Here is a 243,793-nt window from a genome sequence, read left to right as displayed (position 1 = left end):
GGAATAAGCAAGTTAAGACCATATTTTATAATAAATCTGCCAAAGCTTTTGCTACTAAATGAAACCTGCAGTCATTCTCCATGAAACAAGAACAGTAGACATGCTAGCACCTAGGTCTTTGGGACAACTGACTGGTGGCAATCGGGGCATTTTCTTAGACAGGAAAGGGATCCAGAGTCATGTTCCTGCAGACAAAAAAGGAACTGCACATTGTTGTCTTGTACATGTGAGTGATTGTGTGTTCTGCTGAGCAATCTAGATAAAAGGACGTTCTTCCAGTTGTGTTTTGTAAGAAAGACCCGGAAGCAGCCTGTAACTTCAGAAAAGGACTCAAGGATGCCATTTAGGGATAAACATGCTGCAATTCTGCAACCCAGAACTGAATCCTTACATTCCTAAAAAAGGAAAAGCTAAAGTTGCATCTCCAGCAGCGTTTCTCATTTGCTGGTTTAGGCGCCTTCCCATTCATCATCTTGGTTTCTGTGGGTATTAGTTTTAGGCTTCTAAGCAATACCACATAGTGCATAGGGAGCACACGTGCAAAATTCAAGGCTGTGGCTCTCAATGGGTGGCCTGGCCTTCAGTCATTTTCTAGTGATCAATTGCTCTGAGCTTCCATATCTGCTGAATGACAGTAAGTAGGAGCTTCTTAACTCCTACCAAAGATGTTATATGCATAAATACATTCTAAGCAGTAAGGCTGTAACCACAGCATCATGGTGACAAGGTCAATTAAAAGCGCTCGGAACCTGGGCCCAGCCTTGTGACTAGTTTTGCAACCGACTAGAGCCGACTAGAAAATCCACAAGGACACCCGAAGAAATGGAAACCACTGATTCGATGAACCCCCATTTTTTTGCAGTGACGCCTTTTGCCTTAGGTAGCCCTTGCCAAACTTCATGAGTGCTCTGAAACCCTACTTGGTCAGTTCCTAAGGAGCCCCAGCTTTCCAGCTCCATGGCTCTGCAGCTTCTCCTTTCTCCTGCTGACTAGCCGGTAGTTGACCAACCGCCCCAAGCAGCGCTCTGCCGGTTCCCAGACCCCTGCCAGGGCAGCAGGAGCCGCGGCTGCCAGGCACACTCCATGGGACAGGGCACCCGAAGGCGCTTTTCTCCTCTGTGCAAAACGGTGCCACATACACCACAGCCCATCTTCTCGGGTTTTTGCTTGTGAAGTGCTTTCCAAGTGCTGAAGAAACGGGAACGGGTGTTAACACCGTATTTTGAACAGGCAGCTGCGTAGGCCCGCAAGGCTTGTTACAGGGAAGGACAAATGAGCCTCAGGCACCGCGGTAACCCAAGCTCCCCCGCCTGCCCCGAGGTACGAGCACCCAAGCGAGCCCGCTAAGGAACAGGCCGCCGCCCCAGCGGCGGCACTGACGAAGCCGAGTTTCCTCTCCGAAGCCGCCAGCTCCTGCAACCAAGCCCGTCACCGGCGCCTGACAGGACGGCGGGCACCACGCGGCAGCCCCCTCACAGGGCTGCACTCCTCTACCGGGCAGGCTACTCCGCGACCCCGGCGATGGCACGCGGCTGCCGATGGCCGCGCTCCCCGGCAGCCACCCCCGCAGCGGGACGCCGCTCCCGCCGGCCACGCCGCCGCCGCCGCCAGCCCAGGCCGGCCTCCGTCGCCGCGCATGCGCCAAAGCCGCACTAGCGCAGGCGGAACCCCGCCGGCTTGCGGCCTAAAACCCGCCATCACCTACGGGGCGCGCTTATTGGCCAGCGAACCTTCCTCCCGCACCTGCGGCCAATGGCCAGCGGGCTTGCACCGAGGAGGCGCGCTGACTGGCTCGACGCCTTCCCAGCCGTGGGCGGAACCGCTCGGGCGGGCGGCCGGCCTTAGAAGGCGCGGGGAGCGCCTCCGCTTCCCGGAGACCGGCTGCGGTGCGCCTGCGCGCGAGGGCGGGGGAGGCGGTGGGATGGGGCGTGGCGGGGCGTGGCAGGCGCGTGTGGCCGCGGGGAGCCGCCCGTCGTCCCACCGTCCCACCGGCTGCCGCCCCGCCGCAGCACCGCGCGGTGAGTCGCCATGGGGGCAGCGGCGGGCCTGTCCCTCCGCCCGGGGGTGGGAGGGCGGCCGGCATCCCGGTCAAGGCTCCGCTGGGAGGGGGCGGGACGGGACGGGACCGGACCCCCCGGCGGAGCGGCGCGGGCGGGCTCGCTCGCCCGCCGCCCTCGGCCCCTCAGGGCGGGGGCCGCCCCCTGCTGGCTCCCCGCCGCCCGCCTGACGGTGTCCGTTTCTGCCCCGCCCAGGCCATGTCCAAGTCGCTGAAGAAGATCGTGGAGGAGAGCCGGGAGAAGAACCAGCCCGAGGTGGACATGTGCGACCGCGGCATCTCTAACATGCTGGACGTGCCCGGCCTCTGTAGGTACCGGCGGCGGCGGCGGGCGGGGAGAGCGCGGAAACTTCCTTATTTGTCCCGGGAGGAGCCGGGGCCGCTGCCGGCCCTGGGCGCGGGGGGGCGGCCCGGCCCGGCTGCCGCACCGCTCCCCCGGCCCCTCGGCGGTGCGGGGCTACCCGAGCCTCTCCTGTGTCGAGGGCGTCCCGAGGCTTTGGGCATCGGGGCCCTGGGGAGAGGCTTGTGGGCGGGGGGAAAGCACTCCGCTTCCAGCTCCCGACAGCGGCACGGCGAGTCGTCAGCGCGTTCGGGAGAGGCCCCGCTCCGCTGCACCGAGAGACTGGCGTGGGGAGCTGGGGCTGCCTCCCGCCTCTGCCGTTCCCCGTCTCGCCGCTGTCATTCTGGCCCGCGGGTGGCGGGGAGACTTCGCCTCCTGTCCGTCCTCGCCTCTCCCTGCTACCGAAGCAGAAACGCCGCCAGCCAAGCAGCATCTCCGCTGGATTTTGAAAGGGATGGGGTGACGTTAGCCTGGGCTAGGCATGGCTGGTCTCTGAAGGAGAGTAAGGTAATGCTGTATTACAGATACAGTAATACCCTACTTTGGATATTGCGTGACTACACGCATTCTTCAGAACTGTGACAAGTATGTCGTTACTGGTATGCTGCATTTGCTGTAATTAACTTACAGCAAATGCAGCATACCAGTAACGACATACTGTCACAGTTCTGGAGAGCACAGATGAAGAGCAATGCAGGTAACTTTGCCTTGCTTTTGCTTTGGCTAAGAGTGCGTATGATGTTATGGTACAGCTGATAGGCAGCGAGTTAAAGTTGTAACTGGCTGTGGCGTGCCACAGGCTGAAATTTTTCTGAATGCATGATGTAATGAGGAAAAAGCAAAATATAAAACAACCAACGTATTTGAAACTCTAACCATGTCCTGGTTTAGCTCTTTACTATGTTTATTAAACTTGATAGCAACCAGGAGCAAGTGTACGTAACTCTTACATGATGGAAATAAGTTGAGGGAAATGTATGGCTAGCTACAAACTCACCATTGTCTGCAGAGTCAGGAGCAGCCTGAAGTTTCTTCAGTCACATCAGTAAAGGATGAAGACTTAAGTACAGAACCTAGTTCTGCAAAACTCTGTGCTTAAGTCTTCATCCTTTACTGATTCTTTTCCTGCTTATGAGTTGTGCATGGGATTTCAGGAAGATTACATTGTAAAGCCCAGATATATGAACTCATGTTAAATAGAAAGCTTCACTGTATTTCTATTGGATGAACAGTTGTTTGAGACAAAGTAGTGTTTAGCTCACGTTAACCACAGACCCATTTTCAGAACTATACTTAGCCCTTTCAGATAAACTAATGCGTTAAGAGTATGGGACAGCAACAGAGTACTGTTGCTTTTGTTAAGTAGACTTGGTTCCTATTATCAACACTAAGACACGTAATTAATTAGCCACCTTTGATCTTTCAGGTGGGGGGGGAAAGGTAATTTTGAAGCACATGAGTAATGCTGAAGTAAAAAAAGCTTTTCTTGTACAAAGACTGTTTTGGCTTTGTTGTGCAGGCAGGGTCAGGGACCAAAATGTGGGACACTGTGGTTCACAGGTGGTCCCTGATACCAAGTTGCTAATTAAGCATCTGGAGCTTGTTTGGCAGGGAGCTCCCTACATGAAGCGTAGACTTGTGGTACCCTAGTTACACTGCTTCAGAGAAGTCTGTATGCAGATACTTTTGGTGCACGTCGTGTGAATTGATTTAGCATGGGGATTTGGGGCCTTCAGTTTGAGATGGAAGTTAGCCGAGGGGAGGAATGATGACTGGTTTCTGTCAAGTTAATTGAGACCTTCTTGCTTTTTCAGTTAGTCTGCACTCTGGCAGAGAAGGCATTATAAGTTGGGTGTTTGGGTGGGGTTTTTTTGGCTTTTTTTTTTTGTCATCAAGGTATTTGTTACTTTCCATCTGGAGAACCAATAACTTCCTCCAAATATGCTTGTTAAAAAAGTAACGGATAGGTATTACCTCTGAATTTTAGGTAATGATTTGAGAAAATGTTAAACTTGTTTGTTTTCTAACCCTGTCATCTGACTCCTAATGGATGATCTTCTAGTATAGATTGGGTGTTTTGGGTTTCTCTGGCTCTCAGAACTGGCAGAGAAGCTAGATGAGTCTGGCCTCGTGCCTTCCCTTGTAGGTGTGTTGGATATCTTTCCAGTGCAATGCAGTGTGAAAGCTTGCCTTTTCAGAAACTGTGTTTTTTCCGTGAAATAAAGATCTTTGTTAAAAACAATCATCATGATTCATGCCCAGTGACTGTTCTTTCAGAGCATATTGTCTTTCATGTGGGCCACGAGTAGATGTTCAGAGATATGGGTAAGTTTAGGTTATGATTGGAGGGAACATGGTGGTGGTGTTTGCCCTGTTTTTGGTTATTTGAGGCTTAGGGACTTACTAGGTTGGAGGATACTCCTGAGTTACTGTGTTCAATAGCCCATGATAGGGATTTTGTCTCGGATAATTATTTAATGGTTGCGAATGCCCCTCCCAGAGCAGCCAGTAACTCTTAAAGTAAGCTGCTCCCTATAGTCTTGGTTATTCTTCAAGAAAAGGACCAAGCCTTGTCCCACTGCATTTTTTAGTACTTCCTGCAGAGTGGCTAGTGGACTGACTGATACTTAAGCTTTCTTAACTTAATTCACATAGAATTAATGCAGACACAAGGATTTGGAAGCAGTGCACTGTGTAGCATCTGCTCGATGTGCCAATCCCTTTCCTTTAGGTGCAGACCTATTCTTGTGTGTTTAACAAAAAAAAAAAAATCATAAGTGTTCATAGAAAACTGGTGTTATATGGGGGCAGAGAGGAGAAAAGGGAAAGAGGAATATATGCCCTGGCTTGGACAGGATTCTCTCCTGGCTTCTCTTCCCAGTCTAGTGAATGACTTGCTATGATACAGGGCAGCCACTCATATTTTCTTTTGCCTTGACTTCCACTGTCTGTAGCAGTTGTGGGAGAGACAAAACAGACCAAACTTGCCTCTGTCAAATACCAGTGTCTCTTTCCAAATTAAGATGAAATACTCTTCCTCTCTGGGTAGAGATTGACACTCAGTATCTGAAACTGTCTTAAACTAGCTTAGACCTAGAAGCTTGACAACCTCTATATCTCTTCCCGCTTTTGTGTTTAGTAAAGGGAGAGTGGAGTTATCACCTTGTTTATAATGTGGTGTTCAGATTCACAGAGAAAAGTTCAGTAGTCGCTGAACCACTGCTTGCTCAGGAGTTCATTAATGTCATTAGAAGCTGAATTCTATTTTTGGAATATTCCTTGGATCCCAGCACTTCTGTGCTTTCTCCCAGTGACTTAAAGTACAAACTAGAATTGTGCCACAGGCCTTCAGAGCATCTGAATTTTCAAGGCTTTCAGAAATGTAATATGAGAAAACTCTTTTCAAACATGTTCTGTAGGAAAGAGATTTGAGGCTAAAAATATCCCTTGATCTAGGTGTTTTGTGCTTTAGCTCATCATAGTAATGCGAAGACCGTGTAAAACAGTTAAACTTCAAAGGCTTTTCTTATTGTTCAGGCATGCAATAAAACAAATGATTTATGATGACTTTATACAGCCATCAACAATTATGAAATTGTTCTTGGAGTAGGGACCAGTCTCTAATATCTCATTTATGTATGTTTAAGTGATTGATATGGGGAAGCTATGAATTAAGGAATTATTTTGCCCAAATAACTCGAGACATCTGCTGCTCTGTAGTCTTGTTGTCAGGGAAGGAATATTGGATGAAATCCTATTTACTCTGTAAGTGTTAATTTGCTCTTGTTATCATTCCATCTGTAAGCTATTCATATTTTACATAAAGTACATGCTTGTGTGGTAGGAATTAACATGCCTAGAATTATTTATCAGAAAGTTAGTGTTGATATAATTGTCTGTTCCTAAAATAACCAAAGCACAGAAGATGGAGGGGCAGGCTACTTGTAAGTTGTTTTGTACGATAGTGTAATGCTCGTCCTGCGTTAACTTCCTCCAATGGAACAGAAAATGTCTTATCTTGGTTCAGCAAGGTCTCTGAAGTCTTCCTGGTTTAGTTTTTTCCCCTTAAAAAAAAAAAGTCTTGTCATCTAAATATTTTATGTAAAGCTAACTTGCAGTGCATGGTAGCAGTATATGAAAAGGCTTGATACTAGGGCCAAAAGGCTTCGAAGAGCTTAAACATTCCTCCCTTGACCCACTCTGTTTTGAAGCAATGATGGGACTGGGACCATAACGAGAATTTGTAATTACTATGCAAGTAAATTGCTCTGGCAAAATGGTAGTATCCTGACCCTCGAACTTCTGTGTGGATATTTGGTGCATTCTTGAAATCAAAATAACTTATCGCCTGTATGCTAATTACCGTAATGTTAACAGTAAGGCAACTGAGGTCTGCAGTCCTCAAGTGCAGTCCTTCTTAGTGTCTAGGAGCTCCGCCGGTGGCATCCTAGAGAGGTTATAGTAATTTCCCTGTGGGAATCGTGGTGCCCTTTGAATCTCAGGGGACTGGCACTCGGGGTGAATGGTCTGACCTGTTGAGTGATCCTCAGTGAGTCCTGCTAGTTACGCTTACCTGAGCTGCGTATGTCCAAAGCAAAATGGCCCCACCAGGCCTCCCTTAGCTTTGTAGATATTACTTGGGGATGTTAATAAGTTGCTTAAGACAGATGTCTTTATCAGAAGAGCTGATAGTTCAGTTGTCATGCAGAATTGACTTTATATATAGGATGAGGAAAACCAGAGTCAGCTGTTTCCACAGCACAGTCCTCCTCGCAGGAGTAGGTGAGTGGCAGCGTACTGGAAAACTTGGTATTTCCAGGGGCTGGTTGTTTTGTACACGTCAGTTTAATGTAAGTGAGCAAATTCCCCTACTTGTAAGAAGTGACCAAATGCCACTTTATGTCTAGGCTCCCTTTCTTAAAATGCTTGCAAATCTGTTTCTGAACTGGTAGTAGCTTTGGACCTTTCAAGATTGAAAATCTTTTTGTCTAGGTATGGCTAATATGCTGCTGGAAGTAGTTCAGAGCACAGATGCCTAAACCTTTGGTCTTTTCAAAATAATATTGGAATCTTGCCTCTTTCATTCCTTTGTGGGATGTCAGCCTGCTTTGCACATCAAAGGTGCAATGGGATTCTTTGTCACACATCAGAATGGACTGACATAGTGGGGTTTCAGACAAGGTGTCTAGGCTTCGGTCGAATTTGGACAGTAAAGTCCATATTGAAATGTCTTTGGTCTAGGGATTTTGGCCTTGAAATTCTTGACATTGGGACTTTGTTCTATTCTGTACAGACGTGAGAAGAAACCCTGCTGAAAATAGGCTCTGTTGAAGAAGACAGCGATGTGACAAATACGGAGAGGGAGTAGTGAGAATAATGCTTGTAAGCTTGTGTTGTTAAAGGCCAGCAGTACACATGGCTTGATGGTTTAGTTAGCAGGCTTACCTTTAAAAACTAAATACGCACAGAACTTTTTATGATATTTAAATTCAGCAGGAGTTTGCTGTTCAGAAGACCCGAGTCTGCAGCCCCAAAGCTTAATTGCCCTTGAGTAACCATCCTCACTTCCTATGTATAGAAATGATGAAGTCGTGGCAGGAAAGGTTCACCATATGCATACACATGGATTAGATCAGGGTCTGTCTCAGTTCTCTGTTAGTAAAACACTTCCTTTTCTTACTCTTTTGTTTCTTAGTTCAGTTTGTAAGTGATCTAGAGCAGATACTTGCATGTGTTCTACTGTCTAGCGCTTAGTGCAGTTCAGTGACTTTATACTGCTGTGGTGTAAGTTGTGTGCAAGTGGTGTCTTCTCATAAGCTGGCTTCTTGCAGGAGTTATAAATTTTATTTGGTATGTTTTTTCTTCTAAACATTGAATTACATCTTGAGCACAGAAGCAGAAAATCCTAAGCACTTCTTTTAGTCTATTTCAGTCGTCATTCTGATTTGTGTGTTTTAAATGGGTGTTTCACTTAGTGTGGCATGGGGTGGTAAGGGCAGGGATCAGGACTACTTCCTTACCACTGCCTTGAAGAGTTTGTTTTATTTTGATAACCTTGGACATATCTAGCCTTAGTGTTAACAAATAATCATTTATAGAAGTCATATCCTCTTCATAGAAGAGGTGATTTGTAGACAGAAAAGAGTTGAGAAAGGCCTATCATATTGGTGGATGTATGAACTAAATTTGAACCTTTCATCATGTAGTTTCTCAAATCAGTCTAGCAGCTTATTAGAAGGCATGTAATGTGTATTGCTGGTTCTAATGCAATGAAGTTCATTATGGACTCCAACAAAGTAAAGAACAGATTATCTGAATTTTGGATTCTGTCCTGAAGCTGGCAAAGCTTTGTGCAAAACTGGAACGAACTGGGGAAGGCCACAGAAGTGTGGTGACAGCTTCAGTCTTCGTTCTGCTTTAATATATCAAAGGAAGCATCAACTTCAAAGGAAAAAAGAAATAGCACAAATGTTCTCTTAGAACTCACTCTGTGCCTGGCTGCCCGATTTGACTTTCCAGTCCCTGCACCTGCAGTGCAGCATGGGTTTTGCAGACCTTCGCCTGGCAGCAGCAATGCAGGGGTCCCACATGTTAGGAGTCCAGTTGTCTGTAGTGCTCGTGGTGAGATGCTGACTTTTTAGTATGGAGGTGAGGTGGTGTTAGTTGGTCTTGTTCTGTTACGTTAGTTCAACTTCTCTGCTTTAAAAACAAATCGTAAAGTGAGGTAGAAGCAACTTGGTACAGTATCAAAAGACAATAATGGATTTGTTTGTTTGTTTGTTTTTGAAAAAGCATCTTAAACAAAATCTTTACTTTCCAATGCTACTGTCATGGGAAGGGCAAAGGAAAAGTTCTGAAATGTTCCTGTACCCCAAATCTTCAAGAACAAAGCTGGAATGCCATTTCCTGATTTCTGGTGTCCGCAGCCAGAGCCCTGCTCTTTGTAATGCTGCACACTTCAGCCTTAAAGGCACTCTTCGGTGTCCTTAACATGCAGAGCTACCTGACATGCAGGCACGGTGAGTTGTAAAGGCATGGTGACGTAGCTGGTCTTCACCATTACCACTGTGAGAGGGACTGAGAGTACAAAGCTGATGGAAGTCTTTGGTATGTGTTGTGTGCTTTTTCCTGTCTTTTTGATAACCTAGGACTTGTTTGAACATTTGAGTCTTGGGGAAGATAGTACTTGACTAATTGGATCTTTCCTATATCAGCTTATGAGGGGGAAAAGGGCCCTCTTGGACAGGAGGACATTATGTGGATAGGCACACAAGCCGTTTGAATTGTAATGCAGAAGATATCCATTACTCTTCTTGTGGGGTGGCAGGAAACAGGCTAGGGCAGAGTAGGTAACTCCACTGCCTGGTAGGAAAATCATTGCTTCTCTTTAAATACAGTGGAGCAAGGCTGACTTCTTGTTGCTGCTGGTGAGTCTAGGCAAAGCCTCAGAGCTCTAGAATGACTTGTTTCTTAAGTTAAATGCAAGAAAATATGGCTTTTCCTGGCATTGGATCTGGCTCTGATCTAGATTAAGTTGCTGTGGAGCTGGAGACTAGAGCACTTCTCATCTCGGGATGCCAACTGGTAGGGTTGCCCTTCTGGTGGTTGTGTTCTTACTAGTCAGGCTTGGATAATCAAGGGCCTGTGAAACATTGACTTTTGCTGAATGTCACAGCTATTAAAATATCTAAACCAGGAGAAATAAACGCATGAGGAGTACTTAGGCACTTTTCACAAGCTTGTAACTATCTCCAGTATCTCCTCTGATTTTTTTGTGTAAATTGCATTCCTATATTTAGCTATATATGTAAGGAGTCAATAGTGCTAAATGGTTGCTTACGGTTCAGATGCTGATACGCCTTTTATGTTTTTAAGCTTAGAGCTCTTTGTGGAAGCTGCTGCTCTTGTCTGCCCTTCAGTGCTGTATTTTCTACAACACTCTTGCAGACTTTCTATGGGCTTCTTTCTCTGTCCTTCTGTTCTGCTTTGTGAGGTGGTGCAGGCAGTACTTAGACTGCTCATATTTTAGGAGAAATTTAGGGTGGGTACACTGTTTCTTCCTTTCTCCTCCCTGCCTCTCCTTCCTCCACAACCTGCAATTGCACAGGGAACTGTGGTGATGCTTTTTTTTTTTACACTGCACTTTCTGATCTGCTTCTACCTTTGAGTGACTGCTTTGATTCTGCTAACAGGTTATATTTGCCTATGGTAAGTCATGAGCTTTCAAGGGTTAGCTGAAACAGGTTGCTATATCAGTAAGTAAAAGCTCTCCAAGCTGTTTCCTCCAACTTGCAATTTAGTAATCATTGATTAGCATGGCCAGTTTTCACACATGCTCGCCAGGATATCTTCATTCCCTATGGCAGCAAGGCCCCTGTGGGCTGTCTCTGGGCTAATGTTAGTGATGTTTGTTGCTTGAGGAAAGCTCTGAGGGATGAGAGATGTAGCACTGCAGCTGTCCCTCAGGCTGGAAAAATTCCCAGCTGCCTAGGAGGGGCAGCAAGGTAGTTTCTAGAGCTGTTTTGAAGAGGCTGCACTGGAAGTAAGGAAAATGTGTAGGGGAGGAAAATCTTCCCATTTTTCTAGTTCCGATAAAATACAACAAACTTTTTACGGGGGGGGAGAAGATGTTTGAGAACTCCTTCAAGGTGCGAGTTTCTCCTCTGACTATTTAGCATATTTTTCTAATCAGATACTGTTGTCAATTGTGGGCTGTGGAGCTTTTAGGGAAAGCAGTAGTGGTGTGAAGGGTGGAAGTAGGTAAGAAGAAATGTAAAGGGTGAAGTGTAGGGGGAGTGCCAGTCTCTGTAGCTGCCTGTGCCCCATGCTCGTTTGTTCATTAAGGTGGAGTCTGAGGGGCTTTGATCAATCAGATCATTCAATTAATTTCAGTAAATATTGTGTGTTGTCATCTGGCCATTTGCCACACAACAATGATGCTAGTGAGCTACTGTGCTTCATGGATGCGAGGCTGTAAATGCAGCTATTGGTACTTGGGACTTAAATCTAGCACTGACTTGAAAATTAATTGGGAACATGCGGAAATGTAATTGCTTGTGGCATGTGTTCTGTTGGGGTAAATGTTGGAGTACCTATCTGTTTTTCCTTGGGAAGGATTCAAAGGGTGGAAATGAGAAAGGTGTCTGGGTGCCCAGAACCAGATCTGTACTGGGACGCCCTAGTACTCACTGCTCAAGTCGTGTTTGATGCAGTAACAGAAATGTGAAGTAAAGGGGCAGAGGAGTGGCTGGGTGTGTCCTTAAGTCTTGAGCTTGTCTTGTTTATTGTGACAGTGCACATGAATCTGGAGTTACTGGAGCAAAGAGAACAGCTTGCCTGTTTTAGCTGAAACAGCTACAAGCTCTCAATTGCCATGTCCATAAACTAGCTTCTTTCTCTCTTCATTTGCAGTTACGTTGTCTCATATCACGCAGCTGGTTCTGAGTCACAACAAGCTTACAAGTAAGTATACTCCTAATTTTGGACTTCATTACAGGCAGTTGAGCAATATTGAAAAGCTGACATTGATAGTTTGATTTTTTTTTTCTTTTTTTTTTTTTTAATAGAGCACAATGTCACTGTTAAGAGTGCTTCTTGGTGAAGCACTTTAAAAAAATAAAGAGAATGAGAATGTGACTTAGCAGCCATTGTTCAACATGCCTTTCCAATTTCAATACAGATCTGCCATGTACTGGAAGATCTGTAATTATCAGTCTTGTTACCAGTTCAGCCAAAAATCCATTCCCTACCATGGCTCTGAAGTCCTTTTGTTTAGGTGAGGACTTCTGGATTTTGTTTTTTTAACTGTATCTGAAATGATACAGTTTGCATTTTGGTAGATAGATAATTAATTTGACTGAAGCAAGTAAAAATAAATTACAACTCAACTGCATTATATGTATAACCAAACATACGTGAGCAAGGCCAACTGAATGTGAGCTTCAGGCGTGAAAGTCAAGCAGTCTACTTCTGAAAAAAAAAAAAAAATCCTTTGAGTGTAAGTTGTCTCTTGCTTGTACTGCCCACACCACCTTCAGTTACTACGTTGTGGATCCTACTTCCCATATTAAAGAAGCCCTTAAGTGAGGTGTTGGTGAATAACATGTCATGAGAGCAACATAAATGTGAGACTCAACTTAGTGGAGGCAGATATCGGACTGACTTTTGCAAGGCAAAAAAAATATTTTTTTTGTAAGAGAATGCTTCAGGCTTACCCATCAGTGTTTTGTGCAAACGTTCCTGCTGCTTGGTTATTGAAAGACAAGCAGTGAGTTTCATCTGATCCCTGTTACTGTGCATCTTCTAAAGAGAAGAAAAATGTTGGTATTGTTGGTGTTCTGCTTGTCCTTGTCTGTTCTCTGCATGTGACAGTGGATTTCTATTTCAACCAGTCCTTCCTTTTTTGGAACTGAATTTTTTAAGAGTGCATGAAATGGGGAGGGGAATGGAACCTGCAAAGGGAGCGGGTGTTGATGAGATGACTGGGTAGGTGCTTTGGCATGTACCAGGCTGTACCCAAGGAAAGCTCTACAAATTGAGATGGGTTTAAAAAAAAAACAAAACCAAACACGAACAGAAAAACCCCTAGCAAACAAACCAAAAAAACCCAGCCTATTGAACTCTAAACTACTTGCTGCACAAGCTGTAAGATGGTATGTGTTATGTAAAACATATGTATTAATGCAAAAATCTCACTTAAGGCTCTGAGCATTTGCAGAGGATTAAGCATGAGGGAAAAAATTAAAATATTCTTTGATTCTAGCACATAAACACTTCTACTCTGGATGCAGTTTATTGGGTACTAATGCGTAGCTTACAGGGTTTGTAGTAGTATAAATAGTTAAAATTATGGGCACTATGTGAGTGGCTGTGAGAAGTATGAATTAGTTATTCTAGGCCCTGCTTCTGATTGCATAGTGTCCTCTAGACTGGCATCTTGCTATTTGTTTTTGTCCCTATTGTAGTTTTCAAAGAAATCTCAATTTATTTATAAATACGACCAGCAATTTCCAGCCATCTAACATGTAAATGATAACCGATGGGTAAATTCATGGGAAAATTCAGGCAGGGAAAATCATAAGCATCACTATTAAACACACAGCTGTACCCTGGGTTTAGAAAGTCATGAAGTTCTGAATAGCTGGAAGCTGAGAGAATGTTTTGGGAAAAAATTACGGTAAACTTGCTTTTGGCATATTGCGATCTGGCATCTGTTACCAGCCACTGATGGAGTTGGGCTACAGGGCCACCCAGCTGGTGGCTTTTGTGTTCCCTTAGGTCACTGCAAGGAGATGTCTGTCTCTGAACTTGAGCTGTTTAAAAGCTAGGCAGTTAATTGTATCCAGCCACTTCAGCTTTCTCTGCAGCTTCTGGAGGGTTGCGGGTGCCTTGAGATAGCGGTTCATTCTGCACACCTCTATCTAATGCTTGTGGTCAGACAACGCATACAAAGTTGGGTACCTAGTGCTGCCAGGCAGAACTTCTCTCTGGTGCTGATTATTTGCTCTGGTATCTTCTGTCTGAATGGCTGCTTACCTGGCACAAGGATGAAACAAGTTGTAAGCATTACTCTTGGTAAGCTTGACTATGCTTTCTCTGGGATTTGTAAAAATCCTACAACTTCTGAAAGCTAACATACTTCCAAGGACTTAATAATCTCTTCCACGTGACACCTTACAAATCTTAAATGTACCTAAAGGGTGAGTTCAGCTGAACACACAACTGGCTGGGCAGGTAGCAGATATCTACCTTGCTCTGAGGAAGAGAAGACAGGCTGAAGCTCCTGCAAGGAGACTTGCATCGTGGTAAACTTGACTATCTGAGAACTGAGCCTGGGGAGGGTGACATGCTTCAGCATGAGCACCAGAGTTAAAAGCTAAGTAACTAACCTATGTCCTAGCTATGTGTCTTAGCTGTAGACCTGGCTAGGGAAGGAAAAAGACAGGGTAAGAAGAGTTGTCCAAGAAGGATGTGTTCACGTTGACTTTAACTATTCAAGAAAAATCCAGAGTACACCATTTGTTTAAAGCAGTTTTAGTTTTCACAATACCAGTTTAAGGATTGCCACTACTCTAAAATTGTGTTAGATTAAATCTCAACTTTTAATTACTGCTCTCTTCTGAAGTAGCCCTTAGATCAGCAGGCTGCAAGTATATCTGTTCTCTCAGCCAAGGGATTCTGTCAGCCTTTCTAATTGCTATGTTTGGATTTCTTTTATGGGAAGGTAAAACCACTGCTTCTCCTGAGAAGTAGCTCGTCAAGTCTGTAACTTAGTATTCTTTCACAAATTGATGTAGACATTTAAATAGACAGCACACATTTTTAAAAGGCTAAATTTCAAGTTCATATTCTCATATTTGACACTGTTGACCTAATCTTTTAAGCTATGTAATTAATTGTCTTAGCAGATTGTTCTTAAAATGACTAGGAAGCTGGTGGCAGTGACACTTGACATGCTACACTAAGGTCATATTAGCATCTTCTACTAGTTTTCTGCCATTTAAATGAGTGTTCTGTTTGCTTTTTTTTCTGCTGTTTAGAGTAAATATGTCTATCTGGAAGAATAAATACATGTAAAAACTGGATATGCATATTTTTATGTAACCATAGTTCATATTTTTGCCAGCAAACTCTATTAAAAGTAAGTAAAGTTTCATTAGCAAGGATGAGGACAGTACCATTAAATCCATCACATTGCTTAGAATATTTTTGTGGCATGGTTTTTGTTAATATTTTTAGTATGCCATTCATACTGTTGGTGCTTGTGCATTTACATGTCTAAATCATTCATTATCAGAAGTACTCAAATCCACATTGATTTTTCTGGAGAATCAGAGGCTGGATTTTTTCCAGCTGTCTGGTGCTGTGCTAATGGAAGATTCTTGAACTGGCTGCTTCTGCTCTAGGTAACTTCTGAAACAGTTGAGTCTGTCCTTTGCTGCTTGATGAGAACTTTTTGTGCTTCAAAATCAGAAGCAAAACTCTGGGGGAAGATGAACAGCTGCGATTCTGCAGTCTTGTTGAACCAGTTGCTGCCTAAGTGGCAAACCTGGGTTGATTCCACTTTGGGGTCTCCTTTGACAATCCAGTTGAAAGCAGAGGGAGAAAGTGAGTGTGTTTTTTCTTAACTCAATGTAGACATATGGGCCAGTGTCTCCATGTATTGTACTGGGAGTTTTTTGATCCATCATTTAGTTTATTTCAAGCCTTCTATCCAGTATACAGCTGAGAAGCAAAATTAAAGACAGTCATGCTTATGTTATTAGCCTGCATGGGTCGTCTGATCCTGACCCAGGTGTCTTTTGAACCTATTGGCTAACTTCAAAATAAATGGAATAGAAGTCTTGACAAATGTTCATCAAATTTGTGGAAATGAGTGGCTGAATGATAGAGACTTGCCCTTCAGTGTGGTGGATTAATTTGGGTAGATGTGACCAAGTTGTCTTTGTTCCATGTCATTTGATGGTAGCTGGGGACATACAGGTGACATTCACCTCCTGCTCAGTGGGATTGTTAATAGGACATGAATAGTGGTAGGGAATTAGGGTACCTGTGCTGGAGGGGTACGGAGGGAGTTGGAGCCACAGGATATACTTCTGTAGAAACCATGCTTGATCAGTGTGGTCAATCACAAATATTGTTTCCACATCTTTTGTGCAACAGTAATAATTTTTATGGGCATCCATTCTACTGTTTTGCGCGCTTCTACTTAGGATTGCTTCACCCAAGTTCAAGTGGAATGTAACTTCTCTTGAAGTCTGCAGCAATTCTGGCCACTTGTTCTTTCTGACACTGCTGTGCAGGACGAAAGTGAACTTAAGGTGTTGGTGTAGATCTGCATGTTTTGCAGAGCCAGCCAGCATGTTTCCTCTTATATTGCTGGTCCATGGTTGATACTGGGGTGGCCATGCCAGTTGCATGTTATGCTGTGCTTGGTTTCCAACAGTTTGGACTGTCATGAGGCTTCTGAAGTTTTGTGTTAAGGAGTTTGTCATAGAAGTTCTTGAAATCAAACTTTGTCCTACTTTGTTCAAACCTCTTCAGCTACAGTTTGTGGTTTCATAATGGTTCTGGGGCACAAGTTGGGAATTGCGGAATATTGGATGTCCAGGGAGCCCAGGTCAGGGAGAGGAAAGGCATGTTACCAAGCTTGGCTGTCTTTCCTACTCTGGGACTTGCCCCATGTCATTTCAAGCAGAATGGTTTGGAGCTCTGGGACACAGTGTAAAATAGATGAGTGAGTATGAGGGTTTTGGTTTTTTTTTTTTCCATCTGGGAATGAGGTTTGTGTATCACATTGTCTTGAGGGCTTAGCTTTTTTTATAAATTAGTTGCACCAGAACACCAAATGTCTGTCTTTGACTGGAAAAAAAAGTACATTTGCAGGCTTGAACTGAAGTTGGCAGGGTAGATTAGGCTTCACCTTTTGGTCCTCTTATGCCACTAGATTTGTAAGTGAGCAGTAACTGGAGCAGAATTAGCAATACAAAACCTCCCATTTTTAAAGGAAACTGTTTGAGCATATATATTGTGGCTTATCCTTACCTGACTTATTTTTTCCTTGCAGAGCAGCTTTTGTGAACTATTTTGCCATTAACTGGTACTGAAACTTGTAGACTTTATATAGCTAGGCTAACTCAAGGTATTCTCCAGCTGCTTCAAGCATATGCAAAATTTCACATTCTAGTATAGTGACATTTAATATCCTTACTTGGTATGCTGGTGAAGTTTGACAATTAAAATCCCAGTACTACATCATGAATAGGAAGTGTGCTTGAAGAGCTCTCAGAAGCTTAGGTTAACCCTAAGGAAGTCCAACCCGGGAGTGCACAGAGGGGAAGACGTGACTGGAAAGCAGGCTGGGATGTTAAAGGTTACTTTAGCATTAACAACACGTACAATTTACCAGTCATCAGTACGGGCACAGCTATTACACTGCCAACTTGACATGTTTTATTTTCACTTATTTTTGGGATATGCTGTAAGTTTTTGATGACTTGTAACTACTGTAACAGTTATTTGACTCCCTGAGATGATTAATTGATGTTGTAATCATTTGGAGAATCTATTCAGAGATCTAGCTTTTGTGTCATCATCTGATCGTGCCTGGAGTTCGTGTTTCTGCTCAGTAGAAATACCGGTATTATACGATTTGTCCATTAGAGGTCACTGTTTAAATAGCTTTAGCAGTTTCTTTCGGGGGAAGGCGCTTGTACTCCTGGCAGCAAGTCAGCCTGCCTGGTAGGTAGTGGTGGACAGCAGCTTAGTTTTTGCTATTCTCCTCAGTCTCCTTAAGCTCAGGTGATCCTATGCTTGCCAGCTTCACCGTATTCTTGTGCTGCATTTAAACGTTCTCAAAGGTTGTCTGCTATTCATATCTCACTCCTGATGATTTTTCTATCCTTTTGCTCTCATGCTCTGATTCCTTGCCCATTATTAGTAAATGTCTGAACAATGAGAGGTCGGTAACAACTATTTTTTTTCTCAAACCTCCCCTCTATTACCTGATGTCACATTCTCTGTCCTTCTCTCCCTTTCCTCTGAGCTGCTGTCCCATACTGTCCTCTGCTTTTTCCATTGCTGATTCCTTGATTCTTGAGTGTAATCCTTTACTCATCTTTAGTCCTTTCCCTTTTCTGAAGTGATCCGTTAGTTTTTTGCTGCTGGTTCCCATTTCCACACCTGAATTTTGTTTCTGAGTTCACTTTCTGATCCTGTCAGAATAGCTGTGTCTCATTAATTGCATTCCTTTGACAGCCACGCAGTCACCCTTTTTATAATCCTTGCGGATTTTGCCTTCTTCCAGCAGAGCAGTTCAAAACTTTTTTTTTTTCTGCTCACACAACTTACTGCTTCTTTGCTCTACCGTCACCTTCTAAATTGTCTTGCTCTCTGTGTGTGACCAGCACAGAAGCTTGTCCCTTCATTGCTGTTAACCCTCTTGACTGTGTCCTTGATCATATTTAACATGCTGCTAAAATCCCTTGGTGTCATTTTTATATTGGGGCGTCTCCTTTATAAGTCACCTTTCTGGCTGTACTGTATACCTAGATGTATTGGAGGTAGTCCAAAGACAGCAACACTGCATCTGTCTGTCCTGAATTCCTTCCCAGTCTAGCTGCTTTGTCTTCTTCAGACTGCTGAAATGTGTTATGGTGTCTCCCACTGGCATTGTCTGACACTTTGCATTTTGGCTGGTATCAAGTTATTTATATAGCAAACTTGCTGACTTCTGGGGGGAACTAGATGCCCATATACTCTTCACTCTTTGTTGCTTCTTGTATTCTCCTCTACTTTGCTTCTGCCTCGCTTCCTTCTGGTAAGTCATTCCACACTGTTGTACTGACATGATACACCCCACAACGGTGCAGGTAAGCTATCTGCTTAGCGAAACTAGGGTTGTGTCCAAAGCACAAGACTTCTGCCTGACAGTGGCCTCTCAACTGTGCTTAGGAGTGGTGCTTTAAATTAACTATAAGCCTTTAATTTTCATTATATATTTTGATTTGTTTTTACTTCCTATTTCTGGTGCAGGGATCTCTAAAGGGAAATATCTTTATGAATGCAGTGCACAGGGGGATGTGAGAAGGAGGGAAAAGGAGATCCCTATACATCATGCCTTACTAAATTTATGACATCTGAGTTCTGCACAAATATTTAGATTAAATACCTTGTTAGCTTTTTTTTCTCCCTGAAAAAAACCCAAACCTTTGGTTCTGAGAAACTACAGATGGTAGAGCATTTTAGCTTTAAATAATATAAATTTTGGTCTTAAGAAACTTTGGGAGAATGAAGCAGAATAATTTTGAGAGAGTTTTGTGCTGTAATGGTATAAAGAGTGCATGCTGAAACTACCCCAATTTATGCGTAAATGAAATTGTCAAAGTTTGTGCTGTATGGCAACAAAGTTAGTTTTGCATAATAAGTAAGCGTACACACTAAATACAGCACTAGACACAAATCACTTGTCTTTAACATAGTTCTTCAGCAGCTGTTGTTGTCTTATTAAAAGGCATCTGCAAACATATTAACTCCTTTTAGTTAAACTCTCAATGTTTTCTGACATGTTTTAGTACAAATTTCTTGTGTCTTCACATATCTCCCAATGGCTTAAAATAGCTGTAATTTTTTTTGTGGAAGCCCCATATAAATGATCTTTCTCCATGTGTATGTACGGGTTGTAATGTAAAATTGTTGGAAATCCTGTTGCCAGGTATAGACTATTTTCAGGTTGGCATTTTCAAAACTAGTGAATGTTGCACAAGTGAACTCACTTCATTAAAGAGCTAATTTTCTATCATATTAAAGAATTTACTGTCTAACAAGCTGAGTGGATTTTTTTTGTTGCTAATATTGAAGGACAGAGGTGAAAGGTAGATTTGGTCTAGATTGAGGGGAAACTAGATTTAGTTTTATATACTTGGTTTTGTACTCTATTTTCTATGTATTCTTTTTGTTCTTCTAGTAATCAATCAGGTGTGTGTTGTTTGAAGTGGATAATGACACAGCATTTCCCTTCAGACCACTCACCCATCTGGCCTCTTACTTTTTCCATTTTTTTTCCCCCCCCTGTGTCAAAAATATTGTAGAGTGAAATAACACTTAGGGTGAAATAATTTCCTGATCTTTATCTGAGGATGGGCAATTTGTGGTAACATGGTTTCTTTTGTCTAGGAGGAATATCTGCTGTAGCTCAAAATGAAACGTACCGTCAGCTGAAGCCTGGGATCAGCTAACGTAAAAGTGCAGAGAGAGCTCTACCATACAGACTTAAAGAAGTTGCTTTAAGTACTGGGTATAGGGAGCCCAAATTAGGAGGGAGTTTAATTTATTCCCAGCTCTGAGGGCTGGAACAAGAACATCATGTGTAAACACATGTGCTGACTTTGCTTTTGAGCAGTGGTGAGCTCTTTTACTGCAGCCTCTTCCTGTGTGTGTTTAGAGGATGGGCTGGTGTCTCTGATAAACGGTGTCAGCATGGCAGTCTGTGATGCTGAATGGGGGGAAGAGTCAGTTGATCCCAGTAGCAGTGAAAAATAGTCCTATGGGAGTTCTTAAAAACATTTCAGTGATATAAAAAGTGTAAACTACTAATACTGTCCAATAAAACAAAATGAAATTATGGACTATTCGTTTTAGATACAGTGAAAGCAGGATTTTGTAAACAAGCACTGCTAAAAGCACATGAGCAGGTCAGTATTCTGAGTAAGAGACTGAAGTGACCTTGACCTGTGAGGGGTAACCTATAGTATCTGATCAAGACCTGATGTTCAGGGCATCTTTGGTTAGTCCCTCTTGTGAACTGCAGAAAGCATGTGAAATTGACTGAAGTAAGGAGAATATTGAGGGAGGGGAAGGTGAGCATGCTGAACTTCAGCTGCTTTGATTTAACTAAAGCCAGCTACTGTGCAGTAGTGTGAAACTCTGAAAACAACTTAAACACCTGGAGGAGACTCACTGAGATTTAGTGAAGACCATTTGCAATTGCATTTGGTGGAAGCCTAATAATAAATCTCAATTTAACACTATCAGCTAAAGTTCTGTAGTCCTGCAGAAGTTATTTTTCTTGACCATTCCCTGCTGTTAAAATATCAACGCATACACATGATCTGACCTGTAACAAGGGGATGTAGCCTGTGTTCTTCAACTGTTGCCTGGTGTACCACATGGGGTTTTTTTCTCCTGACATAAGAGTAAGATAACAAAGCATCTTGGATGAACTGTGCACTCCTCACAAGACAATTCTTGAAGCTGAAAATGCTGTGGTCCACTACAGTACTTTCATGTCACACTAATTCAAAAAGCTTGGCTAATACTCTGTTTTCTTCAAAATTATTTGTAGAAATGAAGGGCCATGTTCATATCCGCATTTTTATACCCACCCTCACTTGAACAGTATTGTTCCTTACTGCTGTAAAAAAGCCAACAAACATCAGATTTTTGTGAGCTATTTTGGTGTGGTTTCAGTTCTTTGCTGTTAGGTGATTTATTTTCAATCTAGTAATCCCTTCCTAACCTTAGCCCCTGGTTTCTAGTATCTCTCCAAACTCTGAAGTGCGTCTTAAGCTTTCTTCTCAGAGGAGAACAGATTTGTCCTTTGTCTTCACTAGATGTCACTTGATTCCCAGTATCTTCTCAGCCTTTCTTGTGCTCACAGCACTTCTCCTTAGACTGTGGCTTCTAAATTAAAACTGTTTATTGATAAATTGCTTTGTTAGCCCAGTAGCACATCAGTGAGCTATAATACAATTTAAACGTGTTCATAAGAAAATTTTCATAACTGCAGTGCTTCTGTGGATAATTGTAAACAAGAACTCTGCTGGTTTCTGGAAAGAGCTGAAGATTAAGGAGACAAGTTTGTTTTTAATGTTTTCAGTGTGAGGAAGGTTAGTATCCATCTTTGGAAGAGGTTGGAGGGTGGGCAAAAGGGGAAACTTGAACTACATAGTGTGTAAATTAAGTACTGTATGCTTCACTTGGGATCAGGATTCTCTCCAGTTAACTGCCAAGTATGATATCAGCATGCCTATGAATATTTAAAACGAAAACTGTTGTGTTCTCCCTCTGCTAATTCCTCTTTCATTTTGGTGAAGCTGATTGCTTCTCTCAGTATAACAGAACCCTTGTCAAATTAATCTAAACATGACTCCAGCTCTACGAGTACAGTTATATTGGATGCACAGAATGCATTATATATTTAGTATTCTAAATTCTTCCTCCCCCATGAAATGTGAGTAACATTTCATGTCTTTATGACCTTTACTCTAAGGGATCCTTACTCATTAAAAGTTCCTGTTGACTCTAACTGGATTAGCAGCAGTCTGCAGAACTGGGTTTATTACATTGTAGCCCACAGATTTTACTGTAGGCTTTAGTAGTTTCTTGCTCTTTGCAAGAAAACCTTACCTGGGATCTACAATGGACTGATAGCACTCTGAAAGGTCTGTATTGAGTTCTTCTTACTGTGTACATATGACTCTTGACCAGCTTTTAAATGGAAGAGTTTAATGAGAAACTGGCATAGTCTTATAAATCTCTTCTCTGACAAGTAGTGCTATTTTAATAGCTCTTCTGGATAAATATTCCCTTAGAACCTGTAAAGGTTTGGAGTACTACTGAACGTCATGTTCTTAGGTACTGTGAAATTACTTCATTAGCTAAAGAAACATTCTGAAAAAACAGGGATTCTGCAGCTTAAAGTTTCTAAAGATGTGAATGCCAAAGAAACTAATTATATTTTAAATAATTAAAATTCTTATTTCACTTGATGTCTGATTCAAAACCTATTGAATTCAATGGGAGGTTTTCTGTAGCCTTTGAATCATATTTATTGAGGAGATCATAAGCTTGCTTGTGCACAGTTTTATGAATAGGTAGGTATTACAGATATGATTTTCCAAGCAGCAGTGGGACAATGTTTATTTTGAACATTCAGCGTTAAGATATAAATGAACTGAAATGTTTAATTCAGTTTACATACCATGTGTTCCTCTCATGGAGACTTACATTTTTACTAAAATCATTTCACTTGTCCAGTTGGGTAGTTTACTGACTCTTGTCACGTTTTTCATCTGAGCTTCCTTGTCTAAAATGTTTTATATTTTAGTTTTGAATTGTAAAGGAAATTTTGATATGGGTCTCTCTTATTAAGAGTGTCTTCAGAAATGTTTGATTTAATGTTGGTCCGTACTAAATAAAAAAAAAAAAACCAACCTAGATTTCATCTTTTAGATGAAAAGCAAATGGAGACTTAGTCTTGCAAACATCTGAGTTTGTTTACTTTTGAAGTTGTGAGGATTCCTGTTGTTTTCCAGTGCTTCACAGAAGCTTTTAAGAGAAATAGTCCTGGAGATCATTTGCTGAAATGGAGACTTTTTGAAGCCTGTGCATTTTCAGCTGTATGAAGGGCCCTGCCACTACAGGAGGAATTGTATTGAAACCTAGATGAATGACTAAAGAGTGGCAGAGTGGAACTGGAGGGAAAAAAATACACCTCCTTTCCTCCTCTTCCATTTTCTATGTTCTTCCTCCTTTGTCAGAGGTTGGGTATACGAAAGGAGCTGGATCTAGAAGTCAATTCTAGGTGGTGGTATGAGAACCGCTTGACTTCCTGCTTTATGAGAGAGGGTTACATCTGAGACAACTCCAAGCTGTTTTAACTGACTTAAATGTTCTTAGCATGTTGCTCTGCATGATAGCTGCCTTGGATAAAAGGCCCATCTAACCCAGTATCTGTTCTCCAACAGAGGGCAACACCAGACCTGTAGTAAAGATAGATGTCTGTTGTTGGCTTCTGGTTCTTGATGTGGAGAGAGAACGAAGGTCCAGATCCAGGACACTTAGGTGTGGGGTTACATAGGCATTGAATAGTAGCATTTAATCCTTCTTATGTATGTTTTGGAAATCTTATCAGAACTTTTAAACAGCTCCTGCTTATGTAGGAATAAAATGTAATAACTTGCCTTGAGTGAAAGGCTGCTCTGCTGAGAATATATTTTAGTGCCTAAAGAATTGCCACTAACTTCAGGGCAAAAAAGAGCATTTTTTTTTTTTAAAATGTTCTGAAGCATAACAAGTTGCCAATCCTTATTTCCAGGAGCGCGAACAAAGTCCTCTTATTCCTTGGTGTGGAGCCTGTAGACCCTCTCTTTCACTCAGCCAAGCTCTTGAAATCAAGGTGAAGTCTATAGCTGTCGTAGTGAATCACTGTATGCAATTTCCAGTATTGAACAAGGCGGGGAAGGAAGCCATTCCTGGTGTTGTGAAGTGAGACAATATGAATGGGGTTTCATGATGTGACTGAAGCTTCACAGGAGAATGCAAAGGCATTGGGCTGCCAAATTTTACTAGCATTTGCTGAGGGGGAGTTTAGTTGTTAATGACACTGGGCAGCAGATGGTCTTAGAAGAGTTGTTAAGACACTGTGGATTGTACTGTAAATATGTGGGTGAATGGAACCAGGATGCTGACAGTTCACTCTCACAGCTCATCATGAGAAGGTGACTCGAGTGGAATTCAGTATTGCCAGAACATGAATTTCTTGGTATTTGGCAGTCTGCTATATATCTGGGAAGAATTTTGCAACATAACAGTGGGATGGTAGTCAGGATGCGCTTAGTTGTGTAAAGTTCAGAACAGAGAACATTATATGCCTAGTCAGCCTTGCTTGACCACTGCTCATCTTTAGACCTGAAGGTACTGAACGTGTGCAGTTTAGCTGCAAGACCAGTACAGGAGTTAATTTCAGTCTTCTGTTTTTCTTTGAATCCAAGAGAGCATTCATTCATACTACAAATTAATCTGAATTGTTGGACCAGAAGATAAGCTGTTACAGGAAAAAGTCCTCTCTCTCCTACCACAAGCCTGGTCTTGACCTACTCTTCTGTTTTTTCTTCTCATGGAACACCTCCAGCCCCTCCATCCAAACCAAAAAATACAATTGTGGATTAGGGCTTTTTATTTTGATTTAACAGGGTGAGACACAAAGTATTTCATACAAATCCTTTGCTAAATTTTTAGCATTTTTCTCATCTCAGCCTGCTTGCCCATGCAGCTATTAGTATGGCTTGAAGAAAATAATGATATAAAGTATCCTAAGTGTGATTCACAACAGGGAATACAGTATGTGGGAATTATACAGATATCAGAAACTTAGCAGACAGTGTGCAAGGACACAGCTCCTATTGTTCACTAGGGACACTTACTCACACCTGTGCCCTGACAAAAGAAAATCAAATTAAAAACCTCTGATAAACTAGTCAATGGAAGTTGAGTTTTTGCCCCGTGTTTGCAAGTGGGATGAGTAGGTAGAATCTGAGACTCTTAACTGTGTAGTAACCCATTGAAACTAGGGTTCTCTTTGATGCTGTGATCTTCAGTGCAAGTGTAATCTTCATGAACAAATCTCTGGAAGGCGTTTTCTTCCTGTCTTGGTGTCTAGGTGTCATCTTTTTCTGGGTGGTTTCATGGTTTTTTTTGGATTTTGTGGTTGGGGGGGGGGTTGTGTGTGGTGGTTTTTTGTTTTGGTTTGGTTTTTTTAAATTAACTGTTTACCTTCTTTCTTGAAATGATTCTTCCTCTCCCCACAGTCTCCTAGCTTAAGTCAGAAGTGAGATACAAGCTTAAGAATCCGTTTATTCTTAAGGGGGGGAAAATAAGCTGGTTTGGACAGGTATTTGACTATATCGGTGTTGCCAGTTCAAGGTAGCTCAGTAACTGGGTCCAGCTTTTTGCTTTGATGTCACTTATTGTTTGGACTCTGTCAGGCTGCTTGGAGGGTGCTTGTCCCCATCTTGTGGTCTGTTCACCGGTGCAGAACAGCTTTGCTGCTACTCCATGATGCAAGTGGTCATTAGATAACTAAATCCACTGTGAATAGGACTGACTGAATATAAGGTGCCCATTAACCAACACTGATTCAACTGAAATGCACATCAGGTGTTGCTGGCTTTCCTTGCATGAGGGTAGCACTAACAAATCGTCTCTGTAGTCTGACAGTTTCTGTAGTTCAGCTTCACAGAAAGATCAAAAAAGTTCTGAGGGCTTCCTGTGTTTGTAGTGATAGTATTGTCCTTGGTGTAAGATGTACTTTTTTTAGTTGGCTTTGAGAACTTTCAGTGTCTTGGGTAATAGCTTCTTAATTTCTTGATCATCTTGTGATGGTTTTCAGCTTGAATAATCGAAATACAGAATTGACACGTAGGCAGCCAAGCTGACTATAGGTTTGGTAAGTTTGACCTCGTGAATGTCATGCTGTTGTTTTAATGTTCCCCCAACAGAGCTCTGCATTACATTTAGCATAACTTGTAATGTTAAGTTGCACTGTTTTTTCTAGGAGAGCGTAATCTCTTAGACTGTCCAAAAGGCCAAAACCTTCAGACTGCGTTTTTACTAATTGCATCAATAGTATAACTTCAGGAGAATTGCATTTGGTCTCAGCATTGTTTAGTAGGCTTTGACTAAACTAAAACCTGTATTTGCTAATACTTCTGATTCCTATTCTTGCATAAACATAGTACCTATTTGAGAAGAGCAGAAACATTGTTTGCCAGTCCAGTGCATCTCATCAAAGTCAATTATAAAGTCTAATTTCTGAAAGGAAAACATTTTAATACTGGTAATTACTGTTCTGGTGAAATATTGAGGCTGGAAACAGCTGAATTATGTCAATTAAAATCCTCAGTCAACTTCTGTTTGGGAATAATTTCAAACAACAGTAGTAGTACACTACTCCACTTTCTGAAGGCACATAATTCTTGCCATCATTCAGTGACAGATACGCATGGACCAGTTGGAAAATACCACAAAGGGAGGGCTATTAAATGTTCAGATTTGCCTTAGTGACTTTATAAAAAGTCTGCTAAAAATCTCCTGCAATGAATATGACCCTCAACAGTAATATTTATGTAGTGTAATTAGAGTGTTTGTTAGGGATCCTGTTATTGTTCACAATGTAATTAAGATTGTAATCCAGTAAATGTGACATACTATAATGTTCTGCTTTGTAAACATTATTGACTCCATTTTAAGACTGAGATTACCTCATGCCAACAAATAAAAGAAAATCATGGCCTCATAAAAACTTCTAATTAGTTAGATGTGCACTCTATGGGTTCCTGATGCAGTCAAAGTTGAGACTGAACCAAGGTGAATATTGAACACAGGTGCAAGCTTCAGTGCAGGTGGTTTGCCAACCTTCTTTTTTGTTAACCTCATCTGTCTGCTTAAATCTCACTAGGTTTAAGGAGGAAAAGATGCAAATCTGAATAGCTTTTTAACCTCATCTGCATGGGCATATTCACATTTTGTTTCTGCCTTATTTTTCATGTTTCTAGATAATAACCAGATATTGATTTGTTGGTAAGCCAATGTAGCCATGTATGTGTATTGATGAGTTAGTTATTCACTCATGGGAGGGCTTGGCTGAACAGTTCATCTTTTAGGGCTGAACTTTTGTAAATTTTGCTGTATCTTAAATGGACAAGAACTTGGATGCTAGCTTATTTAAGCAGTAAGCAGAATGGGCCATCGCTAAAAATGGATTTTTATTTCATGTTTGCTGTTAAAGACCCTTAATAAAACTGTTGTCTTGGTGTAACTACTTGTATTTTTTCAACTCAAATAATGAAATGATCCAAGTCTCTTAGGCTCTGCTTTTTTGAGACCTGTGTGTGCTACATGAACTCAGATGATGGCCTGCTTATCTTTGTTAGTGTCCTGGTTTCAGCTGGGATAGAGTTAATTGTCTTCCTAGTAGCTGGTACAGTGCTATGTTTTGAGTTCAGTATGAGAAGAATGTTGATAACACAGTTGTTGCTAAGTAGTGTTTAGTCTAAATTCAAGGATTTTTCAGCTTCTCATGCCCAGCCAGCGAGAAAGCTGGAGGGGCACAAGAAGTTGGCACAGGACACAGCCAGGGCAGCTGACCCAAACTGGCCAACGGGGTATTCCATACCATGTGACATCACATCTATTATAGGAACTGGGGGGAGTGGGGGCGGGGGGATTGCCGCTCTGGGACTAGCTGGGTGTCGATCAGCAAGTGGTGAGCAATTGCACTGCGCATCATTTGTACATTCCAGTCCTTTTATTATTACTGTTGTCATTTTATTAGTGTTACCATTATCATTATTAGTTTCTTCTGTTCTATTAAACTGTTCTTATCTCAACCCATGAGTTTTACTTCTTTTCCTGATTTTCTCCCCCATCCCACTGGGTGGGGGGAAGTAAGTGAGCGGCTGCGTGGTGCTTAGTTGCTGGCTGGGATTAAACCACGACAGTTAGTCCATGAGAGCATTTGTTGTCCTTGTCTCTCTATGCAATGGTCTTTGTTAGTCAAAATATCTTACAGTACTGGTAGTAATTTTCTGAAGAGTACAAAGTGACTGCTCTCAGCAATAGGAACAGATTCCAGATAGAGGAGGGGTTTTGATGTGAACTTTGCTTTTATTGCAATAGCTATTAGATGCTGTTTCTACCATCAGCCACTGTACAAACAGAGCAAAAGACAGGTGCTAGTAGAGCATCTATAGTCTAGGTAGCTTGCTCGAATTGCAGTCTCTCACTGTGAAAACTATCCCACAGCTGTGCCAGCAAACATCGCAGACCTGAGAAACATAGAAGTGCTCAACTTTTTCAACAACCAGATTGAGGAGCTGCCTACACAGATCAGCAGCCTTCAGAAGCTCAAACACCTGAATCTTGGGTGCGTATCTTAATGCAAAAATTTGCTGTAAAAGAGGTACTGTCAGATGTTGTCACAACTGAACCTGAAACTTCTAATTTTTGCTACTAAGTTTCTTTTTGAAAGTGTTTGTGAGGATAACTTCGCAATTAGGGCTTCAAAGTGTTTAGCTAGTGTCCTGGATAATCGGATACTTAAAAGTGATCAAGCGCTTACTCTGGTATACTGATAACCATTAAAGGGCAACAGCTACTCACATTCATCTAATACTGAAGTCACACTTAACAATTATTGAATTTTACTTGCCGAGCAACTGTCTTAATTCTGTGGTTGCTGCGTAAGAGCCAGGCTCTATTTTGTGTTCTGCTTTGTAAAACAAACAAACAAAAAACCTAACCAACCAAACAAAAAACCCCCAAATGCTAATTTTTCCATGTTAATTTAGGACTTCAATTCCAAAGTCCTAAATTTGGGATTAAAGAAATTTTCTATTTCTATTAAACCTGTAAAAGAAGCAGCAGATCTTTAAATGTGGTGTGCATTTAATTTGAAGAGCTAGTATTGACTGAATTTGAGCCAGAGGCATTCATGTTGAGTGTTCAGATATTATATCCCAGTAAAGTTGTTGATACTTTATAATAGCTACAGTTGCCGAAGGCTTTCTTGAATTAAGAAAATAAATGTGAAGCACAGAACCTTCTTAAAACTAACTGGGCATATTAAGCTACTTAGTAAAGCACTGGTGGGGGTAAGCCTTAGCTTTATAGGCTTCTCATAGAAAGAATGTATTTTATAAATTCAAACTTCTGAACACCTTAAACTGAGGTTTTTTTACTATTTTCAATACCAAATGGTTTTGGCTAGGCTCTGTATATCCTGTTTTAGATACCTTTGTAAAGTTCTGATAATTGAATTGCATCTTGAACCATTGGAATGCCAATAAATGTCTTGATGATGATCTGTCTTCTGTGGTCTTTATTTGGTCACTTTAGATCTCTAGCATGCCTTAATATCTGTTTGAACCTGGAATTGCTTTTCAGAGCAAATATTAATTCATTATCAGGTTTCTATATATCTTCAGGGTTAAATCCGTATTTTTTGAATGGCATATAGAAGTGTATGGAAGGAGGAAGAAGTTGGGCTCTTTCCATGGATTAAAGCGGTGACAAGTGTTAGTGTAGTTCAAATACTGGTCTTCATTAATGGAAAAAATGTAGTGCAAAAGTCCACTTGGGGTTAAGACCAGCAGACATTTAGGTCTGGAACCACAGTTGCCACCTTCATTGCCATGTGGCCCAAGATCTTGTAGATTAAATGCTCTTCCTTCTTAATCCTCCTTCCTTTTTAACCATAATCTTCCAGGCACAGGATTTACAGGCCAGCCTTAGCTCTGCAAAATGGGTTCTGCTTCAGAGGTCCTTGGAGTCAGTGAAAAGGAAACTGTTCTGCCCTAGTAGTTTGCTTGGGGGCAGCCCAGAAACCCTCTTGTCATCTGTAGTGCATATGTACACACGGGGCATCAGAACAGCCCTCTGTGGGGGGAGGGGAAGCTTGAATAAAAGCGTAGATTATTTTTGGGAGGATTTTGGTGCAGAAGGGTCAAGCGGTGGGGTGGAAAGAGGGAACGTGTACTGCTACACTGAAAGCTTAAAAAAAAATAAAAATTGGAAGGCAGGTGTGGCACAGTTTCTGTGGCACAAGCTCAATGTTTGAACTTCTACAGGGCTGAATAGTGCTGGGCAGGGACTTTCAGCTGATTCTTTTTCCATGCCAAAGAATACATACCATTCTGCCTGTTGTCAATAGGGAGAACACTCTTTCTCTCCCTGTTCCTTGCTTACAAAAGGGAAAGGCAGTCACGGCCAGTTATTCTTTTTACTAGTGAAAAAGGAGCTGCTTTATTTAGTCCTATTTGATATACAGAACAGTTTTAAAAACAGTGGCAAGTCTGCAGTAGCAAGAGTGGAGAATGCCCTTCTGTATTTTAATAGCTACTACTACAACAGAAATACTAGGTGCATGTCCCTGGTCGGGCCCTTATTGGGGATGTGGAGGAAGAGGATTTCGTCTAGGGTTTACGTACAGAGAGCTGATCTCTACATGTTGTTCTTCTGGTGGGGCTGGCTTATGCAAAAGTGGGAGAGGAAAGGTGGGGTTAGTATCTGAGCGTCTGTAAAAGAAATGTTGTATGTGCTTCTCCTGCCTTTGCTCACGTGGAAGTGTCGTCATCATGCTTAGTCTGGAGGTGCAGCTGCTTTTGTGTTCTAAGTGTCCAAAGAACTTTTAGAAGATGGGCTTAACTGTCCTACAGATGTATTTCATAGTACTTGTCACATAGCGTAGCACAGTGTTTGACAAACACTGCATTTGGGAGGGAAGGCCCAGAGATTAGAGCCAGAAGTCTTTATTATTTTGGGGTACCCAACTTTGTCAATACTTCTACTTGAATTTTCATAGTTTTTAGTGTTACATCATGCTTCATACATTACATCTCCTCTTGACTTCATTTTTGGCTATTACTATTTATCATTATTGCATCAGAAGGAGGGTCAAATTCAGAATATATTTAGAGATAACATGTGAAAAGTCATGATTGTTTCCAGTTGTCACAGAAGAATAAAATCCAGTTCTTCAAAATAGCTACCTCTACATGCTCCTCCTAAAGATGCCTATCTTCTCTGTTCCACTTTCAAACCCAGGTGACAACTGAAGCAAGATCCATACATGCAAGGTGTATGTTTGGTGTACATGCAGTAGAGACCATATGAATAATGAGCTCGTCGTTCTTTTCTGTTCATATGATAACCAGCCAGAGCTCTAGCTCAAACACAAACAGTAAGGTTCTATTAATATAGTCTCCAGCTCCTTGCCTGCCTTTGTCATTGCAGCAGCTCTAGTGATTATCTGGATCACCTTGTTCAAGCCCTTTGAGGTCAGAGAAAAGTTACTGTTTTCTGTAGCTTGTCTGCTCCAGGTTATCAGAGAAATCTTTTCCTTCTGTTAGATTTCCCCCATGTTCTTCTGGCTGTTGCCAGTGGGAACTGCTATCCTAAACCCTCTAAGACTGGCTGAACAAGCTATATTTAGGCTAAGCCTCATCAATCAGAGGACTGACATTTACTTCATGCTCCATGTGCATCAATAGTTATCTAGTGACAAAAATTTGCTGTTCTTAAGAAGGGGTTTGAGCAGCAGTTATCAAGGAACATAAATACCATGCAGTTGAGGTATTCCTCTTTGTATTTGGTACCATGGTGAAGAACTATGTGGTATGGCGGAATGGCAGATGGTCAAGATGATGTGCAAAAGGGTAATCTGTAGTTTAGCTAGAAGACAAGTAATCTACCAAGGACCAGCTTTCTCTGTGGCACACTGTTTAAGCTGAGCATAGCACTGTGGCACCTCTCTCCTTTGTGCTTCCCGTTTCAGGTGTGGCTGTTGATTGACATAACAGACGGGATCCCTTGCGAGTGCATGAGTTTTAGGCATATTTATGGGAGTGAGAGATAAAAAAAGGTCTCCATCACAAAAGGCTTGCTCAATATCTTGTAGCATCAACCCCTCTTCAAAACAAAAGGGAAGCTTGGTGTAGATTACATTTTTTAGAAATTAAACTCTTGTTGCCTGTATTACTCCCACTAGATGAAGTAAATACTGATGTCATGTTCTGTTTTTTCCTCTTTACCTACAGCATGAACAGGTTAAACACCTTGCCAAGGGGATTTGGCTCTTTACCAGCTCTAGAGGTTCTTGACTTGACTTACAACAACTTAAATGAAAATTCTCTACCAGGAAACTTCTTCTATCTGAGTAAGAAACTTTTCTAAAAACTCTACAAATCTTCATGATATGGTGCTTTGCTTTCTGCAGTTGAAATTTATTTGATGGAGTCCAAACTCCAACAGAATTTTCTGATATTTATGTTTTTCTTCGAATGTCTCTTGAATATTTCTACATAGCTCAGCAATATTTATCACTGATATACAGTCACCTGACACCATTGGACATGAGAAGACTTGGTTAGTAATGGTATATTAGTTTTCTTCTGAGTAATATTTCCTTGGGTCCCATACTCAGTGGAAACTTAAAACTTCATGGAAGCATGCAAGCCTCAGGGGAAAGTAAACTGTTTTGCAAGGCAACTGTTGTGTGTTGTCTCTGGAAACAATTGTGTTCCTAATGGTTCATTACTGAAATAGTTTTAACAGCATGTGGATGTTGAAGTGTCCAGTATGTTAAAAATTATGCTAAGGTTACAAAGCTTGGAACAGGAATGGCAGAGCTAAGCTGACCTTTGCACATGTTAAAAATACACAGAGTTAAAATAAAGGTATTGTAATGCATATGTGCAAAAGGGCTGCATTATGGTTGCCTAAGCAACTTAGAATTCTGGCACTTTCTGGATTTCAGTGATTCTGCTACCTTACTGGTCTTTTCAGTGTACTATCCTGAAGTGGCTTCAGGATCAGTGCATTTAGCAGCAAAAGTGATGGGCGAGGGGAGAGGAAGCAGTGCCGCTGAGAGATCTCGTGATTGTAACAGGGCAGAGGGAAATTTTTAAGTCAGCATTATTAAAAATGGTCACATTTAATGAAATGAAAAGAGGAGGAGGAGGAGTAAACCACGTAAGACAAATGGGATCTCCTCTCTGGCGGGGAGGAGAGGTTTTGCTGACTTGACCACCTTCCTTCCCGCTACACCCAACAGTTCTTTTTGAGTCTCCATTTTAATTTTTTTTTTCAAACTGTCATGTCTGCTCATTCAGTAATAGCAAGCTACATGGTTGTGCTGGGTCATCTCTTTTTCTGTGGATTTTTGTAGAGACTAAGCATGGAAATTACAAATTATACAATTTGAGTCTTCTGTGTTGCTCTCTTTTAAGGTCTCTTTCCTAGTGTTAGGCTGTGCTTTCTATAGAGCTTAACATAGATGTGTATCTGTCCAAAAAACTCAGATGATTTTTTAAATGTTTGTTTAGAATGCAAATTGATGTAATAAATAAGAATCGGGGGTAATAAAGAGTAATGACTGTATTCTGACAGCTGAGCATTGAGACTATATGCCAGAACCTGCCAGAGTCTGCTATTGTAGAAATTGTTAATTGTGCCAGTCCTTGCCAGAGTCTACTATTGTAGAAATTGTTAATTGTGCCAGTCCTTTTGAATATAGATGTTTTCCTGAACTCACCAACAATACAATAAGCCAGTAAATCTAAGTTTGACCTGCTTGTTATTATTGTGAGCCCTGGGTATGTCAAAGGCTTTTCACCAAGTCAGGATTATTAATCAAACCTGACTCCCTTTTATTGATTAGACCTCAAATGGTTGGGTTATATGCCACCCTGTTTATATATTGCTATTTAATTTGCAGCCACCCTGCGTGCACTCTATCTAAGTGACAACGATTTTGAAATCCTGCCGCCAGATATTGGGAAGCTCACAAAGTTGCAGATAGTAAGTAATTTATCTAAATTCTTGGAAAATCAATTCACTTTTGCAATGCTTGTAGGAATAGAAACTAGTCAATTTGAGGAGTAGTAGGGTATGTTTGCAGGAATAGACCACTACACCTGGAACTGTTTCTTGTTTACCAGCAGACACTTGTAAATAAATTGGAAGAATTGAGTGTGGGGACAGAGGGAGTAGAGTTCTTTTTAGGCTGCTTTATGGTAACCGAAAATTGTTCTGACTACTTTATATTCACTCTCAGCTGAGTCTTAGAGACAATGACCTGGTATCACTGCCTAAAGAAATTGGTGAGCTCACTCAGCTTAAGGAACTTCATATCCAGGGAAATCGTCTTACTGTGCTGCCCCCAGAACTAGGTAAGATTATGGATGATCATTTATTTATTTGAATAATAGCAATAATGGTGTACTCTGTTTCCTCTGAAACAAAACTAGGAAATGATTGTGCTTAAGTTGTCATTGCTGCTAATATTTACTTCCCTCTGAGAAACACTCACTTTTTCACTCCTACTGGATATGCAGGAGGGGCCAGAAGACGATGTGTGTTTGTTCTTATTAGTTTTTTACATGTTATGTTTTCCTTGTGTATTAGTACACCTGATGGCCAATTTGTATATAGCATCTTGCTTTGTATAACATATTGTAAATACCGGGTCTGCAAAGCTATTGTTTTCTCTGGCTGGGTTTTGAGAATACTATTTGGATCAGCCAAAATTGTATTAAGCAAAAAAGACAGCAGCATTAGTGGCTTTTTTGTGACTGTGCCCATAAAAATGGAAGTTTGATCAACTAGCGTAAAATATAGCTAAATTAGAGGAATTTTTCATTTTTCTGTTTCAGTAGCCTACCTTTCTTGGTGAGTTGACAGCTTTTTCACTTAAAGAGGTACAGCTGGTTGATGTACTTTGAATTTGTGATACTGGCCATTTAAATATGATTACAAGTGGCTTCTTTCAACCTATAAGGTAGAGTTTTTCTTTGAAACCTAAGTATTGATTTTGCTGAATTTGTATTGCAGTATTCTGTTTTATGTGAGGGGTATTAACTTCAATAGAAGTTGTGCCTGTTTGCCCCAAGCCAGAATTTGGTTTCAGATCTTTTTAAAGATTCTCATAAAATATTTTTGTTGGGAATAATGTAGCTGCATCAATTACCTGTTGTTGAAACACTTGTTACACAGGGTTTATTCCTTGTTTCTTGTTATTGTGGACTGTTATATAGGGAAGTGTCATGGTTTAAGCTCAGCCAGCAACAAAGCACCATGTGGCCGCTCACTCACTCCTCCCCACCAGTGGGATAGGAAGGAGAAAATATAACAAAAGGCTCGTGGGTTGACACAAGGACAGGGAGGGATCACTTACCATTATGGTTAGGGGCAAAACAGACTTGACTTGGGGAAAAAACCAAAATCAGTTTAATTTGTTACCAATCAAATCACAGTAGGATAATGAGAAATAAAACCAAATCTCAAAACACCTTCCCTCCGCCCCTCCCTTCTTCCTGGGCACAGCTTCACTCCCGGATTCTCTTACCTAGCCCCCCCAGCAGCGCGGGGGACAGGGAATGGGGGTTGCAGTCAGTTCATCACACGTCGTCTCTGCCGCTCCTTCCTCCTCAGGGGCAGGACTCCTCACATTCTTCCCCTGCTCCAGCCTGGGGTCCCTCCCACGGGAGACAGTCCTCCACAAACTTCTCCAACATGGGTCCTTCCCACGGGCTGCAGTTCTTCACAAACTGCTCCAGCATGGGTCCCTCCATGGGGTGCAGTCCTTCAGGAGCACACGGCTCCAGCGTGGGTCCCCCATGGGGTCACAAGTCCTGCCAGAAAACCTGCTCCAGCGTGGGCTCCTGTCTCCACGGGGCCACAGGTCCTGCCAGGAGCCTGCTCCAGGGGGACAGCCTGCCATCTCACCACGGGCTGCAGGGGCATCCCCTCCTCCAGCGCACCTCCTCCCCTTCCTTCTTCACTGACCTCAGTATCTGCAGAGGGGTTCCTCTCACATTCCTCCCCCGCTGCAGGTTCCCCTTCCTAAATCTGTTCTCCCAGAGGTGCTACCACTGTGGCTGATGGGCTCGGCCTGGGCCAGAGGCGGGTCCGACTTGGAGCCAGGGAAGCTTCCAGCAGCTTCTCACAGGAGCCGTCCCTGTGGCCCCTGCCCCGCTACCAAAACCCCACCACACAAACCCAATACAGGAAGCTGCTTTGTTTTTACTAGTACCTTCCAAATAATAGTTCCCAAAACTCAGAAAGATAGTGACTGAAGTTAGCATGACAAAGCAAAATTGTTGTCATAATAACTTGCTTGAACCCATTAGAGAATGTGGCAGCTGTGCGCATAAACATGACAGTCTGCGATCTATGCTTTTTGTTTCATACAGCAAAGGAAAGTGTCTGCTTTTTTTCTATGAAGTGGGGGGAGATGCTTATTTTGACTCTTGTCAAAATTTGTTTGTCCAGCGTGGGTTTTTTGTCTTTATCAATTTAGTGGACTATATGATGCTGAGTTTTCTTGCCTTTTTTTTTTTCCTCACCACTGGTACATGAAAGTTGTTCTTGTTTTGTTAATTTCAGATGTTTATTCCTTGACACAGGTCCTTCTTTAGCTTTTTGTCAAAGTCATATTTATTTATAAAGTCTTTTTCAACAGCAATAACAGTTCAGAAGCATGTAGTATCTGCAAATATACTTTTATGTAGCTTCCTAAATTATAGCCTTCATTTTTTCTAGAAAGTGGAAGTTAAATGCTGCACTGAGTCTAACCAACTTCTGTGGCTAATTAAATGTCCTAAACATGCTGCTGCCTTACAAGCATAACAGCAAATTCACTTCAAATGGTTTTACCATCATTGTCCAAACCAAATGGAAATGTTTGAAACAAAATTCTTGATGTTTATTTTGCGCTGACCTGCAAAACTCAGGAAGGCCAAGGGAAGCACTTTTCCTTTTAGTTAACATTTGTTTGCAGTATAGAACAATATAGAAAAAGGACTTGTAATTTTGCCCCACCTGGTCAGGATGAGGTGCACTGACACAGCTTAAGTCCTTGTCACCTCTGTTCTTTATGACTCATATGCTATTCTGTAAATTATACTTTTCTTTTCATGTATTAATTTACAAATGTTTCATTTTATGGTCTTGCCCAAGATGCTTATTCATGATCAGTTGGCATAACTTTTATTGCAGTCTATGCCATGTGTAGCACTAGAACTATGTCACATATTTAAAATAGTCTAGATTTTGGGGTATATTTCCAGAGAACATTACACTGAAGTCTAGATTTGTAACTTGTGCAACTTGCAAGCATATTTACTGTGCAAAGCAATGTTCTTGCTTGTTTTTTAAATATCTAGGCAAACATTTAGGGAATGGATTTTAGTAAATGGAGCACCAGGCTGAGCTTTGGAGGGCTTGTTTGAAATCAGGTAGCAGCAGGCCACAGGCAAGCATGAATCTGCTGAATGATTAGAAAAAGTCACTTCACCTCTGCAGCCCTGTTTTCTCTTCTGCAAACTAGGGCAATTTAGAGAAGCACACCTTTGCAGACAGTTTTAAAGTCTGCCAATGAAAGGTGGTATGTGAGTGTTACACCCTAATGAATGGACTGCTAATTCCACAGTCGCCATCTGAGGGGAAAACAATATTATCTGCTTTCTGAGTTGTCCCTCCTAAATTTTTAAAATTGAATTATAATGTAAGGAGAACTATGCAAATACTTTGTGCTGTGCATGTTGGATAAATAGCTTTTCAATGAGCAGGTCCTATTTGCATTAATTGGAGGTACTGCTGTTCCACTTAAAGTAAACAATCTTTCTTCTCTCATTATCACTTTCATAATTAAAGGCACTGAAGGCTTTTGACTGGCTTAGTTCAGGCACTGGTGGACACCAATGAGTCATTAGATGTTCATTTACCAGGGAGATGGGCACAATATAAACACCAGAATAAAACAGTGTATTTGAATGAGGAGAAGTGGAGCAGTACATTAAACTGTTTTTTAAAGGTAATAGAAATAAGTGCAGAAGGCATGGAGAGTAGGGTATGAGAAAAGGCCACAGACAGGCATTGGGATCACAATTTTGGAATGGAGAGAGATACCAATAAATAAAACCCTGCAGCCTGCTCTTAATTTCACCTGATGTGATTGAGCGTGGCACATGCCAGTAAGAGGGCTGGGGGAGATCAGTATTATCCTCCTCTGTGTTTGGCAGAGAATACCTATCACTAATTTAAGAAAAATATTCTTGCCCAGGAGGAAAAGAGGGGTCTAGAAGAGTGCACTGGTGCTCTCCGTGAGGGTGCCTGTCTGTAAATACAGTACTTGTGAGTGATGAACGCAGGAAATGGCCGGGAGTAGGTGGGTGGAATTTGCAGCTTGTTTTTATCGTTTGTCTCTCAAAAACGCGTTCATGAGGAATGGTGGTGGGCAGTCATATATAAACTTTAAAGAAGCACTGGCATTTTTTTCCCTAGCATTTAAAAGGTTATGTGCTGCATTGCGAGACAAATAAATCATGATTCACTGCAAAAACAGAGTTGCAGTCAGTTATATAAATTGCCAGGGAAGCACTAAATCTGTCACTTTGTGTATTCTGACCATTTAACAATTGGAACGGTGTTTGGAAAGAAAGCGGAGTAGAAGCAAGAACCATGTGAAGTGGCAGATGCAATTAGTAAGATCAATGATGGTGTTTTAAGTTCATTGTATGGTCATCTGGGTGGACCCATATGTGCCACACAAAAGATTTTCTTAGCAGAGTCAGCAGTGTAAAAGTAGTATATGGTGCAGAATATTCACAAAGTAGCTAAATTCACAAAGTTGTAGCTAAATGTAAATAGCCACCCAGAGAATATAACTAGCTTATCTGTAGGTTTGCATTTTTGATGTGAAAACAAATGGCATGATTTTTAAAACCCAGATTCTAATGTTTACTGTGTTCATTACCCTGCCTCCAACACACGTTTGTGCACACATACATGGAGTTTGCTCATGTTTATGCATATGGGAAGAACAGTGATTTCTAAGGATGCATTTTTAATTACCGTCCTCTTTTTCTAAAACTGAATGTTGGCATCAATGGCTTTTAAGTATACTATTCTATACTGTCTACTTTATCAAATAATTTCCTCAGGTAAAGGGAGACACTATCAAAACTGTGAAGGTAGGTACCTACTTGAAAAGTGGAAAATTCAAGCTCTTTAAAAAAGAAAAAAAAAAACTTGATGGGGTAAGTAGCCGTGTTCGTTTTTAAGGACAGTCAAACATTTTGTAAATTAAATCTGTATGTCAGAATGGCTAAGTAATTCTTTCATAATTTTTTCATTTTGAACAGCTAAATTATCTTCTGTGGATAAAGGATTGGCTTTAAATGGAAAGTTCAAGGAATCCTGCCAAAAGTCTCAATATTTCCATCACAGGAAGGCATTTTAAAATTTAGCCTTTTGAAATGACTCTAGAGTTTGTGAGTGAATATTATATTACGCAAAGTAGTTGCTGCAGTTGTTTGTTCAAGTTAATATTAATCGAAATAGCAGTTTACTTAGGTAATTATAACAGACATGTGCAAACATAGGAATCACTTATTTCACAAAAGATATTTCTTTTCTAAATATACTTGGTGGAAACGCCAAACTTTTCTTATTTCAGTGTAAACTGTCACTGCACTCTACCCATGTCATAACACAATGCTGCTTAAACCTGCAAATACAGGTCTGTGGTGCCTGTTGGAAGCCTGAACATCCTGGGGCTCTTTGGGCACCAGCTCTGAGCACCGGAACAACTAACTGATACCTTGCAATTTTTAAAAAAACCCACCTGTTTCTACTTTTGGAACTAAGGCAAAGGTGGTGTAAGAAAGTAAGGACCTTTACTAAACTTACCAGTGGATAAACAAAATAACTTGTTTTCTAGGACTACTGATGTAGCAGTTATTAGTTAAGGAATAATAGAAAAATGTACGTAGCCAGATAGGTCAGAGACAGATTTATTTATGTAAGAAAAGCATCTCTGAAAATTTGTGAATATTCTAACTGTGTTTCTCGTTTTAGGCTTATTTTGTGTTAAAATATGAAAACAACACTGCCACCAAACCCCACCACTTTTTATGTAGTTAGAAACCAGGCTGATTTCACAGAGTCCTTGATGGGAATTAAGGTGTATGGGAAGAGATGACAACTTTGCAGTTTCATTATACACAGAAAGATGTTTTCTATAGCCCATTATTTAGATTTACACCACAGGCATTCATTTCCTTACACTGCTGTAATTCTTGCCAAACTTGCCAAGATTCAGATTTGATCTTACATTAGTTTTTAAAATATGCAAGTCCTACTGTCACTTCTCAGAGGATTACAGTGTGTGTGTAGGCTTTCCTAATGTTGACTGTACTCTAAGTACCATCAGCATAATAATGATGTTTCTGTCAGCAAATACTTCATCTGTTCCATCAGAGCTGTGGTAGGTAAGAGTACTGTAATTAGAGCCAATCTGAGCAAATGTTATATTTGTTGTTAAATTTGGTTCATTTCACATGTTCCATGGTACTTAAAAGTGGTTTTGCTTTTCTGAGTACTTGCCAACCTGTGTTTGAATGGAAGTTTCAAAGGTGCGGGGCAAAAGCAATACATTGAATCCTTTTTGAACTCATATTTTTAAATTAACTAGATTTTGGTCTGATAGGGACCCTTCAAAGAGAGAATGCTCTGTTGAATTTCTGTGTAATTGAGAATCCCAGGGGAGTTTCTGAGATTGGAAAAAATGTGCAATATATTTCAAAATAAATTGGGATGCTGATCCTCTAAACCTGTAATATTTCCTATGCCATTAAAACGTCTTTGATGTTAAACTACTTTGACATCACGTTAATTCCCTTTGTTCCAAAAACCATCTGCCACATAGTGTATTTCTTGGGTTTCTTCACTGGGAACACTTAGCAGTGACTGTTGGTTTGCCCCTTGAGATCCCAGTCAGCACCGGACATTTGTTACGCAGAGCAGTGAAGGAAACAGTATTTCCAGTACAATGTGTCACCTTTCAAAGAAAGGAATCCATGAAACTTAGCAATACTTGTAGGTATTCTAGTAAATGGTCTCTCTCTTACATTAGGAATGTGGGAGAAATGAATTTAATCGAGTCGTAAGTAATTTGAAATAATTTTAGAATGAGTATAGGAAACATTTTGAAGTAATTTCTTGGATTTTTGTCAAGATGCTGTTTCTTCTGCCGTACTACCCACACAACGGCATCAGCTGGGCTGGTTGCCTTGGTACCTGAAGGCTGTGTGTGGTGGATTTTGGCTGTTGAAACAGCGTGATTCGTCACGTGGAAGTACAAGCCGTTAGCAGAGTGTTGTTTGGCTAGGATTGCTTTGTGTGCTGCATTGAATAAATTCCTGGTTTGTGGCTTTCATCTGTGAATGTTAATATTATTTACTCTTTCTACTAGTTGTCCTGCTAAGGTTAGGTTTGTTGTGTGGAGTGATGGTAGAAATTGTCAGGGCTCTCCCCTTGTTCCCAGAGAGTTAACCACTCCTCCTGTCACCTGAAAATGTGAGTTTGCCCAGCCAGGTTAGGTCTATATTCTGCCTGTACTTAATACCCGAAATGTGGTTTAAAGAAGAAGTTCAGCATTTCATCCATTCTGTTGTCTTTCCCAGGCTTCATCTTCAGTCCTGTCACATTCTGGAGTGGAAGTCTCCTTGTGCCAGACTCCCCATTACCCTTTGGTATAATGATTCTGGCTGACCTTTGCTATGATGCTGGAATTTTGTATAAATATCTCAGGTCTAAATTCGCTTTGTTTTAAACTCTTCTGTGGAAGGTTGAGGTGGGACAGTGCTGGAGAGTAAAATCATCTTCCCATAGAATTTTAATAGCGGTAGCTGAGGCAATACCAGTTTGCCCTGTACCACTTCACCTTTGCATCCAGGGTAAAGAATTCAAGATTTAGTTAGTCAGCTTTTACTTTATTTATTTAAGCTGTGGTCCTTTTTCTAAGAGTTGAAGCAAATGGAGTAGCTATTCTGGGATCACACAGAATAATGAGAGTCTTTAACCTATCAAAGGGAAGAGTGAGAGGAGACTTAGCTGCCGATCCTCACTAACTCCATGAGAAGGAAGCACAGGTCATCTTTCTGCCATGTAGATGGGCAGAAGCAGCAGCAGTGTTTGAGAACTAAGGCAGCTCAGGTCAGCACTGAAATAAAGAATGCATTTTAACAGTGATGAACCATTTGAACAAGACACCACTAGCAGAGTCTCCATCTCCTGATGTTTTTCAGACCAGGTGTTTTTCTGTTTGAAATGTCTTTGTTAAATTCTTCAATTACTGAACTGACAGAGATCTACTGTTAGATGTATTCAAGCAAACATTCAAGTTGGGGTCTAGTCTCTGAACTCATTATTGGAAATTCTCATTTACATCTGAGAAGTTGTTAGAATAATGTGTGATGTTACAATATCTGCACTCCTGGTTTTTGTCCCTGAAAATAACTCTAAAACTGAGGATGCGCTTAGGCTTCGGTGGTTGGCTTTCAGATTGCTCGTTCAGCCTTCTCTTACCCTGGGGCTTCCTCTCTAACGCTCACAGGTGAGGCTACAGACATTCTCATCTGTGTGGTGAGGAATGCAGTCAGAGGAAGACTTCCAGCCTGCTTCTGCCTGATGGATGCTCTGGAGTATCTGTTTGGTTTATTTGTATGTACTGAATCTGACTTCTTGATATTTGAGACTTGAACCTTTTCCCCTGTTAAGTAAAACCACCACAAATGCTGAAGTGCTTGGTGACTCCAAGTGATACTGTTAGACCTTCTCCAGTACAAGAATGTAGGGGTGAGAGGGCAAAAGTGTTGCTGGGATTGATCGTTTGGAGATGCTTCTGTCTAGGTTTAGATTTACTGGTTTTCTTTTAGTGCAAAGAAACTCATCAATAAGCAAATGTGTATTTTTGACATATGCTATGGAGCTGTAGATTTGTTTATCATACTGAATATTTCTGTGAATATTTCTACTGGTTCCAAAAAGATTGAGTCACACTTCACTTTTGTACAAGAAGTCTTTGCTCTCTGTTGTGTTACTGCTCCTTTATAACTACTGTTTAAATCTACTCTCTCTGTGACTAATCCCTCAAAAGTGATAGAGGTCTTCAAAGCAAAGATGATCTTACGTGTTTATAGGAATGATAGGAGTTACCAATACACAGCTTACATGTGCTTAAGATTGGTGTAAAAATCATTTGCTTTTGATAACACTTTGTGGCATAGAAATCAGTATGTATTTTCATTTTTTTAACATAGATTTTAAGACATAATTCACAATTATATTGCTTTGGTATAATTTTTATGACATAATAGTCATGATATTTCTTCCACCCCTACGCTTAAACCAGTCTCTCTCTCTGTGGAGACAAAGCACATGCCACAAAAGTAATAAAAATTATAAGCCCTGTAGTGTAAAGCAAATCTGTAACAAGCCAGGACAGACATATTTTTACATACAACCTAAGTTTAAATTTGGTGTAGTGGATTGATCCCTTACTTAGCATTTAATAAAACAGGATTCAAGGGTATTTATATCTAAATAAAGCAATACAACTAATTTTATTCCTCCTGTCCTTATGTACAACAGTGAGAGAATAAGACCTTTGTGTTGTAAAGGGAAAGAACATTTAAATTGCAGTCTTAAGAGTAATCACTGAAAGGGGTGTATTACAGCCTGAGGACTCTCCTTGAGGTCAACGTAGAGTGTAGGCTGGAAGGTGAGTCAGAGTATCAATGGGACGCAGATGTGTAACAACAGTATACAGGCTAAAAATTATTTCCATTGATTTTAATGAAGCTCCACTAGGGATGAATTTAAACTATTGCAAAGAAGCGTTGGTCTGGCATTTTACAGCTAGGATCATGTTTCTTAACCTGAATGCCAATGTTCAGTTCTCAAATGTCAGAGTTGTTTAATTACTTTATTTCACCTTTTAATTTTTGAAAGTATTTAAAGTGTTGCCAAGGGGCGTTCGAGTGGAAAGGACAAGTCAGGTTTGTGTTCGTTCTGTTTTCTTTTGTTTGTAGTGAAGTAATGCCTATGTACACTAGTCGTGCCTTACTATACCGTAAGTATACGTACATTAGGTAAATATTATACGCTCCATGTATCCTACATCGCAAAAGGGTGAGGAGCTTATAGTTGCATATAAGACGTGCTTGCAGGCTAGATCTAATGGACAGGAGGAGCCTGGGAAGTCTGGAGACACCCTTGGTCAAAGTGATAGGTAGCATTATCACTGGCTCTGACACTTATTTCTGCAAACGTGACTGTGGGAGGCAGCATTTTATTTGCTTTTATGAGCTCTTTTCTGACCTTTGCAGGCAGTTGAGCAAAACACAAATGTTCACACAAACCACTTACTTCAACAGCACTGAAGGAAAATAACAAAAAACATTAACTATCATGTTTTAGAGCAAATGTAGGATAGATTTATTGAGGGAGGTGCAGGGACGCTCTAGCTGCCTTTTCCCTTTAACATCACTCAGGATGAGGTGTGCCCACTGTCATACGAGATGTCCCTTCTGTCCACCCATGGCTGTGGAAGCTCTGAATTTAAGCAGTGATAAATGGATGGCATAAGTTAGAATACATTAAAATTAAAAATATGCATACTTTGATTTTGCCCTTGGATTTTCAAGGGTTTGTTTTGGTGTAGATCTATTTACTGTAGCTTCCAGGTGGCAGCTAACAAGAGATTTGGGTAGCAGACAGTTTTCAGGTCTGCACAGCTTACTAGTTAGGCACAGGAACATTTTGTTTTTAAGGTGGGTTAAACACAGAACTTCAGTCACACTGATCCAATCAAACTTAATGGTTCAGGATCATCTTTAGATGCAATGAGTGCTGAGGCAGAAAAAAAAAAAGCCAAGATCAGGTATTTCTAAGACCACACAGCTGGCTCCTTTCAGAAGGCTTTTGGTCATTCTGTGCAGGTTGTCCACAGCAGTCAGCTGTTAGACCTTTATCTCTTGTTCTTCTCTTTTCCAGACTCTGTTCTCTTTTCAGTGTCTGCTCACTGGTAGCAGCATATGTCCACTTTGCATTCTTCCTACATGGAGATCTATGTCTGTTCAAGATAGAAAGCTTAAAAAAAAGTATCCTTCAGGCTTAGAAATTAGAAGGTTCTTTAAGCACATTAGACCTGGGTTCTGGGATATATAATTTTCATTATTTATTTATAAGAAGAATTTTAGAAGCACTCAAAAATAATTTGAAAAACATTTCTGTGATCTAGGAAAGGGGCTGTGCTGACTAGTCTTAAAGATAGCCTTCTCCTCTCTTACCAGAAGCATGTGACTGTAATGCATTTCAGTGGAGTTGATCGCTTTCAGTATGGCAAAATAGCAAGAACTTTAAGTCCGTTATGAAGAAACACAATTTTAGTCTACTAGTTATGCCAAATTTTAGAGACGATAAACAAATATTTTTTAATAGGCTGATGTGCATGGAAAGAACTAACCAGCAATAACCAATGCAATCTCCAACCCTAATGCATTTTGTGATTGAATCTTCAGTACTGGATTTTTACTAGAGGCAATTTTGTATTTTGCTTACTAAAAATATCCGAGGGATTTGATGTGATCTGTGTAGCAGAACAGTATATAAATTTCCTAAAGGCCTGGGGATAGTGTTCTGCTGATGCTACTGTTAGACAATATGCATGAAGGCGCATCTGCCATGGCTTTTTCCCTGGTCCATGGCTCTTAGTGCTGCAGGGATGGAATAACAGCATTTCTTAGCACAGCGCTGCCGTAAAAAAAGGTCTAGGCAAGGAAACTGTTGGGGGCGGGAAGGGACAGGGACACATCTGTAGGGTGTCCAGTTGCATAGCAGTCCTGCGGTGAGCCTGGTACCAGAGCCATTGCTTCAGGCAGGTTTGATCATCTCTTCCATGCTGCTGGGTTCATCTCGGTGCACTGGGGCAGAAGGGTTCATGCAGGGCTCCCATGTGTTTGGTTACCCCACCACATACTGTTCCTGAGGTGTCACTGAGACTGACCTCGTGCTTGGGACTCCTGGATGTCCTGCAGCCGGAGCAGAATTAGGTAAGCCCTTGATTCATGGATGGGTTAGCTGTAAGCACAGAAAGGACACAGGATACGGCCCCAAGCAATGTATGGTGATGCAGAAGTGACACATTTCCTTCCTGTCTCAGTTTTAATTATGTGATTTCTTTGTTCTCAAGTGGCTTGCCTTGTGGCAGAAGTGTTAGACTATTTCTTCCCTAGTGCTGATGAGGTGGGGTAGGCTCTCTGAGACTTCTTACCCTGCTTAACGTTCTGCCCATTTCTGTCCTTCATTTCCAGATGGAAATTTCGGTATCAAACGGGGAGGAGTTTAAAGCGTCGGGTGCCCTGTCCTTCCTGCTTTCTGTGAGGCAGTCCTCCTTTACACTTCTGCAGAGGAGGACCCACTCTCTGCCTGGTGCTTGCCATGAGGGCAGATGGGTTGTTCCTTTTTGCACTACAACACTTGATTAAATTCTTCAATTAAAAACCCTGGGCTGTGAGGTGGCAGCTGACCCCTCGCTCCAGCTGTAGGTGGCTGGTGGTACGGGCTGCCAGGCCAGCTGCTGCCGGCAGGGCTCCCAGAGGGACGTCCTGGGCAGGGAGGGGGTGGATTTCAGGGTGGTTGGTGGACTTCCAGGTGCCCCAATTTCCTCTGTAATTAGGTTAATTTTATCCTTAGGGCCTCTGCCTGCCTCTTACCTCTGAAGGTAAAAAGTAATATCTGTACCTGCCCCCAGAGTGTTTTGGGGAGAAACAGAAGACAGAGGAAAATTACGTGATTACTTTGGCATGGGGACCTACAGTTCATTTTGATTGAGCAGTCCTCTTTTTGCTGTAAGGCTTCTTTGGCTTTATAGAATAGTATTTATTACAATTACGTTGAAATGGGCCATGTGGTATTTGGAATGGAAGTGGGCAGTGCGCTGCGGGGTGGAAACATACGGCAGTGTTCCCTGGGCGATAAATTTCTGACACAGCTCGGGATGAGAGGATTCAGCTGAGACCCTGGCTACTGAGATTTTGGGAATGTGTGACTTATTCCTGTAAGCAACATTGAATTTGACCCATGATTGGGCCAAGCTTGCCTCCCCAAATTTAACTATTTTTATTAGTTGTACACAGATTGATCATTTTACCTTGATGCAGTACTTGCAGAGCTGTAATTACAAGGGAGTGCTTACAGCGTTGGTAGTTTTGGAGAGCAATGTATGTGGTTTTTTTGCAGGTAATAAAATGGAAAATCCAATTGGCAATTGCAAAGCAAGCCCCTGAGTGACACATGATCTTCATAGCAGCACTGGTCAGAGGGTTACGGCTAATCACAGTGCTGGCTTGCTTCCCCGGTGGCCTGTGCCTGAAAACTGAAAAGCGAGCAGCGTGAGCCTGTGCCTTGAGCCAGCATAGATTTAGACACACCAGTTTCTAGCTTATTAGGTCCTCTTTGTCACAGTACTTAATCCTGCTTCCTGATTCTTGTTAGAACAGGGCTGCAGAGTCCCTTAATAAAGGAGATGGGTGCGAGGCTCCTAACGAGGTGCACTGAAGCGTGAGGCAGCAAGGGCTATTGCCGCCTGACTGACAGGGGTGAAATGCTCCCTGCCTGTTGTTATTTCAAAAGAACAGGCCTCAGACAGCTGACAGATGAGCTTGCTAAGGTAATGGTAACTTGTTGGTAGGCCAATATGAGATGCATGACATCTTTTCACACGGTATAATGGTCTGTCTTTAATTGTGTTAACCCTTTTTACGGAGATAAACTCATCAAGGATTAGCTGTAATGTAGAACATGCAACCAAAATGGCCAGCAAGCACACAGCTTGCAGCAGCTCCTGTAGCGTGCATGTGTGTTCATGCAGCTTACACGAGTGCTTTTAGTTTTGAAAAGCTAGCACATCAGGTTGATTTCAGATTTCTCTGACAGCTTGGCTCAGTCAGTCTTCAAAACCTTGTAATTTTTCTTTGTTTTGTTTCCTATAGTTAAAGATTTTTTTTTTTTTTTTTATTTGTTACTTTAGCTTTCTGGGGGAAGTGTAGGCCTCTCTTCATCATAAAATTAACAAAAATAAATGTAAAATGTAACACAGATTTCTTACTTTAATTTAAAGAAAACAAGAAAATATTTCAGTGGCTAGACCGTCCTGGAATTCAGCCTGTTGTATCCATAGTCATGAGGAGTTTCAGTAGAGCATGTACTGTTTTGGTTTTGGGTGGTAAACATTTATAAAATGAACAAACAAAAAAAACCCCCAAGCAAACCCCTAACAGGTCTCTTAAGTCTTCCTGTCAACAGAATAGGTAAAACTGGCATGTTGCAAGAATGATGTTTTTTGTTTGTTTTTGTCAGTATAGAGAACTATAACCACAGATCAGTGGTAGGATCTTGGTACAAACAACACATTGGGCACTGGGAAGGCAAAAAGCCCATTGGGCATTGCTTGTTGACATGATGCTTGGAGCAGTGATCAAGAAATGCTTTGTGTTGCTAAGCTTCATCAGAGCAAACTCCTACCACAGCATCATTCTCCTTTCATTCCTGCAAGCCATACTGGAGAGCGCCCAAGACCTATGCACTATTAAGCCCTGCTTAAAACTAATTTGATGAATAAATATTATATGCAGTGGGCCGAGTTCAATCCTGCTGTGCCATATGTAGTAGTGCTGAAATGAACAGGGTGGAACTGTATCCGTCATGGTGGGAACTACTGTGTCCTCCTATTCCTCTCCGCTAAGACTGAAGTATTTGCTTTTATTACGGTTATACTCTCTGAAACGAATGAAGAGTTTCATACTCACAGCAAGATATTTCTTTCAAATTTTTCATATTTTGAATTTTATTCATATGCTGTTTTGTTTAATCCCTTTCAGGTAATTTGGATTTGACTGGTCAAAAGCAAGTCTTCAAAGCAGAGAACAATCCTTGGGTTACCCCTATTGCTGACCAGTTCCAGCTGGGAGTATCTCATGTTTTTGAATACATTCGTTCAGAAACATATAAATAGTAAGTATACTGTAGCCGTGTTGGTTTTTTTTTTTTTTTTTTCCTGTAGTGTGTTTGGCAAAGTGTTATCAGCTACACCCTTCTTTCATAATCCATGCAGTAGCTTGGTATTCAGGGCAAATATGCAAACCTGTACATTTATATTAAGGAATTTTGCTGACAAGAAGGTAGCTAAATGGGATTTAGACATTTTAGGAAAGCACAAAGACTGTTTGATATTGTCCTGCATTTGTTATTCATTTCTAAGAGCTATTAAGTGACATGAGCTGTAAAAGAGCAAGCATTACAAGCCTTTGAGAAGTACTAATTTTAAGTACATATAGTAAGGTTTTATAGATTGAAACAGATACTTGTTAACGTTTTTGGATGCAGGTTGTTACATTTTGAAAAATGTCCAGAATTCAAACCTGTTTTGATCTGGACTGGTTTACAAAAGTCTACAACCCTGGTAATTCAAATTCAGATACTAGTACTTTCTTCAACAGTGTAACTGGAAAAAAATAAACCTAATACTGGGACTTGTCCATTTTAATTCAAAATTCTGTATACAAATACTAAGCATTTGTTTAGGAAATAATGTCTTTAATCATTCAGTGAATTGAAATATTTCTTTTCAGTAAAAATTTCCATGTTACAAGTCCACAGCAAAACTTTAGATGGGAAGTTATTTCCAAGTGTCTGACAACAACCTTGATGCTGTCTTTCTAGAAGCAATAGGTAGTACAACAGACAGTACAACCTCTAGTTTGGAAAGTTAATTTTTGCATTCCCCTTTATGTAAAAAATATATTTTAATAATTTAGAAGCATTTCTGACAATTTTTTTATATGGTAGCTACCTGAACTCAATTACCAAATGCAAGTATTCACAAGTGAAGGTTTGGGGATTCCAGTTAACTGAGATGTAAATTTCTATATGAAACTAAATGATCCAGCAATGGCTTTTGTAGGCTGTTCTTCATTTACAGAACTTAAGTGAAAAGGATCACAGATGGGAGAGTGGTTACAAAAATTGTGTGTCTCAGAAGTGTCCTGATATTTATGCTGTAATATGTGTTCTCAAGATAGATTTATTCATAGATCTAAGTAGGCTGCAACACCCTTCTTCCAGTAGTACTCTGTACTACAGACATGGTGTAGGGAAACAGCTATCTTCTCTCCTTAGACCATCCCTTCCCCACAGTCCATTGTGTAGCTGCATCTAGATTTCTTGATAATGTTCTGTAATTTTTTTTTAATCGCCAATTTTATATTTCTGTTTGCTGAGCAATGTAGATTAGGGACCCTCATGCAGTTCTCACAGGGACAGTGCTGGGCATCATGAGGACAGCAAAGTTTCAAGGACTGAAGTGCAGTTTTGAGAATATTTGACCCATATTCAGTTTTGGGGGTTGCAGGGGCTGTTGTTATGTATCTATAATTAAAAAAAAAAATTACAACTGTGGACGTATTAAACTGCTCTGGCAACTTTCCTTGCGCAATCGAAATTGACATAAAAGGTTCTCCAATTCATCATTTGCCTCAACTATTGCTCTTTGTTTTAACTATTGTTAACTATTGTTCCTTGCTGAGGTGTAACAGTGTCTTACTGGCTAATGGGCTGATTTTGATTTTGTCCACAGTAAATATTTGAAGCCTGTATAGTTAACAGTGTAAGCAAAATCAGACTCTACCCATTAATAGGGGGAAAAAATAAGATCATAAATCTTTCCATGGCTCATTCATGGCTTCTATTTTGATCTTAGAAGCATATTCAGTTAAAATGTCATTATTTTCAAAGATTAGTGATGAAAACCACGTGTATGCAGATGTTAATAATTAGATGCCATTTTTTTATATTCAGCATTTAACCATTTTATATTTAAAACATAAATTAAAAATATCTGTATAATTTTGTTAGAATCCCAGTAGCAACTTCTTTTGATTCTTGATTGTACTTGTTTCACATGATATAAAGAGAGAGTTTTGGATTTTCCTGTTGAAAAAGATTGTCCTTTTTATTTCCAGTTTCCTTTAAATATGTGATCTGAGAATTATTTGGATGCCACCTGCTACCGACATTTTTCTGTTGGCATTTGATTTTAGGTGTTAAAACCCATGAGCAATGGTGTAATCTAAGTAACAGGTCTAGTAGCATTATTGTGCACAAAAGCAAATAAGCTGTGAACACAGAAGAAATGAAAACTCCATTTTGTGATGAAATTTTTATCTCTTTCCCACTTATACACCACCTTCAACTTCCTTTTTGTTTCATAGCCTATATCCAGGTACTGTGTCTTTTTTCTCATTAAGCAAATCACAAGGTTGAGATGTGAATGTAGTAATTTTTTCTGTAGATATCTAACTAAGCAAAATTGAGCTCTTGGGGGTTTTTTTTGATCATTCAGCCAACAGAAAAATTTAAAAATTAACTTGCAACGTGATAGACCCAGCCAGCTTAACTTTCACCCTGAGACAAAGCAGTACAGTTAAATGGGTGACTGGATAGAATGCTGTTTATATAACTTCACTTACAACACTGAGAAGAGAAAACAGCTCACATATGTTAGCATTTGACAAACAGATCAGGAAGTTTACTTTCAGGTACTTTCATAAACCAGGAACTATGCATCTATATGGTGGATGGAATTTGAGCTCCAGAGATGGTAATTGTCTCCCTATGCCCATTGCTTTTGCTGGCTGATTGGAAATATTGATTTTACTTTGTTTACAAGTCTAATATTATCTAAACTAGCTAAGACATGGTATGCTCATAAAATCGCAAGTGCCATGTTTCAGGGCTTAGCAAGTTATGTTTCACTAAGTGGGTTTATGGTAATACAGTTTATTTTGTGTTTGCAATGACTAGAACATCATATTTACTCAGTTGCTGTTATCTCAGCCACAAAGTGGTAACTCAGTAAGTCTTGGCAATGCACTCACTTGCAGTCACGTTACTAAACCTCGAGGTTTCTACTGATGGCTGGCACAAGCCATAACTGTACCCTGCAGTCAATATCGGAGATTTCTGTGAAGCTGCACTTGTGAAGCAACTAGCAAATAGATCACAAACCTCTTCTTTACTTTGTGAAATGTACTGGCTGTTTCAAGCATATTTAGAGAAAAATTACACCCCATTTTTAGCCTTGTCTTACGATATTCATGCTCTGGTGATTAATCGGTAAGTAGGGATGACACCCATGAGGGATGATTATGTCTAAAGATAAAATGTCATTTGTCTCGCATACTTTTACATTTTCACACTCCTATTTTACATGGTACTCACGCACCAAGTATAAAACTGGAGTTGCACTTTACTTCAGAAGCGTGTTAGCCTATAGGACCCTCAGATCAGCTCTTCTTACTTTGTAGCTTCTTTCATTTCCTTTAATTTCCTTACCTTTCATGAGAAATGATGCCAGGTGATTTTTTTCAACCCTCATTTTTCAAGGAAGACTTGTGCTGACAAAAAGATGGGCCGTATATTGTGGCAGAAAATGTGTGTGGAGGGGCTCTTAATTCTTAACAGGAAATTCAGCAGCTCTTGGCACTTGCTGGCTTTTGTTGGCTAAAATACGCCCACTGCACATATCATCCTGTGACACCATCGTTTGGAAATAGGTCAGTTTGCCAAGTATATAATGGTTCTTAATCTCTGACTGCCATACTAACTTTCTGAAAGTTAAGTTAGTAAGCTGAATTTTGGCTTTGATTCTATATATACTCAGAAGGTGCCATTAAATTCTCCGTGTGGTGTCATGATAGTGTTGAAAAGCAGTTGAAGAACTTGCTCAAACAGTAAAGGGTAATGGCAACCTCATCTCCTCAAAGGGCTTAACTAAATGTTTTACTTTTTATTCATGCCTTTAGTCAACTTTCAAAGTGACCTTTATGTTGTAAGCATATTCTCAGAGGGTCTTCTCTGTCTAGGCAAAGAAATGATGGATTGTATGATTTAGTGGTTACAATGTACTTAGACAAGTGCAGACAGACATAAATGTTTGAAAGAAAACAGTGAATTAAGCTCCTGTGAAGAATGGAAATCCTGTGATGCTCGTCAGGATCACTGTAAGATAATTAGTGATTTCATTAAGATGAGGTGAAGCTGAGACGTGCAATTGGTACCAGTGGGTGGGTTTGCTTGCTGGCATTTACAGCAAGTCAATCCAGAAAGCTGCTCTTTGGGTACATTTCTGGGATTAATCATGTGCTCTTGATCAATCTTCATGTGAAACTTGCTCTTTACCTGTTCTTGTAACAGAAAGGGTAGTGATTTTGCTTTTATCACAGCAGAGTCTATTGTAGTCATCATCACCTGATAGTGTAATCTCAGCTAAAACAAAATAATTTGCTGGGTCCTGAGTGCTTAGAATAGCATTCAGACTTCTAGCGTTTTTAAGCTGCCGTTGAACCCAGCAGTCGCATTTTAACACCTTATTTAATGATTGCTGTGTCCCTGTTTGACCTCCTTATTCCAGTGAGGCAGAATTATGATAGAACAGTCACCATTTATTAAGTTTCTAGCAAGCAGGTTTTTCCACACAAGGCAGTCAATTTGGAGTCAAGAGTCTCAACAAGATGTTTTGTGAAAGGAAGTTGCACTTTTCACATTTTCATCAGGAAAGGCAGTAGAAGAGCAAGCCATTTTAAAGACTGACACATTAACTCTTAGCAGAGGAAATGGTTTGATAAATCCTATGCTGAGCATATATCGTTTGGCAGCATTGGAACATAGGTTTCCGTGGGCAGGCTGCTCTGTGCTAAGCATTGTAATTGAAAACCTCATTTCATCGGCAGTGACAGTCTGGAAAAATCCACTCTTGATTCAGTCCTCTATTTAGAGACAATCTCCCCAGCTTTCTTCTTGAGAATGAATTGTTGTACTGGACCCCCACTATTATGTAGCAGCTGCTTCCAGGGCAGCAGACACTGGTCATGAAGTAAGAGATTCTTCTTCCGGGTTATATTAATGAAGAGTATTTCAGCATTTATTTTTAACAACTAGAGGACACTGGCAAGATTCTCAGAGTAATGCACTAGAATACACATAGTATCTTGAAATAACTCCTGTTCTTATTTCCACAGTTGTTAAACCTGTTTTATTTCAGCTGTGTGATTGGGGCTGTCCAAGACCTAAAAGTGATGATCAGTAAAACTACCTATCATGGAGTGGAAAAGAGGTCAAACAAGTGAAAAATCCATGTGTTGGTGGTTGGGAAGCATGCTGGGAAAGTAGGAATTGCCAGCAGTTGAGGTGGAGGCATCAGCAGGTTGAACTGATAGGAGGAGAGATTGTGCTGGAATGGTGTTACTTGTGCAGCATGGTCATGGACCTGCAAGAATTCAATTTTTTTGTTAGCACAAAAAGCAGGAGTATTTAAGTGACGTTTGCTGATGACACAAAGCTAGCAGCACAGAAGAGAATCAGCACAGCACACAGCAAGAATTAGCAAATGAAGAGGAAGGCTTGGATGTATTAGTTGCAGGTTTTCTGTGAGCCACCAGTGTGACATGCCGGAGTGAGGGGAAGAGACAGAGAAGCACAATCTCCAGAGCTGGGTTAAGAGAGCGGAAATTTTCTAGTACAGGAAAGGAAATATTACGCAGTTCTGGTCATCATGTTCAAGAAAGATGAATTCAGGCAGGAACAGGCAAAGTGAGGAAGGATAATGGGATGATAAAAGGAATGAAGAGCCAAGAGGAGATTTAAAAGGTATTTTGTTTTATTTAGCAAAGCAAAGACTGATAACAGAGATCATTGCTGTCATTGGGAGGGAGAAGGGGAGGAAGAGACTTCATTTAAGGCATAAAAAAAATGGTGGACATAAGAACAAATACAAATAAGCTGGTCAGGTGTATGTTTAAAGGAAGGTCTCTAATTATTAAGGGATCAAGGTAATAACCTTCTGATAGAAATAGCCTTCTGACAGAAGTGAAGGCCAAAATCTTGTTTGTTTCGAAGTAAGCACTGATCAATTTGAGCAGGAGTATATGACGTGATTGCTTGTGGCAGAGGACAGCATGTCTGTGATGCAGGCAGACCTTTGTGCTCCTGTATTCATGTCTCCTGATTTTTTGAATGAAAAATTCCGATGACCACCCCCACCATATATTAAAATAACTGCACAGTGCAATTGACGTTAAGCTAAGGAAGACAAAGCTCTGTTGTCTGTTAATATAAATAAGGCAAAAGATTATTTTGCGTATTCCTGCATCTAATAACTTTTTAAAATAAACATGCATGACAGTTTTGTGCAATAGTTTAAAATTACTAAAATTTTTTAATAACCTAATAATTACTTGTTATTATATAAATAACATATTCATTAGGAAAAATTCATTTGGGCTTATAAAAATCTTCATAACATTCCTTTCTCCACCTAGACTGAAGACATACATAGGGAGAATGCTTCTCTTTGGCTGTCTCTAAGTAAAATTAAATAACTTGTATTATCCAGTCATCTAATTTTTTAACAATATCAAAAAGAACCAAATTGAGCACAGTATGATCTCAGCAGTAATTTCTGCTGGTGAGTATTCTTGATGCTCTGGGGGAAATGAAGACCACAGAGAGGAACACAGATCAATTGCTTTAACCGTCTAACGTAGATTTGATTCAAAGGACTATGGTTAGATGCCTCAGCTGTTCGTATGACGCACAGAGGTCAATGAAGATTTAAAGAACTTGGATAGTGTGAGTCTACCCTCTGACTACCCTAGAAAAATAGGCCATAATAAATGCTATTCTTCTTCTATATTTTTCTTTTATTTTGTCACTAGTATTCTTTGGTAATTTGTGGAATAGAAGGCTTCATGCGTTAGTTTTCTCTTAGGCTCAGCTCTACAAGTATTTATACTTCTAGAACAGGTATTCTCATTGTTCCTAGAGGGATTGCTCTTGTGCATGTGCTCGTAGGATGAACCTTTAGTAAGTACTTCTTTTCCTTTCTCATTTGCACAGTGTGGTTGTTCTGGGCCCTGTACAAGAAATAAGATGGTGTTATGTGTCCAACAGTCCATTGCTGGAGCTCACTTCTATATCTCAGTGACTTTTTAGCCTGGCATCTTTACCATTTGGCCCCTGATGTAGATGCACTATCTGTGCCAGTGGTAGCTGTGACCTCATGTAATTTAGGGTGGTTTCAAAGACTGGGTAAAAATAGTGGAAAAGAGATGACCTCAGTGATCTACCTTAGGTGAGATTCTCTGAGATGCCGCATCTCCCGTGAAGATGAACTCACGGCAAATTAAGCTTCCCTCAAAGGATGGCAGGAAGCAAGATCCATCATAGCTAAGAAATAAACAATTGTTAACAGTTCTGGTTCACACATTTCGATCACGTACCAGTAAAAGATTTTAATTAACCAATAAAAATCTTTTATCAACCTGATGTGGGGAAATATAAAAATGTCATTTACGTTTGGTTCTGTTGTATCAAAGGCATGGTACTGTATATTTTATATGAAAATACTGATTCGTATTCCAACCAAATGTTGTATTTATTGGCTGTATTTTAAAAATTGATAAATATATTAGTACATTATTTCCAACAGAGAAAATAGATTACGCAGAGTCCTGACATCTTTAGACAACATTTACATGCAAATCTGTAACTCTTCCCTAAAGAAGAGCAAACTCAAACCCATGTTGAAAGATAAACAAGAAAAAACAGTATCTCTGTGTATTTGTGTTTATATATTACTAAGATGGATATGTAATAAAAACAAAGCTATCAGTGATGTATCTGACAGATATAGATACTGCACATATAAATACTACCATTCCCTCTGATGTGAACTTTCATATAAACTTTAGAATATTATGCAGTAATGCATTTACCATGTCAAGGATGATAGTCCAGGGCTTAAGTCACTGGGGCAGATGTCTAGGGCTATGTTAGAAGCGGAATTGGAATGAAGAAGTGAGGAAAGTGCAGAAGCTGAGGACTTTTTGAAACCGAAGGTAGGGAAACAGTGACAGCAGGATACAGGCTTTGAGTAGGGAAACAAGACAAAGTTACATCTAACTACAGGTAGGGCAAGGCAAGATCAGTAGCTGAGTTAAAAATCAGTGGTAATTACGGTAAAATCCAAAATGAGACACAGGTAGGGATGTGTCAAAGAAACTGGTGAGAAACAGAATCAAGGACCTGGCCTAGAGGACAGTTTGGGGTCTAAGCAAGCAAGCAAAGTGTGAGATGTGCAGCTGCAGGCAAGTGGCACCCTAAGCAGGAAAAATGATAGGTGGGATTGAATAAAGTATGTGCAGTGGGAAAGACGGCCAATCCAAAGTGGTATCTATCTTGTTAGGCTCTTAGTCATTGGAGAGACTGGTTGTGGCTATCTGTTTATGATAAATCGTAGAAATGAAATGGGCCCTTTTCTTAATTATGGCAGTCAGAGATTATTAATAATGATGAAGGAAGGAAAGTCATGTTCTGTTAGGCTTCTGTTCTATGTTCAGTGCTGATGATCTTCTAGGGAAGGTGAGTTATATCTCAGTCCACTAAGTAGAAGCCTGACCAACATTTTGTTGTGAGAAATGGTTTTCAACTTCCAGGCCTGTGGACATGCACTCAGAAGGTTTGGAGACTTGACTGACAGAGTCTGGTCTCACCAAAGTTCAGTCTTAATTAAAGCTTGGTGTTGGGGACGTGCCAAAAAGTGACAGAAGTGCTAGTATCCTTCCAACATCAAGGAAGGCGAATAGACTAAACTGAGTTGTTAGGACCTAGTTTACTCTGACATCAATTTTTGGTTACATAGTGAAGAAGAGACATGGCATTCTACTAGTGAAGATTTTAAAAGGCATGAATGTGATTGAGAACTATTTCCTAAAGAAACATTATAAATTTGGTTGGTCAAGGCAACTCTACATAGAATTTTGTGAAGCATTTAGTTTGTACAGCTGCACAACATTCTCATTAGAAAATGAGCACTGTATAATTTCATTAAAACACTAAGAAGAATTAACAACTGTCTGATAGGTCTTGGGAGATAATTACCAACAAGGACATTTCTGGTGAGTTCCACAGAGATCTGACCTGGAACTGTTCAGTGTTCTTCTCAGGTATTTGGAAGCAAATATACAGTCATTTCTGACTAGAAATTTTATATGACCTGGAAGTTGGTGAAAGACAATGGTGGAAATATGGGCTGTCCTGGATCACGTAATGAACTGTGCCTGTGTATAGTTTATTTTAAAGCAGCTCAGAGAAGAGTTAAGTATCTGTGAATGAGGTATGCAGGATATACCACACGTTGTGGTTATGATTACAGGAGGAGATAAAAAGGAGTGAATACTGCTTTCCAGAAAGCAATTGGCTCTGAAAAATGTTTTAAGAGACATCATATAATTGAAGTGCGCTGTCAGCTCGCAGTTCAGTGCTATATCTGAAAGGCCTAAAAGAAGCCTTGGATTAGTGAGTACAGGAATAGGAACTTAATATTTTCAACATCAGCTGGGGCTGATACTGAATTCAGTTCTGGTGTTTTAAAGGGATGTTAAAAATTTGTTTAAATACAGACACCTCAAAATTATTTGAGAACAAAAGTCAAGCAGATTAAGAAAAGAAGGCAAGGTACAACCTTGTAAAAAGGATGCTTATTAGGGCAAGCTACCAGGGAAAGTAGCAGATTCATTTTCTCTTATTGTCCTCTGATTGCTTCAGGATACTTTCTGGGAAAACGTGTTTTGGAGCAACATCTCAATATGAAAGTTACTGTATGAACCATGATGGCTTTTAATACATTATGCCTAGTATACAAAGGTGATGATCTATTGCCTGATTTTAGACGTTACCAGAACTGCCACAATTTTAAGGCCTTGTATCCAATAGTGTGCTCTGCTGCTCTAGCTGCTGTGGACATGGTGGGTCCAGCTCCTCATCTCCAATGGATTCAAGGGGTTTTCTCAACATTTCTGGGTAGTGTTGTTGCTAACCAAAGGCAGTGTGTCCAAAATGCATGCATTAAGAAACTTGACTGATGTTCTCTGAAGGTGCCTCACCTAATTATTTTTTTTTTGGTGAGGATATTGCAGAGAACAGAATTTGGACTTTACAGTAGGTAACAAAAAGAATAGAGCATTTTAAAGAAGATCCTCAAGACTGCAACAGGGAGAATAATAAATAGGAAATGGCAGAGAAAACAATACTAATTGAGAACTGATGTGGAAAACGTTGGTAGCAATAAGGGTTTTCTGGAAAACTTGTGTAGCTAACAGTAAGTAGTGGTAAGCCTGTTAACCCTTTGTAATCTTCAAAGTTCAGTTGATTTGCTTTCTTGTTTTCTTCTTCAGATTGGTTCTTTACAACCAAACAAGAAGAGTTACTGCACACATTTGCTGGTTTTATTTGAGAGATAAATTAAAAAGTGGCGCTTTTATAATCAAGCAGAACTGTCTGCAATTTCTATTCTCTACACAGTCATATTTGTTTTATTACATGCTGGCTTTTATTGAACTCCAGTTTTTATTTCAGTCTAGCATTATTTGAGGGTTTTGTGTGATCTTTAGCAATTTTTTTACCCTCCTGGTGAGGGCTATCAGTTAGATAGAAAAGTGTCCTTAATTTTATGATTGCCTTTATCAACTGTTTATCCAGTGGAAGGCTGAGGTGGGAATGATTCTGGTATAATTTGCTGGAGCCACTTGTAGTGCAAGCTCTGATAAACTTTTTAAAACCCATTATTTTATTTTAGCAGGTATTACTGCCATCTGGTTTATATGCACTTTTACAGCCCCTTATACCTAAGGCACAGTGTTGAAAATGGTTATGATCAGATTTCATTTTAAATTCTTGTTACTAAAATTAACTTTTTCTTGAAGAGTATAACCTGAAAATCAGGAGCTTCTACTGTATATGACACAGGTTTTCTCAGTCCTGCGTTTCAACACTTTCCTCTGTCCAAACAAGAAATGTCTTACTGTTAAAGCTGGGGATAGTCAGATTTAGGTCCTGTTTAGGCAAGTCCTTCTGACTACAGCTTTGCAATGGCTCCTTTCTGTTCTGTACCTAACCACATTAATAATTTAACCCTAAAAATCTGATATACTGAAAACCAGTTCGTATCAAATATCGCAGGAAAAAATATCCTGTAGGTTTTTGTCTTTATTACACTTGGTTGGGAAATTGGGGAAGAAATTATAGCCTAAAGTTAAGTATGCAGGAGCATAAGCAGTAAGTAGAATTACTTAGGATACTGATCATTTCAATTGCTCCAGCTTCACCAAAGCAATAATAATAAATGCAAAGATATTAGCCCTCTTCATAGTTTTGCCAAATGGTTTAAGAAACTGGCTCCAGTGCTAGATGTAAACAGCAGCATTTATTTCACTGAATGGGGAACAGTGATTCCCTGAATCCTTTTTGTTATCCATAAAGCCCACTTATAAATTTATAATCAGATAGGTTTTCAATCCTACAATCATATATCATGCAAACAAAATGTTGTCACATGATGTTAAATATATGCAGAAGTAAATGGAGCAAATCCTAAACCCAGTGCTCTAAGTGTGGTTCCCCTTGACGGGAAAAGGAGGAAATTGATCTCTATTCATATGTATACCCAGATCCCTACCTCTGGCCTGCTCCAGTGTCTAGTTTTGTGAGACTTTCTGCACGTTAAATGTTTTTGGGAGTTATCCCAGGAAAGAGAGTGGGACCACAGAGTCCTGGACTCTTCAGAGATGCATTGCAAGAACCTGCTGCATGCAGAAGCCCCAATAAGGAGATACCACAGTTTTGGAAGAATGGGATTTAGGCATGGATATATATGTGCCAGTTTTGTCTCCTAAAATACAAGTGAATTTTACTTACAAAAGCTGCAACTCTGAGAAGACTGGTTTTAGTCACCTTTCAACAGGATATAATTTCCAAGCTAAATTCTGAATGTTAGGTTTGATTATTGCATTTGATATTCTGCAAATTTAGATTTACTCTAATGTTGACTTTAAAAAGAGGAAAGGTATGCAAGGACTGACAGTGATGCTCCTGAATATAAATTATATCAAGCAAATTGATGCAAGATAAAATTACCAAATCAACCTTTTTTATTCTATATTTTATGGAATATCTAATGTATGTTTGGCAGTAATTTACTCTTGCACATGAATTTCTGACAGTTTCGATTCTTTGGGCTTATTAATCAATGTAGTCAGCACCAGAGCAATTTTTATGAGACTCACTAGTCATCAAAAATTTATTATCAGATAAATCAAAGAAACAACTAGCATCTTAATAGGGTGAACAAAGTGCCATGTAAAAGATCATTCAAGACTACATGTTTTTGACTCTTGTGTATTGCATTTACTGCTAGGGTCAGAGGTTTTGTTTACACTTTCATTAAAATAGTCATCACTGACACAATTGCTTCCTTTTGTGCTAGGCTTTTCTTCCTTCAATTTTTTTATATATGTGTATGTATATTTCATGTTAGCACCGTTCTTGTAAAGCATGAAACTTGTGTGTAAAAGGCAATATAGAACTTTAATTAAAATCTGAAACTTTTATAGTTAGTTGAAGTAGATCACGTGCGCTTCAGGAGTAGGGTGGGATGGAAGTACATTGCGAGCAGTACCGGCGTGCCCCGAATATGCTTCAGTCTCTGATCCAGTTGCATAAGGAGCTCTGATATTCATTCCAGTTAAACCTCTAGTGTCTTATTTGATACAGTAATCTTCCTACTCTCTGAAAAGATTGCATGTTTCTTGTTTGTTATTTTAAGAAGAATTTCCCAGTCATGCTTCTTGTGGCTGTCGTTGTAACCAAGTAAAGCCAGAGCTTAATACTTCCAAAATCTACTGCTTTTTGTTGAAGCAAAATGCTTGTCTTACCAAAACGCTCTTGCATTTAACATTTGGAGTGGTTGAGTCTCCTCCCCAGTCTGTGCACGGGCAATGGGCTTCCCTGGCCTGGCTGGCCTGTTCGACAGTGAGGGGATGTAGCCACAGGTGTGTGGTAGGAACATACTGGTGGTGGCATGGGGAGTGTGGCTGGTGGCTTCACCTTCCCCTGATAACTGCTGTTGGCTTCCTGGCGTGAATGTGTCGGCAGGAAAATCCATGTGCAAGCTGGTAGCCCTGTCCTCAGAGGAGGGCGGGTGTTTGGGGGACGATGAAACAGCAAATGTCATTGTTTTATGGAGCCTGGCTTCATCTCAGTACTCAAACGTAGGCATGTCAAGCAGTCACAAGGACGAAAGAGTCGCTTTAAGTTGTCCCTATAGTCAAGGGGGCACCTCAGGGACCAAGACAGTTCACCAAAAAACTAAGTCATGCTTTTGAGGCCCAGAGGGGAAGGCTGGGCCCTTGGCCACCACTCCACGGGTGGTACGCTGCTGAAGCAATTGAGTGATGCCAGCCCTGTGTGTCCACCCCGGGCTGTGCGTTCCCACCCACGCGCCCAGGCCAGCACTGGCTCTTGTGTGACCATGTTTCAAGGAGGTTTGGGAAGCTGTTACAGCTGGAAACTAATCACTTAATTTGACAGTTTTAGTCTGAATTACCTCCTTGAACTCGGCACCTGACCGCCAGCCTAGCCCCGAGGGCAGTGACGCACAGCCATAGAAGAGGTAGCCCAGCTGGCAGAAGTTTAAGTTGCAGGGGCTGCTTACATCAGCCCCTCACCAGTGTGTCCAAAGGCAGGAGGAGGAGAACCTGGATCCTTATGTGCATTTTTCACTTCATGCACCAAATGAAGCAAACCTCCTATGAAGAGAACACAAGTGCTTTTAAGAACTTAAAAATAAAACCTCCCCAACATCGGTGAACTAATGGCAAGTCGGGATTTGTCTATGTGCAGAAAATAGGGGGTGGGAAAATATCCTGACAGACTGTGTCTTTCACGTGAATCTGGTGATGCTGAAAATACACGAGTCTCATTAGTGGAGTTCTTGTAGCTAGCTTTCATATGTTTTGCCTAATAAAAAAATAACTCAAGGGAGATTGAATTTATTCTGTGTTAATAACCAGAAAGGATGTTTCTGGATGGCTACCAAGCGATACAGAACTGTGAACGACACAAAAGAAACCCTACTATTCCCTCTTTCACCCAATGCATGCTTTTACAGGAGAAATGTATTTAACTTCAGCATTGTCTTTTTATGTGTTTGTAGTCCCAAGTATGACTGAAAATTGGACTGTGTATGGGATCAACAGCTTACAGAAACATTGTTGTCTTGTAGCTCTTAAAGTTTATCTCCCTGGTCTGATTCCAATTCAAGTGAGTTATGGCTGAAAATGATTGCTCTGGGTTGCTCACTTAGCAGTGTATGTAAGGTGTAAGAGAACTAGATATAGTTCTCTTATTTCTCTTATAGATATAGCTATAAAGGTGTGGTGGTTTTAAAACTAATGATAGCATCCAGTAATCAATGCTAATACCTGACTGCAGCTGCACATTTTCTTTAGCTCTCTTTACCAGCCTACCGACAGTTTCATCTGTGTGAATCTTACTTCAAGAGTAGATTTTTATCTTCTTTTTATTTTTGAGACAAATCTATAATGAGACATGAAAGTTCTGAGCTGGTGTATTTGTCATTAACATGTCAAAATAACTAACCATCTCTCTGTGTACCTTTTATATGGCTGTTGCTTGGTAGCATTTGCATTCAGAATAGAAAGGACTAATCTTCTCTTGTCTTGATTTTAAGGCAGACTGGAGTTTGGACTGGTCCAGGATTAGGACAGCTTTGTGGTGGAATATACAAAACTACAGTTAATAGAGATGTTAAATATTGTGGATGAAAGGCTGTGATTTGGACAGTAGCTCAGGAGGCTTGCTTGAAATACATATGTATTTCAGAGCACTCCCAGAGTAAGTTTGGAAGCATCCATTGGATGAATAGTGAAGTGAGAGTTTGAGATCCAAGTCTTTCCATAAATTGGAGAGGTATCAGGAAGCTGACAAGGTGTAAGTTAGAATCCCAGTCCTGTGTCTGTCGCAGATTTTGTGTATAGCTTTAGTGACTTCTATATAGTGACTTCTTCTCGAGGATCTCAACACAAGGTAACTTTAGCTTAGGGCCATAAGCTCCTGAAGGTCATACCAGGCTACTGAACGCATATATAGTAAACAAAATCGTTTATCCATTTTACCGTGGAGAATATGCAGTTCAGATGGCTGGTAAGAAATTAGCCAGTCAATAACAAACTGCTGTTAGAGCACACAGTTTCTGTTTACTCTGTTCACTTCATTCCCAGTGTAAAATCTACCTGGCCAGGCCTTCATTTTCCATAACTTGGCTAGAAGTTTCTCAAGTGCCATAGATGGGACAAAAGCATAAAGCTCTACCCTTTCTTCAGCACAGAGAGTTCAAGTGGAGTGGGTTCTTGCTCTTAAGGTCCAGGATCCTGCAGCCCCTTCCATAGGACCTACAACTGATGGAAAGGGTAAAGAGCTGCTCTGATCAGTAGTATGGAGAACTTGAGGGACAGATGATGTTTTCTTTTTTGTGTGGTTGTCTCTTATACCCTGCATTTTTGTTAGAAGCTAGTGAGGATGAATTCTGTTCAGTGTATTTGGATACTTACTGTACCTGACCTGATGCCATCTGAGATGGTCTCTTGTGTGATACTTTTGATGTAACTGGGAGGGATATTTCAAAACCAGTTTTACTCACGGGTGCATCAAATCATGCTATGTTGTCTACAAATTTTCCACCAAGCCATTTTGCATTTTATTTAATTAATAATATTTACTCCTTTGTTGATCGGCTTTAATTTGCAATTTTACTCTGGGAATTGAAACAAAATAGTTTCTTTCTGAAGTCGGGTGAAATTCTTGGAAATTCAGTCTGGCATTTCACAATTTAGATTTTGATTAATTTGTTTACTCTTTGCTTCAGTTTTGAGACTGTTCTATAGACACATGCCAAAATGAGATTTTAATCTCTTCTGGAAAAGTTGATTTGTCCTGCTTTCCTCTTAAGTACAATCCTGTTCATATGATGATGTACTACCAACTAGACTGCCCTAGAGATTCAGCAGTGCCTGTGATCAAAATCTGGCTGATAGTCGTGTATCAGTTCCAAGTGATTCACTGCATAGATTCATAGCTTTGGAGGTGGCAAATACGTGTCTGAGTTGCAATATTCTGCACATCCCACATTCTTTATGGAGGAGAGTTTGCAGGTTAAGGTTCTTACGGACCAACTTGAAACCCACAGATGCATTTTATTAGACTAGTGACAGTAACCTGAACACTCACAAATATTTGACACTTCAGTTTGCAAAGATAAACATCTTCCTTTTACATACTGCTGTTGTGTTTGGATTCCCATTGGATTATGGCAGAACCAGTGCTTGCTCCTTTTTCTGAAGATTGAATTTTATAAGTATTGCATTGCTTGATTAATATTTTTTTCAGTAATATTTACCTATAGATGTATAAATGCCTGGTATTCTGTGGCTTATGATGTTGTGAATGGTAATTAAAACTTCATATTCCCTCTGCTTGGCAACTCCCTTATCCACTAATCTAGGTAATTATTCATAAACTTAGTTTCATTGCTTTGTTATGTTTAATGTTTAGTTTTATTCCTCTGAAACTTAGTTTACTAGTGCCAGGTTTACTTACGTTCACAAAGTAAGTAGTGTGAGTTGCTTTCATTACTTCCTCACTGAAAAAGATATTAACGTTTATGTGTAAGAAAATGAGACCCTCGTAACAAGGGTGAAGGTTAGTAATTTCTCTTTCCCGGTAAAGGACTGGTTTGTGATATTAGATAACACTAGGACATATTTCACACAAATTCTTCCTTTCCACAAACAAATTTCACAGGCAGTGGACTTGGGAATTGGAAAGACCAGCTTCACTCAAATGTTCATACATTGGCATGGGAATATATGCGTGAGCACTAATGAGTATACATATTGGAGAAGTAGGGAGTCTGCATTAGGATAAGCTAAAATGCCCCCTGTGTTTCTGCTAGGAGGAGAGAGGTAGACTTCTAACAAGTTGTGAGTTTAAATGTTCACGGTGTATATGTCTCTGCACTCACATCTATCCATAAATATTCTCCCATATTTCTGTATATATTTACTTTAGTGCTGAAATTATGTATTGTTCAGTAGATGCATCCATTAACTCAGTTCCATTTTATTCTTTTCTAGGAAGAAGGATAGATTTAGAAAACAATGGGCATTGCAGTGTAGAATTCTGTTGGCATGAAATAAAAATATGAATGGTGTTAAAAATAAATTTGTAAAAATAATATTCATAGGTAAAATACTGAGATGATCAAAATGAATCATGGGAGGAACTGATGCAAAATGCAGATATTGCAGAATCCAGATTATTATATTCATGGGGATCATAATTAATTATTTAATTCTAGATATACACATACTATAGCCTAAAAATGTATTGCAGGTTTACAACTGACTAGCTGTTTTATGTGGCAGAATGTAGTCTTTGCATATTTATTAAAATTATTCATAACTGGTTGCTGCCTAGATGAACTGCTCTATTCTTATGTCTTGCTTCAATACATTATCTGAATCATGTTATCATGACATTATAATGAAATTTGTCTAAGTTTTAGAATGATCCATGGGGCATTTTCCAAAACCCCTATCAGCATCTCTTAAAAACATATATTTGCAGTTCACATTTAAGAATGCTTTCAAAGGGTTTAGTAGCAATACATATTTTCTACATATAATTGTTTGCTGCTTTTTTTTTTTAAAAAAAGGTTTTATTCAGCTGAAAAAGGGATATACACTGAAAAAGTTAGAATATGCATTTAATCAAACTATATGTGCTTATCCATACTCCAGCTTACCCCTAGAAATTGCTGCTTTTAAAGGCAAAGCATGTTTGCAATGCAGCTTTATAACCTTCCTCATAGATGTCCCAGCAAAGTTATAAAAATCAATTATATACCTACTGAGTGTGTGGTGCCTCACAGCTGTTCCTCTGGATTTGTCAGGGCAACAAGTCTCTTTTGCTGAAAAAAAAGAAAAAGAAAAAAAAAGAATGGGAAGGCATTCCACCAGCCTGATATGCAGTTAGAGTGATTATAAGATAGTCACAGTTACCTTATCTGGTGGCTGTTCTACAAACCATTGGCTAATTTGTGTACATAGGTAAGACATCTTTATTTCCAACAGAATTCAAACAAAAAAGTCTGCCTGTACCAATATCCAGAAAGAACCCAAGGTGAGACATGTTGTGTATCTTATTTTGTGAACCTTTTTTTTTTTTTTTTTTTTTAAGTAATTTGGAAGAGCACAAGAAGAAAAAGCTTAGTTTTCAGAAAGAAAAATTTAACTTAAAACATTTCCACATTAGGAGTGTAGAACAGTTATAAGTTGGTTGGGGCTTGTTGTGTAAAGCCAAAGGAGTCTGATACTGTAGCTGGAATGTTTTGCTTTATGGTGAATACCTTAGAAATGTGTTACTGTACTGCCATTTGCATGGTGATGCAGCATTATTTCCACTAGTTGTCAAAAGCAATTAAAGGCTAATGAAATTCTGCACAAACCATCAGATGGACACTTTCCATTTGATTAAATACGTCTTGGTGGAGAATAAAGGAACAGTCCCTTTTTATACATTAGAATTTTATATCTTGCTGGAATACACCCAGATTCCCACTTATGATTAAACAGAAAACAGTTTAAGAAAAAAACACGTTAGTTCAAAAACTAACCATAAGAAATCGCTTTGTGACTGCTGCTGCCATGACCGTGGTTTGCCTATAGAACGCCTGAGGTATGGCAGTTGCTTTACATTCAAACAGAAGACACAGTCCCAGCTGTGCACTCCCTGCTCCCAAAGAAGTGCAGTTTCTCTCTGTTTATCAAAGGATTTTGCAAAGCATCAAAATTGTTTGGACTCCAAGCGGTGCAGTGAATCCTGTTGCAAGATTAAGGTCTTCCACATAGGCATAATGCTGCAAATAAAATGGGAAAAAATGAGAAATAAGAAAAGCTAGAAGAAAGAAAATGCAACTACATGTGTTTTACCTTATCTCTCTGGGGAGGTTTCTGGCTGGATTTGTTTGTTCTGGTCAAGTGTAAGCATCCATAAGGAGAAATCTGAGGATTTTTTTTTTTTTTTTTTTTTTTTTTTAGCCAGCCTATTGATCCACTTTCTGTCTGAGCTCACCCTTATGTAAACTAAGCAAAACATCTTTCCATAGTGATATTTTTTCATTTAATTCCTGTACTCAAATGTTTGGGACTGTTGTACCAGGTTTTGGGGGCTGCCTTCTGTTTTAACTTTTCAGCAGAATAATGCATGAAAAGTCTTTTTCTTCTGCAGAAAGTGTGTGATACTGTGGTTCATGCCAGTAGGATCACAGTGAAAACGTGCTATTCAACTTCATTATGTCACGGGCAGAACAAAAACTCCTCTCACAAATTACCCCCATGCGTCTTCCCAATCTAAGGGTATTGTGTTGTAATGGTGTGTACATCCAGGTTTGCCTCTCTGAAGTGATGTGATAACAGAATTCAATTCCCAGGTGGCGGTTACTAGAAGTTTTTGTTATAGCAAGCGGACAAGACAAATACCCAAAGTGACTGGATTCTGAAACTTTACAGCCCAGTAGCAGCAAACGTCAAACTATGTGCTGATAATTTGAGAGGAGTGACCCAGCCAGGCAATGAAGCAGTACATGACGAAGTGCCTCAAAGCCTCTGTGAAATTGTATTTGCACTACAGTTAGCAAAGGGATTTTCTCTGTAAGCAGTCCAACATGTTACACCTCTAGTTGGGTGGCAGTTTAAGAGAAGCACACGGTTGTCCAAACAGCCTCACCGATCTGTTCTGCCAGCACAAGCAGTGTAGATAAAAGATACTTGATGGACTTTCTGGGAGTTTTGTAATTGGAGGGAGTTTCTCTCTAGGTATCCAACATAAAAAGAGGCAGACTGGCTCTTTTGTGCTTACAGGCTAATAGTGAGCCAGTGGTATTAATTTCTTTGCTAAGTCTCTCCAAGCAGTGACAGTTCCTACTACCTGTGGGTTTCAGGGCAGTGGCAGGCTCAAGGTTTACTGTCAGCACAATTGTTTTGGAGGTGAAAGATGGACCACTTGGAAAGCTTAACCTTTCTTTTCTCCTTCAGAGAGCAGACAGCCCTTTTCCCCCTCATAACAACATGGCATCAGTTTTACCAGGGGAGGCTGAAAGTTTTTCAGTCTTTTTTTTTAACCAACGCAATTTGGGCCAGTAACTACCCTTGGTCAGTCCTTTTGTAACAGCAGCCAATGAGATACTGTCACTAATTTTATTATACCCTTTGCTTTCCTATGAACCTACTCCATTGAGGGGAAATGCTTAATGCTCTTGCTATTACAATCTCAGAAACTTTTCAAGTCAGTAAAGAGTAACGCTAGCTCAAACTCTGGGCCTTGTTCCTGAAGTCTGATTTAATGTAATTGTTATTTATGGCATTATAGAGTGGTAAACAGCTGCTCGTGCCTGCTGGGGGTTTTTGCTGTTGGTTTGTTGGGTGTTGTGGGTTTTTTTCCCACCTAATGATGCCAACAAAAGTGACCTGGCATTTTTCCTTTAATTAAAATGGTCCTTTGTGAATTAGTGTGTGAAAATCATGGGATATGGTACTAATTGGAGTTTAGGCAACTGCTTTCCTAACCTTTCACAGTGAAACTTCTAAATGAAATGTTTTAGTTTTCATTTAGTAGCTTGAGAGTTTTTCATAGCTACATATAAAATAATGATTCTTGACCTTTTCAGACAAATATATTGGATTTTTTTCCTGAATAAAACCTTTACAGCATCATTCATTTGTGGCTAGTCTTACCTGTGGTTTGACTGCTTCAGCTCCCAGGTTCTACAATGGACATCCTAAGGACATAAGAAAAGACTTTCTGTGTTAGACCCATGACCCATTGAGCCCAGCAGCCTCCCCCCAAGAGGCGGTAGGAGACACTGTTCAGGGAGAACACACAAGACTGGCTGCTACCTGCAGCACCTTCCCCTTGTTCTCTCCCAGTATCCAGCATCGTTGTCTTAGGGGTGATGATGGAGAGTACATCCCTGACTCTTCCTTTTATCACCTATTTACAGATCTGTTGTCAGCAAATTTATCACATTCTTTTTTGAAGCTCCTGAGACTGTCTGCCAGCACAGTCTCCTATACTAGCAAGTTCTGGAAGTTCACTAACTGCTAGGTCTTTTTTCTGTTTGAACTGGTTTTGATTCATTGAGGGCTTCATTGGGATTTATTATACTTAAGATCAAATTGTTCTGCTAATACACAGGTAGGGATAGCGGCAAAGAACCACCACTGTGGCTGGACCAGCCATAACTTCTCAGATGAGGCATCATCATGTAGAAACAAACAGCAGTGGGAGGTGAGAGCCACTGTTTGGTACAGAAGTGATCCACTGTGTACCAAGGAATCCACTGCATCTTACTCCTCTAAGTGCTAAACAGCAGCTTCAGGAGCACTGGTCTGGTGAGGTGGTTTGTGAGATGGCAGGGGGGTGTGCAGGAAAGAGAATGATGAATTACTGGGAATGAGTTTAGGATACTGTAGCATGACAGCAGGTGTGTGGTATATGGAAGGGGACAGTGGGGATGGTGTGACACTGTTGAGCTGCATTGGGGACATAGCACGGGTAATGTCACTGCAGTACTACAGTCAGGCAAGCCGGCATGACAATAGTGCACTAGAGAAAGAATTTGCTTCATTATAATAAATACTTGCTTCACTGAAACAATCCAGATCAAGAGTAAAGTCACTGATAACATTTACAGTTTTCTTATGTCTTTAGGCTATGATTATGTATATACTGGAAGTTCACAAGTCACACGTTTGTCAAGGATGTATAGAAATAGCAGAGGATTTTGACAGCGTTAATGGGTTTTAAGTATAAAATTCTAGGTGTCCTAATTGAACTAAGAAAAGTGCTGAAGGTTGCCATTTTGGAGGAAAGCACTCCCGCATAGATTTTGAACACCAATTATCAATCTACGCTGCAGTAGACTAGATCAAAATCAATATTTCTGCCTGGAATTCACACAGCATCTTTGAGAGATGAGATTAATATGGTTACTGTTTGACTCTATGTTCTTAATCAGCTAAGTATGTGCACTTGTCATTCATATTTTGTTTTTAGCTTGTTATTCTGACGGAAGAGTCTCTGAGGAATGAAAGGAGAGCCAGTTTGAAGAGTAAAGCGATGTAACATTTACATATTTTCACACTGTTAGGGAAGCCGGCTGTTAGACTTTGAACATTATTTATTCATTTGATGCTGCTATTTGTTACAGACCTCTGAAATATGTTACTGACAGTAACTAAACCATCCGTCTCGCTTTAGGATTTCTACTGATTGCTAATTTTCTTGACTAAGTGGTAAAGAAGTTCAAAATGTGTTACAGCTAAAAAGACAGGGTTCTATTAGGGGTTTTTTCCCTAATACCCTGCTCCCATACTGAGTTGCAAGAGAGGGGTTTTTTAATGTTGGCACATGCACTGAAAAAAACATCATGTTGTAGGCCTTGCAAATGATGCAGATCACTTCAGTTTGTGCTGGTGTGTTCTAAAAATCATGCAAATGAGCTTTCTGTCATGGTTGTTTACCCAGTGGGTGGAAATGTAACCATCATATTCAAAGGGGTTGAACCAACCAACTCTAAAAGCAATTACTGGCAACATTGATTTTTCCATTAATTGGCTGAACCCTTTGGAACATGAAATCTCTAAGGACAGCATCTGAAATGTGTTACTGCTTTTATTGCTGTTATAATTACTAGATTTTGGATGCTACCAAAATGTCCTGGACGATACTGAAATACAAGACAGTTCCTCATGTTGAGAACTGAGGAGTCTGAAAGACAAAACAATGTCAGAGGGAATAAACATTTTTGATGACTGTTTAGATGCTTCCCAATATAAATGGGACCTCACTAAAAATGCTGCGTTTTAAGGGGGTAATTCCTTGCCATAGCATGTCAGGAGAGATTTGTCCATGCATGGGTTGGTGGAAGACCATCAGGAGTTTTCTATGTGGGAAATGGGTAAGTGGGACAATAAAGCTAACATCATTGACAGGGCAGAGGACATGGGATTGAGAGGGGGTGAAAAAAAGATGGTCCTTTTGTATCAGGTTGGAGTTGGGCAGAACCAGCTAAGGGGAAACAGAAGATTGAGCACAATGCAGTGAAGAAGGGTAAACTATTTTTGGTAACTTCTGGTATGGGCTGGAAAGGAGTGACATATGCAGAGGGAAATGATGCTCTTTGCTATCTGGACAGTGGGGAATGGCCAGATCTTCAGAGTGTTGTGAAGGAAACAGCATCAGGATTCAAATCCTGATGGCTCCAAAATTTGTTTAATTTCTGGTGGATGAATTTTCAAGGCTTTGCAACAAAACTTAATTCATGCAAGACTTTATTCACATTAGCCAGCCTGTGTTTTATTTCATGACAGTTTTATACCCACTAGAGCTCTAACTCCCTCTTTGTCATTACTATGCTTGTTGCACAGGGCACCTGAATCAGAGGTGTTATATAATTCATTTAATAGCTATATATTCCCTTATAGATGCCTACACCTGCCAGGTCTACACCTGCTGGGCATTAGTTTTAGCACTTCACTGGATCAGAGTGTAAGTATCTGCATTGGAAAATGACCCTTCAGAATGACCATGAATGCTTGAGAGCATTTTCAATTCTTCAGCCTCTTTCTTGAGCCAAATCTGAGTAAAGAAAACTTACAGGAAGGCAGTGGCTGATTTTCCTAGAATAGCCAGTACTGCTGTAGGAGAAATAAGATGTTTCAGCAGATCTCCGAAGCAGAGTTTTCCTGGAGGCTGTCTTTAACCCCATCTCATATAGCGCAAGTCAGATTCTCTTTCCTCCACTCCTGCTTGTTTGGGAGAAGTTCTCGCTCTACTGTACAAAAGGTTAAAGCACATTCCCTTCTGCTTGATCCTGAGGTTGCAATATAAGCAGTTGCTAGCTAAGAATAAAGGAAGAAAATGAAGACATATATGATACCATGAATAACAGGGATAAGGTATATCAGTGTTTCTGTCAGACATTGTTTTTCTTTCTCTTTCTTCTACTTACTGTACTAGCCTTCTGACTGTTTAGTCATACAGTTTGTTTGTATAAGAAAGTATTCATCTGAAAAATTTGGAACTTGTATATTTGAGAACAGCAGACAAGTATTTTTTCTGTAGACATGACAGCATGATAAAGTGATTAGCAGAGTTGAAGAGAAGATAACAGTACAGGAGACAGAGTTACAGTAAAAAAAATCCACCATTGATGATTTTGGGAAATAAAATAATATTTGAAATATAAATACTACTGCCACTACTGTGTCCTGAAAAGAATAGCCTGAAATTCAGCAGAGCTGAGTATAAAGTACTGGCTGCAGGAATACATGATTCGGAATTACTGCTGAGCACTGGATCTGCAGAATGAGCTCTGGAACCACAGAGGGTCAGCAAATGCCACCACATCACTGGGGAAGTGTCTTAGGTGACATAGGAGAAGTAATGCGCCTGCTGTACTCAGTTCTATCGGCCCTATTTTAAGGTACGTACCCCAGTTGCAAGAAAGATGGGAACCAATTAGAGAAAAGTCCAGAGCAGAGGAACAGGCAAAGTCAAAGGCTAGAAAAGTTCACCTACAAGGAAAGATGGACAAAGTCCAGGGATTTACCCTGAAGAAGTAAATATTTAAATGTTTTCAAATACCTTACAAATCTTTGAAGAAGAGGAAGGGGAAAAAAGTGTGGTCTTGAGTGAGAATAATTCAAAAAAATTGGACTCAGATTGACTTCTGTCATCACTGGAGATCTTTAAAAAGATCTCAAGACAAACTAGAGTTAATCCTGTCATGAGGCAGAAGTTTGAAGCAGATGAGTTCTCAATGTCCTGTCAGCCTTATTTTTCTGGCTCTATTTCTTATTGTGTTCTCAAAGTCTGGCCTTCCTTCAGCCTTCCTCTCCCCTTCTCCCTCTTCCCAGAAAAAAGAAAGAAGAAAAGAAAGTACCTTGTGCTTTCCTTCTCCCTAAAAATCTACTGAAGCGATAATTAATTAGCACCCCCTTTGTTGCTATGTAGTATTGGATGATCTTCAGGTCTGTCCCTGGTGCTTTAGGTGCATAAATATTATGTAAATACATAATATTTAAATGAACAAAGATTAAACTAGTGACATCAAATCCCAAAAGGGAAAAAGAAACCTGACACTATGGTTTGGTTTGGGGTTTTTTTTTTGGGGGGGGGGGGGGGGTAGTGCTTCAGCAGAGAGATCGTAATTTTGGTCAGCAACTGTTTCTAAAGGTCACATGAAATCTGGAATGCAGGTTTGGTTTGCTTCCAGCTTTCTCAGTCAGCAGAGTTCATTGCAAGTCAATACCTCCATCATTTTAACCTCTGTCGTGGAACTGCAGTCCTCTTATTTCAGGCCCATCATGTTGCTTTATAGTGTATGTTTTGCTAGAGGGAGGTGTGAACCACACATAACACATTACAGTAAATTTTCTCATTTTTTTAAAAAATAATTTTCTGTCCCAACCCTGAAGACTCTTCAACATAGAGGAGGGAGAAGAGTTTATTTACTTTAAAGCAAAAGTTAAGAGCTTTTACAATCTCCTCATGTAGCTGAAAACACAACTTTGTCAGGAAAGAATGTGGACAGAAAACTTTCAAGTTTCTTAGTAAGCAAAAATAAGTATTTAAAGTAGAGAAATGTGCCACAGCATGCTTGCTACTTTATGAGGTTGTTTTCTGCTCTTGTCAAGTGTGGCTTTCAAAAGATTTTTCCTTTGGGGATTTTTTGGAAGCAGCAACGAAGCCTGAAAGATTGTCTTCTTGTAGGTCATCTTTAAAAATTTCAGTGTGAAAAGATGAAATAAATAGAATTTCACTGTTTTGTTAGTCAACATTACTTTTTTTTTTTGGAGCTAAGAATATAACTAGGAGAAAGTAAGAAATAAAATTGACACATCAAATATGTAACTTTAAGATTGCTGTTCTTATTAAGGTATGTATTAAGTATTCCTTTTTATTCATCCCATGGTATACAGATGGTGTATGGCTAGTTATTGAAACGTGCTGCAACTTGCATTGGTCAGAACTCATCTGTGTTTAAATTGGTTTCCCTGGTGAAATCAACAACTAATTTGGTGTTTTGTTTGAAACACCTATTGTTTCAGTCTTCAGAGCAATTACCGTGCATATTATAACTGAAGTAAAAAATATTTTCCTGCAAGCCTGATGTACTGAAAATGAGTCTTTGTCATGGTTTAACCCCAGCCAGCAACTAAGCACCACGCAGCCGCTCACTCACTACCCCCCCCGCCCCCAGTGGGATGGGGGAGAAAATCGGGAAAAGAAGTAAAACTCATGGGTTGAGATAAGAACAGTTTAATAGAACAGAAAAGAAGAAACTAATAATGATAATGATAACACTAATAAAATGACAACAGTAATAATAAAAGGATTGGAATGTACGAATGATGAGCAGTGCAATTGCTCACCACCTGCCGATCGACACCCAGCCAGTCCCCGAGCGGTGATCCCACTCCCCCCAGTTCCTATACTAGATGTGACGTCCCATGGTATAATACCCCTTTGGCCAGTTTGGGTCAGGTGCCCTGGCTGTGTCCCCTGCCAACTTCTTGTGCCCCTCCAGCTTTCTCGCTGGCTGGGCATGAGAAGCTGAAAAATCCTTGACTTAGTCTAAACACTACTGAGCAACAACTGAAAACATCAGTGTGTTATCAACATTCTTTGCATACTGAACTCAAAACATAGCACTGTACCAGCTACTAGGAAGACAATTAACTCTATCCCAGCTGAAACCAGGACAGTCTTATTAGGAATTTTTAAGTTATTGGGGAGCAAGGCAGTGTGTGCTGTGCTTTGCTTGTGCTGGGACTTTTCACAGTGCAGTGAAAGGAAAACTTACGCAAAGCTGTTTAGTGTTAGTTATGCAAAATGCAGACTTACTAAGATGGGTTTTCAAGCACAGGGAGGCCTTTTTTGAGTTAGAGTTGAATATGCGGAAAAAAAAAAGTTCAGTGAAAAGGTTTTAGGGGGAAGAAATAAAGGGAGATTTCTTAAAAAGTTAAATGTACTGTCAGACTTGTTTGACTGTGCACACTAGCCATGTTAGGGCCATAGGACAGTGCAATCACAGAATAGTTACTCGACATGTTCATTTATGTTCTCAGCTTGGGTAAGATCATTTAGTCTTCCATATTTCACTTCTGCCACTCCGTAAATTGCCTTTTCTTGTGCCAGTACTCTTTGCTAGTGGGGAGGTCAAACACCTGAAGCTCCATCCCGCAGGGGATGCTGCCCATCCACAGACCTGCTGTAGGTCCTTTGTGAGATGAGGTCCGACATGTTCTGGCTGCCTCAGCCTTCGTGCAGGTGTGGAGGTCGGGCAGAGCATGTGCACTGGGAAATGCAGTAATGCCACAACATCCAAAATACAAAGTGTTACAGCTCTCCTCGATATAGTTGAGTTCTGCCAGTCTTTACCATGAAGTGGCAGGTATGCTTTCCTTCTTTATCCTTTATACTCTACCTTATAATATTATTAATTTACAGGATATACAGCCAGCAATTCAGTATTTAATACCAGGAACGTTTTATGTATCTGAATAGCCATCTCTAAGCAGAGGGAGTGCCATGCTCCCAGGGTTCCTCATCATCTCAGACAAATACCTCACTGTTGCACAAAAGGGCTTAAAATTAATCTGATTCAGAGACCTGTGTGCTGAAATAAAGTATTTGATACAGTTATTGAAAGATAAATATAAACTTTCTGGGTGTTGAAAAACTAATTGCTGCCTGAATTTTATTGTGAGGGAAGAGAGGGGAGTGAGGAAGGAGAAACAACCATTTTAGGGACCAAAGGCAGAGAGGTGAGAGACACCACTTCATCAAACATAAGCACCACCTCAGTAAAGAGGAGCAGTGGTATTTCACAGCAAAGCCCAGCAGTTCAAAGAGGTGTGCTTAAATATGCTGTACACTTTATCCTTTGTCTTCTTGTTCACTTAGGTGTATGGCACCTGGGGTTTTTTTTATATAAGCCAAATTTAAAAGGGCTGTTTCAAGATCCATAAACCTGATGATGTTGGATGCACACAATGAAAGCAAGTGTTACTCTGTATCACTGCTACTTGTAGAATTATTTAAAGAACTATCTAAGTGTTTTGTTGCCACCTTCGTTCTATTTACACCTCTTAGATTTTTGGTTTATGAGCAGCAAAAGCAAACTGTCACTATTTGCTGTAAATTGAAGCTTTTAATAACTATGTCTGTTCTACAACATTTGTCAGCTTTGAATATTCTGTCAGTAGAAAATAAAAATAGCAGGAAATCTCAGAACAGTGACACTGAAAATTTATCTGCCTGTGCTCAAAAAGGTGTAAAATACAGGCTTCAAGAATAAGCAATTGTAGTTTTACTTTCAAAAAAAATCGTATTTGCTGTGGCTAACAGTAAACTCTATATACATCGCCACCAAAATAAATGACAAAGTATTTGTATGTAATGTAGTTACATACACAAAATACTATTAAACCTCTTAGTAAGAGATGGACAAATAGGTATTGTTTGTCAGACTTCAACGTTAGGTACACTGTTGGACACAAAGATGAAGTTGTAGAAATGCTCTGAAGAGTAGTTCTGCTCAATAACAGACATGTTTTATCATCTTGTAAAACTTGACTGTTGTGTCAGGGTGTTTTAAAGTAAAAAAAGACATTTCAAATGTAAACTGTTTCAAATAGCATTATTTTATTTAACCTGGAACTGTGCTTGGTAAAATGAATATATATAAAAAATAAAATACAAAGTTTACCTATGCCATCTATAGGAAAACTGCGTATTTTGTTGCTCTTATTTTTCACTGTTGCTGAGGGAGATATTCTTTTGGTAATTATCTTGGGGTTTTTATTTCAGGTTTTCTCTATTGCTCAGTAGTATTTCTCTTTCCTTAAGTAAAAAAAAAGGTTAATTATTTATCAACTTTTCTTTAGTGTTTTTATTTGTTAGTGAAGCACGTTCAGAGTAACTGTGCAAACTCTGAAGTACGAATGTTTTATATTGCGGTGGATCTCTTGTTACAGAACAGGAATATTTTGGGACAGCCCTGGCAGGATTTCTGTTTGTCCTTAACTGAAGTGTTCTGCTTGCAATAGGACTAGTTCAATTCCACGATCAGAAGTGTGTTATGTCCAGCCTAAAACACTGGTTTCCACCTAATGCAATTTCTCTTTCAGACTCAGTTTTTTCTCGTTTTATTTGTAAAACTTCTGACAAGGTAGAGTTATGGTTTTAGTCTTAGCAGATATTCTGGCAAATACCTGTCTCCTGTAGTCTTTCTGTTCAGTAGGAGATAGCTAATGTTTTAATTGTGTTCCTTTTTTTCTCACAGTCAGAAAGCCAGTAGCTATCATCTTCCTCTCCGATAAACCATCTCATTCGCAATCCTCCTTTGAAGTTGTGAGGCTTGTTTTGCCAAAAGATGAAAGCGATTAGAAGAGAAAAACACTTTCCATTTTAGGAGAGGGTCTACAAAAATTTTATCTAGTCAGAAAGAAGTGTTACAAGATTGAATTCCTGTCCTCTGCAAATGTAATTTTTGTGTGACAGAGCCTTCAGTCTGCTGTCAGTGTCTTTGAAGAGTAATACGGGAATGTAAAAGTGGGGGGGGAGACTTACCTAGAGAGGGATAAAATTATTCCTCTGGGAAATACTTTTTGTTTATTTCACAGCAAAAGCTTGAGTCTGTTCCTGAGTGAAAGGGCAGCACAACCTAGAAGGACCCAGCAAGGAGATCATGACACATAAGGATTTGTTTAATTTAGAAAAAGAAAAAAAAAAAAAGAATTCTTAATGCTTTCTTTTTTCTGTTGGATTTTGTTGGGCAGAAATTGTATTCTAGGTGAGCAGTCATGATAAAAATGTTTTTCTCTTAGAAGTCATTGTGCCAATTGAAGCCCATAAAACAATTTCTCTTATTCCATAACTTTCAAAATATTTATTAGGTTAAGATTATGCATACCTGTGTCTAAAAGTGATTTGTGTAGTACACATCTGTAAAACTATAACAAAATCTCTTCGGCCTGAAATCATATAGAAAAGAACAGTGAAAAATGAGTCCACTGGGTGACAAAACAAAATTTACAACTTTAGATCAGATTTATAGCAGAAATAGTTGAAGGCTTGCAGATTCAGAGCTTATAGGCTTTCAGTGGCTTTACCTAGTTAGGAAGGGAAGGCGTTTAATTATGATAACTAATATTGGAAAACTGTGTATTCAATGGAGAAGTATAAGACAAGAAATACAAATGTGCAGAAATAGACTTGAACTCTCCATCCTGGGAAGGAAATGATCAACCAGGTTGTGTTAGAGAGCTGTAAAATGATAAGGAGCATGATACAGATGAATAAGGAACTTTACTCACTATTTCTTACAGTCCAAGAATTATGAGAAATGATCTGGGACAGATGTCAAACAAACAGAAGGAAGGAGGGAGGTGCATTGGTTTTTATCACATGTCATTCAGTTGTAGGGATGGATAGCATAACCTTGTTCCAGGAGCAGTTAGACAAACTGGTGGAAGAAAGTCCTGTTAAATAAGATATGCTAGGTGTGACCCCAGTTCAGGAATTTTCCAGAACTGATTGCTGGAAGAGAAGAGGATCTGCCACAGGAATGAATGGTTGTGCTGGGTCAAAAAAGGCTCATCCAGTCCTGCAGTCCATAGCACACAATGCTGCTAAAAGGATTCAACAGAAGAAGATGTACAAAGAAATTTTACATGTGACATCCTGTTCCTCTTTCTTCTAGGGTCTTTAAATATGTATATTACGGGTGAATGCTTAGTGTGCAGCTAGTTGAACACCTAGGCTGTGAAGAATCTCCTCTACTGTTTAATTCCCATGGCAGCAGCATGAACATGTGCAGACTAGTGTGCCAGAGAAAGTGCTGGATGTTATACCTGAGCCTCCAAGTTCCCTGTCCAGCTGTGTGTCCCAGCCCCATTGTGCTGCTGTCTCAAGGCAAGACCACTCCTCTTCATATCCCCTTCACTGTTATTCCCACAGAAAAGAAATTGGGGTGCATGGACCAGACAGGAACAGGCACATTGATTTGTATAGTGGTGGGATGTTGCAATATTTATCTGCAGAGCAGTTTATAAACAGCCTCTGTACTGACACAGAAGTCTGCTGTGTATGTAGGAATAGTGGTCTGTAAGTCATGCCATCACTTGACCCAGGCACTGCATCTGGCTACACCATTACCTCCCAGGCACAATTTTTGCTTTCGGGAAGGAGCTGCATTTCAGTCTCCTGGACATTCCTTGCATGCAGCCAGAGTACTCATGTTCTGGGTAAATGCATAATATTCAGGTTATTGGAGATGGATCCTCCTAAAGCTCTATGGGCAGAAAAGCTGTTATTATTCAGTGGTACAGAGAAGATGTGAGTTAGAAGAAGGTTGTGCAGAAGTCACCTGTGGGTGACAGGAGTGACACATACCAAAGAGGAGATTCATTGAGACTTGGGGCTGAGAATACCCCTTTGCATGGGTTTTTCTTCCTCTTGCCCATGCACCTTCATGTTATGTGAGCCGTCTGTTTGACATGGTCTGTGTAAGAGTATATTGCAAAGAGGGCCATGTACTTCAAGTGGCATTTAGCAGAAGAGGTGCTAGCGGTTGTAGTGTGCTGAGAGGTGTCCCAGAGAAGTAGTGTCTCTGGCACTTGCTCCCCGCCAGGTTGTCGTCTCAGAAGAGCTGGCTCCTCCTCAAAGGATAGATACTGCTGGTAAAAGGAGAGCCCTGTTTTCCTCTGAGATGCAGCATCTTCTGGTACCTTTTGGGTTTCTACTGATTTGGGATGAATACATGCAATCTGACATCCCACTTGTGCAAGGTTGCTGACCCGTGGTCTACATAGAGTCGCTATGTAACTGCTGCATTGCCTGAGAGGCTACAATTAATTCAGGGCCAGTTCAGCTTTTTGGGCTGGAAGCTATTTTTTAAGACCTCAGCTGCTACAAGCGTGCTTCCCTGCCCTTTCTTCAGTGCTGAGGCTCGGAGCAAGGGTGAGATGAACGGTCACGCCACCTTCCAGCGTACCAGCTGCTCCCTGAGACCTGCCAAAACACACCCTTGTGTCCTGAGGCAAAGGTGCTTTACCCTGCCAGTGAAAGTCACCTGCCATTTACTGCGTGGCTGGAGGACACGTGTTGGCAGCTCCTGCGGGAGCAGCTCATGAGCTGTAAATCCACAGCCCAGCATACCGGTGGTGACTTGTTCATCAAATCGTGCAGTTGCTGGAACTGTAGTCTGCACCTTAGATAACATAGGGGGCCTTCATCCATCTCATTTTCACGTATGTTCAGCATGCATATGTTTTTTTAGGCAAGTTTTGAAACACCTAGAACTTAAGAAATATTTTTCTAGTACCCATAAAATCTCTCACCTCTGTTTTGACAGAGTTATAGAGGCTTCAAAGCAACCGTATAACAATATGAAATAGTTTTCTTTTAAAAACACCTAGTGGCCCCAGTTCTTATTTACGTTTCCTGGATTTGTAACTCCAACAACAGTATTTTTAAAAGTTAGATAAAGTGTTTTTATCTATTGGTTATATTTTTTGATGCTTTGGGAGATATGTTTAGTTTTTATGTTGGGAGCCGCCAGGCTATTTTAGAACCTTCTGAAAAATGTTGTCTGAGAAGAGGAGCAATCATAAAGCAAGGTTTTGGGAAATCACAGGTTTTCAAGCAGAGTTTCTAGCAAATATATTAGATCTGTAGTTAGATTTAAAGACAGTGCTTTTAAGGAGGATGTGTTCTTGCAGAAGTAACATTTGTCATTAAGTCTATCCTCCTGAGTAAGCACCCTTAGTTTGGCACACTGCAAGAATTTCTTGGCATGTGAATAACAACACACAGAAATGTCACTGGGAGCAGGGCTTCATGTGGGACAAATGCTTCACTGGTGCTTCTGCTCCCAGAGAGCTCTCCCCTCTGCTTGATATAAGAGTCCTAGGTGATTGCTCTAATATTTTTAAGAAAGCTTTTTTGCCGTCTTCTGTCCCTGTCTTACTTCAAACATTGAGCAAATATTTCTTCTTTTCAGTGCAATTGTATTATAGGTGCTGCCAGTTTAAACAGTTTTCCTGTGTGAATTGGTTCGGTAGCTCTGGTGAATCGGTTCGCTGACAAATGCCTTTCACAATTGTCCCTCAGACACGCAGAACAGTGCTGTGGTGTGACAGGTAATTCTGGTGCCTTTAAAACAGGAACTCAATATAATTACATTTTTTTTATTCACACTTGGGTGATAGTGATCTTTTTTGACTTTCTTGACAGTCTGTATGTAAAAGAGTATGTGTGTGTGTGTAATTTAATTAATAGGTCTGTTGTCCTTTTCACCTCGCTACTCTGCCCCAACCCTAAAAACAAAAAGGGAGAAGAAAAACCCCACTTCTTAGAAACAATTGTGATTAATGCATTCCTAGCATCAGGAAAGAGAAGAAACGTGTTTTGGATAACTGGATTTTTCTGGAAGACCTGCTTTTAAAAGATGACACATTAAAAGTGTTTTTATATCTTTGCCTGGGTTAAGTAATATAGCAAATGCTTTTGATATAATATTTGTGTTTCATTTGAAGGCTGTAAATATTTTTTTCAGATTTGCCTCTGATATGCCTATGTCTAGCAGAAATTCTCTCTCTAACTGAAGCGTATCCATCATTCTTTAGGATATCCATCATTGCACATCCCGATTCAATAAGAGATGATATCTTATTATCCTTCCAGTGAGTCACTGTATTTATGGATTTAACTGGTATTGTCCAGATGTATCATCTTCGATTCAGCGTGTTAGGTACTGTGGGACTTACTCTCTGTACTCTGCATACCATAAGTTGCTGTTGTGTGGTGCTGGGCCATCCCAGGGACCATTTTTATCTGTGAGTGGTATCAACAGATAACAATGGAGTTTTTGTCAGTGCAGAGTTTATATATTCAGTTTTGTTAAAATATGGAAGGCTTCAGTTTAGACTTTTCAGTATTACAAGCTAATCTGATTTGGTATTTAGGGATTTTCAAATAGTTTCTTTTTCACAGCCATCACAGAGGGTTGCACATATATATTTACCCTTGTTTGGTTATTCAGTATTATGCTAACTCTCAATAAACATTCACCAATTCTACACGGATATTTCAACTCTTTTGAGAATTAAAAGGCATAAAGCATATTCAGATTGAAATGTCAAGAAGTCTTAATTGTGGTGGAATATATGTGACATTCGATGAGGTTTTCACTTACAGAAATATGCTTTTTAAAAGATGATGCTTCACATAGCTTTGCATGTCGTTCAGACGTCCATTTTAACTGACTATGAATGATTAGTTGAAAGTTGTTTTGTTTTCTGCTTGTTGTAATTACAGTAAGATAACCTTGTGACCTTGTTACAATCCTACTAAAAAAACCCAAAACAAAACATAGAAAGAATGCAGAACCAGGTGTGCTTTCTTAATGATGAAAAATACAGTACAGATTTCACAAGGTTAGAGGTCAGTAAAGACATCTTTTCTTATTTGTGCATTTTCATAAAGTAATTTTAGAAAATAATTGAGGAGATAGGCTTACAAATAAAGCAGAAGACACATGAGGAGCTGTGCTTCTGTGGCAGTACTAGTTGCTGGTAATGCAGTAAGGGGAGGAAGTTAATTACAGGATCGTAACAGTCTACAGATGTTTAAAAGATGAAAACACTAGTCAGAGTAATTTTTTTTTGGCTTATTACAAGCGGGATATGGACAGTTTTAGCCTGAATGCTGGGGAAGACCTTCTCATAGCAAGATACAAGTGAATTAACTCTTTAGATCATACTTTCCCCTGAAATACTTAAAACACATTGTTAGCCATATTTAATAAGGGGGAAATCTTTCATTGCTCAGAGCATGGGCTGGGTTCTGTTTCTAGCCACTCTGGTGCTTGAAGCATTTTTCTTGGGGCCATCCAATTACAGCAATCTGTTAACCTCTTTGGAGGAGAAAACTGAAACCCAAGTCCAGAGAGATGAATGAGATGGACCTGAGGGCAGACAGCTCACAGAATAGGCTTTTGATTAAAAAATTACCTCATTCTTAAGTACTGATTGGGGAATTTCAGAGAAACAGATGAGATCCTGATATAGAAAAATTCTTGCGTTTCGTGCTGGAGAAGAGTGTTTGTGCAGGCTGGAAGCGGCCTAAATAGCCAGCTTTTAGAAAATCCTCTTTGCAGAAGAATGGTAATTTCACTGCATTTTTGAGGGCAGTTGCTGGTTTCCCCAACAGGTGTTCCTGAGAGTTATTACATGCTGGTAGCAGCCAAGCAGAGGAGAAAAGTAATCCTCAAGGAAGAAAAGATGCTTATTTTCAAGCAGCGAAGGCATGATCCAGATAATTTAGAAGCTGCATTTTTAACCTTTGAAGTCCCTTCATGTAGTGCCATAGATTTGCCAAATTAGAGGAGGTGAGTACTTAAGAAGTGATGAAAAGCATAGGACACAAATTCCCCAAGTCAATTCCAAGAGAAGGTTATGGGCACCCAGCAGAGGGAAAACATGCCTCAGTGGAGTTACTGGGGTGTTTTGGGGAGTGGGCTGGACAAGCAGACAGAGGAGAGATGTTGTTTTAAAGCCCTAGCAGTTCAGTAAGCAGATGCAATGCAGAGGAGAAGCTCACTTCACGTTCTTCAGCACTCACAGGCCTCTTAAGTCTAACAGATGTGTTGGCGCTCCAGCATACTACTTCATACCACGTAGATCTGGTCTCAAAGGGATCTTCCCAGTGACGAATCCTCTGGCCCAGTGTGGGCTTCTGTATCCCGCTTTTTTCCAGCTTATGGTTGGTAAGTGAGTTCCTGTATTCTGGGGATGCATGGCTGATTAAAAAAAGTTGCCTAGCTGTATCACTGTGTATTAGTGATAGATCTAATACTCAAGGTCAGCTATGTCGTCTGAGGTCAGAGCTCATTTGGTCATAGTGTCTTACAAGACAAAGTTGCTAATTCTTCCTGAATAGAGACTGGTAAAACTGAGTTTTCCATTCATTTTTTGTTGTATTATCCAGGCCTCCTCATGCTTTCCTTTCCTTAATGCTGGAATGGGTTTTAAACTTTGCAAAACAAGTTTCTTCCATTCTGGTGAGATTTCTTCAGATCCCATCAAGTTAAAAATAAGTCATTCCCAGAGAAGAGTGACAGCAGGTATGGGGAAGAGTTGTTACCTACGTGTTATTTCACTTGCAGATCCCCGGGTGGTGGTCCTGGCCGTTCAGCTGCTGCTGTTTGCTGTGCTGCTCGGTGTGACCTGTCTGCTGTGTCACTCTTCTGATTCTGAAGTGTATTGTCTGATGGCCTGACAGGTTTCTTTGTACTATCATCCTGGCTTTGTACTTCTGGATAAAATTTCTTGCAAACATAGTGATTCCTTCATCTGTCTGGCTGATTGCCAACAGGTGTGAGGCTCTGGTGTTCACTGTCAAGATTTTGATAGGGGTTTTCAGGTCTGGCACCCCCCAAACTCTGTGGTACTCATCGGTGTTTGAGCCATCCTAAGAGGCAGTTTAAGTTGGTACCTTACGGAGATAAAGAGTATTCTTGTCTGTCAAAAGTTGTCACTGTCAGAACAGAAAAAAGTATTCACTCACAGGGAAGTAAAAGGAATATAGAAACCGTTATTAATACTCAAACCTGTAAAATATCCATGGCTTTTTTTTTTTTCCCCATTTCTTTTCTGCAGTGGAAAGGGGGGAGCTTCAGGGTTTCGTTTCATTTTGTCTATTTTTGTTCATGTCTGTCCAGCTGAATCGTGTACCCTGTTAATTAAATTTAAACCTCCTTGTAGGCCTTCAGTGCCTAGAATTTTAATCTAATCTGCTGGTGTCTTTACACACTATACATGTTACCAGTGTGACTTGATTCTGTGGGTAACATTTCTGAATCATCTGTGGACTTCTTTGTTTATCACTGTAGCCAGTCCACCCATCAAATTCTTGAGTACAGTCTTGACAGTTGATGTCAAAGGCTGGATCTTTTACCCTGGAATGTAAGAAAAGGGTAACATGTAAAAATGTATATACTGTAAATTCACTGTCTCTTAACTCTTTAAAGGTATAGAGAGGGATTGCCCACTGACGTGAGAGGTGAAAGCTCCATCATGATGTTCCACCTTACACCTAGAAGGGGTGAGCCCCATGGCATGTAAACAGAGCGCATTTCAAACATTGCTTTTGTCTGTTCTTCAGAGAAAAGTCTGATCCTCAGCGTGCCAGAACGTATTCGAGCTGGCTTTAATGAGTAAGAATAACAGCAAAGATACAACAACATAAGGCTCAGAAGTCTTGTGCAGCTGAAGCTCATAGCTCTGCTTCTTCACTGCTTGCTGTTGTCTGTGCTACTTTGGCTGGGAATCGCTTCTTCCTTTTCAGTACAAACCTGTGGTTAAGGAATGACTTTTCCCTTTCTTGCACTGACACTGACCTCAGCAGAATTACTCCTTTTCTGTGTGTGAGCAAATGAGAGGAGAATTAAGCCTGTAATCCTGAAAAGAAAAATTGCTTAAATTTGATCTCATGAATAAGTACTGAGTCCTAATTTCATACTATTTCTGGTGTTCAGATAGAGATAGCAATATATATTAGGGATTAAATAATAGTTTTGAAGCAGGATTGAAAGTGCAGCATTTGCAGTTGCTCAGTTATGACCTTCACTGTGTAACTGCCACCAGCCATGGGACCCCCGCAAGGAGACAGCATCAGCTTTGTTCATTTCCTCCTGATGTTGGCTGCTCTTGCCATCCAGCACTCCGGCTTTTGCTTTCTTTTAAAACAGATCAGGAAGGTAAATTATTATTAAGAGATTGTGTGCACTGAATGGCAACATACATTCCTGTTGAATTATTGTAAAGCTGCCTTGTTTTACGACTAAACTGATGCATTTCAGGTGAAACTGGCATTTGTGCCCTAAAGCTTGTTATTAGGTAATAAGTCCATAGCAGCAGTCTTCTGACATCTCTCTGAGAAGCTGGGGTTCGGCTTCCTGAGGTGGAGCAATGTTAGCATGATTTGTTAAGGTATTAATGTCTTCCGTCTTAGAGAAGGTAGGGTTGAAAGAGGCAGCGTCACTTCGGTGAAGCCATGTTCGGGACTCAGACGCGTGCAGTGTTAGTGCACTGTGTTTGACAAGTGGAAAGACGGTGTTTTCACGTTAGTAATTCTGAGCTGCAAAAATGAAGTTCCTTGAGAAACAACTTCCAAATTGTGGGATAAACTTTCCACTGTCCAAAAAATAATAGTTTTAAAATAAGAAATTACTTCTTATTTATATGGCCTGCATCTGTGATTAAGGTAACTATGAATGAACTATGAAGAACCTTCTGGACTCCCTTTGGACTAATAGCAATGCTGTTCACAGCTATTACTCTTGAGTAGAGCAAGAGGATTAAAACTTAATGGCTTAAATATAAAAGAAAAAGACCACAAATATTGTTATTGAAATTTAGTTTCACCAGGTTAGACTGTAACATTGAAGTGTTTAAAAAAAAAAATGAAAAAGAAAGATCAAAACCCTTGTTGTTTGCCGCTTCCACTCAAACACTTTTTTGTCTCATCCTTTTTTTGTGCATCCTTCCAACACACTGAATCAAAGAACTTTGTAAACAGCCCCATGTCTCTCCCTGCAGCAGTTCCTGGTGGAACCGTCTGGTTTGGATGCTGTTTTGCATAGTTACGTTCCCTCCTGACCAGTGTTCCAGTAAGCGGGTCCCGAGGAAAGCCATGCATTGATCTGACAGGGCCGTTGGAAGATCATTACTGCTGAGCAAGCCAAGGCGTTGTAAACCTGTCACATTAATGCAGCAGTGCCTGTAACAAGCTGTATTCATATGCTCTACTAGAAAGGGAAAAGTGCTTCCTCTTCAGCTGGACAAGGTGTGCAGTGAACCTGTCCTTGTGCGCTCTGTTTTCTGGAGTGTAAGAACTATTACATTGCTGTCTGAATTATGTTTATTTGCCTGCCATTTGAACTTTCAAGCTGTAGTAACCAGCTAGAGATCAACAAGCCAAAGTTCACAGAGCAGAGATCCAGGGAAAAAAATTGTTTACAAATGATCTGCTAGAAAAAGACCAGCAGTGTCAGGCTGATTCCCAAAAGAATCATTTCTACGTTTCACACCAAGGAAAAGTGAATAGGGTGCTGGGTGCTCCCCTCACCAGCCACTGCAAAAGCAGCTTAGTGCTGGGGACTTGTCCCTTGTAAGAAGAGCACAGCTGTCATTTAGAAAGATGTGTAGATGGTCTCAGGCAAGACTGTTAGGCACGTGGCTCTACTCACAAAGTAATTTAGCTGGTAAAAGACCCACCCACTTGTTTTTACTAAGCTGTTCATGGTGTAGGAAAGAATGTGGTGGATTTTTTAAATTCAGCTTTTATGAAAAAAGAGCAAATTAAACAGCAGGTATGAAGAGTTGCAATTTTAAAATCTCACACCAAATCATTCAGCCTTCATCCCTGCTAGAATTTATCTAGAAACAGAGGGGGTGATTTGTCTTGAGGTGGGACTTGACCCGAGGATTTCAGTAAGAGTAGGTGACACAGAGAAGTATGTTTCAAAAGAACTAACTATTAAAATGTGTTCGTATCTGAAAAAAAGGTAATGAAGTTGGTGGTAACCTGCTCAGAGCATATTTCAGCATGTTATTTTTGCTTAGTATAAATGTGGTATGGTGGGTTTTTTTAAAAGCATAATTCTCTGGGTGTTTCCAAAGGGCAGCATCAGGAAGATGGGCAGCAGCAGGGGTTTGAGTGGATCCTGTGGCGATAGGAATGGTGGAAATGGTTGCTCAGTGCTGGATGAAAGCCTTTTTATTTGCAAGCTGACTGGCAGCTAGTATTAAACACTTGATCCCCCATCCTTTAAATTAGCCAGTGGAACAATGCCATTGGCAGGTTGCCCAGGTAAAATGGCATCACAGTACCTAGGGAATCTTCTCTGGGAAAAATTATGATTGTTCAGCTTAACCCCCCATTTTCAGAAGCAGAATTATCAATGAGGCTTAGAGGATTTAACCCTAAAATCACAAGGAGAAACTCTAACCCTGTATCTACAGAGAAATTGTGACACTCTCTGCTTCCCCCACTCCATCACATTCCAGGTAGTCTTAACCATCTTGTTTGGCCATTCATTTGTTTTCTTATGCTTGTCTATGGACAAAGGAATTGTACATAGATTTTTATACATAAATCCTGATTGGGGCTACCTGTTTCTGGATTTATCAGGTTTAGCCCATTGTGGACAGCGTAGCTGAGCCATTGAGAATGCCGAATGACTATTACTCAGCTGAGAAAATTTCACAGTAGGTCACTTTTGCTGCCACCACAGTAAAAAATTGTGAAACCTGGGAATTCATTCAACACAGAAAATAATTAGAAGCTTCAAGACAACCAGCAGGACTCAGATTCCTTAGCAATTTTGGGAGCAGCAAGAGGATAAAGTGTAGATATATTAACACATGGTGTCCTACTGGAAGCCTAACATCTTGCCTAACCTGATGGTATAAAAGTTAGCAGCATTTGTTTGATTCAGTCCCCCCAGTTGCCAAAAAAAACCCCAAAAAGGGTAAAAGAGGTAGTTGAGCTCTTGGAAACAAGTAATGATTTGTAGCCCTGCAGATGCTCGATGTAAGATCAGTTGTTATTATAAGAGTACAGCGGTTTGGTGTTAAACTCTGCCAAAAATATATTGGAACGTTTATATATAGATAAATATTAAAAAAAATAGAGCTTGTGAGCATCTATTTTCTACATATTGTTGCAATGAAATGTGAACCACTTGTTCCCAGGTCTTAAGCTGGACATCTGCGTGAATTGCAGTGCTACTGTAAATATTTCTCAACACAGACAGGTAGATGCTATCGGAAAAAACCAGAACAAATTCCTAAGTTGCCAATATTGTCACAAAGTCTCCCTGCAGAATGAGGTTGTTTGACAAAGTGTTTCCCTGGTGATTTGGCTGCAGATGAAAATGTCTTCAGCAATAAAATTCCGTGCTCGGGTCTCAGCTCTCTGTGCTCATCAATCAGCAAATGACATATCAAGGATCTTTTTTGCTGGATTAGTTAATATGGTGGGGAAAATATGTAAGACATTGATACCCCTTTGAATTTCTATACATAGGGTTTTTTTTCCCACTCTTAAATACACATTTTTTAAAAAATATATATATTTTGTTGCCTACAGCTTTCTTTAGTAATCAATAGTGCCGCAATAGGACTAATGTACAACTATTTTTTATGTACACAGATTTTCTTGCCTGGAGGTAATGCCTACTCTCAGAAAATCACTGTCAATCATAGGAAAGGGAGAGCTGGGGAGAGGTTGAAGAAAAGACATACGTTTGGTGACAGCATTTCTACTCTTAGTGCACTGTCCTTTGTGGCTTAATATATTAATGTTTTGCCAATAAATGGCATTGTGTAGAATTTTTGTGGCTCTATGTGTTGTAAATGCAGTTTTACTGGGGATAATCATGTTCCGTATCTGCTGATACTTTTGTAAGCTATCTTTAATGGCTTTAGAAAGTTCAATTACATGGCTGCAAAGAAATAAATCACTTTATAGTTTAATTACCTCTAATATAACAGCAGCAAATATCTTCTGGGAAACTGCCTTCTGTGTTACTAAATGACTATCAATGATGAAGCTGCTTTTCTTAAAGGGTGCTCTATTAAGAAGATCGTTTCACAGTGTTTTATGCTACATCTGTTGCTGCCACTACTAAATTTTATAAAGGAATTTAAAATATGACAGATGTCAGTAATAACTTTTATTTCATGCCTACTTTTTAAGGAAAAAAATGGAATTTATCACAATTCACATAAAGATTTATATGAAATGTTTCATATGAAATCCTTTTTAAATACTTTTAAAATATTTTTTGAACGATGATATGGGATCCAGGGAAATGCCTTAAAACTTTATAGCAGATCCCCTCTGTGTAGTGTGTGTCCATCTGCTGAGGAAAATACTAAGAAGAGTCATTCATTTTCCTACTTAAATATTTCAAAACAGTCACTCTTATTCAGATCCAGCCACCTGAGAGGCAAAAAGGGAGCACAGATGGAAAGATGAGTATCCTATATAAAAAAAAAGAAGTGATAAAATTATGAGAAACAGGGAAAAGAAGGAAGAAAGCATAAAAGTGGTACAGGAGGAAGACTAGTAAGAAGGCAAAGGCTGACGAGCTGGAAAGGGAAGAGAAATGGGAAGAGCCAAGGGACAGGGAAGATAAATGAGGATAATCAGCTGATTAGGCAAAGGGAAGAAATAGGGAGGAAGTGCAGCAATAGCAGAAAAATGGAGTATTTAGTAAAAGCAGAAATGAAGGACACAGAATAATCAAAGGATAGGATACAAAACGATATTGGCTGCCTTTTCCTCCTATTACCAATCAGTATGTGGGAGAGGGATGATGGACAAATGTCAAAGGCACAACCAACTTGTATTTTCTTGCTTGTCCTCTTCTTAGGACTCTGGGTTTCCTCTGTGTGATTTTGGTTCACCATGTTTACTTCGGGTAGACCACGCTTCCTTTAATACCACTGCATTGCTAAACTCTGTGACTACTTTGAATTATTTGAATCATATTATTTTGGGATCATAGCTTGAACTAACAGGCTTTAAAATGATTCTGAGCAATTTTGGATTGTTTCTTTTCCTCATGCTTCTAGAAGAGTGCAAGTTTCAGTACATCTCCTCCCCTCTTTTAATACAGTAACTAGCAAACATTCTGACTTGATTGCTCAAGCACATAAGGGGTGCGGAGTCTTCAGTGTGCTGAGTACAGTGGTGGGTAATCTCAAGCATCGCTCTGTCCATAAGGTGGTGGGGTGGCTCCAGAAGAGGTACACAGCTTCCAGGATCTTAGATGCTGACCGAGATGCATGAGTGTGTGCAGGGATGCTAAACGCTTGGCCGTGCTGTGGCCCACCCTTTCATTTGCCGGCTAGCAAAGGTTGGCCAGCATGGGAGGATAAAAGAGCAAGGCTTTTTGAGTGGTAAACCCCAGGTACATTTTTGTTCTCCAGAAGAGAGTGGATCAGGGAGTGTGCCCTGCCCTTTTCTTTGGGCAATTTCCTTACAGCCATGGTCAGGCGTTGTTAACGCTTTACAGGGTAATGGGTAGGTTGTTAACTAATGGCTGTTTTCAGCCTCTAACTTGTAGGCTATAACAATAAGAATACATTCTATTTCAAAGGGTGTTTTTTTAAAGAAAAAAATTATCTTTTTTTTTTGCTGAATTCAGGAGGTGGGAGTTAGGCAGCACTTAATGTATTGAATGTAGTGAGAGAAAATTTGAGCATAAGGTACAGAGACATGTAGGTTGGGTTTGGATGAACACATTTGTGTGTGGAAAATTATATACTGCCTCAACGAAAATGACTTTTTCCTTCTGAAAGAAAATGTTGTTTTCTCCCATGTATTGAGAGAAGTTACAGATCTCCTATTGTAGCATGTGTAGTTTTTATCCCCATACACGTAAACAGCAGTACTATTAAACTAGATTTTGCAAAAAATTATGGAAAACTCCTTCGAAAAAGTGTCTTTCTTCCTTCTAACTGTTTTTATTTTATGTGCTGATTATTTTATCTTGTGGCTGTGAACCCTTGGCCTGTTGTTCATTGTTCTGGTAGAATTAAAAAATACACCACAAGTGTATTCCCCTCCTTACTAAAAATAATTTCCAAATTAAAAAAAAAATATTCAGAAAGGCTGTGAGAGTATCTCATCTAAAGTTGCCAGTACTGAATATTTCAAGAATATAGTAAAAAATCAGTAAGAACAGAATCAAGTTAAATGAAATTGTGTTGTTTCTCCCAGGCCAGGATTAATGTAAATACAGAGTGGGTGTGTAATGTGAGGAATAATAACTTATAGTCACAGCCTAATTAAACAAAATAGCAAGTAAGGAAGATGTAGCCTGGAAAAAATCTAGATCAAAGGAAAGCCTGCTATTTTGTCCTTGCCTCACTGTTTTTATTTTGGCTATCTACAGCTGATCTTCAATGCCTTTACTTAGCAGAGACAGCTTTTAAAATGGAAGGCTGCTTACAAGAACCAGGATTTTTAAGAGAAGGTCCTCAGTCTGCCTCCAGTCTACTTAGAAATACTCACACAACATGCTCTGTGTTTGGTTCCAATTTTGGCTCTTTTACCTAGTCCAGAGTGGGACTGCATTTGGGGCAGCCGTGGGTTTGCAACACGGGGCAGTGGAACTAGTGGAACTGTGTCAAAGATGTGGGGACATCAGCAGGGAGTAAAACTCGTTTTTTAGAAATGTTGCACAGGGAAAAGAGGCAATTCTTAAAACAGCTTAGATGAATGAGTGCAGAGCAAGCCCCCAGTCGGATGGTGCTGTTTGCAGGATGATGGGCGTTGCCATAGTGACTGAGAGAGGGAGGAACAGAGGAGTTTTGAAGAGAATATCAGCTGGGGCTTCAGTAATGCTAACTTAGCAAGTGACGTCTGCCAGAGAGCCCTGTTGGGAGACGGGCAGTAATGTGGTATGAGTGCATGAGAGCACCGAGGCTGCCCGGCGTCTGCTAGCGAGCAGCTGAAGTCATGGCTTGCATGGATGGGGACGTAGCAGAAATAAACTCACCTTTTGTACACATATGGAGGTTATTCCCAAGTTATCTGTTGGCGCATTTACTGACAGGGTAATTGCTTCTGCTTCCTCTCCTGTTCCTGAAAATACTTGCTTTAATTCTAACAGTGACTGCTATGGAGAGAATTCCCAGGTACTCTGTGCCTTGAGAGCACCACTCTTTTGTCCCAAAGGCTGCACAGGCTCTCCCATGCTGGCTGCCTAGTTCTCTTGGCAAATCAAAAAAACTATGAAGAGTAGCCGTGGACTGACCTTTTCCTTGTGCTTTGGCAGTAGTTTTGTGCTATCTGTAGTTTTTTTTCTCTTGATTCAGGGAAAATGCAGTTGACATCTGTGGTTGGTTTGTGTTAGGGGAACAGATTAGGAAGACGAGTTACCTGCACAAGTCTCTTCACTAGGGTCCTGCATCTGTGCTGTTAGGACGTAACATGGATCTTCAAAGCCAGATGCTGAGTGATACTTGTAGGCAGCTCACTGAACCAACTGCTTATCCCTGGAGACCAGGGACCCACCCGCTCTCATCACGGAACTGCAAATTTTTTCAAAAAGTATGAGGCCAACTGTTATGTTTGGAGCCAGGTGACTTCTCTCTTCAAGCAGATAGTTTGAGCTGTATTGTGTCTACACTTCACAGTAAGTCACTATCCAGGATTTGCACTAAAAAACTCATTTTTGCTTAAATAAGAATTATTGTCTTTTACTAAATACATAATGCCCATCAAGTGGGTACAGTACTAAAGATGTCGAGTGAATGAATCATGGGCAGGAAGAAGAGTCAGGACAGAGTTTGTCTCCATAGCATGGAATCAGAATCTGGACAAGGCTAAGAACTACTCAAGATGAAGATATATGACCACTCTGATACAAAGTAAATAGCGTTTTTAAAATTAATGTCCTCGGTATTGGTTATGTTAATACTTCCCTTTTGCAACATTTATTTTTTCATTAACGGAGCTAATGTGACCGAAAGATGGATGTGGAGAAGTGACAAGCACCATGTATGTTTAAACGGGGAAGGGTCTGCTGCAGTCTGTGCTCATGCTGAACGTGCTTAGTCTTGAATTAAGGGTACTGAAAAACATAGACTAAGGAGAACTTGCACAGCATTTAGGGGATATGCTCCTTACATCAGTCAAGGACCCCCCATGTTGTTCTGTTCTATACCATAAGGGTTCCTTGAATTCTCATGGTCTGAATGCTTCCTTCATTCACTCCATGCTCCCTTTGTTCACCAAAGTGAGAATTGCCTGTGTGTTTCTTGCAATATACTGGTGTCGTCCTCTTTTTCCCGTGCCAAGGTCAGCTGCTTTTCCATACGTGAAGCTTTGCGTGTCTTTTTATCCCTCTTTTGTCCTCATAGCTCTTCCTTCCTCTCTTGCATCCTTTCCCTAGCTCTTACTTTCTTCCCATCCCTAAGGCAATTTGTTCTGGGTGTCAGCATTTCTAAACTGTACTGGGAGCAAGTGCTGCAAGGATATGGGAGGAAAGGGGGGATCCTTAACACTGGCGAAGAAGGTGGCAGCCATCCACTGGCTCTTTGATCTATAGGCCATTACTCACAGATTTGGATGGCTGAAACAGCTGAATCTGCTAACTAACTGCAAGAGGTCACAAACCCTATGCGTATATATACCTTTCCCCTTTCATTTTCTTGTTTTCACCAAATCAATATTACACTGCCCATTGCCTAGAACATTGCCTGAAATGTTGGAATTCATCAAATAATCCAGCATCCTGAAATTATCCTGTTACAGACAAACACATGGAGAAATGCCACTCTGCTAACAATCATAAGATCCAGGGATGAAAACTACCCCAGTGTATGCTCAGGTCATCAGTCCCTCAGCACAGCTGTTTTTTCGAGGCTACGCTGAATATCTGCCAGTTTTCTTACAAAGCTGTTCTACAAACTGATCTAATACTTCCTTGGTGGGAGATACTGGCTGACCCTTATTCTGTGGGTCTCCCTTCCATTGTGCTGGTTCCTCACCACTCTTTGTGTCAGCTTTGTATGGGCTTGTGAGGTTTGAGTGACAACAACGTTTTCTCCACAACTGTATGCATGTCCGTCTGTGTAGTTACACCTTCCAATTTATACCATCTGATTTGTTTGGGGTTTTTTTAATTACAAAAATGGATTGCTCTATTTTCTTTTCTTTACCTTTTTCCTCTGGCTAGGGTTTCCCGTGCCTGCATCACATTAAATCTGGTAACTAAACAGCTGTGTAGTCATGTTAACTTGCTGTCCTGACAGAAGGCGTGCACCCCAAAAATAAACATTTTCTAGAGCAGTGTAACTACAGTGCTGGAAAGTGGTCTGAGCAAGCTATACTGTGAGCACTAGACCAGCTGAAGTCAGTGTACCTTGGCTTTGATTACTGGGTTTTGATTAAGTTTATTTTGAATTTGCAGTGTGGTTTTGTTGGGGTTTAAGGGGGGGGGTTGTTCATTTGGGTTTTTTTTTAATGAAGGGATATATTTGGTTTTTGTAGGCAGGAAACTAATAAAGAAAAGGGAAAGTTTCTTGAATAGAAAGAAATATGAGTGGTTTTGGATTTTGTTTCTTTTGATTTTCAGTGTAAAGTATCTCAAAAACACTTTAGTTGGGAAGTTGACGTAGACGATAAGAAAACACTTGAGTATAGTAGTGGTTAACTTTTGAATTAAGTATTTTTCATTAATAAAAAAAATGTGACATATATTTTGGTTTGGAGTCTAATCTTGATCCAGTTTACTTGCTGTGATAAAAACTGCAGTTCACTGAAGCCCCGAAGAGATTCATAGAGAGCAGTTGTTCGCCATAGTATCATTTCTCAGAGATAAATTATGCAGCAGTAAAGACAAGTTCATAAACTTTATTGTATTGCTTTAGTAGCAGTGCTTTAGGTACTACCGGGAAACCAAATTCAACACTAAGGCATTCCCCAAGGTTTATTAAACTGTCTTAGAAGCTGCTAGTGTATTTTTTTTTTCTTTTTAGGATATTTTTCTAAGCTTAGTAGTGGGAGGAAGAGGATGGTCTTTTTTTCTTCATCTTTGGTTAATCTTTCTGACTTCCTACTTACACTAGCGTGTAAAAGAATCATAATATAAGAAAAAAATTATACTCTTTATACTTGATTGACTCAAACACATGTAGCTTTTTATAGGCTTGCCATTTTTCTTCAATAGCATGCATCTTTGTCATAGTTTAAAAATTATCTGGAAATAGTACAGTTATAGTTCTTCTTAAAATTATGTGCCGCTATGAGCAATATGTACTATCCACATTTTCCATATGTTGAGACAATGTTCTAGTTTTATGTGTATAGTAAAAAAATTATCAGTGATAAACAGTCAGTTGAGTAGAACTGTATCTTAATTGAATACTGAAAAAATCAGGATCAAAGTACTTTGTATTCAAAAGAATTTTAGGACAAAATGTTTTTTGGGCCCTTATGTGGTAACCCTGAAATAGGTCTTTCTGGGCTTTGCAAACTGTATTAGTATGCAATATTGGCACCAGAGGATTTGTAGCTGTTTGCCTCTAATTGATACATTTTTTCTTAAGAATTTCAGAAGTTCTTTAAGCAGCTATCATTTTCACTATTTATCTCTGGGTTTCATTTTAGGACAAACGTAGGAATGTTGAACTGTTGCTATCCTAGCTGATGTTGCAGTCTCTTTGGAGACATAATTCAAACTGCAAGTTACAAGACTGAAAGACTTAAAGATAAGAGGAAGAGTTTATGTCTTCACTGCCCATGCAGGTATATCTTTTACAGCATAATAGCTGTTCTCCTGTAAAATCCAAGCCACAGATTTTTTTTTTTTTTTGCCACAATATCTCTGGGTGAATTGAGTCCTAGGGAACTGCCTAGCTACATCATGGTAAATACAACATTGTCACCGTGAAGGTGTTACAGAGAGGGAGCAAACAAAAGCTACTTCTCTTGCAGTAAAAATCTCATTTTGACAGTAAAGCATAGCCAGGCAGAGAGCTGATACTTAGCCTTTGAGTCATATTTTAACTCCCACTGCCTTAGCTGAGACCTAACAGATGACCATCAAGAAATCAAGTGCGATCTCAGGAATGCAAGCACAGTTGTGAAAGGGACTAGATATTCCCCCTATATTGGAGCAGCTGTGTGGATCTCAAATCTCATGAATCCCCTTTCTTCTGAGTCCTATTTTCTACAGCATGTGCTAATCAAGTGGGTAAGCTGTCAGGAAACACCCGTAGAAAGCAGCCTGTCCACAGTGCACTTGTTCAACTGGGGATGCATCTATTCTGTATCTGAACATGTGCTCTGAAAACATCTGTTGGTCAGCTTAGAGCACTGAGCAGTGAGCTGATGGTAGCTGGGTGCTTCAGTGAAAATACAGCACTGTCTCACCGATGGGTGCTGGAAAATGTGTTACCTGAGATGAGACCAAAGGAAGCAAGCCATCTTCTCTGTATGTCCTCACTTTGGCACCAAGCAGCTTTCTGATTTTCGGGGACTCGAGTGTTTAATCCACATGAGCCCCTCTATTGATGCTGCTCATTTTGTTTGTCAGTGAATAGGAGAAAGCAGCTGAAAACACAGCGCCAAATTCTCCAGGGCCTGAGTATCTGCATACGACTGTTGTGTCTAGGCAAAGTTGCTATTTATAAGGGCTCTGGGGTGGTGAAGAAATGAGGCATCCAGTGTGAGGGAGAAGATGTTTTAGGCCTTAAAGAGGGATTGATTTGTGGTTATTATTGCTGCCTTTGATCTGCCAACAGGGATCTGAAACTAATCCACCAGAGCAGCACAAGTCTGATATATAGTGCCAGATGGAGATGCCAGAATAGGTTACTCCTGCTGTCTTTGACACTGCATTATCATGAAGTGGTAAAACAGGTAGTACAAAGAAAAGCAAGCAAGGGTTAGGAGCGTGTGCACTGCAGGAATGCTGCTGGCTGTGTGAAGTGACTGCGAGTTGTTCAAGCCACTGCAGGATCAATTAGCCATTCACAGCATTATCCTAACCTGATGAGAGGCTGAGGGACCCAACCAGACAGAGAAGTTGGTTGGCATACAGAATTGAACATCACTGGGTACTTCCATGCTAAATTGAGGGAGCAGAAGATGCAGGCTCCCTGTATTTCAAAAGTAATCCCATAAGGACAAATGGCCATAAAAGTGAAAAACAGTGTTTTGTATAAGGACTTTTATTCACTGTGAGTTCATACCCCACCTATGAAGTGTATAAAAAATGAATCTCATTTAAAAATGTTGTGCTGGAAGCAGGGAATATGGTCTAGCTGCTGAGGTGTTGGTGGGATTTTACCACTTTTGGTTTCATTTTGTTTAGAAATTGGAGCAATTTGGGGCTTAGTACGGCTATTAGTTCTCTGTAGAGCTCATGATCATGTGAGTCAGCAAGCTCATTGCATAAGAAGAGCTTTGTATAGATGTTGGATCAATTGGCAGTGAGTTGTCAATAAATGTATCTCCTAGACACTGTGCAATTGACAGGCTAATGAAGTGCTTTCTTGGTGACAGAGAGCTGTTGACAAATCTTTTGCCACTATGCTTTTTGCACTCCTGCATTTCTCATAAATGCGCTCCGTGCCACAGGCTTGTGGAATACTAGGACAGTTTCACAACTAAGGGGGGTGCCTGTTTGCTACCTTGCATGCATAGGCTGGGATTTGGCAAAGATGTTAGTAGCCTGTGTGTTGAGGAACCAGAAAGTAAGGACAGTAGTCCAAGGGCCATGTTTGCCCTCCTGGCAATGTGTTTTCCAACATGTTTCTAAGACGACACAGAGTAGATGTCCTGCAGTTTATCCTCCAAGATTGCAGCTTGGGGTTTGGCTCCCCGTTGTTGCACTCTTTCTGCCTTCGTTGCAAGTGGTTTCAACTCCATGTTTCTTTTCCTCTTGCCCAGAAGCAGGTGGAACCATTAGTTTATTTTGCATCACTCTTGGAGGCTCCTGTGGGTGCCTTTTGCAAACATCTGATGATGGAGTAAACTAGTTCCTGTCCTTTTATGTAGAAGTTCCATATTTGTTCCTCTAACTCATAAGCATACATAAGCACCAATGATTTACGATGAGTGCTGCCTACCTATGGCAAAAAGATGTTCAGCAAAACCAGATCATATTGGTATGCATAATCCCACCTTCCTTGTAAGAGAAACTATTTTGGTTAATGCATGCATTCAGAAGTTTACAGAGTGACTCGTTAGCCCTAGCTATTGCTAGCACTTGATGAGAAGACGTAATTTTCACTCCAGTGTTCATAGCCAGCCTATGTTGTCCATACGTTGCTGTACAGTTTGGAGCTGTAAGCTGTAATGCAAGTGCAGTTTGCCTGTTTGCTTGCATGGATAATAATGGCCATGTGTAGAAGATTTAAATAACAAAGAACGTGCTATTTGATTGACATTGTAAAGCCATGTTTGGTTTTGCAGTTTCCAAGATATGCCTCAGTTGCTAACGCTAATTGCAACAGAAATTATTATTACCTCTGTTGTAATTCTTAAGTAATCTAGAGGTCTTTGCACTTCCCAAGTCACTCTGTTCAGGAGAGAGTTAAAGTAAGAAATGTAGGTGATTTCCAAGAAGACTGTGATGAGACCTGCCTCACGGGATAGCCCGTGCTGCACGGTGTGCACTAGTGGATTTTCAGTTCTCAGGAATAGATTGTGTGACATTACAGGACAAACACTGCATCCACTGAAATCAGAAGCAAAACTTGTATTGATTTTGTTGAAATCAAAATGAGGCTGACACTGTGTTACCGTTTCATCTTGGCGGACATCAGGGAAGAAGGCGGCCTTTCGAAAGGCTCTATGTTCTTCACGCTGTGGGCCTTGAAATACACTGAAAGCAACTTGGGAAGTTGTACGGATTGGATGACACCAGAACTTAATGATGTCAGTGTAACTGTTGTTTTCCAAAGGGGTGGTCAGCTTCTTGCTTTTCAAGAGGGAGGGAAGCCAATGCAAAAATCTGCAATGGGGCAGGGACGAGGATTCACATAGCAAGTGAGACTTGTAGTCTCACCCAGCTTATCCAGTGCTATGGAACACAAATCTAGGAGAAACACTGCTGTCAGGAAAACATGAATATAACACAGTTTGTTTCTGGTAGACAAAAGGAAGCTCAACCCTTCACTCAAGGTGTTAATGGCATGGAAAAATATGTGATTTTCCTGTTGTTTCAGAACGACCTCCAACCGTAGGCAAGTTTATTTACAGAACAGAGCTTTAAGAAAGGACAAGCTAAAAAAGAAATGGTAAATATTCAAACAAATGTTAGCGTCTTGTGTTACCTCAGGAGCTGGTTCAGTTTGCTGATTGCTCAGTTTCAGTGTGGTCTGAGTAATGAAGAGCTGACTAGTGAGCCTAGTTTGATGTAATTCCCTGAGTACTCTTGAAGCATAACAAACCCAGAAAGACTGTAATGAAAAATAATAGAAAGGTAGCTGGGGGCTTAACTTATGATCTGTGCTCATTACAGTAAGCGACATTTTCATTGCAGTGTTGCCATAAAGATTATTGGCTGCCACATAACATAGGTCCCTCCTGAAAATATTCTGGAACAGCTTTGTTGGCACAGTAAAAGCCATGGAAAAACGCCAAAGATTTGCTTAAAACTCAGTAATTGTTTGCCAAATATTAATGGTGTGATGCTTTGTTCAAAACTGGCTGGAAAATGGGGTGAATAGTCTGTATCATTTTATTACATGGTATCTGTGTGACCATCTTTGGTCTTCCGCAGTAGATGTATATAACTGGAAAACCATTGTGTTGATATTTTTTGCTTCTTTAATGAAGTACTTGATCTCTGGCTTTCAAAATTCCAGCATTTTAACATGAATGGTGACAATGATTTTGAAATTGGCTTTGAATCTCCTTACTCCTTTGTGCGTATGTGGACCTGTCTGAGCACAACTCATCAGAGTATCTGGAAGATTGACATCATTGGCATGTTTGTGCCAGTGTTGGCCAGGGAGGAGTTGAAAGGGCTGTATTTGGGAACTGGAAAGAGATTTCATGGGGAAGATGGCAAAATTCAATATTTGCATTGACCTGTTGTGCATGTTCAAAAATTCAATCTGAGAAGGCTCAAACAGCCTTTCTAGAACGTATATACAAAATGTGTCAAACAAAGCTGACTCAGGTGACTGGGTGAAACTGGATTATCTGTGATGTGTAGCACTTCAGATGTGGTCCTTTGTGTCAAAAAGGTGAAGTGAGTTTCCTCATTTCTTCACCTTTTTCCTGGTAGTGCTTTTGTGCAGCTAAATCCAGTGGGCTGGAGGAGCCAGGGGATTTCTCCACTGATGGCAGTGACCAGCTGCTCCATATCCCTGTTCCCTTGTCCTGCCAGTAGCAAGGCTAACCACAAATTCAGAACATGTGTGTACACATGGCCAGCCATGAACAGATTAGCATGATGGGAGAACAGGTGGCCACATAAACGCAGAGAGGACAAACAACAGCCAGACCGCATTTCTAGGCTTCATTGCTCAGGGAAAACCCTATGTCAGGGATCCCTCTGGTACCTGTCTCCCAAATCTTGGATATTTCAAGTATCAGGTCCCCAGACCCAGTCTTACCAGCCTACAGCCCCTCAGCCTCCCTAGGACCTGATCCCAGGCCCTTGGTCTCTCCAGTGTCGAGGACTCAGTCCATCCTAGTGACCAGCTAGCCTGGCTTGAACTTTGCTGATGGGTCATGCATGCATGTTGTCAGAACAGAGAGCACACTCACACAGAAAACAGTTATAAACAGGGTTTTGGTAGAACACACCTCCACTTGGAGGTGATTTGGTGCAGTTTAGCCAAACAAGCGTGCTGGCCAGCCTCCTGCTTGCATATGACTGGCCTCATTTATTCCCCACTTGATCCTCTCTCCATTTTCCTGTGCTTGTTCTCTGCCATCCATCTTGATCCCTCCTTTCCACTCTCTTGGTCCTTCCCCTAAACATCTCATAAGTCCTGTATAATCCTTAAATACTTTTGCTCAATCCCAAGACTCCCCCTAAGCATCCCACAGTAAGTCCTGTGCCCCCTTTACACAGTGGTCCCCAGAGCCTGCACAGCCTTCCAGAAAGAGTGTGTTGAGTCACGCAAGTGGGTTGTGCAGCGGGACCGGGGCTTAGTCCTTCACCTTTGAGGGTCTCGGGAGCGGTGATTCAGGAGGGTTAGGTTGGTTGAGTTCCCCACCATGTCACTGTGTCCCTCGTCACTGTTTGGTCTTTGTGTCTATTTTGAGGAGCCGTTAGGCAGCCGGCCCTGCAGCCAGTAGGGATGATGAAGGTAGACAGACACCCTGGCAGAGGCATGTGAGCCAGCCCAGCAGAGCAGGGCAGCTGTATAAACCCTGCGTATGGAGAACTGCAGTATCCTGAATGTTCTCCCTGCTACTGCCAGTGAAGTCAGTCATCCTCAGTGTGCAGCAGAGCAGGCTCAGATTAACTCAGACACTTCAGTTTTGCTCAAAAAAAGAGACTCTGCGTATCAGTATTTTCCCAGAGTCCCTTCTATACATTTTATTGGTACACTTTGTCTAGTTGCTGGAAAAGAAATACATACCTGCCAGATGTAGAATAACTTAAAGAAAGTTCCTTGGCTTGCACTTAGCTATTTTTACCTTCTGTTTTCCTTTTTTTAAATGTTAATTAGGTGCACAGCAAAATGCATGTAGTAAATCAATAATAAAGATTATGTAAGGGGATTTATCTGAGCAGCAAGCCCCTTAGTGTAGCATTCAAAAGGGAAAAATGAGCACTGATTTGCTTAAACCCAAAGGACTCCATGTGCACAACAACATTAAAATAACAGAAGAATGAAGAATCCGTTCGGCTGGCTCCAGGAAGCTGTCTGTACTGTGTGCCAGTATGTTTTCTGCACCATGTTCGCTGCCTGTCCAGGGTTAGTTTGAGAGCAGGCAGGTGGCCCTGAATATGGTCCCAGCAACATGGTTTGGTGAAATGGAACAAACTGTTGATTTATCTACTGCATGCTCACGGAATTACAAATACATAAAGACAAAGGTTGTGATGATACAGATGACTCCAGTGAACAGAACACACTTCTTTCTCACTTGAGTAGTCTTATTCCTTCTTGCTGGTGCATTTTTCTCTGCAGCCACCTGTGCTGGCTTCTGCCAAAGAAGCTGAGCCTGCTCGTGCAGATTCTGTGGCTCTTAATTCCTTTTGATTCATTAGGTGGAGGATGTCATTTGTCCTGGTGGATACCTCAGCCCTCAGGGTTTACAGCTGATGCCTCTGTCTGGCACTAAATTGTTTTTTCTGGTCATACATAAGTGGGAAAGCACCATTTGATCTGTGAAAAGAAAACAAGGGGAAAAGTATTCCGCTGCAATCTGTGGGAATTCTCAGCCGTGAGGACTTTAGGTTCTGACCTATGAAGTTTCTCTGTGCCTGGGGTGGATCCAGGGACTGGTCTGCACATGTAGGCTGAGCCAGTCAGCAATCCATTCGAAATGGAGCGTAAGAAGGGAGATCAGCCCTCCTGGATGCACTTGAAGATGCAAGTCCCAGGTGAGAAATTCTTCATGATTGACATAGTCTGATAGGACTATCCAGGTGCAGAAACGAATCGTTCTTTCCCTGGTCCTCTCAGTCTGCTGTCTCATTATACCAGACTAGCTGGTGGTTGTTTTATCAGCATTATAGATTCTCTAGATGAAATCTTAATTCATGTTTGCCTCTGTTTTTAAAGAAATAAGCATAAGCACATCCTCTCCTTCCCATCTTCATGACAGTTCCATGGAGGTCCTCCTTGTGTGTGTCTCTGGCTTTGTAGCACAGCTGAGATTTTCAGTGCTGGGCTCCCTAGGTATTAGATAGGTCTGACTTTCAGAAAACAGATGCTGGTGTTCCATGTGCTTTCAAAACCTCTCTGCCAAAAGTCACATTTCTTGCAAGCTCTTTCAAGTTGGGTATGCAAAGTCATTAGCCAGTTTTGCAAATCCTTTTCCTTTACAAAAGGCTCTTTTTTTTCTAGGTTTCTGTGAGCTTCCAGCTGTGCTCCCCTAACAAGCCTCACATTTAAAGTACTTGCTTCAAAAGGCTGCTAGCCTCAGAGAATATAAGGAGAAGGCTTTCTTTTATTACTGTATATTAATTAAAGAAATGCCTAACACCTACTTGGAATTCCTTTCTGGAAAAAGAAAATTAGTTCTCCTTAACATGCAAGATGGTAAATTCAAAGAAGCAGGGGTTAAATTAACCAGTTTAAGAGCTGACATGTCTGGCAGAATTAAAATTATCCAGCAATTGCCAGCCTTATAGGAGAGCAGGTGTTTGTAAATCATAGTTACCTTGGCTCAAATCTTCCCACACAGACACATCTCCACCGAGGTGTCTCCTTACACATCCGACTGGACTGTATTCCCTTTACAACTGCTGTGTTTGGGCTGCTGAGTCGTCACAGCAGGACTGATGATGCTATTGTGAGGAGCATCACAGGGAGCTCCTGAGCTCAGGCCAGAGGTCCATCTGGTCAGGATCCATCTGACAGTAACCTGTAGGGAAAGAAGGTGGGAAACATGGCACGTAGAGGCTGAGTCTTTGTCTTCTTCAGATATATGACACAGCAAATGCAAACAGGAGAGACTGGAGTTGAGGGATCCGGCAGAAGGGAGCCCTGTGAGGAACTGAATGGTGAAGTGGCTGGTAGGAGACACATGGGATGGGTGGGCTTATTTTGCTGGATGCACATTCAACACAGTTGCTGAGATGGTGAGCTCCAGGACAGTTTTGGCAGAATACTTTTTTTTGCTTATTGAGATTGGAGTGGTTTTAGGCAGGAATTCGCAGTAAGTCAACGTTGAACTGTATGACTCAGCAGAGTCTGTAATGTAAGGTAGCTAACACCTTGTGAGAGTGTGCCAAGTGGGAACAGAGGGGGAGCGGTTGCTTTGGGCAGACTTCATCTAGTATTTTAAAATATCTAAATGTGAGTGTCTACGTGTCAGCTAGCTGCCTACTGTCCACTGCAGTTGGTGAAAATCTATAACAGAGTATAGCAACTAAGCATCTCGCAGCAGACACTTGTATTTGGTCACCCAAAAAGCTCTCTACTCCACTGGCTTCATTAGCCAGATCTCCACTGACTGCAACACAGGCTTGGATACCCAGCTCTCCACCTGTACTGAATCCTCTCCTTCTTACCTAATTTGGGCTCCAATAAATGAAACTAGCTGCAAAAAAGAGCTAATCCAAGATGGGAAGAGGTGATCAGCTCCCCTGCATGAAGACCCCAGAAAGCACTTGAGGGGAGTAGGGATTTCTGGTGATGCAGAAAGTCTCTTTGAAAAGCGAAGTGCAGGACGTGGGGGGATTAGGGAGGGTGATGCCAGGGCAAACTCTGCAGGAGCTTTGGGTTATGAAGGTTATTGGGGCAGGTGGAGGGAACAGGAAGATATCACGGGTTGTTACACTTCACAGTGTCTTGGGACTGGGCTCTAGGGTGTGGAGATTTGGGACAGTCTGAAGTATTAGGCATACCAGAGTGTGAGTGGGCAATACAGGAAGACAAACTGTTACAGACCTAAAAATACTGGAGCAGTTTTACAACACATTAAGAGCAGCAGGTTTAGTAGCCCAGAGGCTCTTGCAGCATAGCAAGCACGCAGCACCGCCAGCGCCTGCCCCCTTCAACCAGCAAGCACTGCCTCAATTTCGGAGCATGAGGAGTGAGGTGGTACACCGACAGATGACAGGCCAAATCTGAGTTTTTGAAGAAACTTGCAGAAAGCTTCAGATGATGAACATCTCTGACACTGCTACCATCTGCTCTCAGAGCACTCGCAAACAAGGGGCAAAAAATTAGCTGAATAAAATGAGTCACTCTTGTCTGTTCTTCCTTATTAAGAATCCTAAAACTGCAGCTTGCCATCCGAGTGTGCAAGGAAACCAGATATTCATTTCACTTACCCATGCAATGTTCCTCTTAATTTAAATCATCTGACTTATGTCACAGAGAATAAAAATAAATTATTGGTAAACTACCAAAATAATATGATACTTGCAAAGTAATTTTAGCCCCCACTATTTTCTCTCACTGGTACATTACTGGCAAATTAAACCCCAGTATCTGGCCCCTTCCTAGGAGAAGATGTGGTTTGAGGAGGTGACATGTTAGCAGCTCCCACAGGAGAAAAGGCCAGTCTCAGTAGCTCAGAGGGGATACCAGAGCAGCAATAAGCCATGCAAAAACTGCCAAGGCAAAAGCATCTTGCAGTAAGCGCTTGAGAATTGTAACTAATACAGGCTAGCCAGCACGTATCAGTCTTGCAAGCACTTCTTTTCAGCTTTGGGTCTCCAGTGATATCACCACTTCAGCCTCCTGCCTCGCCAGCTGGGGCTGGGGACTGTCCTGTTGACGTCCTGTAAATACCCACATTTGAAGCTGTGTCTGAGCATTAAATACCTGCCTGAACCTGAGCTCCAAGCGAGCAGTGCTGGAATATTTCACCTTTGTTTCTCAGATTATGGTACATACCTGGAGGTGGCATCTCTCCAGGATCGTATTTAACTGTGTGTGTCCTTTTCATACTGCATACTCACCCTGTAGGTCTATGACAGACATAAAGTGAAAGCAATTTATTTCTTATGGCTCATTCTTGAAATCCTCTTTCAAAATGCTTAAATTCAAGAAAATTAATGTGTGCATCAAACGCTTTACGCTAGTTCACTAGCTTACACACAAGTTCACTCTTTTCATCTCTGGGAGCACGTAGCCTTCAGCTAGTGAATGTTTTGTTGTACAAGAGCAAAAAATTGGAGGCAATTGTGCTGAAGGTGGTTTTTGAAAGTGGCTCTATTGAACTTTATGAATTTTAACTATGGTTCTTTTTTAAATTCAGAGATTTTGGTAGCAAGACTGTAAGCTTTCAAGTTACAAGGCTCCATGCCTGATCTTATGCTGTAAATTGCAACATTTAGCAATTTGTAGTTTAATTTAGAAGGATCGCCTACTTGCCTAAATGCTTAAGTAATGTGGCAGGCTGTGGTTATTGATTCTCTCTGAATTTATTACAAGAAAGCTGTATTCACTCTTTCCTCTTGGGAATGCCCCTCCTGAACTGCATGCTTGCTAGTGACAGCTTAGACCCCTGATACATAACCAAAGACCTTGCCTAATATCCTTGCAACTGCTTGGGGAATTTTTATTAAGTAAAAGCATCATTAAAGTAGACAGAATGATGAAGTTTAATGAGCATCTTTCTCACTTGATATTGTTAGTTTTGCTGCAGCAGCCGTAGTGCTCTCATTTGTTACTTCCAGTGGGGCAGATAGAGAATGCAGGGAGATTTTGTTTGTTTGCATACGAAGAAACATTTATGTTCATGAGAGATATTTGCTTTGAAAAATATATACAAGGAGAGAAAGCAACTGGAAATCTCTATCTGAGGGCTTTCTGCATTTTCAGTCTTGCATTTAATCTCCCCTTTCACTTTAACATAATGAGAAGGCTGCATGCAATACTGTAGCTGCTAAGTCTACAAAGGTTCAGCGGTTTGTGAACTGTGGTTGTAATAACTAGCTTCTGACTGTTGCTGCAAACCACAAACATCTCAAATATTTATTTGCACTCCAGATTTTATTCTTCAGCTGAGGTTTTGGTCTGCAAGCTGTGTGTAGTGTCCTGCTCAGAGCTGTACCAGCCCCATGAACAGGTGACATTCCAAACTACCAAGTGTGAAGGTGCTGCCATGAATATAATATCAGCATTTACCTCACAAATCTGCCTTGAAACAGTAGCCACAATCTGCCTCAATATTCCTTTGTCTGTTTATGGAGGCCGTCCGCCTTTGCTAAGGGTCTAGTTGTACAAACAGATAGGTCAAGGTGCCATCTCCTAGTACATTACCATCCATCAGCTGAGCTGCGTAACTGTCTGTGTGTATGTCTTAAGCTGACCTTCGCTGCTGAGGACGGTGCATGAGTGTTTCTGCTTAACACGTTTGACTTCGCAGTGATGCCAGAGCAAGAACATGTACACAGTTGGTTACTACAGCTTGGCTGACAGACATTGACGTGCAAGCTATGGTTTCTGTGGCTCTATCCTTCCAGTAGGTATCGAGATTAAGGGCTGTATATGTAAACTCCACATCTATTACAGCCAAGGGGTTATAGGTTCTCGTGTAATTCAGATAGTTGCGTCTCTGTGCGGATCAGCTCCGTTAGTTTTTTTCTTTGGGGTTTTTTTTTTTCTGGTTTTGTTTTGGGGTTTTTTTTCCTTGGGAGCTATAAAAGTGGTGTCTGTTGTTGTACCAGAAGTTCATTGAAAATTGTGCATTCTCTTTTCCCTAGTGTAACAGAAGGCAAGTTCTGTCCCAGAGGCATTATCACAGTCATTATTGTATTTAAATGTTGTTGTGACACCATATGTCTCCTCGTATTTGATGTGTGCAAACACAAGAAAGAGTCCCTGTCTGTGAAGGCTTGTATAATCTAAATACGTCTGATCCTTGCTCTTTGCATAGCAGACTACTGTGATAGATTGTAAAGCACTTATCTTCAGTTGAGATAGCAATGTGCAGCTGAAACTTCCTTGAAATTTTGCCAGAGAAACCTAAGTAGATATATTTGATTTGCTTTTTTAAAACCCAATAATTATTTTCCTGGATGAAAATTCAGTGCATGTGCCGATAGAAGTGGTTGGACCTGAGAATAAGTAAAAAGAATGTAAAAGTGCCGCAGATGTCTGCACCTCACGCACATCTACTACTACTGACGTAGTATTTGCATGGGGTGGAGGGAATTGCTGGAGTACCAATAGCACTGAATATCATAAGGAGTAAATATCAAAGAAAAACTGCTACTAAAAATACTTAGAGGTCAATTGGGATTTTTACTGCTTAGTGCATGCAGTGGCCACTGGACCTTTCACAGTCAAAAGGTGTTGCCCGAGTAGACTATACCAGAACTCTGAAGTTCATTCAAAATTGTCAATATTCAGCTTCTGCACTTCAAAAGCATCCGTGTAGTCAGTAGAATTCCCACCACACCCTTTTACTTCAGAAGAAGTTCACTAACCTGAGCTCTGCCAGTCCACAAACTTGAAGATTTGCCCTGAGAAAGCAGGAAATGAGAGGCAGAATGAATGCCTGAAGTGTCATATGAGAGGGAAATTCATATAGTTTCCAAAGCAAAAAAGTGGAGCCTAAACCAACCTGAGCAAAAAAAAGGGTATGTAACACCTGAAAACCACTAAAGCTGCTGTTACAGTCCTCTCTGGCTTGGGACTAACAGGGCAAAGGAGCTGTGGGGCAGCAGGAGGTGGAAGACAGGATAGGGGCAGGGGACTTCCATTCCCATCTGTGAAGTTTTTTTGTGCTCAGATACAGTGGATCAGTCAATTCTCTGTTAATTCAGTACTTAAAGTCCCAGTCCGCAGTTCTTAAAGGGGCCTTTTCTTACTATATGAAAAAACTTTACATTCTACTCCAATGTAGCATTATTTCTCTAGAGCCAGAAAACAACTTGAATGTTAATTTAGTATTTAACTAACTATTGGTGCTCACAGATTTGAGCATGCATTTCCACTTCTCTGTTGCTAACTTCTCAGAGTTACAAAATTATTGCTGACAGTGGTTCAAATGCTGCGCCGCATATTGTTGAGAACAAGAGGGGGCTTGTTCCCTGACTTTTTCTACCCTGGATAGGTTTCTGATAGGACAGTCTCCGTGAATGACACTTCTGTGCTCTTCCACAATGATAGTATTTCCTGATACCAAAACATCTCCTGCCATGTCTTTCCTCCCTCAACTAACTTTAACACCTTCCAAAACAGGACAGTTATTTAGGATGGTTATTTGATTAGTACACATACTGTGTACTTAGATAAAATATAGCCTTGTGCTGTTGGGGCTGTATCTCTTATGAAAAGAAAAATATGTGTATTGTAGCTAATAGTAAGCATTCAGTTATCACAGAGGGTCAGGGCTCTCTGCGTTCATCAGGAAATGGGATCTGATCCCGTGTTGACAGTAGGTGATGGCACACATAAAATTTCAGTAAGGTGAAATAATGTCATAGTTTACAGTTGTATTTTCCTTGAGCAAGGCTGTTTTGGGTACAGTGCACCATGACAGCAGCCTGTTTAGCACCATGATGTAAAACTGCAGCTGCTGAGGAGGTGAAAGCGAGTGCTGCCTCTCTACCCCACCCTACGAGAAGCTCTAATCCCAGCAGTCCAGGAACCCCAGGGTTGAAGTATCTTCCAGATACAGCGAAATAAAGCTCAGAGCAGGTGGTAGCTTTTAACCTCCTGACATGGAATAGAATAGACCAGACCAGACTATTTCAGTTGGCAGGGACCTACAACGATCACCTAGTCCAACTGCCTGACCAATTCAGAGATGACCAAGTTAAAGCATGTTGTTAAGGGCATTGTCCAGATGCCTCTTAAACACTGACAGGCTTGGAGCATCGACACCTCTCTAGGAAGCCTGTTCCAGTGTTTGACCTCCCTCTCAGTAAAGAAATGCTTCCTAATGTCCAGTCTAAACCTCCCCTGGCGCAGCTTTGAACCATTCCCACACATCCTACCACTGGCTCCCAGGGAGAAGAGCTCAGCACCTCCTTCTCCACTTCCCCTCCTCAGGAAGCTGTACAGAGCAATGTATGTCTTGGCTAAAATCTCTCTGTATCTGACGTAAATAGCCCCTCCATGGCCATGCCTTACAGCACAGTAATTCAAGAGTATTTCTATCTGTTTGGATCCTTGTTCAATGTCTCTTGCATACAGTTGACTGTATAGTCCATCAGGCCCTGTAGAAGAAGGAGGGCCTGTCCTCTGCTGAAATTAGTTTCAGCCTGCAAAGCAAAAGAGGTCACTGTAAATAAAGAGTCAGTTTATCTCTGAGATACCCGCTCAGGGTGATACCCGCTGCAGAACAGTCTATCAGGTCATGCTTTCTGGATAAGCAGCAACGTATCATGAGTAACTTAAGTCTGTCTGGACATGACTAAGCAAAAGTAGCAAAAGGATCTCTACCTGGTCCTTGTTTGCAGCGAGGGTTCGACAGATGTGCAAGCTGCATACACGGACTGCAGCAGGGGAGAGTGCACGTGAGGGTGCGTGTGATGGACCAGTGCAGCTCGCCTGCCACAGCTGGGACCTTCTGCGTGCCCCAGACACGTGAAAATGCAGGACCCGGGTTCTGTGGCGACAGTGCTGACAGCTACCCATCCCGATTTTGACACATCAAAAGGCAGTTCTAGGAAGACTCAGAGTTTCTCAACCCCAAGCCCCTGATCTGTCCCGTTTTTTGACAAAATCCACCAAAAGGTGGAGGTGCAGTGACACACGGAAGGCTGTTGTGGGAACTGGTGCCGTTATCTTTAGTAGCAGAATTCCTATCAAGTGGTAGAAGTTCCTGGCAACAGCCTAGTATGGGATTGGGGCGGACACTCACCAGCACCAGGCCTAAGCATTAGCAGGGGGACACCTTTCAGAGGGATTTCAGTATTGGTGTCAACATTGCCAGTGTTTATACAGCTGAATGAGCAGAAACAAAGCTCATCCCTGTTCCCTTCTAGATGCACTGACACCCCCGCAAAGTACGTCTTCAAAAAGCACTTTATGTCAGTAGGGGAAGTTAAGTTTGAGCTGTGTTTATTTTGGGTAGGTTTTTAATTTAGTTTAATCAGGATTACTCATAAATTATCTATTAATTACTATGTGATGTTTAGCAAGATCCTCTCAGCCATGTAGTCTATTTAGCTTCGCAGTGAATGCTAGCCATCTTAATTGTAGGATACTTTGTCAACATTTAATCAGTGGTACTTAGTAATGTGGCATTGATGTGTTGGTAGCTGTCCCAGTACTATCAATCATGTGTGAGCAGCAAAGGCGGCTGTGACACCATTGCTCTCTGTCACATTATCAAACCCTTGGGTTTTCTGGTTAGGGATGATGCTCACTTTGCTCTAAGTGGGCACTCTATCTCTCCAGTTCAACCCAATTTTTGTCATTGTCGACTTGAATACACATCCTTGCAGCCTTCCAAGCCTTAATCCTATAACTGTAGAATAAAGGTTGCTAGTTTCTGAAGGCAAAACTGATTGCTCATTCACTGCTCCAAAGGCCTGCTCTTCCCAATGTTACTCTCCTGATAAGTTATGAAAAACCTAATATTATGGACTGCAGCATGAGATATAATAGAAAATTCAGTGTGTTGAGACAAAATAAATATAATGACCTTCCTTTTTTATTTCTAGTAACTAGATGCATTGTTTAACATGCTGCAGAGTAAAAGCCTGTGTTTAATGGTTGTATCACAAATATTCTTTGTCTCATTTCCTTACAGTCTTTATGGCAGACACATGCAGGCGAATCCTGAACCTCCAAAGAAGAACAATGACAAGTCAAAGAAGATCAGCCGTAAGCCTCTGGCAGCCAAGAACAAATAAGTCCCTGGCTTCTGCCTCTGTTTTTATATCTTTTACATTGCTTTTGCATGTGTCTATAATATTCCTATGCATCTCCTGTTACTCATAAGAAAGCAGACACTAGAGGTAAAAGCAATTTACTATGTATACTGCTTTAGAAGATACTGCTTAAGGAATACAAAATTACATATTCTCCTAATTATGGTCACATTTATGTAGCCATTTAATATATCACTGTCAAACACATTTTAGCTTTTCTATTTATATGTATATTAATGTCCTCTCTTCACATGTATCACGTCCTGTCAATATCAGGGGTTTTGCACCTATATTATATGATATTAAATTTCATATAATATTCAAAGTGATTTTAATAAAGGTCTTTATTTGTATTGTGTTTCAATTTCTTCAGTAGGACTTCTGAATAGCGAATTCCTTGAGGAACTTATGTGTCCAGTTTCCTGCAATGTGTTAATTTCTTGTGTAGGAATGTGATAGCATTTTATCTGATACAAGTTAGTTAAAATGGAAAGCATTCTGTTCAAGGAGTGAAAAATTTTAATCAGTTTCTATTTCTTTTTTACATTGCTATGTCCTGCTTTTTTTGCCTTGAAGGTTATTTTGAAATCAAGGAGTAGGGGAAGGGAGAGAGGAAAGAAAAAAAAATTGTCGTTGTAAAGAGCTGGCAATTGCCAGCCTCATTTTGGGGAAAGAGAACTTTGTCATTTGAAGAAAATGGCATTTCTGCCAATTTTTTAAGGTTGGGTTTTGGGGGTTTTTTTTAGGCAGAAAACCCAAATAATGTATCTAATCTCTACTGAAAGTGCTTGTATTGAAGAGCTGTTCCAAATGGCTTTTGAAAATGCCACAGCTTCTATATTCATCTGTACAAAGCCAGCACCACAACCAAGCTCAGAAGCTGCAAATTGTTTAACATCTCAAATAGCTTCAGGTCTTACCAGTGAGGAAGAAAAACCTAAAATCTACAGACAGTGATTTCCAAACAATTTTAGTCTTAGCAGAGCAAAAGCCAACCAGGAAACTCAAGGAGCAAGAACAGATATTCATACCTAGATTGCTCGTGTCAGACCTTCCTGGCCTTGATTTCCAATTTCATGAATTTCATACTGGAGCAACCCATTGCTGAGTTTCGGCTGCCATAGGGACAGCAAGCCAGGAAACGTGCCCAGACTGCCGAAAGAGGCCTGTTGTGCTCAGTGAGAGAATAAAAGGTTTTAAATGTCTTGTGCGAGAAATGATACTTTCTACAAAAGCCATTTTGTATCTGAAGACTCTGTTATCAGCACCGGCCTTTTGATCGCATTTAGGATTACCCCAGCATTTAAGTAATACATGGTTGCCTTAGTCTGGGAATAAATGTATTGACATATATTTTGCAACAGATTTTTTGAATTGGCAAGCAGGGATAGGAAGTTGGCATCAAGCTTTAGACACATTTTAAGTGGTCTTTGGTACTTCAGAAGAATAAGGCAGTCTTGGTAGGCAGATGGAAAACAGTAAAAATGGTAGACTTGTCAGGAACAGTCAATTCTATCTGTTGCAAGCTCTGCAGAGGATTTTTCAGACCTCTTAAGTGATCTGTCTAGGGGCACAGGTCCAACTGAAACAGGCCTGTGGAGGCACTAGGTTGGGTGCGTGTTAAGAATTCACAGCAAAAACTGGCCCCCAGCTGGAATGCACACAATTAAATCTAGTGTAGGCATTAAAACGTGAGGGTACCTAATGACAATAACAATCATCCTACAAAAAGCCCTGAAGAAATGTCAGTGAAATGTCAGAAGATCCCCAAACTACTATTGCAGATTCCTTTTGGAACAAAATAAATAGCAAGGGCACATCTATCGGGAAGGGGTGAAGAGGCTCCAGATCCTTCTCCCAGTATTTTTCCCTGGCACTGAATGCTACCCCAGCCCTCGGGGGTGGCAATGCCCACAGGGCTGAGCCGCTGCTCTCCTGGCAGGTGCCTGGAGCCATGGCTAGACCCCTGCATTCAGGCTTATAGACATTTTACATACGCTCACTGCCAGCTAAACTGGATTCGCTGCTCTTCTGAAATCTCCCTGGGTACATCTGGACATGGTTTTCCGTGAGCGGGGTGGCAATACGGCTCTCCTTTGATTTGAACAGAAATCCAGCCAGAGCTAAAGGCATCCGGGTGGTGTCTGAGACTGCGTCCGTCACCTGCTCTGTGTCTTGCGGTTTAGAAAGAGAGAAGTTGCTATGGGGCTACAAGGGTTTCAAAGCATGGAGTAGTCTTTGATGTAAAAATAAAAGCTTGTTGGGGAAGGCCTGATAATGTTATTGGTGGGAAGCTACAGCACCACTTTAAAATAAGCTGCTGATTTTCAAGCATTAGTCAGACTTCCATTAACTGCTGTTGCAAATTTTGAAAGTGTTGAAAGACTCGTGCAAGCTCTCCTCTGCAGGGTTTCGAAGTATTGATTGGAGCATTCCTGGGTGTTCATAGCAAAAAAAATCCACCCAACCTTCCCACTTCTTCTCCCGTGAAGGAGGAAGAAACACAGTTTTGACAAGCAAAAGCAAGAATGAAAGGTCTGGGGAAGAATAAGTGAAAGGCGTAAAGATGAAAAGGATAAAAGAAATCCTAAAGGGAGAAGTATTATACTGAAGATGGTGGCAGATGGGGAAAAAAGAAGTTTCTTGAAAAGAAAGATGAAAAATTAGGATAATGATCTGAGAAAATGACGAAAAACTGAAATGTATAAAGCTTTACAAACAGAAAACAAAATGGGGGGAAAAGGAGTGCTCTTCAGAGACTCGGGGCAGAATAAAAGACATGGTGAAGAAAAGCAAACCATCTGGGATGTAACATGCTAATGGTTTAGTGTTTTTAAAAAGGTACCAGCTTCTTAGAGCGAACACCACAACAGTTTTAATGTGAGTTTGGTGATTTTGTGTATCTGTTCTCTAGAGTCATTGCTTTTTTAATATTTAAAAACAGCTTGTTTCATTTTACTGGGTCACATTTATTTCCCTGCTGTACTTCAAGGAAAGGAATTGCTGTGTCCTACTGCAGTGAACCAATTAATGAGCATCGCAGCTCATGATGGTCCCCATGGTCATTTCTCCAGAGGATCCGTCAAACTGAGGCCCTTTCCCGTGAGCCCTTGGGTGCTGTCCCAAGGTGAGCAATTGTGTTGTGCCAGTTGGAGCATGGAGCTCTGTAAAGGCAGCCCTTTGCTCCACTGGTCAATATTGTTTCACTGGCCTGGTTGACAATGAAGTCCCTGATCTCAGGGTGCCTTGAAGAGGACTTTTTTGCCATCCATTCATTCACGGTCACTTGTTCAGGTTGTCTCTTTGGGCCAAACTCTCATACAGCCAACAGCATGCCACTTCAAGGGGAGAAAATGATTCCTGTGAGAAGAAAATTTGCTTTTTACAGCTTTACAGCACCTGGGAGCTCTTTGAAAACAATGATGCAGGTAATTCTCAGTTTTGATTTTGCATACAGTGAACTTGAAAGACTTGGGCGATTTTTTTGCGTACAATGCACCTTGACAAAGAAAACTTTTTAACTTTACTGTAAGACCAATATGCTGTGCCTGTGCAAAGAGTAGCCTGGGGAATTAATGCTCCTTGCTAAAGACAGGGCAAAATGAAGCCAGAAATCTCACATGTGCAGGCACCATCCATGGTTTTCTTGTACTTACAGTGTCAGTTAAGCCTGTGTTGCCTCCTGCAGTCCTCCTGATGGACAGAGAACAGTTAAAAAAAAAAAAACAAACCACAACCAAAAAATCTCAGCTCTGAGAGCTTGGGTATTGCTGTTATTCTCTTTCTTATTTAAAAAAGATGTGGGCAACAACACTGTGATTCTAAAGTTTCACCTTTTTATGATGTTAGTCTGGAAATATGTTTCCCATGGAGTCACTGGTATTCAAGCATCTTTATTTTGGTTTTAGCCAGGTCTTTCCTATTAAGGAAATGGCACTGTAGCATCTGTTCATCAATTAGCTGCCAGCCTTACAGCTGGCAAATCACACCAGCAGCATGGGCATTTCTTCTGAAACGGCAGCTTGTTCGGAGGTACGATCTGAGCCAGCGCAGCCTTCGCGTCTCCCCCCTCTGGCACCACGTATCCTCCCCGTCCTCCTCCTCCAGGGTCTCCCCACCACGCTGCAGTGCACAGGGCTGGGTGCTGGGCTCCTGGAGGAGACGGAGAGAGGGAGAAACCCTCTTCCTGCTCTGCCAGACCCCCTGCTCCCTCACAGGGAGCAGAGTGAGGTCAGGAGGCATCTCCAGCCCCCGCAATGCTTGGGTGCTCCACGCTGACTTGTGGCTTGGTGCTGGTATGAAAGCTGGGAGGGCGAGTCTGTGCCATCCCCATGCGTGCTGAGCAGCAGGAGCTCCAGAGACGGGTAATATTTCCAGTTTGGAGCGGGTGGTAACTGTTAATATCCTCATGACAACCAGGAGGAGTGAGATTGTCATCGGTTATATTAGTTGTTAATTTTGTAAATATTAACAATTTCTAGGATTATGGCACAGGATGTGAGCTGTCAGCTTGCTTTATTTTCATCCTACTCCTTCTTGCAATGACACATCTTTTATGCTCCCGGATTCATGCCATGTGTTTGTTGCCTTGCGCTGACACCAAGGCTGGCAGATGTTCTGGGATGAAACCATGATAACCTCCCAAAAGTTAGATTTTCTTCCCCTCCTGGGTACTTTTTTTCCTCTGATCCAAGGAGAAGTAATTTGCCTGTAAAGCACAGTGATTTATAAATATCTGGGGTTGGTTTCCATCCAGCGCCGCTGCCGAAGCCGCTGCCTTTGGCACGGCTGAGCTCCCGCCTCCCCTTCCAGCTCACCTGTGAGTGCCGCACACAGGCACTGCCGCTCCCCGTCCCCTTTGAAGCAGGAACTGAGTTACAGCTCTACCAGGAACCATTGCCCTGTTGTGAAAAAGCCCTTAAAATTGACATTTTTACAGTATATCTCAAAAGCAAAATTTTAACTGTATTTTTAGATCAAGGAACACGGTAATCGCGCGAGTGCCAGCCATGGTAGTCACCCCTGCAGGTTGATGGACATGTTCGGAAGCAGCTTTAGCGACGAGGTGTGATCAGGGCCAAAGCACCGGGAAAGGCGGCTTTGCCAGGGCACTTGCTCCTCACCTCGGCTCCCTTGTTGCTGGTGAGAGCCTCTCTGCCCCACTCCTGTGCCACCAGCAGCCCTGAGCTCACAGTTGGTGCCCAGCCGAGCGGTGATGACCCCCAGGCCGAGCATAGCTTCACAATTTTCCTGACGTCCCGGTTATTCAGGATAATGTTTCAAATGGTCTGGTGCTGGGGCAGCTGCCAGTGCAAGAAGGAGTGGGGAGCGTGGCCATGGCCGGCCAGGTGCTAGCAGGGGGATGAGCCTGCTGCTGAGCTGCACCCTCCAGCCTGGAGTCATTCGTGCCTGCGGATGGCGACCTGCAAGCGCTGGATAAAATACCCCCACTGTTTCAATAACCATTTAAATGGGGTGCCCTTTGCAAGGGCTGGCGTCCTACAGGCCCTCGGGGGAAGGCATGCCCTCTGCCTGAGCCTGGCGATGCTGTGCTTCTCGTGGTTTCGCTAATCTTTGCTTTGCGGGCGTGGAAATCGCAGGCTGGTGGCAGCGGGTTTCCCGGCAGCACAGAGCTATCGCCAGGCAGAGCCTGAGGAGCGGGGATGCCTCCCGCCCCGGCCGTTGCCCCCGTCATCCTCAACGTGCCAACCCCGCGCCTGCTGGAGCCACCCTGAGCTCGGTTAGCATCGCTCACCAGGACCAAAGTGCCGGGGCAAAAGTCGCTCTTCAGAACCACCCGTGGGGCTGGGCATGGCAGCGCCTGACCGAGGAGCAGCCAGAGGGGAGCAGAGCCAAAAGGCTTCTCTGAGGCTCGGCCTCGCAACCCAGGGCACCGCTGGAGGAAGGGCAGTGCCACGGAGGCTGTGATGTGTGCTGGGACGTGGGTGGCTCAGGCTCTCGGTGGGAGAGGGGATTTTAGCTTAATACTGGCTGTTGTTTTCCCTCCAGCAGTGTGGTTTAGGATGTAACGTCACAGGAGTGATGGGGAGAACTGGCGATCTTGCCAACTGCCCCCTCAGAGGGGTTAGCATTAGCAACCGTACTGTTGGTGGCCTGGTTTGAGCACCTTCAGCCACCTCTTATTTGTTCTCATATCGATACAGATACTTTCTTTTAGGTAGCTACTCAAACGCACCTGGCATACATGATCTCCCAAGATCACTCAGAAATGAGCATCTGTGTGTGTTTGGAGCAGAAGAGAGCGCTGATTCAGAGGAATGAGGTGCACGAGTACTTATTGGGATATGATTTTAGCAGTTACCATCCAGACCATACAAAGTGACTTCCCTGTCTTTATTTCTTGTCAACTTAGGCTACTCAAAGATCTCTGCTGTGCCGGTGATATCCAGAGATGCATTAAACACCCTGTGAATCAGGAATTCAATACCAATCCATTCTGAGGGCAAACATATAAATCAAAACTTTGATTTAAATTCAAGTACCTTGCAGATAATGTGTAGGCTTGGAGCTTAACTGTCAGAAGCTCTCAGCTGCTTGTGCAAATAGGAAGAATGACCAGCAGCATCTAGAAATGCAGTTTTCAGCCTTTGCCAGCAGTGGGTGCAATAATACAATTAGAACAGCAAGGAAGGAGAACACCAGACCTGAACAAAAATTGAGGCCCGAAATCCTTTTAATTCATCGTGTTGCTGGTACAAAAACGTGCCGAGACAGTTCACAGTGAGCACGACTGTCACCCCCAGGCTTGGCAGGGTGTCCCCAGGGAAGCTGCTGGTATTTCCTTTCCCCTCACTTTGCTTTTACATCAACTCCTCCAATTAAGAAACCAAGTAATTCGGAGGCAGCCATGCGACACCAAGTGCCGTAGCAAGGGCTAAAAATAGCCCCTAAGCCTCGGGAAAAACAGCTCCCAGGCTCCGCGCTGAGCAGAGCCCTGTTGCGATGTGTGCAAAGAGGATCGCAGCCCTGGCTTGCCCCATTTGGGGGGCAGCCAGACCCCCAGCAGCCAGCCTGGCCGTCCCCCCGCCACGGGGCTGGATTTGGGGGCACGGGGAAGCCTGCAAGGGCAGGTCCTGGCAGCGATGCTCCTCTGCACCTTCCTCTGGGAGACCCCCCCAGCTGCCACCTGGCCGGGGGTGTTGAGGCAGAGCAGGGGGGTGCACCGGGCCCCCCGGGACACGCAGGGCTTTGCACTGGGGGCCTGGAACCAACTTCTTCATACCCGAGGCAAGCGCTGACCTAGAAGTAGGTCCACGAGCTGGGCCCGGGTTTCGGGCTTGCGGCTGATGGCTTCGCAAACAGAGAAACATGGAGTAAAACTTAACAACCATTCCTTTTTTCAGCAAGAAAACAGTAACACCCACCCCACCCCACCCAAGAAATAAAGATTGAAAAATAATCTCTCCAAAGCCCTTGAAAGGAAAGAGCGGGGAAAAAAACCCATGGGTTTGGGAGGAAAATGGAATTTCTTTTGAGTAAATAAGAAATGAAGGAAAGCCAGGCCACCTGGCATGGCTTCACAGCTAGACCCACAGTCCTGCGAGGTACAGGCAGTTATAAATATAAAATAGCGCATCCAGTTCTGCATAGAAGTTTTCTGGTCTTGTAAACCAAACGAAATTAATCATTACATTTATCTACAGGCTGTTCTATAAAATCAATAAGCTCTAGCACAGCATAGCAATCAAAATATGACAAGGCACTTAAACTTTGCCAACTCAATCCAATTAATGATATCTTCGTTAGAAAACAGTCATTTTTATGGAGTCAGTTGACTCTTAAAGGACAATAATATAAGCTTGATATAAGCCTATGGATTTTTACTTTATGATTTCCTGTTGAAAGCAAACAGAGATCACTCACTTTGTAGAACTGTGAAAATATGTGTATTTAACATACCAGTATTATTTATAAGCAGCAGCTAATATTTAAGTGCCTCTTGTACGCCTTGATAAAAGTGGTTCATGAATTCAGCCCTCTCAGATGTTCAGAGGATGTTCTTCCACATTATTGCTATCGTCATTTGTCTTTCCTCTCTGACACGTGCAGTTTTTTATGCAGGAAAACTCTGTAGACAAGGCTCGTCAGCAAGGAGGAAGGCAGCCTGAATACCTATGAGGTGTCGCTGGAAACTGAGCGCCTCCGAAAATCCCAGCCTGGCTCTCCCATCTTTTCACGCAACAGCCTGGAAGCTTGCAAGGCAGAAGGGTGACCAGGAGACCCTGAGGAAAGCGGGAGTGGGATAACACTGCAGGTGTAGGGGATTAGAGGTAGGGAAAAGCTTATTGGGTGGTAAGGACTTTTTGGGGTAACAGGAGAAAGGTTTGGTTTGGCGTAGGGATTGGAGGGAGGGGAAGGACCCCGACACTCATTGGGTGCTCGTGAAGCTCACAAGCGCTCTTGGGAAATGACAGGTAAAAGACAAATCCTGCAAAAATGTACACCAGGAGGTGAGCAGCACTGATCCCAGCTCTTCTTCAAAGAGCACAGGTGGGGGCAAGGGCTCTTCTTCAGTTGGCGCTGCGTACATGTGAGTTTTGGAGGGGTGTCCCCGTGCCGCATCAGCTGCCAGCCGGGAGAGACAGGCCCGAGCCAGAGCCAGAGCCGAGCCTTGGTCCTCACGCCAGGACTTCAACGGTGCAAACGTTGAAGAACTGAAAACAGCAAGTGAGAGGTAAAGCGCCCCAGTAAATGGTGCTGGCGAGAGCTGGTGCTCTGTCCTGAGGGCAGGAGGATTGCACACTTGCGCACAGGCTGGGGGCTGGTCGGGCTCAGCTCCCTGCCAACATTTATGGGACATTTGATTTCAGCCCCCGGCAGCATCCAGAGGCAGACGATGCCTGGATCCAATGGGATTTCATACCTTTTGAGCTGATGTTTGTGAGGTTAACAGGAGACCACCTGGTTTGAGCAGTGGTTTCGCTGGCAGGGGACAGTGTCTCCTGCCTTCAGTAAATGCGTGGAAGAAATCAATTTCACCAGCAGGAAGGTGCCGCTCCTAGGTCCTCAGGGCTAGCCAGTGGGTCTCTGCACAGAGTCAAACTGTTGGCTCTGTGTCAGGCTGTGACTCCACCTTTCCTTGCGCTTGTCCCCCTCGACCCTACGTGGCTGAACAGCCATTTCTAACGCATCCTCTCAGTGGAGAGAGTGGCCGGCTCCGGCAGCAGCACGGAGTGTGTATGCGTTTGCTGTGTATGCTGCAGACCAAACCTCACTGAACCAGAGGGCTTCCTCCTGTCCTCTATCCCTGGACAAACCTCGAAAAACAGGCTCCAGCATCTGAGTATAGAAAAGCAGGTCTATCAGCAGCAGCAGCAACATCTAGGTAAATCACATCAGTGCCACGTATTTCCTAGTAACTGTCCTTACCAGGACAGCCACAGAAGTAAGTGCAAAAAAATCCCCCAGTAATGGCAAGTGCTTCAGTTTTGGTGGTTTATTGTCATTAATAAGAGGCTCTTGTTAAAAGACTGAATCTGGGCGGGAAGGGTGAGCCAAGCTGCTGCTGTCCCATCAATGCCCAGATCTTCCCAAAACCAAAGGAGGCTGTCCAGGGAAAGAGGAGCTGGGGTTTCAAAGAAAAAGAAAAAAAATGAAGAGAGGAGTGAGTTTTGTTTCCTCTCCAAAAGCGTGAGTCTGTTTTCAGTCACGACACGACAGATACAGATTAAACAAAACAAAAAAAATTGCATTTCCACAGTAAATATTGGCAGTTAAATGGTCCATTACTCCTAGTTTCTGAGATGCCTTGCCTAGCCAAGGTAATGCAAGCACCAGCGTGTCACTGGCACATGCCAGAGGTTACCACCCATCACCGGCAGATGGGGAGGGGATGCAGGAGCCCCGGCACCGGGCACGGGGCCACGACTGCAAGCGGGTGAGCCTCTGCCATGGCAGGAGAGCTCCAAAGGCCGGCGAGTGGCCAGGGCCACCACCATTACCAGGGCAGGGGCGCCTGAGCTTAGCTCCGCAGGCAGGAGGACTTGGTGGCAGGAGCCATTTGCGGCGTATCGCAAGGTATAAAAGCCTCCATGCCCCTGTGAGCTCGAGTCTTCGGGAAGGCGAGTTGTAACTATCACAGAGGAAAGCTGGTCCCAGTCCTCCAACTGCTCCTTCACCCTTACCCACAGCTTTTGGACGCTGGAAGAGATATAACAGGGTGAATAACTGGACGAGCCTCAAGACAATTTTTTGACGGTCTTGAAATCAGCCAGGTTAATAGGAGTTCCTCAAACGAGCAACAGGGGAAGGGGAGGAGAAAGCCATGACAAGGGGAGGCAATTAGCAGACTGCACCGGGGGAGCCCAGCCCGAGCCAGGGGACCTGCTACAGAGCCGGCACCTTCTCACAAACATGGACGCTTGCCTGGGGCGGACAATTCATTTCTGGCCAGGATTAAGCGGGAGCACACGTAATGGAGGCTTCGGTGCCACCCGCCACTCTCCCGGGGCTGAGGCGCGGCACAGGGGCTGCTTCCCTACCCTGGTGTTGGGTCAACCCTGCAAAAGGACAGAGCTGTAATTAGGCTGAGGGCAAACGAAGGAGAGGCTGGATGCAGTGGGTGATAGCGGTGAGAGGAGATGGGGTTGACCCCTCTTCACCCATCCCCACCTGTGCAAAGCCTGTCCGGTCGCCTGGCTAAGCCCTGCTCCAAACAGTAGCAAGCCCAGGGCAGGAGCAGCGAGCCGGGGGGCCAGCGGCGTGCTGGAAGCACTGCCCGGCTGGTGCAGCCAGCCGGGGCTGCGGTGCTGTCCTCGCAGAGGACACAGCAGCAAGAAATCCCTTACAAGAGTGAGTGACAGTAATTGGGAGTAATTGCAGCAATGCGGACATGAAGAAGGCTTTTTAGTAATTCACTGCTCCCTATAATATAATATGAATAATCCCCCTCTAAAGTGATGGTTATGACTACAGCTTCGTCATTTTTTTGAGTTTCACCTTAAACTAGTTGTAAACTGAGATGATCAGTTTCTGTGGGATTATTAAGAAAATCGCACATCTATTATGCTTCTCGAGTCAGCCATTTTTCCACCTTGTCTTTACTTAATGTCTTTTTCCTTTTATTCACCCGTTAAAAGAAGAAAATGAATGTCCTTTGTCACTCAGGCCTGCTCTCCCGGTTACAGGTGCCATGGCAGACATTTCCTACCAGAAAGGCAAATAAAATTTGGCCCAAATTCTGAAACACTTTCACAGGGATCACAGCTCCTATCTCCAGGGTCTTGCAGTACCTCAGTTTGCTCGAGCGTGATGTGATACTGAAAGAGACAGTGGCAGCCGTCAGCAGTCAGTGCAGGAGCTCGCTCTGGTAATAAGGATTACCCAGAATTTAGGCTGAAGAGGGACTGATGGCACCATGCAAGACCATTGTGCAGATATCAGCCTTCAGACTCATTTTTGAGAGCAAAACTGTTGATGAAGCCCAAAGCACGTTCAGTCTGCCTCATGCCTTAGGGTTTTTTATCCGACAGGGCTTCCTACCTTCCTCCTTCCTGCCTCCCAGGTTGTCTGGTGGCTGTTCCGGGAGGATGGAAGGTGTATTTGTAATCTGTAGCACCGATGCTCAAAAAATTGAAGTGCGATTAAGTAGGAAACGTTCATGTTGTGTTCAGAATAACACTCGTTCAGTCAATATTTTCTGTTTCAGCATTACCAGCCAGCAGAGGAGGCTCAGCTGCCTTCGAGGCTGTACTCGCCACATTGCTGAGAGCCCTGGAGCAAGGGCTGGTCTTCAGCCTGCCTTCTGGGAGAGCACAAAGGGTCAAACTTCTCAAGGGAGTGGATGAAGACAGTTGCCCCGGGTGGGAGTTACAAGACCTTATGAAGAGGAATAAACCTTCAGGGCCAGGACAGGGAGCAGAGTGCCCTGCATCTCGCCACTCACCCTGCTGCAAGGACTGGGGGCTCCGGGCTCCTCAAAATAAATCTCCTATGTACCCAGGGCCTGTGGCAAAAAGCAGGATTTCCACATTTCTGAATCCTTTGCCCTTATTTCCCACGGCGCGTCCCTCATGATTTCAAATAAGACAGGTTCACCGAAAAGCTGATGGAGTCTTGTGAACTTTCCTTCTGAACAAAGTATGCTAAACTGCTTCTGAGTAGTGCAAAATTCTTTAATCTGACATTTGGTATTCTGGTACACATTTGTATTCTTGTTTCCATTGGTCACAATTCCCCTTTCAGGCAGCCTGTGAAGTGACTTCCCCTTCTGCGCATGCAGGTGGGCTATAGAAAATGCGTGTTGTAAGTAAACTTGGATATGACCCACCAATACATCTCAGGCTTATTGTTTGGGTGCACACAGTAAACGAGGTGGGCTGTGGTGGCTGGGTGCAGTTCAGAAAGAATGTGAGTAATTCTGCAGAGCGGATCTGGCGCAGAGATTAGCATATAAACCAAGGAGCAGAGGTCAGAGCAGCACGATTAGAGCACTTGAGACAAGGAAGGCTTGGATCTGGATTTCTTTAGTTCTCTGCAGCTTGACCATTCTATAGAATTCTGGGGGAAAATGGACAAGCGCATTATCATTATGATTTATCGCATAGGGAGAATCTTTGTGCTCTCGTGACTGTTGAGCACTGGAGTGTCAGCACTCAGGTCCAGAGGAAATTCCCAATAACGTTTTGTCCTGGTTTTGGCTGGGATAGAGTTAATTTTCTTCTTAGTAGCTGGTATAGCGTTATGTTTTGGATTCAGTATGAGAAGAATGTTGATAACACACTGATGTTTTCAGTTGTTGCTAAGTAGTGTTTAGACTAAGTCAGGGATTTTTTAGCTTCTCATGCCCAGCCAGCAAGAAGGTTGGAGGGGCACAAGAAGTTGGGAGGGGAGACAGCCAGGGCAGCTGACCCAAAATGGCCAAAGGGGTATTCCATACCATGTGATGTCATGTCCAGTATATAAACTGGGGGGAGTGGGGCTGGGAGGGATCACTGCTCGGGAACTAACTGGGCATCGGTCAGTGGGTGGTGAGCAATTGCATTGTGCCTCACTTGTTTTGTATGTTCCAATCCTTTTATTATTATTATTATTATTGTTATTATTATCATTATTATTTTCTTCCTTTCTGTTCTATTTAACTGTTCTTATCTCAACCCATGAGTTTTACTTTTTTTTCCGATTCTCTCCCCCATCCCACTGGGTGGGGGGGAAGTGAGCGAGCTTGGTGCTGTGTGGTGCTTAGTTACTGGCTGGGGTTAAACCACGACACTTTTTTATATTGTTAATGAGCAGGCTTTCCTTCTGCAGCCAAGCCCTAGCAGTGAGCAGAGAGCCTTTTGCAGGGAAGGTCTCAGTGTCTCTTCTTCCCCCTCTTCCTCTTTGGAGCCAGCCACAAGACTTGGTTGACTGTCAATCTTTGAACAGGGTTCAGCGCGGAGCAGTGCTCTGTTTCAGGATCTCCCCTCCTAAACAGAAAGCCTACATCCACCCTGAGCCTGCAGGGCAAATCTGTCCCTCTGTAGAGTCCAGAAACTTGGTTCTAAACAGAAATTTAGGCACCATCTCTAGAAATAATCTAGCCTGTTCATAGTATCAGGACAAAAACTTGCCAATGATGGATTAAAAAAGGAATTTTCTGCCTAGCATGCTCAAATAACTTTGCATCCGTCATGCTGGAAATAGCTCCCAGACAGCAAAGCTCACTCATCACACAGACTTTCTATACCAATATCTAATCCTTTTAATTACCTACTGCAAAATGACTTGTCTGCCATCACACAAACCTGCTCAACTTGTATAGATGTAATAGCACTCTCTTGGGCACTTTTCAGAAATCCCACCAGTGCCTAGCTGGATTTCTGCATTTATGGGACCTACGAGCACAGGCTGGTGGCTCCGATTGATATGTGCTGGAGCTGGGGGCTTGGCCAGCCCTAATCAGTCCTAAAATGCAGTTTGTGCAGTCATCCCACTGCCTGCATGGTTTTGGCATCTTTATGGTAATTCAAATAAAGCTGCTAATTTCTGGGAGAAAAATGACAAAGCCTGTTTCACTAGCAAGCTATCAAAAGCAACTTCTTTGATTACTAAGTAAGGCAAGAAACTGAATCAGCTCTGTTTCCTTGCAATGTTTTTGGTATTCTGTTGGTGTTTCTAAGATTTCTCATCTCCTGACACACTGAGACATTCATCTTCAGTTACAGTGAAAACCCACAGGTTTGCAGAAAAGTCACAAATTTGTCCTCATCTGCTGCCTGTGATGCAGTCAAATGTTTCAACCCAGCAGCTCCAGAATATCTCATCCCTTTTGCAGTGTTAATGGAAGTATGTCCACTTCTCCCTAATTCTCTGCCCTTCTCATGGTGTTTCTTGGCTAACGGCTGTGTTTGAAGAGGGCTTTGCTATGCACTTGCAGCAATACAAACATCAAGAGCCTTTGAGGTGCTCTATGAAGAGGCTGTTAAACAACAGTGCAACTCTAGGAAAAAAGTGGGAGAAAAAGTAACGCCATCATGGCAGACCGACCGGGCACACCTCACGGAAACACATCAACAAAAACATGAGGGGTACAGGAATATCAAGCTAAACAGGGAGCTACAGGATAGTGCCAGTGGGGAAAACACAGAGACAAATACATTTTTCAGAGGAAAAAAAAAAATAAAAGAAGAGGCATTGTAATTCTGTGCAAAAATCTGAAGTGGAATATACCTTCTAGCTGTTGATGATTGTTTTTTCCTGAGCTGCTGAACAGAATAATTCTTATGGAAAAACACAGCAAAGATGTGAAGAAAACATATTAGGAAATCAGAATACATTTGTCAATCTAAATCACTGAGCTTTAAAAATTACTGAATACAAACAGCATCAGTAGCATAATCCGCACATGCACACCACATGCTCGAGGACCAGATCCTTGGGGTGCCGGGGGAGGGTGCAGGAAGGCAAGGAAGTGTGTCGGGGTGCAAACACTCTTGCTCCCGGTGCCAGCCCTGCTCTGAGCGCCACAGCATGGACCTGCCGGCTGGCAGCTGCCTCCTCCCTGGGCGAGAGCATCCCCCCAGCCCTGCTGAGCTCCTGCCTGTGTGCTTCAATTCTGGCTTGGGAAGGGAAAAACCAAACCACACCACGCTTGAGGGAGCAGACCCCTCGTACAGGGAAGAGTTTGCCCACTTCTATAATCCCTGTGACTGGAGAAGACCTGAATTAGCAGGATTTTTTTCAGTCTATCTGCCCAAGCAGTTCGAACAATCGGCGTTCAGTGCGTCCAAACCAGGCTTGCAAACCAACCAACAATGTTTAGCTCAGGTGTCCTTTAGGGGCATTAGTTGTGTGCAGATGCATTCATATTTACGTATTTCTACATTTCTATCACACACTCAGAGCTGCCCAGGCTTCTGTTACGTGGCACAAATCCTCTCTGTTTGCCTGAGGTTCGCCCTGGCAGGAAGAAGAAAAACAGCCCCATTCAGCTGCGGTCACACAGTGCTCTTTTGGGGATAAAATTGCAGTTGCAGTGAGTTTCTCTAGTCTAACAGGGACAAATACCACTCCTAGACATTGGCCTGTTGCCTACCTGATTCTGACAGGTTTGTGACTATATCCTGGACTGACTCTGATCTGGACTGACAGGCACACTTTTTAGCTGTAAAAGAGAATATATTTCATTCATATCAAAAATGTGTAGCACTGTGAGTAGGAAGCGCATTGTGTATTCTAGAGAACTGGAAAGAAATGCAGGCATTGCTGGTTCCTCAAAATCTCCGTGGGTAATTAAACATAATTTTAGACCCAGTTGAACAATGGATGCCCTGAATTAACTGCATCAACTAGAAACCAATTTCGTGTCACTGGCACAGCCCCCTTGCCTGGACACTCTGCCAGCAGCCGGAGTACCATGTTTTGATTTAGCTGTGGTTGGGCAGAAGACTAAACCAATTTAGTTAGTGAGGTGGCTGGTGTAAATGAGGTGCTGGTGCTGTCTGACATTGCGCCCGGCACCATTGCTGGGGAGTTCGCTTTGATATGAGGATTTCTTTCCAAGTCAAGCATCCCTAATTCCTGAGCGGAGGTTATTGTAAGAAGCAGTAGTGAACGCACAGCATGTTTTACAGGCTACAGTGCCCTTCAGCCCAGCTCGGGCATGCTCTTCCCATTAACCCTTTTCACATGGCAAAGCAACAATTGTACCTGGCACCGTGGTAGGCAAAAATCCCCTTTGCAGTGGGCAAAGGAGCTGCCTGTTCCCTTTCTCCTACAGCAGCTAGGAAATTGTATATCTGCTGCTGCTGAAAAAAAAAAAAAAAATTCTTAAAATATGCCTTTCCTTTTGGAAAAAGGCTCTTACTGATTTTTTTTTTTTTTTAAGACTTTGGATCTGCTCGCCTTCAGAGTGTGACTCTGCAAGATCCTTTGGCCAGACAGACTTTGGATGTTGCCAGGCTGCAGACAAGCATGTCCCTTGTAGACCAAACTCAGCACTGCTTTAGTGGCCTCAAGCTACTTGATAGATGAGCAGCTAAGCTGTTTTCTCTGTGGGTCCCACGTACAGCCAAGCACTCTGCTTTCCTGGCACAAGTGGGCAGCCTCATCCTTCTCAATTTTGTGAGCCGTAAAAGCCTCAAAACAGCATTCTCTTTAAAGGGGAGCAGTCAAGGAGAGCTATGCTAATTATCTTGGGTAGAGGATCCTTTAGGTCTTTGCCAGTTTTTATCAAAGCATAAAAAGCAATTATTAAAATTAATGTAATTTACCATGTGTTCTACTTCTAGCAAAGCTATTTTTGGCAAGGGTTGCCATCTGTCCCATTCAGTAAGATCAGCCACAGACTTTTGCTCTCTATTCCACTTCCCACAGTTCTCATGTGGAGCTAGGCAAACACATGCCTATTTGCAGAATCAAGTATCATAGAATGGTTTGGGTTGGAAGAGACCTTAAAGATCATCTAGCTGCAACCCCCCCCCCGCCATGGGCAGGGACACCTTCCACTAGACCAGGTTGCTCAAAGCCCCATCCAGCCTGGCCTTGAACACTTCCAGGGATGGGGCACCCACAACCTCTCTGGGCAACCTGTTCCAGTGCCTTACCACCCTCACAGTGAAGAACTTCTTCCTTACATCTAAGCTAAATCTATCCCCTTTGAGTTTAAAGCCATTACCCCTTGTCCTATCACTACATGCCCTTGTAAAAAGCGTGTCCTGGTTTCGGCTGGGATAGAATTAATTTTCTTCCTAGTAGCTGGTGCAGTGTTGTATTTTGGATTTAGTGTGAGGATAATGTTGATAACACACTGATGTTTAGTTGTTGCTAAGTAGCTCTTATCCTAAGTCAAGGACTTTACGGTTTCCCATGCTCTGCCAGCGAGGAGGTGTGCAAGAAGCTAGGAGGGAGCATGGCCAGGACAGCTGACCCAAACTATCCAAAGGGATATTCCATACCACAGAGTATCATGCTCAGTATATAAAATGGGGGAGTTGGCTGGGGGGCACAGATTGGTGCTTGGGGACTGGCTGGGCATTGGTCAGTTGGTGGTGAGCAATTGCATTGTGCATCACTTGTATTTTCTTGGGATTTATTTCTCTCTCTTTTTGTTATCTTCCTTTTCATATTATTATTATTATTATTATTATTTATTATTATTATTATTATTATATTTCAATTATTAAACTGTTCTTAACCCACAAGTTTACTTTTTTCCAGTTCTCCTCCCCATCCCACCAGGGGAGGGAGAAGGAGTGAGCAAGCAGCTGTGTGGTGCTTAGTTGCCAGCTGGGGTCAAACCATGACAAAGTCCCTCTCCAGCTTTCTTGTAGGCCCCCTTTAGGTACTGGAAGGCTGCTATAAGGTCTCCCTGGAGCCTTCTCTTCTCCAGGCTGAACAACCCCAACTCTCTCAGCCTGTCCTTATAGGAGAGGTGCTCCAGCCCCCTGATCATCTTCATGGCCCTCCTCTGGACCCACTTGAGTAGGTCCATGTCTTTCTTATGCTGGGGGCCCCAGAGCTGAATGCAGTACTCCAGGTGGGGTCTCATGAGAGCAGAGGGGGAGAATCACCTCCCTCGACCTGCTGGCCATGCTTCTTTTGATGCAGCTCAGGATGCGATTGGCTTTCTGGGCTGCTAGCATACATTGCAGGGTCATGTTGAGCTTCTCATCAACCAACACCCCCAAGTCCTCCGCAGGGCTGCTCTCAATCCACTCATCACCCAGCCTGTATTTGTGCTTGGGATTGCCCCGACCCACGTGCAGAACCTTGGACTTGGCCTTGTTGAACTTCACGAGGTTCGCACAGGCCCACCTCTCAAGCCTGTCAAGGTCCCTCTGGATGGCATCCCTTGCCTCCAGTGTGTCGACCGCACCACAACTCAACTGCAGCATCTATCTTACCTGAAAATTGCCATCACCTGGTAGCAAGTGTCCTCTGCATGACAAATACTTTTTCTTCTTTCGCTGTTGCTCTCTGCTGGCACCGCAGATGCCCCTGAGTAGCACTTGGGTGAGGAAGTGCTGCATCCCTCTGCCCTGACAGGTATCCAGTGGGAGAGGCCATGGGGGCAACCGGCAGACCCATCTGCAGGGTGACAAAAATCAGCTTTTGTCTGTATTTTTCACTGTTCTACAGACTGTCTGACCTGAAGCAAGAGGAAATTAGTTCATTTACGTTTTTATGTAACTGAAGATAAAGCAGTGCAGGGAGAATAAATGTGTAGGGAATAAAGAGCCGACTCCAGGATAGTGCCTGTGGCCCCATGGACATTCAAAGTATTCTTGCAAGGAGACTCTGGAAACCTGGCACCACCACCTGTATAAACGGGAACACAGCAGGCACAATCATCCAGAGTGGAGGCAAGCGAATCCTCCGGGTGACTGGAGTGCTGGGGATGGTTTTGCATTTGCCATCCCCTCACAGTCCTCTGGCAGCAGCATCCTCTGCACTGAGATCTCCTGTACAAATGAAAGAGAACGCTGCAAAGGAAATAGCAAGGGCAGCTCAGTCTACCCTTGTGCCACTCGTCTGGAGTTGTGCGGATGAAGGAAGTTGGGCAGATGAAGGAGACAGACTACTCTAATGTGACATACTGAAGTCATAGCAGTGAGACAGTTTATTTTCATCAGAAAACAAAATTTTTATAAAAAATGTATTTTTACCTGTCCACTGAGCGTGGTAGGAGGAAGGGAAGCCCAGATGTGTTGCTATCACCGAAATACCTACTTACTGGCTTCAGACTAGCTACTTATTAGCAGTTTAAAATGAAGAATGGTGTAATAGATTGAGTGAGGAGGTGTGATAATAACATAATTAAGAATGGAAACCTACTAAAAGATATATGTTAAATGCCAAAAAGATACGTGCCCAGTGTAAAAGAAAATCTGTGATATAATCCCCAAGGAGATGATTAAATACATAAAGAGGGAACTCTGACTCAAAGTCTTTAGACTCGAGCTGTCTGATGGCTGGATCCCCCAGCATCCATGCTTGGCAGCACAACAGCATATTGCTTTCCGCTTGCCATACTTCCTGAATAAAGGAACCTGAGTGACAAATTTGGCAGCAAATTAGTTTGTATTAAGAGCCATTAGTATCCCTACCTGGTGGGAGACAAGTGTTGCAGGAGCAGTTACCAGACAAGTTGTTTGGAGGAAGAATTTGGTCAAAGCTGCCTTGAAGTTGCCACCGTTCAGCTCTGCTGCAGCACTGCTCCGTGCGTCGAAGTCCAAAGATTCCTCCTGCAGACAGATTCTCTGCGCTGCGTTGTGCCTGGTTCAAAATGAACTCTCAAAATGACACCTGAATATGTTTATCTCAGTGTACTATCACTGCAACATTATGACTAGAAATGCTGCTCTCCAGCAATGACATTCCCTTTGTAACCCAGGTCCACAACAGTCTCCCAGTCAGACAGTCTTACTCCGCTCAGAGGCACTGCCCTCTCCTCAGATATCCTTTTCTGATTCCTGCCAGCGTTGCAGGGAGAAGTGGCATTTATCAGGATACTCAGTGCAAATTCTTCCTGTTTCATTCTCTCTCCCAGGCATTAAACTTGATAAAAGATTTTTGCCTCTTTTAGATATTTAAAGACTGACATTAGTGATTTAAAGTTAATTAAACAGAAGATTGCGGGCTAAATTCTGTTCTCATAAACAGCAGTGAAACTCTAATGTAAGTTCAGTGAGCTTTACTGCACAGTAACACAGGAGCGAGGGCTCCTTTCAGGCCAATGGAGTCGCTCATGTGTTAAGTGCAAACAATATTTGGCACTCTATCAATTAGCTCAGTAGAGTAACTCTATGTGCACGCCAATATTTTCATGGAATATTGTGTATATTATCCTGCTCTTCTGGATTACATTTAAACAATAAAATACAAAATAGCAGGTTGCTGAATTGTGATAACTGCAGGTTTTAGTGTTCAGTTCTGATTCCAGAAAAACATACACATTTCTATTTTACATTTGTGTGCATACATGTGCATGGGCATGTGTGTGTCTCTGCATATTGTAAACCTATGTATAGTGTCTCACTACACGAAAGGAAAATTCCAGCTGAGATTTTATCTTCCCGAAGAGTAGAAAATCTCAGTCCCCAGATGGTAGACACACTCTCTAGCCAGTCATGTTCCTCTTCTCACCTAATGCTTTTTGGATTTGTGCAGTAATTGTTCATACTAGAGTTTTATTGCTGTATAGAAGGAATACCAACAGTCTAGCTGAAAATTTATGTATTGTGTAGGAACACATGCATATCTCAAAAGGTGGTAAATACTTCGATTTTTCTCTCCAGTCTGCATCCTTTTCTTGCTGTTACTGCTAAATGCACAAATGTAAGTTAAATTTACAGATACCAAACTCAAAGTTACATCCAGTACAGGATAGCCTATTAATAATGGCATTGGCAATACATTATGCTGGGAAACATACACAATGGTTCCTCTGCATGGCTCGTATCTCTACAATGCTGGGAGGAAACATCCTGGTCCCTTCCTCATTGTGCAGGCATAATCAGTCCCTTTTGGGGATGAGAGCACTCACTGTGTCTCCTTGTGCTTTGCAGCTCTCTGACCGTGATGCAAAAAGCGGACCCAATGCTGCTCTCACATGCATTAGTTAACTTCTCAGTTTACAACTTACTTCAGTGGAGCTATTCCTGATCTGTGATGCATCAGGCCTACAGATCAATATTACAACATGGGTTTTTTTAACGAAGCGAGGCCAAATTTCACAAAATTCTGAGCACACTTGCCTACCATAATAATCAAAGGCTCAGCATCTTGCAGGATCATGCCAAAGCCCACTGTATGCCATTTGTTGTAAAGATTGTTTAGGATCAAAGAGTCTCCTGCTTTAACTAATGAAGCAAATAGGAAGAAAAATGAATGATCAGAAGTAATTGCAATTTGCAAAGTAAATTACACCATTAACTACTCCAGAAATCAATAATCAGGCACAAAAAGAAAATCAGTTGAGGGGATGACAGAAGAAAAAATAAATCTCTTGGGCATCTTGCCACTCTGGGGATTTTAATTTTGAGTTTTCCACTCCCAGCTATCCATTCTTATTGCCCATCCATCAACCTCCTGATGAATATAAAGGACTCCGGTATGAAACGCCAGGAGATTGCTGGGTTGGTAGAACAATGGAAAGGGAGTCTTTCGGGTTTGGAGGAAGAAGGGTGAATCGCAGATGACAGTTTAGAAAAGCTTGTCTCAGCTCTTGCTTTTTTCCCCTAACATCTCTTTTTAATAGCATTGGCAGCCTAATAACCATTTCAAAGGTAACCAAAATCATCCTGATGGGTAAATCACCTGGAAATCTCCTCCTGATTGACTCTAACAACTGACATAATTTTTAATAGAAGTGCAACATGATTTATGCCTTTGCTTATTGGTATAGTTTTAAGCAGGGACAAAGTGGTGGTTTAATTTTACTCCCATGTTAGAGACATTTATCTTCCACCCCTTTGTATTTACTTTTTACATCTTCATAAGAATGCCGACACTGTAGCCTTCACTATTAGCAATACTCCTTGATTTAATAGTACTTATGAATGTCTCTGTATTTGGGGGTTTATTAATGAACATTGTGAGTTCTTCTGTGTGCCTGCTTATGACAGGTTATCTGCTATGGAATTTGGTCAGAAGGGAGTTAAGGCAGGGTCAAGCAGAAAGCCTACACGAAAAAATCGCAACCACTGATATGGTTATATAGGCGGTTGCAGAAGCCAAGACTTCTACATCAAAAAAGGGTGATGAGTTAAAATGCCCACCCTACAGGAAGGGAGAGGTGGGGTGTGTAGAGAAAAAGGGTGTTTTCAGCAAGTACAGCCAACCCAGACTGTGAGCTGGACCCTGCTGCAAGCAGACACTATCATGGCACTGGATGCCCAGGCTCCTGTGAAGAAAGCTGGTGGAAGTGCTGTGTAAAAAACCTCATTGTTTGAAATCCAGTTCCTGAAATGCAGTGCACTTGTTGGCAAATTGAGGCTATTTATGGAGGAGGCGTTCACTGGTTGGTGCAAGCATTGCTCAATTGCACCTCCATAGCACCACGGCTCTTCGTGACCTCACTAGAAACTGTCCGAATCACAGCTCCTCCTGCAAAGGAAAGCGTGGACCTGCCACTTGGAAGGGGTGACAGATCAGAAAATTATCTCAGTGGGTGCAGCTTTACCCAGAGACTGTGAAGCTGACACTAGGTACAGCTCTTGCAGTTCTATACCATCACCAGTGCAAGAGCAAGCAACTGGTCAGGCACCACTGGGGCTGGTGAAGAAGTACTAGCATCACTATCAAAAAATACCCCCAAGGTTGACTGTACACTTTCCCATGCATCACTACAGCTTCGTATTCGCCACCTTAGGTCATGGGGAGGGAAGGAGGAGAGAGAAGACACAGAGAGAAGGAGGCTTGCAGGCATGTGGGAAAGGAGAGGAGAAACCTGCAAGAACAATCTTTTATGCTTGCAACTACTGGTTTAATCTTTGGAATGAACAAGGGCACTTGCAGTCATGAGTATCTTTTATGGTTAATTACTGCTATTTATGTTGGCAATTATCAAGTGTCATATATGATTATTTTATGTCCTTAAACTTGGTCACTTGAATGTGTAATCTTTAGCTCCCTATGTGTTTAAGACTTATTTTTATATACACAGTTATGTTTTTATATCTGCGGTAATTCACCAGTCAAAACATGATATACATGACTCGGGTACTGATCTTTCCATTTTAATCCCCCCCCCCCCCCCCCAAGTAGCCAGTCATGTTTGACTGATCTTTACAGATTAAAAACTAAAAAGGAAGATATATGTGGAATTTATTTGCAAATTCTCCGTGTTGAGCCCTGTCACTTTAGTGACAGCCCTCCCTGAATTCCCCCCTCATTCAGATTTGAAAAGTGGTTGTAACCCTTTCAAGGCTGGACACATTTTCTTTGGATCGTTTGCCTTCACGTTCAGAGGCTGATCTTCAAAGGGCATTATTAATTATGATAAAACTTAATCTAGAATATTTCCAATCACACACACACAAAGATGGCTTAAATCCCTAAATCGCAGAGAATACCCTGCAGAAGGACTTCCTATATTCCAAAGGACAGGTAAAATCTTCCAAAAAATCAGCAAAACAATTTTTTTCTCTGAAAACCAACTGAAGCTGGTTTTCCTTCCACGAGCATGAAAATCTTAATTTTATGAAAGAACCCAGTGGGCAACTTGCATCGCTATAAACACAGATGGTCTTCAGTCATGCTGACCAAAACAAGTTTTTGGGAGAGCTTAGTTAGTGCTGCCTGTACGAGCTTCTACCAAAACTGGTGCAGGATGTGGTCCTTACCAGGACCTACTACGTCACATGTGCCAGCCCTGAGATTTTAGCAAACCGGGTGAACAGAAGTGAAATAGAATACCAGGAATGGTTTAGGATAGCAGCAAAGGTGTCACCACCATGTCACCATGGTACCTTTGAGCCATCTCTACTGATATGAATATTTTTTTCCCCTTTTATGACATATTTTATTTTGTAGCATTGAACCCACTTACCTGTTGGGGTGAGTGCATGTTGTTCCTTGACCATACCACTGGTACCCAGGTTGAAATGCTGATCTTTACATACATAGTTAAACCAGTGTTTATAAAGGTACAGTGTAGCAAAGCCTTAATTTTCGAGTTCACTGAAATTCAAAATGCTTCTCTAAAATAATAACAAAAAAAGAGTTAAAATATAAGCAAGAGCAAAACAGATGCAGATAGGAGTGAGCAGAAGCAGTATGGAACTTTGCACAGCATTTGAACACTACTTTGTTTGGCATATGACTTTTTTCTACCTTACTCCTGCTCACTGTAACTGGTAAAGGATTGCCCTTTCTCGCAGAGTATTTTTTCCTGGGCTAACCCTTTGAATTTAGCACGGCAGGCGTAAGGAGCCATTTTGTGCCTGGCAACTGCAGAACATGTTCCCCTGTGTGCCAGTGGATACCTTCTTACATGGTTTTCTCCAGTTCTTCCCTATCTCAGTGCTGAGGCAGCGGCACACACATAAAATGGACATGGATGTTATGCTGTACATCTTTAAGGCTCTGTATGAACATTAACTAATTAGTCAGTAAGGAAAAGAGCTGTGAGAAAGCTGTTTCAAATGGCAGAAGCTGCAGGGGAATACAGCTTGAACACCAACTGCAGGTCTGAATGCACAAAGGCCCAGAGAACCGGGAGGGAAGCAAAGAGGCTGAAAGGCTGGAGCAAGCCTGCAAGAGAGCTTCTAAAATACAAAGAAATTTAACGCGTTAGGACTGGCAGCAGCTCATGTAGGTAAAATGGTTCTATTAAGAATGGACTGTCAATCTCAACTGTTAGCCTTTAGCATAGAGAGGATATTATATTATAACATAAATGCTATCCAAGCCTTAATTACAGCAAATCAATGCTTTGACATACCACTTCAGGAAAACAAAGGTCCTGTGATAAAAAGAGTTTTCTACATTTCCTTTTAACTTTTCTCCAGACTACTGAGGCCTCCAGTGCATAAATTCTGAGGCCTGCAGTTTCTTTCTTAGTTTCCTTGGAAAATATATTTTTTTTCTTTGGGAACTAAGGATAATCTGGTAACTAAAGCACTGGCCTGGCATTCAAGGTCCCAGGTTATGTTCCCAGGTAACACACAAGCTCCACTGACAACCCAGCACCAGTACTTGCCCCCTTCTCTCTATTCTGCTTACTCAGGCTGTGATTTTTGCAGCTGGCTCACAGGTCTTCTTTGGGAAAAAGTCAAGAGTCTAGAGTAAATGAGCATTCTTGGTAGTATGCATGAAGATAAAACTGTCTATTAAGAAGGTAAAAATGGTTGGTATGGTAGGTAGGACTAGGACCTGGCTTTAAAAATCAGGCCTATCATAGCTGGAGTAAGGAACTGAGGGTGTGCTTGGTGCCAGTAAGTCACCCAGCATCACTATGGCTTGACAGACCACGATAGGTTTGTGTCTATTTGAAGGCAAGAGATTTGCTGTTTTCCCAATGTGTAACACAGCCGTTGCAATAGGGGTTTATGCACATCCCGATGTCACGAAAACCGCCTGGGTTAGGGATGACTAAATACAATGCCTCAAGGGCTCGGCTACAGGCTGAGATGGACCTGTCACTCTTGGCGCAACTTTTCTTTTTTTTCCTGCCCAGACGAAAGAGCAGTGCTGAAAGCCCTTTCCTATGGGGTGAAGAGAGCGATGAGATATGAACATAAACCTCCAAGTGTGTTCAACTGCCTTCCTGGGTCTTGAGGGGAAGCCCCTAGCTGAGGGAACTGGCTAGCTTGTGTCAGTGCCAGATAAAGAATTTTTTTAAGACAGAACATTAGAGGAAAGAAAAAAGAAAGAAAGAAAAAAAAAGGGGGGGGGAGGAAGGGATATTTACAAGTGCAGGAAATGGAAGGTTTATCAGGAGTTTTCTGGGGAGATAAGGAGCTGGGCTGGCCCATTTCTACGCAGCATGGACCCACTCGCTGCCTTTGAGTCTCTCAGGAAAGAGCAAAAGGAGCTGCTGACATTTCTGCTTAAAAGGAAGAATCAATGAATCTTTGTTTCCCACTGCCTGCTTGTTTGACCTTATTGTGTTGTGGAACAGAAAAGAAAAGAGAATGGGTGAGGGGAGAGGGGATTTGTGCTAATAAAATCCAAGACAAGATCACAGCCTTCTGATCATCGCTGGAGATGCTATTATTTGGTTGTTGTCCTATTTGCCGCTGTTGCTCATTTCCGATTCTTGCCTTGCTGTAATAAGTCACACTCTTTCCACCCATCATCCCTGTATTGACAGGCAAATGTCACCCACGTTTGATTGACGTCCATTGCTCCTGAATACAGAAGTATGATTTAGGAATCAATTCTGTTTGTTTATTTAAACAGCTCTTTGTGTACCTTGTATATCTGTAAGCAGGACAAGTTCCTTAATATTTTCTCGGGAGAAATGCCACTAATACTGCACATTCACCTTCCCACTCAGTCACAGAGGTGCTCGCCAGCCCTTGAGGGAGGAGAAACCTTTCACACACACACACACAAAAAAAAAAAAAGAAAAAAAAAAAAGAAGAAAACCACAAGACTTAACAAAACGCTTTGCTGCCCCCGAGTTAAGCCAGAGAGACCTTTTTCTCAGGTCCAGGCATCTGTTGATCTGCATATGCCCCGCACCTTCCTTCAGCTTCTAAACAAAAGGGAACTCTTTCCCTTGGTGTCAGTTTGCTAGCAAAGCGATGGCTGGCTTTAACACCGGGAAACACTGCAGCCGGTGATGAGTATGTCAATTTTAATTCACAGAAAGACCGGTTTCCTTCTCTGCTTTATGGTTGTAATCGGTTTCCTTCTCTGCTTTATGGTTGTAATCGGGGAGGGGGGAAGAGGGAGATCCGAAATTGTGAGAGATGCTAATCTCTATTACTGTGCGAGGTGGGAGGTGTATTTTCAAATAACTTCCACTTGGACAATTGGTAACTGTAAAGCATCCCTACATTTAAAGCGGTATTTCCCAGAAAACACTAATACGGCAGGGTGGCCTCAGGGTAGCGTTAAGCAGGAGGCGGATTGACCTTTTAATTCTCGATCGGTGACCTGAAGGGTACCCAGAGGCTGCTAAGCACATCTCTTCCTTTTGGTCGGCTCCAGAAAGAGCTGTCATCGCAAGATACAGCTAGTGAGTGAGGCTCACGATTTCGCTCTTCATCCATTTGCGGGAGGGGTGGGGGAGGGAGAGAGGAAAAAAAAAATATATTTCCCACACTGCCAGAGTAATGCCAAACTCTCTGTGAGTGGGAAGAGCGGAGCAGATGCTGGGATGAGATGCCAAAGCAGCTCCCCTTTCCCCTGCGCTTTTGGGTGCCTATAAATTGCTCCAGCGCGCTCGTCAGCCTCCTCCTCTCCTGGCAGGTGGCACCCGGGCAGGATCCCGCTTTCCCTCCGGCTCGGGCTCGGGCTCGGGCTCCGGCTCCGGCTCCGGCGCGGCGCGGCGGCGCGGGCTCTCGGCGGCGGGCACCGGGGCGGCCGCGGGGCGGCCGGGAGGCGCGTCTCCGCTGAGGACTGTCGTCTCTGCGAGAGAGAAAAAAAAAAAAAAGAAAAAAAAAGAGAGAGAGAGCGAGCGGGCGAGCGGGGCGATCGCGAGAGGAAAGGCAAGTTCCAGGGAAAGTTGACTCGGACTGGCAGAGCCTGCAAAAAAAAAAAAGTCGATCGCCAGCGGGAGGATAAAAGTGCGGGCGGCCGGGGCGCGGCGGCAGCTCGCTCTCCCTCGTCCTCTCCCTGCCGCCCGCCCGCCCGCCCGCCCGCCCGGCGGCTGCAGCGGCCGCCGCGGAGCGCCGTGACCCGCGGGAGCCCCCGCCGCCGGCGGCAGCGGGAGGGCGGCGAAGCCCCCGGGGAGCCGAGCTCGCGCGGGCTCGGCGGTTTTTCGGCTCTGAGGAGGTCCCCCGCCAACCATCAAGATTTTGTCCAAAAGCAGGCAAGAGGATCGCCCTGCGCTGAGCCGGCTGGTGGGCAGCAGGCGGCGGCTGATCGCGGCCGGCGCGCTGGGGGTGGTGATGGTGCTGCTGCTGGTCATCCTCATCCCGGTGCTGGTCAGCTCGGCCGGCACCTCGGCGCACTACGAGATGCTGGGCACCTGCCGCATGGTCTGCGACCCCTACGGCGGCACCAAGGCGCCCAGCACGGCGGCCACGCCCGACCGCGGCCTCATGCAGTCCCTGCCCACCTTCATCCAGGGGCCCAAGGGGGAGGCCGGCCGGCCGGGCAAAGCGGGACCCCGCGGCCCGCCGGGAGAGCCGGGGCCGCCCGGCCCGGTGGGCCCGCCCGGTGAGAAGGGCGAGCCGGGGCGGCAGGGCCTCCCGGGCCCCCCCGGGGCGCCGGGGCTGAACGCGGCGGGGGCCATCAGCGCCGCCACCTACAGCACCGTCCCCAAGATCGCCTTCTACGCCGGCCTCAAGCGGCAGCACGAGGGCTACGAGGTGCTCAAGTTCGACGACGTGGTCACCAACCTGGGCAACCACTACGACCCCACCACCGGCAAGTTCACCTGCTCCATCCCCGGCATCTACTTCTTCACCTACCATGTGCTCATGCGGGGCGGCGACGGCACCAGCATGTGGGCCGACCTCTGCAAGAACAACCAGGTGGGCGCCGCGCCGGGCGCCGGGGGCGGCCGGGGACGTGAGGGGCTTCCTGAGGGGCCACCCGGGCTTCCTGAGGGGAGACCGGGCTTCCTGAGGGGAGCCGGCTACCGTGAGGGGAGCGGGTGCCGCGAGGACAGCGGGCGGCCGGGCGGAGCCGGGCTGCCTGAGGGGAGCGGGCGGAGCGGAGCGGCGCGGGAAGGGCGGGAAGCGGGCGGCGGGGGGGGAGGGGGAGCCGGGCGGCCGCTGGAGGCGGCGCGGGTGCGGGGCGGGGGAGCGGGGCCCGAGCCCGGGCGGCCCGCAGGCAGGGCGAGCCGCCGGGGGAGCCGAGGGGAGCCGGCGACCGCCGGTCCGCAGCCGGCGGGGACCCTGCGGGCGGCGCCGGGGCCGAGGCGCGCTGCGCCGCCCCGCTCCGCCTCGGGTGCCCGAGGACCCCTGAGGGGTTCCGCGCAGGTCGCCCCGGGCCACCGGGCGAAGGCGGACTCCGCGCACTCTTTTCCCGCGGAGTCACGCCGCTGGCGTCCGCTCCCAGCCCGCTGTCCGGGCCGGCCCCGCGGCCGCGGAGCGGCACCCGGCCGGCGCCCGGTGCCCCCGGCCGGCACGGGCTGCCGACCCGGCCAGCCTGCGGCCGCGGAGCGCTGCCCACAGCTCGGCCGGCACGGGAGCGGGAGGGCGGTCGGGGCGGTCGCGCAGGCAGCGCTGACCCCCGCGGGGGCGAGCGGAGCCCGGGCCGGGGCCCGGTGTTGCCCCAGGGCGGGGAAACTCCCCGGGGAAGGAAGGGGAGCCGGGGGCGGCGGGTGAGATGAGGGGAGGGTGGTCCTGGGTGGGGAAAGGATGCGATGTGGGGGAGGAAAGCAGCCACGGCACGGGACGGGGCTCCCGCGCAGCGAGGCGCCGATTTTGGCATGGTCAGCCGCCGGCGGGGAGCGACGTTTCCCTCTGGCAGGGAGAGCCGGTAACCGGCCGAGCTCGGCGTCCGCAGACCTCGCCCCTTGGCGGACCGAGCAGCGGAGGGAGGCGGGCTGGGCACGGCCCGAGGTCTGCCGGCACCCCCCGCGGCAGGATGGAAACGCTCGAGATAATTAACCGTCTGAAAGACGGAGGAATCACCCATTCTAATGAGGATAAACGTTGCCACCGCGCTCGCGGAGGCTGTGTCTGTAACATTGCCCCCGGGGAGCCGTTCTCCGCGATTTTGCGCTTCTTCACTACGTGGTTAACAAACACAGATAGGTCGGCCGTAGTTACGACAGCGCTTAGCGATACCGCCACCCCTCCGGCGCTGGCTGCCCGGCGGGGAGCGCGGTGCGCCCGCGCTTTCCCGTGCCTCCGGGAGCCCCGCGGTGCTCCCGCCGGTCCCCCGGCCCCCCGTGCGGCGGCAGGGCGAGGGACCGGCCGCGCAACAGGTCGTTCGCTGCCTGAGCTGTGCCGGCGCGCAGCGGGCTACGGGGCCGGGCCGCCGGCTTTCCCACGCTCGGGGAGCCCGGAGCCCAGCGCTGCCGCTCTCCCCGGGCTTTTCACCCTCCGGCGGGGTGGGCTTGGGTGGGTGGGGTGTGCTGATCCGCTCTAGGCAGCGTCCATAGGACTGAAAATCGGGCTGCGTGTCCCCGCCGCGCCTCGCAGGTCGCGGAGGGGCTCGTTCGTTTGCCTGTCTCCTCCCCCGGGAAGCGCCGGCAGCCGCTGCACGGCCCTCGGTGCTCAGCGCCGGCGGGAGCATCGCCGGCCGGTAAATTGATCTGGTACGCCACTTAACCTTTTGTTTATGGCTCCTCAGAAGGACTGCGAAAACAGAATAATGAGGACATCAGCAGCAATTAATTAAATTAGGAAATGTCTACCATAAATACTACCTCAGCAGATAAACCAGGACTAGTAGAACATAGTACATCGTAATATATTCACTTTGATTTATTCATACCAAGGCAATAGCGTCCACGGCGAGAATGCCATTTTACTTGCAATTAAAACATTAATCTATTTTTGACGCCTATTTGTAATGTTTTAAAGTGTTTATTTTCCCAAACCCGGAGAAATAAATACATGCCGGTACTTTTTAAAAAGTGACCAATTATAAATATTCAGCCTGAAGGCTAACTGTTCCCAAATGTAACTGCTTCCAGTACCAGACATGAGACAAATTAAACTTGCAGGGATTTAAAGGAAAAAAAAAAAAAAAAGGGCGGGGGTTCTATGTATATATTTGTATATATCTATGCAAAGATATTTAGGTAAATATCTGCATACAAACTATTTAAAATTGACGCACAGCACACAGTTTTAATGCAGCAGTGTCTCCTTTTGATTATGGTTTATTCTTGAAACACTAGACACTGATATGATGAGGTAGCAGTTAACTTTTTGTGTATTTTTATAAGAAAGCTCAGAGATTTTGGAAGTCGTTAAATGGAGTCTGGCAAAGATAACATTATAAATTCAGTGTTTTCTAACAATGAAAAAACCCAAACCGTTGGAAGAGTGTATGACTTACAGAAAAAAACCCACATTCCTAAGCAATGCACAGGAGGAACCTCAAAGTCTCCACTGTTAACACATTGCCTTCTTTAATGGTTATATAGCTTGAACAGGGACCTGCTGAGATCACATAGCTTACCTAGTATGTGTGTGCAACCTGAGAGTGTAACTTCATAAAAGATGAGGTGAGCAGTCATGCAACTTATGAAATTGATAGTGCGTTAATGGTTTAATTTCGAGATACATTTACCCTCTTGCAGCAGTATGCTGATAATTCATTTGAGACTGTTCTCCCAGGCTTTAAAAAGAAATTGCTCTGGCTAACCAAACAAGGAGGTAAAACCTCTAAGAATAGCACAGTGGAGCTTACAGGACATTTGTTTATACATAGGGCAGTAAGAGCTACACATTGGTTTCTAGACTTTCAATACGCAGGATCTTTTTTCTTCAGCCAGTATGTACTATCCAGAATCTTAAAAATGAAATACCCATCGCTATTGTAGTCAGTGTCCCTATGCTGACTCCCTTAGGATAGTCACTAATACAATTTGAATTCTCCTTTACTATCTACAGAAAAACTACATTTTAGACAAATCCACAAAGTAGCATTTCATTATGATGTAAATGGGAATTTGGAAAGTAATTTAAACCATTTTGCTTACCAGCATGCAAGATACTAGTTCTCTATGAAAGTTTTTCTAACTAACTCATCTATAGCCTTTTCACTCCTTCCCATATGCCCTTTCCATTTACACTACCAGCAACGGTCTCAGCCCGTTATTTTCTTTGGAGGGTATTTCCAGGGTTAATGGCCCAGAGCCTTCAACTCCACCCTGCTAGTCATTAATCCAGAGGAAATACCCTCTGCTTAGAATAATTATTGCTTAAACACTAGTAAAATAGATCACCTCTGTAAACAACACCAGGCAATTCAGGATCAAGAAGTCCTGAAATAGTTGTGGTTTATCACCATGCCATGTATCAATTTAAATTTGCAGACTGTCACACCACTGTAAGTCCTTTAAGCCTTTCTCACTCTTCTTACAGGATGTATAAAGAATTTCCAGCTACTGTGATTTTTAAGCTGCATAATGCCATAAGATCATGCATGGTAAAGAACCCCCTTCTTTTTTAACATTTCAATATTAATGTGAGATCATATCACATGAAAATTTAATTTGGAAATTTATCATTTAAACTTTGAAAGGAATCCATGAAAATTTGTGACTTATAGCCTATTTTTTCAATTCAGAACAGATAAAATCCCACATATAGTACGCCAAGTCATGCATTATTACTTAGTTCAGGTTTGCAGTACTACTAAATCACTTACTGCTCTGTAACCACGCTAGAACAAAGACAAGCAACAAGCAGATGATGTGTTACACTGAAATAAATCACATACAACTAAGCTTAAATATTTTACCAAACAGGGTCAAATTATATATAAATGATTTGGAAATTTACAAAGGCACAGGCTGTTCATTGCTGGAAACCAACATACATCTTGAAGTTACAGATTATTTCCACTTTGCTAGCAATGTCAAATTTAAACAGTAGTGGAATAGCAAGGGAGAAATGGGAAAAAATGTGTCTTTAAGTGAAAGCTGCAAATGAAATGTCCTCAATTCCTTGTAAATTCCAAAACCTCTTAAAGCAAGTGACTCGTCTGTGATTTTTCAAATGTGCATCTCTTGCAACACAGAGAAACTAAATGTTTGCTTACTGAAACGTGGCAATAACAGTTTTCCCAAACACCAGCTAGGATCCTTACCTGCTTGTGTGCACTGGAGTGTGCGCACGTGTGTACTTTTTGTATTCTTTTTGCAGCATGATCCGATTAGTAGTATGACAATAAATCGCCTCTGGAAAAAGTCCAGCCTGGTATCAATAGGGCCTCACTGTGGATCCTCACCAATGTCAATCACTTGTCCCACTGAAATAAAAGTTACACCAATGTAAAACTGGCACACGACCAGATTCAGTTCTCCGAACTCCAGCTATTATTATGCATATATTTGAAAAGGCTCCAAACATCTACAGGAGTGCAAGCAGTTGTGTATTAATCAGATGACTGAGAAAGGAGCACGTTACTGCTTTAGTTTCAGATGTTGTATTGTAGGAGAAAATAAGCAATAACCATAGGAAAAAAACTACAATATATGTTGCCAGACATTTGAAGTGGCAACTCATGCATGCTGAATAAAACGTTGTGGATATGCTTTGATTTCATCATGCAGGAAGAATTATCTGAGTTTTCTTAACCACTCATTATGTATTTTATGTAGGTTCGAGCTAGTGCGATTGCTCAGGATGCTGATCAGAACTACGACTATGCCAGTAACAGTGTGGTTCTTCATTTGGAGCCAGGAGACGAAGTTTACATTAAATTAGATGGAGGAAAAGCACATGGAGGAAACAACAACAAATACAGCACATTTTCTGGATTTATTATTTATGCCGACTGAAAATGAGTAAAAAGACCCACCAAACCAGTCCAGAAATGAAGCTTGCTCTTCTAAGCAATGGATTTGCGTGGCAAAAGTCAATGAAACAAGCACCCCAGCAACGAGTGACCACCGAACACCTCAGTAGCGGGGAAAAAAAGTCGAATGCTACCTGATTCACATCTGTACAACACAGAGAAACCTTATGTTAAAAAATTACAAAACACGTTAAACAGACGTGCGATCCACTACCGCCAAAGCAAATACTTCCTCATTGTTAGTGTCCATGTGAATGAAGTCCTACATAGATCAAATTTTTATAGAAAAAAAAAAAACCACCTAAGGACGCTGAGTTATTTCTTCAGTGTATATGATACTTTGATGTATTATGATCTTGCTGCTTTATCCATACTTCAGCTTTGGTTCTTGTGACTTACTTGCTAACAATATGCTTGGAGTCCACTCATACTGTGGTGAGGAATGATTTTACAATAAAAGGAAGAGGTAATCAAAATATACTTTCTCCAAAGGAATTGTTTGCCTTGTACTTTTCTTATCCTTCCACTTAAAAACTAGAAACTAATCAGCTTCAAGCCTTAACTCAATGTTCCTGCTTTGTAGGTTTACATTAGACTTTTAACATAAAATCAAACCAGTGGAGTTGTTTAAATTTTGTCTGCCCTTTAGCTGTATTCTAAAAGAAAAAGAAGGATAGAAGAAACACTTCTTTTTCCTGAAAAATGTAACAGTTGACAAACTCTATTGGGCCAAATCCCTGATTCCACCAAAGCCAATGGCAAAACTCCCACTGAGATTAGTGGAAAAAGGATTTGGCTTTTAATTTGTAAACGTGTAAATATATATTTAGACAATTATCACAGGCCCATTCTTGATGGTTAGTTGTGTAAATATTTAGCAAGCCTGGCATCCACATCCTCAGACTAAGGTAGAGTCTTTTCTTTGCAGCAGTTAGTATTCATTAGTCTTTTAGCACTTAGTCTGTACTTGGGTACTATTTTTAATAAAATAGTTATGGCTTAACATACTGCAGATGTTCAACTAGAATTTTGTAGGAATATAATGGGTCAAAACCTTATTTGTCTTAGGTGTCCTGTCTCGCTGAAGTTAGTGGGATTATTCCCACCAAGGAAGAGTGGGAGATCTGACACGTGAGAAAATGTTGTCACACAGACCTTTTCCATGGTAGCTAGTTACAGTTTATAGTAAGGCGTGCCTATGAAATGGACACAGATAAGCATATTACCAAAAATGATAACACATATGCAAAGAAAGAAGCAGATATTTACATGCAAAAAAAAAGTGTGTATTAAAACCTATTTTTCTCATTCATATATATATATATATAAAAAAAATATATATATAAAGTCTCAAAGGAGTTTAATCCATATAAAGGATTAATGGCTTGGAGAATTAAACACAGGTACTATGAGTTACATAGTTATAAAAATGCTTTAAAATCAGTCATACCAGTAATGTCCACAGAATATTTTTATTCAGAAAATGGATTTATTATTTGTTTTGGTTTTGGGAGGGGAGGCTGTCTATTTCTCTCAGGTTAAAACTTGCAGATTTCATTCTAAGCCTAAATTTTAGCAAGATAATTAACTAGCTCCTTAGCACAGTTGGTTATGTTATTTAACATTTTGGCAAAATCAAGGTAACAACGTTTCTATAAATTGTTGAAGAGTAATAGAGGCTACCCCTAGCATTTCTATTTCATGTACTTTGCCACAAGCAACCTTGTCTAATGTACTAAGGGTACAAACTCAGATTTATCTGCACTAAAATGTCGCAAGTGTCTGCCACTGTGACATAAGAGCTCTTCAGTGCTGGCTGCCCAGCAAAAGTCTGATGAAGATTTTACGAATCTCTCTCAAAATCTCTTGTTTGAATGAGTGAAGCTTTTCTTAAACAGAACACATTACTCTTTCTGTTTCTGTTTTGAGTTGTCCAGTTCAAAATAAATGCCAAGTTAGTCTAGGCTGACTGAGAGGATCGCCAGTCTAACTCATCTAGGATTTATAAAGGGACATTGTGCTGCCAGCTGCTTGTGTATTATCTCACCAGAATGGTTAACGCTTTTACTTTACGACAAAGTGCCAACCTATATCCGTACATTGTAGTGATTACTCCTGTTTTTTTTCTACAAGGTAATGTATTTTAATAACAGATGTGTAACTGATTTCATGTCTGTTCGTTCCACTGTTGCTTTTATTGGTTAGCGCACTCACAACAGCAGTGTAGCTAGAGATTTTCTATGTAGTATCAAACAGTAACGTACCAAGCTAGAGATCATTTACAACTAGCAATGCATATTTACTAAGGTATTTATTGGAAAAGCTCAACACTACAAGACGTATATGGTCAAATTTGAAGAAGCTTTTGAAATCGGGCTACCACTGCTACTGGATAAGACCATTTTTTGGATAAATCACCTGCCCTGGTTAGACAAGAGCAAAGAACACACTTTATGTGAAAAACACATATAAGGCAAACATTTCTTCCTTTTTCATCATATCTTGATATACTGATTTGTAAAGACTTATATCACAACCTTTGTTATAACTATTACAACTCATTAAAACCGTATTATGTAATTTATTTTGACTTTTGGTGTTGCATCCTTACAAAAAGAAGCTGGTCAGCATGAAGTTTCGCATGATCGCTGTGAGATTCCAAAAGTTCAGGATAAAAAATCAAAGCGATTAAAAAAAGACATACGTAATAATACTGCACACAGTTTAAAAGGTCATCAAATTGCTTTATTCAAAAATGTATTTTTCCATGTATTTTTTACACTTTCAGTTAAAAATACGTAAATTGTTAAACTAGAAAGAAACAATATCTTTTCAGAATTATTTGAGATTCCTTTTGCCTTCTGTTGTCTACGGAAGCTATTTAAAAACCCCAGGCTTTTATCAAGCATTATTTAAAGAATCTAAGGATAATTAGAAGATTGTCAATATTACAAGGATTAAAATCACCCCCTGGAGAAGGGGAATTCAAAGTCCAGATGATGCATCTTCAAAAATATTTTTGGGTAACATCTAATAATAGTATTAGATTACTCTCTAGAAAACTTCTTAAAATTTCAATTTAAAAGACTTTGCAGGTAGGCTCATACCCAGTAAATCATTCATGAACAGACTTTTAGAAAGGACAAAATGCAGAGAGAATACATAATTTTGTCATTCTAATTAAAAAGAAAAGTCATAATCAGTTTGTTCGCATCTAATTAATAACTTCCAGTTTCTCTGAAAAGAACCAAGTTTTAAAATGAGTGCTCTCCTGAAACAAATCTGAATTTTATCAAGCTTCCCTATAAAATAGGAATATTTACTCATCATTCCTACTTAAAAGTCAACCACCGCTTTGGATTTGCTAGGAGTATTTTATCAATTTTATCTTGGGATATGCCTCTAATTAGCATTTTAGGAACTATATTTTTAAGGATATGTGAATATCCATGACCTCCATATTTCATCAACCTATTCTTAGTGTGCACATCATGAGCAATCAGAATTCTGTCTTCATAGCCTTCATCGATCAGCATACGAATCCTGCAAAAGTAAAAAGCACATCGATCAGTGAAAGGTTCTCACTCTGTAACAGCACAGAACTGGGCAGGATTTACGTTTTTCACATTACTGTACTGCTGGACTGTGTTATAACTGAAAATACTTATTTTTAGGTCCTCAGAAGACATATTCCTTATACTTAATTGAAATTAAAACACATACTTTATTGAATGAAAAAAAACCCACCTCTGAAAACATACCACTACACATCTCAAAGTGGAGAAGGAAAACTCCAGTTGGCGCATGACTTTGCATTCCCAGTCCCACTAAGTCCACGGAAGAATTCAAGAGCTTCAGCATCACCAAGCATGGGACACAGGTTTTATATATATAAGTAGTAATTTCCTACATAAACTCCTTTACAGCAGGTTAGTTCTTGCTGCTGTCACAAAGCTAGTCCCATTACATTTGTTAATGACCAGACCCTGTGTGTGACAGGTCATTTAAGAAGCCTGGCTCAATTACACAAATACTTCCACATCTTTAGTTAATTCCCATTTAGCAAACCAGGGTAATAAAAATTTGAAGTTGTCAGCATCATATTCCATATAGACAGTTATCATCCAAACACATTTCAAAGATGTTCATTAAAGAAGAAGATAAATAAGACAGGCATTGCACAGTGCTAGCATATGCCAGGAAATAAGAGGAGTTACTGTGGCGGCCCAGCTACACACAGTTGGCAAAATGACAGGAAGTCAGCTTGGAAAAAGAAGTGATCCTTCTGGTCACTCCCTTGTAGCAAGTCTGCTACAACAAGTCCTTCTGTTCCACATTTCACTCTGGTAACCTTAATCCTTTGCTCAGCTCATTTTTCAGAATTTATTCGGTGGATGTCTGAACTCCTGTATTGCATGATTGTTAAGTTTCCCACTAAGCTTCCGTTTAGTTTGGCAGTAGATTGCAGCATTAAAGTGGCAGAGATGGATAGACCAGATCTGGAAAGTGCTCATTCCTCCTGAAGGCACCCAATTCCATCATTTGCCAGCACTGTGAAATTCTAAATCTTACCTTCCTGACTGTGTGTTGATCAGCAAGAAAGCAAATACTAGTTTTATAAGTAACTACACTGTATCTGAAAGCCCTTACTGTCTCTTTTTATTACAGTTAGTTATGAGGAGATACATGTAGCAGGATCAAATCAATATAGGCAGCAGGAAGAAGGCAAGAAAGACAGATCCTGGTAAAACATTAGCATCTTTCAAAAAAACACTGTAAATAGTGCCATATAGTGCACAACACTACATATACTGTAGTATTACAACATCACAAGTATCTTCTCCAGCCTGAAATACAGAGAGACCACAAGCCAACCAGAGAGTAAGAGCAATGACACTGGAGGGACTAAGTTCTTTGCTGACCAAACATCTTCTTAGAATCATCTCCTTTCATATTTGGACTAATTTCATTGGTTGGAGAGGCATATGGTCCTTTATATTCCATATTCATTGCTGGTTTTTGCTCATTCCTGTAAGTCTAGTTAGTACTTGCTTCTGACCCAAAGAAAAACTGTCCCTGAAAAAATTCAGTTTTTTCCATTTAATGGCACTTCCAACTCAAATGCACATATTCACACCATACAATGAGAAGACAAATTTTTTGTATTTTCTTCCTATAAACAGCCTGCTGCAAGAAATACTCAAATGCCAGAGAGTTTAAGGAAAGACGTCGGTGACTGAGCAAGTGTCATGGATGGAACAAAAACTTTGCCATGGTTGAACAAGCACTTGTTAACCAAGGCATAGTCCATTCTTCTACACATATTCCTCACAGTGCTTCTGTACACGCTGACCTCCCATGGCACAGGAGAGGGGAGGAGGCACATGGTAGGGGAGCAACTTTACCTATTCTAAATGTGAAAGCTGTGGGTTCATTGCAACAGTTTAAAATACTAAGTGCAAGACTGAGAGCCCTCAAGACAGAGAAATGATTTCTAGTGTGAAAAGCAGCAGCAAAGACTTGGTAGTAAGTGGAATAGTAACCACGGCACCTTCTTAAGAAGAGTCTGAAAACAGGGAAGATTAGTGTTGAGGTTAATCTGACAATGAGGGGGAGGGAAGCTATGTCTGAAATGTAAGCAAAAGCTAGAAAGTTACTTCATTAGTGATCAGGCATCGTAAAATCTTTCTCATGAAGGAGAATTAAAGAACTGTTTGTGACTCTGGAAGGAAAAAAGGCACACCCCTCAGAAACCTGCCACTTCGCTGCACATGGACACTGTGGACAAACAGCACAGGAGGATCACACCTCCAGACAGAGTGGAAGGAGTGAGATGCCCATTCCCAGCTGATCCTACCTGTCTCAGACAGTTTCTGGAAGGAATGCATCTCCTTGGCAAAACCTTGTGTTAGCACAGCCCAACAGATCAGCTGTGCAGCTGAGCTGAGACTGCATGTGCTGACGAGAAGCAGGGAAGAGGTATCCCGCCAGTGGGCCCAATATTTTCATTGTGAGTGTAAGGAGCATGGGAGTTCTGAGGAGACAGGAATCTCATCCTTCAAAAGAGACAAAGGGCAAAAGGAGAGGGGGAAGAGAGGTGATAAAGTGCTTGAAAGAAAAAAGTCTGGTTTTCAGGACAGAAGCACAGGATCAAATCCACCCAAGACAAGCAATGAGTTTTGCTCGGTTAGCACATTTGTGAGGCGATGTAACAGGCTCAGATGATGCTTAGTAGCAGCACTAGGTTTCCAATACTATGTGTCAAACAAAAGCCAAACCCTAACATAAATCCACTATCTCCAGCCTTTCCTTTTTTACAATCTATATAAATGCAGTAAATGATAAAATTCAACCAGATCAGCTTGGAATTAGGATGGAGAATGAAGTTAAAAAAGCTCTTGATCTTCTTCTCAAGCAACTTTCTACAACACTATAAGTCTACATCTTCCTTTGCAGATAGAAGAAATTATAAATGCTGCTCTAAAGGTGTGACAGCAGCAGGAAAAAAAAAAGTCATTATTTTAGTATGAAAAAAGACGATTTTGAACAGCAAGCAGAATCACTGTGTGATGGCCTTAAAACAAGTACCAATAATATTCATATGTCAATGGCAATGCTATAGCTTAAACTGCATGGAAGCAGATACCTTGCAACTCTTTCACTGTCGCTCGGCATGTCAATATCAGGATGGAACTGGTAATGAAGAAATTCTGTACCAAATAGGTCATACTCTAAATAGCATCCAAGTTTAGCAAATTCCAGAAGTTCCTTTGTATCAAATATAGTCCTACAGAACATATATAACACAAAGTCAGCATTGTAATAGGAAGAAAAAAAATCTCATGATGCAGGGATAGGTATTTTGTGATTTCCTACTTGCAAGGAACAAAACCAATAATCTAAGATTTAATTCATCCTTTTGAAAAACAGGACTCCTGTTTGACACATGCAACTTAAGCTGATACAGAGCATTGTCTTTCTCACATTCATCTGGGACTTCATGCATTAAAAAAAACAAAACAAAACCAACTCTTCCCCCATTAAATAATGAAAACATTTATGATAATCTTTAAATGGAAACAGGAGAGTTACTTACTTTTGATATCACTAACCCTCTCAACAGACAACCTAACAAGGAAGGACATTTAAGGAGCAGGTTAATTCATAGTGACATTTAAAAAAACAGACAATGGATTACTTACACAAGACAGATTTACTTTCCCAACAGAGTTACAAGAGACAGCTACATCCAGGGCTTGTTTCATCCATCACACACCGGTAATACACAACTTTGTCTTTAGTTTCTATTCTGCACAGTGCTGTTTCTAGATTGTCATTAGAACAGCAATATATCATTGTTTGCACTGGGATCTGGCCAGAACGCCTTAAGGAAACACTCTCACCAAAATATATAATGGCAATGTGAGTACCTGGGACATGGGCTTTGCAGCAGATTTGAAAAGTGAAGGAACAAAGCTACTAAAACCCTTCACTCATTTGGAAAGAATGGCAACTGAAACAAGCGCTCTCTGGAATATTTTTGTTTCTTTGAAATGTATTTACCAAGAGTATAAGCTATCCAAAGGAAAACAAAACCACTCAAATGATACATTGTAATTTTATCTTTATAACCACAACACAATTTTTTTCATCTAAGGAAAAAATAAGTTTCCACAAGAACAGCACAGTTAACCAAAAGGGCAGTAGTTTAATTTTTTTATTATTGCAGATATTGATGTCACAAAGTAATTTCACCCTATACAATTACATCACAGTCCATTGCTATGGAAATGACTTATTGTGGCAGGTGCACCCACCCTGGTAAAGACCGAAACCCCTCGAAACCTCCTGACCGTTGAACCGCAGCTCTCCCCAGTAACGACTGTCACGTACACTCTTTGGTCCAAAGGCAAGGCCCTCAGCCAATGGAACACTTCGGTTGAAAGAAACTTCCAGACCGTTAACCATGTATGACCACAGCTCAGAGTCAACTGGGGTATAAATGGAGGCCCGCTGAAGGGCAAATGGAGCCAGTGCTCCTCAGAGCAGCGGGTCTGCAGTCGGGGGCTTGCCCCGTGGGTCGGGACACTGCCCAAGGTAACTCCTGCAGGTTGAGAGCCCTCATCTTTTAGGTGAGTGATTGCACATTTTGGATCCTCATTTCTAAAGCTTAAGAATTCTTAAGTCGGTTGTGTATTATTAGCTCCGTTCAACATCTTGAACCTGTAGTTTACTAATATTTGTCAGAGCGCTAAATGATTTTGATTAGAACAAACTTCATTCTTAGTTTATCACCTGTTAAACAGTTTTGGTTACAATGAAGTTTATTTTGAGTTTATCACCTGCATAATTTAATTTCTTGTAAGCCTCCACGACACTGATGTCACGATTTCAATATTATGACTTAACAACAGGACCAAGCAGGAGGAACAGATGGGTTGAGAGAGAGAAAACCCTTGTTCAAACAAGCCTGCCATCAGCAGGAGTCTAAGATTTGCCAACTGTAATTAATAAAAAATGTTATTTTTAAATAAATGTTACAGTTTACAGAGATTGAATATTTATCACCAAATGAGTTTTCAAAGTGCAGAGCAAGAGAACAGGTTATTTTAGATCCAGCCCTGCTCAGTTCACAGGGAGATGCTAGCCAAGAGTATTCAATCCTGTGCAGGCGGCAAAAACCACCCAGCGATATATTTCAAAATCACAGCCAGAACAATTTCTTTTTAAAACTACTGTTAGTGTTGTGCTTTTGGGTGCTCTGTCCCAACGAAGAGCAGGAGAGCTTAATTTCATCAGCTGTTGGGTCTCCTTGTAAACCACAGGGATGTAGCAGCAGCAGCAGTTCTCAGGTCAAATTGCTAATCTCTATGCTGGAATTAGGTGTTTGGGCAACATGTGTCCCTGAGTGCATGGAAAAGGAGATGGGACACAGAGAAGCATCCTGTAGTTTGGACCTCATCCATAAATTATGGCAGGGACACCCACCAAACCATTACCAAGCAGGCATTTGTAACGGTTGCTGTGAGTCTTCTAACAAAAGCTACTCAAGTGAATCAATGTTGATCTCTACCAAGATACCTTTATAACCTTAATCCCTAATAAATGGCCAAAGCCAAGACTGGATAGCTTTTGCTTCCCAGCCTTTATCTACACTATAGTTTCACTATGAACACTTGCTACCTTTTGTTCTAAGGTGCTAAATTGTAAAACACGGTAGCCAGGATTTTAGTTTTATCATTTGACTGTAAATCCACCTGAAAACTATCATTCTTTATCTCAAAAGCAGATATGAAATATGGAGCTATGTACAAATTTATCTCACATTTAAGGGACTGGGATGCTCCCACATGGATTTTTCTCACTGGAGGAGACTTAAAATGTTAAATGCACATTGCAAAGCCAAACTTCACAGTAGTTTAGAGTCTATGTTATAGCAAGTGCCAACCTGAATGTGTGAAAGTAATGATAGAAGGAGTATAAGGAAATGCCATATTGTGCATCAGCGGCAGTTAGTGAAACTGCACCTCTGTCTTGACTGTTTTCCTACTTATATTGCTTATTTTCCAGCAATCACTGAATTCAATGATTTACAACAGTGTATAAAGGCAAAAAACCATAACTGGATGTTTATGTTGTACCAAAATGGCTATGTAAGTACTGACACCTGCAGCTTGCTCAGTCCTCTTTCATAAAAAGATTTAAGTAATCAGTTTTTCTTTAAAAAGGAGAGAAAAATATAGCTATAGATACAATGGAATACAGGTAAACACATAAAGAAAGCCCATATCATTTATATATAATCAAATGTAAATAAAATTTCATGGCACTGAATTTTATGCTCCTAAAAATCCCCAAGTAAAACATTGAGCTCTGTGGGAATACAAAACACCTGTAGCTCGATTTGCAAGCTCTTAAGAGCCTATAACCGTTAGAAATTTGGAGCACAGTGCTCTTGCCTGTATTACACTCACATTGAGGGCAAACAATCCAATTGCTGAGAATCATATGACCACAAACAGTCTCCATTATTCAGCAACTGGCCAAACTAATCAATGCTTGGACATTTTCCAGCTTACCATCAGCAGCACAAGGTCACACAAAACTGATTTGGTAATAGAGGCTGTGTTTCTAAACTGGAGAGAGAAAAAATCATCCCAATTCATCTCCATGTCTGATGTGGTGCTCCTGGTTTTTGCTCTCAAGGAAACTAAAACTTAGCTCACTGGTCTATGCTAAGAACTATCCAAAACCCAACTGTTTTCTTTTTAAGCAATATTTCTTCTGTCTGGTAGCAGAATGTTAAAGATCTGCCTTCTGCTTTGATCTAGAATCCAGCCAAATCAAGTTCTCCATTAGCTTCTGTGAGATTTTGGTAATGCCCTTAAGAGTGGCCCAGTTTTCAAAAACGCTGGAAGCCCAGCAACTTCCCACCCAATTTGGTGAGAGCTGCTCAATGTCCAATGCTTTCTAAATACAGGGATTTGTGCAGGGATACGAATTAATGGAATTCCCATTTTTAAAATATGGGGCTACAGTTATTCCTAATCTCACTCCCAGGCCTTCAAAGAGAGCATTTAAAATCCCAAAATCTTTTTATCAATGTGAATCTAAAAGCTGATCCTGACTGAAGTGCTGGAAGCTGATCAAGCTTTACATAAGCAGTCATTTTTAAGTCAGTAAACTTAAAGATAATTCTTCATGTTGTGATCCCAGTGCACAACGGAAGCCTAGCTATTTGCAGCGTAGTTCCCCAAAACCCCAGTGAGTTGTGGCAACACTGCCAGGACAGGAGAATAGTCTGCTTACCTGTCGAGGTGAGACATGACTGTTTTTGAAACATCGGCCCCAGCTTCCTGCAGAATGCGGATAATCTGGAAAGGTGCATCGCTGTTCCTGCCAGGATGGATGATAACGGGGCACCCAAGCTGTGACTGAGCCTGTGCTGTTGCCTGAAGCACTCTGTGTTCACTCTGAGTCAAAGGCCAGGAGCAACCTATTTCTCCCACCACACCACACTTGATGTTAGTCCCATCTGCTCCATTGAGTATCTCATGAACAATAATGCCTGTAAGCTAGAGAACAGGAAAATGAGATTTGGGGTTATTAATACTATTTGTGTTAAATAGTATCAAATTTGGCCTATGGACACTGTGCTAGTTATACTCCCATGATATTTCTGAACTTAATAGTTGGGTGTGTGAAAACACTGCAGTTAAAATCCGGTTTCTGTCAACTAATGTTATGCTAGCCATTCACTGAGACCAAAATAAACACAGAAGCAAATCAATTTAACAGTATCCACTCACACAGTTGTCCAGATTTGCCAAGATAGCTGGTCTACATATAACTTGAACACTGATTTAGGCTGAGACTAATATAAAAAAAAAAAAAAAAAAGTTAGTTTATCATGAAACCTGTGCCTCACACTCCTGAAGTGGCTCCAGAAACAATTCAATGTGATTTGTTGCAAAACAAGGGATCAGAGAATAAGGAAACCTTGTCATTCAGATATGGAAGGTAGAAACTGGCAAAGATCCTGAAGAGACAAGTTTAAGGCAAATCCTGCTTGTGGGAATGCCAATGTAAAACAACAGGAGCTCCGCTGACTTCAGAGCTACAAGAACAAAGCTCAGCTGACAAATTTACTGGGTCAAAATTAGCTTGCTTTTAAAATATTCATAGGCAAAAAAGACATCAGAATCTCCTAAAAAAAGCAGTTTGTTACAAATGCTTTAGTTTTTCTTTTCCAGAATAGGCCATATATCTTAAAGCACACATTCAGAATCGAGAGCACAAAGTGGCACTGATGATGACCTTCTAACTCTTTGGCCCTAAATGTTAAAGGAAATCATGATTTTAAGGAAGAATAAAGTGAGCAAAGGAAGAAGGAACATTTGCAAGCAAATCCAGGAAACTGAAAAACCCCAAACCAATTTTCACATAAATCTGTAACTTATGTCTACTCCACACCTTGTCTCCTCAACAGCATCATACAACATATTGGTAAATACTCGACACACAAAAGTCAGTCCAAGCTATTACAATTTAGAACAGGCTTCTGCCCAACACTTTATCCTATGATCAGACACCTTCTACTTCATGTATAACCAGTCTACCAACCATTTCTGTAGACAACCAGATACAGAATTCACTCCTCTCCTGAAGAACATCTCTCAAAATATTCAAATCGCCTTTGTCTAATCAGAAAACTTATCATGTCAAATTCACTGGCAAATGAGGAACCACCAGTTATCATGGATCAGGCACTGCACAACCCTTTCTAAGTAACTGTCTTCTTAATTGGATTAAGTATTGATTACCTGCTGAGTACAGGACATCTGTGCATCTCCAGCAGTCCACCAAATACAGAAGGGAAACCTTTGCCCCAAGAAATCTATTTGTATCAAATTTGAAGTGATGGAGGAATATTTAGGAAAAGTAGTGTGGTTCCGTACAGCTTGGGCCAGCTTGGGTCCAGTGTGGTTGGCAGCGCTGCTCAAGTTTTGACCACTGATTTTTAAAATGAATTTGACTAATTTGTAAACTGTGACAGATTTTTTAAAAATTTTCTCAGCTCTGTTCATCCACATTCACAGCCTCCTGCCTTGGAGAGTTCCCTTCCATCTTCTCCCTATCATCACATTTTCCTATTAAAAGATGAATGAGTATTTATTATTATAGGAATATCTGGGGACCTCAGTCATTATTAACACACCGTCTTAGGCACCATACAAATAATCTGATGTAAACTCTGCCCTGAAAAGTCTGGACAAATGGTAGAGAAGAGAGATATTACATACAGCAGCCTGAGCAGAGCAATGATTTACAACTGTCCTATAAATATTGCAGTTATTTATGCTTTTTGCAGGAATTCTGGGTGATCTCATTGGGAAGCAATTAGCCAGAAAAAGAGACAAAAGAGGTAGAAGGGATATACTCCTTCCTTAAAAATTGTAAAAAGAACAGGATAATTGGTGTTGTACCAGATGCCCACACATGATGTACTCTATTTTACTTTTACTGTTGCATTATAACAAACCCCTGAGAGAAAATGAAGCTTAATTGGAAATGCTGACAGATAATCCCAGCACACTCAAGTAGTGCTGGTCCAGCTATAACACACAAACACTAATGCTGTTCCCAAGTTTTTTCACGTTGAGAACTTCTAGATATCATCTATTTTGCTGGAATTTCTCTCCAACTTTGATTCACCCAGGGATAATTCATAGAAGAGAGACACTGAAGCAATGGTTAGGACTCACCTGCTCCACTGTCATGGCCTGTGTTTGAGAAGAATGAGTGGAATCCACATAAAACCCAGCCCCAGAAATAATATGGACTCCAGTTTCTTCAGCAAGTTTCTTCAAAGTATTCATATCCCGACCAATTCCTGTGGTTGTGTTTTCCACAATCGTCCCACCGCCTGCTGCTTTAAAATGCAACAGCTCCTCCTTCACGGCATCTGTTTCCTGATACAAAAGAAGGTTTTCTTTATGGCTGTAGGGATTTTGCTTAATCCAAAACAAGTTCTTCATCTCAATGGGCGCATCAGACAGAGGCTCTTGGCCTGGAGAAGGTGGACAATAACAGCCGCTGTAGTTCATAGTCAAGTGTTCATGAGTCAACGTGTAGCCAAGGCAGTCTGGCTCCACAGGGCCCAAGACAGTCTGTGCTTTTCCTCTCAAGAAAGGCATTTTTCTTCAACAAAAGGGAAAAAAATAATCAGATTCTAAAAGAATCTGGGAAGGAAGAAGAAAGGAAACAAAGACATTTCAGAAAGAGCAAACTTTTCTTACACAATTTCTGAATTCCCTCCTCCCTCTCACGCACATACCTACACGCTGTGTGTGTTCGCCGGAATGTTTTCAAATGCTGTTTCCAGTAGAGTTGCCAACATGCAAAATAAAGCATTTATTTTACCCAACTGCACTGGTATCAGTACTCTAACAATGTAAAAATATCACATTCCAGTACAAGGAAATTGTGATCATTTATTGTGCTACAGTCAATATCACATTAAGATAAATGTTTCCTATTTAATAACAACCACTTCATGTTCATTTAGGATTCTCTGCTCTTCAGCAACCGTCAAATTTTGTCAGCTTGAGCCACCAGATGAACATACTTGGCACCAAGGCTGAATATTCCTTACTGGTACATTCAGCTTAATTATCTGTGTCCTCCAAGACTCACTTGCCCCCTTTGCGTGCTGAGGAAGCTGTCTGTGTTCGGGCACCTTGTCTGCCCCTCCATAGGAGGAACGCGGGGATGGGGGTGAACATCTGCTCCTCTAGATTCTCTCTAGACTTCTATGGGAATAATTTTATTGCCATTACATTACAACGTGAGATTACAGTGACACTAAATCCAGATTGCTGTGACACAAAATTTACAAAAAAGCAAAAAGAATGGCTCAACAGGGTCTCAGGTTCTCCTGCCAGCTGCACTGTGGAGGTCTGGAACAACCCAGGACAACTCCTCCAAGGCTGACAACAGTCGCTAAAGATACAGCGTGGCCCCCAAACAGCGAGGCAAAAGCCAAAGTGCTTTTCCCATCAGGTTCATTCGCCAAATATTTTACCAGTTAAGAATGTGCCTTAACCTAACACTTAACTTTATACAGCTCAGCCTCTGAGAGACTTCTTTCTTCATCTTTAACATGAACGAAACAATGTTATTTCTCAACACTTCAAATGAGTGGTGACAAAGATACAGGTTGAGGCTACTGCCTGCAGTTGGTTCATGTCAAAGGCATCTGCCCTCTGTGAGTTTGGCCTGACTCACTGCAGGTTAGAATTAGCTGCAGCTCTCTCCATTGGGATTTTGGGGTATTTTTTTCTTTTGGGAGTGGGGGTAGTCTTTTTTGTTTATGAGCCATATTAACGTTAAACATAGCTGACTACCCAGTTCATGTTAGATCTTCGTGATGCTAGTTGCAAAGGCTTGAGGATATATAGTTATAATCCCTAGTCAACCAAAATCATCAGTTATGAAACAAAATACATGTTTAATCATGTCCAGAGGACAGGACTAACTAGAGCATGCATTATTGATTAAAGACAGAGGTCTTTCCCATTTCTGTCTCCCTTTTAGTCAGTAATATCACAAACATGGGTTTGTTACTGGTGAAGCCCTCAGAGGACATTTTCCTTTTAACTGCTAAAGTTAATCTACCAGGATGACAGAAAAACTGAAATCTGAAGGGCACTGAACTCTACATATCAAAGGGCACAAGAATGTCGAGATCACTTTGGGGATACTTTCATCTCACGAGAAGCAGTCATTGTCAGAGTACCAATGTAAGAAAGTGACCCAGCCCCTGCAAAAGGCAGATATCACCTGCCTAGTGAAGTCTGTAGAGCTGGCAGCTATTTTAATATGAAAACTTAGCCATCCATAAGAAAGAGAAAGGACTGACTATGTTTGCTTGCTTTGTGTAAAAGCAGACTTAGGAAGAACTGTTCTTTTATGAATTTCATTTCTAGACTAGTGTGTTGACTTGTTTGAGAAGGCAGAAGAATAATTACTCTCAAAGAACAGACTGCTGGCTGATTAATATAATGATTTATTTATTTTTTGCCAAATAAATTAAGAAGTGCATGATTTCAGAAAATATTATTCTTGAGCAAATAATTAAAAGCAAAATACCTGTCTTAGTCAGAAACTGCTGCTAGCTGCAATTCAATTAAGTTGTCCAACCCAGTCATTAATTCCATCCTTGAACAAAGCTGGTGCTCTACAGAGCAACCCACTATTTTGGAGAAAGTTCAATGATCTGAGTCATTCTTATATGCACAGCAAAGAGACTAACATAATTCTAAGATAATTGCATTACCTTTGCTTCCCCCCCCCTTTTTTCTGACGTTCAATATCTACACTCAGGTATTCAGTAAAACCCTGACAGCACAAAGAGTGATAACTACTCTCTGCATTGGAGACAGACTTTCTTTCCCCACGTTCACTGACAATTTTCAAATCCATTTGTTAAGTTAGGAAAACAAACCTATATAAGTATTTTGTTATATAATTAAATATACAAGTATTGAAGTTCTTTTGATAAAAATTGACACAAATTGATTACAGTCTGTTTCCTTAACAAGTTTCCACTTTGGTTTTTTAGCTATTTAATAGTGCAGTTACTCAAAAAGGCCACTCTAATTGAATGTGAATTTTTGCTCACTTTCAGATTACTACTTTGATAAAAAGTTGACTTTCAACATTTGTTCACACTAATTCCTTTCTGACACAGTTAATTTAGATTACCCTTAATTAATCTGGCCTGCCCACTGCGAAGACCTATGGTTGTGTGTGTGAGATCTTCTTACAGCCTGAGGCTGCTGTCTTCTGATTTATAACAGCAGGAAACATCTAAAATTACCAGTTCCAGTGCCAGGTTTCTCTTGTACCGGATACCAATCTGTTGATTTTTAGACTCTAGATTTAAGATTATAGCACACATACAGAGTTTACAGAACCAATGCCTACTATTGAACCTTTTGATTAAGGCCAAGGATTTTTATAAATATAAGAAGCATTACAAAAACAGAAACTGACACAAACAGCATTTAAAGTAGGCCTAATTTTATCTGCATGAAAAATATGATTAATATTAATGTCTATGCCTGCTTACTAACACAGTTTTAGAAACCTACTGCTTTTAATAAAAAAATTATGAAAAATAAAGACAGCCAACAACCTGTGACTGGAATTATTTTTAAAACCACTGTCCCGATATCTTCCGTACTGTCATTTACATAGGCAGCATGCTCTGATTATGCTAAAATAATACATTATTCCTAGTAAGATTCACCTGATGGAACCAGAATTTAATTAGTGTCTTTAAAACAGATTTTAGGGGCAAACAGCTTTTAAATGGAATAAGGACTACTGCTTAATTTAAGCATGTATATGTTACTACACAAATCGATGTTTGTGTGCTTTACTAATGACTTGCATGCCCTGTTTTATGTAGAACTTTCTTCTGAGAAAGTTTCTTCTTTCATACACCAAGGACTGAATTCACATCACCTCATTTAGCCATCTAAAATGATGTATGTCTTCTACAGAATAATCATCTAGACCATTTTCATAGTGGAGATGGAAAGACATATCTATAGGCAACTCATCCAGCCTATTTTGAATGTTTGTGATAGGACAAGTCACTTTCTGTAATACTGGCCTCCTTCCATGGACTACAGAGGGACCCAAGCAACAATCTTGGACAAGTATATTTTAGATGGTCCTACATAAGATGTGTGAATCTTAACCCAGTCTGAGGGGAGGGGAAGGGTGTCGATTCCTATGACAAAAGATAAATAGGTAGGCTCTTATCTGGCAATAAAAGGTATTTTGGGTTTGGAAATGACTGATTTATGCTGTGGTATTGCCAAGGTGCTCCTGCATAGACCAAGGCTTCTCTGCTCCAGGTACTGTATAAGCAGAGAAATAAATGGTATTTCCTGAAAATTACATATTCAGATAAAAAGAAAATGAGAATTGCTTTAAGATATAAACAAAACTTGTATTATTTCAGAACAGCCTTGAAACAATACCTTAACATTTCTATAAAACTCTGGACAAATCTTTACAACCACCAATTGTATGATGCATAAAATACAACTCCCACCATTAGTCAGCTACTAAATACTGGCAAAGTAAATATTTTTCCTAGAGGTACTGTTAAGAGAAAAGAGACTTGCTGCTAAAAAGGTCATGGTACTGCATTCCTGACTCTGGTAAAAACTCCACTGAGTTCAATAGATGTTTTGCCTGAATACTGATGACAAGATTTGTGTTTCTGCTTTTCCCATCTGAAACTTGCACTTCAGTCATTGTGTCATTTTAATAGTCTTCTAATGGGAAGTCTCTCTAGGTTCGCATTAGTTGCTTCCTACAGTAATCTTGTATTGCTGAAACATTATAATCACATAAACACAGTTTCCACATGCTAACGCCGCATTTGTTTTGATTCGGTAAGCACATTTTAATGGTATTAGCACAGATTCTCTCTAGACTTCTATGGGAATAATTTTATTGCCATTACATTACAACGTGAGATTACAGTGACACTAAATCCAGATTGCTGTGACACAAAATTTACAAAAAAGCAAAAAGAATGGCTCAACAGGTATTTATTATATTCAAAAAAAGTTAAACACAGCTGCCATTTAGAAACAAAGGCTGCCCTGGCTACATCAAGAGCATTTTAAGTGGGTCTTTCCTTTATAACCATGCAGTCCTAGGAAATGTGACATAGTGCAGGTTTGCTGTATATTTACAGATGAAGGAAATGCTTTGAGCATTCAATTCTACTGTGAGCAACTTCTATAGAGCATGTAAAAGCCCCAAATTAGAAATGCATGACATCTGTAGTAAATTACCATTAGCTAATCTATGTGGTGTTATCTCACCATTTCCCACATGTAAACATTTCTCAATGAGGGAAAAAGTTAGCAAGACAAAGGAAGAGGAGAGGCAGACGGTAGGAGAACACATGTAGACTATGTCAGGAAGAATTTAAAAAATGAACTTCTTTCTTCCCCCATGCTTCTGCCAACTCTGTAGTGGTTCAGGAGGTGGAAGGAACTCAATACTGCCACCGCGGTTCTTCCTCTTCCCCATCAGACAAGCAAGTTTCCTAACTTCTCTGACAGATGGGTGCCAGATCTACATTACCATCTTCAAAAATTCATTCACAAGCACTAATTACAGAACAAACTGTATCAGGAACAGTGTGGCCAGCAGGAGCAGGGAGGTGGTTGTTCCCCTGTACTCGGCACTGGTGAGGCCGCACCTCGAGTACTGTGTTCAGTTTTGGGCCCCTCACTACAGGAAAGACATTGAGCTGCTTGAGCGTGTCCAGAGAAGGGCAACCAAGTTGGTGAGGGGCCTTGAGCACAAGTCTTATGAGGAGCGGCTGAGGGACCTGGGGTTGTTCAGTCTAGAATAGAAGAGGCTGAGGGGAGACCTTATCGCTCTCTACAACTACCTGAAAGGGGGTTGTAGTGAGGTGGGTGTTGGTCTCTTCTGTCAGGTGGCTGGAGATAGGGCAAGAGGAAATGGCCTCAAGTTGAGGCAAGGGAGATTTAGGTTAGATATTAGGAAAAATTTTTTTACTGAGAGGGTTGTCAAACATTGGAATGGGCTGCCCAGGGAAGTGGTTGATTCACCATCCCTGGAGGTATTCAAAAAGCGAGTAGACAGGGTACTCCAGGGCATGGTTTAGGGGGCATGGTTAATGGTTGGACTCGATGATCTTGAAGGTCTTTTCCAACCGAAATGATTCTATGATTCTATAAACATGCCTGAAACCCAGCTCTCTCTCATACACTGCTTTCAATAAGCATGGCTTTTTTTGCTCATGCACAGTGTCAGGGAAGTGCAGCTACCAGGGCTGTGGAGCAGAGTTCACCACAGCTGGCTGGGTGAGAGCAGCAGGACTGAACTTGCACCTGCTCCAGGACAGACACAGGCTTACCTGTCATTTAGCCCAGCAATTCCCTCTGTGTCAACGTCTGCAAAGGTGTCCAACAGCCTGTGACACCATACTCCTACACAGGTACTCTCACAGCACCACTAGTTGTCTCTGTGTTATGTGAGTTAACAGCACATGTCATACTGCTTTTGGGTTATTTTGCCCAAGAAACAGAATTTGGAAATGAGGTAAAAGTACTATGAAAAATGCAGGTTTCCGGGCAAACTCCTGTCTCTTCTGCTTCTCTGAAGGTGACACAGATTATTCTCATTGAAGTCATAATTGTTCTTCCTTGTCTTCAGAATTGACATTGGTCAGAAGTCACATTGGTCTTTTTCCTGTCCCAAACTGGAGCTATGAGATAATCATGATTTGCTAAATTTCAAGCTAACTCAGAAAAATCAGCCAAGGAAAATAATCTTACCTATTCAGAGGCATTTGTTTTTTTTTTTCACTACCTTCATAGTCTGTTAATTAAAAAAAAACCCAAAACAAGTATCATGACAGCTTTTCACAGTACGGCCCCTTGTCTAGTGCGGAAGTGTACTAAGGGGACAAGGGCATGCTAGTACTTCCATGAGCATCAACATTGAGGCAAGGTGTCCTTGCGTCCTAAGGATCAATGTCACTCAGGAGATTTTTCAAGCCTTGACTAAAGCTCTCCTCAGAGAGGAGCGGAATGTTTACAGTGCCTCTCTCCTACAAGAACTCCTGTCTAACCCCATATGAGCATATGTTGCAGCTCTTCCCTTAATGGGGCACCTGCAGTTTCCCATCTTTGGGTGGATATATTTTCATGCAAGTAAGAACCTCACCACTTCAGATATGTGTAATCTCTCAACTGGGTAGAAATTGGCCAACAGATTCAAAACCTAAAGAACTCTTGGGGGAAATATTTAAAAAGCATCACCTATCACTACCTTTGCACATTTTTTTCCTGAAGCACACTGTTCTGGAGATACTCAGAATAGTGGGTTAATGCTGTGGCCTTCAGCAACCTATCTCTGGTCCCCAAACCATTCAGAAACATATATTTCCTTAAGAAGCCAAGCTAAAAGAAATGCTAAATATTGTTTTTCACTAGATTTCCTATATATGCTTTGAACAACCAAAAAACCTTTACACTGTAGAAGTGAGAAGGGATACTGAAATTAAGACTTTATATAAAGTTACAATATGTGCTATTAAAAAAACTAGGAGAGCTTTAGCCAAGTCTTATATAAGCCTACAATGATAAAGAGAAGTCCCAGCAAAACATGCATGTACACACACCACAGTAGTTATGTTGCTTGAGTGGCACTGGCAATGTTCTAGGACCTAAAAGCAAAGTCACTTAAATTTTAAGAGAAGTTTAAACACTATCACACATACGTGAAAGGCCAATATATTGATTCCCTGCCCTCAGAACCTCCAAAAAGCATACTCTGGGGAGAGGAACTGGGCAAGTGAGAAGCAAAGCTTTTAAATGTTCACCTGAAAGGGTAAGTGAAAATTCTCACTGCATATTCCCTCCATTGCTTCGCTAGTGGCAGACAGATAGACCTTCTAGCTTCACATGGTTTGGGGGTCACATTCTTGCTCTAGCTAGGCTTTGAGCCAGACATAAATAAAACAGATTTCTTCCTTACAGTTGAACAGCCACACCAGAACGAAGTGCAGCCTCTCATATTGATTTCACAGTATGGCCATAACTTTGGGATCAAAGCAAGCACATGTGATCTGCACATGACCATTTGCCCCAGAGGCAGAGTCCAAGCCACTTAGTATGTAATACTTTGCACATTTTTTTTAATTTGGTTGAAGTTCAGCTGTTGTGAACAGAATAGTCAGACTTTTATTATACCTTATTTCTGTGCAGATAACAGTCTCAAAATCTAGGCTTCTCCAAGCAAAGTCACATTGAAGTTTCTCTTCCTCAGAGAGATCTGAGACCAACATCCCCATAAGTGTTTTGTTCATCAACATCTCCTTTAGAAGAACTTCAGGGGATTTTAAATTTTGGGCAGCTTCCAAAATTACCCCTGATAGAAGGTCAGATAAAATTTCTCCCCTAGGGTCCAACATTAAATTAATTATATTTTACATGCACATATAGTGGGTTTAGGCCAAAAATCAGAACTGAAGTCACATTATGCTATATGCAAATATGGGCTGAGTCCTGCATGTTGATACATACATTTGTATTCTGAAGCCTAAACAGAATCGTATTTGCTTCTCATGGGTGCTGGGCTACAAGCACATACTCTCTTTCTTGCTAGGACAAGATGATACAGGAAAAAAGTCTGTGCTTTTCAGGAATGCATGTCCAGTCTTCATTCCCTCTAAATTTCAAATTTGAAAGAAGCATACATCTAACTCTACTGTTATTCTCGTTGACTTAAATTGGTTTTCTGCTTAAGGTCATATATGCTGAAATATTTTCACATAAGCTTAAACATTTCAGTAAGCATGTTGGATGGAGCATTATCACTCACTTGTGCAGCACCATCACCAAGAGCCACACCAAATCACTCTATGGATCTTTACATGCAGAAATAAAGAGAAAAGGGATGGAGGTCTAAGACACCAAAGAACAGACATCACCCTTCTCACCACACAAATCTAAGCAATGGAAGAGTGATGTTCATTACTACCTCCTGATCAAGACTGGACATTACTAGCTAGAAAAAATTCAGATGAACCCCAAGGTCAGCTTGCAGCAGAACGTAAAAGTCACCGATCCACTGAAACCTGTAAAGCCATGCACAGTGGAAAACAGCGTGGAGATGGGCTTTAGTGCCTCATTCAAGATCGCAGACTGCAGCAACTGGGATAAGCAGGGACTTCCAGAAAACCACTTTCTTTACTAGTGAGAGATGGGCTTAGATGCACACAACTAAATTCAGTGTCCCACTACTGCAAGCTGTATCCCAAAACTTGCAACCAATCTGAAAACCCACTGGAAAAAAAATACCCTGAGAAAAGCCTTCACAGTTTCCACTGTGACTGTTCTCCATGGCTGTGTCAGAAAATGGAAGCCGTATGCCCTTCTCAAGGTCTGCTTCTGCTGTAACAAGAAACTAGCCCACACAAAAAAAGTTAATATGTGAGCCAAGGCAAAGCTTAAAGCTGATGGGTGTACCTTAAGCATTATCTTTTAACTTAGAGACTGCCTTTACAGAGTCTGCATGCTTTGTCAGTGGTCAAAGTCAATGACCTCTTGCTTGTACAACTCCTGTTGTTCCAAGTTCTTACCCTCGGCCGGATACAATAGTGAAGCAGCAGGAACAACCAACACACACAAGGTGACAAGGCTGTCAGGTCTCCTGCATATCCTTCTGCTTTCTTTCCAGGTATTGCTGAATCTTCAGTCTTCACAAGAACTGGACAGAACCCTGCCACTGTTTTGTCTTGTCTGAATGTGATATCACAGTAGTTCTGAAAGAAGATACAAACTCAGTATCTTTGTCCTGCAAACTATTAATTATCTGTTTTTTAAAAAATCATTGCTACCCAGTCTGAAATGAGTAACAAAGAACCTAGTCCTGCAATAAAGTTTACAACTCACAAGAGTTTGAGCAGTAAGACCAGTTGAACATTTCCAGACCCATCTGAAAATGACCCATCTGCCAGAAGGTACACAAATCACAGCAAAGAGTTAAATTCCTTTCATTTGGTGACTAGTCCTCACTACAGTGACTCCAGACAGGGCAAAGACAACTGTGGGATAAAACAATTCTCCTTTTACACTTTGAGGTAAGAAGTGAGATCCCGAAAGAGCAGAAAAAGAGAGCACCTCAGCAGGTAACATACATACCGTTCTTCTTTGGTCCCCCCTCCTCCACAGAAGTAACTTCAGGAAAAACTCTGTGGCTTTGGCTCCACGCAAAACTAAGGTTTCAGAATATCTTTGAGAAGAGTGATCCTACATGCTTCTGAGATCCAACTGAAAAACTGTGATTTACTTAAAACTGTCATATAAGAGAGGTGGTGGTCTTTCTTCTTACTTTCTTCTTCTTATCCAAGTAGTTAAATACTTCTGAAACATATCCCAGCCATTGCTAGCACAAAATGCCTTTCTTGGATTATTACCCACATACATATTACTATCAGACCAAAGACATGGCCACTACTTAGAAAATTGTGAGGAAACTTTTTAAATTGTGACCAGAAAATTATGTTAAAGCAGAAAACCTATCCTACCAGTTCTGAGAAAAAGATTAAAGTTTTGTTTAGAACTAGGGGGGTGGGATACTTCCTTTCCCTTCCAATACAGCTGGTAATGCAATGACTTGTATATTCTCCAGAAATACAAAAGATCTAAGTTCAAAACTGCTCCGAATCAAACCAGGGACTTGAACCTTACGTTTCCACAAACTAGATGGATTTCTAATCCTCCTCCTACCAGACAGGTGGCCAGTCTGATGCAGTCAGAAGTCTCCTTTCTTTGTTTTCATGAAACCTTAAGAAGTCCTGGTTTCAGCTTACTAAAAAAAATTAACCTTGTTCAGTATTTCAAGTTTTGAAAGATGGAAAAAATATTTTAGATCTACATCAAGTGAAATAAGAAATAAAACCCACAGAATGTTCAGAGAAATAGTCCTTTAATAAACTCGATGGTGCCATATGCTTCACTATATACTGATTTTCATATATGAGGAGCAAGCTGACGGTTCCCTAACCACAGAGGGAAGCATTGACACTTGTTCCTGCTCCACCATGCATTAATTTAGTAAGTTAGCAATAGTCACCTATGTGAAATGTAATTAAGCATCTGAATGCCATTGTTGCCACCTTTGATTATAACTTAAAAAATGAATGTGATGATGACGACATGATGGCAAATATTATGTCTGTTAAATTCCAAAACATGAGAGGCATTCGTAATAAGAAATGACACTTACATAGTCTTTCATATAACAATCCCAAAGTACCTGACAAAAAGATACAACACTACCTATTAGAAGCATCGCTTCACCCATCACTGAAACACAGCCCCCAGCAGAAAGCAAGCAACAACCTTTAAACACTACAGAACATATTACAACAGAGGATGTCGAATAATGTATCCAGCATAAAGCACAGGGGAATTCCAGACAAGCAAAACACAATTTTCCAAAAGCAAGGGACCTCCGGCTAAAAATTTGTTTCATTCAAGAGTTATCACAAGCCTCTAGCATACAAAAGACACCATCCTTAACAACAGACACACCTTAAAAAAAGAATTATACCCACAAGTTTCGCAGAGATCATATATACATTCATGTATTTGCTAGGCCAAAAACCGCTCATCTGAGTTCCTCACCAACAGGACTTGTATGCTTCAACTTGGGACCAAGTTCACCACAACAACAGGACCTGCTGCAGGGGGGGTTGCCAAACGCCCAAGGCCACCTTTGGGCAGCAGCTTGGCTACAGCGCTGAAGCATGTTTGGCAGAGGGGACCTGAACCTCCCTCACTCAGAACCAGCACTGCTCTCCATAGCTCGCCAAACTGGTACAAGGGGAGGAGAGAGCAGGGCATCTGCCGCAACTGTGTCTTGTAAAGGGCAGCACACCTCAGGCCACAGAGAAAACGCATGGTGTATGGATCCCAACAAGGCTCACAGGCAAGTCTGGGGCTTTGCTGTTGAGCCTCGTCAAGCTTAAGCAATGCTGGAAGCATCTTGCAGAGGGCTGCGGGTGCTTCCAGATGGAGAGGCAGCTGAAGGCAGGCTTTGAAGGTCCCGGTTTTGGATTGAGGTATTTGTTCCTTCACGGAGCCACCCTCAGGGACTGATGGGAGAGGCGTACTGGAGAAGACGTAGTTCCAATATTTAACTTGTTATGACTGTACAAATATTAAATACCAGCACTAATAATAGCAGCGTAGCTTCACTCACACAGTGAAGCCCGCCTGAGCTGGGGGGCTACTCTGCCTATAAGTATCATCCGATCCTGTGAAACGCTTTTCCAGAAAGGAGGTTCATCACCTCAAGCTTCTGACCTGCCGCGGGTCTCCCCGCAGGAGTCCTGCCTGCCCCGGCGCCGCTGTCCCGGCCGCGGTCTCCTCCTTCCCTCCTCCTCCCGCCGCTGCTCCCGCTCTACACGCCAGCGGCCCCCTCGGCCGGGGCTGCCCTCAGGCGGGCCGGGCCCCGCCTCGCCTCAGCGCCCTTATCCGCCCGGAGCGGCGGCCCCCTAAGCCCCGGCATCCAGACCTGCGCTCCCCGCCACGAAGCGCCGGCCTGCTCGCCTCAGGCCGCCGCCTCTCGGCGCGGCCCCAGCGCCGCAGGACGGCGACGCGCGGCCGTTACCCGCCGCCGCCGCTGCTTCCCGCCCTCCCCGCCTCCGGCCCTCCCGCGCCGGCAGCGGAAGGGACGGAAGCAGCTCTCGCCCTTCAACTCCGGCGAAGTTTCCCGGCCCGGGCGCTTGTCGGGCCGAGGGCATTAAGAGCGAGCCCGGGACGGGTCTGGGCCGCGGGAGGACGCGGAGCGGCTCGGCGGGCTGAGGAGACGCGGCCCGGGGCTCCAACGCGACCCGCCGCCCGCCCGCTCCCTCGCTCACCCCGCCCGCTCCCTCGCTCACCCCGCCCGCTCGCTCACCCCGCGGGCAGGACCCTCCGCCGGCAGCACGTCAACCCCGCCGGCCGCAGCAGGGGCCCCTGGCTAGCAGCCCGCCGCTCCCGCCCCGCTCGGGGCGGGACTTCCCCGCTGCGGCCCGGCCCCGGGGACGGGAGCGGGCGCCGGGGGCGGGGGAGCGGGCCGGGTCCGAGGGCGGCGCGGCCTTTGGAGCCCGGTGTGCCCCGGCCGGGCGGGCGAGCGGCCGGGGAGGCGAGCGCTGGCCCGCTGGCTCCTTGCGGGGACCTGCCCGGCTCGGTGCCCACGGTGGGCCCTGCCGCTGGGCCCCCGCCCCATCACCCAGGGTTCGTGCTGCCCAGGAGCCCGTTCCCCCTTGGAGAGAGGGCCAGCGGTGTTGGGTGCCAGCGTTGGCTCCAAGTACAAGTGAGAGTCGGTGGATGTGAGCGTCCTGCCCGTCCTTGCTCGTACCCCTTGTTGACACAGCAGGGAGGAGGCTTGGATCCACTGAGTCATTTCGGGGGGTTGGGAGATGGCGCGGAATGCTTGGGCTTGCAAGAGGCAACATTTTCTAATTTGCCTTTGCAATGCAAATAACTGGGAAGGTTGAAGAGGTGCTTCACAGTATCCACAAACAGGATGACAATGACAGTGATTCTGGATGAAAACTTTGCAGGTGCAAAGTATGAAATGAAAACAGAGCTGACACCAAGTTCTTACACTTTCCACCCAGGATCAAAAGTGTCTTATTTCCCTAAGGCTCACAGCATCCTGTGTGGTACTATTCCATTTTATAGAAGGGTAAACAGACGCTGGCAGCATGACTAGCAAAGGCACAAAGGACAGTGAACTCCTCCAGCCCTCGCACACAGCCAAAGCTGCAGCAAAGCCACCCTGTGCACTGTGCAGATGTGTTACCTGAACCCGGGAAGGGGACCTCAAGCTTTTCTGGGAGAAGTACTTGCTGTTCTCATTGCTAGCCATTCTACTTTGACTCCTTCCTTGTCCCCATTCGCACCAGGTTGGGGCCAGCGATGGCCCTGCACCCCGCTGTGCAGAGCCTCAACCTGTGCTCAGCGCTGCAGCATGGTGCATGCAAATGGATTCTGGTGTGGCCTGCTTTTAATACGGCTGTTCATTGCCTGGGGGAGCTGGATCTTAGCTTTTATTCAGATCCCAGATAATCCTGTGATGCAGAAAGTGAGAGGGCAAAACTGGGAATGAAAGCCAATGCATGCTGATGCTTGGGCCTTTTATCATCTGTCTTACAGTGAAGGACAAAAGTGGAGGTAGTGGATGAAAAATGAGGAGGGTGCAGAAGTAAACAACTTTAGAGAGGCAGGAGGTAAGAGAAAGTTGTGCTTTTATGGAAGTGATGGAGAAATGGAATTTTGGCTTAAAAGAAAAGAAAGAAAAAAAGCATTGTGAGAATACTAGACCTGAGGGGTAGAGTCCACAATGACTGGTGATATTGGTGTGGGGAGGGCTCAACCTTTAGGATCTCAACCGCAAGGGAAATTACTGCCCAGTAAAGGAAAAGTAAGGATGAAGAAGGTGAAGCAAGTGAAATGCTTGGGATCTTTCGAATTAGCAGCCAGTCACCATGTATATGCAGCAGTGATTAATACAGATAGATGGCTAGAGCCAAGCTGCTGGGATGGTCCAGTTGTCAGCATCACTTGTTTTTATTTGCTTCTCATATGAAGTCAAGTGAGTGTGGGTCCTGCAAAGATTAAGTGGAGGTATGAAAGCCTGTCATTTATAATGCCTTGTATTTCAACATGTTCATATTGCTGGGCAATCAATGCAGGAGAAATTATGTATGAGAGCTATGTTAAAAATAGTCATGCAATGCTTTATGGGACATCATTTGTCACTGGCCATATCAAACCTGTTTTGAAGATTTGCAATGAATTTTACATAAGGCCTGCACTTCTACATCTCTTTTGTGTTTTAAAATATAAAAGCAGTATTAAAACTTGGGTAGGTACAAAGTAAAACCATATTCAATCTGCATTTTTACACACACAGAATGAGCTTCTCTTTAAAGCAATCTTCAGTATGTCCAAATCAAAGTAAGGTACTATATTTTTATTTTTTATGTCCTTGACTTCAACCTGCTACAAAACAGAGGCTTGTAAACATAAAGTAATGAGATTGTCTCATTCAGACCAAACGTGTAGTGAACAGTGAAAACAAGTCAGCAGCTGGCAGAGTCTATACATATGACACTGTATTCACAATTTAGGTGATATACAACCTTATGTAATGTATCTGGCATTTGTATCCCCTTTCCCAAGTCTGAAAACCAGTCTGTGGGCTTCCTAGAAATATTGAATTGGTTACCACAGTAAATGGCTCATTACATTGGGGGAAAAAAAACCCTCAAAAAAGCCCTCAGCTATGTTGCCATACAAATAGCAGTGGCAACTGTCAGTAACATCACAAACTAAAATACCCATACTGCATGGTTCAGAAGCAAGGAGAAACAGTTTACTATTAAAAAAAAAAAAAAGATGTTCTTTATTTTGCCAGGTCTGCAGTAAAGAAAAGCTTGGTGTCAGTAGCTTTTGTAGAAGTTACAGTCTGCTCAGGGCTAAATAACACCTGTGCTTTTGTCCACCTCCATCCTGCAGTGACCAAAAGGGACACTGACTGATCCTTTTCCCCTTTGGGACACTGTTGTAAACTCTGTCCACTATTTAACAGTAGACACGAAAAACGGACCAAATACTTGCAGTGCATTAGCTTCAGTAGCATCTCTTCTGTTCCCAAGGGCGGAGGAAGAAGAGAGCAGACCAGTAGGTGCAACACCAGACCAGATGCAAGGGAGTACTCTTCAGGGTGACTTAGGGAGAAGTGCCGTAAAGGGGCCATAACCAGAGGTCCCAAACCCAGGTGGGGTTGCCCAGGACAGAGAGGCTATGACAGCCAATGCCACCTGGGTAGCTGTGGAAACAGCTGAGCCTCTGCACCGGGACCCTGGGGACCGAGCAGTCTCCTCCAGCCTGAAATCTTCTGCTCAGGGCTCAATGACTCAGGTGTTACAGAAGTTATAAAAACCGTGCTGCGTTTTGTTTTACTCAGACAGCAGTTGATAATGTTTACACTAGCTTAAATGCAATATTTTTCTTGTTTGAAATGAGCCCCTTTTGGGGGGCTGTGGTAACACTGAAACATTATAGCATTCACTAGGCCAACTAATGTAACTGGAAAAAAAGAAAAACTTCCAGGCATAAACAAGCACTTCTTCAATACGGTGCTGTATATGAGTTTTTCTTCTGGTATGACATGAAGACAAGAGAATTCCAGTTTGCTTTAATAAAAATTAGTGACTGCAGACCACAGATTACTATTATTCTTTCTTCAGAAAGGTAATAAGTAAGGAAAGGAAAAAGAGGCAAAATGTAATTTCAAGTAGTATTTGTACAAGGGCCATTGCAAACATAAGCATTTGCACACACTGTTGAGAAATGGGAAGTGAGAGTATCACTTGTGCACATATACAGTATAATCCACAATATACAAGTTAGTAGCATGGATAAATAGGAATCCGAGAACATCAAAAACACCACAGAGAAAATTCATCCAGCAAGGGTAAAATATGTAAAATTTAATCCTTCAGGGAAACCCTTTATTGATCATGATAAAAAGGCTTCCCCCCCTTCCCCCTTCAAAGTGATTCCATAAATTGAGAGGGTTAGAAAGAATAATTTGCTTGTCAGTCTGGCATATGCCTGTTGTTCTTAAATGACAGAACAATGGACAGCAGTCCTTCAGTTCATGCAGGAGATGGATTGTATGGTAAGTAGGGTTTTAAAATCAACCATGACTGGAAGGGGCTTCAGGTGTGTGTTCTTTGTTTAGGAAGGGGTGTTTTTTGGTTAGCAGTGTTATTCAAAGATAACAATGGCTGTTCTTGAAAAATTCTGATGTGCTGCAAATGTAGGTACCAGTCTGAGTGTTAAATTGCAGGTGCTCCAAGCAGCAAATAAAAATTGGAAGAAGTAGACAATACATAATACTTAACTGGGAATAACACAAAGCTATTCATTAACAGAAAAAGTATATATGTCTCTGAAGAATAGTAAGTTATGGTTTTCTGGAGGCAAAAGGCAGAACAATGTTGACTTTGACTAAACACTTACTTAATCTTACATTCTTAGTTATTATTTGAGTTAGTGGAGGGTATTTAGAAATAGCCAAGCTAGGCTGATCATTAAAAAAAATTGCAGAATTCACCTTTAATATTATTTCAGAATGCCATTTCTCTCCTTATATTTGGAATTAATGTCTGCTTAAAATACAAGGAAATAATGCAGAAGAAAGTAAATTGATTGTTATAACTGAGAGAGATCAGCGGACCAAGCATCTCTAGAATAAGCCATAGCTTTCCAGCCATTGAATACAACTCTCTCAGCACCTTCATCTGTTTTTTCTTTGTCTGACTAGGCTAGAAGCTCTAAGGAGGTTATATGATGGTACCTCTCCTGTTGTCTGGTTGATTAATATTTTAGGAGAGTAAGTATTTTCAAGCTTTTGTTTGATCTGAAAAATATCTCCTTTTTTTTTTTTTTTTCCAGAGAGGAGTATGCAGACAAGTATTCCTGGGAGTCTGTAAGCTTCTGAGGTATTTTCAGCAAAAGGCACATGTTCGCTTTCTGAGTTAAGAGGAATTTTTTCAAAGAAAGACATGTACGTAAATCTACTCGATCTAGATGACAAGTGGCTATGCAGACATTTTTTTAGAAAATGACAAGTTTACTAGTCACATATAATCTTAAACTGCAGGTGTCTTACTGTTGATGATTACACAGTAGAGGAACAGAAGAAGGAGAGGAATGAAATCTCTAGTTGCACTGCTTGAGTGGAAGATGAGGCAATGGTGCAATTTGCATAATTTACAATGGGCTGCTGGTTGAGAGCAAAAGGTTCCCAAATAAACATTTCCACCTCTTCTCAAGAAATTAAGATTTTTTTTACAGATACAACATAAAAAAGTCTTTTACTGTTTCACTCACTATTATTGACTTCAACATCATTTTATAGTACTATGGAGGAATTTTGGAAACAGCTGCTGCTTTGTTTCTAGCTCAGTGCTAGGATGACCTCATTCAGCAGCACAAAATTCAAGCTTGTTTCTGCCAGTGATCAGTGATAACACACATGAGTAAACCAAGAGTGGTCACTTCAGCCTGCCACTTTACCTTCATTCTTTTGATAAATCTCAAGAGCTGTAGATAAATGACTTTGATACCATCTGTACTTGCAATTAGTACCAAAGTTAGGAATATCTTCATGTGGATGTAATTGAGGGCAAAACTCGAGGTCACTAGATTTCAACTCACTGTACAAACACAATCTCTTCCAGTTAGTTGCCACCTTTTAAACTTTATGTCTTTAATGAGAGAAACCGAGAATGAGAAAACTCCTTAATGAGGGGAATTGAAATGGAGATGGCTCTACAGGCTCAAACTAAACCATAAAGGGAGGCTAGACTGTTTTATTTTCCCACTAACTCACTGGATCACATCCTATCTCCTTAAATCATTTCCCTACCTCCCATTTCTTTATTGCAAACAAGATTTGTCCGTTATAGCCTCAAATTTCCATTGCTTAGGAAAACGCCTTTGAAGGTCATGAATTTGCTTATGTTTAAGAAAAGATAAAATTTGGCTTACAAGCCTCTGGCTTGTTTGCTTAAACCACATTTCTATTTTGTTTAAATGTGTTTCTCTGCTAATTTGGGCACAGAAAGATGCTGTAAGTAGTGTTCTTTAAACTTAGGAGTAAATTTAGGGGCATGGGATCAGGTCTTCTATGCCCCGTCTTCTAAGTAGTCTTTTTGAAATTAGTGAGGAGAACATAGCCCTTCTTTTGTCCAGACGGTTGTTGAATTATGAACATTATTTAATAGAAGATACAACTGATGGCAATTTAGAAGCATATGAAGTTAACATGAAACATCCAGGCTGCTATCCAAAAAGGAACAGATGGATCTGAAATTGGTTAAAGCTAGATCAAGGAAAGCTCAAGTATTTGTACTTATTAATGCTATGTAGGTTACCCTCAGTGATCACGATGCACCCATGCATGCCTTAGCTTGCCCGTACTTTGCACTGAGCTAGCCTGATCCAAAGAACTACACAGAGAGCAAAGGAGTTATCATGCGATGCCTTTAACCATTCCCCTGTTGAGTAAAACTTTGATAGTTCTGTCTTCAGCCATCCACATCCTAAAAGTTTTATTTGTGATGGCTTCTTTTTTTAAACTTCTATTATTGCTCTATATTTTTTCACAAGTAGATTTTCTTTATTTTCCCTTCTTGCAGTATGGCCATCTGCTACCACTTCAACTTCAACTGCATCTTCTTGATCTTTTATTCTCACTTGTTCACTTACCCATTGTTTTCACCTGTCTTTCTAAGTAATACTAAGCATACATCTTTCCATGCTTCAGTGTCCAGCTTCTTGCTCTGCTCTATTGTCTCAGTTTTTGCTCTCTGTCATGGCTCATGAGACACACAGTTCAAAACTTTCTTTTAGAGAAATGAAAGATATTGCATTTTCTCCAGTCTTCCTCTAACTCCTCACTTTCACCTTGATCTTTTCTCTGATTTTTTTATTTTGATATAAACCAATGCATAACACTAGACCAAATAGATGCCTCCCCATATAACGTAATATATTATTATTTCCTCTTTTATTAAAAAAGTATTATTAGTTTGCACTCACAGCAAAAACGTAATTCAGCTTTAGGCCTTAGAGAATTGTGTTTGGGAGATTATACAACAATTGTTCTGATCCGTGAAATTAACTACCAAACACTAATCTTGATCAGATTTAGCACACTAAAAGGGGATTCAATTAAAAATTTAAATGCCTGAGAGTTTTACTTCTGATTTGTAAAGCTGAAGCTCACTCTTACCAACCCTGACTATATTGCTTTCCCCTAACACCTGCATCGAGAACAGTAATTTCCATGTGGAATCCTCTCTTTAATGCCTCTCTTTTCTGGACAACATCAGTGTATTTGGAGGGACAGTCTCTCCCACTCCTACTCTGCTGTCATATTTTCAGTCAGTAATGCTGCTGTGATGGTAGGTCTGTAAGTGACCTGGAAGGTCCCCTGGGATCAGATTGCTGTTTAAGAATTGAGCCCTGTCAGTTTGCCTGCCGTGCCAGGAACTTGCTTTTATCTATGGTAATTGCTTTTAGAGCTGGATAGCAAAGAGACTCTTCTCTGAGATTCCCATGTTTCATCCTTGCTGGTGGCAGACTAGTTTCACAGCTGCTCCAGCCCATTTAGGAGTCATTTTTCTTTCACCTACTGGATATAAATCTGCTGCATTCCGCCTACAATTGACTGTCCTTCTGCTTCGTTTTAGGACTTGTCCATTCAGCACTGCTTAATGATCCTGATCCTGCAGTCCCTTGGCGTTGACCATAAGTTGGGTGGGAGAGGGGTCAAGTTTGAGGCTGATTGATAGAAGCGGAAATGACTGCCCCTTTCAAGTCAAACTAGGGTGAGCAATTTCTGCTGGCTTGCTCAATCTAGGATGCAGCTTCAGTCCATGCTATTTAAAAGCAAATGTTTACAGGAGAGAACCAGTTTTCACAAGGCAAACAATTTTCTCTGGTTCTAACAGATTTTCTAGTTATTGATCAGCACAGCTACTTTTCTGAAAGGGAAAGAAAGAGCTACTGGGGTGAGCAGCAAAGTAGCAGAATGTACACTGTATTAATTTGTATGATACCAACTGTATACTAGATGGTATTGCTTCCAGCCATATTACATAGCTGTAGAAATTTCAAGGCTGACTACTGTCACTTCCAGGGGCTATCACAGCAGCTGGGGATTGCTTGAGTGAAGGTGACCTGGATTTACCTTTTTCCTGCATAATTCCTCAGTTGCAAAATTTCTAACAGGGACAAGAATCCAGCTCTAAAAGTAAAAATGTTTCCCTTTTGCCTTGTGCACACCATGCAGGAATTGATGTAGCCATGGGGAAAGGGGAAAACTGACAGCTCTTCAAGAATAACCAACTGGAGATCAGGCAAACAAATAAAAGGGCTTTTCTCATATTGAATGTGCGTGGGAGAAGGACAGGACAAAGAAAAAATATGTTTTACATATTGCCATTACAAGGAGCTCCTTGAGTTTTTAGATCTATATTTTTTTGCTCTTTAGTCAAGTGCCTGCTTTAGACAACATCTTGCACCATTAATTCCTCTGATCCTGCAGGCTGTTGCATGTGGGAAGCCCTGTGCTCCCATGTGGAGCCTCACCATTTTTAATGGTATGTTGTGTGGGCAAAGGCATTTCCCCCTGGAGAGAAACTTTCAGCATGAGGTGCATTAGTCAGTCTTCCCTTATTTGTGTTGATCTTCCAGGCAAAAAAAAGAAGATAATACATAGCAAAGAACTGAAAGCTGACATGCATCCTCATACACATGCATGCAGAACTACACACAGGAGCACGAAGACAGGAACAGGCATCAAAAGAAACTATTCTGGTTAATTTTTGTGTTGTCTAAATTACGAACTGACAGTATTGCCTTGTATCCTGAAACGGCATTCATCAATTGCAAAATCTCATAGGGAGACATTTCTCATTTTTCCCATGTTTTGATTTCTGAGGCTAGAGCTAGTTATTTTACAGGTACATTTTTATTTCTATTCATATTTGCTGTTGAATCTTAGTTTTACATCCAGATGAAGAAAGTCAAGGACAGTTCTCTTTCAGCTGAAAACATTCTTTCTTTAAAAATTTGGCTGCTCTGTTCTTTGATTTATTGCCTTGCTTATGTTGGACAACATACCAAGTCTCATGTCACAATATTCCTGTTATGAACAGGAGTCTTTTTTTCTCTTCTCTCGGTGATAGATAAATCAGAAGAGCTTGCATTTTAGGACACAAAGCTACAGTTTGCTGTTCTGAACATTATATTAGTTATCTCAGACAATGCACTTGGGACACTCTACCTGCCTAGTTAATTGCCTTGCAGAAGCTGTAAGTCTGAGTTTCTATATTGTCATGCAGATTGTATAATCAGTTACTCCTGTGCAAAGGGGTGTGAAAATTGTGCTTGCTGAAATTCTTCTTCTTGTTTGTACCAGTAACAACAATCATACATGGAAGCCCATCTTTACAGAGAGATCATTTTCTGAGCAAAACAGATGGGACAAATTAATCAGAGATAATAGGCACATTTTACAAATTTGGGGTATATTTTTGTTTCCCATTTGAAAAGCTATCAATTCAGAAATGTTAACTTCATATGAATATTTAATATAATTGTCTGTAACATGGGTGCCACTTTGCTAGAAATATGCAGAGCCAGATCCAGCTACTTGTGTTCTGTCAGATTGTGGCTTCCTCTATTAAATTAGGGAGAATACTTACAACTCAAAAACAATGTTACATGCCAGAGTTTTGGACTCAGCCAGACTCAATGCTCAGTGCTTGATGTATAGTGATTTTGCAGCCAGTGGCCCACAAAACACTATTCAGATGATGAGGGTCCTGGTCATAACTTCAGTCATACCACCTACCTCAGGGACCCTGAGAAGTGAATGCCTCCTTTAACAAGGACAATTTTACACTAATATTAAAATGTCCCTTAACTTACTGGAAAACATGATGTTCTGTAAAACAACAGGGCATTTGTTGCTAATTTGTCTAAGTTAAATAGCTACTTTGTCTAGAAAAGGAGGTACTCTGAGAGTGTCTGCTGCATGGCCAGTAGAGCTCTATCGGTCTTTCTGTTGGGAGCGCAGCAGAAGCAATACACAGCAGGTCAGCTCCAAAATATGTCTGCACACAAAATAGAGTGCAAACAGCCTTGAAAAACCTGGAAAAAAACTGTGTCATTGCCTGTGTCTGAACCTGATAAACATTAAAAAAAAAAAAAATCTAATAATATTTAATAGAACGAAGACTGGGATATTATATTCAAAAAAGACTAAGCAACTGTTCTGAGCAAGCTAAATATCTCTATGACCAATATCATGAAAGCAGCCAATATTATGAAGCACCAAAGAAAGGTGTGAAAATATCTGTAGGACTGTTTATACTCCTAGCCATCCTCCCACAGAAAGACCCTATTAAGTCAAGGTAAATTGTACCAACTGCCTTAAAGTGGTGCCTGTCTGTTCTAATTTTTTTGATACCGCAAGCTGAAGCTTAGTGTGATAGTGATTGTACTGACCTATTACGGCTGAAACTGATAGGAAAATGCAATTGTCACCTACAGCTTTGTTATTGTGCTGCAACAGAAATACTCTTTTCTTGCACCATTCTTGCTTGAAAGGGAGAGTGCGGTGCGCTCCTTTCGTTGTCCAATTAGATAACACTGGTACGTTTTGCTATAAGGATGCATTTTAAATGGGGTTCTTTTTAAAATGCATTTGACAGCCTGAAGACACTACCAGAATAAATTAGTTATGCTTAGTGCTGCATTTGAACAGTACCTTTTCAACTGCTTTGAAAATAGAGTCACTCCATGCTTTTAATGGTTTATCGCAACTCAGTACAACTTGTGTCATTCTGCTCAGCTAGGTTGGTGACTTTCCCCTCTTAATTATTTTTGTGAATTTAGTATTCATGAAAGATGCCAAATTAACAGCCCTAGAGACTTTCCTTTATTTTTCCAGAGGACATTCAGAGTATCAGCGGTGAGAGTTCAGTGCTTGCTACACTGCCCCAGCAATGGGAGATTTAGTTGAGCACCCTGACTGAAGAAGAACGTAGTTCAGGCTCCCGCAGGCTGGGTCTTTGCCTGTCCTGCTCACACTGCCTCAAAGGAGGCACTGCAGTGCTGTGTGGCATTCAGAGCTGAAATCACAGATTTTCTGTCTGCATGTCTTCCTTCATAACAAGTCACTGGCTTTTCCTCAGACAATTTTGCCAGGTCTGTTGCTTGCTATGGGAAAGTGTTTTGCAAGATTTGGTTAAAGGTGTGGTACATTGATGTCTGTGTAAGCATGAGTTCAAAAAAGCAGTTAAACATGGTCCTGCAGAAGATGATGGGCTGGCTACCTGTCTTAATTTAAGCACTTGCTTAAGTACTCTATTGATCTCACATTCTCAATGTCTGTTATACTTATTTTAATAAAAGCTCTCTGCTGCTCTGCTGGTAATCACTTTTGCTTAATATTGAAAGTTGTTGGGTGGTGATCAAGTCCTCCTGTAACACTTTATAAAGTAATGTAAGTCACACAGCTTCTGTTTTATGTAACAAAACATGCAGCCATCTGAGGGTACAGGATATTTTCATGTGTGTTTGCATGACTTAGGAGCTAGCATTGTGACTGATAAGCAAATGTTGCTCCTACTGCAGACAGGACTTCAGGTTCAAAGAGATATATTTTTAAAACCATGATATAGCAGGTGTCAAGCTTTGCTTGCTTCTTCCACTTAGAATTCAATTGTGTAAACTTTACACCTGAGTACTTGGACCATGAACAATATATTTGAAGATGCCAGTCAAACAGTCAGCAGTACAAATACTCCCAAATGCACCTGAGTTTGATTTTGCAGATACAGAAGGAAAACTGGTTTTCAGTGCAGTTGAAAGGCCCCAAATTTTGTTTCTTAATTAAAACTTTGTTGGTTTTTTTTTTACATATGCAGTAAGGGCTGGAAGAAGGGCAGCAGGAGGATTTTTCTGGCTTTTCTTTAAAGACCAGCAGAAGCATTTTTAAAACTGCAGTTTCAGTGAAATACCCCGGAAGGAACTATGACATTATAACATTATCAGTAGACTCATGATAGGCTTTTCTCAGGATTAGAGAGTTAGATTCCCAGTCTAGTGATACAATTTGCTCCTATACTTAGTTGACTTAATAAGAGCCAGATGAGGCTTACAGAGATTTTTTTGGTACAGAAGTGTTAGTGAAGGCACTGCCAACTCCTCTACCAGCTGACTTGTGAGTCAGTGAACACATGGGTAAAGAACAGAGAGGGGGCAAGGCAAAGCAGAGCTCAGAGCTCTGCTATTTTGTCTTTCAGTATACAAGTGTTGTATCAGGAGCGACATCATTTTTCTCAGGCCATCAGTCTGTTAGCATCAGGTCTTGGTGTAGTGAAGCACCAGGGAATGTGTCTTCCCTCACTAGGAAACTGGACTGATGCAAATGTACAGAATATATCAGATCTACATTAAAGCAGCATAAAGTAATTGGTGCAGTTTAATATGCTCATGGGAGCTTGCTTTGGTGTAGCTAACTTAAAGACAAGGTCTTAGGGCTAGGCTGCTTGTAGTCCTACAATTCTGAAGGTGTAAACATGTACTATAAAGTGTGGTAGGTATGTGTTATGCTATCAAAACATTCCTGTTAATGGATAAAATAAAACATTCTCATCTTCAAGGCTTGGAGTATGGTTTAGTATCAATGTGCATGGTTAAATAGCTCTTGGGTTTCAGATTAGAGCTGTCTGTATTTTGCCATTAGGCATGTGATGCAGGAGCATGTGAATCAACTTGGCATCTTACTGTAGGAAAGGTGCTTCATTTAGGTTAAACCTATGCCCCTAGTGTCTTTCCATGGCAGACTGTTAAAACAGGGATGTTTTCTGTAACTGGAGGAGCAAATACAAGCAAATGGTCTCATCTGTGATATAAGAATGTAGACACAATTGACTAATAGTAGCTAAATTATGAAATATCTCAAAAAACTTCCTCTCCGGAAAAAGAATTGGCATTTTGGGTGTGACCCGGCTCATTGTAATGTGTTTTTTCATGACAAGTCTGTTTCCTCATCCCCTCAGAATACTTTCATTTTATATGTCTTTTTGTATAAAAAGTCTGCACTTCATATGCCTGAGAATCAGTGGATGCTGACAAAGAGGACTTCCTAGATACCTTAGACCAAAGGTTTAGTTCCTGCCCTCATAACAGACTGAACACAGTATTTACCTTTTCTGATCTCTTCTCCTTGAATATGTTTATAATTTTTTCCTTCATGTAATCTCTCCTCTTAAAGGTACTTAAGCAAAAAAAAAAAAAAAAAAAAGAAAATACCTTTTATCACATAAGATTGTTTGAAGCAAGAAAGCTCCAGAAAATCATCTTATATGCAATATGCATTATACAAAATTTGTTTCTATTTCTGGAGCCTTAGTCATCATGCTTCCAAGAGCAGCTTGTAATGAGGACATATTAAATAATTAGTGGTGATTGCATACTGAAATAATGCTATGTACACATTAACATGAGTCTGTTTAGGCCATAGACACATAGACTTTATAACTGCTGTCTGAACAAAGTTGTAGTCAAAGTTATGGATGACACTGGTTTGCAGATATTGAGATATTGTTCAGTAGCTGTAGTCCTTGAATAGGCTGAACATTTCCAAAACAAGATGAATATTCTATAGTTACATTTTTTAAAAAAGGGAGTGCCCCCAAATTTGCTAGGTTCATCACAGAAAATGGGTTTTAGAGATTCATGAGTTTTTTCAGAGTAATGTTTTTTCCTACATAAAATTTTGATTTTTTTTTTAAAAAGGAAAACTTTACTTTTCACACAAGACATAAAAACGTCAACATTTACAACTGACCACTTCTGATAACAATTTCTAGAAATGCAATTTTAAACTTGAAAAATAAACTGCAGAAGATGAGATCAATGTTACCGCTATTACCTAGAACTTGTCTACTTAGTAAGCCTCACAGAATAATTGTAAATGCGAAAATAATTATCTGGCAGGAACAAGATATCTGTTCTTGACTTGTTGCTGTTCAATTGTCTTGCTAATTATTTTTGAATCATCATGCTAAAATTTACAGATAGATACAAAAACTACAGTGGGATAAATTATATACGCTATGCTTACCTTATTTTTTAAGTTCATCCCAACACAAAGACTTACATCTAGACTCAGAGAAAGTATTGATAAGGTGAAGATGTGTTTCAGTAATTCTGAAAATGACATAGGAATCACAGCAGATAATCAAAGGAAGCCGAGTTCCCAATCTGATGCAAGACAGCAGTGTAATTCCTGCGTGCTTACACCTGCCAATAACAAAAAGAAGTAGGAAGATGGAATTACCTCAGATCTATAGTGACAGTGATTCAAGCCTTATTTCAGCATTCCTTCCCTCCCTTGTGTCTTCACAAAGGGTACTGAAAAACACAAAAACGGTTCTGGGAAGAGATACAAGAAAGAGTCGAGGAAAACATGAGAAGAGAGAGACCCAAAAAACTCAGTCCCTTAGTTTTCAAATATTGTTTATCAAGGGTAAGATTAAAAAATATGATCCTTATACATTAAGAAGAGGTTGCTGGTTGTATATGGCTCTTCATTTGAAAACGTAAAAAACCAGAACGTCAGCGGCAAACTCTAATTAGAAATAATACTCTGTTGTTTAACAAGTAAGAATAATTAATCACTGGAACAATTTATTAAAGGAAAGAGCAAAGTATCTACATCTTGGTTTTAAATTAAAGGATGCATTTATACATGATCCACAGTCATTCAACCCAAACTTGTGATTGTGATATTGAAATGTTGAGACAAAATTCTCTGCTCCATAAGGCTCATGCACTTGGAGTCCATTAATTGCTTTTGGTTGCTCTGCTTCAGTGACAACACTCTGCACTTCTCTAGTACTTTCTACTGGTGGCTTTTAAATATATCAGTGAGACAGCGGATCTCTACAACACGGCAATGCATGTAGTGCTAGATACTACATCAGGACTCTGGAAACTCAGGGTCCATGTATACGATGAGCTAGTTATTTCATCTTTTTGTGCCTTCCCTTCTCCTCCCACCTGCTTTCCATCCTGCTCGGTTAGATCCTTAGCTTTGATGACAAAAATACAGTAAAGTACAAACGAAAACATTACAAAAGTTTCCAACCTTAATTTTTTTTTCTCTAGTATTAAAGGTTGATGTTTAGACACCAAAAAATGACCTGCAGATATTCGTGTTTCTGATAATCAAACCCAAGATATTTGCATTTCCACACACCTTTTCTATCAGTCCAAGTCTGTAAAGGTTTTTGAGTCCTAAATACTGAGTTTCACCATGACTGTTATTTATTTTTTATATGTATTTATATATATCTTTACATTTATGTACACACAGGCCCCTACTTTCTTCTTTTTATTCTGTCCTCTTAAATATCTCCCCATTTTCTTCCCCTGTTGGTTTTCCTGGACATCCCAGAGCCTCTGACAGCTGCTTGATGAACAATTACAAATCTGCTTAGTACTGCTGGACGGGGCAAATTTTCTTAAAAAGTAATTGTCATGGTTTAACCCCAGCCAGCAGCTAAGCACCATGCAGCTGTTCACTCATTCCCCCTGTATTGAGTTTGCATGGCAAGGTTTTGGTAGCGGGGGGGCTACAGGAGCGGCTTCTGTGAGAAACTGCTGGAAGCTTCCCCTGTGTCCAACAGAGCCAGTGCCAGCCGGCTCCAAGACGCACCCGCCGCTGGCCAAGGCCGAGCCCATCAGCGACAGTGGTAGCGCCTCTGGGAGAACATATTTAAGAAGGGAAAAAAGTTGTGGCAAACACAGAAACTGCAGTCGGAGAGAGGAGTAAGAACATGTGAGAGAACCAACCCTGCAGTCACCCAGGTCAGTGAAGAAGGAGGGGGAGGAGGTGCTCCAGGCGCCGGAGCAGAGATTCCCCTGCAGCCCGTGGCGGGAAAGACCATAGTGAGGCAGGCTGTCCCCCTGCAGCCCAGGGAGGTCCACGGTGGAGCAGATATCCACCTGCAGCCTGGGGAGGACCCCACGCCAGAGCAGGTGGATGCCCGAAGGAGGCTGTGGCCCCGTGGGAAGCCCACGCTGGAGCAGGCTCCTGGCAGGACTTGTGACCCTGCGGGGGACCCACACTGGAGCAGTCTGTGCCTGAGGGACTGCTGCCGGTGGGAAGGACTCACGTTGGAGAAGTTCACGGAGGACTGTCTCCCGTGGGACGGACGCCGTGCTGGAGCAGGGGAAGAGTGTGAGGAGTCCTGCCCCTGAGGAGGAAGGAGCAGCAGAGACAACATGTGATGAACTGACCGCAACCCCCATCCCCGTCCCCCTGCGCCACTGGAGGGGAGGAGGTAGAGAAAACCGGGAGTAAAGTTGAGCCTGGGAAGAAGGGAGGGGTGGGGGGAAGGTGTTTTTAAGATTTGGTTTTGTTTCTCATTATCCTACTCTGATCTCGATTGGTAATAAATTAAACTAATTTTCCCCAAGCTGAGTCTGTTTTGCCCGTGATGGTAATTGGTTGAGTGATCTCTCCCTGTCCTTATCTTGACCCATGAGCCTTTCATTATAATTTCTCTCCCCTGTCCAGATGAGGGAGGGGAGTGATAGGGCGGCTTTGGTGAATGCCTGGTGTCCAGCCAGGATCAACCCACCACACTCTGAAAATTGCCACCCAGTGGGATGGGGGAGAGAATTGGAAAAAAAGTAAAACTCGTGAGTTGAGATAAAGGCAGTTTAATAGGACAGAAAGGAAGAAAATAATAATGATAATAATTACAATAATAAAATGACAATAATAATAATAAAAGAATTGGAATATACAAGCGAGGCACAATGCAATTGCTCACCACTTGCCAACTGATGCCCAGTTAGCTCCCGAGCAGCGATCCCCCCCCCGGTCAACTTGCCCCCAGTTTATATACTGGACATGGTGTCACACAGTATGGAATACCCCTTTCACCACTTTGGGTCAGCTGTCCTGGCTGTGTCCCCTCCCAACTTCTTGTGCCCCTCCAGCCTTCTCGCTGGCTGGGCATGAGAAGCTGAAAAATCCTTGACTTAGTGTAAACATTACTTAGCCACAGTGGAAAACATCAGTGTTATCAACATTCTGCTCATACTGAATCCAAAACATAGCTACTAGAAAGAAAATTAACTCAGTCCCAGCCAAAACCAGGACAATAATATAGCCTTAAAAGGGCTAATTTTAAAATGAGGAAACTTGATAAGAATTTGGGGAATTTTTCTACCTCCTCTGTGTTTAATATGATGGTACACATCACAGCTCATTTTTCTGTGTAACAAACACTGACTTTCAAACAGAGCCACAATTTAATATCCCTTAGTTTCTGTGCCTAAGTCATCCAACTTGTACCTCCGTCTTTAACACCCAGAAATCTGTTTCTCAGTGTCACATATAACTGTGTTAAAAGGCTTCAGACGTGTTTGTTGGTTTACAATTGCATTTTCGATGGTTCCCTCAGTAATAATTGTTCATGTTGTTAATGTCTGTGAAGACCATATGACTGCTGGTATTACCACTGTGGAAAGTTCCAGTTGTAAGAGAGAGTTAAATTTTATTGGTGACTTGAAAAATTTGCATGAAATACCTTAAAATGCCTTGTTTTCACTATGTGTCTGCATCAGTGTGCCAGAAGGTATGCAGTTAGATAGCAGGCTGTTTGCTATTAAAGATGGATTCATATAGTTTGCAGTTTAACGTTTGGTAGAACTGAATTTGAAACACTTTTAGCTACAGTTTTGCTGATGTTTTTAACTGCAAAGGTAGCTATCTTACTGTCAAGCTTTTTTTCAGTTAGCTGTGAAAGGACATTTTTTTAAACACCCTTTTCAGACTCTGAAAATCTCTTCAGCCACTAGTAATATTAAATAAGTCCTAATAGGAAATGTTTTTCAGCCTCCTTGGAAAAGTTTTCTTGATTGCCTGTTCCACATGGGGATGAACTCAAGTATGTTCACCTGTGTTCAAACTGGAGAAATGAGAAAATCAAATAGGTTTGTTCTCATTCAGGACACACATAAATGTTATGTGAATGGGGGCATGAAAGGGGAAGCTTATTCCTTGTCTCATATTTAAAAGCAAAAGTCACACCATACAAAATAATGGGGCACAGCCTATCCTTCCCTTGCAATTATGTTTCTGGTCTTGCTCACCTCAGAATGACTGAAAACACAGTATTTTGGCTACTCATCTGAGAGAAAAAGGCTAGGATGCAATTATTAGCTCTGAATGTCTTTTTTTTTCTTTTTTTTCCTTTTTTTTCTTTCCCCAGCATAGTCATCTTTATTGAAGCACATCTATTTTTTGCACAAACTTCTGGTTTTGAGCAGTTGACATATTTGTGACAGAAAGCTATTTTATCAGAAAAATTCCTACGAACTCCAATATTGATCTTTTGGAGGGTAGTAGCAGGACTCCAATTCTATCAGGAATTCCATCAGCAAATGTAAAAGTAGAGAGTTTAAGGCATATTATTTTCAAATGTTTTCTCCAGTTTGAGAAAGAGAATTCATATCTCCCGTTGCCTTTTGCCTTGCTTCTACATATAAGCCAGATTTCTTCTTACTTGAAAATGTCATTATGCTTGTTCCTTCAGCTGCTCTAAGCCAGCAGAGCGAAACATCTCTGTATTTTGTAAAAGAATGTATAAACTTTGCTATTTGAATCTTTCTGCCTGGTTCGAAATAATCTTTATATGTGATTAAGTATAACTATTCTTTTCTTGCATTAAGATAAAATAACAACTTCTACATGTAAAAGGCCAGGTGACTCTTTCTGTTTAAGCTTTCCAAACTGTAAATGTAGAGCATGAGAGCTAAGGTACAATTATTAGTATGACAGAGAAATGCATTACTGTGGTATCATATTTGGTGTGTGGGAGGGTTGACAGTATGGGTAGCACAGGTACAACATCGGGATAGATATCCAAATGTTCACCACTGCGTGTCGTCAGCTGTGCACTCACCTTCTGAAATGGGAATAAAAATTGTCAAGTAAATAGACTTCTTATCTCTCAGAAACATTTATTTTTAACTCATAATTTCTTAGCATCTATTGCTCTAGATTCCTGCAGCTATAGTCATGCAGTTTATAAACTCCTGCTCTACTCAGAAACATAACTTTAAAAAGAAAACTAATTGCTCTTCCCAATCATGAAGATAGGTTTTTCCAGTACAACAACTGTTTTCCTTCCCTTTGCCCAGTCTCTGTTTCTCTTTTCTGTTTGGTGCCAGTTATCAGACCATGCTATTCTCAGCAATGAAAATTGAGTAAAATTGCAATGCCATCAACTGGCTCGATAGCAAACTTTGGTGTCTAATATTGAAAAGTTTGACTCCCTTCAGCTAAGAGATTCATGGCAGAAACATGGAGAATGGTATATGTAATGAGTAGGAAATTGGAAGAAAAGGTTAGTTACAAGAGAAGAGGAAGAAATAATAAAACTTTAAACTTTTTTCCTCCTGAAACTAAACTGTACGGCATCTATGTGCATGTACATGTAAACAAATGGCTGTATATTGCCCTATGTGGCTATAACTGCTTGGTTTGCTAGATCTGCCAGTTCTTGTCACTGTATTTCTGATGTAAAGAGCTTCAAAGTCTTAATGGCGTTTTTCAGAGAAGAGAAAAGTGGAGAAATTTGCACCAGACCTCTGTGTTAAGAGGTTAGAGCGAGTCCTGACTTGTTGCAGTGAGATATTTTAATGGAGAAAGGGTCACAACTGAAAATTGTGCTCTTAGTACACTCTGGAGTCTCTGTGCCCCTAAGCTGGCAGGATTGCTAACAGTTTTCCCTGGACTTGCAAGAGAGAGCCCTGTAGTGGCCTTTTTGGCAAGGCTATGGCATGCCATATACCCTGACAGGTCGTGTGTAATTTGCCTGATGACTTGGTGCCTGTCTACCTGGGCTAGAGCTGGGTGCTCTCTTTTTTTGGTTGACTTTTGAACAAAATACAAAATATAGCTTTATCAGAAGACTTGTTAGGAACAGTTTATTTAAAAAATAAAAATGGATTTTTTAAACTGAATGATTTTAGTAATTTTGCTTTGCAAATATTGTAGGCTTCAGATTTTCAACAAAACTGTCTATAGGGTAAAATAGGAGGGGTTATTTCTTAAAGGTATCTTATGACAAATAATGGGAATTTTTAACCATCTCCAACATACACCTCTATGGATTAAATAACATTCCTAGAAGGCTTCACTATGCTTTTTTACTCTGATCTTGTATATCTACTTGTTCAGAATATTCTCAGAAATGATGCTGTACATTCAAACGAACCCATCATGATTTCAGTGAATACCAAAGCAATTAATAATGATTAAACACTTACATTAAATGTCATTCTCTGTGTTTCAGTTAGAAAAGAATTTCTGGCATCTATTTTTGTTTGAAAAGAGTCACATTGCCCACAGAAAATTTCAAGTGTATACTCAAAGTTTAGCAATTAGCATAGATCAGAAGGCCAGGAACAGAACAGACAGCGAGAAGCGGTTTGGAGGTTTGGTTATTTCACGGGAGGCATGTGCTTTCTCAAGCTGTTTCTTTCCCGGAATCAAGATGAGAATCAACATGCAAAAAAAAATCCTTTCCAGCTTTTTGAAGAAGGGAAGAGATGGGAGAGGTTTCTTTGTTGCTATTGTCACATTTGGTTACGAAAACCCAGAGTGGAAGTTTGAGCGCATCCACTTTCCCCAGGTCTTTCGCCAGTCCTGAGGTGTTAGAGGAGTTTTTTTCTGTTTAGTTTGTCACAGTGGGCCTTTCAGCTGTCACTTCTGAACCAGACTGCAGGGCTAATGGAGGCCCCCTTGCCCTCCCTTACCCAGTTTCCTTTGTGACCACACATATTTTTATATACACGGACACTAATAGTGGGGAGGGAAACGGGAGGCAGTCAGAGCAGTTTCATATATCTCTGATCATATAAAATACAATGAGCCTTGTAGTGGGGTTGAAAAGAAGGTGAGGATATAAACATCCTCCAGGGACAGTTTGTCATTGATTTATGACAAAATCTTCTCCAAAAATCAAATTGAAATGGTTTCCACTTTGCATTTTGCGGGCCCCACCATAATAGCAGCCTCATCATCTTTCAAAGGACAAAAGGTAAGAGTGGTAAGTTCAATGCTTGTACAGTAGTTCAATATATCTAACCACAAGACTATTGAAATTATTCCCCTTTTCTGGCATGATTGTGGACTAGAAGGACATGCGATTGCTGAACTTGTAATAAGATTCAGTAGTTCTGATAAAAGTAAATTATTTATCACTCACTGCCCCTTTTATAGGCTTGATCATGTTTATAACTGTATTATCCAGTGTCTTTCACTACGCAGGATAGAGTCTCCCTCACTAAAGAAGGATTAAATACAGCACCTGACTGACAGGGTACAGACCAGAGGGGCAAATGGATACTGCAACTTCATCTTGGTCACTTCTTGCATGGTGGCCTTTATGAAAGAAGAAATACAGGTTTTTTTCCCTTTTTCTCAGGGTGTAGCAAAGTGACATTAATCTGCCATGATTGAGATATCAGTTTGGTTAGCAGGCACGAAGCAACCTTAAGCAAAAGGGCAGAGCAGCTTGAGAAATGTTGGTTGTTAGTCTTTGGTAACAACCCGATCGAGAAGCCCTGAAGTGGTTGAAATCACAGACTGCCTGCTAAGTGGTCTTAAGGGAGGCTGTTCTGCATCTAATCCCACCGAGAGAGATATGAACGGGACTGGACTGGAGATCAATGTAGGTGCCTTGCTCGGGATATTAACTACCCCACCTTCACTTCTGACTCCTGCAGCCTGACAACTCTATCCCCAGAGGGGCAGAAGATTCTGCTGGGGTCTGTAGCAAAGTCTGTTGAAAGCAGGAGAATTGACATTTTGCTGATTGTCTCGACTGCTTTGACATCTCACAGGCAGTACAAATGATCACTTATGTAAAGGTTATTTGAATAAAGGTAACATCCCTTGGTGTGACTTAGCTGTGAAAGCGTTCCAGTTCCCCTTAGGTGTCCCTCTGAGATTTCCAGTCTCCTAAAATGTGCATGTATTTCTAATTTGCCTGTAGGCTAAAGAAAAAGCTAGAATCTAAAGTCTGCAGAGCTCGTCTGAACTGGCAAAATACACTGAAACGAGGCTTATTCAAAAAGTCTCTTCCAGGGCTACAAACAAGACATGACAAAAAAAATAAATGAGACATTTCTGTCTCAGGGAGCTCCTTTTACTAAAAGCATCAAAGCAGGGGTGGGAACAGATGGGGAGCTGCTGGGATGGATGCTCCTGCCCACAGAGTTACTGGGTAAGTGAAGGACTTGCTCTGCAGCGGGGAGCTTTTCTGTACAGCCTGAGGGCTGCCCGCTCCCCAGTGGCATGGGGAGGGTTCCTCCAGCAGCGTGGGGAAGGGGGTCCTTCATTCTTGGGAGCATGGGTTTTGAGAGAAGTCCTACAGCTTGAGCTCTCGTTTAGCTTCTCAGTCTTTGCAAGCACTTGGATCATGTTCATAGGGTTTTCTCAGCAGCTCCCCTTAGGGCTAGAGATTTTGGGGTGAGAGATGTGCTGGTTTGTTTTTTAAACCAACATCAAACATTTTTAGATGAAACTATTTAACTCGAGAAGATGAAGTTTTAAGAAGCACCATCAAATATTGCAAAGGGATCATGATATTTCAACAGCAAAACTGTGTATTAGATGTGGCCTGGACACTCATTCTTCACTGCTCCTGTTGCGGGGGAAACCGGAGTGGTGGTATGGCAGAGACACTTGTGCAGAATCCCTCTAGAAGGGGAAAGCCCATGTCCTGATGCCCTAAACCAAACCTGCCATGTGCTGTCAGAGCTCTTCTGGAGACTTGTGCAATTAGACCCTGCATCTGCATGACCATGTAGGCATTTTCTTCATTAACTGTATAGTTAACTATAACTAATTAGTGTACACAGACATATCTGAAACATGCAAAAATCTGTCATGGAAAATTGCAAGCATAATTTTAGATATTGCTTTCCTTCATGTCTGAAAAATTCTCAGATACTTTGCTGCATTGATAGATACTGCTAGATCATAAGCCAAAATGAAATTACCCTAGGTTAGTGAAAATGGTATGCATCTGTAGGTGAATAAGAAGTTCAGTTTCTCTGAGTACTTGTGCTGAGCTCTGAATTAACCTGACGCAAAATCATTTTTAAAAGATCACACCTGGCATTAAACCCAGTACTATTGCATTTTGCCAAAATGTGGGAACTGTAGTCAGAAGCATTTGAAACTCCCCTGTGTATCAGAAACTCCCTTAGTTATGCTCCTGTGATAAACTGGAGCTAAGGGAAGGAGGCCCTGGCCACTTTATTTGCAGAAATGTGCTGACTACCTTTGTAATTATGCTCTGGTCCTACTTCTAGCCTCAAGAGGGGTTATGAACCTGGTGCAAATGTGGGTTCATGTGTTGGTTACAAAATGGCCTATGAAGTGGTGTCATACTAAAACCATATGAGGGTCACATGGTACTTATGTGAACAGATTGCTCATTGCTCCTTTCAAAAGAAGTTCTGCTGTGATGCCAAAGTCTCACCAAATATGCTGAAAAAAGTCCGCATTTGAACATTCTGTGCAACATAGCTCAAAAGGTTTGTACCTGAGTAGTAATATTCCTTAGGAGGCTTTTCTTATTAGGCCATGGACCAGAAAACCTGATTTACCTTAAAGACAGTAAAACTTGAGCCTACTGCTGTTGCACAGAGAAATTTTCCTGGCTCTGGAAGCGGTGGCAATGTTTCCACCAGAAAGGCACAAGACTTTAATCACCTTTCACAAGGGAAGATCTACACTCTCTACTGACACAGAAACGCTATAATACATCTGAGTGTGGGGAAGAGAACTGGTGATTTTTCTCTGTGTATTTAGGTTGTAAAGTTTTGCTAGAGCTCTTTTTTAAAATGAAAATGCTGTACCATAAGTACATTAAGAACATGAGCTGATGCCAAGCTATAGCAGACATCTGGAATTGCCTGTTGAATTTGTAATTGCAGTAAATTAGTGTATGATGATTTTTATAACAAATTATGAAATGCCAAGTTAATTATTAATTATTGGACAGTTGTTATACAGTACTGCCTGCAATGAGTGACTCCATCTGGTCTGAAACTATTGCAAATACTCTGAAGCAAGACTGTTTAAAAGAGTATAGGAAGGACTTCATAATATGCAAAGTAAAAGGATGACAAAATAGAAAAGAACAACTATTTCCAACTTTTGATTTCATTTGCTTGGTGCTACGTTCAGTAAAATTCTTTTTAGACTTTTCAGAGTGCTGTAAGGGACCATCCCTCCGTGCCGAGCAGATTGCATGAAGTTCCCATGTGATGCAGTCTGCCTGCTCACCCATGTTCTCACTGACATGTAGGTCCATCTGTCCAAGGAGAGCGGACTAGCAATGAGAGAAGAAATAATTTCTCTCTTGTCACTGTCATTAGCAGACTTTTGTTAGATTTTTTGTGTTGAGAAAAAGTAGTCATTGCTAACACTGTGAGGAATACTGAGTGAGCAATACCAGGTGAAGTGAATTTTATGCTGCTGTGCTCGGGAAGCGCAAACTGGACTAGCCATCTTCACTAGGGTCATTCTAGGCAGCAAAGGATGGTTCTGAAGTCACATTTAATGACTCTGCTTTGGCAGACTCTTTATAGGAGCCTGCCATGGTGGCCAGATTTGTTTCTAAGTGTCCCCACAATCTGTGTGCTTGATTAACCTTCTTGCTTGCTGCAGCTTTCTTGCTTTTTGACATATTTCGCCATTTACTCTCCAACAGCAGAAGGTTTCCTTTGCTGGATATGTTGATTGACCTCCCACATGCCATCTTCATTTCCTTCTAATATGGCATCTCAAATATAAAGTTGCAATTTAATTGCTGAAAGGCATTTGAGCATACTTAGTGATAGCAGTGTGATACCAGAAACAAGGGACTTTGCTGATGTGACTATTTGCCACTGTAATCCCACCATTCAAGTGGGATGTGATCGGCTGGCCCAGCTTCATGCAAGTCTTGCTCACACCCAAAGCTATGAGGCTTCCCAGGTTCTGGGTCTAAATATTTTTCTTCCCAATTTGCAAAACAGGACTCCAGGTCTGAGTTGGATCTTTCAAACATCAGTGAGTCAATGTGGATGATTCCTCCACCTTTTGGGTTTCATTGTGATTTGTTTTTGATGATACACTTGCAGCTTCCCTTTAGAAAGGATTTTACTTCAGTTACACATCTGCTATTGACAGCCAGCTAATCACAACTATTTGAAATCTTTGGGCCAGAAACTCCACTGGTGTCATTTCAGTTGACACATACTGATTTCCTGAAGGCAGCTGAGGATGCGGAAAGATATACAGACCTGTCTTGCAACCGCTTTTACCTATGGATGGTTTGAGTGATCAGTTTCTACTAAAAGGCCAGTTATTTTCTTCTCTTGGACCACACCACATTTTTAGGTCCTTTTCCCCCCTTGTTTGTTTTTTCCCTCTTCTTAAGTGTCAGTGGCTTTTGGTTTTTTTTTCTTTTTGTTTGCGTGTGATCTGCTTTCTGAATCTTCCTCTTAATTCCCTGTTTGACTCATTTCTCTGTGCTTCCTGCAAAAAGCATTTTGTTTTTGCTTCTAGGCAACATCTGACCATGTCTTCTGTCCTTCCTGCTTGTAACCATACTCCCTGCCAGAGTAAGCACAATAAATCAGAGAGCAACAAATGTCTCGCTTGCCAACGCATTTTCCACTTTCTGCTGTCCAGACTGCAAGGGTTAATTCTCATTCAAACTTCAGTCACAGGCAACCCTAAAGAGGGATTTTTTTCACACTCACCACAGCATCCTTCCTCCATTAAAACCCTTTTCCAAATAAAATGATGAGGTTTAGGGCCTGACCTTGCCCAGGTGAGTACTCAAAAGAATTTTCTGGATTACACCCCAGAAGTGCTTTTATTTTCCACCGAACAAAGCAAATTGCTTTCTTGCTGACCTCCAGCTGTCTCAGAACCAAATCACAGCAATTAACAAGACTGATATTCTGCGACTCAGTTGCCACTTGACTGCAGGATGTCGTCAGCACTTAGCTGCTTTTTTCCCTTCCTTGGGGTAGTACTTCTGGTGGTAATCACCTCATCTATCAATTACAGTGGGTGTCTTCTCAACGAGGGTTGAGACTCTGCAGAGTCCTGTCACTGTGAATAGTCACACTCACACCAAGGGAAGGTATTTCTGGTGTTTTATGAGAGTAACAGGTGCAGAAATTTGGTATGGAGCATTTCCACCAGCAAAGGAATGACAGACAGAGGAAAAACTGAATGGGCAAACATGTGTAGGGTTCAGGGAAACAGCAAGTTTCCTCAGTGCCTTTTGAGGCCGCTTCCAACAACCCTGGCCCTTGCCCAGGACAAGCCACCCACTTCCAGTTTTCCATATGTAATTTCTCATGCTGCAAACTGATTAGGAAGCCGGATGCGGCCAAGTGCAGCGCATTTAGATGTGTACAGCCAATTTAAATAAACTCAATGAAGCAGATCGTCCATACTCCACAAGCACAGATTATTCTATTGCTGGAAGTTTTCTAGCAATAGGGCTAATATTTTTTCAGTGGTTTAGTTGCACACGGCTGTCTCAACCGTCCTGAGCACCTGTGGTCACCTTTACCCTCACAGCAGAAACGAGCTCGCAGTCCCTAAGAAACCCCTCGGTTCAGCTTGTAGTTAAGATGACATTCCAGGGAAAGATCCAGACTTTCAGCAGATGCAGCTACTGACTAATATCTATTCTAGAGTCTATCATGCACGAATCCTGGCTTTCTGCTAGAAGTAACTGTTTTTATGTATATATTTTTTATTTGAATCCTTGGCACCCAGAGACTGACTGGATTCTGTCATATTCCAGAAAGCGAGCAGCAAAGGCAGAATTTAGCAGTTTTCTCTCAACTAACAAACGATGCTTTTGTTGATTTATTGTTTATTTTACTTCTGCGTTAAAATGTGGTGCTTAAGAACTGTATTTTAATTGCAAATGAAAGAAACATAGCCTTCTTGCTTCCGTGGGATGAACGCCTGCCTTCCAAGAATGACTGAGAGGAGAAGGCTCTTTTGCCTTTCTCCTCAGAAACCTTGGGGAAGATCAGGAGCATGGAGGAACTCGGTGGTGGCTGGGGCAAACGGGCTTCTCCGTCGGGCGGCGAGCATGCCGACTCAGCCGGTGTGGGAGGCTCCCTGGCACAGTGCTGTGGCTGCGTGGGTGGGTGGGTGGGTGGGTGGAGAGGAGGCTGGGAGAGCACCGCGCCGCACCGTGTGGGATCCTGCAGCAGTTCCTCTGAGCTGGGCTGTCTTAAGGAGTCATTAAATGTGGGCTCAGGGTCACTGTCCTAAGTACATGATCTTTCCATAACCTGCTTTCCCTTCCAGATGCTCCAGCTCTCTAAACCCTGCATTTGTTGCCATAGTGAGAGGACCCAACTCAGACAGCAAATGCTTGCCTTTATTTTGACAGAGGTCCAAATAAAAATAAGGGCAGAACAGTAGTGCATAGTCCTACGGAGAACCCTTCTCAGTCTTCAGTGGCTGTCTCCGACCCAGTGAAAATTTGTGCTCTTGGAAAGGTATGTGCTCTGGATGGCACACCACAACCTGCCCTGGGGAACTACACCCAGGACTGGAGCTACTGGGACATGACAAAGAGAGAGGGAATACAAAAAGAAGATGCAGAAATGCAGAAAAGGTAGTTCATTTGTTTCCTGGCTGAGAAGAGTAAATGGCGTGTGAAGGAAGAGAAAAGAAACATATCTGTGCTGTCCACAATAGAGTGTTATGACCTTTCCAAGCCAGAGGAGAGCAATCCCATAGCCAGGAAGGAAGGACAGACTTCTCCCAGGACTTGAGCTAGCAGTGCTGTGTATGTGGACCTCTGGGGTGCTCTAACATACAGCTCCTCTGTGGTGCATGTGTATCCCAGGGGTCTAAGAAAAGGCTTTTCTTTGATGCATGTGCCCTGCAAGTCAGCAGCTAGGCTTCCTCCCTACCAAGATCTTTTTATATAGGTTTTAGTCTAAATACCTATTGATATGCACACTATCACCTGTCTAGAAATCTCTTTCTCTAGACTTACCACCTGGAAAGACTCAGAGGCAAGGTTTTCCTCACCTCTGTTAAATGATCATCCTCATTTGTGACAGTGCCATGAAGGGAAGCCTTTCAAGTAGGCAGAACAAGTGTGCTAGTAAGAAGAAAGGCAGTCAAATATCTCCTAAAAAGAAAGACAAATATCCAGGTACAGAAGGCATTGATCATGCTGCATGTGTGATCAATGGGAGTTTTGCCAATGACACCAATGGGAATGAATTGGCAGGAAAGAGAATGGGAAATATTTGTAAAGAATTGCATCAACTTTGCATTCATAGAAGAAAAAGCAGCTACATTAGCAACAGTCCCATTAGAAGGCGCTCAGGGAAATCAAGATTCATTGCTTCTATCTTCAAGGCATTAACTGTACATTTTTACTCTAACTTCTGATTAGGACTTTTAATTGTACTAAGCCCAATTTTTTCCCCCTGTATGCAATGTAATAGGCTCAAGCAAGAAGTTAAGTTTAAAAGAAATGAGAGAAGTCTCATACAGTAGGTTGTATGAGAATGTTCTTTCTTCAGAGACCGACTGAGACACCAGCAGCCCTTCCCCGGCAAGTGCTGACCTGTGCCATAGGCAGACCAAGAAGTGACACTGTTGTCAGTGTCTCCAGCTAGACACGCAGGGAGGTCACATTTAAACATGATCTTCACTACTGCATATGCAGCAGGTGAGGGGTATCAACCCTCACCCATCTCACTCAACCACATCTTTGCTATTACCCAGTTTGTAAAAGCAGAAGACTTACCAAACACAATGGGTGGGACATTAAACTCAATTTGCAAATTTGGAAGCCCCTTCTAATAACGTGATCCCTGGTGGTAAAAATTTGTGTTGACAGATACAGTAATGTAAGCGGGAATAGTCCATGATTTCTTGGGTTGGCAAAAGAGCAGCAAGTGCTCTGGAGGTTCCCCTGGAGCATTGATTGCCTGTGTGACCTAAAACTGGTCGCTTGAAACAGTGGCGTGGCAATTGTGACTGAAAGCAAAACTTATTAGAACAGCAGATACTGTGTTAGATTCGAGCTTTCTGGATCAACATAACCCCATAACTGACAGACAGTTTTCCTGATGAAATAGAAGCATATTCCATGACTCTACTAATGAGCTAAGTTTCCATATGTGATGTGATTCTCTTCATTAACCAGATTTGTTCCTTCATCTCAGTTCTCTAAAATACCAGGTTTTAAGGCTTTGCCAAATTACTAATTCTTACTTTCCAACAGTCAGTTATGAAAAACTGTGGTTTTGAAAATATTGCCTTTCTGTGAGCAAGCTCAGCCTTTTGCAGTAATGATATCCTAAAATACTTCTGGAGACAAATGTTTATCCTTTATGACAGAAGCAAATGCTCCTTTTAGTAGTAAATGGACAGTTACTTACATGGCACCCTTCTTTATCACCGACATGGAAAAATAAAGCAATACTAAAATATGGTTGCAGCAAAGATGTCTTCTAGTATGTATTTTTCCCCTCTTTCATGTAAAAGGCATATTTGTGGGTTTTATATGAAATACATTCTGAATATAGAAAAAGGAATCCCTTGGTAGAAATTGCTTTCTCTACGAACAAATGGCTTAATGTTAGTAAGTAGGCAATATTCCTAGCTTGTAGCTTTTCTCATTGTGTATGACATCATCCTAAAAAGCGAGACCACTGTTGTAGTAGAAAATGGTGTAGAGCAACAAATCAGAATATCATGGGTGACCAGAGGACTAAAATAGATTAGGTAATAGAAAATTGGGTAAAATGTAATTGCACTTAAGGGAGAGTAACACAATCTTTTCAGGTAAACTGGGAATTCATTGGTTTGAAATGAAAAAGGAGAAGAAAATCGTGGTGTGTTACTCAATGACAGAGTGGCTGTGAGCAATAATCATGCAATTATGAAAAACTCATATTTGATACTAATGTAGTATACGAAGCATTTTCAGAAAATAAAAGAGGGAAGTATAAAAGTCATTGTACAATATAGATTATTGGAAATAGCTCTGGCTATCTGTGTGCTAGAAAGATGAATTAAAATCAGAATAGGTGCAGGGAATGAGGATGACCAGAGGAATGAAGATTAAAACATTTGGTTGGTACAGCATAGCAGACTGGCTGGGTGGAAACTGGGAGAGCATGTGACTGTGCTCTATAAATGCATAAAGGACATATTTAGTCAGAATATAGAAAAGCTATTTAAGCAAAAGAATCAAATAAGCACAGAACAAATAAATACATATTTTAAGATGGAAATTAGCAGAAAAACATTTGTAATTGTTGGTGAGATTCTGGAACAGCCTCACATAAGAGGTAGTTTCAGCAGTCTGAACGTGATGAGTTTATGAGAAGAAGTGTATAGTATGACTGTCTGGAGTTGCAGAGTAAAGGACCCAAGACTTTCATTCCTATTCCAGTTTATACACCGTGTTTCCTCACTTTCCCATACAAGCCAGCGAAGGGGAGACAAGAAAGACTTACAAATGGACAGGAACCTCAAACCAGTACAGTTCTACTCAACACTCATCCCTGTTTTGGCAAGATGAACGGCCATGGCCAAATGACCACGTCCATGGCCATTGCAATAGCTTTTCTCCAGAAAGCGTATAAAGAGTCACCATCTGACATCAGGGAGTAAACTGTGTGAATCACAGTCTTCCAGTTAAATGTCATCATTGCTGCAGTATCTCAGACAGCCACTTATAGTAGGTATCCTTGGTTGGGCCCCAGCAGCAGAAGCCTGTGCAGCAAAAATAGACACAGGATCCTCCCTCTGCTATACACACTAAACTGCTACAAATGCAACATTCAGTTGCTAATGTGACAAATGACAAATTCAAACTGTGCTTAACTGATTCGAGCCTATTCCAGAAAATTTCCCATCAAGGCAGCAAGTTTCCTCTCTGCAACAACTTCTGTCAGAGAAGAACCTAAGCAGTAAAGAGTCTAGGACAGAAGTAATAGTAACAGAAAATTATTGTTTTCTAGTAAAATAGTCAAAATATTTGTGTTGTTGACCCTTCCGCAGCTTGTCTGAATAATCATCCCCTGCCTTAAAACAGGTAATAGTTTTCTTCCTGTGTCACGTGAAAAGCACCCTTTCTTGTCTTGCATCACAGATTTTCAGTTCTGATTAAGCTTCAACCACAATTTTGTGACAGGAATTGTACTTTATCAGAACAAAGCAGTTTTCTTCTGTACACTGTAACTGTATTCTCCATGACTGGGTAGCAAAACGCTGCAATCACCCTCAGCATTCGGTTATGCATAACATGTGGGGGAAAAGCACTGAATTAAAATGACAGAATAGTCCTCAGACTCTGAATATTATACTAAGCATGCTTTGGCATCTTATATTTAGAGTGAGCTATTTTATGCTCATTTCCTCTTGATGCAATTTAGTTAATAGCCGAATTCAGTCACAAAACCACTTGTAAATAAACACCTTGTTACAGATTACAGTGTTCTCAATCCACGCGGCTCTATGGCTCAGTCTATCAACCAATAAAATCTGCCAATATTGTATATTAACTTCTGTCATGTTCGAGTGTTTTTATACATTAATGGAGCAGCTTGTAATTTCACCATATAGGCTACCCACTTCTGGATATACAGCACATATCAGATAAATAAGCTGTCCAAAGAAGACATTTGTATTGGATGTTCACTGTTGGTTTCTTCCCATACTGCCCTCAGATGCAGAAGCTGCCCTGGGAGATGAATGTGCCAGGATAAGTTATCTGGGGCTCATAAAATCTTTTTTAGAAGATTGAAATAAAGTCAGTGCTTGCAGAAGACAAATCAATTGTGACATTTCTGAATAGAGTGCGATGCATTTAATTAGCACAAGACATACTGGCAAATGCTGAATTACCCAATAAATCACTGAATGCTGGAACCCATACAGAGCTGGGAATCAGCTGTCTTTTGAGATGTACAGCAAGTGATAATAGGAAGATCTGGCTATTTCTCCTCCATTTTCTGCTAAATTTCTTCCATTTTGACATTTGCATGCCAGACCATTTTAATTATTTTAAAGTATCAAAGAATTTCTCCAACCTAATCTGAGAAATCTGTGCCATTATCTGCATCTGCTGAAGAATGAAACACGTATCTTATGATATGCTACAGTTTTGCTATTCAGTCTGAGGCAAATGATAGAAGTTAGCCTCTAGGAATAAAAGTATGTATAAGAAAATGTACAAGGCTGGTGCCAAGGGAAAGTGTCATAGGACCAGGCCCTGTGGTGACCACTGACATTGGCCTTGATGTCTCGGGGCCCCCGGTGTGATAAGCAGAAGGGGCTTCAGGGTCATTGCAGCCAGGCGAAAGGGGAGTGGATGGAAGGCTGAGCTTCGAGGTATAAGTGCGCTCCCTTGCTTGAGGTTCCTGGCCACCAGCTCTTGTACCGTGAAGAGGTCGGGGCTGAAAGCAGCAGCAGGGTTATGGTCATGTCTGGGTGCACGTAGGCAGAAGTGCTGTCCTTAGTGTACGATCCCCATACACTCACTATGCCCTCGCAGGGCTGCCAATACTCCTGGTGTGTGACAGGAGTAATTTGGTAGCTGTTCAGCAAAACTTTTATTAACGTGTTTGTTAGAAATCTTTCCAAGCATTTACAGTGCTCTCACCAACTTGCTATCCAAAATCCTCCCTTTCATCTCACTTCCCTGTGCTTCACTTCTAAACATCACAAAAAATTCAGTAGCTAGATGTAATTTTCCAGAGACTTGGGCACCTAAAATACTTAAACAACAACAACAACAAAACCCCCAAATAAATTCTTAAGATCCTAAGGTATATATGTGCTTTTTGAATATTTTGCACTGAGTATATTACATCAGATTCTTGTTTGCTTGTTGCTGTACAGCTTAATCACAGCTTAAAAATACATTTGTTTAATGGGTAGCGATTTTACTGTTTCAAAAAACTTAGCCTCAGGCTAGACTGAGCTATCTTTAGGAATAAGATACAAAAGACATACACAACTGTACTGCTAATTTTGTGCCTACAGTGATAGAAAACTACATATGCAACTACAGCCATGGAATAAAGATTTTGCACTCATTCAAAGGTCTGTGATTTTTAGAATTTGGCATTTAATTATATGCCACCATGCAGGAGTGGCCTACAGTCTCTGCCCAGCATCCTCCATTAGGCACAAGACCAGAACATGGCCTCTTCTCAAAAAGAAATCCAATTGCTTTGGGTGTTGCCAGGATTTGATATTTATTTAAATCTGTGTTTATCACCAGTATAAAAATAAACATAAATTTAGCTTCACTGCCTAATTTCTCTGTTTCTTCCGGCTGAATATGTTTAGCGCAACATTGACGTAAAATATTTCGTAACCCATCCTTCTTCTGTACCGAGTTTATTCTCTTGTCAGGTTTACATGGTCCCATGTTTGTTTTCAAACTTGTAGTTATCGCTGCCCTGCAACAGATGGTCAAAGCCACTCTACCAATCTTACAAATGAGAGGTACAGCTCAGATGACACTTTTGTCTTCTCCTTGTTACTGACAGCTCCTTGTCCTCAAGGAATCAGCAGGGTGTCCATTGGTGCTGGCTGACATTGCCCACAAGTAGAACTGGAAAAAAATAGACTGAGGGGCTTCTAATTTTTGTGTCTGTCCTGTTCATATAACATCAGCAGCCTCCACCTTTTGAAACTTAATTTAATTGTGGATGCATAATAGTAATTAGTCTTTGAAATTCTTGTTGTAGACAATGATAATTAGCAAATATATACAGTCATTCATATTTGCAGAAAATTGCAGCAGAGGAAATGAGGACCCTTTAAAGTCCTATCCTAATAATTTAAGAATAAGAAAACCAAGATTAAAGCAGCACTCTGGTAGATGAGTAAAGGATGAGAGAGGCAAAATCCTCCTATACCATCTGTACCCTCTTGTGCCTAATCCTACAGAAGGCTGAGGTCCCTCAACCTCCAGGTGCTGCAAGACTTCCTCTTGCCCTAAATTTCACTAGTTCTCCTGAGTGTTATAGTCTTTTAAGGCAATGAAGCACATTGATTACTCAATTAGCCATTAAGCAATACACCGCCTTCCCTTTTCTGTAATGAGTGGGTGACATTTCTGCTTTGCCTGTTTATGAAGTGTAGTAAGGCCACAGAGTTGGAAACAGATGTAATTTGCATTCCTCTGGTTCTCTGTGTCTTTCCCTAAGTTCAGAGCAGGAGAAAAATGAAACAAAGAAATTAGTCCTTTTTATTATCCATAAAGATGATTATATCATCACTTTCTGAGGTATTGAGCATGACTGTTTTTATCACAACACAGTCCACCAAAGGCCAAGGACCTAGAAACCCATTACTATACTCTTGCTCTTAGTGTGCTTACAAAACATTGTTTTCTAAAAACAAATAAATGGTTAGAAATTCTTAAACTTCTTAATGTGGAAGGACATGTGAATTAATGTGAGTAAACTAAGTTGATATACATAAAATACTGACAGAGGGATTTCCAGCTTGGGGCTTTGCTCAGGTTGGGGCTATCCAAATAAGGGATGCTACTTTTCAAACACATCCTCACCTACCTGTCTTCCAAACAGCAACTGTTATATTGCTTCCTGTGGGCCTCTATGCCGGGGTGACAAAATGTAGCCATGCAGTCTCTGATTCCTTGGTCATCAGCATGGACAAAATCAGAGCTTCTGTCCCAACTCCCCAGCCTTCTGCTTCCAGTGTAAAGCTGCTTGATTTCATTGGTAGACACTACTGCAATTTTTTTTAAAACTGATTGCAAACCAGCTCCTTACTAAAATCCTTTGTGAGCCACTGTGTCCAAAACCACCTGTGCAGAATTACACAGACTACTGTCAAAGCAAGTGTGACCTCCAGCAAGACCATGTCTCTCTTCGTCCCCTTCATTCCCCATTGCAGTACATGTTGGCGAGGCGACCCAGTAAATCCCATTCGGGACCAGCGCCGAAGGTGTTCTGTGAGGGGAGGGGATTTTGACGTTAGCGCTGCCCAAATCCTTCCAGTGCTCCCAGCTCTTGGGCCCCAGGGCTTTCAGATCAAAGCTGCGGCATTACTGCAGAGAGCAGAACGGTTTGCCAAAAAGAAAAAGGAAAGTCTGCCAGAAAAAAAGCTCATGGAACATTTGGGGTGCGTATTAGAAGCATCACCTTCGGTTCTTGCTGGAAGCGGCTCGGTAGCCCACGCAGACCTGCTTGCTGTGGGAGCACCGGCGCCTGTCCCCCTCCCAGGTTTCCCCAGGGCTCCTGCAGCCTGGCCTTAAAACAGGGATGCTGTCCCCAGCCCAGAAAGGGGGTCGGCTTCTGATCCTGATGAAAAGCAGACACAGAACAACAGAGATCTCTGCTGAGTGCTTTATCTCACTTCGATTTAAAAATTAATAGTGCTGAGACAAACTGTGGGTGATGATTGCTAAAACTTCACTACAGAATTAAGACTGTTAGCTTGGAGTAGACAAAAAAGAAATTTTTTGCCCCCTCCTACTAAACCCTAGTAAGCCTTTTGTGCCACTTGTGTTACTATTCTGTTGCTCTCCTCCAGGTCTTGAAGTCATTTGGTTTTTCCTTTGTGCTGTTTTGAATCCCCGTCATGATGCTGGTACTTCCCAGTGGGGTGTCAGAAGGACCCAGTTTATTTTGTGCATCCATATGTTTGTGCCAGTGTCATTAGCAAAAATTTTAAGCACACTCCTTCCTAAGACTTGGGCTTTGGGAGTTCCACCAGTAACTTTCCTGTTTCTTTTCCTATTACCATCCCAGTTTCTGAGCAAATTTATGATTCTTACACTAATGCTGGTCTCTTCCAGCTTAACTGTCTCTCATATGGCACCATATGTAGATTATCTTAAATTTAGGTAAAGGAAATTTAGGACTTTTCATCAGCAATTACCATACAAAACCCCAGAATATCAGGACAGTTTGGCAGTATCTATTCTGGCAAAAAAAATGTATTTCTGTCTTATTTCCTATACGTTTCTATAGCTTTCACTTTTCTTTCCTTAAGGATTCTTTCTCAAGTCTTGCATAGTGTTGATGGGCCTGGCTGATTTTATCATTTCCTCATAATTATAGATATTCAATTAATTGATCTGTGTGTGTGGCACATGCCTCACTTGACTGGTTCACTGAAAACCCTTCATGGGGTAATTCCAGTCCCTTCTTTTGCATATGTGGAGCTGTAGGGATTTGGCTTCCACTTTAAATGTGCTAATTTCTATATCTCCCTTCCTTCGTTGGTGGCAACAAGAGCCAGATCTGGCCTTTTGTTGGAAGCAACAAGCGACAGCGTGTACACAAAGCTGGGAATGCGGAGAGGGGCAGATGGGATTTCAGAGGCTGTTTTTGATAATTTGTCCTTACACATTTGTCCTAGTACACACGAGGCATAACAGTAAGTGATAGAAGGGAAAATTAATCATATTGCTAATGGACAATTTGTCTCCTGGATGCTCCCCAATGAGGGGGGTCCCACATAGGCTGTTGTCTTTGTAAAATTGAAGCCCCAGTGTGGCACCGTATGTATCTTGCTCTGTAATTTGGGGGTTACCTGCTGCATTTTACTTTTAGAGAAGCTAATTGTGAGCTTCATTGAGTATTTTCTGGATCATATACATCTGACCCACCTGGGTTGGGGCACCCCCAGTATCGATACAAGCTGGGGGATGAAGGGATTAAGAGCAGCCCTCCGGAGAAGGACTTGGGGGTACCGGTGGATGAAAAGCTGGACATGAGCTGGCGATGTGTGCTCGCAGCCCAGAAAGCCAACTGTATCCTGGGCTGTGTCAAAAGAAGCGTGGTCAGCAGGTCGAGGGAAGTGATTCTCCCCCTCTACTCTGCTCTCATGAGGCCCCACCTGGAGACTGGAGTACTGCGTTCAGCTCTGGGGTCCTCAGTACAGGGAAGACATGGACCTGTTGGAGCAGGTCCAGAGGAGGGCCACAAAAATGATCAGAGGGATGGAACACCTCTCCTATGAGGACAGGCTGAGAGAGTTGGGGTTGTTCAGTCTGGAGAAGAGAAGGCTCTGGGGAGACCTTATGGCAGCCTTTCAGTACTTAAAGGGGGCTTATAAAACAGATGGGGACAAACTTTCTAGCAGGGCCTGTCGCGATAAGACAAGGGGTAATGGTTTTAAACTAAAAGAGGGTAGATTTAGACTAGATACAAGGAAGAAATTTTTTACGATGAGGGTGGTGAAACACTGGCATAGGTTGCCCAGAGAGGTGGTAGATGCCCCATCCCTGGAAACATTCAAGGTCAGGTTGGACGGGGCTCTGAGCAACCTGATCTAGTTGAAGATGTCCCTGCTCATTGCAGGGGGGGTGCACTAGATGACCTTTAAAGGTCCCCTCCAACCCAAACTATTCTATGATTCTATGATTCTATGGCCTTCATAGTCAAGAGCATTCCTTATTAGTTCTCTTTCTGCAATACCTTGCACTAGCAAAGAAAAGTGAAGCTTTAATTGGTTATATTAAGACTTGTGTATTTTATATCTTATATTTATTGCAGCTATCATATCTTCAAAATACCTTTTTCCTTACCACTCCAAATGAGTTGGCATTTGACAGTGTATATATTTTGGCAGAGATGAGAGCAAGTTAACAGGCTGATGGCATTTTAATTATTTTATTGAGATGGCATTGGCCCAGAATGCTTGTTGGAGTTTACAAATGTGCGTTGATTTATATTTTATTTTGTAAACCAGGCCCAAGAGGCTGACTAATTAGAAACATGACTCAAAGCTATAAGGGGTACTTATTGATTCAGATCATGAAAAGACCAGAATGATCAAAAGCATACATCTATCTCCCTCTTCATCTGGGGTTCAGGAGGTTAAGTGCTATTTGTCTCAAATCCCTGGCATTAGCTCTATCTTTGTAATGGGGAAGACAATTAACATCTATACGTATTCAGTTTTAGTATGTACTGTATTATTTAGAGGAATGTGATTTTCGTAATTAAACCATGCACAATAAACTATTATCAACTTGTTTCATTAGGTGATATTTTGCTTTTTTCTCCCTTTAACTTAAATTTTTCATTCTGTTTATTTAAAGTTTGCAATGTATCGCTTCATTTTAGAAGAAATAATATGATTGGCTAAATATACAGGTTTTGTGCTGCAAATCTAATCTGCATACCATGGCAACATATAATAACTTCATTAGTTACTTGGGACCAAATTTAAATGGCATCAACAATTCTGTGTTGCCATAATGCAGCAAAAATGCTAAAATGTTAATGCATTCATGGGGTAGTCACAGAAAAGGCAAACCAGAAGTGTTTTATACTGTCTGTGCTTCTCCAGGTCTCCATCGGAGCCTGGCTTCAGGACTGAAAAGGAAGGCAATGTGTATGTTGAAAACAGACGGAGAATTCAAACTCCTCCTGAGTGCAGCTGAGAGAGAGATTTTGTCTTCTGGGGCAGAGACCAGGCAGCATCCATACCTGCCTCCTTCTGCCCTGTGTTCTGCCAGGGGGGACCAGTTTTGAGCTGATCCGGGTACATTTTTCTGTGCCACCAAAGCACCGCAGAGGAATGTTGTGTTTTCATGGGTGTCTCAGATTTTTAGACAATGCCTATTTCAGACTGAAGAGCCTAATGTAAGGAATGTGGTTCATTTTTAGTATGTAACAAAGCACAGATAAATGTGAGGGTCTTTCGAGTACTATTCTGTCACCCTGCCTGTGTCATCTCACCGTGGTGCGCACACAGAGCAAAGCTAATTGCATTAGCACTGGGGTGCAGCAAGAAGCATGTTGGAGCTGGGCTTGGAAAGCAGTGTTCGCAGTCCTATGCCTGCTGCAACCGCCTGTGCCAAAGCATTCATTACTATGAGCTGGAAATATTCACACCCTCCCACACACAAGGACTGGATTGAGAAAGTTTCATATTGCAGAGACTGAAATCATTAAATAGAAAAACAAAGGATGTCTCATATAGGAAACTAACTGATTCAGGTTTAGCAGTGTTAATGGGAGGCAGGCCTTTCCATTCCATATCAATGGGCTTCAGTAAGGACTGCCACCAAATCATTGCAATCTCATCGCTGCTCAGTGACAGAGCAGAAGTGGCTTAATACTCCCAGTGCAGTCCCTGCAGAAGAAAAGAAAAGGTATTTTCTCTAGTGACAACATTCATAGCCTCAAGTGCGAGACCAAGCGTTGAGCATCCTCAGCTTTCCTTGCTGGCGCGGGGGCCTGGAGATGCTCAGCATGTGGTGCAGTTGTGCTCTCTGTACTGCATTCCACTGTCTTCCTCAAAGGTGAGAGTTTCAGGTTAGGGCTGATGACAGTGACAGGGTGTCAGGCAAAACCCTGTTGGGTGTCTGCCCATGTTGTTCCTGCCCAGTGGGTGACCATGTTAAACAGGAGTGGGAGCAATGGTGGCTGAGGACATGGTGCCGTGGAGCGGTCCACGGCTTACAGACACAGTTAAAAGGTTTCTGCCTCTCCCTAGTTACTCCATCCCAGCTTGTGATCAGTCATGTAAAAGGCTACGTCAGGTCAACTCCAGTTTGCTCTGACTCAGCCTTTTGCATGGCAGGGCTGTAAACCGCACATACGCAGGAATCTATTTACAACAAAAAGAAAAAAATATCTGGAGACAGCTTTTAAAAAACAGGCTTCTATAACCAAATCTGATTTAGAGTGCAGCCTACGAGACAGCTGATTTAGTTGAGCTAATCTAGCAATTATCTCCTGGAAAAAAAGTGTTTGTGAATGGGGGATTTAAAAAAAGCTCTCCCCCAGTGGAAAAGAATGGGGAACCACTGCTTGAAGCTTTGTCAAGCAGAAATTTCATTTACAACGGACTTAAAAGAGATATTGTCACGTGGCTAGAATAGTAGGTTGGAATCATCTAACTAAATGTAGGGAATCATCGAACTAAACTTAGATATCCACATCTGTGTTGGTCAGCTTGGCTATGTTACAGTCAATGGAGAGACGGTTGATATGATAAGTACAGCATAAAGCATGATACCGCTCTTCCTAAAGGTGATGAATTAGATGAATCTCAGCGTTAAAAACACTTGTTTCTCACCAGAAAGGAAGCTCCAGTGACTAGCTCAAACATGGATCCTTGCACTATGGATGTGTAAGGTTAAGTGAACAAACCCTTCCCAATGTGACAAATATTTTTCCTTTTTCAAACATTTTTACCATTGCTTCTGTTCCATGAAATATTTGAACTGCAGTGACCTTGCCTCCTTATTCTTACTGTTTTGTTCTGTACCTTCTTTGGGCTGCAGAGGCTGTCGAGAGGACATTGTTCTTTGCCTGACATACCTACTTACTGCAAAGCACTGTGTACACTGCTGTATAAATAACATCTCAGAAAAAAAAAATGAATAATTGAAAAGGATGGAAAACTTTGTTCAGTTGACTGAAATAATCTATATGAGAACAGAGTCTACTGGGACAAAATTTCCTAAGCATATCTCTTAAGAATTAATTTTGGCAGTTCTGAACAGAGTTCTGTAAAGATACAAACAAGTCAACATACAACTTTAGAGAAGAAAAGTCACTAATATTAGGAAGAAATTCTTTACTGTGAGGGTGGTGAGGCACTGCAACAGGTTGCCCAGAGAGTTTGTGGGTGCCCTATACCTGGAAGTGTTCAAGGCCAGGTTGGATGGGGCTTTGAGGAACCTGGTCTAGTGGAAGGTGTCCCTGCCCATGGCAGGGGGGGTTGGAACTAGATGGTCTTTAAGATCCCTTCCAACCCAAACCATTCTATGATTCTATGGTTAACAACAAACCAGGGAGTCCTGCTCCAGCTGGAGATAAGCTTGTCGATATCTGTTTCTGAAAATCTTCCATAGCTGGGATTTCTGGTAAGAGAACTGGTTTGTAGCCTGACAGAAGGAAGAAGTCCCTGTTTCCAAATGGACCAAAGAGTTTTATTTTCCATCTAGGTTGTGAAGTGTTTGGCAGTCACCCTTCTATATTGGGTTATTTTCACTTTTCTTGAGTGATGCTGCTGAACCTGCAACCATTTCTGTGGGGTAGCCACTTACTGTCCCACTGCCTGCTTTGACACGAAGACTGGACCACAAGGATTTTCCAGGAAGACACTTCGAGCCTGGGTGAAGGGCTAGTCAGGTTCAATTTACATTGCACTAGATGAGGGATCTGTGGTTAAGCAAATGATCCTAATGAGGAGTGGATGACTCTTTAATATTACTGTAGGTGTCTTCTCTGGTCATGAATAAAATAAAATAATTTTTCTTTTCCTTTGTGTCTTGATAAAGATTTTGGTACAGTAATGAGACTTCCTTTGATCTTTTTCACCTGTCTTAGATTAAAAACTTGGTCTGCTTTTTATTGTGTACATTTACATTACCTTATACACTGTGGCTCTCCTGGGGACTCTAAATCTTGCCATAAACCAGGCAAGTAATTTAACAGTAAAAAGTAGCCTACCCCTCATGCATCTCTCAGTCATTTTCTTCTCAACGGCTCTAATGCTTATCAGAGATAATAACTGTTAATAATTCCATTAAAAATTTAATTATTTCTTCAAGAACTTTAGGAAAAAAATATGATCTTTGAGTAATTCAGGGGGAGAATAAGTGATGTGGAGAATGCATGTTACAACTATTCCTTAGTGTAAATTAGAGTCACATGTGGGGAAAGCTGTAAGATAAATTCTTCAATTTCCGAGATCTATTGTTAGGCACAAAAAGACTTAAAGGAGAGTTTCAGTGGAATAGAAAGACATCTTTAATTTCTGTGCAGTGACTGTGCTAAGCTGGATACACTCTATTGAAAAATCATACTTGCTATCAAACCCGCTTTTGCAACACTGACAACACTAATCAGGGCAGAAAGCTATCACAGGACTACAGGACCTGTGTGGCTGAGTGGAGCTTTTGCATCAATAGGGACCAGAAGATGGGACAGGGAAACACAATTCTTAATTAAACAAGCAAATGTCTGTACTTGGTACCAACTGTGTATACAATAATCTTTTTGTCTCTGTGTATTGGGTTTGCATGGCAAGGTTTTGGTAGCGGGGGGCTACAGGAGTGGCTTCTGTGAGAAGCTGCTGGAAGCTTCCCCTGTGTCCAATAGAGCCAGTGCCAGCGGGCTCCAAGACGGACCTGCCGCTGGCCAAGGCCGAGCCCATCAGCGACAGTGGTAGCACCTCTGGAATAACCTATTTCAGAAGGGAAAAAGTTGCTGTGCAATGAAAACTGAAGCTGGAGAGAGGAGTGAGAACATGTAAGAGAACCAACCCTGCAGACCCCCAGGTCAGTGAAGAAGGAGGGGGAGGAGGTGCTCCAGGCGCCGGAGCAGAGATTCCCCTGCAGCCCGTGGTGGGGAAGACCATGGTGAGGCAGGCTGTCCCCCTGCAGCCCAGGGAGGTCCACGGTGGAGCAGATATCCACCTGCAGCCCGGGGAGGACCCCACGCCAGAGCAGATGGATGTCCCTGAAGAAGGCTGTGACTACGTGGGAAAGCCCATGCTGGAGCAGACTCTGCCTGAAGGACTGCATGCTGTGGAAGGGACCCACACTGGAGCAGTTCATGAAGAACTGCAGCCCATGGAAAGGACTTACGTTTGAGAAGTTCATGGAGGACTGTCTCACCCCATGCTGGAGCAGGGGAAGAGTGAGGAGTCCTCCCCCTGAGGAGGAAGGAGCGGCAGAGACAACGTGTGATGAACTGACCGCAACCCCCATTCCCATTCCACCTGTGCCACTGGTGGGGAGGAGGTAGAGAATTCAAGAGTGAAGCTGTGCCTGGGAAGAAAGGAGGGGTGGGGGAATGTGTTTTAAGATTTTATTTTATTTCTCATTACTCTACTCTGGTTTGATTGGTAATAAATTAAGTTAATTTTCCCTGAGTCAAGTCTGTTTTGCACATGACGTTAACTGGCGAGTGATCTCTCCCTGTCCTTATCTTGACCCACAAGCCTTTCGTTATATTTTCTCTCCCCTGTCCAGCTGAGGGATGGGAGTGGTAGAGTGGCTTTGGTGAGTGCCTGGTGTCCAGCCAGGGTCAACCCACCACACTCTGAAAACTGCCATCTTTGGTATAGCAGAAGTGGGAATCGTGCAGCATGCATGCACTTGTGTGGGAAAAAAAGACTGCTTGAGACATGTTCAAGCTGACTTTAAATCAGCCTTCCAAGTAACCACAATACTAGAGTCATTGTGGTACAAACTTCACAGGGTGTTGGCCACCTGAAGATCTATATAGAGTCCATACAGGTTATACAGCTTGTGCAGAGGTCCAGGCTGCTATGGCCTTTGCATTATAGAGATCAAAGCTGACACAAGTATATCTACACCTGCAGCAATTGTGCCAGTGACTCAGAGCACTCCAGGGTATGCACAGACTCCAGGCTGAATGCTCCCACCTATGCTAGCGGACTGTATTTTAAGCATTAACAGCATATCTCATTGACTTATTACTCCCCTAATTAAGATTTTGGCCAATGCATGTGAAGCTGGGTGGAGATTTAGATGTGCTTTGTTGTCACTTAAGATGTTTTTTGGCCTGAGGCTTTGTCATTCTTGGGATATAGACTGTGCACAGAGACTGGGAAAATAAATGTCTTTGCTCATGAGACAGACACAGAAAGGGCAAAAGCATTTCTGGAGGAGTTGCTTGAAAACCTAAGTGAGAGCTCGTCACCCGAAGGTGCTGGCAAGGAGTTTGCTGTGGAGCAGTAAGCTGCATAGGAAGGAAGTACAAGAGGTCAGACTGAGCAGAAGAGGACCTTGCATGCCATAAGCTGCAGTGAACTCCCAAATTGACAAAGAATGTAACACTGTAAAAAGAGAGATCTGCTTACGTGGATTCTTTATTTTCCTTGTCAAGAGGAGTGCATGAAAACACGCTTCATTCAAGATGAGGTTTTAAAGAAGCAGCAGCTCTAAGAGCTTTGCAAGGAGATGAGTATTAATTATCAATTAATGATTACAGAAACCTCAAGGACTCACAGAGGGTGGTGTCATTTCAATGCACACAGGTGGGACCGCTTAGGAACTGGGAGAGATGACATGTCTGCAAGCAGCAGGAGACACCCCAGGTGTGAGCCTGGGTTAGATGCAACCAGGCAGGGGCTTAACAAAGAACAAGCCCTGTAGCAACAAGGGCTTAAGAAGAGGAGCAGAGACTGTCCATTTAGAAAGACCAAGTAGTAGCGTGCTGGGTAACTGGCAAATGCAGACTTTCAGCCTCCCCCTCTTGTGAATGTGCTTACCCCTGTGGATAACCCCATTTTATCGTCTTCATATGTTTGTGTAATTTTTGTCTCACAGATAGACAGGGTGTTAGCGAGGCAAATGCTTCCCTGAAAAGTAACATCTTCTGTATGCCCATATCAGTACTGTCTTTTTTTAGGTCTAGAGCTGAGCATTTTATTTTGTTTGAAATAATCACTTTTATTTTTTTTTTCTTTTCCAGTTTTGCATTCAATATAGTGTTTGTGGGGGTGGGACTAAAATAGAATTTTCTTTTGTTCTAGTGACCGGTATTTTCTGTAACTATTTTCTCCCTGTGTCTGTCTTGTTGTTAACAGTCAGACTCAGCCCTTCTGTATGTGCTATAAACTGGACTGTGAGATCACACCACTGATAAAGCCCTACAACCTTTGCAGAATGTGCTGGTTGCCACTCTATATTAGACCTTAAATTGTAGCTTCTCACTGATTGTATACTCTTAAGAAATATATCTACACACTTAACCTGCATCTTTTATATACTTTTCAGCCACTCATAAGGAACTAAGAGAGCCAGTATAAGTTTGTAGATTATCTATTACTGTAAGAATTGTATAGGATGCTCCCTGCTCATAACAACACATTAACTCCTTCTCCAGTAAAAACCCCACACATTTACATACAAAAGGCAGCCAGCAAAAATGAATGTTTGGGAAAAAAATCTGCCCAGGATCAGACTACCACAACCCTCTGCCCTCCCCTTCCTCTGCTTCAGGTTCCCCCATGCTCCTGGTTAGAAGCACAGAGCCTCGGAGGCCGGCTGGTCTCCGCAGCCAGATGGCTGTCTTTTGCGGTATAGCTCTCCGAGCGATGTACTGGTTCCTGGGGGCTGCTGCCCCCACCCCCTTAGGCTTCTCTGGAGGAGGACAGGCAGTAACTGGCCTTGGTGGTCATCTGCTCCTCTGCACTTCCTGGCCATGGGGAAAAGCACCACGTGGAGAGACAAGCTGGGGTCATGTCTCAGTGCAAGGCAGCATCTCCTGAACCCCAGCTACTCCAAAAGGTACATGCCCCACCATCAAGCATGTTGTCCTCTGCTCCCCCTATATACTGAAAATGCATTTATTTAGGTAGGTATCAAAATTAAACATGCAGTAAAGACAGGCCAGTTATACTTCTGATTTTATGTAATTTTCTTGTAAGAACGATAATGGTAATTTTACCATTTGCTATTTAGCAGCAAAACATGAAATCCAGTGCTTTTTAAAAGCTTATGGCTATTCACTGATGTTCATTTAAATTCTTAATTCTGGGTCTGTAGAGAGCTGGTTACTCCTGACCTAGAGTTACACTAGAGTTCTTATGAGAAAATAAACTCAAAACCTTGCAGCTATGAAAAGCTAGCTGCTTACTGGGACTATTAGTACTGCTACATTTCATATAGCTGCTTCATCATGTTCCTTATATTGGCCAGTGATCCTCCAAAGACTTCTCTCATGCCAAAGCACCTCAAGTGCGTTGGAGGTCAGTCCGACCTTGCTGAACTGCCTGCTAGCAATTTTTCTTGCCAAGATCAAGGTAATCAGCATCTGGAGGTACCTCTCTCATGATTGCAAGAAGATACTGTAGTAACTATATAGCCTATTGTTAAAGGTGAGAAATAGATAAATCATCCTGATGGATCACCGAAATAACGTATCAGTATTTCAGTTGATTTGGGTACCTTTATGTGGCACTGTGGTGTACTGTATAGGCATATGTCCACTGAGCCATGATTATGTACCACAGGATGACCATGGTAAGACTACAGTCTCATTATCCCTCCTGTGCACACAGGTCCGTTGTTGGCTTCAGCTGCAGTTTCAATGTGTGCAAAGGGCAGTGGGTGGCTCCTATTTTTAAATGACAAAGAGCTCCTAGATACTAGACTGCACAGTGGTGGTACTACAGTTCATGAATCAGATTCACGGAGAGAGCTGTCTAGTGAAATTCAGACCTCCATAGGCTGTAAATGATGCTGCATATTGCCCTCTTCAATGCATGGCATTATCCATATATGGAAGTTTAAAAATTGTACAAACAGATGAACTGGGAACGCTAAATGATGACAAATTGAAAGTTAAGTGTTAGTCGGAACATTGGAGGATGTTACTAACTAGCTTAAATGGCAAAAGTTTTTATGTATGATATGATGCCAAAGTGAGTGGGTGACAACGGAGGTCCAAATGCCAGCAGGAATTATTAATGTTAATATTGCCTTGAAAAATACTTACCAAACATTTCAAATCATGTTTTCACATTCCCTACTTAACTGCAATCTCTCCCGACTGATTTCCATTCCGGATAAGTTGGCAGATAAAATGGACGGGTTTCCGCAGTATTGGATGTTAGTATGTGTTATTCATAGATGTTTTCCTTTCCTGTCTGATGGCCTCCATAGCTATGGAGCAGGTATCGTTCAAATACAGTTAATCTTTCTCATAATATGTATCCCTATTTTTCAGTTGGGAAACATGATGGAGTGATCCTAGGCTAGGCTGAATGTCTTGTGGTCAGCAGTGGGCAATTGCTCGCACAATACAAGCGTTTCTACTGTCTCCCGGTTCACCAGGAGGCGACGATGCCTCAGCTGCCTCAGAGTGGTTGGTCACACAAGATGTTGGGGGCCGGTTCAGAAGTAGCATCTATACCTTATGAGTCCATTGGCCTCCCAGAGACCTGCACTACCTTACGTGTCCTCAAAACATCTGTTTCTTCCACTACCATGCCATACAGCATCACAGAATGGTTCAGGTTGGAGTGGACCATGGACATCACATGGTCCAGTGCCTGGCTCAAAGCAGGACTGACTTCAAAGCTAGACCAGGTTGCTTGACTACCCAATTGTGTTTTGAGTATCTCCAAAGATGGAAATGCTAGAAGCGCTCTGAGTAGCTTGTTCCAGAATTTGTCTACTCTCACCGTGAAGATATTTTTCCTTATGTCTTGCCAAATTCTCTTGCTGCAAGTTGTGTCCATTGTGTCTTGTCATTTCACAGTTCATCTCTGGGGAGAGTCTGGCTCATCTTCTCTATAACCTCCCATGAGGTAGTTGAAGAAGACAATAAGATCTTCCCTTAGCCTTCTCATTTTCAAACTGAACAAATCCAATTCTTCCAGTCTCTTTACATATTTACACTCCTGATTTGTGCTTCCACCCTGTAATCTTGATGTTCCTCCTGTGGAATCTCTGGTTTGTTAATGTCTTTACTGTACCGGGGAACCCAAACCTAGACACAGCACACCAGCACACACACAAGTGTCAGACAGAGGGGAATGAGCATGTCCTTTGATCTGCTGGCTGTGCTGTTCACATGCAGCCCAGCATGTGGCTGCCCTTCCCTGCCACAAGAACCCAGTGCAGACTTGGGTTCACCTACCTCTTCACCACCACCCACGGCCAGCCCCAGCCTGTGCTGTTGCAGGACGTTATTTTATCCCAGATGTATGGCAATATAGTGATTTGTGAGCTAGCTCAGGTACCAGAAATGGGATGCTCTGCCTTTTGAGTAACATTTGGTGTGGCTAAATTTGTTTGCATAAATGGCATGCTCTCTCACTGTACATGATAAGATGTGCAGTGTAGTTCACAACTTTCTGTTTAATGATGTAGGCTGAAGAAAAAAGCAAACAAAAAGGAGGGATCACATGGACTACAAAGTCCCCTTCCCTCCCGATTTTCATGGGAACATGAAAAGAGGAGGTAACATTACCTCTGTTTAACCTCCATCACAGAGCAGGACAGGGCACAAGGCAGCAGCGAGACAGCATCACCATCGCAGCAGTGGGGCAGCTTCTCTGTAACATGACGGCCCCCCTGTGCTGCGCTGGCAAGGTTCTCTGCTAGTGGCACTCAGGTCAGTGGGTGGCAGGAGACAAGTCTGTGGCTTTCCTCCTCCCAGAGCAAACAGATCAAAGGCAGTGATATGCTGTCAGGCAGGAGACATCTGTTCTTGAGAAATTAAAATAAGAAGAAACGTTATGGTCCGAAGAGTGCTGAGAGCAGCCCTGGTCCAGAACCGAACGGGGCAGGGCTTATGTGTGGGGATTGATATTGTGGACTAGGATTATGAATCGGCTTTGAAGGAGTAATTCAAATCTTGCCAGCTTGGTACGCAATGCTTTTACAATGAGTTGAAAGCAGATCAAATATTAGACCAGCCTATAATTTCTCTGCCAGTTGCTGTGGTTTTATAGTCTTTTATTTCTGGATTGGGTTTTTTTCAGTTTTAGTTTGGGAGCCTGTATGTGTGTTTCTGCAATTGAAGTGAATGGCAGATGACTGGCTAAATTCCTTTAAGAGAGTGCTCCCAGAGACACAGTGTCAATAAACTGAAACATGCAGGATTATAATTATCTGCAATCTGTCTAATATAATAATAATTTAATATGGGTAGGCACAGAGGGTCAGCTCTTTAGTTAAAATTAGCACATCTTCATTGAATTAAATGGGTCTCTGCCAGTCTTCAGCAGCTGAAGAACTAGCTCAGTATTTTCAAGCACACTGTGATTTCGAATAGACAGTTCACCTTAAAAAGTGTGTTCACCAGTAGTACACTCAGACTTCATCACAGAAGAAAAAATGTCACTCTCTGTAGAGTGATTTGCTACCTCTTTCTGTACAGCAGTCTGGAGGCATGTGTGAACTTGCTGTGGTGTTGAAAGAGGTATTCAACAATGCCAGAAAGTGAATGCTGATCTTTACCATCAGCAAGACGCTAAGTGAGGTACAATTTAGTAGAAGGAATTAGTAAAACAGGACAAAACGTCTTCTCTCCCATGAATGCAGAAGTGTTTTCTGATTCCCAGAACACAACCTGTGTTGATTGGATGACATGACATTAAAACTGCTGACACTTTCGGAGATGGGCTGCTTGTTTACAGTGAATTGAAATTCAGATCCATATTGTCTGAGCAGGGCTGGCTGCAGACAATTTCATATTGTTTTCCTTTCCCTGCACCATTTCTCCAACAATGTTTCCCCCCAAGAAGTACTGGCTTCTGCTAGCCACACAAAATATGTCTGTGCAGCAAATTCAGAAGCATGTGCTGGCTCAGGGGCTTTATGGTCTTTATGATCCATTAAAAACTTCATGTTGTTACATTTTTTATTTTCAGAAGATAGCTCTCTAATAGACTGATCATTTGAAGAGGCTGGTGAGCTGTGAGTTAGGCTGGGCCATGCTGAAGCCTCACAACTCCACCTCCTGGCTATTGGAAGCTGAACAGAAGATCCGTCTCTGATGTTGCTGTGGTCAGGAAGGGAGCAAAGATTTGTGGTTGAAGGCATTGCAGCTAGTTTGGAGAGAAACTCCTGAGCTAAGGCACTCATTGTTTTACTGATTTGTTCTTAAGGTATACTTGATTATTGTACATCACAACCCTGTGTTACTCAAAAGAGACAGGCTTGAAAAGACAGCAATCAATTTTGAAATGGGCCTAAGATAATTGGGCACGCTTAGAAACTTCATAATTGTCCATTTCCTGTAAATGGTGGAAATGGAACATAATGCTGAGTCAGTATGAATTGAAGATTTGTATGATTTAAGGGTTTTTTCATATTGGAACTTCCCATACTACTTACTGCAGTGTGAAATGCTGTAGTTATTCCACCATCCCAACAAATGCAACTTATTTATACAAGCACAGCCTCAGAAAAACCTTTAAAGCACTGCCTCAATGTGAAAAGCATGCTGTGCAATTCCTTATTATGATAATATATATGGGTCAATGGAGACCATTCGCTCTTTGGAATTTGTGTACAGGACACTGAAGATGGGAGGAAGCCCTCTGATGACTAGCCTGTTTGCATATGGCTGCAGAACACGATTTGGAAGAAGAACAATGTTGCATCACCCAGGGTGTGATAGTTTGGAAGAAAAGTTTTGTCTTGGAGTGAGACAGAAAAACTGCTGAAGTGTTTTATGGCCAATGCGCATTTTGTTATGATGATTGAAGATAGTGATGATTTCTTCCTATCCTGCTAGAAAGCTAAACTTCACGTCGCTTTCTGCTTGCAAGCTAAGTTTATTTCAAAGATCTATATGACTTAAGAAACAACAGTTTCAGGGCATATGAGATCTATAAAATAAGGAGCAGCTCAGAAAGTGTTAATGGGGAATGAGTGATGGCTCTGACACATCCAGTTACAAGATCTAAGAGACATGTAATTTCACCAGCAGGCAGGAAGTTCAAAACAAAGGAGGTGGTTTTTACATACTATGCAGATAATCTGTGTAACCCCTTGAGTCTGGATGCTGTGAATACTAAGAGTTTACACAGTGTCAAAATCACAACTAGATAAAATTCATTGAAAAGAACCCATCAGCATCCATTAAATGGAAAGGCAACACCTCTTGTTCAGAAAGTCTCTGAGCTACAATTTTTTGGAGGCAGGGAGAGAACTCTGGGGAAATATAACTGCCTGTTTCCCTAGCTTTAGTATTAATCCGTTGTTGACCACAGTCAGGAACAGGAGGCAGTGCTCAACAAACCTGTAGTCTGCCTTAGTAACACTAGTCTTGCATCTTATGTTATGCTGCATTATTGGACTGGATTTCAAAATTACTATAAAGACCCATTATAATACAGAAAGACAAAGGGCCGGAGGACCTCTTCTGAGACCCATCTCCTGATGTTAATTTGGTTGTTCACTGGAGTAGTATTTTATGCCATAAAAAGTTAAAGGTCTGGACCGCAAAGTATTTATTCAATCTTCATTGAAATCTTAAGGTATTTTCAAAGGCTTTGTAACAGCTGAATAGGAACCTTGCAGTTTCCCCAGAATTCTTCCAAAAAAAATCCATGGCATGTACAGAAGTTTTGAAATGGAGCATCCGTTTGTAGGATTCTTCTTCTCTGCACTCTAAACCAACTAGACAGAATCATGCTATAAGTGTCAGATCAAGCTAAAACAATTTGCATTATCTGAGGCTTGCATATATGTAATCTTGTCAAATGAAAGCCACAACAAGCTTGGTACAACAAAGGACAGAGTGAGCTCCTTATGCTGTTTGTAGTGGGAGCAGCTAGAGCCTCATCCCTCCTATAAAGGCATTATGTTTAAAGAGACTGGGAAAGATGCCCATGTTCTAGCAGTTTTTTACTTGCCTGTGTTAAACAGAAAACAAGTTATTGCCACAGTAAGAAACCAGGCTTTAAAAATGGTAGACACATGCATCTTGGACCTGCTATGTATACATATATTTGTCAGCCCCTACAGGAGAAGCAAACATTATAATATGATTACCCACAGTGAGGAGCTGCTGGAGTGCTAATAGCTCTCTGTCCTCTTGAGCTTGCAGAGCTCTCCACTGCAGTCTGGAGACTCTTCTCACTCTAAATTCAAACCTATTGTCTCAAACAGAAGTTATGTTGCAAAGCACAAAAAGGTATTTTAGTAAAACTGTTCAGACTAAATTGCTGACTGCAGGACAATTCTGCAGCTTCACAATAGGAATTATAGGGTTCCTGCTGCCTTCTTAACTGCATGATAAATTGCAAACCTCTTGCTTCCGTGCCACAGGCTCAGAGAGCATTGTGTGATCACCATTGCTTTTCTAATTTATTTTTCATGCCTACTGATGCCCATATGAAATCTCTCTTTTTACTCTCAGGCTCCCTCCATTTTTTTTCATGGATTGTATATTCCAACAATCAGATTTGCAATTAATGTAAACATATATCATGGATGTGATGTTAATTAGATTTTAATTCTCTGTGTCCATCACATCTGTCATCTCAGTTTGTGCACTTGCTGTAGCTATGAGGCTATTAACCCCGTCAGCAGGCCTCTGGAGAGCAGTTTGCTAAGGTTTGCACAAGGCCTGGGTCTGCACAGTTTTTATATATAGCAATGCCAAAATCTTCTGTTTTCACTCAAAGTTTGTGGAGGATTTTGCTGTGAAGGGCAAGGTGTATGTACCTGTTCTACTGTTGTTCTACCAGTTGTTTATTATGGCTGGAAGCTACCCTCAAGCACTAGTAATACATGGGGGCTTGTTTTCACCCAAATCTCTGTGCCTAGTATTTTAGTTTGAAGAGGTCCTCAGGGGCATTGGGGAGTTTGGCTTTCACCACTGTTTAGGCACAAGGAATTGGTGGAATTTTGGTTGTTTAAATATCGCCTTAGCCAAAGTCCACTGAACTTAACAGAAAGCCTGATAGTGGCTAAGATGAGATTTGGTTCCAACTCAGGAGTGAAGACTTTGCCCTGAACGCTGTGAAATCTGAATCAGTCAGATATTAAAAAAATGCCTAAATAAGAAAAACAAGAAAGTGGATTTGAGTACGTGGCTACAAACCTAGGGGCCTTCATGAGATCCTTTCTGTGCTAGTGAGAAACCGAACTAGCTAGTCTTCTCCTAAGCCTTGGTCTTGCTGGGTTGTAGGACTAATCTGATGGCTTCTACTCCTCAGTAAAGAGACTGAACACATTTGAGACTAGAAAAGAGACCCCATCGATGATTTCTTTCTGAGATCCATCCGTTAGCCAGTTTTTAATCTTTTTTAGTATGTGCTTCAGTGGTTCAGTTAAATGTTTTTAATCAGGATGTCATACTGTATCAAGTAAAAGAACCTGCAGAAATCTAAGTGTGTTATGTCAGCTGTCACTTTTTATTAACTAAGCTTGTCAAAAATGCTAGCAATATTTCCGTGTTAAATGCTAACATTTAAAAATTTACATTTAAAATGGATGCTATTGTTTTCATTAAAGTGTGTTGTTAGTGTTCCTTATACTTGCATCTTACATTGTACTTAAACCAGTCTTTAACAATAACATATATGTCATGCTCAATCTTTCCCATGAGTTTGCTTGGGATCAGTGCTAAGCTAACAAGCCTGCAGTCAGCCATGTAATAGCTTTTAGTCTTTGGAGCCTTTGCCCATCATTAACACTTCAACTGTTCATATGTATGCATCTGTCATTGTGCAGCATCAAACACAGAGTACTATCATAAAAAAGATATATTTTGGTGAAGGTTATATATTTCTGCATGCAAAAATTTCAACTTTACCAAAAGCACCTACAAGTGCTTTTACAGATATAGCAAAGATAAACACGGCATAACCTCTAAATTTTGATGTGGCCTCTGACTCAACTCCCACAGTTAACACAAGCATCATTTGGTGAAGTTAAGGTATGTATACATTGGTTAATATTTACACAGTGCTTTGAAGATACAAACTACTGAAGTCCTAAACGGTATTCAAACCTACATAAAGTTGCTGGTTTAGTACAAGCACTGGAAATATAGGCCACCTGAGGTCATATAAAACCTTGGTGAGCAAAAGTGCAACTTTAGTTCAAAGCTGATGTTCTAGTGTGACAGACAGGGTCCTGGTTTATTGAAAAACCCAGAAGTACCTTACAATTAGCTGGCCATTTATGAAACACTGTAATGTCTAAGTTTTGGCATGGTTACAAGGAAAGGACATACAATGACACTGAGCAATTGAATCAAATATGCTATAAAATAACAGTCCTAAAATAGTAAACGTTGCAATGAATTATTAAAGTTGCTTATTTTAACATTTTATTTACTGAATTTTGCATTATTAAAATTACAAATCATCAGCTCACATTGTGTTGTCATTGAGTCTGGCCTCCCTGAGATTTGCTTTGCTCCCATTCAGCCTACCCAGTTGGTTAACGTGATCTTGGCTCCTGACCTTTTTCTCATTACACCCTTATGATTCATGCCACTGACTCCCTTTTGCCCATTCCTTCTCATTTGAATTTTCTTGGCTGTGCCTGCAAAGCTTTGCAAAGCTCCAGCACACCATGAATCTCTCATCATGTGTTTTCCCATATGCAACACCTCTTGTCCTCCATGTCCCAGAGTGCTAAGTTGCTGCCTTCTTTCATTTAATTTTATTCCTGGCACTCATCTTTCTTGCAATAGTCAAATGAAAAAAAAATTAAAATTGCTTGGTAAAACAAAATCCCTCATGAGATGCCCAGCATATGCCATCTTTCCTGTGATTGTTTTCATACTGTATAAATTTTCATATACTTTTGCTAAAATATCTAGCACGGCTTCATGTACAGGTCAATCAATGGATTCTTTAGCATGGTGACAAGGAGAGACTACTCCTGTGATATGCCCAAAATGGACCAAGGCTTTGAGATTAAATTCCTTAAAGTGAGCATCCCAAAAGGGAGTAATCTGTAATGCTAAAAATAATGGAACACTTCAAACAGAAAACTTTTTAGACAGAGTGAAAGTATAAAGATATAGAAACAGCTCTACCTATACCTTCTGACTTCCTGGCAAAAACCTGGATCTTTCAATCCCATCTAAGGAAATAACGCTGGCCTAGCTGCAGGATGGCCTCCCAATCTGTTCCTGCTTGTGTGACTCTCCCCCTCCGTGTCTTACCCAAAGCCCACGTACAGCCTTTTGTGTAAAACATGATGTAATAGATGCACAAAAAGAAGAATCATCCATCATGATTTTAAAGAGAGCCTGAGAGGACAGGTCCCATGGACAATCCCTATATCACCTTCAGCATTGTTTCGGTCCTTCTTTGAGGTTAAGGAACCTTGATAAGGCTGATTCCTTCTGGGACAAAGCCGCAGCGCAGATAATCCAGGCAGCAACAACATAAGCAGGGTCTGTCTTCTCTTGTGGCTTGCATGCTTTATATTCAAAACTGCCTATTTATAACATTTCTCATATGAATGCTAAAATAGTATCTGCCATTTTTAAAACAACACTTATCTGTTCTGAAGTCTTTTTATTTTTGAAACTACCTACCTTGTGAACGTAGTCATACTGCTGGCAATGACAGCTGCGGTTTGACTCAAGTCACACTAGCAACAGGATTTTGCCATTACACCTCACTTGCCTTTTTCTCTCTGAAATTTCTCCCAACAGATGAACTTTTGGATATTTTCAAAATGCCAGTTCAGTGGCTTGGTAATTTTGAAACCGTCAGTGATACCTGCCTAATGTCTGAATAGTGATGGTAGTCGACTGTACCTAAGCACGATGTTCACTGCTGTTATGTGTCCTTAGAGCAGCCCGTGTAGGAGGAGAGGCTGCACTGCTCATCAGTCAGGGTTAGGCACGTCTTTAGCTTTAGCTACAAATGTATATTTGACAAGCGACACCGTTAAACCTGCTGCTACCCGTCACTACCTGTGTCTGAGCTCCTCAGCCTGCTCCGGGGAAACGCAGGTGGTGCCGGCTGGGGAGAGGAGTGGGAGCTGCACCCTGTCCTGGCGTGGGTGTCTAAGAGCTGGGCTTGATTAGCCGGAGGAGAGACCTGAAGCAGGATGCAATTGCTGTCTTCAGCTACCTGACAGGGTTAGAGGGAGGGCAGTCAGACTCTTTCCAGAGGTGAGCAGTGAAAGGAAAGCTTCCCATGTTGCAGTAAGAGAAATTCTGATTAGATGCAAAGGGAAATTTTTTTTTCTAAGAGTGCATCAGTTATTTTGACTGTAGAAGAGGTAGGGTGAGTCATGCCATAAATGTGCTTTGGAGGTCATGCCTTCCTCTCCACTGACCCTGCGGGGGAGCTCGGGTGAGCAGTTCAGCCGGAGGTGGTTGCACTGCAAACACCAACTGTACCGCATAAGCTTCTTGGCTACCCTGCGTGGAATCACCCAGCTGCTTGCCCTTGTGCCTTTAAGGTATTTTAAGAATAGTAATAGCTTCCTTAATAGTCACGGAACTCTTTTTTAAGGACACATGAAGTGGAATCCATACATTCTAGCTTATTGTTATAACTGGGCATGTGTTTGATATACAGCAAATGTTACTATATATATTTTTTCCTATTCCTAAAAATGGTATTGCTTTTCTGTTGGGCTCAAGCTCTCTTTGTCATTAAAAGAAAATCCAGGGGATTGGGTAGTCATTCCTAGGCTGTTTGCATTTCAGGCTAATGATCAGGAAGAGAAACTACTAAGGAGGAGTGCAATTTAATACTGCTGCCAAATTCTTCAGGTTTCCCCTATAGAATTGTTTATAGTCCAAATGCTGTCTTGTGAATGATTCCCTGGAAGGTTAATCAAATAATGTCAGTGTGCATTTTCTTCTTTGACCCAGCTATCTGTGCCAAAGCAGTATGTTTTTTGTGGAAAAGTCAAGATACTTTTCCAAATGTAATACCCAGCACCAAGGCTTTCTGTATCTGACAGTAATAGGAAGACAACTTGCATCTGCCGGCCTCTGCCATGTACTCAGTTAACTTGGCACAGTCTTATTCTGGTAGGATTCCACTCTTGGTGGGATGCTTGCAAAATCTGTCAACCTAGATGGATGCTCAGTGCATAGTAAGCGTTTGCTTACTATTTATCTGTGTGCTAGAAATGAGTGGAAAGGCTGTTTGATCACCTTCTGGCCAAAAGGCAGTGCTAGAGTTTTCTGTGCAAAGATCATTTGGAATCTTAGTTAATGTTTGCTGAATCATGTAGGAACAAAAATAAATATTGCAATCCCACAGATACTTAAGAGCATGTGAAAAATGCTTCATGTGAGTGTCCCAAAGACTTCCGTCCGAGCTAGAACAAGGGAATGCCTTCTGTGCTGTTTGTTCCCAAGACAATTTTTTTGCACAGCCTCCACCAGTCCTCTTGAAAGAATGTAAATCCAAGAAAGTTCTCTTTATAGTATTTGGAATTAAGTACTGCACAGATATTTTGTTAACATCTGTCTGCCTCAGTTTAGGGAACAGAAACTGATTCATCTGAGGAAGCTGCTGGCAACTGACATACAGAATAGCTGAATTACAGCCAGCATCAGAATCATAAAAATGCACTATTTTGCTCAGAGGGAAGAATTTTGTCATTAGCCATGCCAAAACCTGCCTTCGTTGACAGAAATGGATGAGAGCACATTATCTTATCTCAACATCCAGTTTACCAGGTCACACAGTGGCAGAGTCCTAATCGCATCCGTGATCCTGCAGAGATGACAAAGCCAAGCTTGTTCCTGGCTCAGGAGAAGCTTCTCTATGCATATGTCTTCGAAAATGGGCTATGTGGCCACCCTCTCCCATGGCAACAGGCAGCCCTTGCAGGGAACCCCCTCTATGATACCAATTTGTTCTCCTCTTCATCCCGCTTTGGAAGGGCTCTGGTGTCAAGGAGATGATATCTGGAGACAGGAGCAACCACTGCTACTGTGGCTGCTCATTAGCCCTACACTGGACTCCTCAGTGAAGTCCTCCATGGATAAAGGGGTTGCCACCCCAAAAAGCTCATCAGGTGAGACATGCACCTGCATCAGGAGCAGGAGAGGCCGGACCTGTCCAAACTCTCTGTTGCTGAGGACGGGAATTTTTTAGGGAAGTATTTTCATGAACGAGGCTGAGGGAAAACATTGCTCTCCTCTCCAGTAGAATGGTCATTAGAGAAATCTCTAGAGATGGCACAGCCTGGGATTTTGCAAAACATTAATTTCTTCTGAACATTTCTGGATTATTTTAAGAGTTTTGTATTCTGACTCATTGGTTCTGAGGCCCTACTAAGTAACACTGCAAATACTGAAATGAGAAGAAGAGGAGGAAAAGTCACGTCTTTCCCAACTTTTTGTGCTTTGTCATCTTGGAAGGTGCCTCGGGTGCTTTCTTTCCTCTCTGGAAGTTGTTTACACCTCCTGGGACAGATTCTTAACAGAGGAAAAACAATTTGATGGCTCTGGGAATGTCTTCAGAAAAATACTGCCTTCTCTTGACTCTGTGAGAACAAATCTGCAGCTGAGCTTGCTAATGTGGACAGAAGCTTGAACAGCATCTTTAGCACACATGATAAAAAATGAAAGACTGCAGCGATTCAATAGCTCAAAATTCTATTCAAAGGCATTTGTTAATTATTATATGACAGTTAAAAGACATTTGGAAGTGATAGGCAAATAGCTCCAGCCAAGAAATAATAAAACAATAATAATAATAATAATAATAGTAATGCCAGGCTATGTTGATCTTAGGAGAACTTACTCCTGGTTTCAGCTAGTTACCTCTGCCTTTGTTACTCTGTTACATGACTTGCACATAATTTACCCTTATATCCAAAACTTATATAAATATAAAAGATCTTTCCAAGTTTTTTCAGGAAGATTTGAAGGCAACGGGACTTTAGGAAACCTACCAGCCTATGTGGTAAGGATGTGTTTGCAATGATCCATTGAGTGTTTACTTCAGCAACAAAGGTTCAGGCAACAGGATTATGCACCTTTGCTCATACATTTAACAGTTTGTTAGATTGTACAACAAAGATATATCAAGCTCTTTGCATACTCATTTTCAGGTGTTCTCTAAGAAATCATCTAAGGATTGGAGGAAGGACTGCAGTAAGTTATTGAACTTTAAACTTCTGAAAAAAAAATTTGTCGTCATTGTATGAGAAGGCTGTTTTTTACTGCTGTTACACATATCAATGAAGTTCAGTGTTGTAATGAATGACCATGTATTTCTGGAAACATTTTTAGGAGACATCTTAGGTCCCTAGACCTCTTGGAGGACCTTCTGCGTCAACTGAATTTCTTAATGTGTGTTATGCTTCCATTATTACAATGCCGGTTTAAGTTGATACGATGGTAGAGATACAATGGCTCAAGTCAAACACCTTCCATGCTGATCTCATTGTAAGTGTCCTGAAGACATTACAGTGAAGTAAAATAAACATTCTTTGTTAAATACAGCTACTCCCATACGCTCTGTATATGCAGGTGTGAAAAGTTCAGAAAGAAAATACTTGTAGTTATACCTTATTCATCCACATCCTTTAGAAGCTCTCTAAAAAAAATCAAAGCAAACCTGTATTCCTCTTTTCCCAAGCATTTCAGGGATGTTATAGTAGTAGAAGTCACATTGGGCTGTCCCATAACACCAAGAGAGCAACATTGTCCAAATTGGCTACCAAATATGTGCCGACATATACTAGGAACAGGGTACAATATGTTCTTAAATCATTGAACCTGAATCACTGAGCCAGAGCAGGGGTAAGGCAATGCAGTCTTGCAGTGTGCTGGGTGCCTCCTGGAAATGTGGTGCATAGTGGGAATGCCATGAGCACAGTGCAGGTCATGCTCAGCAGCTTGCAGGATGAATCCTCTTTGAAATGAATCGACCATCTCTGAAAGATTTCATTTATTTTATCAAAAACTTTCCAAATAAACCAGTTCCCAAAGGAACCTCGTGCTATTACAGGGTTGAGAAATGGTAAGTTTCTGCTCTAATTAGGAAAATGTGAATAAATAGAAAGGACACGGTGTAAAGTGAAGGGTCAGATGCATGCTGTTCAGAAGTCTTGTATCAGAAAGCAGGGCCAGACTCACAGCTGCTGTAAATCACTGACTTCCCTGTTAATGATCTGAAACTCGTTTGTTACAAAGTGCCCTGTGACATCCTTCCAAAGGATGCTGTGCAGCAGTATTGTGCACTAACTAAAGGTTTTGTTGTGTGCTGGTTTTGGCTGGGATAGAGTAGCTAGTATGGGGCTATGTTTTAGATTTGTGCTGAAAAGTGTTGATAACACAGAGATGTTTTCATTACTGCTGAGCAATGCTTACACAGAGCCAAGGCCTTTGCTGCTTCTCACCCCACCCCAACAGTGAGTGGGCTGGGGGGGCACAAGAAGTTGGGAGGGGACACAGCCAGGACAGCTGACCCCAGCTGACCAAAGGGGTATTCCAGACCATATGACGTCATGCTCAGTATATAAAGCTAGGAGAAGAAGAAGGAAGAAGGATACATTCAGAGTTACGGTGTTTTGTCTTCCCAAGTAACCGTTACATGTGATGGAGCCCTGCTTTCCTGGAGATGGCTGCCTGCTGATGGGAAGTGGTGAATGAATTCCTTGGTTTGCTTTGCTTGCACACATGGCTTTTGCTTTACCTATTAAACTGTCTTTATCTCAACCCATGAGTTTCCTCACTTTGAGCCTTCTGATTCCCTCCCCCATCCCACCAGGCAGGAGTGAGTGGGCTGCTGTGTGGTGCTTAGTTGCCAGCTGGGGTTAAACCACGACATGTGGCAATAAGGGATAAATCCATGGGGTTGTGTTCCTGCAAAAGAGTAGCCTTTGAATGATAGTTTCATAAATGAGCCATTATGACCATGAGTGAGATTTGGAAAATCAGATAGAGAGGAACTGTGATCTGCAGGCAATGGATGCAACTGTTCTGAGGACAACATGGTCACTAGTGACCTTACAAAAATCAAAGTAAGCACACAAAAATTTGGCAGCTGTAATTGAAAACTGTATTTTGCCCTCTGTCTTCCATGGTTTTGCATTAGGATCATTTCAGGAAACAGTAACCTATAGGTGGCATTCAAGGATAGCAAATTACTCTGATTTTGCACACATGTATAGTGCTGCCACACTTGGTCACACAGGAATGTTATGAATTTGCTAATTTTTCATGAACTGTGAGCATTACAGTGTCATTCTCAGTGGGGCAGGCTGGCCAGAACGGGAAAAGTGCTTGCCCTGCTGTGGTTCCTGAGAGCTGTCAGCTGCCTTTCTCCACCAACTTCTGTGTCACGCTACAGACTCTCTTTTTCTAACTTTAGGTCCTGAATTGGCCAACAGTCTGGATAACTAGGGGTCCTGGGCTAACTGGCTGTGATGTGCCCTCTGCAGCAGCCGTAGCCCAGCTCCATCCACCCCGGTGAGGAGCATGGCATGAGCTGAGCTCCAGCCATGCCTGCCGTCCCCTGCAGAAGTCTTCTTGCAGGGAGGCCGGTGTGGTGCAGTGCGATCGGGGTGCAGCATGAGCCATGTTAGCAGTGCCGGCATACCCTCCGCCTGCAGCCCACTTCTCGGAGGGCTCCAGCTGCCAAACCTGGATGTCACCAGCAGTGCTGTGCTGAGCTGGCATTGTGGGGACAACTCCAGGGTGCCTCCACATAGTGCCAGAAGCTGACCCTAGCTATGCTTTTGTAGATTGGCTCGGACTGTGAATAAAATCCCAAGCAACTTTATTTCCTGGCATAGACCAAATCCTGATGACCCAGCGCCTAGAGTCTCTCTCAGGTTCTGTTGGACGTCTCTTCTTTCAATCATACATGGGTCCTTCCCCTGGGGAGGGCAACCAGCCTGCCAGAAGCAGATACAAAATAAAGTACTTGAAGAACATAAAGAAAGTAATAGTAGTATCACCACTTTCTGTCTTGCAAACATTAATGCAGCTGGACTTGAGACTAGATGTGAATGAGGAAGAAATAAAAGCACCTGGAAAGGCCAAGGGACAGTCCGGGATTTCGAGCGGGTGCTGGGACAGGGTGCTGGCTTGCAGGTGAGAAGGATCACGTATGGCTTGTTTTCCCCATCCATCCAAGACACTGTCCAAGCAGGCCCCACCGTACCTCTGTGAGCCCCCGCCGCAGTGGTTGTCAGGTGGCATTTGCCACAAATCACACTGCAGCTGTGTCCTTGTGCCCAGGCTGCCCTCAGAAACAGGTGACTTGCTCTCTTTCCTCCCGTAGCAGCTCTTTGAACCAGCATGGCAAGCTATCACCTTCGCAGCCAGCCCAGAATATCCAGGAAGCAGGGCATGCAGTAAGGATAAAACAGCATAGCACCCTCTCTTTGCTAAGATACGAACTACACAGGAGTGTCGTGACCTGGGCAGGAGCAACCTTTTCTCCAAAACTGAGCCTATATTCCACCCATCAGCACAGGCCAATCCTTCAGAGCAGCTTTATCTGCTTCACTCACCCCATACCTGGGATTGCATCCCAACAGAGTGCTCTAACTCCCCCAGATACTGTCCTTATACCATACCTCATCCCGGCTGGCACCAGGGGATGCTGGAGTGCACCTATTGCCATTCATCTCATTGCAGCTGGAGATCCCCATTCAGAATAAAAATCAGCCACGGCCTTTTCATCTCCTAAGCATAACTGTTAAATTTCACAAACTATGGAGTCTCCCCCCACCCTTACCACATGTGGTCGCTGCATTGAAGGGCACAGGGCAGCCAGCCGGTGAGCACAGCTGGGCACTGCCCTTCTCATGGGGCAGAGCAATGCCTCGCTACCAGCATTGCCTGCCTTTCCTAAATTCGGTGGTCTGCAAGGTGTGCAATACCCTTGTCCTGCGCTTAAAAGGTTTTCCTAATGAATCTACAGCTTGGATATTTTTCAGGTATAATTCCCAAGGTCAAACCTTGTTTTGCCATAGTTATGACATTCTCCTTTGCATAAGCTACCTGTCCGCACAGGACTTTTCCTCTGCAAATTTTGTAAAGCATTGTACAGGGGGTAATTAAAGCAGTCTGTTTCTACAGCACGTTCTGTCTGTTTCTTCTTTTCATTATTAGATGTGATGACACATTTGCCTGTGTGGCTTCCCACAGATGGCACTGATATTTTGTGATCAAATCGTAAGAGTAAACCAACTGTCAGCTCCGATCACAGCTTCCCATATTGCTCCACTGGTGTAAGAATACTGTTTTAATAAAGGGCTCCTTCTTTTTAAAGTGATACAGTTTGCAGCAAGGATGGAGTTTGAGAGTAAGATGTCTAATTTGATATTAACAGATTCAAGGGTCTGTTAAGAAGTTTTATGTTCTAACTATAGATTTTATCTGCAAACACTTTTAAAAAGTCAATATATGAAGAATTTTCATTCCACCTTTTTTTTAAAGACAATTGGTCTTTTAAAAGCTCAGAAACTTCACTTAAACATTCTAAAAATCGCTGAATCATTTTATAGAAATGTGCTTTTTGAACATCCAGAAATATATTTTTAGAAGGCTTTAAAAATCTTTGATAAAAACAAAAGGGTTTAGTTTTCTTTGTTGTTTTTGAAATGTATATCTTTGAACCAACTTTACTAAAATCATCATATTTGTACAATAATAAGAAGTGAACATTATTAGAGAGTGTGTTTAAATCCAGAGGCAATTTTCATGGCAAACTGAATAAAATACAAAATAATGTAGGTGGTGAATAATTCAAATGCTTTGAAAATTCTGACATCACAATAATCAAGTGTAATATAATGCATACACACAAAAAAGAAGAAAAATCAGACACGTTGCATGATTTTGTTTGGTTTAAAACAGGAAACTGGTTTATAGGGAAGACAGATTTAGGTTAGAGGTGCCCAGTGTAGTGCTAATGGAAGGCATATACATGCCCGGCACTGACCAGCTCACCTCAGCCTCCTCTGAACAGATCAGACTTGTCTTGGGGGCAAGTACATTTGGATCTGACATTTATGAATCTAAGTAGGATTGCTGCTTGATAATTCAGATGCTGACAGAACAGCATAAATGATGCAGATCAAACATTTATTTGCGGTTTCAGCTTTTTCTGCTATTCACAAATTATCTATGAACAGAATTTGATTTTGACAGATTTGTTCAATATTCAAAATAGTCAGAACATATTCCAGGCTACGTCTTGTTTGCAAATTATTTGTTTTCAGTACGGGTGTGTATTCAACTGTTTGCTGAGAATCATCCTCTGCTGCTGGTTGGAGGAGCAAAAGGTTTTACAACAGAGAAAAGAGAAATCTAACTTCCTCATGCTAATAAGCACCTGCATAAGCAGCAAGCAGGCTCTGCCTGCAGGGTCAATCTGTGATTTTTCTTGCAGAGAGCTGATGGAGGCAACTGGTACAAGTGGGCATCTTCCCCGGTTCACCAGGATGCCCAAGCCACCTGGACCCCTCCCTTTCCCCACCTTGGTCCTTCCCCTAAATGTCCCATAGGAAGTTTCACACTCAATCCCCTTAAAATGTCTCATGAGTTTTACACAGTTCTCCCCCCACCCCCACCCCAAAGTAAGTCCCATGCCCCTGCAGGCAACCAGCCCTTGGTTTGCCTGGGCTGGCTGGGGAGGGGGGGACCTCCCCTTGACCCACCTCAGTGGGCTTCATCCCAGGGACAGTGGTCTGCTCAGCATCCTTAGGTGGCCTTGGAGTAGCTGATTTGTGGGCTCTGGTTTTGCTTTCTTCACTGGGACTTGGTGTTTCATTTGTGAGCCTTTGGTCAGGGAACCTAACCGAAAGGTTTGGGTATCCTCCAGTCTTTCCATCAGCATTACATAGGGAGGGGAAACCTGCTTCAGTGGGGCGAATGGTGAAACCAGCCAGTGGTCCAGGTTTGGGATTGGAGAGGGGAAATCCCTTGGTATGAAACCCTGGTGCCTAAAGCTAATCCCAAGCTGACACTTCCACAATAATCAGATATTCTTTGATCTTCCTGGTGCTCTCGAGAGACCGATTAAACGGAGGGATCAATGGATGGCTTTGCAGTAATTTCACATTCAGAGAGGATTCCTTTCACCTCTTATTATAATTAAAATAACTGACATTTTTCTATGTTAATAAGATACTTTATGTCTTGGCGGGGCTTGTTGGGGCATAGCAAACTCTGGCATGGACTAGTTTGCTAATGTATATTGTCCTTTTTAGTTCTATAGATACAGATGGTTTCTCAATAGCACATGAAAGATCAATTTGACTAAGATATGGTATTTAGTATTAGAATTTCTCATGCGCATATTAAATAGTATTTTTAAAGGTCATAGCAATTTAAAATGCGATCTGATGAACCTTGCAGTTTAGTGCATTATGCATTAGATGTAGGTATTTTCAGATTTTTAAGTCAAAGACATTAAAAACCATTATTTTATAATTTTATTCTGAAATTGTTGTTTTCTGTACTAGTGACCTTTAGTGCTTCTACCTTGGGCAGAAACCATGTGATCTACTTTTACACCAGCTCCTAGAATCCCCCCAGCTGTAGGGGATGCTGTTGCCCTACAGCCCGGGACAGAACGAAGTGAGATCACAAACAATGTTTGTGAAAGAACCTGGACCTGAAAATACGGCACACCGGTCTCATTTTGGCAACAGAAATAAAGTGTCTGGTTTTTAGAAAAATCAGATCAACATCCTAAGGGTCTCATTAAATTGCTGAGTGTAAATTGTGATTGGAATTGACTGTTAAAGATCTTGGTTGAGCAGGTTAAACATCTGCTGGATTTATTACGGTTTTATTTGTACTTCATCTGTAACTGGTACAATTAAGCCAATCAGAGTAAGTGAATCAAATCTAATTTACTCTCTAATGGACCAAAAAGGAACGAATGAACACAGCGCTACTAGATCCAAATGATTAAACATATCTCTGAGGTATTTTTTTTTCTATTTCAGTGTAGAAGAATTACAGTGTTTATGCTATAATTAATCACTAAGGAGTGATGTAAACTAGTTTGAGCACTCATTCATTTTTCATATGGTTTCATAAAAATGCTAAACAAAACATGTAAATGCAATGAAAGAAATTCCATCAGAATTGGGTACATTTATTTATATAACCATTTACCATATATCGAAGATCATTATAGGATTGATACAGAGAGACATATTTATCAAATTGGATGACAATTTGTTGTACCAATCTTTTTCCTATTACTGGGCCTTTTAAAGACAAAATTCAGCACATGTGTAAATAGCTGTCTAAGATGTACATATCATGTTCAGGTTCATTAGGTGACCATAAAATTTAAAGTTACATAACCAGGATTAGTTTGATATTTGATATTTTAAAAGTATGCAAAATGGAGCTGGGGAGCCCATCTACTCTTCACTAAATAGAAGCTGCACACTGTTAAGTCTGGAGTCCTTTCTTCTTCCCACCACTAGGAAGAAAACCTCAGCTTACAGCTGTTTACTCACACTGCCAGCTGGAAAAAGGATTTAAGCTAAACTAAGTAAGCTAAATAAGAAAACCATTTAAAGTATTAATAAACAGAATACACAGCATGATTTAACCATATCATATGAAAACAACCCTTTCCTTTGGAATGACCTGCTTTTTTGTGCCAGTGTGATGCTGCTACATTCTCATATTCCAGGAGGGTCCATTTATTAAACAACTTGCTTCGGTGCCTCTGGAGGCATTTCATCATGGCAGGAGGCAGCTGCAGTCCCCATGGGGTTGCTTTGCACCCCCTTGTTTCCCATTGCATGTTTTCTGTCATCCTTAACCTACATGTTCCTATGTGAAGTTATGTTTTGGCTCTTCCGCTGTAGGAGAGAAAGCATATTGTCATGTGTGAATAGGTTGGAAATAACAAATACGTGGTAAATGTGAATGTATGTTATTCCACGGTGAGACATCTTTGCAAATATCAATATTCTGCAAGGACTGAGAGTTTTCAAAACCTCCCAAAGTTCTATGTCAGGACTTTGTTAGGGCACCTCTCGGGCAGAGATATAAGGAAAGTCAGAAATTACTCAAAATCTTCTATGAGAAAGCATGTTGCTCTGGAACTTCTAAGTTTATTTGGATATTTAGCAAACAACTGAAGATAAAAAAAGCAGGATTTATACTCTAAAAGCAGTACTTTTCACAACTGAGGCTATCATCATTCATCAAATCACTTACTTAAATAGCAGATTCGCAGTGACAGTTTTCAGTCTGGGCTTGTACAATATCTGGTGTGAAGGAGTCCTGGCCCACAGCTGAGGCTTCAGAATAACATAACCATCAGACATACTATGTTGCTATAGCAAATTTACCACTGTCTTGGCATAGACTATAGTGCATATTTTTATCAGTCGGTACCGTTCCCAAAAATATTTTTGCAAGTGGGGCCACCAAGATGAGGGAATCATTTCCACAACCCATGTCAACGTGTGATTCCTGACACAACTGGGAGGTGAGCTGCAGTGATGGCGTGGGGAGCTTCTGGCTACCTTGGAGAGCTGTGCAGCCCACAGAGGCATTGCACTTGTGTCCGGGCTAGGCAGACCGCCGCAGAAAGCACACCAACACCAAGCCTCGACGGTTACCCTGGCCTTCAGGATGCTAGGAGAGACAACAGCCCAGGTGTTGCAGCTGTGAGACAATTTCAGCAGATCCTCTGTCCTGCGTCCAAAGAGCCGGCCGGGTAACCACATCACCCAGGTGCCTCCCAACCCTCCCGAGCCAAACCCAAACTGAATATCACAATATCCAATATCACATGGCCTGTGAGCCCAGCTCAGCTGGGAGGTGGCACCTTGTGGTTGTCCCTAATTGTATGAGTTTTCCATTCAGAGAAGAATCAGCTTTAAATCATGGCTGACCTGTTTGATTTTTGCCCTGAAATGGCATGGGGGAGCCTAAATAGTCAGTGAGAGCTGAGCTGGATTGAAGTATAAAACTGGTGTAAATATATGAAAAGATTCAGCCTGTGCTAAATGTCAAATATAGATGAAAGTTTTGATTTTTAGCAGGCACAAAGTGAATAAGCTCAGCATTAATGCTCAGTCACATATCCGTGTAAACATGCTATTCACATACATCCTTCCTTGGGTTCCTGCTGTCGTGTGACACAATCCTGATGACAAGAACCAGACTCCCTGGGCATTTGTACCATGCATATTTTATATCACGAGTGAGATGCATGCCACAAGCCTGCTGGATAATCTGCAGATCTTTTGCTACAGTCTTTTCTTCATAATGTTTTACTTAAGGAATTGAATCAATAAAACCTAATCCTGTAATACTGTCTAACCGCCTGTTGCCTTCGGTGAGTGACTTTTGGGATGGAGTCAGTTCAAAGGATGCACGTACTCTGCCTCGCTGCCCCAGGATAATTGCTGACGCTGAGTCATTGGTTATGAACTGAATCATCTCAAGGAAAGTGAATTCTGCACACAAGATTTTCAGAGCTGAGTGTGGGGATAGATGTTGAAATGCAACATCTGCCTACAGATTTCTGTTTCTTTGATTTTTACTCAGGCTTACAGCGGGGTGTTAAGTAATGCAGTTCTAAAACATGTGTAAAGGACAAAACAAGCTGTTTATTTTCAAAGTGGCAGACCAATTCAAAATTACAATGAATAATTTAACTAGCATGATTAATAATTACTTTCTCCTAAAAATATAATGAGCATGGTTTTGATGGGTGGATTTAATGCACCATACCTAGCAAACATTGCTTTTGAAAACCACTTAAAAATACCCTAACTAATCACCTGGAAAATAACTGTGCACCAAATGAAAGGGACAGGAGCCACCTGGGACTGTGGATCAGAGCCTTCACTGAGCTGGCTTTAATTAGCAGCAAGACAGTGAGAAAACATCTTTCCAGAGTCATGATGCCAAAGCTAAAATTCAAATTATCTATCACTGGAGAAGCAAAGGTGCAGATATGCAAAGGAGTTTAAGCACCTACAAATAGATGAAGGGTAGGGTTGAAAGACAGAGAAAGCCTAGAGCTGTAGCTGAAGAGGGGCTGGAAATTGGCTGCCAAAGGGAAAACTACAAAGATGGCTTTGATGTGAAGCATGGTCAGAGGCAGGAGATGGAAATAGCAGCTAGAATAGGAGAAAAGGGTTCAGTGAGATGTCTTCTGCTCAGAAACAGAGATGTAGAGGTGCTAGATGTTTATAGCATTTTCTTTTCATGAAGATTCCTGGGGTTTAGTTCTTGATCGCTGTATCACTTCTTTCATGCAGTGCAACTGCATGACAACTGCTTAATGCATGTGTTTTTACTCATGTGTTATGGCAAGGCTTGAAGCAAGGCCCTCTGAGCTGAATACTATCTTTACAGGCTTACAACATCATGCTTTCTCCTATGGTCTCTCCTTCTGACCCTAAAAATTTTCCCACTGTTTTTATACAGTAGGGAACATGAACCAGGCAGGAGGTTCATCCCCGTGTGCCGTACAGATTGGTATTTAACCACACAGTGTCCACTGGGAAATGAGCTTGATCCACCTCATGCTGGAAAGGACTTAGATCTGAACACCAGACTAGCTGATAAAATGATGTTGCTACTGACTATGTTTTTTAAAGAAACAAAAGGAGCTGGTCGTCTGTACCCAAAGGGATGATTTAAGTGACAGAGTGTTGGTCTGTGAAACTCACACATATTTTTCGAGTCTGGGGCCAGAGAAGGAACAGATGTCTAAGTCTGGAAGAAATACTCTCCGCTTTTTGGTACTTCCTATTGACTATTATAAGGTGTCCCCTCATTCAGTAGTGATTTCCATTCCTCCGTATCTAGTCCTCCCTGTGCATTATGCAGACACCTAACCTGGCACTGGGAGTTTAATGGAGGAGCTATGCTCCTGATATAGTGCTCTCTGGTGAACACCTCCATGTGCGGGGGCTGCAAATCCACAATCGTAGTGAGCACAGGGTGCAGTTGATGTCAGGTTCAACCTCATCCTTTTCATCTCAGCTCGTTATAAGTGTGCTTAAGAAAACAAGGGTGGTATGGAAACTGCCACTCACAAAGCAAAAGTACTTTGTACTGCAAGATCCTGCAGGAAGATGTGTCAGGAGAGCGAAGAAGAGGGAACACTGTGAATGAATATTTGTTTGTGGGTATGACCTCTTCAGAGTTATGCATAGTCTCTTGGTAGGCATTGCTATACACATTAGCCTTTGTACAGAATAAAGGGCTGTTTGAACCACTTTGTCAGCTAAGTCAAGTCAAGGGTGGATACATATTGAAGTGCTGACTTGGTATGATACGTATGTTTCACCTTCATGAAAGTTTTGCATTTTTGAATCTGTTCTTCTTTACGAGCAGCTGTATGTATTGCTAGCTCCTTTGGCAGAAACAACACAATCAGGAGGAGGAGAAGGTGTCAGGCACATGAAAAAGGAGCCAAGGTGCCCAAGTCTATAGAAAGATGATAACAGAATGATAATATTGGCAACACTAATGCTCACTCTCTTTGCTCATCAGAGACATCACAGTATCTGCTATTACTGAAGCAACAAGACTTTCAAAACTGGGAAGGGGATATTTTTCTTTAGGTTACATAGGATTTACTGTTATTTTGAAGTTGCCATGACTTCTGTTTCAATTTTATTTTTAAACCAGGAAATATTAGTCATCCATTCTCAACCTGCAGCACCTAAAATACTCATCCCAAATCCACTTCAGGTTTAAGTGCATGGTACCATCTTTGCCATGCAACCTGTGGGCTGGCTTCCCAGCTGGCTGCAGAGCAATGCTCATGGGTTTTCAGTTCCCCTGCAAAACCAAAGCGTGCGGGTGGGACTGTGCTCTTCATCCCAACTCCACCTTTGCAACCTGCACAAAGAGTTGAGGTCACACACAGCACGAATCCAGACAGTCACCTGAACACAGAGGCTGCCACGGAAACCACTTTTCCTCAGAGGTGCCACTGCTGGCACCGGTTGCCAGCAAAGAGCCCTTGAGCTGCAGGCTGTGCCAGCCCCTCCTGCCCTTTTGCTCAGACCCTCTGGCACCCCTCAATCATCCCAACTAACCCGGGGCTCATATGTGCACCGTACCTTATGCAACCCACACAGCCAGGAACCTGAATGCCTGTCCCCAGAGCAGAGGCCACTGTGGGACCCTCTCCTCCCACATCATCCCCGCTGCCAGGCACTGCCCCCCCCATGTCCTCCTTCGGCTCTCTCTCCCGCTCAAAGATGCTGCGAAGATGGGCATTCATAATTAGTTTTTGATTTTAATAAAATCCATTTATCCATTCTGTGACACGGTTCATTTGTGACTTTATTATAAAAACACAAAATTTTATTTTAAGCAGAAATAATTTTATGATTGAAATGCAGAGTGCTGCCAGTTTTCTCCCCTGTTGCTCATCTACAAAAGGATTTGGGTGGAGATAAGAGAGGGTAGATCAGAAACTTCTTCACACTGTGCCAGAGAATATGAAACTGGGAGGCAGCTGACAAAAGGTGTCAGTGAGACAGTTAAAAGAACCATGTTGTGGCAGAGATATAAAATCCTAATGCCATAAAAATAGCATTACTGAAAAATAAATTTAAGTTATGAGCACATATTCAAAGAGAGCTTGAGGAAGGCAGGAAAAGGCTGTTTATGTAAAAAGAGTAAGTCCTGTGGTTGCAGAGTTTCGAGAAGCTTCCAGACGACAGGACCATTTATTGGCCTCAGCATGTGATCAGGCTGGGTTAGCACATCACTTATCATAGCAATCTCCTGGCTATCCTTCCTCTATCTTTTTCTATACATGTAAGATTTAAACTGCCCCTTAATGTAATGTCTGAAAG

General features: G+C 41.8%; 3 protein-coding genes across 9 annotated transcripts; 2 read left to right on the top strand and 1 right to left on the bottom strand.

Annotated features, from left to right (window-relative positions):
- The first annotated feature begins 1,923 nt into the window (after positions 1 to 1,923).
- On the top strand, positions 1,924 to 113,543 carry RSU1 (Ras suppressor protein 1). The gene is made up of 9 exons (XM_052803332.1): positions 1,924 to 2,018; positions 2,253 to 2,364; positions 11,808 to 11,858; positions 28,479 to 28,599; positions 32,270 to 32,388; positions 33,949 to 34,031; positions 34,288 to 34,402; positions 48,959 to 49,091; positions 113,070 to 113,543. The coding sequence occupies exons 2-9, from the start codon at positions 2,256 to 2,258 to the stop codon at positions 113,170 to 113,172; spliced, it is 834 nt and encodes a 277-aa protein (XP_052659292.1). The 5' UTR covers positions 1,924 to 2,018; positions 2,253 to 2,255; the 3' UTR covers positions 113,173 to 113,543.
- Positions 113,544 to 140,590: 27,047 nt separating this feature from the next.
- Positions 140,591 to 149,320, top strand: C1QL3 (complement C1q like 3). Its single transcript, XM_052803316.1, has 2 exons — positions 140,591 to 141,782; positions 146,540 to 149,320. The coding sequence occupies exons 1-2, from the start codon at positions 141,195 to 141,197 to the stop codon at positions 146,717 to 146,719; spliced, it is 768 nt and encodes a 255-aa protein (XP_052659276.1). The 5' UTR covers positions 140,591 to 141,194; the 3' UTR covers positions 146,720 to 149,320.
- A 406-nt stretch (positions 149,321 to 149,726) lies between these two features.
- PTER (phosphotriesterase related) lies at positions 149,727 to 172,862 on the bottom strand. 7 transcript variants are annotated; one of them, XM_052803267.1, is made up of 7 exons: positions 172,774 to 172,858; positions 170,010 to 171,984; positions 169,448 to 169,630; positions 160,002 to 160,478; positions 157,546 to 157,811; positions 153,383 to 153,523; positions 149,727 to 150,279 (listed from the first exon to the last, which is right to left on the bottom strand). In XM_052803267.1, exons 4-7 carry the CDS (start codon positions 160,431 to 160,433, stop codon positions 150,069 to 150,071), a joined length of 1,050 nt encoding a protein of 349 aa, XP_052659227.1. In that variant the 5' UTR covers positions 160,434 to 160,478; positions 169,448 to 169,630; positions 170,010 to 171,984; positions 172,774 to 172,858; the 3' UTR covers positions 149,727 to 150,068. The 7 variants fall into 7 exon arrangements, with proteins under 7 accessions (XP_052659227.1, XP_052659237.1, XP_052659246.1 ...); XM_052803277.1 differs by lacking the exon at positions 170,010 to 171,984 and having other exon boundaries at positions 172,774 to 172,854; XM_052803286.1 differs by lacking the exons at positions 169,448 to 169,630; positions 170,010 to 171,984 and adding an exon at positions 160,574 to 160,611 and having other exon boundaries at positions 172,774 to 172,814.
- Positions 172,863 to 243,793: the final 70,931 nt, after the last annotated feature.

This window comes from Harpia harpyja, chromosome 1 (assembly GCF_026419915.1).
Source record: "Harpia harpyja isolate bHarHar1 chromosome 1, bHarHar1 primary haplotype, whole genome shotgun sequence".
Taxonomy (NCBI): domain Eukaryota; kingdom Metazoa; phylum Chordata; class Aves; order Accipitriformes; family Accipitridae; genus Harpia; species Harpia harpyja.
This window is presented reverse-complemented; position numbering and strand designations above follow the sequence as displayed.

Coding starts and splice junctions, on each gene's coding strand:
- PTER (XM_052803258.1), bottom strand. CDS start 160,433: ATGCCTTTCTTGAGAGGAAAAGCACAGACTGTCTTGGGCCCTGTGGAG. Junction 157,812..160,001: donor AGGCCATGACAGTGGAGCAG/GTGAGTCCTAAC, acceptor CCTGTTCTCTAG/CTTACAGGCATTATTGTTCA. Junction 150,280..153,382: donor GACAGTGAAAGAGTTGCAAG/GTATCTGCTTCC, acceptor TTACTTTTGCAG/GATTCGTATGCTGATCGATG.
- C1QL3 (XM_052803316.1), top strand. CDS start 141,195: ATGGTGCTGCTGCTGGTCATCCTCATCCCGGTGCTGGTCAGCTCGGCC. Junction 141,783..146,539: donor ACCTCTGCAAGAACAACCAG/GTGGGCGCCGCG, acceptor TATTTTATGTAG/GTTCGAGCTAGTGCGATTGC.
- RSU1 (XM_052803332.1), top strand. CDS start 2,256: ATGTCCAAGTCGCTGAAGAAGATCGTGGAGGAGAGCCGGGAGAAGAAC. Junction 11,859..28,478: donor GAGTCACAACAAGCTTACAA/GTAAGTATACTC, acceptor ACTATCCCACAG/CTGTGCCAGCAAACATCGCA. Junction 34,403..48,958: donor TGTGCTGCCCCCAGAACTAG/GTAAGATTATGG, acceptor AATCCCTTTCAG/GTAATTTGGATTTGACTGGT.